Raw genomic sequence first — 288358 nt, 5'->3', positions numbered from 1 at the left:
CCACGACAATACTGTGCCTCTTGTCATGCTGTCCACTGGTGGGTGTGGTGCAGTGTTCCTAGGATTTTGATTAGCTGGTTTTGGCAACACCATTGGTTAGGGACCCATAACCAAGGAGGAGGTGGATATTGCACAGAAGGGCAGATTGCACAATACCCTGTGACGACCTGATTGGCCAGGGCGTCACATTCCCCCTTGGTTAAACGTAGCTCGTCCTCGAGCTACAGTACATCAGAGATTTATTTTTTTTTTTTTTTTAAACTGAAGTAGAAAAAAGAAACATTTTTATTTACACAATACATCCCTCATTAGGGAGGCTGGTTACTTAAACGTTACGGGAAACTGTGAGTTAATCTCTCCAACGGTGGAACGCTACCGGTTTCAGTAGTAGAGGAGGCTCAACCTGCCCTGTTGCAGCCTCTTCCTGCAACAGTCCAGGCCCAATGTCCAGAATCCCATTAACTCGCCAACCAAACAACCTGACCCCCTGCAAACCTATTGTGGGTCCGTGACCAGGTTAAGGTCACGGGCGTTGTAATAGACGACTCTGGTGGGCACAGGAGGTGCAACTATTTACAAAAACACAAGTTCATGTTGGTCACAACCAGTCCTGTGACCGTGGTCCATTTTTACTAGATATAATTAACGAAGTCCATGTACCGGTTGTACACATTATAGCCAATCTTCTCGCAAATCAGGTAACTTTCACTCTCTTCATTTAGACCCTGTTGATTAGACACTCATTTTCTAAAAATCTCTACATGAAAAATAAAAAACTTAGTAAAATAACAAAACACCGATACCTAGCAATTTCTGTTACAACATTAAACATTACTGGTACTTCTAGCATTCTTCACGATGCCTCCGTGGGGGCTGACCAAAGTTAGCACGGGTTGACCTCCTCAATTCTAGACCCTCATCCCCCCCACCTGGTGGCACGACAATACTCCTCTACAGGTTCCTCACCCTCAGTGTTGGGTCTAGCTGGTAGGACCCTACGTGTGCGTGGCAAGGGTACAGGCGCTACTCTAGGTGCTGGAGTGGGTGCAGTGTCAGTAAGCCTTTCCTGTTCTAGTTCTTCCACGGGTTGTGGGAATGTTAACACAGGGACTACTACTGCTCCATTCTGCATAGGCCAATCTTCCGGAAAGTCACCTAGGATGGTACGTATCATCCTCTTCTTTCCTTCCACCACTTGAGGCTGAGTTTCATCTGCCACCCTTAAGGGATCTGGGCACTTCTTCAGATGGTCTCGGGATACCATAGATGTGGTCCTTCCTTGATCCTTGCTGATTAGGTAGGTCTTCTGGTTATCAAAGTTGGATGGCTCTATCACATATGGCTCCTTTTCCCACTGATCATCTAGTTTGTGCAGCTTTCTGTTCCTTTTTAATACAATCTCGCCACGGGCGAGGGTGGCTGCTTTTGCTTGCTTGTTAAAGTTTCTTTCTTGCCGTTCCCGGGTTTGATTCAAACGCTTGTCAACAGACTTCTGAATCTGTTTGTACTGGATCTGGCGACGCAAGTCCCAATTCGCTCCGGGCACGTGGGTTTCGGGCAATTCGACCTCCATCTCCAAGTCCACGGGAAGTCTTCCAGGTCTAGCTCTCATCAGATAAGCTGGGGTACTTTTGGTGGATCCCACCGGGATGTTGTTATAGATGTCCACAAGGTCTGGTAGTTTTTCAGGCCACTGGTTCCGCTGCTCAAGAGGAAGGGTTTTCAACAGATTGATCACTAGGTGGTTCATCTTCTCACACATCCCATTCGTCTGCGCATGATAGGGTGTGGTGCGTATCTTTTTGCACCCGTACAGACTGCAGAACTCCTGGAAGATTTCCGCCTTGAATGCAAGGCCTTGATCCTTAAGGACTCGATCGGGGTACCCATGCGGCCTACAGAAGTGTGCCTGGAACGCGGTGCTGGCAGTCAAATCTTTAACGGGTACCACCACCAAGAACCGTGAGCAATGGTCTACTATCGTGAGTGCATACGTTTATCCACTCCTGCTGGGGGTCAATTTGACATGGTCCAGAGCCACAATCTCCAGGGGCTGCTTGTTGACAATCGGCTAAAGTGGTGCTCGCTCCCAGTAGGGGGCGTCAGCATCCGGCCTCTGCTCCCTAGCTGGCTCTGGCTTCAGGTGCACTCTTGCGGCCCCAACAGCCGTAGAGATGTCACGCGGCGGTGGAACCGGTAGCTCTCCAGGCTCCACTTCCGCCTTGTTAAACAGTAGAACCCACTGCTCTGCAGCCGGGGTTGCAGAGTCCGGTTGCTCCACCTCTGAAGACGGTCCCGGTAATGCGGCCGGGTCTGGTCTGGCCGGTGTCAGGGTGACCGCTGTCGTGACTTGGTCAAGGGACAGAACCGTGTTTCCCGCAGCAGGAGTTTCGTATATAGGAGCTGATGATTCCGCTGCCGGGGTGGAAGTAAGTAGCTCAGCGTCCACAAAGGACGGGGATTGGGGGCGGTCCGGATACCACAGCTGCATTGGCCGGATTAGGGTAATCAACAGGGACTGGGTAACTGCTTACCCTCTCTTCACGTGGGATCTCAATCGCACGGGCTCGCACCGCCATCGCCAAGCTCCTCATCTCTTCCCTCAAGTGGTCCAGTATAAACAGGAACTGCATCCGCATTCTCCTGCACAGCTGCTCCATCTCTTCTTCGATCCAAGTCGCGGTCCCGGGAACAACACGTTCCGGTGACCAGCTCTGCTCCGCCATCTTGCCTCAGCGCTGTCCAGGAACGTTATGGCAGAGTACTGGAGTCCCTGCTTCTCTTCCGCTGCTGCTACATGCCGTCACGCCCCCTTGGTTTTTACTCAGCACTCTTCTCGATGTTGTGGCCCTCTGGAAACTTCCGGTTCCGGCCTCTCACTCAGGACGAAGGGCAGGGCTTCTGCTTTGCGCTCTTTCGAGGGGAAGATGGCGTTTTGGGGCAAAAAGATGGCGGAATTGGCAGGAAAAGCGCGGTTTTCGGTTGTCAAGGCGCATATCACCCAGGTAAGTGGGTCCTGCTCATATCCTGTTCGTGACGCCAGGAATTTTGAGGTGTGCCACCCCTGCAAAGTCCCACTGTTAAAAAAAAAAAAGACATATACTGAAGTGGATACAATTTGCCAAAGAGCACCTCAACTGGCATAAAGGGAAATGGAGAAACATCTTGTGGACTGATGAAAGTAAAATTGTTCTTTTTTGCTCGAAGGGCCACAGATAGTTTGTCAGACGACACCCAAACTCTAAAGGCCACTTTACACACAGAGATAAATCTGCGGCAGATCTGTGGTTGCAGTGAAATTGTGGACAATCAGTGCCAGGTTTGTGGCTGTGTACGAATGGAACAATATGTCCATGATTTCACTGCAACCACAGATCTGACAAAGATTTATCTCTGCGTATAAAGGTCACGCTGAAGACAGTGAAGCATGGTGGTGCAAGCATCATGATATGGGCATGTTCCTCTTACTATGATACTGGCCTATTTACCGCATACCAGGGGTCATGGACCAGTTTACATATATCACAATACTTGAAGAGGTCATGTTGCCTTACACTGAAGAGCAAATTCCCTTGAAATGGGTGTTTCAACAAGACAACAACCCTAACCAAAATTTTGTATCCAGTCCAACAAAATGGAGGTTATGGAGCAGCAAGTCCAATACCCGGACCTTAGGGTACTGTACATTCACACGACCGTCCCGTTTTTGCAGTCTGCAAACAACGGTCCTGTGTTTCAACGGATGCATCCATTGGAAAATCCATGTGACAAGCGCATTCCTTCCGTTCCATTCCATATACGGTCTGTGTGCCTTTTTTTTTGCGGACCACAAAAACACGTAAGGGTTACATACAGTGTAAAACTAGAAAGATAGATAGAAGTTGGGCCTACCTGTCTCCACTGTTGGGAGCATCATCCGGAAGTGGAAGGCTTATGGAACTACTGTTAGCCTTCCACGGCCTGGACAGCCTTTGAAAGTTTCATCCCGTGCCGAGGCCAGGCTTGTCCGAAGAGTCAAGGCTAACCCAAGGACAACAAGGAAGGAGCTCCGGGAAGATCTCATGGCAGTGGGGACATTGGTTTCAGTCAATACCATAAGTAACGTACTCCACCGCAATTGTCTCTGTTCCAGACGAAGCCCGTAAGGTACCTTTACTTTCAAAGCGTCATGTCAAGGCTCGTCTACAGTTTGCTCATGATCACTTGGAGGACTCTGAGACAGACTGATTCAAGGTTCTCTGGTCTGATGAGACCAAGATCGAGCTCTTTGGTGCCAACCACACACGTGATGTTTGGAGACTGGATGGCACTGCATACGACTCCAAGAATACCATCCCTACAGTCAAGCATGGTGGTGGCAGCATCATGCTGTGGGGCTGTTTCTCAGCCAAGGGGCCTGGCCATCTGGTCCGCATCCATGGGAAGATGGATAGCACTGCCTACCTGGAGATTTTGGCCAAGAACCTCCGCTCCTCCATCAAGGATCTTAAGATGGGTTGTCATTTCATCTTCCAACAAGACAACGACCCAAAGCACACAGCCAAGAAAACCAAGGCCTGGTTCAAGAGGGAAAAAAAATCAAGGTGTTGCAGTGGCCTAGTCAGTCTCCTGACCTTAACCCAATTGAAAACTTGTGGAAGGAGCTCAAGATTAAAGTCCACATGAGACACCCAAAGAACCTAGATAACTTGGAGAAGATCTGCATGGAGGAGTGGGCCAAGATAACTCCAGAGACCTGTGCCGGCCTGATCAGGTCTTATAAAAGACGATTATTAGCTGTAATTGCAAACAAGGGTTATTCCACAAAATATTAAACCTAGGGGTTGAATAATAATTGACCGCACTTTTATGTTGAAAATTTATTAAAATTTAACTGAGCAACATAACTTGTTGATTTGTAAGATTTATGCATCTGTTAATAAATCCTGCTCTTGTTTGAAGTTTGAAGGCTCTAACTTATTTGCATCTTATCAAACCTGCTAAATCTGCAGGGGGTTGAATACTACTTGTAGGCATACCTCCCAACCGTCCCGGATACAGCGGGACAGTCCCTCTTCTGAGCCTTTGATCCCGGGTCCCGCCCGTGAGGCTGTTTGTCCCGGCTCCACCCACCCACTGTAGCCCCGCCTCGCTGTTTCTCCCTTCTACTATTCATTACAGAGCCGAGCGCGCACCTACTCCTGTGACTGCTGCTGAGGTATGAATCACCCCCTGCAGCAGAGCGACCCCCCCCTGCAGCAGAGCCCCCCCCCCTGCACCAGAGCCGACCCCCCCAGTCCCGGAGCCTGCGTTTCCCTGCAGCTGTTCTCTGATTCCCCGTGTGCGGCTTCTCACTGCTGCAGACACGCGGGGAGTCAGGAAGCTGAGGAGGAGACCGTGCAATCAGCACTTATCTCCTGCAGATAGCAGTGACAATAACCTATGCAGAGTGACATCTGCAGGCTTCTATTACCGATCAGTGGTCTCCTGCCTGTGGAGCAGAGCTGCTGGGTCCTAGCTTCCCAACAGCTTCAGCTCTGCTTTATCCTGGCTCCCCTACCAGTTAAAGGGAACATGTCAGCAGAAATTTCACAATAAAAATAAAAGATTCCCCTCTGCAGCTCCTGGGCTGCTTCTAGAAAGGTTCCTGTTGTTATTGTGCCCCCTTTGAGACCTACAAAAATACTTTATGAAGTCTTACCTTTTGTATGCAAATGTGTTTTTATGGTCACGGGGGCGGGCTGTCTGGCGTCCGTTATTCCCCCTCCTGCCGCTTTACGCAGTCCCCCATTGCTCATTTACATACACAAGGACGCCTTCCTCATGTAACTGTCCTCCCGAAGTTTTGCGCATGTGAACGCTTTTTCAGGTGATTGCGCAGGCACGAGATTATGGGCGGCGCTGTGATTGTCATCAGCAGCGTTAACCAAGTACCCGCCCATAATCTCGTGCCCGCACTTTTCCCTCTGACTCCACCGTTATGCGCAAGTGCTGGCCATATGAACCATGTTACCTATTACTGCTTGCACGAGATTATGGGCGGGTACTTGGATGACTTTGCTGATGACAATCACAGCGCCGCCCATAATCTCGCGCCCATGGTAATAGGTAACGTGGTTCATATGGCCAGTGCTTGCGCATAACGGTGGAGGCAGAGTGAGAAGCGCGGGCACGAGATTATGGGCAGGTACTTGGATGACGCTGCTGATGACAATCACAGCGCCGCCCATAATCTCGCGCTTACGGTAATAGGTAACATGGTTCATATGGACAGTGCTTGCGCATAACAGTGGAGGCAGAGTGAGAAGCGTGGGTACAAGATTATGGGTGGGTACTTGGATAACGCTGCTGATGACAATCACAGCGCCGCCCATAATCTCGCGCCTGCGCAATCACCTCAAAAGCGTTCACACTTTGCACAGTGCTTACTCCCGCGAGAGTGGCACTGGGCATGCACAAAACTTCAGGAGGACAGTTACATGAGGAAGGCGTCCTCATGTATGGAAATGAGCAATGGGGGACGGCGTACAACGGCAGGAGGGGGAATAACGGACGCCAGGCAGCCCGCCCCCGTGACCATAAAAACAGATTTGCATACAAAAAGGTAAGACTTCATAAAGTATTATTTTAGGTCTCAAAGGGGGCACAATAGCAACAGGAACCTTTCCAGAATTCATCCCAGGAGCTGCAGAGGGGAATCTTTTATTTTTTTTGCTAAATTTCTGGTGACAGTTTCCCTTTAAAAGGAACCTATCAGGTGCAATCTGCACTCAGAGCCAGGAGCAGTTCTGGGTGTATATTGCTAATCCCTCCCTAACCGTCCCTGTATACACTAGCATAGATAAAGGCATCTATAGAAAAAGTATTTTTAAAGAGCTTATATCTTATGCTAATTAGCGCGGGGACTAGTCCCAAGGGCGTTACTTCACTTGGCTAGTCGGCTCATATAGCGTGTTAGTACTCACACAGGGGCGTAATAACATGCTAACATGCTATGCGAGCCGACTAGCCAAGTGAAGTAACGCCCTTGTGACTAGTCCCCGCGCTCATTAGCATAAGATATAAGATCTTTAAAAATATTTGTTCTTGATCTCTTTATCTATGCTAGTGTATACAATGACAGTTAGGCAGGGATTAGCAATATGTACCCAGAACTGCTCCTGGCTCTGAGTGCATATTGCACCTGACAGGTTCACTTTAAAGGGAACCTGTCACCAGATTTGGGGCCTATAAGCTGCGGCCACCACCAGCGGGATCTTATGTACACATTCTAACATGCTGCATACCTCCCAACCGTCCCGGATACAGCAGGACTTTCACGCTTTACGTTGTTTGTCCCGTTGCCACGGGCGGGACGGCCGGCTCCCGGGCTCCGCCCACCCACTCTCTCTCCGCCTCCCTGCTTTTCCCTCCTACCATCCTAGTAGACGTGGCATAGAGAGGAGCGCTGCCTGTGCTGCTGCTGGTACAGTAAACTAATCTCCCCAGCGCTGATTTCCCTCCCTCCCCCCTCACCCCCGGCCGGAGCCTGTCTGTGCGGTCGGCCGGCCGCCTGTCTGTGCGGTCGGCCCGCCACCTGTCTGTGCGGGCGCCCCCCGCCGCCTGTCTGTGCGGGCGCCCCCCGCCGCCTGTCTGTGCGGGCGCCCCCCTGCCGCCTGTCTGTGCGGGCGCCCCCCTGCCGCCTGTCTGTGCGGGCGCCCCCCTGCCGCCTGTCTGTGCGGGCGCCCCCCTGCCGCCTGTCTGTGCGGGCGCCCCCCTGCCGCCTGTCTGTGCGGGCGCCCCCCGCCGCCTGTCTGTGCGGGCGCCCCCCTGCCGCCTGTCTGTGCGGGCGCCCCCCTGCCGCCTGTCTGTGCGGGCGCCCCCCTGCCGCCTGTCTGTGCGGGCGCCCCCCTGCCGCCTGTCTGTGCGGGCGCCCCCCTGCCGCCTGTCTGTGCGGGCGCCCCCCGCCGCCTGTCTGTGCGGGCGGCCCGCCGCCTCATTGTGCGGGCGGCCGGCCGCCTCTCTGTGCGGGCGGCCCGCCGCCTGTCTGTGAAGGCGACCGGCCGCCTCACTGTGGCTGCCTGCGTGTCCGTGCTGGAGGCCCGCCGGCTGCCTGCGTGTCCGTGCTGGAGGCCCGCCGGCTGCCTGCGTGTCCGTGCTGGAGGCCCGCCGGCTGCCTGCGTGTCCGTGCTGGAGGCCCGCCGGCTGCCTGCGTGTCCGTGCTGGAGGCCCGCCGGCTGCCTGCGTGTCCGTGCTGGAGGCCCGCCGGCTGCCTGCGTGTCCGTGCTGGAGGCCCGCCGGCTGCCTGCGTGTCCGTGCTGGAGGCCCGCCGGCTGCCTGCGTGTCCGTGCTGGAGGCCCACCAGCTGCCTGCGTGTCCGTGCTGGAGGCCCGCCGGCTGCCTGCGTGTCCGTGCTGGAGGCCCGCCGGCTGCCTGCGTGTCCGTGCTGGAGGCCCGCCGGCTGCCTGCGTGTCCGTGCTGGAGGCCCGCCGGCTGCCTGCGTGTCCGTGCTGGAGGCCCGCTGGCTGCCTGCGTGTCCGTGCTGGAGGCCCGCCGGCTGCCTGCGTGTTTGTGCTGAATGGGTGTGGATGGGGAGTGGATATGGGCGTGACTGTGAAATGGGTGTGGTTAGGGGGCGTGGCCTAAAATTTTGCCGCGGCGCGCTATGCGCGCCGCAAACTTTGTCCCTCTTTTCCTTCTTTAAAAGTTGGGAGGTATGCTTGTAGGCACTGTATACATTCTAGTGTATTCAGTAGTGAATTAGCTGGAATGTACAGGAGGCTGCAGTCAGGACCTGGAAGGAGCCTATATATCTGAAATCCTCAGTAATATACACCTGGAAGAAGCCCGTACATTCTAGTGTCTTCAATAGTGAAACAGCTAGAATGTACAGGCTGCAGTCAGGCCCAGGAAGGAGCCCATATATCTGAAATTCTCAGTAATTAGACTGTGAACCCTCACAGGCAGGGTGCTCTCTCCTCCTGTACCATTCTGTGTCTTGTAATGTTCATGATTATAGTGCTTGTTTTTATGTATAGCCTTTCCATATGTAAATGGCCATGGAATAAATGGTGCTATAATAATAAATGATAATAATATACACCTGGAAGGAGCCTGTACACTTTAGTTTTTTCAGTAAAGAGTGTATTACAATGTACGGGCTGCAGTAAGGTCAGGGAAGGAGCCTGTATATCTGAAATCCTCAGTAATATACACCTGGAAGGAGCCCGTACATTCTAGTGTCTTCAGTAGTGAAACAGCTAGAATGTACAGGCTGCAGTCAGGCCCAGGAAGGAGCCTGTACATTCTAGCGTATTCTGTAGTGAAACAGCTAGAATGTACAGGCTGCAGTCAGGCCCAGGAAGGAGCCCGTACATTCTAGCTTCTTCAGTAGTGAGTCAGCTAGAATGTACGGGCTGCAGTCAGGGCCTGGAAGGAGCCCATATATCTGAAATTCTCAGTAATTAGACTGTGAGCCCTCGCAGGCAGGGTGCTCTCTCCTCCTGTACCAGTCTGTGTCTTGTAATGTTTATGATTTTTGTGCTTGTTTTTATGTATACCCTTTCCACATGTAAATGGCCATGGAATAAATGGTGCTATAATAATAAATAATAATAATATACACCTGGAAGGAGCCTGTACACTTTAGTTTTTTCAGTAAAGAGTGTATTGCAATGTACGGGCTGCAGTAAGGTCCGGGAAGGAGCCTGTATATCTGAAATCCTCAGTAATATACACCTGGAAGGAGCCTGTACATTCTAGCGTCTTCAGTAGTGAAACAGCTAGAATGTACAGGCTGCAGTCAGGCCCAGGAAGGAGCCCGTACATTCTAGCTTCTTCAGTACTGAGTCAGCTAGAATGTACGGGCTGCAGTCAGGACCTGGAAGGAGGCCATATATCTGAAATCCTCAGTAATTAGACTGTGAACCCTCACAGGCAGGGTGCTCTCTCCTCCTGTACCAGTCTGTGTCTTGTAATGTTCATGATTATAGTGCTTGTTTTTATGTATACCCTTTCCACATGTAAATGGCCATGGAATAAATGGTGCTATAATAATAAATAATAATAATATACACCTGGACGGAGCCTGTACATTTTAGTTTCTTCAGTAAAGAGCGTATTATAATGTACGGGCTGCAGTAAGGTCCGGGAAGGAGCCTGTATATCTGAGATCCTCAGTAATATACACCTGGAAGGAGCCTGTACATTCTAGCGTCTTCAGTAGTGAAACAGCTAGAATGTACAGGCTGCAGTCAGGCCCAGGAAGGAGTCCGTACACTGTAGCTTCTTCAGTAGTGAGGCAGCTAGAATGTACGGGCTGCAGTCAGGCCCTGGAAGGAGCCCATATATCTGAAATTCTCAGTAATTAGACTGTGAACCCTCGCAGGCAGGGTGCTCTCTCCTCCTGTACCAGTCTGTGTCTTGTAATGTTCATGATTATAGTGCTTGTTTTTATGTATACCCTTTCCACGTGTAAATGGCCATGGAATAAATGGTGCTATAATAATAAATAATAATAATATACACCTGGAAGGAGCCTGTACACTTTAGTTTTTTCAGTAAAGAGTGTATTGCAATGTACGGGCTGCAGTAAGGTCAGGAAAGGAGCCTGTATATCTGAAATCCTCAGTAATATACACCTGGAAGGAGCCTGCACATTCTAGCGTCTTCAGTAGTGAAACAGCTAGAATGTACAGGCTGCAGTCAGGCCCAGGAAGGAGCCTGTACACTCTAGCTTCTTCAGTAGTGAGTCAGCTAGAATGTACGGGCTGCAGTCAGGACCTGGAAGGAGCCCATATATCTGAAATCCTCAGTAATTAGACTGTGAACCCTCGCAGGCAGGGTGCTCTCTCCTCCTGTACCAGTCTGTGTCTTGTAATGTTCATGATTATTGTGCTTGTTTTTATGTATACCCTTTCCACGTGTAAATGGCCATGGAATAAATGGTGCTATAATAATAAATAATAATAATATACACCTGGAAGGAGCCTGTACATTTTAGTTTCTTCAGTAAAGAGTGTATTACAATGTACGGGCTGCAGTCAGGTCCGGGAAGGAGCCTGTATATCTGAAATCCTCAGTAATATACACCTGGAAGGAGCCCGTACGTTCTAGTGTCTTCAGTAGTGAAACAGCTAGAATATACAGGCTACAGTCAGGCCCAGGAAGGAGCCCGTACATTCTAGCTTCTTCAGTAGTGAGTCAGCTAGAATGTACAGGCTCCTTCCAGATCATGACTGCAGCCTGTACATTCTAGCTGCTTCACTACTGAAGTAGCTAGAATGTACAGGCTCCTTCCTGGGCATGACTACAGCCTGTACATTCTAGGCTCAACCCACACTAGATATATGGCTGCTCTGTGCTTCCAGGACCTGTGATGATGTCACATGGAGGGGAGGAGTCAGGGGTCACATGATCAGCTCCTCAGTGTATGACTATGCAGGACTCTGCTGTGCTGGGTGTCATGGTGCTGGATGAGGGGAAGGTTATGTGTGGGGTCAGGAGGGGTTTACAGTGTGGCTGGAGCAGAGCTGAGTGTATACGAGGTGTACGGAGCGGAGCCGTGTGTGTACGAGGTGTACGGAGCGGAGCCGTGTGTGTACGAGATGTACGGAGCGGAGCCGTGTGTGTATGACGTGTACGGAGCGGAGCCGTGTGTCTACGAGGTGTGCGGAGCGGAGCCGTGTGTGTACGAGGTGTGCGGAGCGGAGCCGTGTGTGTACGAGGTGTACGGAGCGGAGCCCTGTGTGTACGAGGTGTACGGAGCGGAGCCGTGTGTGTATGACGTGTACGGAGCGGAGCCGTGTGTGTACGAGGTGTGCGGAGCGGAGCCGTGTGTGTACGACGTGTGCGGAGCGGAGCCGTGTGTGTACGACGTGTGCGGAGCGGAGCCGTGTGTGTACGACGTGTACGGAGCGGAGCCGTGTGTGTACGACGTGTACGGAGCGGAGCCGTGTGTGTACGACGTGTACGGAGCGGAGCCGTGTGTGTACGACGTGTACGGAGCGGAGCCGTGTGTGTACGACGTGTACGGAGCGGAGCCGTGTGTGTACGACGTGTACGGAGCGGAGCCGTGTGTGTACGACGTGTACGGAGCGGAGCCGTGTGTGTACGACGTGTACGGAGCGGAGCCGTGTGTGTACGACGTGTACGGAGCGGAGCCGTGTGTGTACGACGTGTACGGAGCAGAGCCGTGTGTGTACGACGTGTACGGAGCAGAGCCGTGTGTGTACGACGTGTACGGAGCAGAGCCGTGTGTGTACGAGGTGTACGGAGCAGAGCCGTGTGTGTACGAGGTGTACGGAGCGGAGCCTCATGTGTATATGATGTGTATGGAGCGGAGCCATATGGATAAGATCGTGTATGAGGAGAAGCCATTGTGTACAATATATGTAAGAAGGTCAGGGCTATGGCCACCCCTGCGTATGTGGCCGGTACTGGAGGTACTGTGGGAGCATTATACTGTGTGTGGGGGTGGTGGTACTGTGGGAACATTATACTTGTTCAGTTTGTAACATAATATATTATATTTTTTGTACCTGAATTAATTTGACTGACCTAAAGGAAGTCATCCCTGCGCTTACAGACCCACAGGAACTTGCACGTGAGTAATCATGGCCCCAGGAGCGGGGTGTAGTCTGGACGGCATGCAAGGCGTCCTTTTTCTGCATATGTGACCCCTACGACGTCCCCGGCGGGGCTACAAGTCAGTGACCCCCTGTCAGATAAGGGAAGGACCCCAGAACTAGTGGAGTCGGTCGCAGTGACCCCCTGTCAGATAAGGGAACGACCCCAGGACTAGTGGAGTCGGTCGCAGTGACCCCCTGTCAGATAAGGGAACGACCCCAGGACTAGTGGAGGAGGTCGCCGTGACCCCCTGTCAGATAAGGGAACGACCCCAGGACTAGTGGAGTCGGTCGCAGTGACTCCCTGTCAGATAAGGGAACGACCCCAGGACTAGTGGAGTCGGTCGCAGTGACCCCCTGTCTGTTAAGGGAACAACCCCAGGACTAGTGGAGTCGGTCACAGTGACCCCCTGTCAGATAGGGGAACGACCCCAGGACTAGTGGAGTCGGTCACTGTGACCCCCTGTCAGATACGGGAACGACCCCAGGACTTGTGGAGTCGGTCACAGTGACCCCCTGACAGATAGGGGAACGACCCCAGGACTAGTGGAGGAGGTCGCCGTGACCCCCTGTCTGTTAAGGGAACAACCCCAGGACTAGTGGAGTCGGTCACAGTGACCCCCTGTCAGATAGGGGAACGACCCCAGGACTAGTGGAGTCGGTCACTGTGACCCCCTGTCAGATACGGGAACGACCCCAGGACTAGTGGAGTCGGTCACAGTGACCCCCTGACAGATAGGGGAACGACCCCAGGACTAGTGGAGGAGGTCGCCGTGACCCCCTGTCAGATAAGGGAACGACCCCAGGACTAGTGGAGTCGGTTGCAGTGACCCCCTGTCAGATAAGGGAAGGACCCCAAGACTAGTGGAGGCGGTCGCAGTGACCCCCCCTGTCAGATAAGAGAAGGACCCTAGGACTAGTGGAGTCGGTCGCAGTGACCTCGTCAGATAAGGGAACGACCCCAGGACTAGTGGAGTCGGTTGCAGTGACCTCGTCAGATAAGGGAAGGACCCTAGGACTAGTGGAGGAGGTCGCCGTGACCCCCCCTGTCAGGACTAGAGGAGTCGGTCGCAGTGACCCTGTAGGGCCTCTGAGACTGGGTGCTACAGAGTATTGTATTTTATATATGTATTCTTATGTATCTTATAATATCCGTCCAGGCAGGCAGAGGTTAACCTGGTAAGTTTAGTTTTTGCTCACACAGCCTCACACACACAGGCAGAGAGGACATTTCTGAGGTGGGGGCACGTGCAGGGGGAAGTTACAAAAGGGACAGTTACTTTCATTTTAGGCTAGTTTCACACTTGTGTTGGGTGAAATCCGCTGGGTCCGTTGCTGCGTCGTTTTGACGCATCCGTTATTTTTGTGGTGTCAACAGATCCGTTATTTCACAGGAATCAGTTAGCGGTTTCCTGTGGAAAAATGGACGCGTTGCATCCATTGCGTCCGTTAAACGGAATCAGTCTGATCCGTTTTGTTTTGGGGGTTTTTTTTGTTGTTTTTTTTTTTGGGACAGCCCAATGGGAGTGCCAGACTTTTTGGAGACGTATATAAAAGTGTGTTCAGACTGGCCATCTGTAGAGGATGCTAGAGAAAGAAGAAAGATGGATGTCATTACCGGGAGGATTGTACAGGTGTACATCGAGTTTTCTTATCAGGCAAATGTTTTTGCGTTTACCGTTGCTGAAAAGGAGCGGCACCGTAGTAGGCGACGCCTTCACCGTTTCTGGGTCCACCCCATCAATGATGTACGTGTATCCCGTGGCGTTTTTACCACACTATATTTAGAGTTAAAGGGAACCTGTCATCAGAAATTTTGCTTTAAACCTAAATGTTTCCCCCTCTGCAGCTCCTGGGCTGCATTCTAGCAAGGTTCCTGTTGGTTTTTAGCTCCCTTTTAGACCAAATATACTTTATAAAGGTGTACCTTTTGGGATGCTAATTTTCTAAATCGTCCATGGGGGCGGGCTCTCTGGTGTCCGTTATGTCCATCCTGCCGATTTACGACGTCCCCCAACGAGATTATGGGCGGCGCTGTGATTATCATTGCAAGTGCCCACCCATAATCTAGTGCACGCGCTTTCCTCTCTGCCTCCAGCGTTCTGCGCAAGCGCTGGCCGTAACCGGTGGTGTCCTGCTCCGATCCTCCCATCTATTTCCTGCTACAGGGAAAGATGGGAAAGAGGGGACGTGCAGTCATCTGGCCAGCGCTTGCGCAGAAAGCTGGAGGCAGAGGGGAAAGCGCGGGCACTTGCGATGACAACACAGCGCCACCCATTCTCGTGCCTGCGCAAACGTCACCAGCGGTCACACTGTGCACGCAGTGCACAGTCCCGCTACAGTGGCACTGCGCATGCGCCGGACCACGGGCTCACTGGGCGGCATCCTGGAAGTATGAAATGCTGCGTTGGGGGACGGTGTAAATCGGCAGGATGGACATAACGAACACCAGAGAGCCCGCCCCCATGGACGATTTAGAAAATTAGCATCCCAAAAGGTACACCTTTATAAAGTATTATATTTGGTCTAAAAGGGAGCTAAAAACCAACAGGAACCTTGCTAGAATGCAGCCTAGGAGCTGCAGAAGGGGAAACATTTAGGTTTAAAGCAAAATTTCTGATGACAGGTTCCCTTTAAGGAGCCATCTGGACAAGTTTTTCAGATACGTCAGAATGTCTACAGCGATGTTTGACAACTTGGTGGAGCGGGTGGAGCCTCTCATCCGTCGCCATGACACCTTTTGCCGTCTGGCAATAACTCCTGCAGAGCGTCTCATGATCACTCTCAGGTAAGCCAATTGAATTGTGCTACCCATATTGTGATGTAATGGTTGTTTTGTTGGGATTGTTGATTAATTTTTATGTTTTTATTTTACTTATTTTTGGCCACTGTGGAGTCTTGCTCTTTGTTTTCATTACCAGTTCCGGGTTGGAATCTCAACTATTTTCGGCATCGTAACCACCACTTGCCGTGCATTATGGTATTCCTTAAATGAAGAATATATTCCGCAACCAACGGCACAACTCTGGATGTCCACAGCAGCCCAGTTTTTTTTTTATTTTTTTTAAACACAAATTTTATTGCAGTTTTCAGAATCATTACAATATGTCTAACATATGAACAAGAATAAATTCACCTTACCAGTTTAAACAACCTTGTCTTAACCCACCCTCTTTTATTCCCACTTTATCCCCCCCAACATTTTTAATACACAGAACACCAGATATAAGTCGCGAAAGAACACACAGCTCCTCTATATTCTGATTCCCGTTTGAAGCCCTATTTCTCTGAAACCCTCGTCGCGCCCTACTGTCGTGTCTCTACTGCGTGTGTATTTTCAGCTTTCCCAATGTGCCTTGCAAGTCTCACAGTAGATACCATTCCGTATTAGTGAAAGGAGATACCACTTTCCGTATTTCTGCAACTTCATACTGTTGTACTATAAATCTCTTCCATTTTTTAAAAAAGTTTCCCGTTAGTTCGTCCTTATTTCTTTCGGCTTCCAACTGTTCAATATTGAGCAGCTTTTTAATCTGATTGACCACCTCTTCCTCTGATGGAACAGATTCTTCGAGCCATCTGCATAGTAGGGCCTTTTTCCCTATCATAGCAATATTATGAAAGAGTCTTGGAATCGTGGTCCCCCGGGTATCTCCTCCTCCTTCCTTTTCTTTAGTCCTGTGGTGTAAAATCCATAACAATGGGTCTAGTTCCATTTCCACTTCCCATACTTTTTCTATAAGTGTCTTCATTTTTCCCCAAAATTTCTGACTTTCTGAACACTGCCAAATCCCGTGGTATAAGTCCATTTTCGGCTGCTTACATTTGGGGCAATTTCTATTTTATTCATAGTCTGCCTGGTAGGGATGTTAAAACCATAAATTGCTCTGTGCATTAATCTAAACTGTGTGTCCTTCCAGCCCTCATTAATCACCTCCTTCCTCATCCTCATCCATCCCTGCCGTATCTTTTCCCCTGCCTCTGTATCCTTTAGTTGTCGTGCCCACGCTCCCCAGACCTGGTCAGAGTGCAGTGGTACCAGTGCTGTTCTCAGATCTTTGTACAGGGAGGAGATAGTAATCTCCTGTTTCCTTCATTATAAATTGGTCCATTTCATTCATTACCTGTTCTTTTCTAACATAATATGCCTCAATAGTCCCATTATTCCCTTTTCCACCTGTTTGTATTGTATGATTTGGAATGGGGAAAGCCCATACCTGTTCACCATCTCCTCAAGGGTCAACCATCTATGTTCCGTTTCATGGAGCAGATCTTTCACCCCACCGATCCCCTTATTTCTCCATTCTAGAAATAATTTGTTTTCCCTCCCTGCTGGGAATTCCGGAAAACTCCAGATATTTAGGTATTTGGAGATTCGCCAGGACAGGTTAAACTTTTTCCTCACTGCTTTCCACGCCATTATCGTATCTCTACATACCAGGGAGTGCTTAATTTTCCTCGGAATATTGGCCAATGACGTGTGTAATATTGCCCCCAAGTCCCATGGTCTACAGTACTCACTTTCCAATTTTATGTTAGAATAGCTATTGGTCTTCCTCAGCCAGTCTACTACGTGCCTCATCAAGCATGCAAGGTTGTAGCCTCTCACATTTGGCATCCTGATTCCTCCCTTTTCCAGTGGTAGCATTAGTTTTTCCGCCCTAATTCTTGGTCTTTTTCTCTTCCATAGGAAGCTTGTAAATGCTTTATTCAGTCTATTTACATCTGCATGCTTTAATAATATAGGGATAGTCTGCATCGGGTATAACAGCTTCGAGAAACCCATCATTTTTAAGAGGTGGTTTCTACCTAGCAGGGATAGCGGCAGCCCCTCCCACATCTTTAGCTCTCATTCTATTTTCTGTATCAACGGTTTGAAGTTTAATTCATAAATCGAGGCAGGCTGGCGTCCCATCTGGATCCCCAGGTATTTAAGGTGAGTTTTTGCTATCGGTATCCCACATATCTTATCCCCTATCCCATAGGTTTTCAGGGATGACATGGTTCGCTCATTCAGAAACAGTATTTCACATTATGTCTTGTTCAATTTAAAACCTGCCATAGACCCAAATCTCTCTATCTGTTGTAGTGTTTTTAAAAGGTCATTCTGTGGTCTATTCATGAATAATATGATATCGTCCGCGAATAGAGCTGAATGTAGTTTTTCCGTTCCAATGTTAATGCCCTCAAAGCAATCTCCTCCATTGACCATTTTTTATGGCTCAATGGCTTGATTGAACAAGAGAGGAGACAGCGGGCACCCCTGTCTCGTCCCTTTGGTCAAAGAGAACGGTCGTGACAAAAATCCGGGTGTCGCCACTCTTGCCTGAGGGTTTGCATATAGTATACCTATAAATGTTCTGAATGCTCCCCTGAAGCCCATATTATCTAGGACTGTTTCCAGCCATGGCCACTGCACATTATCAAACGCTTTTTCAGCATCCAACGTGATCATGGCTGGCAACTCCCCTCCTTGTAGATCCCTGTGTCTGATGGCGTCCATTACTATCATGGCCTTTCTTACGTTCGTCACGGCTGCTCTCCCCTTTACAAACCCCGATTGGGCGGGAGAAATTAGCCTTGGTAATACCTCTGCCAATCGATTGGCCATCAATTTGGCCACTAGTTTAATGTCTTGGTTGATTAGTGAGATTGGTCTATAATTCGTTGGATTGTCCAAATTTTTGTCTCCCTTGGGTAAAAGTTTTATATATGCAGTGTTAAGGTGGCTAGACATTCCCGTACCCCCTAACATTTTATTAAACATACGTGTCAGCGTTGGTGATATTTCCTCCTTTAGTACTTTTATAGAATTCCCCATTGAACCCGTCAGGCCCCGGTGCTTTATGTATACTCAGTTTTCCTATTGTTGTTTGCACTTCCTCTATTGTGATGTCCGCGTTTAGTCTAGTCAGTTCGTCCTCGGTTATTTGTGTAAGTCCTAATGTCTTTAGCCACTCCCTCCCTCCTTCTCCATTTTCATCCCCCTTACTATATAGTTTGGCATAGTATTCCCCCAATATCTGGTTGATCTCCTGCGGATTCGTCGATTTGGTCCCATCCTGTCTTGTCATACTAGCTATTAATGTCAACGGTCGTCTTCCCTTTGCCTGATTAGCAAGCAGTTTACCTGCCTTATTGCCAAATCGGTGCAAGTCAACCTCCTGCTGGGACCTTACTAGTTCTTCTCGTTTTCCTACCCACATGTCAAACTCTTGTTTTGCTTCCTTCCACTCTTCTTTTGCTTTTTGGGATTTGTTTTCTAGGTACCTTGTGTATTTCTCTCTCAAACTAGTGCTTGCATCCTGGTAATGTTTTTGCGCCTGTTTCCTGATTTTGGCTACATGCCCCATCAGTATCCCCCTTAATACTACTTTCGCTGTTTCCCAGAATAGCATTGCCTCTTCCTCGTGCCCGCTGTTAGTGCCGCAATATTCCTCCCACCACTCCTTTAATGTTTTAATAAAATCTTTATCTTTGAGTAAGAATGATGGAAATCTCCATATATAATCCGAGCCCCTCTGTATTCTGTCATTTAAGTCTAAGGTCACCGGTCTGTGGTCGGATATAACCATGTTCTCTATGTCTACATCCTTGACCCTGTGCCAGAGTCTTTGGTCTACTAACATAAAGTCAATCCTTGACCATGCTTCGTGTGGGTGTGAGTAGTGTGTAAATTCACGTTCATATGGGTGTTGCGTTCTCCAACTGTCCTTCAGATTTGTGTCTTCCAGTAATTTGGCCATCAAACCCTTTGTATTCCTACTCTGCCTACCTTGTTCCTTGCCATACCTCCTATCCTCTTCTTTCGAAACTACTGCATTAAAATCTCCCCCCACTATCTTATTTGGGTCTACATCCACTCCCAATTTGTTGGTGATAAAGTCAAAGAAGGCTTTTTGTTCGTTATTAGGGGCGTATATATTGTGTATGCTAAACTCTCCCTGTGGGCTAGTTAATTTGATATGTATGTACCTTCCACCATCATCACTGTCTTGGGACACTATTTCGTGAGTAAAGTGTTTGTTTATTAAGATCATTACCCCCTGCCTTCCTTCCCTGGGATCCCGACCCGACTACCGCCCCCACCCATAATTTTTGCATACGAAAAAAATCCCCTTTTTTGCAGGTGGGTCTCCTGCAGTAGTGCGATATCTACCTTCAGTCTTTTTTTTTTTTTTTAAACTTTGAATTTTTATTGAGATTTTCAATTTACGTTTTTCATACATAAAATAAAACATAAAATTCACAATTCTTATCGAACCTAGACAAACAATGACAGGACAGGTGAGGAGGGTTAGGAGGGGAGAGGAGAAATAGGAGGGAAGAGGGAAGGGTTTCAAGAGTCCATGCTCCTTCCATAGGACCCATAGGCCTCAGTCTCACAGATCCTCCTGTCCCGCAAAGTAGTCCCATGGTGCCCACACGGCCTGGAAGCGGTCAACTGTGTCATGCAATAGTGCCGTGAGATGTTCCATGCGTCTAACGTCCAGTAATCTATACTTGAGGCTCTGGAGTGAGGGTGTCCCTGGCTGCCTCCAATTCTTTGCAATTAAGCATCTGGCCGCCGTAAGGATGTGGGACAAAAGCTTAGAGGCCGTTTTTCCCAATCCCCCATTCCCAAGACCCAGAACATAGATCAGGGGATCAAGATCAACCTCTATATATAGTACTTTATGGATCAACCCTCTAACCCGCTCCCAGAAGGGGACTATCCCTGGACAGGACCAGAATATGTGCAGAATGGTGCCCCTGCCTCCCCCGCATCTCCAGCAACAAGCCGGTATGGAGGGGTCTATGCCATGAAGGAAATCTGGAGTGTGGTACCAAAATAGCAAAATTTTATAGATATTTTCCTTATATAGTGTGCATATTGACGTCTTGGCGGCGTTTCCCCAGATTGCTGCCCATTCCTGAGGAAGTATCCGCCTTCCCAATAGAGACTCCCATTTCCGCATGTATGGAAAAGACCCCTCGGGCCCCTCCCGTGAATCAGAAAGCAAAATGTAAATTTCCGAAATCAGCCCCTTAGTATCAGTGCCCCTTCTGCAAATTTTCTCAAAATCTGTGGGAATCGAGGCCCCTGCCCTGCCAAACAAGGAGCCAGCCAAGTCTCTGATCTGCAGATATTGGAAAAACTCTCGATTAGAGAGAGAGAATTTATCTCTAAGGTACTCAAAGGAATGGATCTGCATTGTACTTCCATCTATAATGTCTGCAAATCTGAATAGACCTGCCTTGAGCCAGGGGTGCACCATGTCCGACTCCAGACTGCTTGGGAGCAAGGGTTGGTATATGAAGGACACCAGAGGGGAGCAGGGGGATGCCAAAGGAAATCTTCTAATGCAAAATGCCCAGAGGTCCCTAGTGAACTGCATCGGTCCAAGAAGAGGGGGGCGAATCACACTGGGCCGGGGGCCACAGGAGCGCGTTTGGATGTATAGGCGCCAGCCAAAGTTTTTCAATCTCAGTCCACCTGTTGTATGCCCAAAGGGACACCCAACAGGGGATCCTCCTAAGATGGGCCGCCCAATAGTATTTTAGGATGTCCGGGACAGAAAGCCCCCCCCTGTTTCTCCGAGCCATCAACACCTCCCTGGCCACCCTATGACGTTTGTTACACCAAATAAATCTAAGGATAGCCGCCTGAAGGGACTTCAGCTCCTTTATTGGTACCTTAACTGGGAGGGTTTCAAAGAAATATAATAATTTTGGGAGCAAGCTCATTTTAACCGCCGCAATGCGCCCCATCCACGAAAGAGGGAGGGGCAACCACTTGCTCAAAAGAGTTCTCAGCTCTCGGAAAAGGGGGGGAAGTTAAGGTTATAGAGGGAATCATAAGTAGATGTGAGGTTAACCCCCAGGTACTTGACCGCATCTGTCTTCCAACGAAACTTAAAATTCAAACGCAGGTAATCCAGGGCCACCGGGTCGAGATTCAAGGGCATTGCCTCCGTTTTGCTAGAGTTGATCTTATACCCCGAAAGGCTCCCGTACCTACCCAAGGTGCACATTAAAATTGGAAGGGACACATGGATGTTAGTAAGTGTAATGAGCACATCGTCGGCAAAAAGTGAGATTTTAAACGGTTTATTCCTGACCAGGACCCCCGAGATGTCTGGGTTGCTCCTGACCGAGGCCGCGAGGGGCTCTATGCATAGTGCAAAAAGGAGGGGGGACAGGGGGCACCCCTGCCTGGTGCCATTGGAGATGAGAAAAGGCTTAGAGATGTGGAGGGGGAGTTTGATAGAGGCCGTAGGAGCGCTATACAGGGACTTCAAGGCCCGCATAAAGCCACCCGAGATCCCAAAGACCTCCATTGTCTTGAAGAGAAAAGGCCACGCAAGGCGGTCAAAAGCCTTCTCTGCATCTAGACTCAACACCAACGCCTGTTGCTTCGTCCGATTTGCCACATCCACCAGGTCTATGACCTTCCTGGTGTTGTCCCCCCCCTGACGGCAAGGGACAAAACCCACCTGGTCTTTATACACGAGTTGGGGCAACCATCGATTAAGCCTGGCCGCCAAGAGCTTGGTGAACATCTTCAAATCGGAGTTCAAAAGGGCTATTGGTCTATAATTAGCACAGTCCAATGGGTCCCTGGGTGGCTTGGGCAGGAGGATTAAATGGGAGTGTAGCATGGATGGAGGGATAGGGTCACCCTGAAGGAAAGAGTTAAACAAGGCGGCCATGTGTGGGAGGAGCTCCGCCGCAAACACCTTGTAATAAAAATAAGTAAAGCCGTCCGGGCCCGGTGACTTCCCGCCAGGCAGGGCTTCCAGAACTTGCTCCAGTTCCTCTGTAGTAATCTCTTCATTCAAAGCCGCGGCTGCTCCGCAAGGCAGTGAAGGGAGCTCAAGGGCCGAAAAATAGTCCCCAAGTGCCCCAGCCCCGCGCGAAGCCATGCCCGGGGGAACCGGAAGGTTATAAAGCTTGTTGTAGTAATTGAAAAAAATGTCAGCTATTGAAGCGGGGTGATAGTGGATAGTGCCCTTTTCGTCGCGCAGAGCCTGAGGGCATGAGGATGTAGCGCGCTCCTTAAGCTGCCTGGCGAGTAAGGTATGAGCCTTATTACTCCTTTCATAGTATCTTTGTTTGGAAAAGGTTAGCAATTTTTCTGCTCTGCCAATTGCCAAGTCTCTCAACTTTTCCCTAAGGCTGATGACTCTCCTAAGAATAGTCAGTGATGGGGCAGCCGCCAGTCTCCCCTCCTGTAGCTTAAGATGGGCCGTTATAGAGTCCCGCTGGCTTGTGGCATTCTTTTTAGCCCTGGCGCCCTCTCTAATGCATAGTCCCCTCATCACTGCCTTGTGAGCTTCCCAGAGTGTTGCCGGCGACGTGACCGTGCCCGTGTTCAACTGAAAGAATTCGACCAGTTGCTTATTTAAAAAGGCCCTAGTGTCGGGATTTTTGATCAGAGATTCATTAAGGCGCCAATGCTGAGGCCTAGGTCGAGGACCATCTTTCTTGAAGTCCATTATGAGTGGGGAATGGTCTGACCACGTAATGGATCCCATTTCCACCCTCTCAAGACGCCCCAGCAGCTGTGAGTCAATGAAAAAATAGTCTATTCTGGTGTGCGTCTGATGCGGATGCGAGTAGAAGGAAAAGGCCTTCTCTCCCGGGTGGTCCACCCTCCAAGCGTCGTATAAAGCCCCTGATCTAATGAGCCTACGAAAGTCCCGGGACAAATTTTTCAAAGCACCCGATGGAGGGTGTCCACCCACAGAGAGTCTGTCGGCCACCTCCGAAAAAGGGATGTTAAAGTCTCCCCCCAACACCGTAGAGGCCGGTGCCAGTCCGCCTATCAGATCGAGTATTTTCTTAAGAAAGCGTATCTGCCCTTGATTAGGTGCATAAATGTTGGCCATTATGTGCGGGGATCCCCCCAGTTGGCCCTCCAGAATCACATATCTACCCTCTGGATCGCAGTGAGAACCCGTAATTTGTAGAGGACAACTGGAGGATATTAAAATAGCAACTCCCCCCCCTCTTGGAGCCCGAGTAAGCCGAGTAATGGATGGGAAAGCGGTGGGACGCAAATTTGAAAGTGTTTGATTCCACAAAATGTGTTTCTTGGATAAAGGCTATGTCTGCACCTGATGTTTTCAGTTCCTGTAGCAGCAATTTCCTCTTACGGGGTGAATTCAGACCTTTTACGTTAAGAGAGATAATGCGGGTCATATCTAAAACTTAGAAGTAAGAAAAAGCTAATGGCACACCTATACCGTCGGGGGCATGACTTCCCCTGTGAAGCCGGCCAGAGGAGATGGTCCATACGACAAAGGGCCGCAGCTCCCAGGGACTCTAGAAGGGGTGGTACCTGAAAGGACACATAAGGAAAAAACATCGGGGAGGGGGGAAGACAAGGACAAACATAGAAATGAACATGAATTAAGAACATTAACCAAAATGCATAAACCTTAGGCATAGATTCCCGGGGGGTCAACCCGGAAGGGAGAGACCTAGAGGGAGGTTCCCCAACCCGTCTGAGCTAAGAGAGCCACCCACCTCACTCCCCAGTAGCCCTCCCACGGGGGTCAGTCCAGTGGGCACGGGCCCGTGCCAAAAGGAAACAAGGGAAAAAAAAACAAAACAAAAAACCTCAACCACTAACTCCAAGTAAGGGGACCGGGCTCCCGCCAACCCCCCTACCACCCACGGCATCATTGTGGCTACAGCCCCCCCCCTTATGCAGCTCAACAGACCCAGAGGGCCGCAGATGACACAATGGACAGTCAGAGGCTTGCTGTAGAGAGAGTCACAGTATCACAAAGCATGCTCAGCCACTGGAACTCAGAGGGTATAAGAAATAGGCACCAACCAGGTTAAGAAGTGTCCTCAACGGTGAGCCGGGGAGGGGGGCGACCCGCGGCCCCTACCTCCTCTCCCCCCCAAAGCCCCACGCCCTCCACCCCTCACCTTGGACCACACGGGAGGGGGCGGCCCTTCCAACCTTTGCAAGTCCCAATCTGGGATACAGACCGCTGGAATGTCCAGTGCTTCACAGAACAGAGTGGTATCTGCTGGAGTGCGAAGGGTCGCCGATTTACCCCCTCTGCGCGCTGTTAGTGCAAACGGGTAACCCCAGCGGTATGGAACCTGGTGCTCCTTCAGGCTCGTGAGAAGGGGTTTGAGGTGCCGCCTTTTCTGGAGTGTGATGCGAGAAAGATCCGGGAAAAGCTGGATTTCCTTGCCATTGAACACAGGTGCCGTGCGCCTCATTCTAGCCTTAGCCATGATCAGTTCTTTGGTGGAGAAGTCGTGAATGCAACAAATGATGTCCCGGGGTTGGGTGGATAAATTCTTCGGCTGTAAACCCCTGTGTCCCCTGTCCAGCTTGATGATGTTAGAAGGGGGAGCGTCCAACACTTCATTAAAGATGGATTGTAGTATGGAGTTTGTGTCCTCGGGCCCATCTGACTCTGGGACCCCCCTCACACGGACATTGCAACGGCGTCCTCTGTTGTCGAGATCCTCTATGTGAGACTGCATATCCTCCATTATTTTTTGTTGCGATGTTGCCAGTTTGTGTAATTCTGATACATGGGATCTGGTGATGTCATGCTCTTCCTCCAGGGATTCAATTCTGCTAGACAATTGCTGCAAATCTCTCCTCACTTCAGCTATTTCTGACCTGCAAGTTGCTTTAACCTCACGTATGAGGCATTGAAAGTCCTCTTTAGAAGGAAGTTTACTTATGAAATCATGCATGTCCTTATAGAAGGTGTCTGGCCCTTTAAGGTGAGCACCTGCAGTAATAGACACTGGAGTTTTAGTCTGGTGCTGGGGAAGCTGGGAAGGTTGATCTCCACACCGAGGCCCAGAGGGGGGAAGCAGGCTGCTCTGTTCCCTGATATTACCAGCTGTGGCTGCAGTCCCTTCTCCCGGCAGTGGGGAGGGCTGCCCCCCGACCTCCACCTTATCTCCCACAGCCACTATGTGCTCCTGGGCCTGCTGCTGCTGTGCCTGAGGATCCGATGCAGTGCAGGGCTGCTGAGCCAAGGCATTCCCTGTTGGAACTGCTGCAGAGATTCCTCCACTTTCCCCTGTGTCCCCGCTCACCCACTCCTCCTTCTCTTGCTGCTTAGCAGGCCGGGCCGATGCCTCCATTTCCCCTCCATGCTCCTGGAAAGATGGCGTCCGGGCCTCCCCTGGACCCTGTTCCAGGCCCAAGAAAGTATCCAGCGCCGTGGTGTGCAGCGGGGGGGCCACCGATGCCTGCTGCGATGGTTTAATCCTCCGTGGTCCCATCCTGAGAGCCGGTGAGTAGGTTTGTGCTTATGATAAGTGCTGATTTAGCTCTACCTTCAGTCTTTTAAGGTGTCGTGATATCATCATGCGCTTATGTGGAGACTTCAAACCTTTTACGTTCCAAGTGACTAATTTAACCATTATCCCAACATCTCGGGACATTTATGTCGCTATATGTTCTCACTTGTGTGTGTCTTGGCGCCTTTCCCTGGTCTTTTCCCTGCCTTAACTCCGCTGCGTACCGACAACTATGTATTGCCTGGGCGCAACCTTGTGTCCCCTTCTTGGCATTAACTATAAACCTGTTGGCTACCCCCCCAACTGCCCTCAGTTTTCTTTCGGTGTGCTTATAGCGTTGCTTTCCCTGAACCCAACTATTCAACCTAAATCTATTGTCAACTAACAACCCCTCAACTGTCCCCCCCTTTACAATCAATCGTCTCATCACTTCCATTTTTTCTGTGATGCTCCTGGCTCCGCAATCCCCTCTCAGCCTACTGATTCACATTTACATATAGCCTGTCCCCCATTGTTCTGTTATCTAACATACCAGAGCAAGGCCTTCCTGGTCAATAACCGTGCCAGCATACAGTACTCCCTCATTGCCCATACCTATTATTTGTTGCCTCTGGTCTCAATTTCACTTCACCTCCCATCAGCATGTGACCTGGCTACCAGAAGAGCGATTTATCAGTAGATACTAAAGAGAGAGAAACCTGGTCCCCCATAAATGTTAGGATCCCCTACACCCCCGAGGGGGCAGGGCACCTTGGTCCATGTAGATTGAAGAGGCGAGGGGAACTGAAGAGAAAGAGAAAAGAAAGGAAAAGCCTACAAGAGGGGGGAAAAAAAGAAGTGGAAAAGGAAGTGGAAGAGAAAGGTGGAAGTGGAAGAGGAAGTAGGAAGTGGAAGAGGAAGTAGGAAGAGGAAATAGGAAGTGAAAGAGGAAGAAGGAAGTAGAAGAGGAAGTAGAAGTGGAAAAGGAAGTGGAAGAGGAAGTAGGAAGTGGAAGTAGGAAGTGGAAAAGGAAGTAGGAAGTGGAAGAGGAAGTAGGAAGAGGAAATAGGAAGTGAAAGAGGAAGAAGGAAGTAGAAGAGGAAGTAGAAGTGGAAAAGGAAGTAGGAAGTGAAAGAGGAAGTGGGACAGGAGGTGGAAGTAGGAATTAGAAGAGGAAGTGGAAAAAGAAGTAGGAAGAGGTAGATGGGGTGGAAAAGGAAGTGTAAGAGAAGTGGAAGAGGCAATATGAAGTGGAAGAGGAAGTAGGAAGTGAAAGAGGTAGTGAAAGGGGAAGCAGGAAGGGGAGGTGGAAGAGGAAGTAGGAAGTGGAAGCAGAAAGTAAAAATGCAATAATAAACAGATGTTACTCATCCCCTGCATTCCGTCAGTCCCCTCTCTCTTGGGCCCCTCAGTTCAGTTCAAAAATATCGATTCTTCTCCTTGCAGCCTCTCTCATGGCGCTCCCATCTTCTGGTTTCCATGCCAACGCGACGGCGACCTCCTTGCTTTTGGACTTCCTGCATGTATTACCTTCCCCTCCATCCAGTCGTTCCGGCCCGATGCCCGGCTCTCCTCCTCTCTTCCTTGCCGAGTATGTTGCCTCACCGGGAAATCCACCGTCTGGTTTCTGTTCTCCATCTCCTCCATCCATCTCTCAGCCTCACTCAAGTCTTTCGTCGCAAAAAGGGATCCATCACGTCGTTACTCTCAGTATTGCAGGATACAGCAGTTGGAATTTTATGCCTTTACGATACAGTGCGGTACAAATCTTACTAAAGGCTTTCCTTTTGCGTGTAACCTCCGCCGAGTAGTCCCTGAAGATCAGCACTTTATGCCCTTGTAAAGACAGTGGGGTCCTCCTTCCTCTAAACGCTCGCAGTATCTCTTCTTTGTCTTTGTATTCCAAGTATTTTATTATCACTTGGCGCAGCCTGGCTGGTCCCGTCAGTCCCGTGCTGTCTTCCTTCCCATTTGTTCCTCCTGTGCCTGGACGCTCTCTTACAGGGCCCACTCTGTGCGCTCTTTCCACCCTGCATTTGTGCGTTAGACCTAGCGCCTTGGGGAGCTCTGCTTCACATATGTTGTCCAATTGCCGCATGCTTAAAGATTCCGGCAGTCCCACCAGCCTTAAATTGCTTCTTCCTGAGCGGTTTTCCAGATCCTCTAGTTTGTCTCTCATGGCCTGGGATCCCTCCACCATCTCCTGCAGCTGCCCCTTTAATGCTGTCACCTTATCCTCTGTGTCAGAGATTCTTTGCTCCATCTCTGACATCCTGGCTCCCTGCTGTGTGATCTGTTCCTTTAAGGGTGCTAGCACTGCCCCCCACCATGGCCTCTAGAGAGTCTTTGATCTTGTCTGCCAGGTGCACTGCCACTGCTGCAGCCAGACGGTCATAATCAATTTGCAGGCCTGGGAACTGGTTGTGCTGCCGGGCTGTCTGTTGCTCGTGCTGCCGGGCTGTCTGTTGCTTGTGGTGCCGGGCTGTCTGCTGCTCGTGGTGCCGGGCTGTCTGCTGCTCGTGGTGCCGGGCTGTCTGCTGCTCGTGGTGCCGGGCTGTCTGCTGCTCGTGGTGCCGGGCTGTCTGCTGCTCGTGGTGCCGGGCTTTCTGCTGCTCGTGGTGCCGGGCTTTCTGCTGCTCGTGGTGCCGGGCTTTCTGCTGCTCGTGGTGACGGGCTTTCTGCTGCTCGTGGTGACGGGCTTTCTGCTGCTCGTGGTGCCGGGCTTTCTGCTGCTCGTGGTGCCGGGCTTTCTGCTGCTCGTGGTGCCGGGCTGTCTGCTGCTCGTGGTGCCGGGCTGTCTGCTGCTCGTGGTGCCGGGCTGTCTGCTGCTCGTGGTGCCGGGCTTTCTGCTGCTCGTGGTGCCGGGCTTTCTGCTGCTCGTGGTGCCGGGCTTTCTGCTGCTCGTGGTGCCGGGCTTTCTGCTGCTCGTGGTGCCGGGCTTTCTGTTGCTCGTGGTGCCGGGCTTTCTGCTGCTCGTGGTGCCGGGCTGTCTGCTGCTCGTGGTGCCGGGCTTTCTGCTGCTCGTGGTGCCGGGCTTTCTGCTGCTCGTGGTGCCGGGCTTTCTGCTGCTCGTGGTGCCGGGCTTTCTGCTGCTCGTGGTGCCGGGCTTTCTGCTGCTCGTGGTGCCGGGCTTTCTGCTGCTCGTGGTGCCGGGCTTTCTGCTGCTCGTGGTGCCGGGCTGTCTGCTGCTCGTGGTGCCGGGCTGTCTGCTGCTCGTGGTGCCGGGCTGTCTGCTGCTCGTGGTGCCGGGCTGTCTGCTGCTGGGCTGTCTGCTGTGCGTGTTGCCGAGCTCTCCGTTGCTCTTCAGCTGCTCCCCCTCCTCCTCCTCCATCCGTCCCCGCTCACCTCCCTGCATACCGCCGCGGCCCGCGGCTGCCATTTTGCGCTCCATGTGTACTGCTTTCTCTGCAGCACCCTGCTCCAGCTGTCTGCCGCCGCTCCGGAGGAGGTACCGCTCCATGCACGGTCACCTCCTGCTCCTCGCCTCCTGTTCTCCAACTCTTCCCCCGGCCGTGGGGCTCTTGTAGTCGGTGTGTGGGGCTGAGGAACGTGCGGAGCTCTGTCTCCCGCGTCCTCACATCACAGCGCCGGAACCGGAAGTCAGCAGCCCAGTTTTATGAAATCTGTGACTTCACCAATTGCTGCGGTGCAGTGGACGGAAAGCATGTTCGGATAGTGAAGCCAGCAAACACTGGATCCGAATACTTCAATTACAAGAAATTCTTTTCAGTAGTCCTCATGGTTATTGCCGATGCAAATTAAAAATTCCTGGCAGTGGACATTGGAGCCTATGGAAGAGGTAATGACTCCCAGGTGTTTAAAACCTTTTCCATGGGCTGCAATCTATATGGAGACCAATTCAGCTTCCAACCACCCAGACCACTTCCCCAAACTTCTGGTCCACCCCTGCCTTTTGTATGTCTTGGTGACGAGGCATTTCAATTGGCCAAACACCTTCTCAAACCATATTCCAGTCGTGGGTTGTCACATGAACTGAAAATATTCAATTACCGATTAAGTCGTGCATGGTGGAGTGCGCATTTGGACTCCTTACGGCTAAGTGGAGAGTTATGACCACAGCCATAAATGTTAAAGTCGAAATCGTGGATGATATCATCAAAGCCTGCGTCGTGTTACATAATTATTTGTTAACCAATGGTGTAACTCCTGTGGAAGAGGAACTGTCCAATAGTAATCTGCCAGAAAACACAAACATAACCTTCCACAGCACTAGGGAAGTAATTGCAATCCGCAACCAATTTGCTGCTTATTTAATCTCTGAAGTAGGGCAACTGGAGTGGCAGGACAGAATGATCTGATGTTCTTTTTTTCTTTATTCGTTTTTTTTTTTTTGTACAAGTTTTTCATGCATTCATATTAGTAAAATTGCAATAATTCCACTTTGAGATTTTATTAAATTTATAATAGTGTATTTTCTAACAACTGTTTTCAAAAAATATAATAAAATTATGTTATGGAAACCACATGTTTAAAATGTTAATCAAGACAAATGTTCACAAAATGTGTTAGTTCATTAAAAGCAAGAGACAAAATATAAGTGAAATAAAACAGAATTTATTAAATGAAAATACACATGGAAAAAAAAATTATAAATTAAAGTATCTGTGGTGTGGAGATATCGCTGGAGGTGCTCGCAGGACTGACCCCTTCAACATGCGGTGTATTCAGAGAGGATGGGGAAGGAGAAGGTTGGGTTACAGTTAAAGAAGGTGAGGGTGTGGAAAAACAAAGGGAAGTTGTTGGATAAAAAGGTGTAGTAACAGAAGATGACTGAGGGCTGGGAGACGGGTGAGGGCTAGGAGACGGGTGAGGGATAGAAGGCGTAAAGGTGGGTATGGCAAAAGATGGTTGGGTTTGGATTAAGAGGGGTGAAGAAGTAGAATGCTGGTATGGGGAATGGAGTGTAGGTGTAGAAGACAGTGAGGAAGGGCATGGACTTGTGACAGGCATGACATGTGGAGACAGGGAATGAAGGGATGTTTGGACAGGGTAGGTATGCTGGGAAGGGACTGTGTGCTGGGTGGGTATTGAAGAGTGATAATGGGGAGGGGGCTGGTAATGGGCAGGGGGCAGAATCAGGGCAGGGGGTTGAATCGGGGCAGGTGGTGGAGGAGGAGGTGCAGTGGGATGAGGTGGTGCAGTGGTGGTAGGGGGTAGTGAATTAAGTAGCATAATAGCATTCTGGAAAGCCCTCATCACATGCATTTGCTGTTCAGATGGTAGGTTTTCCAGCTGTCCAATTACTGAATGAAAATAATGCTGGCTAGGTGATTGTCTTTTACAGCTGAAAGCACCTGATCCATTTTGCTGGTCAACTCCTGTAAACTATGGTTTATCAGGTTGAAGCCAGCAATAATTTGGTCAGATAATACTTTAATAAAACTATGGATAGATGCATTCAGATGTAAGAATTCGGCGCTGCCCCTATCCTGTCCCCTCTGTCGCTGTCGCCCAGAACCTAACGCAGTTCTAACATCGGGAGCGTCATAGGGGTTTGATAAGGGAACACCTGCTCGCTGACCAGCCTCATGTAATGAGGTCTACCAGTATGCTGCTGGGCAGGGTGGGTAAGATGGGAGGGTAGAGCGTGAGGGATCAGAGGTAGAGGTGGACGGGACAGAGGGATCAGAAGTAGAGGTGGAAGGGAGGGATCAGAAGTCGAGGTGAAAGTGAGGGCGGTATCAGTAGTAGAGGTGGAAAGGATGGCGAGAGCAGAAGAGGGGTCACCGGACATTTTGGAGGGGTGACCAGTACCGGTCACTTCTGGAATCACTCCAGGAGGGTGCTGGACTGATGCAGTCTCCATGGTGTTTGTGAATATTTTTTTATTTAATTTTGTTTTTCTCCCACAGAACAATCAATGAAAATTGGTTTATGAACTTTACACTAAAATGCTGTTGGAGAAATTTTTAAAAATTAAATACATTCCAAAATCCACCCAAAGCAGTTTAATTAAAGTTTTTTGGAACTATTGGATACTAGGGAAAAAAAATCATGTTAGAAATAAAGCTTCAAAACACCCACCTGTTAAGTTGGGCGGAAGAGATACTTACATGTGGTAGCACTTTTAGTGTGCGGGCTCGGTGTAGAGGATGGTGGGGTCTTCCAATTTTATTGGAACATTTGGATACTGGAAAAAAAAACCCAGAAATAAAGCTGCAAAACCACTTACCTGTTAAGTGGGGCGGAAAACAAACTATAATCCCATAAACCCACCTCCCATTACCAATGAATTGCCCCACCCTAACCCACCTCCCATTACCAATCAATAGCCCCACCCTAACCCACCTCCCATTACCAAACAATATCCCCACCCTAACCCACCTCCCATTACCAATCAATAGCCCCACCCTAACCCACCTCACCTCCATTAATCCAATTGCCCTCAGTATCCCTAATTACCACATTTTGTAAATGTATTTTATTTTTCCAAACACAAAAATTTACCCACCAACCATTGATGAAACAAGCACCCTTTACGTTTCAAAACTTAAACCAAAATTACACAAATACATAAGCTAAAAAGGCGATGAATTAGTCAACAAACCAAAAATTGGGTACATATTTATTATTTTTTTTGTTTTTAATTTTTTTGCAAATGATAAATAATAAAAAGGAGCATAAGCTCTTTATTTAAAATTTAAAAATAATATAAACATGAAAAAAAAGGAGAGGTAGCCAAAATATGTGGACAATGGGTCTCTGATTTTTCTCACATAGGCAATGTCCTCCAGCAGTCTTTCTTCTGAGGATTCTCCCAACTATTTTCTCCAAGTCAGGGTCTCCAGCTTCTGTGTCTTCAGGTCTTGTCAGCAGGTCTCAAGGGCAAATAGCATTGTTTGCTGCTTTAAATTAGGGCTTTTATATAGCTTTCCAGATAAGGAGCCTTGACAACATCATTGGTTTCATTCTGGGCATGCTCAGTAGAAAATAGCGGAATCCAGCAGCGGATTCCTTTTGTAAAGCACTTTGCAATGGAATCCGCTACCATAGGGAGCCATTACAAATATTAACGGCTGCAACGGAATATGCCGCTCGGCGTCATTTTAATGCAAGCAATTAACGTTACGTGCTGCGTTCCTTCCGCTCGGCGGAAGCAACACAGCGTCGGCCAGCGGAAGCAACGCAGGTACTTTTGGCACAATCAGTCATCCATACAAGTCTATGGGAAACAGCGGAATCCGTTAACGGATTCCGCTGTTTTCCAAAAGGGTGTACTTCGCCAGAAGGTAATTAACGCAAGTGTGAAACTAGCCTTAGTCAGAACGCCTTGGGGAAGCAGAGAAAAAACATGAAGTGATCAGCTCTCTGAGAGCTCTCTCTCACTCTCTCAGGAAGTGGAGCAGAGGTATCACCAGGTCCAGACTGGTTATACACCTTTCCTTACCGGAGACCGGGCGAGTGGATGGCTAGGGCCCTAAGCTGAGGAAGATGCCAGGTAGGAGGTTCCCGATCCATTAGCTGGCAAAGACTTGGAATGGGAGAGGTGGCTAGCCGGGAAGGAACTGAGAGCCTGGGACTGGTACTCGTGTGGCATGGAGGAGAAAAGGGTTACAGAGCCCTGCAGCTTCGGGTGGTAGAGTAATGGGTCCCAAGAGCTCCAGAGACAAGGAGGAGCCCATCACATGAGAGCACAGGAGGAGAAAGTCCACAGGCTGTCTTACCAGACTTGATCTCTGCCCTGCTTGGGAACGAAAGAGTCATTGCAGTGAATATGAAAGAACAGTGAGTAAATGAGATCTGAAACCCGCAACCCAGTGACTCTGACTCTGTTTGTCATCGCCTTGTGATCCGGCGATACCCAATTCCCCGTTCTCCTTCCCGGGGGCCGACCCGCCTGTGGGGGGCGATATCATCCCGGCTGCACCCGAACATCTCTCCCCGCGAGGTACCATGCAGTGGCGGCTTTATCCCTGGCCGCACACCACAGGTGGCGTAGTCAACATCATCCGTTCCACTCCTGGAGGAGGAAAGGTCGGAGGAAGGGTCCGCAGCGGAGGAGGCCAGGACCCCTGACACCACTGTAACCGGTGACTACCTCTCCAGGAACAATCCTCGCTAGCCTCCCTTTTACTGTGCACCACGGGGCCACGGAACCGGGTCAGGCCATGACTTCTACAAACCACTGGCCCGGCGACGGGTATACAAGGTACAGATGTAAGCTCCTATCTTGTGCTCCGTGGGGTGTCACAACGCCCTGTCAGATAAGAGAAGGACCCCAGGACTAGTGGAGTCGGTCGCAGTGATCCCCTGTCAGATAAGGGAAGGACCCCAGGACTAGTAGAGTCGGTCGCAGAGGACCATGTTAGCCAGGAGAAAGAGGGGCCTGGTTGTGTCGTCAAGAGCTTAGGTGCCAGGAAAGCGGTCAGCGGCCAAATTTAATAGAACAGTGGAGTTTAGTTGGAACCCTAATGGGACCAGGAACGGTGCCCGGACAGTAAAGAAGTTAGACGCTGTAGATGCTGTATTGATAAGAAGAAAAGCTGAGAAGTTAACTGTATTAAATGGTGAACTGTTCAGAAGTGAAGTGCAGAAGATGAATGCTGTACCTGTTACTCAGCAAAGAAGTAAAGTTCCGTTGATTGAAAAGACTACTACTGCATGCAGTTTATTGCGTGAGTGTGAGAATAGACTGCATGGAAGACATCCTTTTAGTAACGTGGCGACCGGGAGGCGAGGGGTTACTAAGCAGCTGCCATGCAGCCTGGTAACTCCCAAATGAACAGTTATCACCGCTGCCAGACCTTGGGCACCTGTTACATATATAAAGTGACAAGCAAAAGGGTAACAATGTTCTGCCCTTGTGCCTTTCATGCTCCATATCTTTCCATCCTCTACAGCTCTGAGCATGAGACGACCTTCATTTTATAGACATTCATCTTGGTATCTCATACATAAATGTGACTTGCAGCTATTCGGCAGATGATCAGTGATGCAGATTCTTCTCTGCGTTGTTACTGTAATGTTATTATCTTGTTAGTATATTGGAAATCCCCTTATGACTTTCAGCTCTGCCTGAATCCTTCTGGGCTCTCGATCAGATTCAAGCATGTCTAGACCAAAATCTGATCCCAGGTCTCTTCTACACGGTCCCAGTGTTGGTCTATACTGGTCGGCTCACTCATGTATGCATACAGCTTTATCTTCAATTCTACCCAAAAGTGTTTGATTGGATTGAGGTCTGGGGACTGTGGGGCCAATCCAACACCTCTACCTCATTGTCATTGAGCCATTTCTTCGGCAATCTCGACTTATGTTTTGGGCTGTTGTCCTGCTGGAACTTTTTGTCATCTTTTTCATACCCATAGTGCTCAAGTGTATAAAGTAACTCGTCTTGTAGGACACTCACATACAGCTCAGCATTGAGACCACTACTGATCCTGGTCAAGTATCAAACGCCTTTGGTTGTGAAACAGCTTCATATCATCAGGTTTCCTCTGAACTTGACAGCACATTCAATTTCTCAATCTGTTAGCCCCTTTTTTCCTTGTTTCTTCCATACGCATTTGCACCCATCAGACCCTAGTCTATTGACCTTTATATCATCGCTCCAAATCCCCTGTTTCCAATCTCCTAGTCTCCACTTTTCGTACTTCATTGCAAACTCGAGTCAGCATTTCTTATGATGATACAAGTGCATCTTAATAAATTAGAATGTCATCAAAAAGTTAATTTCTTTCAGTAATTCAATACAAAAAGGGAAACGCATATATCATAGTCATTACACACAGAGTGATCTATTTCAAGTGCTTAATTCTGTTAATGTTGATGATTATGGCTTACAGCCAATGAAAACCCAAAAGTCATTATCTCAGAAAATTAGAATAATTACCACAAAATACCTGCAAAGGCTTTGTAATTGTTTAAAATGGTCCCTTAGGCTGGTTCTCTAGGCTACACAATCATGGGGAAGACTGCTGTCTTGACAGATGTCCAGAAGGCAGTCATTGACACACTCCACAAGGAGGGTAAGCCACAAAAGGTCATTGCTAAAGAAGCTTGCTGTTCATAGAGTGCTTTATCCAAGCATATTAATGGAAAGTTGAGTGGAAGGAAATAGTGTGGTAGAAAAAGGTGTACAAGCAACTGGGTAACCGCAGCCTCGATAGGCTTGTTAAGAAAAGGCCATTCAAAATCTGGGGTAGATTCACAAGAAGTGAACAGCTGCTGGAGTCAGTGCTTCAAGAGCCACCACGCACAGATGTATCCAGGACATGGGCTACAACTGTCGCATTCCTTGTGTCAAGCCACTTAAAACCAACAGACAATGCCAGAAGCGCCTTACTTGGGCCAAGGAGAAAAAGAACTGGACGGTTGCTCAGTGGTCCAAGGTGTTGTTTTCATATGAAAGTAAACTTTGTATTTCATTTGGAAATCAAGGTCCCAGAGTCTGGAGGAAGAGTGGAGAGGCGCACAATCCAAGGTGCTTGAGGTCTAGTATGGAGTTTCCACATTCAGTGATGTTTTGTGGGAGCCATGTCATCTGCTGGTGTGGGTCCACTGTGTTTTATCAAGATCAAAGTCAGTGCAGCCATCTACCAGGAAATTTTTAGAGCACTTCATGCTTCCCCCTGCGGACAAGCTTTTTGGAGATAGAAATTTCATTTTCCAGCAGGACTTGGCGCCTGTCCACCATGCCAAAAGTACCAATACCTGGTTTAATAACCACAGTATCACTGTGCTTGATTGGCCAGCAAACTCACCTGACCTAAACCCCATGAAGAATCTATAGGGTTTTGTCAAGAAGAAGATGAGAGACATCAAACCCAACAATGCAGATGAGCTGAAGGCTGCTATCACAGAAACCTGGGCTTCCATAACACCTCAGCAGTGTCACAGGCTGATCGCCTCCATGCCACGCCGCATTGATGCAGTAACTCATGCAAAAAGAGTCCTGACCAAGTATTGAGGGCATTTACTGTACAGACTTTCAGTAGGCCAACATTTCTGAGTTTAAAATAGTTTTTTTCAGTTGATCTAATATAATATTTTAATTTTCTGAGATAATGACTTTTGGGTTTTCATTGGCTGTAAGTCATAATCATCAACATTAACAAAAATAAATACTTGAATTAGATCACTCTGTTTGTAATGACTCTATATAATGTGTTTCCCTTTTTGTATTGAATTACTGAAAAAAAATTAACTTTTTAATGATATTCTAATTTATTGAGATTCACATGTATTTAAGTCAAGCCTTCACCTTTTTTCGGGACACCGTTATTATTATTATTATTATTATATTCCATTCCAGATTGTGTAACGTGCATTGCCCGGTGCTTACATGGACGCCTGTGATCTCACTATTAGGCCACATTCACACGACTTTCCCGTTTTTGCGGTCCGGAAAAAAACGGTCCTATTTTTTTTTCACAGATGCATCCGTGTGGCATCGGTGTGACTTCCATTCCGTTCCGTATATGGGCTGTGTCTCATCCGTGTGTCATCCGTGTGACTTCCGGGTTTTTTTTGCGTACCGCAAAACATGGAAGCGTCTAGATAGATAAGTGAATGGATAGATATAGCTAGATAGAGGGATAGATGGATGGATAGATAGAGAGATAGAAGGATAAATAGAGGGATGAATGGAGGAATAGCTAGAGGGATAAATAGATAATAGATGAGAAAGACAAGTATAATGTCCCACTCCCCAGCATTTTGTAATCTTGCACTCTTTAGTGCCTTTCATGTGGCACTACTGGGTGCTTAGCCTTGTATTTAGCCCCCCAAAAAAAAAAATTTAAAACAAAAAACGTGGGGTCCCCCCCAAATTTGCGCAAACATTAAAGGGAACCTGTCACCACTTTTTTGGCCTATAACCTGTGGCCACCACCATCCGGTGGTTATATACAGCATTCTAACATGCTGTATATAAAAGCCCAGGCCGCTGTGAGAACATAAAAAACATTTTATAATACTTACCTAACGATCACGCGGTTGGCCATATGGGCGTCTCCGTTGTCCGGTGTCGGCGCCGCCTCTTTTGGCCATCTTTGTTCTCCTTTACTAGCCGCGGTGCATGACGCGTCCAAAGTCATACACACCGGCATTCAGGTTCTGGGCAGGTACAGGTGACTGACACAGGGGTAATGGGATCGGACAACTAGCTAGACACACAGGACATTGACTAACTGGGAACAATGCACAGGCACATCCCCTAATGGAAGGGTGCTTTATAAATACACATTGCCTCTCTGCCATTGGCTGAGAGACATTTCCAGTAAATGGCGCGCCGGCCCTTTAAGAGGAGAGACTGGTTGCGTGCGCACATCTTAGGTGCGCTCCCGGGAACCATGTGTGGCATGTACTGGGCCCGGGAGGGGAAGGAGGCAGCAGAGCACGTAGGAGGCCATGCGGCGGCAGGGGAGAACAGAATCCTGCTAGTGGCAGTAAGTCGGCATACCTGCAGGAACTCCAGCGCTATAAGCACTCAAACAACCTGTTAGTTTCAGTGTGGTAGGGGGTGGTGTGCATGGGGCAGACTCCATATTTCTCCCAGAGGGTCTAAATCAGCTTGCTTTGTAGCTGAGCCCCCTGTTCTGTCAATACCTCCTTTCGTAAACCTACACAACTAAAGATGTCCAGTAGAGCTTGAGCCACATGCTCCGTATCTATGAATGACAAGGCCATGGCCTCTGGGTAGCGGGTAGAAAAGTCTCTATCAGGGTGAACCTTTTACACTGCAGCTGGGATGCCTAAAGGGCCTAAATGGTTCTCCTATTAAGGGCATAGATTGAAGCGGGGAACGACATGGGGCATACGTTGACACACTGGACAAGAAACTCTGAATTTCTGCACTTCTTGAGTGACACTTGGCCAAAAAAACTATGCAGCAAAGGGGTCAGAGTCTTTGTGACTCCCATATGCCCAGCTGCAGAGAGGGTATGAGCCAAGTGCAGGAATTGGGGTCTGTACTGCAGGGGTACCAAACACTGATGGACATGGGTACAGGGTTCTTCTGGGTTTTTCCCTGATATAAGAGCCCCTTCTCCCATCTATTCACCTCCCCCTGATTTCCCAGGTTGTGCAGCCGCACTGGAGACAAGTTCCAGGGTAGGGCCCATGAGTTAGGCTTCCCTAAACTTCTAACAATCTATCTCCCCCAAGTCAATTGCCACAATCTGGTCAGGTGTACTCACTTTAGTTAACTTAGAGAAGGATGATAGAGTCTAGGGATGTGGGTTATCGTTGGAAGAGGTAGCAGAAGAATCCGCATAAAGGTGCTGCTTGGATTTGAACTGATGGCTGTGACAAACTGGCTGGATAGTCATTGTCCTGAGTCGTTCCCCAAAATAACAGGTGTTGGGCGGCCGTCCATGAGCTCGACTTCAACCTCTCCCTGGTCGGTACCCCAGTCCAACCTCACACATGCCAAAGGGATGTCCAAGCACTAGTCGCCAGCCAGGGAGATGATCATTTGGCAGCCTTGTAAATGGTGTTCTGGGGGAACAATATTTAGCAATATCTGGGTTGTCCAGGGTTATGGATGACCCAGTGTCACGAAGTCCCCGGGCCTGTATGTCTCTGACCTTGACAGATTGGATATGCTGATGGAGGTTAGTTGGTGTAGGGCATCCAACATGTCGTAGGGTGTGGACAGGGTATATACCTTTCTCCGCTGTTGCTGTATCTCGAAGCTAGCATCCATCAGACACCAATGGCTCATCTCGACAGATGTGGACTGTCTGGGCCAGTAGACGGGACAATCTTTGGCCATATGTCCAAGGCGCCAGCATCTATAACAGCGCCGTGGGTTAGGCAACTCATGGGCCCTGTTTGTAAACCTTTGTGCTGATGGGGCTTCTGCTGGGTGGTGTGATAGTCCTGTTCTAGTGGTTGAAGGTCGCTCAAGTCCCTGGTTGAGAGACCTCCTGGGAATGGTGGGCATATTGGGTCTCCAGTGGGGTCGATTGGCTGTAAACTCTTCTGCCAATCGGGTTGCTTGCTCTGGGGTGACAGGTTTCTAGTCCGCAGCCCATTCTCGTATTTCTGGGGGCATCTTTTCCGTAAGTTGTTTGTGCACAATCATGTCTCAGAGGGCAGCACCAGAGTGAGCGGCCTGACCATCAGAGTTGACTGTCGGAGTTGACTGCCGTAGGAGGCACCCTGGAAAGACAAAGTCCGGAACTTGATGTAATAGCTCCCGGCAGTTATGGTAAAAAGGGCCAATAGGGTGTCCTTAATAGTCCCATAGTCTAGGCAGTCCTGAGGCCCAAGCGATCAAACAGCATCTTGGACCCGGCCAGTCAAACTAGTCCACAGGTATTTGTCCCAATCAGCTGTGGGCACCTGGTGCATCAGCATTGTGTCTCAAAGCTTTGTAGATGTTCATTAACCTTGGTGCTGGATTCATTCAATACTGGTAGATCCCTGTAGTGTAGCTGATTTCCTTTGTAGTGGACCATCATGGAGGTAGGCGAGGGTGCTGGCAGTAGGGGATCTGGAACTCCCAAAACTAATTCCATAACACACACCCTCTCCCTGCTTGAGGCTCTGGGCCCAATTGTGACCAACAACTTCTGGATTCAGGCTGCTTGGGACTGGGTTGTTGATTGCAGACTGCCATGGGATCCTTGATCTGGCACACAGTTTACGTGCTCTGTGTCATCCTTGTCAGGGTCTCCGTTGTCCTCCAAGACGTTTTGAGCATCCCAACGGACAGCTCCTGTAGTTGCAGTTTATTGTGGCGTTTGTACATCTACTACAGTCCTCTTCCACGGCGGAGCTGGTGGGGTTGCACATGATGGTGTCCGAAACCTGTATGCCTTACCGATGGCCTGCTGGGTATACCTATGTGCCTCCCTGGTTGTGAAGCTCTTGGATGGTGTCTGCGAACACCTGTCCACTGCAGCTCCCCCGGATTAGCTGAGCTTAGTAGTATCTGCCACCACTTGTGGAGACACGAGGGTCAGTGGGTGCTCTCATCCGCTTGCCTGGCTGTCGTTATAAAAACTGCATGGACTAGGGCTCATCCCACTAAAGCTCATTCTCCTTCCCTGTTGGCAATACACTACTTAGACAACACAGGGTGAGTGAACCACACACTGGTGAGACTTTATTAGTTCACCAAAAGGAAAAAACATATAGTACATTCCCAGCAAAACACAAGATGGTACAAGCAACAAAGTCTCAAACTTCCACTGGCCCGCCAGGGATTAGAGTCTTTGTTACTGCGGGGCTTCCAGGGCCAACTCTCCCAGTCCAGCAGCACCCCACTTTTAGCAGGCACCCATTGAGAAGAGATAGCGGCAAGCTTACGAAGCAGTTCTGTTTCTTCACTTGGCTGACTTCATGTAGAATCTTTTCTCTTGGTACAGGTCTTTGATTCTCCAGCTGGAGATGAAGTTCCTCGGCTGGGGGCATGTAGAATAAAAATTGGTGACAGGAGCAATGCCCTTTTACACCACTCAGTTCTCAATTCAGGGTAATGTGTCTTACAGGATTGTTTGGAGATGGCTGCTCTCTTATTGGTTGCAAGTTCAATCCGACTGTTTAATTTTCCCCTCCACTGTGCAATCAGAAGGACTGACGCAATACACATTTATAACCAATAAAACGCCAAACAGTTGGGAAGAGACAATGGTTATCTTCTCTTGATTTGACAAACAATAGGACACATACTTCTGGCATAATTAAGAACAGTTCGCCTTCATAGAAGAAGCACTCTTCACACCCTGTGTCTAAGAAAGGGGGAGATGGTGACCACTGAACAAACCTACCGCTGTTCCCTGGGGTTCCTCACCACCCTAGATAGGTTCCGCAACTATGCGCCAAGCTCGATACCGGACCCTAGGTGGGATGAGCTTGTCAATCCCACTAAACACTAAAGAAGACACAAGGATTACACACCGGGAAGTATTTATCCACAGATGACTTACGTAGAAGTCCAGCAAAGTCTCAGTAACAATACCACAGATGAGTGCAAGCCACCTGCTTGCATCCAGAGCTTGAATAAACTGAATATCACCAGCACAAATCCAGGGAAAATTAGATTATTTAAACTCAAATTGAAATACAGATCATTAGTAGCTGAAGGGAAGAGGAGCTCCACGGGGTCTTAAAGGGAAAATGATGAAAACCCAGCAGAAGAGCTACCTGAATACTGACAGCAGGAACAATAGAAAGCCAGGTAGCATTTTGCGCAGCCAAACACTGTGACCTTCTATTGCCGGACACTACAGTACTGCCTGTCACCCGTGACACACCATTTTCACGATGAGTATTTGGTGAGGTTTTGACACTCAAGATTTTCTGCACGTATTGGCTACTTCAAGTTACTTACATTTTTTTTAACTGGCTTTTTTTATATTTTTATCTCATTTTTGATGCTTAATTAAATTTAATTTATTTTTCAATTGATCTGCTTTGTTTTTGAAGGTTCCAGGTATTTGGCTTTAAACAAAACATGTTTTATATAGTCATGTGCAGATTACATATATTTTTAGTTTATTTCTATGGGAAAAATAAAAAAATATCAGCGTAGCCACGAAAAACTCAGCATGTTGCGGACTTAAAAAAAACACACACAAATAAGTTTACATATTGTAAAAAAAAAAATCTCAGTGGGCAGATCTTAAATAAATTTTTTGTGTAAATATTTTTAAATCCAGGGCTTAAATGCCAATATTTCAACTAACAAGATGCCCAAACAATATGTATATACAAACATATTGGTTTATTAGAATATCTTTAAAGAGGATTATTGTAGCAAAGTACATAATTAGTAAATAGCTGAAACAAAATAGTCAATTTCTTTATTAAATTAGCAGAAGTTTGTATTTACCTCTTCCGTCTTTGCTGGGATCCTGAATGAAAGCTCTGTCAGCTTTTAAGCCATAACTTGAAGACGCTGCAGGCCAAACAGCATGTGTCTGCCCTGTGAAGACCCTCGAGTGAGTGACCCCCCGTGTGTCATATGATGAGATATCTATAGGGATGAGCGAACTCGAACTGTAAAGTTCGGAGTCTGTATCACTCACCTTGTGTCCGGTGCTGAACTCCGAACACAGACTTTTAACTATACATCCATTTCCGGTTTGGGTTTGTCACCCAAATAAAGCTTGTTGAAAGGCTTCAGAGGAGCCAATGAGCAAGCTTTTAGGCTGGGGCACTTCCTGAGCCTTCGCAGCTAAGTATTGGCATGACTGTGATTGGCCAGATCACGGGCCGCACCGCCATTTTGTCTTGATTAGAATAGGGAGAGTATGCTGTTTGGAATGAGGGACAATGATAGGTGCATATAATTCAAAATCAAATAGAGCGCTGCATTACGCAGCTTTACTTAGCGGTCAAAAACAGCAGCATACCGGCAGTGTAATCTATTGGGTCAATCTATCAAAAACCAGAGTGTGTACAGCGTGCTTTGCTGTGTGAATATCTCTGAAACCACATACTCCTTTGCATCATGCACCTTTTGTGTTGTGGTAAAAAAAAACAGCGGCATACAGGCTTTGTTATAATCGTTCTCTGTATACAGACCATCAAATAAGCTGAACTTGTTTGTGTGCCAAAGAATGGGGAGACCATATAATAAGGGACGTGGCTGTGGTAGTGCCAGTGGTGGTGCTGCTGGTGGTGTATCTGCTTCAGGGCGAAGATGTGGTAGATCTTTGTCTGCTATGCTCCAAACCAAAACACCTTCCTCCGTTGCACGCAGGCTAGTCATTTTTTAGGACTGAGTACCGCTGCAAAAATAGTGAGGCCAGAATATTTTAAGCTGGTTTTACATTATATGGCTACCAATGCCTACAGTTACTTTGCATAGTTTTCCACCTGATCCACACCTGAAAGCTCAGAGTTGTCTCCTAAATTCCATGGTCATCTGTCTTTCACCTCAAACTATTCAAAATCAGCCATTGTGAGCCACAGTCATGCAGCAGTCACTTCTGCTTTTGGTGACGTTGCTGGCTAGGGTCCCATGGTCAATCTACCTGGCCCTGCCTCAGATGATCTATAGCCAGGAAGTTGGCTGCACCAGTGAAAACCTTCCAGCAAAGCCAGTTTAAAAGAGCTCCGTGACATGGCATTTCTTCTGGGAATGTGCTGATAACAAGAGAGTCGGTTTGCAAGATGTGCTATCACAGCCTGAAGCAAGGGAAAAATCTTCTCAACCTGAGCACCACTTGCATGATGCGTCATCTGACTTCCAAGCACAAGGTGAAGTCAAGTAGTTAACTGAGAAATCAGGAAAGAACTCCAGCTTCTCCTGCTCCCTCTTGTACTGCAGTGTTGGTATCTTCAGCTACGGTTTCGACATCTTGCATCTGCTCACGATCACCAGGGACACCTTCCTTCCCACAAGAACATGATGTGGGAGCAACAACACCACCACGAATACCACCAGCATCGACTACCATATCCACACCGTCCCATGGAAGTCTGCAGCTCTCCATCCTCCAAACCCTCGGAAGAAAGAGGAAATACCCCCATAATCAACCACAAGGCCTGGACCTAAATGACAACATTTCCAAAGTTATTGCCTTTAAAATGCTGTCATTCAGGCTGGTGGAGATGGACAGTTTCCACTAAATGATATAAAAACAGGAGAAACACGAGTATAATGCTTGAAAAAATGATTTTATTGATAACAGAGGCAATTAAAAACCCCCCAGAAGGGGTAGGAGAGTGAGAAAAAGAGTGAGAAGAAAGGACCAGGAAAAATGGTTAACAAGCCAATCAGGGGTATCTGTATGTCCGGCCAATACAGGGACAATAAATACAATAAATACAATAAATTGCACAAAGCCCAAGTACAAGATTAAAACGGACGGACACACATTGAAATAAATAACATGTATAAAGTGCCTGTGTGTAAAGGGAGGTAAACATAGACTGAATGTGCGTGCCGGAGCTAAAGTGCTATTAGTATAACCGGCGCCTCCAAATAAAGGTGCACAATTCAATAGTCAAAGAATCTCACAGGGCACAGGGGACCATCAGAAAAGATCAGCAAACCATAGATCCTGGAACCAAGAGAAAACACCTACGTACGTTTCACAAGAGTGAGGTAACCACCAGCTTCATCAGGGTGAGAAAGAAAAAGTGATCCCAGGATGCGGTATGCCCTGTTTTAAACCCTCCTTCAAGTGCCATAATAGTATTCAGCTGTGCATATTACTCTGACACTGCTGGGGCAGCGCGTGCGCACAAGGTCCTCCCCTCCCCATCCACCGAATCCAGCCGCCCGGACACAGTGCGCAAGCGCGGGCGGCACGGCAACAGCCATGACGCCCGCGCATGCGCAGAGGCCCCCAGGAAGCCGAGGACGGAGGGCGGGGGGAGAGGAACATGAACGCACGCCGTAGTAGTAGTCAGCTGTACATATTACTCTGACACTGCTGGGGCGGCGCGTGCGTACAAGGTCCCCCCCTCCCCATCCACCGGATCCAGCCGTCCGGACACAGTGCGCACGAGCGGGCGGCACGGCAACAGCCATGACGCCCGCGCATGCGCAGAGGCCCCCAGGACGCCGAAGACGGAGGGCGGGGGGAGAGGAGCATGAACGCACGCGCACAAGCAATGTGAGGTAATAGGAGCCGGGACATGCAGAGGGAGATATATACAGATGACTGCGATGCCAAAAGTAACAATATTGATAATAACGGCGCATGTAAAAAAGCAGCAGGTGGTCCAAGGCCATATTGTATAGCATGTCCATTATCTTCGGGCTCTCAGGGACAGCCGATGCCATGACATGATGAGGGTCTAGACAAGAAAGTCATCAGGGGAAGTACAGAAAGGGTAAACTACATCTGAAAGGAAAATAGAAAAAATATAACCGTGAGAAGCAAATAATAAAATCAGAAACACATCCAGGGAGGGAAAATGGAAAAGTGACAAGAGGAAAAAATTAATAAATAAGAAAACACCCCCAAGGGGGAAAAAACTGAAGACCAAAACAAAAATATACTCAAAAAGTGGACTCATAAAAAGGATGAGAAACTAATGTTCTCATTAAGACCGTTTGGAGTAAGGGTCCCCAGAACAGCAATCCACCTCGCTTCGCAGCGGGCCAAAAGTTTTTTGAGGTTTCCACCTCTGTTGCCGCCGTGGATAACATCAATACCCCTCACCTTCAAAGAACTAGGGTCACAGTTATGGTGGTTCAAAAAGTGACGTGGCAGTGTCTTTAAAAGAGAAACATCTTCCACTGACCTGGCTGCCCCAATGTCCCTCACATGCTCCCTCACCCGTACCCGGAGCTCACGGGACGTGAGACCGACGTAGATGAGGGAGCATGCACAGGTGGCAAAATATACCACGTCACTCCGCCGGGACGTCCGATAGTGTCTGGCATCGAGGGTTTGTGTGATCCTGTATGTAAATTTATTGATTTCCACCTTAAGTCATTAGTGGACACACTGCCCTCGTTTGTCAAGGACACTACGGACGTCCTAAACAGGATTGACGGCGTCTTTGTGGAGGAGGACATGTATTTTGTCACAGCAGATGTGGAGACTTTATACACTATTATTAGACACGAGGATGGTTTGGCAGCAGTACGTTTTTATCTGGAGGCCGCCGGTCGGGATGGCGGGATGGTCGATTTTATCGTGGAGCTCCTCCGTTTTGCCCTGACGCATAATTTTTTTGTTTTTAAGGATGTCTTTTATCTTCAGCAGCGCGGCACTGCAATGGGCGCGGCTTGTGCGCCTTAGTACGCCAACCTCTTCCTGGGATTCTGGGAGAGGTTGGTTTTTGGTGACGAGGGCGTGGAGGCCAGCGCCCATGTGCAGTGCTGGCTGCGTTTTATTGATGACATTTTTATGATTTGGCAGGGCACAACGGGGGAGCTTGAACTTTTTATGCAGAACCTTAACCGCAATGATTTTGGTATCAGGTTAACATATAAATATAGTAAGACACACAAAGATTTTCTTGATATCAACATTGCGGTTGATTCATGTAGCATGGTACAAACTGATGTTTTTAGGAAGAGTACTTCAACTAATGCATTTTTACATGCTTCTTCAGCCCACGACCCTTCGACCATCCGTGCTATCCCCACGGGCCAGTTTCTGCGTATGAAACGCATCTGTTCTACTTCGGAGAAATTTGAGGCACAATCAACTGATCTGCGTCACCGTTTCTTGGAGAGAGGTTATAGCAAACGCAACATCAAACATGGATATTTAAGAGCTAAAAATACTCGTAATGAGCTTTTGCAGTACAAAAAGAAAACCTCTGTTCAGGATCCGGTGATTAGATTTATCAGTACTTACAACGCACAGTGGGACACTATGCGTTCTGTTCTCAAGCGGCATTGGCCGGTGCTTAGAACGGACCCTATTTTGTCTAGTCTCCTTACTGATTTTCCCTCAATGACCTCTAGAAGAGCACCGAATCTACGAGATGTATTAGTCCATAGCCATTACATCCCCCCCATTAGGAATCCCTTTGGTAGTCGGGGACCTAATCATAGCTGTTTTCCATGTGGCCACTGCGTGGCGTGTCCCAATGTCCTTCGTTGTACCACGTTTCACTCCGCAGATGGCGGACGTGACTTCAGGATTAGACATCATATCTCATGTGGCACAACTCATGTGGTATATTTTGCCACCTGTGCATGCTCCCTCATCTACGTCGGTCTCACGTCCCGTGAGCTCCGGGTACGGGTGAGGGAGCATGTGAGGGACATTGGGGCAGCCAGGTCAGTGGAAGATGTTTCTCTTTTAAAGACACTGCCACGTCACTTTTTGAACCACCATAACTGTGACCCTAGTTCTTTGAAGGTGAGGGGTATTGATGTTATCCACGGCGGCAACAGAGGTGGAAACCTCAAAAAACTTTTGGCCCACTGCGAAGCGAGGTGGATTGCTGTTCTGGGGACCCTTACTCCAAACGGTCTTAATGAGAACATTAGTTTCTCATCCTTTTTAGGAGTCCACTTTTTGAGTATATTTTTGTTTTGGTCTTCAGTTTTTTCCCCCTTGGGGGTGTTTTCTTATTTATTAATTTTTTCCTCTTGTCACTTTTCCATTTTCCCTCCCTGGATGTGTTTCTGATTTTATTATTTGCTTCTCACGGTTATATTTTTTCTATTTTCCTTTCAGATGTAGTTTACCCTTTCTGTACTTCCCCTGATGACTTTCTTGTCTAGACCCTCATTATGTCATGGCATCGGCTGTCCCTGAGAGCCCGAAGATAATGGACATGCTATACAATATGGCCTTGGACCACCTGCTGCTTTTTTACATGCGCCGTTATTATCAATATTGTTACTTTTGGCATCGCAGTCATCTGTATATATCTCCCTCTGCATGTCCCGGCTCCTATTACCTCACATTGCTTGTGCGCGTGCGTTCATGCTCCTCTCCCCCCGCCCTCCGTCTTCGGCGTCCTGGGGGCCTCTGCGCATGCGCGGGCGTCATGGCTGTTGCCGTGCCGCCCGCTCGTGCGCACTGTGTCCGGACGGCTGGATCCGGTGGATGGGGAGGGGGGGACCTTGTACGCACGCGCCGCCCCAGCAGTGTCAGAGTAATATGTACAGCTGACTACTACTACGGCGTGCGTTCATGTTCCTCTCCCCCCGCCCTCCGTCCTCGGCTTCCTGGGGGCCTCTGCGCATGCGCGGGCGTCATGGCTGTTGCCGTGCCGCCCGCGCTTGCGCACTGTGTCCGGGCGGCTGGATTCGGTGGATGGGGAGGGGGGGGACCTTGTGCGCACGCGCTGCCCCAGCAGTGTCAGAGTAATATGCACAGCTGAATACTATTATGGCACTTGAAGGAGGGTTTAAAACAGGGCATACCGCATCCTGGGATCACTTTTTCTTTCTAACCCTGATGAAGCTGGTGGTTACCTCACTCTTGTGAAACGTACGTAGGTGTTTTCTCTTGGTTCCAGGATCTATGGTTTGCTGATCTTTTCTGATGGTCCCCTGTGCCCTGTGAGATTCTTTGACTATTGAATTGTGCACCTTTATTTGGAGGCGCCGGTTATACTAATAGCACTTTAGCTCCGGCACGCACATTCAGTCTATGTTTACCTCCCTTTACACACAGGCACTTTATACATGTTATTTATTTCAATGTGTGTCTGTCCGTTTTAATCTTGTACTTGGGCTTTGTGCAATTTATTGTATTTATTGTATTTATTGTCCCTGTATTGGCCGGACATACAGATACCCCTGATTGGCTTGTTAACCATTTTTCCTGGTCCTTTCTTCTCACTCTTTTTCTCACTCTCCTACCCCTTCTGGGGGGTTTTTAATTGCCTCTGTTATCAATAAAATCATTTTTTCAAGCATTATACTCGTGTTTCTCTTGTTTTTATTGAATTTGAGTATGCTATATGCCCCTTGATTGTAAGGGACATACTATATGTAATCCGTATGGAATTTGTTATTTCCACTAAATGATGTCTGAGGATGTACCGCAGTACGTTGTTTCATGCTGTCACTATTTTTCCAGGCGTACCATCCCTGCCCTGCAGACATATGTGGCGGAACAAGTCCGTTAATCACTATGCAACGCCATAAGGTCCATGTAACTACAGACACTTGGAACAGTAAGCACAGTATAGTATATCTAGTATAGTATACCTCTTTAACTGCACACTGGGTAAATGTAGAGGTGGCTGAGCATGAGGCGCCAGATGTTCAAGCGCATGTCCCACCACCACCTCAGATTGCTGGATGTTTGTCAGTCATTGTTGCTTCCCCTCTTACACCATTTACTCCACCTTCTTCTCATGCGATCAGCGTAAGACCTGCACCACCCACTTCAGCAAAACCAGGGGTAGACAACAACTGGCTGTTCTTAAATTCATTTGCCTGGAGTACAAACCTCATACCAAGCAGGAGCTGTGGATGAGCATAAAACAACCAACAGATGAGTGGCTGGTGACAGTCAACCTACAGCCCAACCTGGGGGGTGTGTGATAATGGCCAAAATCTCGTCGCAGTTCTTGGCCTAGGCAGCTTGACATACATCCCTTGCCTGGAGCATGTGCTGGATTTGGTGGTGCACTTTCCCCAAAAATTACACATATATGTCAGAGCGTCTGCTGAACATGCAAGCAGTATGTGTGAGATTAACTCTTGCTAGCCTGCCTAAGTCTGTGGATTGATGCCCGCGTGTCCCTGCGCTGATCACAGACATCAGAGATGTTAGCAGTCCGAGTGCTAGAATCTGTAGCGTCCACACATCCTTGATGACAGTTGGCTATGCTTGCATAAACCTCCTTGTGACAATATGATACATATACTTTCCCTGTATATTTTCCCTGTATATTTTTTTAAATTTCAGGACCTAATCAAATTCTAATATATAAACTAACAAGATGTCCAACCTCTCTCATATATATATATATATATATATATATATATATATATATATATATATATATATATATATATATATATATATATATATATATATATATATATACACACAGTACAGACCAAAAGTTTGGACGTACCTTCTCACCTCTAGAGCAACTGTTAAGAGGAGACTTTGTGCAGCAGGCCTTCATGGTAAAACAGCTGCTAGGAAACCACTGCTAAGGACAGGCAACAAACAGAAGAGACTAGTTTGGGCTAAAGAACACAAGGAATGGACATTAGACCAGTGGAAATCTTTGCTTTGGTCTGATGAGTCCAAATTTGAGATCTTTGGATCCAATCGCCGTGTCTTTGTAGAAAAGGTGAACGGATGGACTCTACATGCCTGGTTCCCACCGTAAAGCACGGAAGAGGAGGTGTGATGGTGCTTTGCTGGTGACACTGTTGGGGATTTATTCAAAATTGAAGGCATACAGAACCAGCATGGCTACCACAGCATCTTGCAGCATCATGCTATTCCATCCGGTTTGCGCTTAGTTGGACCATCATTTATTTTTCAACAGGACAATGAACCCAAACACACCTCCAGGCTGTGTAAGGGCTATTTGACTAAGAAGGAGAGTGATGGGGTGCTACGCCAGATGACCTGGTATCCACAGTCACCAGACCTGAACCCAATTGAGATAGTTTGGGGTGAGCTGGACTTCAGAGTGAGGCCAAAAGGGCCAACAAGTGCTAATCATCTCTGGGAACTCCTTCAAGACTGTTGGAAAACCATTTCCGGTGACTACCTCTTGAAGCTCATCAAGAGAATGCCAAGAGTGTGCAAAGTAGTAATGAAAGCAAAATGTGGCTACTTTGAAGAACCTAGAATATAAAACATATTTTCAGTTGTTTCACACTTTAAGTATTTCATTCTACATGTTTTAATTCATAGTTTTGATGCGTTCAATGTGAATCTACAATTTTCAGAGTCCTGAAAATAAAAAAAACTCTTTGAATGAGAGGGTGTGTCCAAACTTTTGGTCTGTACTGTATGTGTATATATAATATATATACATATATGCACAGTGTGCAGAATTATTAGGCAAATGAGTATTTTGATCACATGATCACTTTTAAGCATATTGTCCTACTCCAAGCTGTATAGGCATCAACACCCTACATAAGGTGTGCTTAATTATTAGGCAACTTCCTTTCCTTTGGCAAAATGGGTGGGAAGAGAGATTTGACGGGCTCTGAAAAGTCCAAAATTGGGAAATGTCTTGCAGAGGGATGCAGCGGTCTTGAAATTGTCAAACTTTTGAAGCGTGATCGCCGAACAATCAAGCGTTTCATGGCAAATCGCCAACAGAGTCTCAAGAAGCGAGTTGGGCAAAAAGGCGCAAAATAACTGCCCATGACTTGAGGAAAATCAAGCGTGAAGCTGCCAAGATGCCATTTGCCACCAGTTTGGCCATATTTCAAAGCTGCAACGATACTGGAATATCAAAAAGCAAAAGATGTGCCATACTCAGGGACATGGCCAAGGTAAGGAAGGCTGAAAAACGACCACCTTTGAACAAGAAATTGTGCAGTTATATTGGTTTACCTGGTGAAAATAAACAAGTGAGATGGGAATATATTTGGTTTTTATTAAGTTGCCTAATAATTCTGCACAGTAATAGTTACCTGTACAAACAGATATCCTCCAAATCTAAAAAAAAACAACCACTCCAACTTCCAAAAATATTAAGCTTTGATAATTATGAGTCTTTTGGGTTGATTTAGAACATGGTTGTTGATTAATAATAAAAAAATCCTCTAAAATACAACTTGCCTAATAATTCTGCCCAGAGTGTATATATACATACACAAATTTTATATATTATATAATATATATTATATATACACACACACACACACACATTGTTTTATGAAAAGATCTTTAAAAATAATTATTGTAGTGAAATACAGAATAAATAATTGCAACAAAATAATCCATTTCTCTATTATCTTTTTTCATGGTTGTCAGCTCTATCAGCTATGCGGATGGCCGCCTTGTAAAGCACAATATATTTTCTTGTTAAAATTGCTTCTTTATAGTCCAAAAATATTTTAAGTTCTAAGGCAATATTCGTTTCTCAATTAATTATGCAATGTTCTGTTTTATGATTTTTGTACAGTTTGTCAACAAAATATATAAATTTCTCCCCATGTGAGTTATTTCTGATGGTTAACAAAATATGATTTTACAGTACTATATTTTTCACATTCTAGGTATGATAAGGACTTCTGAACCGTGTGACTTCTCTGATGTGTAACAAGATTTGATTTCTTTTTAAAATATTTCTCACATTCTGAACATGAAAAAGGCTTCTCCCCTGTGTGACTTCTCTGATGTCTAACAAGATTTGATTTGTAGCTAAAACATTTCTCACATTCTGAACATGAAAATGGCTTCTCTCCTGTGTGGATTCTCTGGTGTACAATAAGATGTGATTTGTGATTAAAATATTTCCCACATTCTGAACATGAAAAAGGTTTCTCCCCTGTGTGGGTTCTGTGGTGAAGAACAAGATGCGCTTTCTGGTGAAAATATTTCCCACATTCTGAACATGAAAATGGCTTTTCCCCTGTGTGGGTTCTGTGGTGAAGAACAAGATGCGATTTCTGCTGAAAATATTTCCCACATTCTGAACATGAATATGGCTTCTCCCCTGTGTGGGTTCTGTGGTGTATAGCAAGATTTGATTTCCGGTTAAAAAATTTCCCACATTTGGAACAAGAAAATCTCTTCTCCTCTGGGTGAACTTTTTGTTTAACTAAACACATTTTGGGGGGAAACCTGTTTCCATATTCGGAACGTGAGAATGGCTTCTTTTCTTTAATATCATTTCGTATTTTAATGTCTATTTTTTTACTTTGATTTTTCTTAGTAGTCTGTATCGATTCTGAAGATAGGACCTGTTTCATAGGATCAAATGATAGATCTTTGCTGTGGAGGGATGATGGGATATCTGGAATAATGGCATTCACTTCAATTGCATTCTGTGTGATATCAAGTTCATCTGATTTATAAATTGAAGAGGTCAGTTGTCCTTCTGATTTCCTGGTACTGTCATCTGGTAAGAATAAAACCAGTTAGGTTTTAATAAAATATCCTTGAAATGTATATTTTTGAACATTTCTACCACAGAAATGGCAAGTTATGTAGCAAAATACAATTATTCACTAGGACATTGACAGTTCACAGATTTCCCAAAGTCCTATCTCCCCTTGTTTCTCAGTCTTACAAAATGTGCCCAAACCACATTTAGCATCCATGTATTTTGCATTGCTATACAGAGAATAACTCACTGAATTTGTGATGTACGTATCTCCTGGAGCACAATCTGGGCACTATGTGTTGGGTAATAAAATGGCATATTTTCACTCTCAAACATTAACTGCGTGCTAATTCCCGAAACATGCCTGTGGAGTAATAATAGAACAACTATAGAGAAATTCATTGAGTTATAATTTCCAAAATGGAGTCACTTTATGGGACTTTCTACTGTTCTGATTTTTTGGCATTTTATCACATTAGGTCTGCTACCAATGGTATGTCACATCTTCTCTGGGATCTGCTCCAGTGATATCTGCTTCTGTCACCAGGCGCCGCCATATTCATTCTGCCTGAAGTGCTGATGATGAAGACATAGAATTCAGAAGCTCTGAGCAGCACAGGCTTTGCCAGTCACTAGGATTAGGGTGGCCAGAACCTGTATTACCATCCAGTCAAGTAGTAGAAGTGTGTGTGCAGTACAGCTGGAGTAATCAGCTCTGTGCTTCAGCCAATTTGAAAGCACTGCACCCTACTAAAACTCAAAGCATATTGCTATATGCTGCCAGATATAGGCTTGTTCTGCTCTGGTTAAGTTGTGTGTGCTCAGTTCCCGGCTTGTGTATGTGTTTCCTTTTCTGTGTCTGGCCTGTTTATGGACTACTCTTGCGTCTTCTGATTTTCTATTTTCTCTGCCTTCCTGGTTATTCTTCTTACCATCTAGCACCACTGAACAGCAGCTAACTCTGTGGCCACAGCCAAGGTGGCTGTGTGTGTAGAGTTTTATTATAGCGTTATTTATTCCATTGCGCTTTACATGTGAAAAGGGTTATACATAATAAAAACAAGAACAGTACTCATGAACAATACAAGACACAAACTGATACAGGCGGAGAGAGGACACTGCCCACGAGGACTCACAATCTACAAGAGATGGGTGAGGATAGATCTGGTTGTACAGTGTTATAGTGTAATGAGGGTTAATGCAGGCTGTATGCTAGTCAGAAAAGATAGGTCTTCTTCCTTTAGAAGGGGTCCAAGGAAGGGGAGAGTCTGATATGTTGGGGTAAAGTTTTAGAGTATGGGGGATGTACGGGAGAAATCTTGTATGTGATTGTGGGAAGAGCAGATAAGAGGGGAGGAGTAAATGAGAACTTGTGAAGATGGGAGGTTGTGTGCAGGTAAGTACCAGGAGACTAGGTCACAGATGTATGGAGCAGACAGGTTGTAGATGGCTTTGTATGTCATGGTTAGGGTTTTGAAGTGGAGTTTTTTGGCAATGGGAAGCCAGTGGAGAGATTGGCAGAGCAGAGATGGCAGGGAATAGAGAGGAGAGGTGAATTTGTCAGGAAGCAGAGTTTAAGATAGATTGGAGAGGTGCGAGAGTACTAGAAGGAAGGCTACAGAGCAGAAGGTTGCAGTAGTCAAGGCAGGAGATGAAAAGGGCATCCAGAAGTGTTTTTGCAGATTCTTGGTTCCGAAATGTACAGATTTGTGGAATATTTTTGAGTTAGAGTCAGCAGGAGGTGAAAAGAGCATGGATATGTGGCTTGAAGGAAAGAGCACTGTCAATGGTCACCTCGAGGCATCAAGCTTGCAGGACTGGGGAGAGTGAGCAGCCATTGGCTTTGATGGATAAATTTGTGGGGCAGTTGATTGAGATGAGGAAACATAATTAATGTTTTGTCCAAGTTACGTTTTTGAAATTGAGCAGGGAAAAAAAAAATGGAGGACCGACATTGTAGGATTTTAGTTAGTAAAGAGGTGATATTGGATCCAGAAAGGTAGAACTTTGTGTCGTCAGATTAGAGATGATACTGAAAGCCGTAAGACACTATGAGCTGTCCCAGGCCAAAAGTGTAGATGAAGAAGAGCAGGGGTCAAAGAACTGAACTTTGAGGGACACTGACAGATGGAGGGCAAGAGGAGGAGGTGGTGTGTGAGTGGGAGATGCTGAATGTCCGGTCTGTTCGGTATGAAGAGATCCAAGATACGCTTAAGTGTGTGATACCACAAGATAAGAGAATCTGTAATAGGAGGGAATGGTCCACTGTGTCGAATGCAGAGGACAGGTCCAGGAGGAGGAGAGTTAGGACACTTCACTTTAGCCTTTTGGTCATTGGGGACAACAAAAGAGTTAATTAGGTATAAAGTCCATCAATACACCAAGAAAATACCTATATATAAAATATAATCATTAATATATTATATTAAAGTTCATATTAAAGTGCCAAAAATAAAAGACACAAACATGTACACTTTTCTGATACATGACAGCATAATGCAAGGTTACATGGTACATGGAACAACACTTCAGGAGACTGAGACTGAAAGATTAATAAGAATAATTAATTAATTATTTAATAATAAAGAAGACTTGAGCCTTCCAAACAACCAAACACATGTCATACTAAAGAACAAGAAAAACTCTGACTTGAATACCATTTTTGATCAATACCATTTTTGATCAATATATTGACTCATTTAGGTATTCGGTACAGTCCACAATATTGGACAAAAAGCAAAGGAAACATCTAATATCAGTGAGCAGGAGAGAAGGGCAATTCACTGCCTGAAGAAAAACAAGGAGATCACTATTAAGCCAGCAAATAAAGGTGGTGCCATAGTTCTCCTGAATACAACGTACTACATTAAAAAAAAGCACAGACAGCTGACGGATATACAGTACTACACCAGACTGGATGATGACCCAACCCCAAAATATATGAAGGAGTTGACAAGAGTCATCAGTTTTCTGTGTACAGATTCCACAAATCTTCTGGACTTAATACCTGAGAATCCAAGGATGGGAATTTTCTATATGCTTCCCAAGATTCATAAGCCAGGTAACCCAGGAAGGCCATTCATCTCAGGGGTGGGAAAACTCACGGAAAAAAATCTCTGTGTGGGTAGAAAATTACCTTAAGTTGCTGGTAAGGAAGACAGCCAGCTTGATACAGGACATCACTACTTTTTTAAAAAAGCTATCTACAATAGATCCCCAACTCGAGAGTACCATCTTAGCCACCATGGATGTGGAATCCTCATACTCTAACATCCCACATGTAGATGGACTAACCGCCGAATGTTTCTTGAAGCTAATGGGATTCCTTCTGAGTCTGCATTAATAATAATAATAATAATAATATTTATTCATTTATATAGCGCTGTTAATTCCACAGCGCTTTACATACAATGGCAACACTGTCCCCATTAGGGCTCACAATCTAGGTTCCCTGTGAGTATGTATTTTGCAGTGTGGGAGGAAACCCACGTAAACACGGGGAGAACATACAAACTCCTTGCAGATGGTGTCCTTGGTGGGATTAGAACTCAGGACCCCAGCGCTGCAAGACTGCAGTGCTAACCACTGAGCCACCATGCCGCCCTGATACTCACCAGATTTATCTTTACGCACTCTTTTGGCAAGGAGCTAGATCTATAAGGCACAGGAACTGCTATGGACAGTAAAATGGCACTGCAGTATGCCAAACTTTTCATGGCTAAACTGGAAAATTACTTTTTAGCATCCTACTCCATAAAACCATTGGCCTATTTCCTTTACATCGATGATATCTTCATAATCTGGATAGAGTCTGAACAAGAACATCTAAAATTCAAGGACAAATTCAATGCATTTCATCTTACCATAAACTTGTCATTGGACCACTCAAAAACAGAAATCTATTTCCTGGAAACCAACATAAAAATTCAAAGTTTTTCAATCCAGACATCGGTGTGTTGGTAACCAATTAACTGTCCCACATATCTCAGATGGGACAGTGTTGTGAATACGTTTTCCAGTTTGGGGCTCCCTCTCATGGTCAGTGCTGGCGGTGCAGTTGATGTGTGGAATGAAAGCGACACACCTGCAGAGGACTGGCAATCAGGGTCAGATTGGGCTATTTAACTTAGTAGCTTTCTCTTGTTACTTGCCAGTGGTCAATTGCTCCTGTGTGTTAAGGACATTCTGTAACCAGCTCTGCTCACTTCCAGAACTACTCTCAGATAAGTGGTCTTTGTACCTCTGCTGTTGTTTTCCACTTTCTTGTTGCTTTTTCTGATTTAATACTAATGCATGATTCCTATTTTGTCTGTGTGGAGTTCATGGTGGAATGGGATCATTCCCTGCTGGGAGTGTCTGTATACTTAGCTCGCTTTTGTCATGCTTGGTATTAATTCAGTCCCTCATCTGTATTAGTGTTATTGGATCCCAGTAACATCTGAGTGCTGGTACAGTGGGGGAGAGGTTGTGTGACCTCAGGATTTTTCCATATCAGTAGTGCCGGTATATATTAGGGTTTTTACGGCTGCAGATGGTTGCCCTTTCCTATCCTTTCCTATAAAGTTAGTTTGGGCCTCACCTTTGCTGAAATCTGTCTTTCCTGGCTTTGTATTGTATTGTATTGTATTTGCATTGTTTTCTATATCACCATAGCCTTTACATGTGGGGGCTATCTTTGGGGACTACTCCGAGGCAGATTAGCTCTCTTAAATTTCTATCTGTGAGATTATTTAGTTTTCCGGCTGTAATGCTGCCACCAAGGGGAGCCAGAGCTCTGCAGCAGACGACACTACACAGAGCAATGAGAACCAGGAAGGAAATGCACAGCGTTCTCATGCACTGCCTAATCAGCACAGCTGAGAGGCAGAACTGCAGGGTATGTTAGGAATAGTCAGACAGGCTGGGTCAAACACCGTACGGGCAGAAGCAGGACCGGAGGAGCAAGCAGAAGCGAAGTCAAAGTCAGGCTAAGGTCAGTACCGGAGGAAGCAACCGAGTGGGGAATAGGAGGGGGGACACAGGACAGGAGGGACGACCAGGGGACAGAACACAGACAAGGGCACGGGGGCACAGGAACAGACAGATCAGGATATCACTCACAGGACCAGCAATCACAGGCAAAGCAGAGCTAAGCTTATAGCCGGCGCTGGTTCACTGGAAGTGTCAGCTTTTAAGACATCCAGGTGCCGGAAGTGAGGCCCGAGAGAAGGCTCCGCCCCCTAGCCATGTGGATAGGGAGGCGAATCATGACACCGGCTTTGTCGAGGTGTCCAGGTCATCATAGGCACGCCCCACGGCTACTGTTAGTTCTGCAGTCTGTTAAGTTTCCAGCCACTCTGTTACCTTTTTGGGATTCCGCATTTTTTGATCCTCCTCGGTTCCTGAATCATAACAGTACTACCGGCCTAACCTAGATTCCAGGGTACACAAAAGAAGGGGGAAGAAAAAAAAAAAAGTATGTCAGAATTTTTTTTTCTTGTGTGTTTTTTCCTCTTTACCTCTGGGTACTGTGGAGGATCTTGCTGTTATGGATGTCACACAATTAGCTGGGCATGTCGATCAGCTTACTTCTCAGGTTAAGGATATATCCGATTGTCTTGCCCAGACACTTGCGTTAGAACCTAAAATACCTTTACCGGATTTGTTCTCTGGGGATCGGTCTAAATTTATTAACTTAAAAGAACAATTGTAGGTTATTTTTTGCCTTGAAACCCAAGTCCTCAGGGTCTTCCAGGCAGTGAGTTCAGATTGTTATCTCTCTGCTGCGTGGTGACCCCCAGGATTGGGCCTTTTCCCTGGCGCCTGAAGAACCTGCTCTTGCTGATGTGGATTTTTTTATTCAGGCTCTAGAGTTGTTATACGATGAACCTAATACTATTGATCAAGCCGAGAAAACTTTATTGGCTTTAATCCAGGATCAGGAACTTGCAGAGATATACTGTCAGGAATTTCGTAAGTGGGCGGTCCTTACTGAGTGGAATGATGTGGATCTTGCGGCTCTCTTTCGGAAGGGGTTGGCAGAGCCTGTAAAGGATGTTATGGTGGGCTTTCCTGTCCCCTCTGGTCTCGATGCCTCTATGTCATTGGCCATTCAGATTGATAGACGTTTACGTGAACGAAAAACAATGCGTGATGAGGTGTCGCTCTCAGATCGGTCTCCGGAGCCTATGCAGTGTGATAGGGTCCTTTCTAGGGCAGAACGGCAGGATTTTAGACGGCGTAATAAGCTATGTTTCTTCCTCTCATACTATTTCTGTCTGCCCTAAGCACGAGAAACGATTTGCCAGTTCATTTACTTTGGGCGGTTTACAGTCTAAGTTTCTTTTGTCGGTTTCTTTGATCTGTTCTCTATCATCATTTTCGGGTATGGCTTTTATTGATTCAGGAGCTGCCCTGAACTTGATGGATTTTGGGTCTGCTGAGCGTTGTGGTTTCCCTATGGTACCTTTGCATTCTCCTATCTCTTTGAGGGGTATTGATGCTACTCCTTTAGCTGAAAATAAGCCCCAGTTTTGGACCCAGGTGACGATGCGGGTCGCGCCTGACCAGCAGGAGGTTTGTAAGTTTTTGGTCTTTCATAATTTGCATGATATTTTGGTACTGGGATTTCCTTGGTTGCAAGCCCATATTCAAGTTCTTGATTGGACTTCTTTATCTGTGACTAGTTGGGGCTGCCAATTTGTGCATAGTGATACTCCTGTTTAGTCTATTTCATCTCAGACACAGGAAGTCCCTGACTATTTGGCGGATTTCATGGATGTGTTTAATGAGACAGAGGCCGCGTCTTTGCCTCCGCATAGGGACTGTGATTGCGCTATTGAATTGGTGCCTGGTTGTAAATTTCCTAAGGGACGGCTTTTCAATTTATCTGTGCCTGAACATGTTGCTATGCGCATTTACATTAAGGAGTCTTTGGAGAAGGGTCACATTAGACCATCATCTTCCCCTTTGGGCGTCGTCTTTTTTTTTGTGGCCAAGAAGGATGGTTCATTGCGGCCCTGTATTGATTATCGTCTCCTTAATAAAATCACAGTTAAATATCAGTATCCGTTGCCTCTGATTTCAGACCTGTTTTCTAGAGTGAAGTGTGCTAGTTGGTTTACTAAACTCGATCTTCGGGGAGCATATAATCTCATTCGCATTAAACAGGTTGATAAATGGAAGACGGCGTTTAATACCCCTGAGAGGCATTTTGAGTACCTAGTGATGCCCTTTGGGCTCACTAATGCCCCTTCCGTCATCCAATCTTTCACGAATGATATTTTCCGGGACTTTGTGGACAAGTTTTTGATTATCTATTTGGAAGGCCTTTTTGATTTTTTCTCATGACTGGGATTATGCTGAACAGATTGGGACAGTATTGCAGGTTCTCAGGGACAATATGTTATATGTCAAGGGATCGAAATGTCTGTTTGGCATACAAAAGGTCTCTTTTTTCGGGTTTATTTTGTCCCTATCTTCTATTGAGATGGATTTGGTCAAGGTTCAGGCCATTCATGATTGGGTACAGCCTACTTCTTTGAAAAGCCTTCAGAAGTTTTTGGGTTTTGCTAATTTCTATCATAAATTAATAGGCAATTTTTCCAGTATTGTCAAGCCATTGACTGATTTGACTAAGAAGGGAGCTGATCTTGTGAATTGGTCCCCAGAGGCAGTCTTGGCTTTTCAGCAGCTTACAAGGAGGTTTACTTCCTTTTCAGGTGGAGATCGATGCCTCGGATATTGGAGCTAGGGCTGTCTTGTCTCAAAGGGACCCTGTGACTTCTAAAATTAGACCCTGTGCTTTTTTTGGAAAAAAAACATATAGAATAGGACCAATTGAGTTCAATATACGCAAAACAAAAAAACCTCAATTTCAATTGAAATTTAAACTTTTATTGATATATTTTAAAATTTAGACAGCCATTAATAGTGAACACACAAAGGGCATAGATGATGAAGAGCTAAATATATGGGGTCCCTATAGCACCCTATGGTACCTTGCTCCTACCTACCAACGGAGGGTATGACGCCGTAACTGTTTTGGGCGCCCCCGTTCCACATCGGCTCACCCTCTAGTTGCCCTGGATAGTTAGTGAATTAAAATAGTAATTACACTATGGATGGCCATACAATACTATTTTAATTCACTAACTATCCAGGCCAACTACGGGCTTTTTTAATTTTAATTGAAATTGAGGTTTTTTTTTTGTTTTGGCTGTGCTTTTTTTCCCCGGAAATTTTAACCACAAGAGCACAATTATGATGTGGGGAATCGGGAATTATTGGCTATGAAGTGGGCTTATGAAGAATGGCGACATTGACTGGAGGGGGCGAGACATCGAATTGTAGTACTTACTGATCATAAGAATTTGATCTATCTTGAATCTGCCAGGAGGTTGAATCCTAGGCAGGCTAGATGGGCCTTGTTTTTCACTCGCTTTAATTTTGTGGTCTCTTATATTCCTTGTATTAATAATATTAAGGTGGATGCCCTTTCTAGGAGTTTCTTTGCCGATTCTCTGGATGTGACTGAGCCTGCTACCATCCTGCATGAGGGAGTGATTCTCTCTGCGATTTCACCCGATTTGAGACTTGCTCTTGAGGAATTTCAGGAGAACAAACCTGAAAGATGTCCTGGAGGGAAACTGTATGTTCCTGACCAATGGAAGAGTTGAGTGATGTCTGAAGTTCATTGTTCTGTGTTGGCTGGTCATCCTGGGATTTTTTCACCAGGGATTTGGTGAGTAGGTCCTTTTGGTGGCCTTCTCTTTCTCGTGATGTGAGCAGTTTTGTGCAGTCCTGTGAGATTTGTTCTAGATCCAAGTCTTCTTGTTCTCATTCTAGTGGACTATTATTGCCATTGTCGGTGCCTAAGAGACCATGGACTCACATCTCTATGGATTTTATTTCTGATCTCCCTGTTTCTCAGGGGATGACGGTTATTTGGGTAATCTGCGATAGATTTTCCAAAATGATTCATTTGGTGCCACTGCCTAAGTTGCCACCAGCTTCGGAGTTGGTACCTTTGTTTCTTCGTCAGGTGGTTCGTTTGCATAGTATTCCTGAGAATGTGGTCTCCGATAGGGGAGTCCAGTTTGTGTCTAAATTCTGGAGAGCTTTTTGTTCTAGGCTGGGAGTTGAGTTGTCCTTCTCCTCTGCATTTCATCCTCAGACCAATGGACAGACGGAAAGGACAAATCAGACTTTGGAAACCTATTTGCGCTGTTTTGTGTCGGCTGATCAGGACGACTAGGTTTCTTTTTTGTCCTTGGCAGAGTTTGCTCTTAATAATAGAGCTAGTTCGGCCACTTTGATGTCTCCTTTTTTTTGCAGTTTCGTGTTTCATCCTTGGTTTTCTTCGGGGCAGATGGAGGCTTCCGCCTTCCCGGGTGTTGATTCGGCAGTGGAGAAAATGCAGCATATTTGGGATCAAGTGGTGGATAAATTGTCCCACTCCCAGGAAAATGCCCAATAGTTTGCCAACCGAGGTAGGACTGTGGGTCCCGGTTTAAGGTAGGGGACTTGGCCTGCTTGTCTTCCAGACATGTTCCTATGAAAGTTTCTTCTCCGAAATTTAAGCCAAGGTTTATTGGACCTTATAAAATTTTGAGGGTAATTAATCCTGTTTCTTTCTGTTTGGCTCTTCCAGAGACTTTCAAAATTCACAATGTCTTTCATAAGTCTTTGTTGAAAAAATATGTTGAACCAGTAGTGCCCATGGCTGCGCCTCCTGATCCTGTCTTGGTCGAAGGGGATCTGGAATATGTAGTGGAAAAATTTTTGGATTCCCGTATTGCTAAACGGAAGCTCCAGTATCTGGTCAAGTGGAAAGGTTACGGTCAGGAGGATAATTCTTGGGTGGTTGCTTCCGACATACATGCTGATCGCTTGATCCGTGGTTTTCATCGAGCTCATCTTGACAATCCCGGGGATTCCGGTGAGGGTTCAGTGACCCCTCCTCAAGGGGGGGTACTGTTCTGAATACATTTTCCAGTTGGGGGCTTCCCCTTGTGGTCAGTGCTGGTGGTGCAGTTGATGTGTGGAATGAAAGCGACACACCTGCAGAGGACTGTCAATAAGGGTCAGATTGGGCTATTTAACTTAGTAGCTTTCTCTTGTTACTTGTCGGTGGTCAATTGCTCCTGTGTGTTAAGGGCATTCTGTAACCAGCTTCTGCTCATTTCCAGAACTACTCTCAGATAAGTGGTCTTTGTACCTCTGCTGTTTGTTTTGCACTTTCTTGTTGCTTTTTCTGCTTGATACTAATGTATGATTCCTATTTTGTCCGTGTGGAGTTCATGGTGGAATGGGATCATTCCCTGTGGGAGTGTCTGTATACTTAGTTCCAGGATTCTGCAAGGTTTGTGTTTGTCATGCTTGGTATTAATTCAGTCCCTCATCTGTATTAGTGTTTTTGGATCCCAGTAACATATGAGTGCTCGTAGTGCGGGAGAGGTTGTGTGACCTCAGGATTTTTCCATATCAGTAGTGCTGGTATATATTAGGGTTTTTACGGCTGCAGACATTTGCTCTTTCCTATCCTTTCCTATAAAGATAGTTTGGGCCTCATATTTGCTGAAATCTGTCTTTCCTGGCTTTGTATTGTATTTTTATATAGAACTGTAGGCTTTATATGTGGGGGCTATCTATCTTTGGGGACTACTCCGAGGCAGATTAGCTTTCTTATATTTCTATCTGTGAGATTTTTTAGTTCTCCGGTTTTGTTGAGGCGTCCAGGTCATCGTAGGCACGCCCCACGGCTATTGTTAGTTGTGTGTCAGGATTAGGTCTGCAGTCCATTAAGTTTCCAGCCACTCTGTCACCTTTTTGGGATTCCACATTTTTTGATCCTCCTCGGTCCCTGAATCATAACAGGATAGCTTCCACCCCAAATACACTTAAAAGTCCATTGTCTACAGCCATGCCCTCAGATATAATCATATCTGTTCCAGCCCAGCAGACAGGGATAAACCCTTAACCAATGTTAAAAAGATATTTTTAAACCAAGGCTACCACCCCACCTCCATTGATGATCAGATCATTAGAGCCACAAGGAACCCTAGAAGTAAACTGTTTCAATACAAACAAAAAGTGGAAAATACTCGTGTACCTCTGGTGATGACCTACAACTCACAGCTTGAGGTACTGAGAAAAACGGCTAAGAAACTTGACCATATTATACACAAGGATGACCATTACAAAGATCCTCCCTTGCTATGCTTAACATCATGATCTGAAGTTCAATGCCCTCAGATACACCAAGAGGAACTTGTAATGTAAAGAGCTGAAAAACCTGCTCCCTAAACAACAGAAGGGCTATAAGATTCCTGGGACATTCACATGTTCCTCTTGTAATGTTGTGTACTTAATCCTGTGCACTATATGTCCTATTGGGAGTTTCTATGTTGGAGAAACAGGACAGAATCAGAGCAAGAATGAGGTCTCATCATCACACAATTACAGACAAAAAAAAACATTTACCTGTGGCCAAACATTTCTGTGCTCCAGGACACAACATAAACCTCATGAAAGTTGTAATATTAAAAGGCAATTTCAGGTCACAGAATCATCGAAGGGTCTGGAAATACAAATTCATTACAATGTTTGACTGTCCACACAGAACTAAATCTGTCAGGAGGATTTATGACTCACTACAATATCTGAGGAGTCTTTCCAGACAAAGTGACCAGACCTCGGATCCTACTTGGTTACAGAATCTGAGGAGTCTGCTCCAGAGATGGTGAGGGCACCAGGCGTGTGATCTCACATGGATATTGGGACAATAAAACTTTCACACCACTAATCAAAGCTAATTAAGGATTCCCTCTCTAAGCTCAGTGTTTGTTTATTTAAATGTCCATTATTATACCATGCCTCTGCTGTTTGTGTATATATTTGTGTTTTTTCAGATACTTTTTTTGTTTTAACTTCGTTTTATTAACAATTTCAATTTTTCAGATACTTTGTTATACCATGCCTGATGAAGAGACCTGAGGAGTCTCGAAAGCTTGCTTTGTAACATCATGTATTTTATTTTTGTTAGCCATGAAAAAATATCAGAACTACAAGATTATACTTTTGTTTCTCTCACCGAGAGCAATCATTTTAGACTGAGCATTTTTGCATAATTTAATCTTATTTTTGTATAAGTAACATACCACTCTATTGTTTTAGGCATCACCAATTGGTGATAGATTTTGCCTAATAGCACATTGATATAGTTGGATTACTCACACACATGTATTCTTCTGACCATTTTTTTATATACAGTGGGGAAAATAAGAATTTGATAAACTGCAAATTTTGCAAGTGTTCCCACCTACAAACAATAGAATGGTCTGTAATTTTTATCATAGGTACACTTCAACATTGACAGACAGAATCTCCCAAACATACAGAAAATCACATTGTAGGATTTTTAATTAATTAATTTGCATTTTATTGCATGAAATAAGTATTTGATCAACTACTAAGCAGCAAATATTCTGGCTTTCACAGTCCTGTTATTTATTCTTTAAGAAGCCCCTACTCTGCACTCATGTCACGCTCCCCGTGTCCCAGCACCACTCCTTACCCACTGATCCAGTCCACGTGTCCACCGGTCATGGCTGCCGCTCCCGCTCATGCTCCCCAGAGTCCTGTTCCTGGTCTCAGGAGTCTGATTCTGACTAATGTTCTGTATAGGACCGGGCCGCGCCCACTCACCTGGTCTTATAGCCCCAGCACTGCTGCAACAGGAAATGACCTGAGGCTGTGCTGAGTATATAAGACTGGCCTCTCCATGTGGGCGGGGCCTGATCATTGCTTGTGTTTCTTTGCTTTGTCTTGTGAGTTAGGTGCTCAGGTCTTTGTTCCTGTTTCCTATTACTGCCTTAAAGTACGCTGTGACCTTAGTGACCTGGTCCTGTCTTTGCTTCCTGATGCCTGCACCCGTTCCTGCCACGTTAGTGCTCCAGCTACTGTGTACCCTGCCCTCCAGGTGGGGTGCTCGATCCAGTGGATCCACCTCCTGGGCCTACCAGTCCTACCTGGCCCTCACAGTATGATCAGGCCATGGATCCCGCTGGAGCACAGGCCATGGATCCCGCTGAGACACAGAAATCAGAGCTGGCTGAGCTGCGCCAGGAGCTGGCACGACAGCGTGAAACCCTGAACCGGATGCTGAAATTCTTGGCGTCCGTGGACCACCGGTTATATACGCTGCAGACTGCCGCCTCGTCCACACAGCAACCAGTCTCCAGGTCTGAACCAGGTTCCTCCACAGCCTTGCAACTTCGCCTTGCTGCTCCGCCTCGCTATGCAGGGGATCCCAAGTCCTGCCGAGGCTTCCTGAACCAGTGCTCCCTGCACTTCCAGTTGCTCCCGCACTTGTTTGCCTCAGACCAGGCCAAGGTGGCGTTCCTGATGTCACACCTGGAAGGCGAAGCCCTGGCCTGGATTAACCCCCTGTGGGAAAATGAGGACCCGATGATCACCGACATCCAGGAGTTCCTGCAAGCTTTCCGAAGTACCTTCGATGAGCCCGGACGAACTACCGCAGTGACCTCTTCGCTTCTCCGGCTACGCCAAGGGACCCTGACCGTCGGCCAATACGCCATCCAGTTCCGCACGCTGGCCTCTGAGCTGGGCTGGAACAATGAGGCCTTGACGGCGGCCATTTGGGAAGGTCTCTCTGGCCGCATCAAAGACGAACTAGCCGGCCGTGACGTTCCACGAACCTTGGACGCTTTGATTTCCCTGGCCACCCGGATTGACCTCCGTTTTCAGGAGCGTACCAAAGAGATAGTCCGGGAGAAGCGACCACCTCGCCACATCTTGCCCCCACAGAGATCTACCGCTCCCTCGTCCCTGCCTTTCCACGACTTATCGCCAGAACCCATGCAAGTGGACCGTCTGACCCATGCCAAGCAACGCCGTGCAGAACGGCTCGCCCAGGGCCTGTGCTTCTATTGTGGAGATTGTTCACATATGCTCCGTTCTTGCCCGGTAAAACCAGGTAGACCCCAGGTCCAAGGGATGGTGGGAACCGCCACCCTTGCCACCGAAATCCCTTTGCTTCCAGTTAAACAGACTGTCCGGGTGACGACAGAGGGGACCCGGTTTTCAGCTGAGGCCCACATCGATTCTGGGGCAGCAGGCAACTTTATCCACCAGGCCACGGTAGACAAATACCAGGTCCCTGTCACCCCGCTGAAGAAGCCTCTCTGGTTCACCTCAGTGGACGGCAAACCGCTCTACGAACCTGTCCGGTTTACCACCGAGCCCGTGAACCTCCAGGTTGGCACTTCGCATACGGAGACCATCGCCTTCTATGTGATCCCGAGGATGGCTCCTGAGCTCCTGTTGGGCCTGCCCTGGCTGAAACTCCATGACCCTGTTATTAGTTGCTGCTCTGGCGCGATTACTCACTGGAGTCCCTTGTGCCACGAAACCTGCTTGCAGCCTGTTCCTCAGCCCCTGGCACTTGACTCAGTCAAGCTGCAGGATCCTGAAGAAGAGACTACGCTATGCAGTAACGTTCCACCGCCCCAGGCATCCGAGACCTCGATTCCACCATCTTCTGGAGATGAGATTTTGATTTCACCGCCTTCTAGAGTTGAGACTTTGACTCCACCGGCTGCCCAGGATGAGACATTGTCTGATACCCAGTCCGAGACGCCCGATCCGGTCGTCCAAGATTCCAGTCCTGCTTCTGACTGTCCTTCCCTTTCCGTTGCCTTCCTTGCCACTGACATGGGTTCCCCGATACGGGACATAGTGGCCATGAAAACGGTCCGGGGTAAGCAGTCCTTCCTGGTCGATTGGGTGGATTGCGGTCCTGAGACCCAGCCCTGGTTGTCCCGGAAGTACGTTGCTGCCCCTCTTCGGTGTGCCTTCCTGTCTCGGCGGAGGGGAGGGGGGCTTCAAGGGGGGGGTACTGTCACGCTCCCCGTGTCCCAGCACCACTCCTTACCCACTGATCCAGTCCACGTGTCCACCGGTCATGGCTGCCGCTCCCGCTCATGCTCCCCAGAGTCCTGTTCCTGGTCTCAGGAGTCTGATTCTGACTAATGTTCTGTATAGGACCGGGCCGCGCCCACTCACCTGGTCTTATAGCCCCAGCACTGCTGCAACAGGAAATGACCTGAGGCTGTGCTGAATATATAAGACTGGCCTCTCCATGTGGGCGGGGCCTGATCATTGCTTGTGTTTCTTTGCTTTGTCTTGTGAGCTAGGTGCTCAGGTCTTTGTTCCTGTTTCCTATTACTGCCTTAAAGTACGCTGTGACCTTAGTGACCTGGTCCTGTCTTTGCTTCCTGATACCTGCACCCGTTCCTGCCACGTTAGTGCTCCAGCTACCGTGTACCCTGCCCTCCAGGTGGGGTGCTCGGTCCAGTGGATCCACCTCCTGGGCCTACCAGTCCTCCCTGGCCCTCACAACTCATTACCTGTATTAATTGCACCTGTTTGAACTGGTTACCTATATAAAATACACCTGTCCACATACTCAACCACAGTACAACCTCTCCACCATGGCCATGACCTTTTTATATGATGCATGCCATTTTCAGATCGTGCTGGCTCCCCTCTCTCATGGCCATGATCAAAGCTGCCTAAAAACACCAGGGACAAAATTGTGGACCTGTACAAGGCTGGGATGGGCTACATGACAATAGGCAAGCAGCTTGGTGAGAAGGCAATAGTTGGTGGCGCAATTTTTAGAAAATGGAAGAAACACAAGATGACTGTCAATATTACTCGGTCGGGCAAGTATGATTCTGAGAAAGGTCAGCTATCAGCCCTGAATTACACGGGAGGACCTGAAGAGAGCTGGGACCACAGTCTCAAAGACTATCGTTAGTAACGCACTACTCTGTCAAGGATTAAAATCATGCAGGGCACGCACGATCCTCCTGCTCACGCAGCATATGTCCGGGCACGATTGAAGTTCATTAATTACCATCTGGATGATCCAGAGGAGGCATGGGAGAAGGCCATGTTGTCAAATGAGATTAAAATAGAACTTTCTGGTATCAACTCCACTCACTGTGTTTGGAGGAAGAAGAAGGATGAGTAAAACCACAAGAACACCATCCCAACCGTGAAGCATGGGGGTGGAAATATCATGCTTTGTGGTGGTTTTCTGCACAGGAGAAAGGAAGACTGCACCATATTTAAGGGAGGATGGATATATCGCAAGATTTTGGCCAACAACCTCCTTCCCTTAGTAAGAGCATTGAAGATGAGTCATGACTGGGTCTTCCAGCATGACAATGACCCGAAACACACAGGAATTGCAATCAAGGAGCGGCTTACATATTTCTATTTACATGTGCCTTTTTGATCGCATTTTATTCCACTTTTTTGGCAGCTATATGGCAAAAAAACATTTTTTGCTACTTTTTTTGTGTTCATTGAAGGGGTTAACTAGTGCTACAATTTAATGGATCAGGTTGTTCTGGATACAACGATACCAAATGTGTAGGTTTTTTAGTTTTATTTGTTTTTACATAAATATACATACTGTAGTTATTAGTATATATTTTTTGCTCTTTATTTTCTGGGAGGTTTTTTTTTAGATTTTTAAAAAAAAAATTATTTTTTCTCTTTACTTTCTTACTTTGTTCCTATATAGGACACTAACGTTTACTGCTCTGATTGCTGATATAATGTCTTGCAATGCACTAAGATTGCTATACATTATATCCGTTACTGCTGCACTTACAGAAGCCGTTGAGATCATGCTCCTGGTATGGTCTAAGAGGCGTCCCATAGCTGGGTAACCTCGGATGTCATCATGACGACCTCAAGTCACCATGGCAATGATTGGGCCCTCACTATAATGTCGCAGGGGCACAGAGAGGACAATAGTGGCAGTGCACTCCGTCTCCCAGCTCCCGAAATGCTGTGATCGTTAGCGGCATTTTGTTGGTTAAACAGCCAGGGACAGAGCGGAGACCATCCCTTGCCTTGACAGCCAGGGCTAGCTGTCATGTAACCGACCTTCCGAAGTCAGTCACCAGGGCACAATTCCTCTGCCTGCTCAATCGCGAAGACGTACCAGTAAGTCCGAGGTTGAGACGTCCCTGCCAAATAAGACATACCAATATGTCTAGTTTTGTAAAGGGGTTAATGTTGTTGATCATAAAAGCTAAGTGTAATCAATAAGACTGGACCTTGTTCAGAACATGGGAGAGGTGGACAGGAGATGAGGAGATAGCGAAGACAATATTACAAGGGTGGGAACGGGTGAGAAAATCCATCTTGTGTGAGAGATGGAGGGAGACTTATTTCAAGCTCATGCACACAGCGCTGTATGGCTTTAACATCCCGCCTTCCCATAGCTGCACTGGCCAGATTACAGCGTGTCCTAAGTGTGGGGTGCCCTTTACGAACCTGTGGCATGGGGTGTGGGAGTGCACAGAAGTAACAACATATTGGAAGCGAGTAAGGGACCATATTCAAGCATGTTGGGGAACGAGACTTCCACAAACACCACAGGCTCTGCTCTTCCACCAATTACGCCCCCCCGAATCTGAATCTCAGAGTATGGTAGACAAAGTAAAGATTCCTAGAAACATCCACACATTTTTAGTGGTGGCTCTTCGGGCTTTGTTTAGTGAGAGGCTTAAACCAAACACTCCATCGATGGGAGCAATAATATCTCAGATGAAACATCTATTGGGACTGGAACTGATAGAAGCAGAAAGGAGTAAAGAAAAGTCAGCAGGAAAAGTTTTTCCGCTGTGGAAAAAATTAATTGGTTTTCATTATAGTCCTCAGGAAATCCTGAAAATAATTAGCCCTTTCCGCCATACAGAATGGTATTGTCTGGAAGACCTGGGAGGGACGTTGGGGGTTTTGGGACCATCATTAGACACTTAGCATGTACCATATGGAGATGGTAGTCGACACCATAGCAAGAACATAATAATGGAAGGGTTCACACTCACATTCTTATTCTTTGTTTGTCATACTACCTTTTTTTTTTTCTTCCTTTGCAAGGTTTACAGTTGCATTGACGAACAAATCAATCTCGTGTATACTGATGTTTACTATTTGACCATGGAATTGACTGTTTAATTTTTTTATGTTTAAAAATTTGAATAAAAAATGTTTTTAAAAAAAAAAAAAAAGACTGGACCTGGTGTTGTAGGAACCATATCACATTCAGCAGCACAAAATAGAGAGAAGGTAGATTCATTTTATATAATGCCAGGATTCTAGGAAGGAAACAGCATCATCACCCACCAATATCTTTTATACGCCCATCATAGAATTTTTCTTCAAGTGATTTTTTATCTTGTCCACACATTTTACGTACACTGACATTTGGATTTGTAGTTTACAGATCTGGGCAGCTGTGAGTACGTAACTTCTAACTCAAATAGTAGGACCTCCAATGCCCAAAGTAATGATGACAGATTTAATGCAGTGGTTCTAGTGTCAAAATGACGACCACTTGAGTGTAATATGGCTGAATTACACCACCGATAAAGCAGCCACAGCCAATGACTGAGAAGAATCTGTGACTTCTCTGCATTTAGTGGTCACTACTCACCTGGGTAGTCATATGTAGGACTTTCCTCTTTACTCTGCTCATCACCCCTCACATATGTCTCTGTAGTATTAATATGGGTCAGATCTTCACCCTGAAACAAATATTGTAAAAGTCACAGACAGATGGAGAAGTCACATCTATGATCAGCTCTAATCCTGCCATCTCCACCCCTCTCACTACACAAGTATAACACATATAATACTGGTGGATAAAACAAGACTGAGCACAAGACCTTCACAGCCGTCTACACATCATAGGGAGATTTCATGTCAACCTCTCTCCATCTACCTGATGATCCTGAGGAACATTGGGAGTTTCTAATAAACCATCCTGTGGGAGAAGAGGATGGGGACATCTCTCTGGTGTTGTCCTCTTACTAGATAGAACTGGAGGAAACACATACAGGGACTGAATCCATTCCTTGCATACAGATAATTATAGGCCGTGTGTATTTAGTCCTATTACCTGGTGATGTGAGGGGCTGGGGAACCTCCATCATGACGTCCTTGTACAGATCTTTGTGTCCTTCTAAATACTCCCACTCCTCCATGGAGAAATAGACGGTGACGTCCTGACACCTTATAGGAACCTGACACATACAATGATACCGTCATCCCCTGATCCCTTCATAGCGTTACTGTATAATGACCCAGCATTCCCAGCAGTGTCACCTCTCCAGTCAGCAGCTCAATCATCTTGTAGTTGAGTTCTAGGATCTTCTGGTCATTGATGTCCTCATGTATCGGGGGGTGAGGTGGAGGCCCCGTGATTGGGCTCAGGGGTCTTCCCCATCCCTCAGACACAGGGGCCTGACAGCGCTCACTAGAGGTCTTCTTCACTACTGTGTAATCCTGGTTATGGAGAGACACAGTAATAAATCTCACTACAGACATTTCCAGAGTCCTCACCTCTCCAGTTTTGTCCATCTGTTATTCCCATAGATAAGAATGATGTAATGTGACGTCATCAGAATCTCTCACCTCTCCAGTAAGCCGGAAGAGGATCTCTAGGGTGAGGTGTAATATCCTCTCCGCCATCTTGTCCCTGTCCATATCCATCCTTCACGGGGCAATCAGGAGAATTCTCTTGTATAGAAGATCTCCACTAAAAGGATCAGATATTGTAGGGACCTAATGGGGAGAAGATGACAATGTAACATTATAAAGAATGCACAGAATAATACAATTACTGGAGAGAATAAGGGGAAACATATCAGGAAATAGAATAAATCATCTACACTTTCTTTCTTGTCTCGTACAGACTGGAACATAAGTTAAATTGGTGACGAAGACGTCTCCATCATGCTCCCAATCACTGGCTATGTTGGTCACTGCTTTGGCAACTAATTATCTGGGGGAATTACAAGTTTGTTGGAACTGAGCAGGAAATCTAGAGACTGGCGGGGACCCAAGCAGCGATGGCACAGGATTAGGGGGATTATTGTTTTTATTAATTTACAACATCCAGTTTTTTCTTTACATCTACTAATAAATCCTCTATATTTAGGCCACACACAACAAGCAGTTTCCTCCTCGGAGTCGGCAGCTGAATACGTTTCTCATAGACTCATCTTCCATATCACTAATTCTCGTCTCATTTACCGACACTGGAATCCGCATCAGCAAAACTGCAGGAGAAATTCATTACACGTGAGAGGAGAAATAACGACTCCATGATGAGGACGACATCTTCATTTTCTACTACGTCTCTATAAACAGATTTGGCCGGAGTCTGTCACTGACTCCATCACCACCAGCCGACTGTATGAAGGTTTCCCGTCTGCCCCGGGATGTAATATTTTATCAAATTAGATCTTGTGTCTGATTCACACAGTTTGATGCATTTATAAAAGATTGTCTGTAAGAAAACAGAAGACTGCAGTTATTTCATGGTAAAATCTACTTCTACAGTAATTTTTTGGTATATTAACTTTTTTTCTGGTACTTTCCTGTTATGCGTCCCTATATTACATGAGAAACATCAGCTGAATGATGGTTCGGCGGATAGTCATATCCTGTGTATGGATCAATCAAGAAATAACGTCTGGAACTCCATTCTGAGTCTGAACTGGGTGCAAAAACCTAAAAAATCTACACTATATGGAGAGAAGGTATGCACACCAGTGACTATGTAAGACCCGCAACACACATCCGTTTAATTTGTACGTGTGCGGTACGTATTTGCAAGTACTGGTGAAACGTACACACGGAGACCCATGTTATTCTATGGTAGATGGCACACACACGTGAAATCGCACGGAACGTGTGTCCGTGAGGTAAGTACGTGTGTGCGCTTTTCTACACGGACGACATGTCCGTTTTTGGCTGGCAGCACGTAGGCACGGACCCGCTTTAGTCTATGGGTTCGTGCCTGCACGTACCGCACACGGAGTATGTCCGTGTTCAGCACGTTTCGTGCGTGTGCGTTTTTACACTAACGATCTTATTTTTATTTTTTTTTTCATTAAATTCAGTATACTTACCTTTTTTTCTGCTGTTCTCAGTCATACTTACATTGGCGCTCGTTTTTTTTCTTCCCCCGGCTCATACCGCTCCCCAATCACCAGCGCGGCGAGGAACAGCTGTGCAGAGAATGCGCGGCAACAATTACTTTGAATATGCCGGCCGCTCATTAATCAATCTCGTATTCCCTGTTTTCCCCACCCACAGACGCCTGATTGGTTGCAGTCAGACACGCCCCTCACGCTGAGTGACAGCTGTCTCCCTGCACCCAATCACAGCAGCCGGTGGGCGTGTCTATACTGTGCAGTAAAAGTTCAGGGTGGAAAAACGGGTTTAATGCCGCGCTATAAACCACGAGCCGATGTTATTAAAACTTAATACTTAAACTAATTTTTTTAATAACATCGGCTTGTGGTTTATAGCGCGGCATTAAACCCGTTTTTCCACCCTGAACTTTTACAGCATTTTTCCTTCAACGGGGCCGCTGCTGAACCACTCTAGCACTCACATATGTCTGCACAGGGGTTGTGACTGGCACAACCTGATCAGGTGAGTGTATTCATTCTTTTACTTTCCTAAACCCATAAACCGGGTAAGAACCTATTTTTGCGCCTTTCTTTCCCTATCTACAGTTTTATACTGTGCAGTAAAATAAATAAATAAATAATTAAAAAAAACGGCGTGCGGTCCCCCCCATTTTAACACCAGCCAGATAAAGCCATACGGCTGAAGGCTGGTATTCTCAGGATGGGGAGCCCCACGTTATGGGGAGCCCCCCAGCCTAACAATATCAGTCAGCAGTCGCCCAGAATTGCCGCATACATTATATGCGACAGTTCTGGGACTGTACCCGGCTCTTCCCGATTTGCCCTGGTGCGTTGGCAAATCGGGGTAATAAGGAGTTATTGGCAGCCGATAGCTGCCAATAAGTCCTAGATTAATCATGTCAGGCGCCTCCCCGAGATACCTTCCATGATTAATCTGTAAGTGACAGTAAATAAACACACACACACCCGAAAAAAATCCTTTATTAGAAATAAAAAACACAAACATATACCCTGGTTCACCACTTTAATAAGCCCGAAAAAGCCCTCCATGTCCAGCGTAATCCAGGATACTCCAGCGTCGCATCCAGCTCTGCGACATGGAGGTGACCGGAGCTGCAGAAGACACCGCCGCTCCTGTCGCCTCCACGCAGCTAATGAAGGCAATAGCGCGATCAGCTGAGCTGTCACTGAGGTTACTCGCAGCCAACGCTGAATACAGCTGATCGCGCTATTGCCTTCATTAGCTGCGTGGAGCTGACAGGAGCGGCGGTGTCTTCTGCAGCTCCGGTCACCTCCATGCAGCAGAGCTGGAAGCGACGCTGGACCATCCTGGATTACGCCGGACATGGAGGGCTTTTTCGGGCTTATTAAAGTGGTGAACCAGGGTATATGTTTGTGGTTTTTATTTCTAATAAAGGATTTTTTCGGGTGTGTGTGTGTTTATTTACTGTCACTTACAGATTAATCATGGAAGGTATCTCGGGGAGACGCCTGACATGATTAATCTAGGACTTATTGGCAGCTATGGGCTGCCAATAACTCCTTATTACCCCGATTTGCAAACGCACCAGGGCAAATCGGGAAGAGCCAGGTACAGTCCCAGAACTGTTGCATATAATGTATGCCCTCATCCTGAGAATACCAGGTATTAAAATGGGGGGGGGACCGCACGCCGTTTTTTTAAATTATTTATTTATTTATTTTACTGCACAGTATAGACACGCCAACCGGCTGCTGTGATTGGGTGCAGTGAGACAGCTGTCACTCAGCGTGGGGGGCGTGTCTGACTGCAACCAATCACAGGCGTCTGTGGGTAGGCAAAGCAGGGAATAGGAGATTGATTAATGAGCAGCCGGCATATTCAAAGTAATTGTTGTCGCGTATTCTCTGCACAGCTGTTCCTCGCCGCGCTGGTGATCGGGGAGCGGTAAGTATGAGAGAGGGCTGCTAACTTCAGTCACTCGGGGGATTAGCGGTCACTGGTGAATCCTTCACAGGTGACCGCTAATCAGTACGCGGCACACAGACAGAGCCGCGGCATGACAATGAAGTCGGGTGAAGTTCACCCGAGTTCATTCTCATCGCGTAACTCTGTCTGCTGTCAGCCGACATGTATCAACGACATTGTGCAACACACAAACGGACATTCCACACGGACATTCCACGTACACATACACGGGCATTTTACACGTACACACGGCTCACATACGCCATCACACGGATGCCATACGTACCGGAGAAACGCCCAAAAAAAACGGAACACGGACCCGAAAAACGTACCGTGTCACACGCACGTTTTTTTTGTGGAAGTGTGTTTTAGGCCTAAGGGGAATATATGAAAAGCAGAAACTGCTGTGTGAATACTGACATGAAAAATCCAATAGCTATATGTAAGAATGAAAATATGAAAATGGAATCTGCATTACTGCCATGAACATATGGCAATGTAATATGTGAATATGTTCATGGCAGTAATGCAGATTCCATTTTCATTCTTACATATAGCTATTGGATTTTTCATGTCAGTATTCACACAGCAGTTTCTGCTTTTCTTATATTCCCCTTACATAGTCACTGGTGTGCATACCTTCTCTCCATATAGTGTAGATTTTTTAGGTTTTTGCACCCAGTTCAGACATAGAATGGAGTTCCAGACATTATTTCTTGGTTGATTATTATATTATACGTATATATAGCCTGGGTCTCAGCTTCCCATACACGGTAAGGTTTTTAACTGCATGAGAGGACACACACAAGCTAGGGACCCCAACGTAGAGAAATACTTTGGCGTAGTGTTGGGGCTCTTCTGCATTGATCAATTCAGTAGCTAAATTTCTCTTTTTTCATATGTTCATGGCAGTAATGCAGATTCCATTTTCATAATTTCATTCTTACATATAGCTATTGGATTTTTCATGTCAGCATTCTGCTTTTCATATATTCCCCTTACATAGTCTCTGGTGTGCATACCTTCTCTCCATATATCCTGTGTATGGGGCTGTTAATATTACTCTGCATTACAGTAATACGAGTGTCACCGGAGCAATCACAGCCGGATGTTGTTTCATCGCAGGAATTAGGATTATTGATACAAAATCTAAAAAAAAATTTAAGTGAAAACTAAAATTATAATTTTAGCAAGAAAGAAAGAAACCATTTTTCATTCTTGATGAAACAGAGAGAAGGCAACTTCCACATATTTGAGGTAAATGAAAATCAGCGGCCATTATTTTATATGAGGCAGAAAGAAAGCAAGAGAATGAGACCTCTATCATATTATCTGATGCACAGAGATGGGGAAGCCTCTGTTCTCTAATGACACCTATCAAAATATATCACCATGACAGCCGGGGCCAAACAACTGTATTCTAGAACAATGGCATTAAAATTATAAAGAGAAAACAAGATAAAATACTACTAGACTGACTGAAAAGATAAAAAGTTCTCCTGCAATAATGTCCCCAGAATGTCTCCATTACACTGTGCAGCTCAGACCACAGATAACAGCCCCTCATACATCTATAGCCCCTGCCGACCGCCGGATCCACATTTCCAGACTGGGGAAACTGATCCAGGAGGTCGGTGCTGAGTCCTGGGGTCATCTGTATCTGCAGCAAGAATGGGGAGAAGGATTTATTTATTAGCCGGTGGATGGTACCACAAATTGTATGTTATGGTATCATATGGAGGGGGGAAACTTGGAGTATCATTATGTGTGTGGGTGGATGGTGGTGCTGTGGGAACATTATACTGTGTGTGGGGGGATGGCAGTACTGAGGGAACATTATACTGTGTGTGTAGGGAAATGGCAGTACTGTGGGAATATTATACTGTGTGTGGGGAATGGCGGTTCTGTGAGAAAATTATACTGTGTGTAGAGGGATGGCGGTGCTATGGGAACATTATACTGTGTGTGGAGGGATGGCGGTACTGTACAAACATTATATTGTGTGTCGGGGGAAGGCAGTACTGTGGGAAACTTATACTGTGTGGGGGGGGATGGTGGTACTGTGGGAACATTATACTATGTGTGGGGGTTGGCGGTTTTGTGGTAGCATTATACTGTGTGGGGGCGGATGGCGGTACTGTGGGAACATTATACTGTGTGGGGGGGATGGCAGTACTGTGGAAACATTATACTGTGTGTGGGGGGATGGCGGAACTATGGGAACATTATACTGTGTGTAGGGAAATGCCATTAGTGTGGGAACATTATACTGTGTGTGGGGAGGATGGCAGTACTGTGGGAGCATTATACTGTTTGTGGGGGATGGCGGTACCGAGGGAATATTATACTGTGTGGGGGGGATGGCGGTACTGCGGTAACATTATACTGTGGGGGGGATGGCGGTACTGTACGAACATTATTTTATGTGTCGGGGAATGGCAGAACTGTGGGAACATTATACTGTGTGGGGGGGATGGCGGTACTGTGGGAACATTATACTGTGTGTAGGGGATGGCAGTACTGAGGGAACATTATATTGTGTGTGTAGGGAAATGCCAGTACTGTGGGAACATTATATGGTTTGTGGGGATGGAGGTACCGAGGCAATATTATACTGTGGGGGGGATGCGGTACTGCGGTAACATTATACTGTGTGTGTGGGGGATGGCAATACTGAAGGAAAATTATACTGTGTGTGTAGGGAAATGGCAGTACAGTGGGAACATTATACTGTGGGGGGGATGGCGGTACTGTGGGAACATTATACTGTGTGTGGGGATGGCGGTACTATGGGAACATTATACTGTGTGTGGGGGGATAGCAGTACTGTGGGAATATTATACTGTGTGTGGGGGGATGGCGGTACTGTGTGAACATTATACTATGTGGGGGTGAGGGTGGTACTGTGGGAGCATTATACTGTTGGGTGGGGGATGGTGGTAATGTGAGAACAAAATGCTGTGTGTGGCGGCATTAAACTTGGGGGAACCAAGAAAAGGGCACCGTACTACCTGTTTCCCGTCTTTTATAGTTAGGTCGTCTGTATCTATCAGAGGGAAAGGAACAAAAACCTCACAATTCGTAGAAATCAACAAGAGAAAAACACCAAGAAAGTCTCAGAGCTGAAGGGGTTCATGCCCCCTGCCTCAGCGGCTCTGTTTACACTAGAAAAAGGATTTTTCTCAAGAAATGTTTTGAGAGTCTGAAAGATTAATGCACTTGTGGTCAAAAAACGCACCAATACCGCACCGAAAACCGCATGCGTTTTTACTGCGGTTTTGTGTGTTTTCGGTGCGGTTTTTCCTCAGGTTGGTCCCTGCAGTTTTTTACCATTATCTATTGCAAATAAACGCGCACACTCCATAGGTTTTGCTGGGGAATGTCTGCAGAAAAGTTACAACCATTTTCTCAAGAAATTTCTGCAGCAAAAATGCAAAACAAAGGGGGTAAAACCGCACTGTGCGCACAGGGCCTTATGATGAATCTCCACATACCTCCACCTGCAGAGCCGCACACTAGATATGTGGCTGCTCTGTGCTTACAGGACCTGTGATGATGTCACATGGAGGGGAGGAGTCAGGGTCACATGATCAGCTCCTCAGTGTATGCAGGACTCTGCTGTGCTGGGTGTCATGGTGCTGGATGAGGGGAAGGTTATGTGTGGGGTCAGGAGGGGTTTACAGTGTGGATGGAGCAGAGCCGTGTGTGTACGAGGTGTACGGAGCAGAGCCGTGTGTACGAGGTGTACGGAGCGGAGCCGTGTGTGTACGAGGTGTACGGAGCAGAGCCGTGTGTGTACGAGGTGTACGGAGCGGAGCCGTGTGTGTACGAGGTGTACGGAGCGGAGCCGTGTGTGTACGAGGTGTACGGAGCGGAGCCGTGTGTGTACGAGGTGTACGGAGCAGAGCCGTGTGTGTACGAGGTGTACGGAGCGGAGCTGTGTGTGTGTGTGTGTTTGCTGTGTACGTAGCGGAGCCGCATGTGTCTGATGTGAGTGGAGCAGAGCCGTGTGTGTACGAGGTGTACGGAGCGGAGCTGTGTGTGTCTGATGTGAGTGGAGCGGAGCCGTGTGTGTACGAGGTGTACGGAGCGGAGCTGTGTGTGTGTGTGTTTGCTGTGTACGTAGCGGAGCCGCATGTGTCTGATGTGAGTGGAGCAGAGCCGTGTGTGTACGAGGTGTACGGAGCGGAGCTGTGTGTGTCTGATGTGAGTGGAGCGGAGCCGTGTGTGTACGAGGTGTACGGAGCGGAGCTGTGTGTGTGTGTGTTTGCTGTGTACGTAGCGGAGCCGCATGTGTCTGATATGAGTAGAGTGGAGCCGTATGGATAAGATTGTGTATGAGGAGGAGCCATCGTGTACAATATATCCAGTGACAAGCAGAAGGGTAACAATGCTCTGCCCTTGTGCCTTTCAGGCTCCATATCTCTCCGTCCTCTACAGCTCTGAGCGTGAGACGACCTTCATGTTACAGACGGCCATCTTGGCTTCTCATGCATAGATGTGACTTGCCGCTATTCAGCAATGATCAGTGATGCAGATTCTTCTCTGCATTGTTACTGTAATGTTATCTTGTTAGTATATTGGAAATCCCCTGTGACTTTCAGCTCTGCCTGAATCCTTCTGGGCTCTCCATCAGATTCGATGTCTAGACCAAAATCTGACCCCAGGTCTCTTCTACACGGCCCCAGTGTTGGTCCATACTGGTCGAGTCACTCATGTATGTATACAGCTTTGGTCTGGGGACTGTGGGGACAATCCAGCGCCTCTACCTCATTGTCATGAGCCATTGCTGGAACATTATGTCGTCCTTTTCATACCCATAGTACTGGAGTGTATGAAGTACCGTAACTTGTCTTGAAGGACACTCACTGTTAAAAATATACTCTTAAATATATTTTTCTTCAAATACGTAAAAGCGCATGAAAGAAAGAACTTCAAAAATGTAAAAAATAAATGTATTTTATCTATTTAAAATGGTTGCCAAAATTCAGTTACAGAAAGGAAAAATAATATACTTCATTAGCTTACGTAAGAGTTCAATTAGTCCATACTGATCAATAGAAAATCTTCATCCATCTCTTCTTGGATTCTGAATGGTAAGGCAGGGGTGATATACCGTAGCTTTTCAGCATGTGTTCATTTTGCAGCCTGGAAGGCTTCTGGGACAGTAGACGACGTGCAGGAGCAGGAGTAGCCCCCTCCATCGTGTCATGTTATATGACAACTGTTCAAACCATATAGGGAAATTACTGCTGGACACATGTCACATGGTGTAATCTCTAGAAGCTTCCAGATGGTATATATATATCCTTCCATGTCAGCACTTATGTATATTCAATATGGATATCTTAATATTTATTCCTTATAAGAACTTTATCAATAAACTATGCCCTCCAACATAAACAGAACTGTGAACATATATGTCCTACTATAAAATGTTTGATAACTAGATGTATTAATTTTAATGTTTTTACAATTCCCCCTTGAAGCGGGTGAATTATTATTATTAATGAGACCCCAAAAATTAATACATCATTAAAATAACAGATCTTTTTCCCTTATTTGGCGATAATGGATTAATATCAATAATAATGATGAATAATAATCAATTTGCATTATTCATGTTGTAAGTTCAATAAAATAATAATGTGGATTCATGTTATGGTAGGCCGTGACTGATATCATATAAAATATATAATTATACTTTCCTAAATTTAAAAGATGCAAAACAAATCCGGTCAACATATGATGTCCTCTGGGTTGATGTCTTCTTATCTCCCATGCAATCTGGCATAAACACAGTCTCTTAGAAATAAATCCTTTGATAAAAGATGAATGGTTACCAATTTAATACAGTCCCGTATTGCGTTTATCATCGTTAGATCAAGTCCATAAACTTTATTCTTTATTACAAAGTCCATAGCCAATGTTGATAAACCACAGTTCATGAGTGTAGCAGAATAGCATAAGTCTTTGATGTCTGCGCAGTGTAATTTACATTAGTCACCTTTATCCTCCGCGCTGCCTGTTGTCAAATCCTGTAACAGATGTTAAGACGTTCTTGGTCAGCACGACAGGGGTTAACTTTAACACGCTATTGCTCTCCTTAGTATCTGTAGTGAGGTCTTAAGGCACAGACCATGTGTCATTGTCCATCCTGGCACCATAAGATCACTGTCTTTCTGAGGTTCAGACGCAGTAAGTATTTTGTATGTAACACAGTCTTATTTGAGACGTTACCTTTTGGACCGTTGAATTTCAGCCTTTTAAACCTTTTTGTAGAATCCCTTTTAACTTTAGAAAAATTAATAAAAGTCTTTTATCTTAATCTTGATTGAAGTCTTCATTCCCTAATCTAAATACCAAATATGGCAATAACTATCACTAATAAATGTCACAGCGTATCATAACTCTAATACTATAATACCATCATTATTATTATCGTAGAAGTATTAATATAATTTGATACTTAGAATGATAAAATAATACTGCATAATGGTATAGACAATAGTATTCTCATGTAATGACCTTTTTTGTCATTGGTGTAATTACCTTTCCAAACCCATAGGTGGCAATGTGTTGAATGTAACCAAAATGTAATATAAAATATGAAATAATATAATGTGTACCTATAACATGTACCATATTATAAATATGAAAGGCAACAATGTGGCTTATTTAGTTAGATCATTTGTAAAATTATAAACCAAAGCAAATAACCTTTTAGAAAAGACTGGATGATTCCATCAAAACACAATAATACCCATTATAAATTATTATTGATTAAAAATATAATATGTATATTATTTGTAAATATAGGAAGGTAAACCTAGATGTACCTCGATCTTCCATCTTTATTACTCTAATTTAATTTATTTGATTTGTCTATTATTTATTAAATAACCTACTATATAAGAAAATGTGTAACTATAAGTAATATTTCATCCTTATTGTGTTAACATACTAATATAAGAATAATGTATTACTAGGAAGTAAATAATTGTATATATTGATGAAGGAAGTATTCTTTTCTTCCAAAAAGTGGAACTTTCCCTTTTAATATGATTCATATTTAATAAAGTAATATTCTTATATTAGATATTACTTAACTAAATATTGAAGTGTTTTCTCAATTGAGATATTTAAAATTTGAAGGAAAAATAAAAAATTGTAGAATTAAAAATTTGATTAAAAATTTGAATATTAAATAATAATTAATATAAAAAATAGGAATAAAAGGAAAAATGAAAATCGGAATAAAAATTGAAATAAAAATAAGGCCTTCTATGTATATAACAGCTATGTCTTTAATAATACATAACCTTAATATTACCAGTATCTTATAGGATTTCCATACCTATCATATCAGTAACCTATAAAAATAATTAAGTCATGTAACTTTGCAAATAATACTCTTCTCTTAGTATATAAATGCATTATGATATACTTCAAATATATATATTTTTTCAATTCTTCCTTTGTACTTGAAATATTAATTATTAAAGTATTCTGTAGACACATATATTAATCAAATATAAATGTGTGATTGAGACCAAACCTTTTTCTTTTAATATCATCAAATATGATGTTATAAAAATTAATATGTCAAGATTAAATTAAATTAAAATTTATGTTGTATATCTTCAAGACCATATTATAAATATTACTTCCATATTTGAAAAGAAAAATGATTACCAATCTGTGTATCAATAAAAAGAAGTAACACAAACCTGTATAAAAATCAAAACGTTAAAACCTTATTCTAGAATGTAATTCTTCAGAATAAACCCTTAATAAAAATCCTAACATATCTATACTAAAGAAATATGTCTATATTTAAAATATATTCTGTATAAATTCCTTCATTATTTATACTTATGTACTATAACTTATTTATTCTAAATAATATACATACACATATATATATATATGTATATATATATATATATCCTCGAAGTTAAAACAGAAAAATTCTTTCTTTTTTTTTTCTTTGTAAGCTTCAAAGACCTCTTAACCAAGTAATTGACATCGGCAACTGCTCAGACAATCAATCATTCATAGACACATCTATGCACACAAGACTGTCATGGTTCTTTAACATATACATCCACATAGAAACATTGACAGACACATATCCCTGTTTTTGATTTTCAATTTCTCTATGCGCATTTCAAAAATTATACTAATATGAAGTACTTCTTGAAGTATACGAATAATTTATTACATATACTCATGAGAAATAGGTACCTTTGATAGTCACATACTGTACATTTGACCATAGAACAAACAGACATTTATTATTAGCTTTAGTAATTCAAAAGTCACATGCTCTGGTTACGTGCAAAGAACATTCCATTCCAAAACAGCAAGCAGTTTTTAATTACTTCACTTCAAAACTCACATTACATTTCTAATAACTCTAAGGAAGATATATATTCATAAAAGAAACGTTAAACTAATGGTCCTCTGGCAATTGGTACCTGAGAAAATAATAATTATTATTATTAATCATGCTTTCGCGATCAGCCTTACACAATAAGATATATGTTACCTGATTGTGGACAAGAACAAATTTAAAAATAAAAAGTTAATACTTCATCAATCTGCTTTACTGATAAATTCTGAGGGAAATAAAAGAATAAAATTATTATCATATTTATAATAAAAATGAAACACTTACTTTCTCTTATTATTACATTTTAAATATCATTATTCATATACAGAGATGAAATTATTAATTTATAACATTTTAGACTATCATAACTAAATGAAGATATGACTTTGATTATACTATCACTACTTTTAATATATATATATATATATATATATATATATATATATATATATATATATATATATGTAATGCATAGATTCACTGTATATGAATAATCATGATTATCAAATAGCAAAATTATTTTATCCAGAAAACCCCTTTTATCCAGCTAAAACCCAAACCTCAATTTTTTCAAGACCCGATCTATTACAGTAATTTCCAGAATATTGGAATGGAAATTATTTTGTAACTCAATTTTTCTCCTTAAATGAGAAAGAATGTCTCTCTCTGAAAGACCACCCAGCTGTTGCTGGCTGTCAAATTCTCTGGACGACATTTTCTCTTTCACTAGTGACCAGGGGAGAGAATCTGCACAAGACACCTGTTTCTGTCTTTCAAGGCTTTTACTCATCATTTGTCTGGGATCATCAATATCTGATCCTGTGACCAATCCCTTCACTGGAGACAAGGGAAACAAAGGTTTTTCCTGTGGAAAAAGATTTTTAGATGATAATAATTGTGATGGATTGTATGGTTTGTAACACGTATGCAATTTCCTGCGAACTTCATACATTCTGTCACAGAAATATCTGGATCTGGGAGACACTGTTGTTTTTTCACAGAATCTCTCCCTTTTTCGTGTTGGTTTTTCAGAAATAATTAATTTCTGTTTTGATTGACTTTGGTGATTTCTAACAAAATCGATAAATGTCGTACATTCGAATAGGGACTTTTTATTTAATGCCACCGTACAGGCTCCATTATCAAGGAAATTAAATTTCCTTATGAATGTGGAAATTAAAGATTTTAATCTGACATTTGGAATGACCGCCCTATATAAACGTTCAAAAACGGACATAAATGAGAACGTACTTTCATTCTCTTCAATTTGTAATTCCTTTAACATCTCATAATCTGGATTCGCTTCATTTCTTTCACAGAAGATGAGATTTTTCAGCCTTATGATATCGTTATCATTTGAACAATCAAATGTCTCATTGTCAGAAGACTTTTTTAACGCCAATTGTCTAAAGAAATGTTGGGGTATCCACATACGAAATAACTGATTCGTCTCATTATTGGTTAAATTTAATTTTTCAACGGAACTTTCAAATATCTCTGAATTTCTGCATACATGTATTTTAGGATTATATACGGGAATTAATTTGCATAAGTCCAGTAGACTCTTTCTAAATTTAATCCCTAACTTAGTCTGTTCTATTTTTAGAAACTGATCGTCGCCATTTTCTCTCTGCACGTGTCCTTCTCTGTCAACTTTCTGCACGTCTCCCACTCTGGCTCCTCCCCCTTCTGGCTTCTCTACGTCATTTCCTGCTTCTTTCCCAGTGTCCTGAAAGTCACCTTGAATACACGGCACATGTCTGCCGCCATTGTCAAGATCCTGATTTGCAAAATTACAGTCTAAATCTGACTTTTCATTTGCAACATTACAGTCAGAATTCACAATATCACTGACTGACATTCCAAGTTCTAAGCAGTCTTTGGATTTCTCTATCACTGACTTTCCTGACAATTCAGGTTGTCTATTTCCACCATTTTTACATTTTTCTATGATTAACTTGTGAAATTCATAGACTAAATGACAGACATTTCTGATTTTCTGTTTCTCTCTATTAAAAGACCTTGCACATTCTACACGTGAATTCTCAAGTTCACACTCCCCATAAAAGCTTAACCAAAGCTCTTCCACATTAGGCATATCTGAATAAGTGAACTGAAGTTTACTTTGCTTAAAATATGAAGAGATAAAATCCATTTTCTTACCTGAAATGATCAGATGATCTCATGGATAATCCTCTAAGACTTGATTCACCTTGTTCAGCACGTCCAATACTTGTTATGGACTGACTTTGTCTTTCTTGCTCAAAGACATGTCAAAGGTTCACTTCTGTGACTTTGTAACTCTTTAAAGTTCATTTAAAAAAAAAACATTCATGCGACTTGAACTTATCCGTATTTTCTAGGTTCTGCGTGATTTTTATAAATTGTCGATTCCTGATACTTTGCAGGAGATACGTATTACTTCTGACCCCCCGTTTGCAAAGTAAAGGAACAACAAAAAAATTAAAAAAAACACGAATGGCTGGCTCTCCAAAATGTTAAAAATATACTCTTAAATATATTTTTCTTCAAATACGTAAAAGCGCATGAAAGAAAGAACTTCAAAAATGTAAAAAATAAATGTATTTTATCTATTTAAAATGGTTGCCAAAATTCAGTTACAGAAAGGAAAAATAATATACTTCATTAGCTTACGTAAGAGTTCAATTAGTCCATACTGATCAATAGAAAATCTTCATCCATCTCTTCTTGGATTCTGAATGGTAAGGCAGGGGTGATATACCGTAGCTTTTCAGCATGTGTTCATTTTGCAGCCTGGAAGGCTTCTGGGACAGTAGGCGACGTGCAGGAGCAGGAGTAGCCCCCTCCATCGTGTCATGTTATATGACAACTGTTCAAACCATATAGGGAAATTACTGCTGGACGCATGTCACATGGTGTAATCTCTAGAAGCTTCCAGATGGTATATATATATCCTTCCATGTCAGCACTTATGTATATTCAATATGGATATCTTAATATTTATTCCTTATAAGAACTTTATCAATAAACTATGCCCTCCAACATAAACAGAACTGTGAACATATATGTCCTACTATAAAATGTTTGATAACTAGATGTATTAATTTTAATGTTTTTACACTCACATACAGCTCAGCATTGAGATCACCACTGATCCTGGACAAGTATCCAACGCCTTTGGCTGTGAAACAACTCCATATCATCAGGCTTCCGCCACTGAATAGCGCTTATCTCCGGCGCCGTGTTTCTGAAGCCCCACAGTACCTAGTATTGTGCATGAGAGGGCAGCACATGCGCCCTCGCTTCTTCAGATCTCGTTGTGACCGCGGGAGCGCGCGCAGTCACAACAGGACTGGAGAACAGCTGATCTTACCCCGATTAGCTGCAGCTACGATACCCAGACAAAACGCACGCAAACACGGGGAGAACATACAAACTCCTTGCAGATGGTGTCCTTGGTGGGATTTGAACCCATGACCCTAGCGCTCCAACACTGCAGTGCTAATCACTGAGCCACCGTGCCGCACCTCTTCTTAAAGAACACGCGCTCTCTAACCCGGATGTGCCTCTCAGCCTATGGATGAGAGGCACCAGGTATTTAATGCACCCTGTGTAGGAAAATAATATAACACTTTGTAAAAGTAAATAAATTAGAAATAATTATTCTAGAATGTGAGACTTCTGGGTAAACCTTTGATGTGTGTTTGCACTTCTCCACAGTTAGCTTAGTCCAGATATAATAATTACTAGATATATAAATATATACAGTCAGGGCCAGAAATATTTGGACAGTGACACAAGTTTTGTTATTTTAGCTGTTTACAAAAACATGTTCAGAAATACAATTATATATATAATATGGGCTGAAAGTGCACACTCCCAGCTGCAATATGAGAGTTTTCACATACAAATCGGAGAAAGGGTTTAGGAATCATAGCTCTGTAATGCATAGCCTCCTCTTTTTCAAGGGACCAAAAGTAATTGGACAAGGGACTCTAAGGGCTGCAATTAACTCTGAAGGCGTCTCCCTCGTTAACCTGTAATCAATGAAGTAGTTAAAAGGTCTGGGGTTGATTACAGGTGTGTGGTTTTGCATTTGGAAGTTGTTGCTGTGACCAGACAACATGCGGTCTAAGGAACTCTCAATTGAGGTGAAGCAGAACATCCTGAGGCTGAAAAAAAAGAAAAAATCCATCAGAGAGATAGCAGACATGCTTGGAGTAGCAAAATCAACAGTCGGGTACATTCTGAGAAAAAAGGAATTGACTGGTGAGCTTGGGAACTCAAAAAGGCCTGGGCGTCCACGGATGACAACAGTGGTGGATGATCGCCGCATACTTTCTTTGGTGAAGAAGAACCCGTTCACAACATCAACTGAAGTCCAGAACACTCTCAGTGAAGTAGGTGTATCTGTTTCTAAGTCAACAGTAAAGAGAAGACTCCATGAAAGTAAATACAAAGGGTTTACATCTAGATGCAAACCATTCATCAATTCCAAAAGTAGACAGGCCAGAGTTAAATTTGCTGAAAAACACCTCAGGAAGCCAGCACAGTTCTGGAAAAGTATTCTATGGACAGATGAGACAAAGATCAACCTGTACCAGAATGATGGGAAGAAAAACGTTTGGAGAAGAAAGGGAACGGCACATGATCCAAGGCACACCACATCCTCTGTAAAACATGGTGGAGGCAACGTGATGGCATGGGCATGCATGGCTTTCAATGGCACTGGGTCACTTGTGTTTATTGATGACATAACAGCAGACAAGAGTAGCCGGATGAATTCTGAAGTGTACCGGGATATACTTTCAGCCCAGATTCAGCCAAATGCCGCAAAGTTGATCGGACGGCGCTTCATAGTACAGATGGACAATGACCCCAAGCATACAGCCAAAGCTACCCAGGAGTTCATGAGTGCAAAAAAGTGGAACATTCTGCAATGGCCAAGTCAATCACCAGATCTTAACCCAATTGAGCATGCATTTCACTTGCTCAAATCCAGACTTAAGACGGAAAGACCCACAAACAAGCAAGACCTGAAGTCTGCGGCTGTAAAGGCCTGGCAAAGCATTAAGGAGGAAACCCAGCGTTTGGTGATGTCCATGGGTTCCAGACTTAAGGCAGTGATTGCCTCCAAAGGATTCGCAACAAAATATTGAAAATAAAAATATTTTGTTTGGGTTTGGTTTATTTGTCCAATTACTTTTGACCTCCTAAAATGTGGAGTGTTTGTAAAGAAATGTGTACAATTCCTACAATTTCTATCAGATATTTTTGTTCAAACCTTCAAATTAAACGTTACAATCTGCACTTGAATTCTGTTGTAGAGATTTCATTTCAAATCCAATGTGGTGGCATGCAGAGCCCAACTCGTGAAAATTGTGTCACTGTCCAAATATTTCTGGACCTAACTGTATGAATAATGTATTTTGGATATATTAGGTTTAACTATTTGTTTTAATATTCCTACAATTGAAACTGATTCGTAATATTTTACATAAATTTTAATTTTTATTTAACTAGAATGTTATTGTTCTTGAGGCTTCTTCAACCAGACATACAATCCACATACCACAGTTACTGGCTTACATTCACTTGTCTGTCACACATTTCCAGACTGTCATTTCACATGTTAGGTTGACCCCTGAATAGGTCACAACTGTTGCCAGCGATGACCGAATGTGGAGAGGGTCCCGGTCACCCCCTCCGCTTCTCTCATCCTTAATGAGATACAGACAGAGACTGGTAACTGCACATAAGGCAAGAGTGTGCACTCTGAACTGAAGTTTATTACACATACAGGTTTTTATCAAGCTAATAGGGGCGTAGCTGTGTCGTGTGCATAAGCGTAAGTTTCAATTCTCAGCAAAGCGTAAGTTTCATTTCTCAGCAAAGCGTAAGTTTCATTTCTCGGCGAAGCATAGTTCATGGTTTCAATATTTCATTTGTCCTTGGCTCTTCTCCAGCACCGAGTGCGTAGGTGGGTCGGTTTGTATCTCTTGCAGATGGCGTGGCTGACTATCTACTCAAGTTTTAGTTAACTTTTTCCTCACACACATATGAAGGTATTCATACATACAATTAACAAAGTATTGCTTCTTTAACGCTCATTATGAGTCTTAATTTGAAATAATTCTTTACATGATCCCCAAATACAAATAACATGAGACTTCCTTTCATACCAGTCCATGCACACAAATACACATGAGAAATACTGTAGATATGGCATATAGTATTGATTTATTACTAGGTCAGAGGTCACATGCTTCAGCTGTTAAACATGCTTTAATATTGAAAATGCAAAAGGAAAATTCTGCAAACAGAAATTATTTGTAAGCACCTCACACAAAAACTTAATTATGACGTTATTTTAATATCAGGTAACTTAGCAGGGTAAAAAGTAAAATATAACTTTTAATGCTGTCAGTAGGCTTTTGGTGTGTTTTTCCGATATAGGTCATTTGACCTCCTGTTGTAGTACAACCTTTTCTACTATTGGATTATCACCTGATGTGTTTATTGTCTGTGAATTTCCCGTTTTTAAAAACTATTAAAAGTTATATTTTACTTTTTACCCTGCTAATTTACCTTTCACTCCATTTGGTTAACTGCTCTTGCTATTGCTAATAATTTTTAATATCAAATTTATAAAAAAACAAAAACAAATTATCCTATAGTTATTACCTCTTATTACTGACTTACTTGTGGCTCTTCTATTTTAGTGACCTCCCTTTGTCATTTCCTCTGACTCCTCCTCCATCATCTCTTTCCACCTCATTTCCTCTGTGTCCTCCTTTATCTTCCCTTTCGTCATTTCCTCTGACTCCTCCTTCATCTTTCCTTTCGCCATTTCCTCTGACTCCTCCTTCATCTTTCCTTTCGTCATTTCCTCTGTCTCCTCCTTCATCTCTCCTTTCGTCATTTCCTATGTCCTCACCGACAAGGTCACCTTCAGCAGAGACTACAGACATGTCTCCCGCAATATTGTAGACATTCCTCATTACAGACAAAATCACTGACATTACAATCAATATTACTAGAATCTCCTGACACTATAGTTTCTACACAATCTTTGGATTTCTCAGACACAAACTCATGAAACATCAACCAAATGTAAAATATTTTTCAATTTCTCTTTTTTTCTATTAAGACACTGCTTAAAATCGGACATTAAATTCTCCATTTCCCATTCTGCATATAGTCTAAGCCAAAAAACCTTCAAAGTTAGACTTACCTGAACATGTAAATCTTCATTTACTTTGTTAAGAAAGATAAGAAATAAAATTAATTTCTTTACCTGGAGATAACTCAGCTTCTAGCTCCTCTGTGATTCTGCTGGTTCTCAACACATCTGACACTTGTAGTACATCTCTTGTCTAAGCAAGTCTCACTTATATGGTAGTACTGCTCAATAATTCTGGCATATATAATTCTCTCATCAGAAGATTCTGGGCTCACACGTAGTAAAAGCTTGACATTTGTGGTTAAGTCTCCACCTGTCATACTCCCCCTTCAAGCTTTAAGATCGGGTATCACATGGGCTCACCATATCTGTCATGATATGACTGCAGGACATCGAGAGACAGGGGGCTCCAATACTGTCCCTTATGCTAGGGGACCTACGCTATCCCTGACCTCCCAATTACCTCTGAAGGTAGAGGCGCCAGAGTCAGGTGATTTACTATTCTCCTGACCAGTTCAAATTTGTCACCCCCCCCAGGGATGGAAGGGGCAGGAGTGTGATGGAGACACAGATTATGACAGAAAGGGGATACCCAAAGCTCAGACACACTGTAAAGTCAAAGGAATAAACAGTAAAACACTAAGAAGAAAAGCAAAAATAGGAAGGCAGCAACAAAAAAAAGACAACAATGATTAACACCACAACGACTCACAGCAATAATGCACAACAACCACCAGTAAGGTCTGGAGCACTACACCTCACCAGGCCAGTATAGGTAAACTATAGCTAGCATTAATGGAATAGTCCAGCTAACATATATAGGAGAGGAGCGAACATGACTGGCTCCCCCACAGCATATGATAAAAGAGACTAACAAGCAGCCCCGCTGAGATTAACTCTTGCTAGCCTGCCTAAGTCTGTATGTCGATGTCCGCGTCTCCTGCATTGATCACAGACATCAGAGAAGTTAGCAGGCAGAGGGCCAGATTGTGTAGTTTCCACAGATCTATGATGGCAGCTGGCAATACCTGCAAAAATCTCCTTGGGACTACTTTGCGTGTATTTATTTTTAAATTTCAGGACCTAATCAAATTCTGATATTTATACTAAACAAGATATCCAAACAAACAAAAAAATAATAATTTTATATATATTGTGAGGTAGCACGGTCGGCTGCGCAGCAGAAGACACGGGATCCAGGCATTAAGGTTCACAGCACACGGTTTTAATGTCCAAACAAAACTCCACAACAATATACATATGCCTCTCCAGCAGAGAGCTCAGGGAGTTGTGTTCACTCCCCCACACCCGGCACACCTGCCCTTGTTCCTGATTCTATTTAACCCTTCCTTCAGCCTGTAGGAAAACAGCATTAACCCTAGAGTGGATTTACTTTCTATCATGGAGTGAGCACAAGCGGGGCGAGACATACCGGCCGTCATAGATAACCCCGGTCACAGTCTCACATACCCCCCCCCTCAGTTCAAGCGTGCGGGGTTGAACTCCCGCCATCAAACACGGGCCGCGGGACAAGGCATCGGCGTTGCCCTGCAACCTACCGGCCCTATGTTCAACCGTAAACCGGAAGTTCTGCAGAGAAAGGAACCACCGGGTAACCCGGGCATTCCGTTCCTTGGCGGACCTCATCCAGACCAGTGGAGAGTGATCCGTCACCAAGCGAAACTGCCGTCCCAGCAGGTAATAGCGTAGGGACTCCAAGGCCCACTTGATCGCCAGGCACTCCTTCACTACGCTATAATTCCGCTCGGGAGGGGTGAGCTTCCTACTTAAGAAGGTGACGGGGTGTTCCTCCCCCTGAACCACCTGAGACAGCACTGCCCCCAGGCCGACCTCTGAGGCGTCAGTCTGTACTATGAACTCCTTCCGGAAATCAGGGTGTACGAGAACGGGCTGTCCGCACAGGACCCCCTTCAGGGCCCGGAAGGAGTCCTCGGCCTGCGGAGTCCAGCGCACCATGACGGACTTCTTGCCTTTGAGAAGGTCCGTCAAGGGGGCTGATAGTCCCGCAAAATCCTTTACAAACCTCCTGTAGTACCCCACGATACCCAGGAAGGCCCTAACCTGCTTCGTGGTCAGGGGTCTAGGCCACTTCTGGATCGCCTCAACCTTGTTAATTTGGGGCTTAATCACTCCTTGGCCTATCACGTAGCCCAAGTAGCGGGCTTCCGTGAGTCCCAACGCACATTTCTTGGGATTGGCTGTCAATCCGGCTGTTCGAAGCGCGTCCACCACCGCTTGTACCTGTTCCAAGTGGGTCTGCCAATCGGAGCTGTAAATAATGATGTTATCAAGGTACGCTGATGCATACGCCTGGTGGGGTTCCAGCACTAAGTCCATCAACCTCTGGAACGTGGCCGGAGCGCCATGTAACCCAAAAGGCAAGACAACATAGTGGAAGAGACCCTCCGGCGTAACAAAAGCGGTTTTCTCCTTGGCGGACTCAGTCAGTGGCACCTGCCAGTACCCCTTGGTCAGGTCGAGCGTGGTAAAATACCGCGCCTGTCCCAGCCTATCAATCAGCTCATCCACCCTGGGCATGGGGTAGAGATCGAACTTGGATATTTCGTTCAATCTCCTAAAGTCATTGCAGAACCTTAAGGAGCCATCGGGTTTTGGTATTAGGACAATCGGACTAGCCCATTCACTCCGGGATTTTTCGATGACCCCCAGGCGTAACATAGTCTTTACTTCCTCCGATATGGCTTGTCGTCGAGCCTCCGGTACCCGGTATGACTTCAGGCGTACCTTCAGGTGGGGCTCGGTGACAATATCATGTCGTATCAGACTGGTCCTACCGGGCAGCTCGGAGAAGACATCGGGGTTCTGCTGAACCAACCGTCTGGCCTCTCGCCTCTGAGTCTTGGTGAGGGCTTCTCCAATCCTTACTTCCGGTTCGTCCTCTCCGGAGGTCGCTGGAGCCGGAGGTGAACGACCCGAAGAGGAGGGAGATGGGGAAAAAACAGCCATCAGGCTTTCCCGTTCCTGCCAAGGTTTTAATAGGTTGACATGGTATATTTGTTCAGGTTTCCGCCTACCGGGCTGCAATACTTTATAGTTAACCACCCCGACTCTTTCCTTTATCTCGTAGGGGCCTTGCCACTGAGCCAGGAATTTACTCTCCGCCGTGGGGATTAATACCAACACCCGATCCCCGGGTTTAAAGGTCCGCACGGTGGCTTGTCTATTGTAGCGGCCGCTTTGCGCGGCCTGAGCCTCCTGTAAATGCTCCTTCACAATTGGCATGACCGCGCTTATGCGGTTCTGCATACCCAAAATGTGTTCAATCACACTTTTATGGGGGGTGGGCTCCTGCTCCCATGTTTCCTTTGCCAGGTCCAACAATCCCCGGGGATGTCGCCCGTATAACAATTCAAAAGGCGAAAACCCCGTGGATGCCTGTGGCACCTCACGGATGGCAAACATCAAATAGGGAAGCATCATATCCCAGTCTTTCCCGTCTTTTGAAATTACCCTTTTGAGTATGGTTTTCAGGGTTTTATTGAAACGCTCGACTAAACCGTCCGTTTGAGGATGGTACACAGACGTACGCAACTGCTTGATCTGGAGTAGCCGGCATAGCTCTTTGGTCACTTTAGACATGAATGGGGTCCCCTGATCCGTAAGGATCTCCATGGGCAACCCCACCCGGCAGAACACAGCAAACAACTCCCGAGCTATAAGCTTTGCTGCAGTATGTCTGAGAGGTATCGCCTCGGGATACCGGGTGGCATAGTCAACGATCACTAGGATGTGTTGGTGCCCTCGAGCGGACTTTACGAGGGGCCCCACCAGATCCATCCCTATCCGTTCAAAAGGGACTTCTATAATGGGTAACGGTACCAACGGACTGCGAAAATGGGTCAGGGGTGCGGTAAGCTGACACTCCGGGCAGGTTTCGCAGAACCGTTTTACCTCCCCAAAGACTCCGGGCCAATAGAACCTTTACAATATTCGCTCCTGCGTTTTCTTGACCCCTAGGTGGCCACTCATCAGGTGTTTATGAGCCAAGTCGAGGACCCGCCGACGATGCGGCTGGGGCACCACCAACTGCTCTATCCCCACGCCCCGTATTTCATCTACCCGGTAGAGTAAATCCTGCTTAAGAGCGAAATGGGGGTACCTTACCTGGGCACCGGGCAACTGTGCCACCCCGTCAATTACTGTCACCCGACTCCGGGCATGTATTAATGTAGGGTCCTGGAGTTGGGCAGTCCCAAACGTATCCGGGGACGCCTCCAACTCCGGGATGGGTTCGACCGTCTCAGCCTCTCCTGCCAATACCTCTAGGGGCGACCTATCGGGTTCACATTCTGTCCCTATCATGGGGACCCCTACGGCAGGTGTCCCGGATTCAGGATTGTAGGGCTCAGGTCCCGGACTGACCAATATCTAAGGAGACTTAGGGGGGCCCTTCCATAAAGTCCAAAAATAGGGCAGATCCCTTCCTAGGATCACGTCATAGGGAAGAGTGTTAAGAAGTCCCACCTCATGTTGCACCTGACCGCAAGGTGCTGTGATGGTGACAATCCCTGTGGGATAGTCTCGGCGGTCCCCATGTATGCAAACCACCCCCATGGTACGTCCTGTGGCCTTTACTTTAGCCCTCAAGGTGGATCGCACAAGGGTCACTAAGCTTCCGGAATCCAACAATCCTGTAACCGGACATCCATTCACCTGTATTTGGCACAAGTGGGGCTCCGTCTCTGGGGAGACCAGGTCAGCGGTACACACCACCTGAGTATACATTGAACCCCGCCGGGTAACCCCACAATCCATGGGCTCCGTGGTGAGTGGACACTGGGCTTCCATATGTCCCACCCGCTGGCATCGCCAACATCTAATGGGGACGGAAACCCCCTTGACGGGTTGTCGTTTAGGGTACAGAACCTTCCGGACCTCAGGAATGGCGGCCGCGGCCTCAGACGGGACGGTAGGGGACTCCTGCACCGTTGTCAGCGGGGGGTCCTTGGCCCTAGGCTTGGAGGGGCCGGACCAACGGGTGGTACGCAAAGTCTCAGTGTTCCGTATCAAGTCCTGCGTAGCCACATGCCGCTCTACCAGGGACACTAATTGGTCGAGGGTACTCGGGTCACCCTGTCCTACCCACCGTTGAACGGTGACGGGTAAAGTGCGCACAAAACGATCCACTACTACCCTTTCCACCATTTGCGCCGGGCTCAGAGTGTCAGGCTGCAACCACTTTTTTACAAGATGCAACAAGTCATAGGCCTGGGAGCGTACGGGTTTGGCTTCCTCATAGAACCACTGATTTACCCGCTGAGCCCGTACATAGGTATTCACCCCCAACCGAGCCAGTATTTCGGCTTTTAGGGTCACATAGTCAATGGCGTCCTCGGTACAGAGGTCCAGGTACGCTTTTTGGGGTTCCCCCGTCAGATAGGGTGACAATACCTCAGCCCACTGGGGGGTCGGCAGCTTTTCCCGCTCGGCCACCCGCTCAAACACCGCCAGGAACGCTTCCACATCATCCCCCGGGGTCATCTTTTGCAACGCTTGTCTCACCGCTTTCCGGACGCTGCTGTCGTCACCCGGTCCCGGGGTTGTTGCTGCTGGTCCGGCACGGATCGACTTGGCCAGGAGAACCATCTGTTCTTGGTGCCTTTTTTCCTGCGCTTGCAAGGATTGCTGCTGACGTTCCAACGCCCGGAGCAGGTGTGCATTGGTCTGTTGCTGCTGTGCATTAGCCTCTTGTAGCTGTGCATTAGTCTGTTGCTGCTGCCTTAGTATGTCCTCCATGGCGTCACCGGGTTTGGGCTGTAGTATAGCGGCTCGAATCCAGGACATGTGCTGCTGGGTCACCAGGGATGGATGCTACACCTCACCGGCTGTCATGCCCGCCGATTCTCCACCATATGTGAGGTAGCACGGTCGGCTGCGCAGCAGAAGACACGGGATCCAGGCATTAAGGTTCACAGCACACGGTTTTAATGTCCAAACAAAAGTCCACAACAATATACATGTGCCTCTCCAGCAGAGAGCTCAGGGAGTTGTGTTCACTCCCCCACACCCGGCACACCTGCCCTTGTTCCTGATTCTATTTAACCCTTCCTTCAGCCTGTAGGGAAACAGCATTAACCCTAGAGTGGATTTACTTTCTATCATGGAGTGAGCAGAACCGGGGCGAGACATACCGGCCGTCATAGATAACCCCGGTCACAGTCTCACAATATATACATATATATACATACACACACACATTGTTTTATTAAAAGATCTTTAAAAAGGATTTATTGTAGCGAAATACAGAATAAATGAATAGTTACAGAAAAGTAATCCATTTCTCTGTTACATTTTTTCATGATCGCCAGCTATTCAGATAGTCGCCTTGTTATGCACAAGTATTTTCTTGTTAAATTGCGTATTGTAGTCCATAAATATGGTAAGTTCGAAGGTAATATTCCTTTCTCATTTAATTATACGGCGTTCTATTCCATGATTTTTGTACAATTTGTCAATAAAATCTATAATTTCTCCCCAGGTCAGTTTTTTATGATTGTCAACAAAATATAATTTTCCAGTAATTCATTTTTCACATTCTTATAATAAGGATTTCTCAACTGTGTGACTTCTCTGATGTTTAACAAGATTTGATTTCCTTCTAAAACATTTCCCACACTCTGAACATGAATATGGCTTCTCCCCTGTGTGGATTCTGTGGTGTGTAGCAAGATGTGATTTCTGGTTATAACATTTCCCACATTCTGAACATGAATATGGCTTCTCCCCTGTGTGGGTTCTGCGGTGTGCAGCAAGATGTGATGTATGGTTAAAACATTTCCCACATTCTGAACATGAAAATGGCTTCTCCCCTGTGTGGGTTCTGTGGTGTGCAGTAAGATGTGATTTGTCTCTAAAACATTTCCCACATTCTAAACATGAATGTGGCTTATATCCAATCCCAGTATGAATTCTGTCATGCCTAACAAGATCTGATTTCTGGTTAAAAGATTTCCCACATTTAGAGCAAGAAAATCTCTTCTCTGTGTGAATTTTTTGACGCTTAACCAAAGATATTTCGAGGGGAAAACTATTTCTATATTCTGAATGTGAAAATGGCTTCTTTACTTTAAGGGCATTATGTATTTTAGTGCCTATTTGCTGAGTTTTATTTTTCTTAGTAGTCTGTAATGATTCAGAAGACAGGACTTGTTTCATAGGATCAAATGATAAGACTTTGTTGTGAAGGGATGATGGGATATCTGGAGTAATGGCATCCACTGCAATTGTATCCTGTGCAATATCAAGGTCATCTGATTTATAAATTGAAGATGTCCCTTGTCCTTCTGACTTCCTGGTACTATCATCTGCTAAGAAGAAAACCAGTTATTATTTTTGAATAAAATATAATTGAAATTTATATTTTGATAATTTCTACCATTGAAATGGCAAGTTATAAAGGAAAACATAATTATTCACTAAGACAATGCCAGTTCAGTCTGCTAGAAGACCTCATAGCATGAACCAGTAGAGTGTGGTATTCAACTGTTTGTTCATTCTGCGTCCCAAATATTTGAATTAATGTGAAAGCCACAAAAAATTGTGTACGCAAAAATGATACCAATAAAAACTTTTACCCATGCCACAAAAAAAGCCCCCACTCAGTTGGATCATCTGTCAATGGAAAAACAGAGGGTTTCCACATTATTAGTGGCTTAAAGGCTTTTGAAAAAAGTGACGTGGCTTCCAAAAACCAATCCAGCAAAATCAGCTTTCCTAAAGTCCAATCTCCCTCTTGTTTCTCAGTCTTGCAAAATTTGTCAAAACCACATTTAGTATCCATGTAATTTTCATTGCTGTAGTGAGAATAACCCACTGAATTTGCGGTATACGTATCTCCTGGAGCACAATCTGGGCTCTATGTATTGGACAATAAAATGGGATATTTACAGTTTTCAACCTCCAACATCCACTGCGTGCTAATTCTTGGCAAGTGCCTGTGGAGTTAAAATAATCACAACAACTATGGAGAAATTCAGTGAGAGTTATAATTTCCAAAATAGAGTCGCTTTATTGGACTTTGTACTGCTCTGATTTGCTGCCAGTCATTGCATGTTTACTGGCTGATAAAAAGCCGGAATGAGACAGGGACTCGAGCATGGCACCTGAGCACGCTAATGCTTGATCGAGTACCAAGAAGGGCAGAGCACATTTGCCCATCACTAATAAAGTTCAATGTGTCACAGAAAAAAAAATATACCAGAATCATTGGATTCACAAAAAGCATCCAAAGTTATCACCTCATAAAGTGACATGTGTCAGATTTGAAAAATGGGGCCCGATTAGAAACAGAAAACCGGCTGCGGGAAGTGGTTAAATCAGAGTATTTTGGGTACTGACTGCTGTAGTCAAAATCTGTGAGTATAGGCAATATCAAATCTACTGAAAAGCTCAAACTCATCAGTCTTCGTCAGTAAAATAATGAGTGACTAGTGGTGAAACATCTCTGGGTCATTAGAGGATGTTGCTCGGTGGCTCTTATCTGTATATTAGAGCCATCAACCACGCACAGTTTAGTGATATATCACGCCAGACGTGGAATGTTTTTTTTTTTAAGTTTTTATTGCAATTCTCTTTGAAGTTAATTGGTTTAAAAAGAAATTGAAAAGTCAAAATAAAGGGAAACTATTGTACAGAAATTTACATTTGGCTCTCACTGGACATTTAACCCCTTCACTCCTCAACCTGTTTTCACCTTCATGACCAGTCCAATTTTTTTCAATTCTGACCAGTGTCACCTTATGAGGTTATAACCCTGCAACGCTTCAATGGATCCCAGTGATTCTGAGACTATTTTTCGTGACGTATTGTATTTCATGTTAGTGGTAAATTTAGGACAATATTTTTTGCTTTTACTTGTGAAAATATTGGAAACTTGGCGAAAATGTCTAAAATTTCACAATATTCGAACTTTGAATATTTATGCCCTTGAATCAGAGAGTTTTGTTACAACATTTATCACGTCTACTTTACAAGAGGCTGCTGATAAGTCTTTGGCTTTACCAGAAAGAAACAAGATAGGATGATAAAACTTTATACTTATTCCACATACTGATGTCAACACACTTCTTACATCGATATTCCAAGTTCTGTAAGCCTATCAAAAACAAGGATTTCAGCTGTGCCTCAAACCAGGCATCCGTAGCAGCCATGGCATCTGAAATGGTGTGAAATTTGGTACCCTTGAGGTGTTTCTTCAGGTTTTGAAACAGATGATAGTCAGAGGGAGGTATATATGGGGAATAAGGTGGGTGGTCAACCAGCTGGAATCCCAGCTCTGCCTTTTTTGCCGTGGTTGCTTGTGCAGTGTGAGCGAAGGCATTGTCTTGCAGGAACAAGATTCCTTTGGACAGCTTGCTGGGCCTTTTGGCCTTCAGAGCTGTCTTCAATTAGTCCAAAAGTTCAATGATTTAAATACCTTGCATTGATGGTGGAGCTCCACTCCCTCCTTATCCCAGAACACAGACGCCATCACCTTAGTGGCTGATTTTTGCACCCTGAACTTCTTTGGACTAGAAGAACCACTGTGTCTTTACTCTTTTGACTGCTCCTTGTTTTCAGGGTCATACAAATAAATCCAGGTCTCATTCATAGTGAACAGTTGATCCAGGAAGTTCTTATCAGTCCGGAAACACTGACAAATCGACCGGGAAGTTTTCACTCGTATGCTTCTCTGATCTGTTGTCAAACATTTGGGGACCCACTTTGCAGATAGCTTCCTCATGTCCAAATATTCATGAATAATGACACGTTCACGATAACTCCCCATGATGTCTGCTATTGCTTTATCTGAAATTAGTCGATTCTCAAGTATGAGGTTATGCACAGCATCGATGATCTCCGGAATAACAACCACTCTTGATCTTCCAGTATGTTCCTCATCATTGGTGCTGAAGTGGCCCGTTTTAAATTTGGCAACCCAGTTCTTAGCTGTGGAATATGAAGGGCATTTATCCCCCAATGTCTGCGACATATCACCATGAATAATCTTCGCGGACTTTCCTTGCAGAAACAAGAATTTTATCACTCCTCTACTCTCAGTTGCTCTGAATATCGCATTAGAATCCACTATTTTGTTTTTCTGTGTGCGTAGAACACTGTTGCCATAAGCAACAAACACAACATTTTGAAAACATATATTAGACACATAAGGCTTTCGTGTGATGTAACATTTGTTACCATAAAAACAAAAACAGATCACAAAGCCAAAGTCTTACAATATCAGCAGCCCCTCGTACATCAGCACAATTTTTGAAACATCATTTTTTTTGTTGGTAAGTTAGAAGGGGTAAACGTCTATCAGCAATTTTATATTTCTCCAACAAAATATAGAAATCTATTTTCTTAAAATCCAGGTTTTAAGTGATTTTGAGGGGCCTATATGATAGAAAATACCCAAAAATGACACCATTTGAAAAACTGCACCCCTCAAACTGCTCAAAACCACATTAAATAAGTTATGAACCCTTCAGGTGCTTCAGATAAACTAAAGCAATGTGGAATTAAAACATTTAGATTTTAGTTTTTTTAATCACAAAAATTTTACTTTAGCCCCAAATTTTGCATTTTCACAAGGATAGCAAGAGATTCAATTTCTTATGCAATTTCTCCTGAGTACATCAAATCCCCATAGGTGGTGGAAATTTACTGTTTGGGTGCATGGCAGGGATCGTAAGGAAAGGAGCGCCATTTAAATTTTTAAATGGAAAGTTTTCTGGAATCGTTATCTGACACCATTTCCTAGTAATGCGCAGTACATTGTAGTGCCCGTACATTATAATCATCTCATGTTTCTGGAGACACAAACACCTCTTACATTAAGCAGGCTCATCTCACTACAATAATGCTAAACATTTGGACATTAACTGTGGTTTACACACATTGTGGGGGCTCAGAAAGGAGGTAGGAATTTGGATTTGGGAACACAGATTTTGCTGAATTTATTTTTTTTGGGGGGGTGGTGGGAGGGGAATCCTAGCACTTTTCCAGGACCTTTAGGGTATGTGCGCACGTTGTGTTCTGAGCAGTGCGGAAAAAAATGCACCCACAGAACTGTAAACACTGCGTTTGTAAAAAAAAAAAAAAATGCATCCAAAACGCAAGCATTTTGGATGCATTTTGCATGCGTTTTGCATGCATTTTGGATGCATTTTTCGCAGTGCGGTCCCATGGCAATTGAGCTCTGCTACATGCCTGCTGACAGCAGACAGAGTAGTGTGATGAGAATGAACTCGGATGAATTTCACTTCATTGTCATACCGCGGCTCTGTCTGTGTCGCGTCCTGATTAGCGGTCAACCGTGAAGGACTCACTGGTGACCGCTAATCCCCTGAATTGAGCAGCGCGATCAGCGCTGCTGTCACTCAGGTTACCTGCGGCCAGCTGGAGTCCTCCACCCGAGACCACAACTCACCTGTGACGTCATCGCTGATCGCGCAGCTCACTTCAGTCACTTGGGCGACTTGCTGTCACAGTTAGAGGATCCAGTGGTGGCAGCGGGTAACCTGAGTGACATCATCGCTGATCGTGCGGCTCACTTCAAATGCTGCGCGGAGCTGACAGAGAGCGGTTGTGGTCTGTGACTGCTCCTGGCAGCTTCATGTAGCAGAGCTGAGAGCGTCGTGGGACATCGTGTGGATTACGCCGGACCTGGATGGGTATTTGGGGGTAAATAAAGTGGTGAAAGACGGTGTTTTTTTCATCTTTTATTCGAAATAAAGGATTTTTTCCAGTGTATGTGTTTATTTTCTTTAACTTACAGGATAATCATGGAAGGTATCTCGGGGAGAAGCCTGCCATGATTAACCTAGGACTTAGTGGCAGCTATGGACTGCTGCCATTAACTCCTTATTACCTCGATTGCCCCACCCTGAGAATACCAGCCTTCAGCCGTGTGGCTTTACCCTGGCTGGTATCAAAATTGGGGGGGGGACCGCACGTCTTTTTTTTAATTATTTATTTTACTGCACGATATAGACCCGCCCACCGGCGGCTGTGATTGGTTGCAGTGAGACAGCGGTCACTCAGCTTGGGGGCATGTCTGACTGCAACCAATCATCGGCGCCGGTGGGCGGGGAAAGCAGGGAATACGAGATTGAATAATGATCGGCCAGCGTTTTCAAAAGAGGAAAAGCCGCCGGAGCTTGTGACAGCCATGCAGTGCCACGCTGGTGATTGGGGATCGGTGAGTATGAGAGGGGGACCGACCGACGGACAGAGGAGAGACAGACAGACAGAGCGATCAACTGACAGAGAAAGAGACCGACAGACAGAGGGAGAATGACCGACATCGACAGAGAGAGACTGAAGACCTGCGTTTTGCTTGTCAAAAAAGCATGCGGAACGCAACAAAAATGCAGTCCAAGTGCATTTTGGTTGCGTTTTGACCCACATCATTGATTTCAATGGATGGAGAATGCAGCTGCAACGCACAAAAAAAGTGACATGCTGGGGGTTTTTTCCGCAGTGATTTTTGGCACCCAAAACGCTGTGTTTAAAAACGCAGCATGCGAACTGAATTTTCGGACTTCTCACAGACTTTGCTGGGGAAGCAGAACGCATGCAATTTGGCACTGAAACGCTGCAGTTCAAAATGCAGCGTTAACGCGGGAAAAAATGCAACGTGCGCACATAGCCTTATGCTGCCAGTCTTGTGGAAGTCTCCTACAGTTCCATTAACAGATGACACACCTGAGTGGAGACTTCTTTATTTTTGTGGGTTGAATTGAATGCTCTTTGGTGGCAATTTGCGTACATAACATTTTGGATCAGTTTTTCCTATGCTCAGCAGCGTCCATCTTTTCAAAGGTGCACAAAAATGTTGTTGACAGCAATTTTATGCACACATAAAAAGATGCGAAAAAAGATTGACAAACCATTTTCTTTTTCTTTGCAGTGATCACTGAAGGGTTTAATTAGTGCTACAGTTTGATAGATCAGGTTGTTCCAGATGTGGCATGTACATTTTTTTTTTTGCATTAGTGCTACAGTTTAATAGATCAGGTTGTTCCGGATGTGGCATGTACATTTTTTTTTTACATTATTAATAGTAATTATTAGTATGGGTTTTTTTTGCATATTTTGTTCTTTATTTTCTGGTTTGTTTGTTTTTTTTAAATATATTTAGAATTTTTTTTTTTAAACATCTTTTTATTGAATTTTAACCGAATTTGTTTTACAATCTGCTCTTATACAAAGAGCATTCCATTGATGACATTATAATCAAAACAGTCCCGCTCACCCCTCCCCCCGCTCTGCGTGCGACCAGAAGCAACTTAAAATGGTAACTTATGTAATTGGTATGTGTCCATTGAGCAGTTCAAGAAAGTACCAAGAGGTCTGTCCAAACTGAGATTTAAGTCTATCCTTAAGCACTGTAGCCAAGTTAGGTATAAATAAAGACCATGTTTCAAAGAAACGCTTAGTCAACTTCTCCTTATTCGACAGTGCATCCAGCCAGTCCATTTTGAATATGAACATTAGTTTTGTTTGGATAAACGCTAGAGAGGGTGCTTCAGGATTTACCCAGAGATGTAGGATACTTTTCCTAGTGGCCGAGGCCCAAATAGTTAACATTGCCCTGGTACCTCTCGGAAGACTTTGTTGAGCCTCCCCCAACATGTTAAAAATCGCCCACCGTGGTGTCAGAGCAAACTGAATATTGTATGTATTTTGTTAGACTGAGTGAACACTTCTCCATACTCCCTGTATCTGAACACAGTCCCATAAGTGGTGAAACATGTCAGTGTCTCTTATGCCACATTTAGAACAAGAGTATAAGGCATTTGTGTCCATTTTTGATTGAATTTTTGGAGTAATGTATGCTCTATGTAGAATCATCAAGGCCATATCTGTGTAGCTACTGGATGAGAGAAATTTACGTTGCAACAGCGTGGCTTGTAAAAAATCCTTTACCTCGAACTCTGACATGTCTACCTTCCATTTTGCTGGACCTGTTGTTTTCCCCTCCCATGTCCAAACTGTACGCAACATTGAATAAACCTGACTAGTTGAGGATGCCTGGCTTCTTGCCCTCCTAAGAAAGTTATCCACACTTCCTCCAAGATCTCCCTTTGGCTTGTCAACAAGATATTTTTGTGCCAAGCTACGCGCCTGAAGAAAAAGAAAAGGCTGACCCACAAAAGCTGGAAATCGGTGTGCCGCCTTCTCGTAAGGAAGCAACGACCAATCAGGCTCCATTAGATCTGCAGCATAAGCACAACCCTGCATTGACAATGTTTCATAAATCCTCGGAGGGCGACCCTGAAGGAATCTCGGATTTCCAATAAAGGGTTGAAATGGGGAACTTGAAGTGTTAATTTTACCAAGTTTCCTCACCTTCCTCCACGTTTGTATAGTATGCCATAGTGTTGGATGATCCCTAACCTCACACGGTATTTCCTCGTTCCCTAAATGCAGCAATGCTGTTAACGAGACTTGTGAACATAGCTGTTGTTCCAATTGTACATTGGCAAAGTGAGATACTCCTCGCACCCAGTCCACCACATATCTCAAATTTGCTGCTAGATTATATCTGCCCAGATCTGGAAGATTTATGCCCCCTGCCCCTTTTGGTAATTGAAGCTTGATTAAGCTGATCCTAGTACGCCCCTTGTGCCCCCAAATGAATTTTCCAAAGGATGAATTTAGTAGCTTAATATCTGATTTGCGTAGAAGCAACGGGAGAGTCTGAAATAAGAACATTATTTTGGGGAATGCTATCATTTTAATTAAGTGACATCGGCCCGAAAAGGATATTTTCAGATGTTTCCAAGATTGGAGTAGATGTATTAATGAATTTATAAGAGGCTTATAATTAATTTGATATAGTAACAAGGGGTTTGCTGGGAGCTGAATCCCCAAATATTTAATGGACCTGGTACACCACTGGAAGGGAAATAAGTTGTTATCAATTTTACCCGATTTGTACATTGCCAATGCCTCAGTTTTTTTGTAATTTACCCTGAAGCCTGAGGCCTTTCCAAAATTATTCAAATGTGTTCATTATCTCTGGAATCGCTTGAGAGGGATTGGCAATAAACAATAAAATATCATCAGCAAAAGCCAAAAGTTTAATTGTTGTCCCACCGACTCTCATCCCTGAAATATTGCTAAATTATGTAGGGTCCTCAACATTGGGTCCAGAGCCAAATTAAACAATAAAGGTGACAAGGGACACCCCTGCCTCGTTCCCCTCTGTACCTCAAATGGCTCAGAGAATGTATTATTTATAGATAGTCTGGATTTGGGTTCTGTGTAGATCATCTTGACTGCTTCGCAAAACCAGGATCCCACCTGGCGACATGCCAAAAGATTATGTAAATAGGCCCAAGAGACCCTGTCAAAGGCCTTGTCCGCATCAAGGCTAACTACTATATGTTTGGTACATCTATGCTTCCTGCTATAAGAGATAGCCCCAATAGCCATCCTGATGTTATTGGTGATGGATTTCCTGTGCACGAATCCCGTTTGGAAGGGCAGAATAAGATCTGGAATCACTTGTTGTAATCTACCAGCTAGTATTTTAGTAAAGATTTTAAAATCAGAGTTGAGTAATGAGATGGGTCTGTATCCCTCCACCTGTAGAGGGTCTTTTCCTGGCTTAGGTAATACTATAATGTTTGCCTCATTGAACCTGTCGGGAATTATTCTATCTGTGACTATCTTATTATACACTGCACATAGATGAGGACCGATAGAGGCTCCCAAGATCTTATAATATTTGTTACTAAATCCGTCGGGCCCTGGGCTTTTGGCTAGTTTAAGAGTGCCAATAGTTTTTACTATTTCTGAAATATTTATAGGGGCGTTTAGTACTACTCTTTGTTCCTCTGTCAAGATGGGCGCTATGGTATCATGGATAAAATCAGCTTCCCCATCAACCTCCCTCGGTTCCGCCTCATACAGCGAGCCAAAGAATGCCCTGAACTCCTCCACTATTTCCTCATCTTTTGTTACCATGGTACCATCTTTCTTTTTAATTTTGTGGATTCTAGTGGTGGTTCTAAAGGGTTTGGTTAAAGAAGCTAGTAATTTACCAGGTTTGTTGCCTCATTTAAAGTATTTATGTTTCTGGTAGTCCAGGTTACTAAGTGCCATCTCATGGGCCAAGGTGTCCGCCGCCTCCTTGGCCTCCAAGAAATGTTGTTTTGTCGTATCCGTGTTGTTATTTTTAAAATCTTTATATGCCTGCGTGAGAAGTTTTTGTGCTGATAAAGTTTGTTCCAGGAGCTTTTTTCTCTTATGGCTGACATATGATATTATCTGACCTCTTACTACTGCCTTGGAGGCAGCCCAATACAATTCAGCGTCCCCACTATGCTCGTGATTATCATTCTCATAAAAGCTCCAGTAGTTTTGTAAAGAAGCTTTGAAATCCTCAAATTGATATAAATATGAAGGAAACCTCCACCTTCTTTCCCGTAGTATTGTGGTAGATAATAACAAATTAAAAGTAACCGGTGCATGATCCGAAATACAGATGTCTAGGATGTTGGAGGAAAGTAAATGTGGCATCAGTGCTGGGCTTAGTAGCCAATAGTCAATCCGTGTATGTAAGTCATGGACATGTGAATAAAATGTATAGTCTTTATCTATTGGGTGCTGCATGCGCCATGTGTCTATTAGTCCCAATTGATTGACGAGATATTGCAAACCACTATGGAGCGCCAATTGAGGTGATGGCTGGGGACTTGACCTGTCTAAAATTCCATCATGAGCCTCATTGAAATCTCCGCCTACAATTAAATTAGTCATATCCCAACCTGTGATACTTTCGATCAATCTGGCTATGAACTGTGGATCAGGAATATTTGGTGCATATATGTTTGCTAAGTTGTAGATAGTGCCCTCTATCTTCACTTTCACCAATAATAATCTCCCCATAGGGTCCTCTGAAACCTCCAGAATTTCATGACTAATATGCTTATTGATCAATATAGCTACCCCTCTTTGTTTTCTCGTAAATGAATATGCTTTATGAGAATGCTTCTGCGCATACGGCATATTTTCTGCTGTGAAGAAATGGGTGATTGCCCTTCATCCAGTGTGTTTCCTGTAAGAAGACAATATGGCAATTTAAACGATGTAGATGATTTAAAACGTTTTTCCTCTTAATAGGAGAGTTTAACCCGTTACCATTCCAGGAGCACCAATACAGCGATTTAATCGTGCACACATTTGTGCTCTCTGTGTTAGTCATTTATCCTATTCCAGAAGGAGGAATTAATTGTAAAATTATAAACAACCTATTTGGGTTCCCTCGTCCATCCCAGTGAGTAAACGCGACAACCCATATGAGAGCTAAACTAAAGGTACGCACGCAGAGCCCCCTAACCCCTTCCCATCTAAACAAAAACCTTAATCTAATGACAATGTCACGTGCCTCTCTGGCAGTCCTGACACTGAAAAAAAAAAAGGAAAAACAGAATGAACATCAGAACTGTAGCACAGTGACGTCTCCGATTTAAGTATCTATGTTGAGTGCTGGCGAAGCTCCATTTTCCTGAAGAAGGTAATTTAAAGCCAACTTAGGATCTTCAAAAGTCCAATTCTTTCCCCCTGTAGTGAAGCGTAGAACAGCAGGATACAGTAGACTGAAGCGAATATTTTTTTCCGCCAATAGTTTGCATACTGGATTGAAGGCTTTGCGTCTTGTTGTCAAGGCTGCTGAGTAATCTTGGAACAAAAGCAGTTTAGAGTTATTGTAGGTAAGTGAGCGATTTTTTCTAAATGCTGTCAGCAATCTGATCTTGTCTTGGAAGTCCAGGACCTTAAAAATTACTTGTCTGGGTCTGACCTCTCCATCATTTCGAGGTGGGCCCACTCTGTGGGCCCTTTCAATAGCAATTGGCCCCGACTTTAGATCCAATTTCAAAGCTCCTGGTAGCCATTCTGAAGTGAGTTTCAGTAGATCAGCTTGCCGAACCGATTCAGGGACGCCCACCAACCTTAAATTATTACGTCTGGACCTGTTCTCAAGATCATCTACCTTGTCCAGCAATACAGCAATGTCCTTATTCCTGCTCTCCAGCATCTCTGAATTTTCCTTTACAGAGTCCTCCATGTCAGAGACCCTCTGCTCCACATCTGTTAGCCTTGAACCCTGGGCATTAACTTGGGTGACTATAACGTCTAATGAAGACTGGAAGGCTGCCAGCCGCCCATCAATCACCGGCATCAAGAGATCTATGATGGCCTTAGCAGTGGCCTGGGGTGCGTCTGTAGTTGCCTCAGGGGAAGCCCCTGGTGATGGGGGTGCATTTTGGTTTCGTCTTTGCGGTCTAATTCCTTTACTTGGTTGTGTGGCATTGCTCTTACCCACAAATTTATCCATAGTAAGAACTGTAAATATGGAGCTTCTTTAGAGACTGTGGTGACGTCACAATAACATAAGCTTAATTACATCTGTGTGGTAAACTTGGCTGTTTCACAATTATTTCCACGCTGTGTATGAGAGTGTATAGATGTTACTTGAAAAAGACCAGTCAGAAGGGCAGGAGGCAGGCCAGATGACGGATCCCACTTCTTTTTGTTTTTCACCCTCTTCTATACTGTCAGTGCTGGTGAAGTGGTGAAGTAGGGGTTAATCAAGTTGAGCTGTGATGCACTTCAGGCTTATCTGCCTCTGTTTACTGTTGCAGATTACAGGCCTTGTGCAGCAGCCATTTAAGACAAGACCTGCAGGAATATATCTGCCCCCTCCTCAGCCCCGTTATCTCCTGACCTGCTCTCACAGCCGAATGTCTCCAGGGGCTCTCAGCTTCCCCCTCGCCCCTCACTCACAGTATCTCAGACGGTGGGCCTGTCCACAGAGCTCTGTGTGACAGGCAAACACAGCGTGCAGTCCTGTTTGCTGAGCTTGCTGCTGCTCGGTGTGACGAGCTTCTAGGACCCCCGGGGACACAGGAGAGCCGGGCTAATGCTGCACTGCCCTTGTCCTGACCTTATCCCCCACTGCCTGGTTTTCGGTAAGCCCTCTGCTGATTTCTATTTGGGCTTTTCTCAGGCTGTAACAGGGAGCTCTCTTAAGAAGCAGCCAATCCGAAGCTCCGCCTCCCGGAAGTCATCTATTTAGAATTTATTTAATTTTTTTCCTTGACCTTCTTACTCAGTCTCTAAACTGTATGGGACACAACCTTTATTGTTCTGATAGATGATATAATATATTGCAGAGCACGAGCACTGCAATACATTATATCTGTTAGTTCTGAACTGACAGAAGCCTCTGAGATCATGGTCCTGCTTCCCATACCTGGGTGATGACCTCAGGTCACCATGGCAACGATTGGGCCCTCATGATGACGTCTCAAGGGCACAGATAGGACAGGAGAGGCAGCGTACTCCCTCTACTAGTCCCCTAAATGCTCCCATTGATTGCAGTATTTAGGAGGTTAAACAACCAGGGACAGTGCGGGGACCATCCCTGGCCTTGACAGCCAGGGCTTGTAAGTTATGTAAGCCGAGCTCCCGGTATTGGTTACCCAAGCATATTTCCTCTGCCCGCTCAATCACCAGGATTTACTGGTATGTCTAAGGTTGGGAAGTCCCCTCCAAATAAGACGTATCCATACATCTAGGGTCTAGGGTCGTGAATTGGTTAATTTTTTTGATTATAAAAGCAAAGTGTTATCAAAAAGACCGGATCTGGTGTTGTAGGGTCCATATTATCACATTCAGCAGCACAAAATACAGAGAAGGTCGATTCATCTTATATGATGTCAGGATTCTAAGAAGGAAACAACATCATCACCCGCCGCATTCTCTTAGAGGCGATCATAGAATGTTTCTTAAAGTGATTTTTTATCTTGTCCGCACATTCTACGTACACTGATATTTGGCTTTGTAGTTTACAGATCTGGGCAGCTGTGAGAACATAACTTCTAACGCCAATAGAAGAACCTCCACAACAAGCACCACTGACAGTGTATATTTGAAAAAGGTCGGTGAGACCAAAAAGTCTAAATTTTATTTGTACACTAACCATGGTGCATCCTATTAAAGTGATCTATTGTTGCATTTTAATACATCTGAGTGCCGGATTCTTTGAATTTTGTACTAAGGTGTTGGACCCAATCTGAGCACCAGTCATAACTCCAGGAGTGCCGAACTTTGTCGTATTACACCACCAATAAAGCAGCTATAGCCAGTGACTGAAAAGAAATTGTGACTTCTCTGCATTTAGTGGTCACTACTTACTTGGGTAGTCATAGGTAGGAATTTCCTCTTTACACCACTCATCACCCCTCACATATGTCTCTGTAGTATTAATATGGGTCAGATCTTCACCCTGAAACAAATATTGTAAAAGTCACAGACAGATGGAGAAGTCCCATCTATGATCAGCTCTAATCCTGCCATCTCCACCGCTCTCATTACACAAGTATAACACATATAATACTGGCGGATAAAACAAGACTGAGCACAAGACCTTCACAGCCGTCTACACATCATAGGGAGATTTCACGGCACCTTCTCTCCATTTACCTGATGATCCTGAGGAACATCGGGATCTTCTTGTTTACAGTCCTGTGGGAGAAGAGGATGGGGACATCTCTCTGGTGTTGTCCTCTTACTGGATAGACCTGGAGGAGACACATACATGGACTGAATTCATTCCTTACATACAGATAATTATAGGCAGTGTGTATTTAGTACTGTCTATTACCTGGTGATGTGAGGGGCTGGGGAACCTCCATCATGACGTCCTTGTACAGATCTTTGTGTCCTTCTAAATACTCCCACTCCTCCATGGAGAAATAGACGGTGACGTCCTGACACCTTATAGGAACCTGACACATACAATGATACAGTCACCCCCGATCCTTTCATAGTGTTACTGTATAATGTCCCAGCATTCCCAGCAGTGTCACCTCTCCAGTCAGCAGCTCAATCATCTTGTAGGTGAGTTCTAGGATCTTCTGGTCATTGATGTTCTTATGTATCGGGGGGTGAGGTGGAGGCCCCGTGATTGGGCTCAGGGGTCTTCCCCATCCCTCAGACACAGGGGCCTGATAGCGCTCACTAGAGGTTTTCACTAATATGTATTCCTGGTTATGAAGAGACACATTGATAAATCTCACTACAGACATTTCCAGAGTCCTCACCTCTCCAGTTCTGTCCATCTGTTATTCCCATAGATAAGAATGATGTAATGTGACATCATCAGAATCTCTCACCTCTCCAGTAAGCCGGAAGAGGATCTCTATGGTGAGGTGTAATATCCTCTCCGCCATCTTGTCCCTGTCCATATCCATCCTTCACGGGGCAATCAGGAGAATTCTCTTCTATAGAAGATCTTCACTGAGAGGGTCTGATATTGTAGGGACCTGAATGGGGAGAAGATGACGATGTAACATCATAAAGAATCCGCTGTAATAATACAATTACTGGAGATAATAAGGGGAAACATATCAGGAGATGTAATAAATCATCTACACATTCTTTCTTGTCTCTTGTAGACTGGAACATAAGTTAAATTGGTGACTAAGACGTCTCCTCCGCTCTCAATCACTGTCTATGTTAGTCACTGAGTCGGCAACTAATTGGCTGTGGGAATTACAAGTTTGTTGGAACTGAGCAGGAAATATAGAGACAGGCGGGGGATCCAAGCAGCAGTGGCACAAGAGTAATGGCGGATCATTATTGTATTACTATTTTTATTATTTTACAACATTCAGTTTTTTTCTTTATATCTACTAATAAATCCTATATATTTAGGCCACACACAACAAGCAGTTTACTCATTGGAGTCGGCAGCTGAATACGTTCCTTATAGACTCATCTTCCATATCACTAATGCTCGTCTCATTTACGACACTGGAATTGGCATCAGCAATACTGCAGGAGATATTCATTACACGTGAGATGAGAAATAACGACTTCATGATGAGGATGACATTTTCTTTTTCTACTACGTCTCTATAAACATATTTGTCTAGAATCTATCACTAACTCCATCACCACCAGCCGCCTATATGAAAGTGTGGCGCCCCTGAGGCTTCAGTCGCCACAGGGTATTGCATCTCACTTAAGGTGCAGTACTCATCCCGGGTAAGGAGGAGGTTAATCATGGATTTTAGCACAATCCATCAGACACAGCCGGATAGTGAGCCAGCCAGTTTCACTCACACACAGTTAGGTGTTTTCCCCACTGGGTCTTCCCGATTACTAGGACAACAGCCGGTGAGGCGGGGCAGCACTGGGGAATTAAGGGAACACACAGACATTCATGGGAGAACTGGGACACAGAGGAACCCGTTCACTGAGGTGAGTGCTTAAGAATTCCCTCAGGATCGGCTGAGGGGAGTGCTTCAGAGCCCTAGGTTAGAGGGAACTTTATGGTCTTTGACAAATCTACCGGTTGAGGAGATTCCAGGTTTCCTTCACCCACCTCAAGTACCGGGGCACAGCAGCAACGGGAGTCAGGAGTTGAGACCAAGATCCAGCCCATCACGGACTCGAGCTGCCTGCTATACGGGACGGGAACGTAACACAGATCAAGAGTCCCTGTAGAGCTTTATGTAACAGGGATTCACCATACCAACGTAAGGAGGAAAGGTCTCTCAGTTCACAACACCAGTGGTGGTGTCTGAATTATCCGGGATTGACTGCGGCCCATGACAGTGGAAACCGGCACTCCAAGGGTGACGACATAAAAGTGAGTAAAGTACTTGAACCGCAGACCCTGTGTCATCCTTATCATTGCCGGCGCCCCTGCGCTCCGGCGCTATAGACTACCACCACCATCATCATCCCTGGGGCCTGGCATTACCTGTGGAGAGCTGAAACACCCGAACTGCAACACACCATCAGCCCCAGAAACGAGTAACATCCCACAGCGGCGGTTCACCTCATGGCCGCATACCACAGGTGGCGTCACAAGACAACTACTCCGACCATCACTAACACCCTTCATCCTTTTATTGACACCCCAGGGCCACGAAACTGGTCCAGGCCACCGCGAAATCCCAAACCACCACCACCGGCTCGGTGACGAGTAAAACACCAGGCACCGTGGGGGGCATCAAATGTTTCCCGTCTTACCCGGGCTGTAATATTTTATATTAGATCTTGTGTCTGAATTTGTGATGGGTGAACCCGAACTGTAAAGTTCGGGGTCCGTACCGAATACATAGTGTTCATGCACACGATCCTGAACACGAGCTTTCCTTGGAAGCTCGTATTATAGTTCGGGTCCAGGGGCTGTAAAAACAAGCACATTATTAAGAAGCATTATGATTATACTTACAGGTCCCGCGACGCGTCCTGCAAACCCGCTCAGCCGCTGTCTACTGGACGCTTCTGCTTCCGGGTCCAATCATTAACTTCCAGGGGTATTCACTGCAGTGCTGTCACTTGGCAGTCTTCGGCTGTTTTCGACCGTGTTCACGGTGACGTCAGGGTTCACCTGAGTCCATAGCCCATGGACTCTATTGAATTTTGACTGTCACTGTGCGAGTCTCGCATCGGTATAACCCGTCACGGCGCTCACTCCTTACAGGAGCGGGTTGGCTGAATGTATTTCCATACTGCTGTCAGAACAGTGTGCGTCGTGCGGTGTGATGCGATGCATGACTCGCACGAGTCATACGCAAGTGGAATCATACCCTCAATGTCAGCTTGCTTCTCGCTCTGTATAGACGCGTGTCTGTACAGAAGGATGAAGCAGAGATGACATTGCTCAACCTGTGGACTACGTCAGACTAAGGATTTTTTTTTATAATAAAGATGGAGTCTCTAAATTTTTTTTTGTTTTATTTCTAATAAAAAAAAATTCTGTGTTGTGGGTTTTTTTACTGGTTACTAGAAATTCTTGGTGGCCATGTCTAATTTGGCATGACAACATGAATTTTGGGCTTAGTACAAGCTGAGAATACAAAGCTGGTATTAACTCCTTTATTACCCAGCATGCCACCACCATCAGGGCCGCTGGACGAACCGGGTAAAGCGCCTGGAAATGGTGCTAAGAAACAATGTGCCGTTTCCAGGGGTGGCTGCGGGCTGTGGAGAATCCCAGTCCCCAGCTGCCTGATTTTACCTGACTGGCAATCAAAATACTGCGAGAGCCCACGTATTATTTTTTTTAAATAATTAAAAAAAAAAATTAATGGACATCCTGTATTTTGATTGCCAACCAAGGTAAAGCCAGGCAGATGGGGGTGGCAGCCCATAGCCGTCCGCTTTATCTGCACTGAGAATCAAAAATAATGCTGACAGCGTCTGTGATTGTCTGTTATTTGAACAGTAAAATAAAACAACAACACAGAGAAAAAAAATATTTTATTAGAAATAAAACAGAAGACATTTAGGAGTCGGACTCCATCTTTATTACTCAAAATAACCCTCCGCCGTAGTCCAAAGCATCTTCAGCTCTGCTACACCACTTATATTCCTCCATATAGTATTATTCACCCCTTACATTCCTCCATATGGTATTATGCATCCCTTATATTCCAACATATAGTATTATGCACCCCTTATATTCATCCATATAGTATTATACACCCCTTATATTCCTCAATAAAATAGTATGCACCCCTTATATTCCCCCATATACTAGTATGCAGCTCCCATATAGTGCACCTCCATATTGTGTGCACCAATATAGTATTGTGCAGCAACATATAGCGATATGCAGCTCTGTATACTTTCATGCAACCCACATATAGTACTATATGTGATACCATAGTCCTTGGTCACCCTGATTAAATACATACTTCTCCTCATTCCCTCACTGCACCGGTCTCCTCAGCGTGTGTCCACTGTTCTGCCACTCTGACATCTCAGCACAGTGGTGCGCAGTAGTGATGTCACCATGCTCCTCTGTGATGACACATCAGTGTGTCACAGACACACAGCAGGAGAATGATGAGAGAGGGAGCACTCTGCTCCATCTCTCATCATTGCTTTCAACTGTATTGGCATCTGTGATGTCGATACAAATGAGAATGTGATCCTCGGCAGGGGGCCCACGGGAGAAGATGGGTGCCGGTGCCAGCGCTGGCAGCGGGCCCCCCTAACTCACGGGGCCCATAGCGGTCGTGTGGCCTGCCTTCATTGGTGGAACACCACTGGTGGAGGATACAGGGAGATCATCAAAAATCAAATCCAATCTAGATGGCTCACTAATGATTCATCTAAAATGGAGTTGCTAAAATGAGGTCCTCAAAAAAACCACTCCAATCTAGCCGGCTCACTAGTGAATCATCTAGAATGGAGTTACTAAAATGAGGTCCTCATAAAATCAACTACAATCCAATATTGTAGATTGTTAAAACTCTTTTGTGCTCTGTTACGCTTCTTCCTGGGAGGCTCCACCCAATCTTCAGAAAAACTCCATTCTAGTCACCTCAGCACTGACCTGTCCAGAGTGGGGGCTACGAGGAGATCCTCAAAAAATCCATTCCAATCTAGCTGGCTCACTAGTGAATCATCTAGAATGGAGTTCCTAAGATGAGGTCCTCAAAAAGTCTACTCCAGTCTAGCCGACTCACTAATGGATCATCTAGAATGGAGTTGCTAAAATGAGATCCTCAAAAAAATCAACTACAACCAATATTGTAGATTGTGACAATTCTGCTGCGCTCTGTTACACTTTTCCCTGTGAGGCTTCACCCAATCTTCAAGAAAATCTCCATTCTTTTTCTTTTTAAATCAAATAATTATTTATTAACATTTTGGTTTAACAGTCACCCCAGCATTGACCTGTCCAGAGTGGAGGCTACGATGAGATCCTCCAAAATTCCACTCCAATCTAGCCAGCTCACTAATGAATAATCTAGAATGGAGTTGCTAAAATGAGGTCCTCAAAAAATCATCTCCAATCCAATGTTGTAAATTATAACGACTCTGTTGCTGTGATCTTTTGTAGATTTGGTGCAGAAATGTTCTCCATGAAATCTGCACCTTATGACAGAAAAATGCACCAAAAAACACATGCGTTTTGGTATGTTTTTGTGCCATACGTTTTTCTTAATGTAGTCATTCGGTTGAAGGGCTAAAAAGTGGAGGAAAAACCACAATAATATTCACATGCTGTAGATTGCAAAAATCTGCAAAAAAAATAACTTGCGCATAGCATGTGAGCATTTACATTGACTTTACTGCCAATTTTTGTGCTACAATCTGCACCAGATCTACAACAAAAAAGTCTTGTGTTTCTCCCCATGAGGCTCCACCCACTCTGTAAAAATGTCGCTTCTCTGTTGTGACTCGGACTGGAGGGCGTAAAGTAAAAGTCAAAATGGAATTTTACCCTATAGAAATACATAAAAAAATAACAGTGTAAAAAAAAATACTGTATGACTTTTGCCCAATTAAAAACTTGAGCAATTCCTGAAAAAAGCATTAAAACATTAGTCATGAAATCATTACAATAATAAAGATCGCATATATATATATATATATTGTGTGTATCTGTATATATGGGTTTGTATATATACACATATATACGTATGTGTGTGTATATATATTATATATATATATATGCAGATTTAGCAGGTTTACACATTCGGAATTAACTTGGCATTGTGACATTTGGACTGTAGATCAGCCTGGAAGTGTGAAATGCACTGCAGCAAAAAAGAATGTTATTTCTTATTTATTTATTTTTTTAAATTGTGAAAAGTTTATTCAGAGGGTCATTTATTATTCAACCCCTCAAACCACAAGAATTCTGTTTGGTTCCCCTAAAGTACCGTATATGCCGGCGTATAAGACGACTGGGCGTATAAGACGACCCCCAACTTCTGCCCTAAAAATATAGAATTTGGGATATACTCACTGTATAAGACTACCCCGCTCCCAAATGAAAAAAAGTCTGCTTTGATTGCAACATGTTAATTTTAATTCCGCGAGAGCCGTACAATATGTTTTTAAAGGGCCATTGACAGATCAATCGCTCCAATGTTCACTTAGTACAGCAAGGAATGCTCCTCCCTGCTGTATAAAGCCACAACTGGACTGAAACAATGGTACTACACTCTGCTACAAACAGACACACACAACTCTGCTACAAACAGACAAACACACACAACTCTGCTACAAACAGACAAACACACACACACAACTCTGCTACATACAGACAAACACATACAACTCTGCTACATACAGACAAACACACACACAACTCTGCTACATACAGACAAACACATACAACTCTGCTACATACAGACAAACACATACAACTCTGCTACATACAGACAAACACATACAACTCTGCTACATACAGACAAACACATACAACTCTGCTACATACAGACAAACACACACAACTCTGCTACATACAGACAAACACATACAACTCTGCTACATACAGACAAACACATACAACTCTGCTACATACAGACAAACACATACAACTCTGCTACATACAGACAAACACATACAACTCTGCTACATACAGACAAATACACACAACTCTGCTGCTCTGTGGGGCCTGCACCCGCGGCTCGGCGGGTACAGCACCCGCGGCATCGGCGGGGGGGGGATTGGCAGGGCATACATCTGGGGGGTTAGAAGCAGCTCACCGGGGCCCATAATGGGGAGGCGGGGAGGGCATTTACCCGATTAGGTCACGGTGGAGAGGGGGCCCACACAGCGCCGGACAGAAGCTCGCCTCCTTCATCTGTGGGACTGAGAAGGCGGTAGCTCCGCCCACAGATGAAATTCAAAACATGATGTCTGCGCGCCTTAAAGTGACGGCGCCGCAGATTGCTGCCGAGGACTGCGGTCCCCGGAACTCGGCCGGGGGCAGCAGAACTATAAAGGCGAGTGGGCCCCGGCCAAGGGACAGGAGAACTGACGATGCCGGGTGGGCCCCCCCGGCTCTCCAGGGCCCCGGCATTTGCCCATAGACAGGTAGGAGCCCTGTCTGCGAGCCAGATACGGCCATCAAAAGAGCCATATCTGGCTCGCGAGCCATAGGTTCCCGACCCCTGCTGTATGATATATACCGTATTTTTCGCTTTATAAGACGCACCTGATTATAAGACGCACCCCCAAATTTGGTGAAGGAAAAGAGAATTTTTTTTTTTTAATGTTAAATGGGGTCCATCTTATAATGCCAGTGTCCCTCTAACAAATCATATAGGGTATATGTCCCTCATAGCCCACCATCCTAAAATTAGCCCCCTTAATCTGGATATGGCCCCCTTATATTGAATATAGCCCCCTTGTTGTGATGGCACACGTTCCCCTGTGCTGCCTATGGTCCCCTATGGATTGCACACGTTCCCGTGTTAGATAACGCCCCCATGCTGCTGCCCATGGCCCCTATAGATCGCACAAGTCCCCCTGTGTTAGATATCGCCCCCATAGTGCTGCCCATGGCTCCTATATAGATCGCACAAGTCCCCCTGTGTTATATATCGCCCCCATAGTGCTGCCCATGGTCCCTATAGATCGCACAAGTCCCCCTGTGTTAGATATCGCCCCCATAGTGCTGCCCATGGCCCCTATAGATCGCACAAGTCCCGCTGTGTTAGATATCGCCCCGATAGTGCTGCCCATGGCCCCTATAGATCGCACAAGTCCCCCTGTGTTAGATATCGCCCCCATAATGCTGCCCATGGTCCCTATATATCGCACAAGTCCCCCTGTGTTAGATATCGCCCCCATAGTGCTGCCCATGGCCCCTATATAGATCGCACAAGTCCCCCTGTGTTAGATATCGCCCCCATAGTGCTGCCCATGGCTCCTATATAGATCGCACAAGTCCCCCTGTGTTATATATCGCCCCCATAGTGCTGCCCATGGTCCCTATAGATCGCACAAGTCCCCCTGTGTTAGATATCGCCCCCATAGTGCTGCCCATGGCCCCTATATAGATCGCACAAGTCCCCCTGTGTTAGATATCTCCCCCATAGTGCTGCCCATGGTCCCTATAGATCGCACAAGTCCCCCTGTGTTAGATATCGCCCCCATAGTGCTGCCCATGGCCCCTATATAGATCGCACAAGTCCCCCTGTGTTAGATATCTCCCCCATAGTGCTGCCCATGGCCCCTATATAGATCGCACAAGTCCCCCTGTGTCAGATATCGCCCCCATAGTGCTGCCCATGGCCCCTATAGATCGCACAAGTCCCCCTGTGTCAGATATGGCCCCTAGGCTGCTGCCCAAAGTAAAATAAAACCCTCTTTCCTTACCTCCTCCAGCGCTGATCTCCCTCCTGTCTCCCTCCGTGCTTCTCTTCCTTACTTCCTGGTTCTCAGTGCGGTCATGTGATCGGCACAGCAGCCTGAGATCTCTGCCTGCCTGATCACAGTGGAAGCAGGGACACGGGGAGAAACGCTGCAGGGGTAAGTAAAGCTTTTTTATTTTAGAATGAGCAGCAGCCTGGGGGCCAAATCTAACACAGGGGGGGCATGTACCATCACACTGGGACGCAGACTCATATAATATGCACCGCTGCCCCAGCCCCTCACTGCGTGCGATTTCAGCACCATTGGAGATGGACAGCGGCTGTGCATATTATATGAGCGGGTGCAGGAGATCAAAGGCTGCAGCCCGCAGCGTTCCCCTGTGCTCCAGAGCTGCTGCCCCCACCTCCCCTGGACCCTGCAGTGTACATATATATATACACACCCCCCCCCCCCGTATATCCGGCGTATAAGACGACCCCCCACTGTAGCCATTATTTTAAGGGGGTAAAAAGTCGTCTTATACGCCAGTATATACGGTATTAAGAAGTATTTCAGGCACAAAGAACAATGAGCTTCACATGTTTGGATTAATTATCTCTTTTTCCAGCATTTTCTGACTAATTAAGACCCTCCCCAAACTTGTGAACAGCCCTCATACTTGGTCAACATGGGAAAGACAAAGGAGCATTCCAAGGCCATCAGAGACAAGATCGTGGAGGGTCACAAGGCTGGCAAGGGGTACAAAACCCTTTCCAAGGAGTTGGGCCTACCTGTCTCCACTGTTGAGAGCATCATCCGGAAGTGGAAGGCTTATGGAACTACTGTTAGCCTTCCACGGCCTGGACAGCCTTTGTTTCCACCCGTGCCGAGGCCAGGCTTGTCCGAAGAGTCAAGGCTAACCCAAGGACAACAATAAAGGAGCTCCGGGAAGATCTCATGGCAGTGGGGACATTGGTTTCACTCAATACCATAAGTAACGTACTCCACCGCAATGGTCTCCGTTCCAGACGAGCCCGTAAGGTACCTTTACTTTCAAAGCGTCATGTCAAGGCTCGTCTCCAGTTTGCTCATGATCACTTGGAGGACTCTGAGACAGACTGGTTCAAGGTTCTCTGGTCTGATGAGACCAAGATCGAGATCTTTGGTGCCAACCACACACGTGATGTTTGGAGACTGGATGGCACTGCATAGGACCCCAAGAATACCATCCCTACAGTCAAGCATGGTGGTGGCAGCATCATGCTGTGGGGCTGTTTCTCAGCCAAGGGGCCTGGCCATCTGGTCCGCATCCATGGGAAGATGGATAGCACGGCCTACCTGGAGATTTTGGCCAAGAACCTCCACTCCTCCATCAAGGATCTTAAGATGGGTCGTCATTTCATCTTCCAACAAGACAATGACCCAAAGCACACAGCCAAGAAAACCAAGGCCTGGTTCAAGAGGGAAAAAATCAAGGTGTTGCAGTGGCCTAGTCAGTCTCCTGACCTTAACCCAATTGAAAACTTGTGGAAGGAGCTCAAGATTAAAGTCCACATGAGACACCCAAAGAACCTAGATAACTTGGAGAAGATCTGCATGGAAGAGTGGGCCAAGATAACTCCAGAGACCTGTGCCGGCCTGATCAGGTCTTATAAAAGACGATTATTAGCTGTAATTGCAAACAAGGGTTATTCCACAAAATATTAAACCTAGGGGTTGAATAATAATTGACCCACACTTTTATGTTGAAAATTTATTAAAATTTAACTGAGCAACATAACTTGTTGGTTTGTAAGATTTATGCATCTGTTAATAAATCCTGCTCTTGTTTGAAGTTTGCAGGCTCTAACTTATGTGCATCTTATCAAACCTGCTAAATCTGCAGGGGGTTGAATACTAATTGTAGGCACTGTATGTGTGTAAAATATAAATATATATATACATATACACACACAGAAATATACACATATGTATATATATGTATATATACAAGCCCATATATATATATATATATCTATATAAAAATATTATATATATATATATATATATATATATATATATATATATATATATATATATATATATATATATATATATATATATATATATATATATATATATATATATATACACACACACACACACACACTGTATGTGTGTGTGTTGTGTATATATATGTGTGTGTATATTTTATATATAACTGAGGAGCTCCTGGAATGAACTCCATTCTAGTGGTTTCTATGATGAGCTGTCTAGATTTAAGTTGATTTTTTGAGGGAGAGAGATCCTCCAAAGATCAATTCCATTCTAGTCACCTCACAAGTGACCATGTAGTGTGGAGTTGCAAAAATTAGATCCTCAAAAAAGTGTGTCTATAGTGAGGGCCTAAAAAAATCAACTCCAACCTAGTCACCTCAGTAGTGAGCCATCTAGTGTGGAGCTGCTAAAATGAGGGCCCTCAAAATATCAACTCCAATCTAGTCACTTCATTACTGAGCTGTCTAGAGTGGAGTGGCTGCAGTGAAAACCTCAAAAAATCAACTCCATTCTAGACGCAACCCTCTGCACAGGAGACCGTGCACAGTGCTCTTTCCTGATCACAGATCTGCACTGCACTTAGAAGGCCCTGCCCCTTCCGGTGACGATTCCCTCAAGAAATCAACTCCCTTCTAGACGCTACCATATATAACCTTCACTGACTACAGGACCATCCATGATGTCATAGCCATGTGACCAGTCTGTAACCCATGAGGTAATACAACATTCACACTATAGTGGTCACATGGCTATGATGTCATGGAAGGTCCTGTAGTCAGTGCGTTGAGGGAGACCTCCAGGGGGTCTCTCTCAGGGTCTCGGAGGAGGATTCCAAATCAGAACTGCGCAGATGAATCAGGAGAAATGACCACACAGAGACGTGTATCTATCCGAGAGAAGCTCAATGCTCTTTTGACCCTTGTATTCAAAATATAGCATATACATACAGCTTACTCGGTACATCCACGTTACCTATTAACCAACCAGCTAGCATGGGCATAGTCCATTCCTTGTTTTAACAACATTCTTTAGTAAAGCATTTCAGGTGTGTCTAGGCATAGACGAGAGTCTATGAATGGAACGATATCAGTTACTTATTCTCTTCTATTCATGAATGTCAGTTACTTATTTTAAGCTACAGATAAGCATTCTTCTATGAACAGAAGAATGCTAGTTACTTATCTGAAACCACAGATAGGTATCTATTCTATTCATGAATGTCAGTTACTTATTCATGAACTAAAACTTATTCTACTTAGCCCTAAGCATAATTTGTTTTGGTTATACATTCCGTTAATATTTCAATTAGGTATATGTGGAGAAGCAATACATAAAACATTCAAAAGGACAGATCATCTTATTATTATACTTAGCAAACAATTCATAGCCTAGGACTTCACAAGTGGTGGTTACCCGGGGACACAGCAATGATCGGACCCGGAAGCAGAAGCGGCCGGGAGACAGAGCGTGCAGGAGGTGTCGCAGGACCTGTAAGTATAATGACAATGTTTATTATTAACTATATTTTATTTTTTATTTTACAGACCCCCTGCCCCATCACATATCTGTAAAGTCCAAGTTCAGGGTTCGGACGCAAGTTCGCGTTATCTCTGACCACGAACACGAACTTTACAAAATGTTTGGGCGAGGCTCCCAATCCCGAACATTGGGGAGTTCGCCCATCACTAGTCTGAATCGCACACGGAAGTTTGATGCATTTATAAAATTGTTTGTAAGAAAACCGCAGATACGAGTTATATGATGCTAAAATCTACTTGTACAGTTATATTTTGGGACATTAAGTTTTTTTGGGGTATTTTAATTTTAGGCGTCCCTATATTACATGAAAAACACCAAACTAACAAACAAAAAAAGTATTAAAATGTTGCAAGATAATATTGGCACCAACAACATATGCAAAACACAATACAAGAATTGTGAGACAGATGGTGCACCTTGATTAAACATTTGTGTAAAAAAAAAAAAAAAAAAAAACAACAAAAAAAAAAACCAACAACTTTTTTTTACATCACATAGTATAGTAGTGCAGTGTATCTACTGAGCAATGTGAGGCTTGTGTGTTGTCTCCTCACAGTAATTAGGATTATTGAAAAAAGTCTAAAAAATGTTTAAGTGAAAATAAAATCATGGTTTTAGCAAGAAAGAAAGAAACCATTTTCCGTTCTTGGTGAAAATAGAGAGAAGGAATCTTCCATATATTTGGGGTAACTGAAAATCAGCGGCCATTATTTTTCTTATTTGAGACAGAGAGAGAGATAAAGAGATTGGGAGAACGAGAGGGAGAAAAAGAAAGAAAGAAAGAAAGAAAATAAGAAAGCCTCCATCATTATCTGATGCACAGAGATGGGGAGGCCTCTGTTCTCTAATGACACCTATCAGTATATATCACCATGACAGCCGGGGCTGAACAATTGTATTCTAGAACAATGTCATTAAAATTATAAAGAGAAAACAAGATAAAATACAACTACACTGACTAAAAAGATAAAACGTTCTCCTGGAATAATGTCCCCAGAATGTCTCCATTACACTGTGCAGCTCAGACCACAGATAACAGCCCCTCATACATCTATAGCCCTGCCGACCGCCGGATCCACATTTCCAGACTGGGGAAACTGATCCAGGAGGTTGGTGCTGAGTCCTGGGGTCATCTGTATCTGCAGCAAGAATGGGGAGAAGGATTTATTTATTAATGGGTCGGGTGGATGGTACCACAAATTGTATGTTATGGTATCATAAAGGAGGGGCAATTTGTATTATTGTGTGTGTGTAGGGGGATGGCATTAATGGGGGAACATTATACTGTGTGTGGGGGGATGACGGTAATATGGGAGCATTATACTGTGTGTGGGGGCCTGGCGGTACTGTGGGAACATTATACTGTGTGGGGAGATGGCAGCACTGTGGGAACATTATACTGTGTGGGAGGATGGCGGTGCTGTGGGAACATTATACTGTGTGTGGGGGGATGGCGGTACTGTGGGAACATTATACTATGTGTGGGGGGATGTTGGTACTGTGGGAACATTATACTGTGTGTGGGGGATGGCGGTACTGTGGGAACATTATACTGCGTGTGATGGGATGGCAATACTGTGGGAACATTATACTGTGTGTGGGGGATGGCGGTACTGTGGGGACATTATACTGTGTGTGGGGGGGGAATGGTGGTACTGTGGGAACATTATACCGTGTGTGGGAGGATGGTGGTACTGTGGGAACATTATATTGTGTGTGTGGAGGGATGGCGGTACTGTGGGAACATTATACTGTGTGTGGGGGCATTAAATATGGGAACCAAGAAAGGAGCGCCGCACTGTTACTTATAGTTGGGGGGTCTGTATCTATAGGAGGGAAGAAATACAACCATCAGAATTCATAGAAATCAGCAAGAAAAAAACACCAAGAAAGTCTCAAAGCTGAAGGGGTTAATGCCCCCTGCCCCAGTAATAAGGAATCTCCACATACCTCAACCTGCAGAGCCGCACACTGGATATATGGATGAGTCTAGAATGTATGGGCTCCTGACAGGTTGGTGGGCGTGTCTGGCTTGGTTGGGGGAGTGGTGATGTTTCCTCCTGTGCGCTATAATCATGCAGGCTTTGCCCCCTCCCCTGCACCCCCCCATCTGGAGCTTTTACCCCCATTTTTATTATAATCACCTCTACGACCACGTGGACTTACAAAAACAATGTTTATTTGGTCTGGAAACGTTGGGCTGCATTTTGAACACGCCCCATCACATGACAAGTTACTTCATACCGGGCAGGAGCCCGTACATTCTAGCATCTACCCTAGATATATGGCTGCTCTGTGCTTCCAGGACCTGTGATGATGTCACATGGAGGGGAGGAGTCAAGGGTCACATGATCAGCTCCTCAGTGTATGCAGGACTCTGCTGTGCTGAGTATCATGGTGCTGGATGAGGGGAAGGTTATGTGTGGGGTCAGGAGGGGTTTACAGTGTGGATGTAGCGGAACCGTGTGTGTACGAGGTGTGCGGAGCAAAGCCGTGTCTGTACGAGGTGTACGGAGCGGAGCCGTGTGTATACGAGGTGTACGGAGCAGAGCCATGTGTGTACGAGGTGTACGGAGCGAAGCCGTGTGTGTATGAGGTGTGGGGAGCGGAGCCGTGTGTGTACGAGGTGTACGGAGCGGAGCCGTGTGTGTACGAGGTGTACGGAGCGGAGCCGTGTGTGTACGAGGTGTACGGAGCGGAGCCGTGTGTGTACGAGGTGTACGGAGCGGAGCTGTGTGTGTACGAGGTGTACGGAGCAGAGCCGTGTGTGTACGAGGTGTACGGAGCGGAGCCGTGTCTGTACGAGGTGTACGGAGCGGAGCCGTGTGTGTACGAGGTGTACGGAGCGGAGCCGTGTGTGTACGAGGTGTACGGAGCGGAGCCGTGTGTGTACGAGGTGTACGGAGCGGAGCCGTGTGTATACGAGGTGTACGGAGCGGAGCCGTGTGTGTACGAGGTGTACGGAGCGGAGCCGTGTGTGTACGAGGTGTACGGAGCGGAGCCGTGTGTATACGAGGTGTACGGAGCGGAGCCGTGTGTGTATAACATGTGCGGAGAGGATCCGTGTGTGTATGACGTGTACGGAGTGGAGCTGTGTGTGTACAAGGTGTACTAAGTGGAGTTTTAATATGTGAAGAACAAAGCCATGTGTGTACAGAGCGACGCCGTGTATGTGTGTGTGTGTACATTTGCTGTCTATACAGCCAAACACAAGTCAGACTAGAGAACAAGTAAGCCTCTGACTGACACCTCCTTCTGGCCACAACACCATTTTGGATCAATATATTGACTCATTTAGATATTCGGTACAGTCCATGATATTGGACAAAAAGCAAAGGAAACATCTAATATCAGTGAGCAGGAGAGAAGGGCAATTCACTGCCTGAAGAAAAACAAGGAGATCACTATTAAGCCAGCAGATAAAGGGGGCGCCATAGTGTTAGGGTGAACTCTTAATCAGAGATCACTAGTTGCCTGCTGCCTGGCCTAATTGGTGTGAATCAAGTGCATGCGTAAAGAAATCACACCAGACACAGTCGGATGTGAAATCTCTTCTTGACTACAGTAAAGATGGCACCGAACAGAGAGAGTACATAGGATGCGTCCTCTTTATATAGGCTAGGGGTGTACACGAGTTCAGATATGCCCATTTAGTGGGACAGTTAATGGGCTAGCCAATGGGGAGATCTGTGTTGCTGTTGATGGGCGGGTCCGACTTTAGTGGATGAATCCATGGTGATGGTGATGGGAGGGACGTCATCTGGTGGATCCATGCTGATGGTTTGATCTGTGATGTCATCGGGGGTCATTTTGGGTTCCTCTGAAAACTGACTGGCTTATGTATAGAGAATTAATTTCATTGAACACACTTCTCACAGTGCTCTATGTCCAGAGGTTAATTAAGTATTTCATCTTATGGCTCTCCTCAACAGTTCCCCCCCTAAATACTTTATTAACCTTCTGACTCTACCGTGGTCCTCTAACACATCAGCTCTAATGCTTTAACTGCAACTTTTTTCATTTTTCTATCTGCTATACAAGCAATGCTAAGCCTTTGCACCTGCTGATACAGACTGATGATCAGAGAGTTGATCACATCCAGCACACACAGTTTACAGAGGCACAGGTAATGTCCCAGTCCTTAGAACAGACTATTTAATGCCGAAGAGCTCACTCAGATTTTTGAGATAAATCGATTAGAAAGAGTAAGGCAATTGTAAGAATAAGCTTCTTACCATTATGCTGCAGCATTTAGCGTTACTGTTCTGAAAGCCTGATAGTCAGTCAATATCCGAGTGTTGTCTGTGTCTTCTGAGACTTTTCTACCTGAATACACCTGATTGTATCACAACTCTAATGGATCTTTTCATGTCTCGGGTCCATAATTTACCACCAGGAGGCCTTTAACAATATTTCCCTTACGCATGGATCCGATTACCTTCAGTAACACAGAGTAGCACTTTTACGGCTTCAAATACCAACAAATAAGACAATACCAGTTACCTGCAAGTGTATGTTATCCTTAAAAAGTCACTTAAACCCTTAAAATAATTGGTTGGTTTAGGTTAGATAATATTTTTCCCACCATGAGCCCTTATTTGTGTAATGTTCCTGTACCCATTGTTCCCTTATCATGGTTATTTCCTATGTTTCATCACCAATCTAGAAATTCTCCATAAGGTTCTATGTGAGATAATCCAGCATTATGTGTGTTGTGACCCTCATTCTGCTAGTACGATGGACTCTTTACAGTAGTTGTTGTCTCCAGATGGGTTTTCCCTCAAGCTTCATGGAAGTTGCTGTAGACGGGAAAAGCTGATTCTGACTCATGGCTCCTTATAACTTGTCTTTTTAGGATCACCCAGTCTCCTGGCCTGAGACCACGTGCTCCTAACACTGATTTAGGATCTGGAATTGGAGGATACACATGTTTAACACACTATATAGGCTGTTATATAAGGCTCGTACATCACTGATCAGGATATCACACTGTATCTGAAGTATCTGTGAGAAATATAATCACATTGTAGGTGCTAAACCAAAAATATCTTATGTAAAGATCTAATTATTAAGGAAAAGGAAAACGAACATTTGTTACATGATTTGCGAGCATCCACCATTATCTTGTAGGATCGTTACGTTTATGTTATAATCATTAAAATTCCAAACATACACCCATGTGAGTAACTATAGACACAATTAAATATTCCAATAAAGGAAGGGGCAGGGATTGGGGCAATAGCCCTAAACTCTCCCTACCTCGCAGCGGAGGTCGGCACCCTATAAGGCGAATTGGCGCCCCCGCTCACCGACTGCTCAACCTATCCCTACACTGTTAAGCTAATACGTGCTGCTAATGTCAATAAGGGAATATAGAAACCGTGAGATACAAGAGATAAAGAGGCGTCAATATGCAATTATATATATCCAATTCATTCCCAAAGATTAAATATTCAAACTCTGTATTTTACATAGATGTTTGGTAGTTTAAGTCAATATGATCTAGCAAATTCAAGGACCAAACCCTAAAAGAAATTAAATATCTCACATGTATAACATGTACCCACTGTATAAATATAATAATAATAATAATAATAAGGCCAGGTAAAGTCATGAGGAGATCTTATCCAATCACAGACCCTCCACTGTACAATTGACATTCAGACTAATAAAATAAACGCATATTTGTTAGACACTTAGCATGAAAGAAGCCCAACGCATTTCTCTCCTCTTCACAGTGGCAGACAAGGGTTCATCAGGGGCCTCCCCATATGTACTTTTACCACTTTTTAGGAACTCCATCTTTACATACCACCAGCATCATGAGTTTTTCAACAGTAACGTTTTCCATACTGGATATGTTTCACAACAGGCCTGAAAAGAAATTCACACAACACGCACAAAACTCATATAAACCTAATCATAGTAGATGTATATGGCTAATATGCAATCACCAGAGCAGTAAAGCGGATGAGGGGGTGTTTCTATGAGGTCTTTAGTTTCTCTACCTTGTATTAAGCACAGGTCTTACAAGACTGGATATGTCTGGCCACTAGGGTACTGAGCACTGATGCCGCCCATATCTTGTCCACCACCACACTTATAAGGTCTTCGTCACGTGCATTCATAGTTATCTGGGCCATTATTGAGTAGAGCGCTCATGGCAGAGAAAGCTTACCGCCCTTTATCCACAGACCTTCCTCAGTCACTGGCTCCCTGCATCTCACACTCCGTGCCTTGCTGAATCACTTGTTTCTGTAGGGATTTAAAAAGATAAGTAGTAACCAATGTCACGGATGTGACAGGAGCCACCGAGGTACTGGTACTGGTCTGCATTGGTAAAGGACTCTCAACTCTAGGCCCGTTCACTGCTTCTTTGTTGTCTGCACCTGTGCGAGCATCTTTTCTGGCTCCATCAGTCACCGGCTCCTTTGATAACAGGAGAGCGCCTCCACCGGGGCTCACACCCACTCTACAGTCTTTATAGGTTTATCACGTCAAAATCCACATTTGACTATCTTACCCCCCTCCGCTCTACGAACCACAGTGATCACAAATCTTAATCTCGTTCTCCTATTCCGATGGGAGAGGAGTGAGTGGTTCAATTTTTATTACCTCATGTTGCGTAACCTCAGCATATCCAGTGTAGAATCAACCAGCATCTTGGTATATGGATCCATCTACGGAAAAACTCAAAATCTGCATTAGCAATGGGCTCATCTGAGACATGTTCAAAACCTGACAATTCTTGTTATTTCAGAGCAATCATGAGATATATGTAAATCTGCTGTATCCTCCTTACAGATAAAAATATAAAGAAAACGTAATAGAAAAACTCAATTGATGAACAAATTAAAACCTTAAATAATATGTGTGATTTTCCACATCATCTTTCCCCCCCTTTTTAAATCTATTATCCAAAACATAATAAGATTCAAAAAGTGTGTGGCTCCGGAGCTCTACATTTAGGCATAAAAGTCACATTGTGTAGATTGTACCTATTCGGGAACACTATAAATATCGTGTTATGTGTAACCTTATAATGGAAAACTATTTCAATTGCTTTTTAACCTTTGCTTGGACCACAGAAATCTGCATTACAATCTTTCTTTCTATAAAAAAAGAAAGCAGATTATTCAATACATTAAATATAAAACACAGAATGCCATAAATCATCCACATTCCTTAAACCAAATTAATGTAATTATTAATAAATATATTATTAAGATTATTATTATTATTATTATTATTAACAATAACGTAACAACCTCTGGATATAGAGGCATTCATATTTGCAAAATTGAGGACATTATCAGCATCTCTGTTATACTGTACTATAACTTGAAGGGATAAAAGAATCTAGAACAAAAACTGGCCATGTAGGAACAGATATGAAAAATAAAAATTAATCTTCCAAACAAATCACCACAAAATGCTGATTTGACATAGAAAATTACCTGATTAAACAGACTTCTATGCTCCACAGACATGTCCACAGTTAAATTTTATTCCTTTAGGATAAAATTAGTAAAATAAAAAGCTATTGTCAATGACCTTTTTCCAATATAATTTATAATGAATTAAATTTGGAAAAAAACACGTTTGGCATGCTCTTTCACAACTGGCCCACAATAGATTCCACTATGCAAGGAGAGACAAAAATCCTGCTCTACAAGTTTTTAAGGTTGCTCCTCCCCCCAAAACCAGATGCAAAAAGGCTTCTTCAGCTGCAGGAGACAAGTCAAATCTCCCTTCTTCTGTTGGATATATACATCTTCTATTGATTTATTTATTGATTTATTTATTTATTTTTTTCACCCCTTGAAACAAACAGGGCTTCTCTTTTTTTTTTTTTGCAGGACAGGACAAGCAAAATCTTTTTCCTCCCTTGGATATATATTTATTTATTTTCATCAGATCTGTTTTAAGGTACATTTCGGTTAAGGTTTTTCTCTTATTCTTTTATTGCTTACTAATTAATAAGACATTCCTCCTTTTGACTGTCCTGACTCAATCCAACCTACACACTGTATCTATAGTAAGTGTCTTCCACAACTACCCAATCAATCATTCAATATTCCATCTTTTAGTACTAAAAACGTTTACTAACAGTTCTTATATTATTCAGTGAGAGCAGTTTTGTCAACTTCACTGAGGGCTCCACACAGATTTACTAACAAAATGGCCACTGCCAGAATAGCACATGGCTTCTTTGTGTAAGGGCAGTTGAACCACGTGAGAGGGGGAAGGGAGAAACTGATTTTACTTCTGCTAAACTTACAAGTGTAATCAATTATCCTTCCTGCCTATATTCCACACTTTATACAATATATATATATATATATATATACATATATATATATATATATATATATATATATATATATATATATATATTATATATACACATATATATACATACACACACACACACACACACACATTTATATATTATATACACACACATACTCACATATCCATAGTCCTGGTCCAACTACAGTTAAACACTCATTTTTCTGTCCAAGTATGTAGTACTCCATCCAATCTATTGTTCAGACATTCAAACAACCTATGGTCTTCTGGTTACTTTACACATGCTCTGTCTTAAAGAGGCTGCCACCAGGAATAGCACATGGTTTATCTCACACATACCCCCACTAACTTCCTTTCTTTGTCTTAACCATGCATCAGCACCATGTGCTTCATCCACCATTTTTCCTCTGTAGGAGCATGTGGCAGAAAGGAAAACTGACCTCACATCTGTTCAAACTCTATCTCTCCTATTTTCTGTATATATATATATATATATATATATATATATATATATATATATATATATATATATTATTATATATACACACATACACACACACACACACACACACACACACACACACATATGTCCACAATCTTAGACAGAAAAATAAGTGTTTTTATCTATAATTAGACTAAGTATATAGTAGTCCATCCAATCCATTGTTCAAACATTTACAGAGCACATGGTCTTCTTCACACATCCCCCGACTCACTTCCTTTTCTTTGTCTCAACCATGCCTCAGCACCATGTGCTTCATCCACCATTTTAAAATCTGACCTAAAATGGCTGCCACCAGGAATAGCACATGGTATATCACAGTATTGCGGCCTAGAGTCCTCACATCTCAACAAAGTCCACTCTCATCTGGATTTTTTCCGACCACAACTAGACACAACTTCATCAATTTCTCCATCTTTCTCTCAAGATAAACAACACCAATCAAGCAATCTTTCTCTATGCAGGCCAGATAAAAAACACAGACAAATAAAAAGACGACAAAGATGACTCACAACTGAAACACTAAAGAAAACTTGCAGTTTGCAGCACACACGTCTAAATCCTTCCTTATACTGCCACGTGGTCCTTGTCTGATTTCTGCATTCCGTAATTTACAAAAACACCTCCAGAGATACCCCTGACTTCTAACTGCCTCAATCCAGCTTTGTACCCGGCCTCTATGTAGCCCTGTACCCAGCTTGTATGTAGCCCTGTACCCGGCCTCTATGTAGCCCTGTACCCGGCTTCTATGTAGCCCTGTACCCGGCCTCTATAATACCCAGGCTCCTGTAATAAGCCCAATTTGGATGTCTTCTACCCAGCCTTAATTAGGCCTTGTACAAAACCGTATCAACAAATTTGAGAGCCCGTGAAAAACACGTGCCTAACCTGACCAATTAAAACCTGCGCTTTATCAATTTGAGAGCCCGTGGAAAACACGTGCCTAACATGACCAATTATAACCACGCTATATCTCTAGGCCTCTTGCTGAGTCATTCACTCTAGGCCTGAAGCCAAAACTCTATTTACTACACCTCGAGCCGAGTCATTCACTCTAGGCCTCAAGCCAAGAACTCAATTTACTAGGCCCCGTGTCGAGTCATTCACTCTAAACCACGTGCCAACAACTTAATGTACTAGGCCGAGTCACGCACTCTAGGCCTTGTACCAAACTTTATTAACCACTTAAGTCTCCACTAGAACCACAAACTGTATCACAGGCAACAACCACGTAATACCACATAGAGCGTCCTCCGCATTTCCAAACACCGCTCAAAAATCCACTTGCTATCCTAACTACCAGTCAATCTCCCCTCAAGACAAACACAAAACAGGCAGCAGGCAACTGAATATGTGATGGTTCTTCCGAGATTAATATGGTCAATAGCCGTGAGACCCGTCTGCCCGTCAACAGATACCCCAAAAAAAAAAAAAAAACGGACACGGTCAGGAAATCAGTGCCACACACCCCCCCCAAGACCACGGGAAGACTACAGATTATGAAAAATCAGCAGACCTATCGTGCTCTCGTTAGGAGGTGATCAAATTCCTGGGGTGTCCAGCACGTCATGCCATTCCAGTTGCCGGCTCATCAGGATTTCAGGTGTCTCCGTCTATTGGCCCCACGTTGGGCACCATTAATGTTAGGGTGAACTCTTAATCAGAGATCACTAGTTGCCTGCTGCCTGGCCTAATTAGTGTGAATCAAGTGCATGCGTAAAGAAATCACACCAGACACGGTCGGATGTGAAATCTCTTCTTGACTACAGTAAAGATGGCAGAGGTTAATTAAGTATTTCATCTTATGGCTCTCCTCAACAATAGTTCTCCTGAATACAACGGACTACATTAATAAAGCACAGAGACAGCTGACGGATATACATTAATACACCAGACTGGATGATGACCCAACCCCAAATTATATGAAGGAGTTGAAAAGAGACATCAGTTTTCTGTGTACAGATTCCATAAACCTTCTGGACTTAATACCTGAGAATCCAAGGATAGTAATTTTCTATATGCTTCCCAAAATTCATAAGCCAGGTATCCCAGGAAGGCCAATCATCTCAGGGGTGGGAATACACAGAAAAAAATCTCTGGGTGTGTATAAAATTTCCTTAATGGAAATTTTACAGAGAGCCTTTCAGCTAATTTTATGTGCTATTTTGATATATATATAGGAATCAAAATAGTTTTATGTATCACCAAGAATATATTTGGAAAAATCACAGAATCAATAGAAAAATCAAAAGGTATCACGAGCTATGAATGCTTATATAGTTTGATTGAATATTTTATCTTGGGTTTTTTTGCGGATTTAGTTTTATGTGGTAGGTATGGTGTAGCTAATAATCTGAGGTTATAATAATTTTGTGTGATAATGGCATTACATGACACCCATATTTAAGGACCGATTGTGATACAAATGGGATGAGTATGTGTGTGTGACTGGACTCTAGATAGGTATCCAGTCAAATAGTGATTATGGAAGTCATGCTGCTTAGAGTCATATAGCAGACAAACTAACCTCAAGTAGCAGAAAATCTAACCTCAGGTAACTTCTGAAGACCATGCCATGATCACGGGGAATATATCCATAAAAAACAACATACTGTGCATGTCTCCACGTGGAGAACACGAGCCAGAAGTAGTAACTACGCAGCTGCAAGCCTGATCTTTTATATAACTATGATGTAGTTTAGTTCTACTGCACAGCTGCGACAAAGATACCGTATCTTTCGGACTATAAAGTGGGCTTTACACGCTACGAGATTCCTACAGCGATCTCGTTGGGGTCACGGATTTTGTGACACACATCTGGTCGCTGTAGCGATCTCGTGTGTGACTTCTAGGAGCGATTTTGGATCATTGCAAAAACGTCCAAAATCGCTCCTCATTGACATGGGGGTCCGCTCCCAATTATCGCTGCTGTCGCGTGGCCGAAGTTGATCCTCGTACCTGCGGCAGCACACATCACTACGTGTGACGCCGCAGGAACGAGGAACCTCTCCTTACCTGCCACACACCAGCAATGAGGAAGGAAGAAGGTGGGTGGGATTTTACGTCCCGCTCATCTCCGCCCCTCCGCTTTGATTGGGCGGCCGCTTAGTGACGTCGCTGTGACGCCGAGCGAACCGCCCCCTTAGAAAGGAGGCGGTTCGCCAGTCACAGAGATGTCGCTGAGCAGGTAAGTATGTGTGACGCTGCCATAGCAATAATGTTCGCTACGGCAGCGATCTACACATATCGCCATAACGATAGGGGCGAGTGCTATCACGCTCGCCATCGCTAGCATCGGCTAGCGATGTCGCAGCGTGTAAAGCCACTCTTAGACGCACTTTTTCCCCCCAAAATGTTGGGGGAAAGTGGGGGGTGCGTCTTATAGTTTGAATGTAGGGCTGAAGGGAATGAGGGTGCTGCGGTGAAGCGGTTCATCAGCGGCATGAGCAGGCTGTAGCAGCACCTGCCGTGACCACGTGGATCTGCTCATTTCATATGCATGCCCATCCTCCCGCTCATCAACTCTCAGCGCTGAACCGGCGCTGACAGGTGGGCGTGATGATGGGCTGGGGGTGCACTCATAGTAAACAGCTGGCCCCTGTGATCACCGCTGGCAACTACAACCTGGAGTGATCATGTGCGGCTGTATTCACTGCTCCCCGCGCATCATCATCAGCGCGGGGTGCAGTGAATAAGTATGGTATACGCACCGGCCACTGATCCCTGCAGCATCGCGATGTCATCCTGTTTGCAGGCCAGCTGATCTGTGTAGAGAACGGTGAGCACAGGGATGACATCATCGCTGTGCGCACCGCTCTCCACACACATCAGTAAGCCGGCAGACAGGTGGACATTGCGAAGCTGCAGGTAACGGTGACGGCTCCACACAGGTCAGCGGCTGCTGCTGACACAGACAGGAAGATGAGCGATGCTGCTGGAGTGAGGAAAGGTGGGTATAAACGTGTATTTTTGTGCCATAGGATACAGGCCATATAGCAGGATGGGGTATATAGCAGAATGGGGGTATATTATGAGCAGGATGGGGGTATATTATAAGCAAGATGGGGGTATATTATGAGCAGGATAGGGGTATATAGCAGGATGGGGGTATATTATGAGCAGGATGGGGGTATATAGCAGGACGGTGGTATATTATGAGCAGGATGGGGATATATAGCAGGATGGGGGTATATAGCAGGATGGGGCTATATAGCAGGATGGGGGTGTATAGCAGGATGGGGGTATATAGCAGGATGGGGGTATCTAAAGCAGGATGGGGGTATCTAAAGCAGGATGGGAGTATTTAGCAGGATTGGTGTATATAGCAGAATAGGGGTATTTATCAGGATGGGGGTATATAACAGGATGGGGGCTATACCAGGATGGGGGCTATACCAGGATGGGGGTATTTATCAGGATGGGGGCTATACCAGGATGAGGGACATATATACAAGGATGGGGATCATATACAAGGCAGGAGGATCATTACCAGGATGGAGTACCTTAGTAGAGAATTTAGAGACATCACCCCCATAACAGTGTCAGCAGGAGTCTGAGTCGGTGCTTATGTTGGTGGAGTCAGATTCGGAGTCAGTATAAAATGGACTGACTTCGACTCCTAAAACATATAATAAATTGGGTACAGTAGTTCAATGCAGAATGTGCCGAATATTTTTTCATAGGAATTTGGGAAAGTTATGAAAGGTCCTATAAATGTCTATTCTATTCCTGATCTAAGGCTACATTCACACACAGAGTTTTTGCTGCGTTTTTTGAGGATATGTTTTTCAGCTGCAAAAGCAGATCAGCTTTTTATTAAAACCGCATCACCTGAAAGGTTTTTGAGCTCATAGATAATGTTTTCAATAGCAAAAGCAGATTAGAAAAATACCACACAAACTGATATGCTCATTCTTTGTGAGGATCCGTTTTTTAGCCCAAAAACGGATCCTCACAAAACAATACTTCAAACATGATAAGTACAATTAATTAAACTGATGAATGAGAGTAATGAACAACAGCTAGAAGAAAATTTAGGATTCAGTATGTGTGAGATGGAAGGCAACAGTGCTGTCCATGTAACTGAGTAACAAACAGATATTACAAAAGAAGAACAGCAAAATGATACTTTAGAATTAAATGATCTTGTTGAAGCTGCTTCAAAACACTTTCATATTCATCACATGCGCTGTGTTGTGCACATGCTGCAGCTGGCAATAAGAGATAGTCTGCAAGAGGGACATGCTGGAAATCTGATTGGAAAAGTGAGGAAATAATTGGTTATTGCTACCAGAACCCCTAAAATTGATTCCATCTTGAAGAGACGTGCTGGGAAAGGGGCAATTGACGATCAAGCCACTCGGTGGGGCAGCAGTTATTTAATGATTGAGCGATTGCTTGAACTAAAAATGTTTCTTATAGATATAGTGAACCCTCAAGTAACCCTAAATGAAGATCAAGTGGTGGCTTGGCTTGCAGCAGCCTTGTAGTTCTGCAGCTGCTGTCTGTCTGTATGGAGGAGAGCAGACAGCAGCTGCAGAACTACAAGGCTCATCATCCTCAATCCAGGACTGTATGCTGGAGGGAGTGGCAGGGGGAGCAGAACTGCAAGCCTCAGCATACTTCATCCACTAGTGTATGCAGGAGAGCAGACAGCAGCTGCAGAACGACAAGGCTCAGCATACTCCATCCAGGACTAAATGCAAGAGTTTTTTGCCACCCAAAAAAATGACGTGGTCTTCACCATATTTTTCTATGCTAGCCAGGTACAGCAGGCACCTACGGGCTGCACCCAACCCCCAGCTGCCTATTTGTACCTGGCTGGGAACCAAAAAATTTTTTTTATTTCACGAATTTCATGAAATAATTAAAAAATAAATGACGTGGGCTTCACTCAATTTTTGTGTCCAGCCAGGTACAACTAGGCAGCACATTCGAGGGGGATTCGAATCCGCAGCACAGGTTGGCCCGAGCTTTCTGGGCCATTCTGCTGCGAATTGCAGTCCGCAGCCGCCCTAGAATATGGCGCTTTCATAGAAGCGCCATCATCTGGCGCTGCATCCAACTCTTCCAGCAGCCCTGAAGCCGGGTAACTTGCTGGGTAATAAGGGTTAATACTAGCTCTGTTTTACTAGCTAGTATTAAGCCAGAGATTTTTAATGTCAGGCAAGTTTGACCTGACCATTAAAAATCTCCAATAAAGGGTTAAAAAAAAAAAAGACACCACGCAGATAAAAAATACTTTAATAGAAATAAATACACAGACACACTTAGAGACTCCATGTTTATTACTCCCTCTCAACCCTCCACGATCCTGGTCTTCTGTCTTCTTTCTCCTTCAACCCATGCAGCTCTGCTACATCAGACAGTACTGCATGGGAGGAAGACGCTGCTGCTCCCCCGTGCAGTCTAATCACTCAGTGAGTGAGCAGAGGCTGCGGGTTGTAAGCGGTGACGTCACCGCTGCCACCGTTGCTATAGTAACCGGCTGTGGCATCCAGTCCTTGCATGTGGGCTGACTCTATAAAGAGCGCTGACATGCAGGGACGGGGAGTCGACCATGTGCACAAGCATCTCGCCGGTACACGGAGATGCTCAAATAAGCACTGCGTAATGCACTGACAGGACCTAGCATGACGTCTAGCCATGTGACCAGTCTGTAGCCAATGAGATAATAGACACGTGACTGGTCATATGCTATGACGACGTCACGGAAAGTCCTATCATCAGTGCTGGTTACCGGGAGGGCACAGCGATGATAGTAACGAAAAGCGGCGGAAGACAGAGTGCAGGACGCGTCGTGGGGACCTGTAAGTGTAATGGCAATGTTTATTAACTGTATGTGTACATGTATAATGTGTTTGTATGTGTTTTTGTTTGCCTGCTATTGTTTTCAATGGGGTTCGAAGGTGTTCATCGAACGTTCGCCGACTAAGCCGCCGTTCGACGAACAGAACTGAACTCGAACACTAGGTGGGTGGCTCAACACTAATTAACACATGTGGACTTGAAATACTTAAGAAAAAAAAGTGTGAAACAACTGAAAATATATGTCTTATATTCTAGGTTCTTCAAAGTAGCCACATTTTGCTTTGATTACTGCTTTGCACACTCTTGGCATTCTCTTGATGAGCTTCAAGAGGTAGTCACCGGAAATGGTCTTCCAAAAGTCTTGAAGGAGTTCCCAGAGATGCTTAACGCTTGTTGGCCCTTTTGCCATCACTCTGCGGTCCAGCTCACCCCCAAACCATCTCGATTGGGTTCAGGTCTGGTGACTGTGGAGGCCAGGTCATCTGGCGTAGCACCCCATCACTCTCCTTCTTAGAAAAATAGCAAATAGCCCTTACACAGCCTGGAGGTGTGTTTGGGGTCATTGTCCTGTTGAAAAATAAATGATGGTCCAACTAAACACAAAGTGGATGGAATAGCATGCCGCTGCAAGATTCTGTGGTAGCCATGCTGGTTCTGTATGACTTCAATTTTGAATAAATCCCCAACAGTGTCACCAGCAAAGCACCCCTACACCACCACACCTCCTTCTCCATGCTTCACGGTGGAAACCAGGCATGTTGAGTCCATCTGTTCACCTTTTCTGCGTCGCACAAAGACACGGTGGTTGGATCCAAAGATCTCAAATTTGGACTCATGAGACCAAAGCACAGATTTCCACTGGTCTAATGTCCATTCCTTGTGTTCTTTAGCCCAAACAAGTCTCTTCTGCTTGTTGCCTGTCCTTAGAAGTGGTTTCCTAGCAGCTATTTTACCATGAAGGCCTGCTGCACAAAGTCTCCTCTTAACAGTTGTTCTAGAGATGTGTCTGCTGCTAGAACTCTGTGTGGCATTGACCTGGTCTCTAATCTGAGCTGCTGTTAACCTGCGATTTCTGAGGCTGGTGACTCAGATAAATTTATCCTCTGCAGCAGAGGTGACTCTTGGTCTTCCATTCCTGGGGCGGTCCTCATATGAGCCAGTTTCTTTGTAGTGTTTGATGGTTTTTACCACTGCACTTGGGGACACTTTCAAAGTTTTCCCAATTTTTCGGACTGACTGACCTTCATTCCTTAAAGTAATGATGGCCACTCGTTTTTCTTTACTTAGCTGCTTTTTTCTTGCCATAATACTAATTCTAAACAGTCTATTGAGTAGGACTATCAGCTGTGTATGCACCAGACTTCTGCACAACACAACCCCATTTATAAAGCCAGAAATCCCACTTATTAAACCTGACAGGGCACACCTGTGAAGTGAAAACCATTTCCAGTGACTACCTCTTGAAGTTCATCAAGAGTGTGCAAAGCAGTAATCAAAGCAAAAGGTGGCTACTTTGAAGAACCTAGAATATAAGACATATTTTCAGTTGTTTCACACTTTTTTGTTAAGTATTTCATTCCATATGTGTTAATTCATAGTTTTGATGCCTTCAAGGTGAATCTACAATTTTCAGAGTCTGGAAAACTCTTTGAATGAGAAGGTGTGTCCAAACGTTTGGTCTGTACTGTATAGGTAGGTAGGTATATATATATATATATATATATATATATATATATATATATATATATATATATATATATATATATATATTATAGTGTATTACATATTTACAATTTATTACAGTTTGTGTTCTAAGTTTGTATTCCAATAAATATATTTTATGTTCTGTCAAAATATCTTGATTATTGTATCATAAAAATGATGAAATGTCTGATGTTCACATTGTACTACAATAAATTTTTCACTTAATATAAGCAATATATGTGGGATTCGGAGTTGGAGTCGTGGAGTCTGAGTCACTGCAAGGGAAATTGAGGAGTCCGAGTCGCAGGTTTGGCTTACCGACTCCACAGCTCTGCTTTGGCTCGCTCTCAAGAATTGATCTGGCCCTGGGGAATGTGCAGATGGCAAGGACGGTGAGCCTAGTGGAATATTTTCCCCGTAGCATTTCATATCATACCCACTGCGGGTGGTAATACAGTTAGGGGTGAGGGAGGGGGGGGGGAACTCCTATTCCCTGGCGGTTTAATCCGTTTTGGTTGACTATATTTCCCCGCTTTACTTGAGGAATTCTTCGGCCATAATATAGGGTCCTCCTCGAAGGCTATGGGATGGGATACAATGAAACCGTTCCCCAAGGGAACACTTATTAAGGGCTCATTCACATGACTGTTCCGTCTGTCCTGGTCAGTTCCTGTTTTTTTGCGGACCCACGGACAGGACCATCTTTTCAATGTCTTTTGTGTAGGATCGGATGGCACACGGTAGAACTTCCGTGTGCATCCGATCCTTCAAAAAAAACAAAACAAAAAAAACACATTGGATACCGTATGTCCGTTCCGTTATTATGGAACATGTCCTGTTCTGTTCCGTAATAATGGACCGTGACTCAATACTAGTCAATGGGCCTGCAAAATCCCTGGAAGCTGCACGGAAGCATTTCCGTGTGACCTCCGTCGGGTGTCCGTGCAGTCTGTGTCCCGCTCCCCGCAGCTGCCCGCACTGCAGTATCAGCAGCTTCTCACACTGCAGTGCTGGCAGCCGCGGGGATGACTAGCGCTGCTGTCAGGAGGTTAGATGAGATCACTACCTGCTGTCACGATCTCCTGCACTCCTGACGTCAGCGCTGTCACTGCCTTCCATTGCCCGCCGCATTCCCACGTCACGTCTCGCGTCCGGCCCGAGACTGTCACTAGTGGTGACGTCACGGGCTCCTGCGATTCTTCGCTGTGAACGCAGCGGGCATAGAAGGCAGTGACAGGGCTGCTGTCAGGAGTGCACGAGATAGTCACAGCAGGTAATTATCTCATCTAACCTCCTGACAGCAGCGCTCGTCATCCTCTGCAGTGACCTTGGCTGACCTATTGATGTTAGCTCAGGTCACTACACTGCTCTCTCAGCCAATGGGGAACATTCTGTTCTTCATTGACTGGGAGAGGGACTATGGTATGGATCGTCGTGGGCCCTTATTGGATTACGCCGGACCCGGATTTGATTGTTCTTTTCAATAAATTGGTGAAAAAGGGAATGTTTTGGGGAGTGTTTTTTCAAATAAAACATTTTGTGTTGTTAATTTTTTTGTTTTTATTACTGACTGGGTTGGTGATGTTAGGTATCTGAAAGACGCGTGACATCACTAACCCCAGGGCCTGATGCCAGGTGACATTCCACATCTGGCATCAACCCCATATATTACCCAGTTTGCCACCGCACCAGGGCAATGGATGAGTTGGGGCAAAGTGCCAGGATTTTGGGGGCGTGGCTTGAGCTTGATGGCAGGCGGACGCTTTCTCTAAGAGCTCCGCAGGCTGAGGCGGCAGATTACAAATTACAACCCATCAGGCACCTCCAAACATGCCTGGAAAGAAAGGCACAGACAAACCAAGCAGACCACCAGCGCTGAGGAGCGGCAGCACAGCGGTGGATCACTTTTTCAGAAGTGGGAAGCTGTCCCCGGGTCCCAGGCCTGCTCCTGTCATGGCACCTTCGACCACGAGGCAGACGCTTGCAGCAGGAGGAATTAGCAGAGGACATGGTGTGGAAGCGGCAGGGGAGACTCACATCACAGAGGTACAGAGCGGTGTCAGTGCAGTGCTGACAGGATCAAGCTCTCCACGTGTTTTCCAGAAACCAGCGGTGCAGGGGAATACAGGAGGAGAGCCCGCTGTGAGACATATACAGGAGGAGGGAGGAGGGGGAATTCCAACCTCACAGCAAAGATCAGGAAGTCAGGCTGATGCAGAGAACAGGAGCGTGGGTGCTGAGGGAATTAACCCTGTAAGCACAGACAGCATGAACTCTCAAGGGATATCAGGTTCCCAGGAAAACTCATCCCCAAACAATCAGGGGAAGCAAACTGGGGGCCAAATCACACATATAGTTAACCCTGGATGTCTCTCTGCAGAAACAGATCGCATATTGCAATTACTGTCAGCTCTCCCTACCAAAAATGATCTAGACATACTAGTGACCAAAATGGAGGCGGCACATGAAAGGGCCCTGTCTATTGTGAAAGGGGACATTGACGCTCTGGATACACGCACAAAAGCAGTGGAAAAAGACGTATTTACATTATTTGAAAGAGTTAACACACTGGAGCAAGATCTCTCCAATTCCAGAACACACCTGCAAAATGTCGCCATTCTATTAGATGATCAAGAGAATAGGGGAAGGCGAAATAATATCCGATTGAAAGGCATTCCAGAAGTGATAACAGCCAATGCCCTGCTCAAGTCTGTAACTCTAATATTCAACAAGGTGATGGGGGCTGCTGAGGATACCACCTATGTGATTGATAGGGTCCACAGAGTGTTCCGCCAAGGCCCGGGGGATACTGCCCAACCAAGAGATGTTCTGTGCAGACTACATTACTACACCGATAAAGAAGCCATACTGAGAAATGCATGGACCTATGGAACTGTCTCATATGAAGGGTCTGAAGTCAAGCTCTTTCCTGACATATCATCCAGAACCCTGTACATGAGACGCCAACTTATGCCAATTTTGCAAAAGATCAAAGATAAAGGAGCATCCTACAGATGGGGACATCCATTTCACCTAATAGTTCGCCACAAAGGGGACCAATTCCTGCTGAAGCGTCCGGAGGAAGTGGAAAGTCTCTTCCAATTTCTTGATACGCCTGCGGTGGAAATTCCTAACTGGCTACTGATGGACAGACCTGCCGGGTTACCCCAAAGAAAAAGAGGAAGTAGACGTCTGCCTGCGAGATATCAGAAAAGTTCCAGGGACTTCGTGCCGATCGGTTATTGTTCCCAGGAGGAGCCAGATTGATGACTCGGGTTTGATTATGGTTTTTTGTCTCATGGTGGGAGGAGCGGGAGATAGGCCATATTTTTAGGCCTGGTGTGGTCATCATAATATTGTATTAAGGTCTTGCGAAATGTCCTGAAGTATTCATGCTTTTCGCTCTCTTTTTTTTTTTTTTTTTTTTTCTTTTCTCCCCCCCCCCTTCTCTCTCCCCCCCTCCTCTCCATGTGGGTTATAAGGACCCTTGAATTGTTAAGTTTTGAGGATAGTCTGGAAATTTTGGTAGTCATCTAAGTTCTGTGCCTCTCACCGCCCTGTCCCAGTATGGGGGGGTGAGATGTGGGTTTGTAGTTTAAAATAGCAATGTCATTTTTGCCTAGAGCCTGTTCAGCTTCTGCCCTTGGTCTTCCACGCACCCCAAGGGTGGTTCTCCCGTTAGGAGGGCACCAGGTCTCCGAAAGTTTCAGTGAGACTGTATAGTTTTAGAGTGTATAATTGTACTGGTCGTTCTTTTAGGCCAGCTGGTACGGTCTATAATTATATTTTGTCTAACTCTTAACGTACTCTTTCTCTAACTCATTATCCTTTTCTCCTTCTTGGTTTCTTTCTTTCTTTCTTCTGCGTTTTTTCTCTCTGTAGGGTCTGAACCCTTCTCTCTCCTTCCGGACTTTTCTGACCCCCTCTTCCCTTCCATCCCCTATCCCACTCTCTCATATCCCGTCCTCTCCCGTAGGGGGTACACCACAGTTCTTGACATAACTATGCACAGATCAGGGGTCTCGGAAGTGAAATATGGGACACTAAATGTAAAAGGACTACATAGCCCGGGTAAGAGGTCTATCCTGGCAAACTCGTTAAAAAAAAATGGGGTCCAAGTTGCCTTTCTGCAGGAAACGCATTTATGCAAACATAAACCATTCAAACTAACATCACGCTGGTTCCCTGAGGCATACCATAGCTTCTCACCAGACCCGAAGTCCCGAGGAACTAGCATCCTCATCGCTCGCGCAATTCCCTGGGAGTTCATGGACTCTCGCAGTGATGACATGGGCAGACTATTAATGGTGAAGGGCAGGATCGCCAGGCATATTTACACTCTGGTATCCATATACCTTGCCAATATAGGGCAGATTGACACCCTGGCGGGATTTCTGGAGTCAATGGAGGACTTCGTGGAGGGGACACTCATACTAGGGGGGGATCTCAATATTGCTCTAAACCCAGCGCAGGACACTTCGACAGGCACTTCGGCACATCCTATATCAGCTCTCCGCAGGCTGCGGTGCATGTTACATGAACAGCAGCTTGTGGATACATGGAGACTTCTGCACCCGTCCGATAAAGACTACTCTTTCTATTCAAATGCACATGGAGTGTACTCCAGACTGGATTACTTTTTTGTGAAACACAAAGACCTTGAAAGGATCTCTAAAGCCCAGATAGACAACATAACCTTCTCTGACCACGCACTCTGCACAGTGTCGGTCTTGTTGCAGTCCCCGATTCCACAGCAGTGGCAGTGGAAGCTGAACACTTCCTTGCTGGAGGACCCGGGAAGCCTGCAGATGGTACAGAATTCTTTGACAGAATACTTTACAATGAATGCGGGTGGGGACACTTCACCAACAACGGTTTGGGAGGCTCACAAGTGCGTCATTAGGGGGGTGCTCATACAGCAAGGGGCAAGGAGAAAGAGGGAAAGGGAATTGGAGGTTAACAGGTTGCTCACACAGCTGAGGGATTTAGAGACACAACATAAGCAGATGCCCTCAGCAGAGTTGGGGGGATCCTTATTTAAAGTTCGGGATGAATTGCGGAAATTACTTAACAACAAGGCAAAGGGGGTCCTTAATAGATGCCGTAGACACTTCTATGAATACGGGAACAAGTGCAGCAGGACTTTAGCGAGAGCACTCAGACAACAACAGGCGACAACCTTTATATCAAAAATATCCCCATCACATCCCCAGGGTTCAATATTACACTCTTCGGTAGAAATAGCGGAGGCGTTCCAAAAATTCTATGAGTCCTTATATAATCTAGAGACAAATGACCCTGCGAAGTCAAAATCATCTTTTGAAAGAAAAATTTCAGAGTACCACAGAGAAGCAAAAATGCCGAGGTTGGAAGATTCTGACATAGCTATGTTAGAAACTCCAATCTCAAAGCAAGAACTGGTGGACGCAATTACGTCATCAAAACCGGGAAAAGCCCCAGGGCCGGATGGCCTTCCCCTGATTTACTATAAAAAATTTACAGAGATGATATCTCCACACCTCCTGTCAGCATTTAATTCCAGGGCCTCAGAGGGCTCAACCCCTAATGCAGATTCGTTGAGAGCACATATTACGGTATTACCAAAAATAGGGAAAGATCCAACACAATGCGCCAGTTATCGCCCGATATCCCTGCTGAATGTGGACACAAAATTATTTGCCAAGATCTTAGCGAACAGGTTGGCTCCTTTTCTTTCTTCAATAATTCATCCAGATCAGGCGGGCTTCATGGCGGGCCGTGAGGCACGGGATAATACTGTTAAGGCCATTAATCTGATACATAAAGCTAAAATGGGGGGTCTACCGTCTATGCTTCTGTCAACAGATGCCGAAAAGGCTTTCGACAGAGTAGACTGGACCTTTATGGAAGCCACGCTCGGTTGTCTTGGGTTGGGACGCGGCATGATGAATTGGATCATGTCTTTATACTCGGTACCCTCGGCAAGAGTCCGGGTAAATGGGATTCTGTCCGACCCATTTAAAATATCTAACGGCACCCGGCAAGGATGCCCATTGTCTCCGCTAATCTTCATCCTGACGCTAGAACCCTTCCTCAGACATGTACGAGCCAATTCTGATATTACAGGCATTGGGGTTGGCCAGGCAACACATAAAGTAGCTGCATATGCGGATGATCTTCTGTTTTTCGTTTCGGCACCAAGGATTTCGCTCCCAAACTTAATGAGGGAGTTTCAGAAATTCTCCAGCCTATCAAACTTTAAGATAAATTTCACAAAATCTGAGGCGCTCAACATAAATCTTACTTTTAAAGAAGTGGAAGAGTTGAAAACATCGTTTAGTTTTCGATGGGCAGCCCAATCCCTAAATTACCTGGGGGTACGTCTGACCAGTGACTTGGGTCTACTTTACTCACAGAACTTCCCATCTCTGTTATCTAGTATCAGGAAAGACTGTGACAGATGGGGGAAATTATTATTCTCCTGGTTTGGCAGATGCCAGATATATAAAATGAATGTCCTACCCAGAATTCTTTACCTGTTACAGGCGCTCCCAATCAAAATACCGTCTGGATTCTTCAAATCTCTGGAATCCATTCAGTCTTCGTTCATTTGGGGAGGTAAATCGGCACGCATAAAAAGAGCTATCTTACACAGGACCAAGGGGGGTGGGGGGATTGGGTTGCCAGATATAAGAAGATATCACTTAGCTGGGCATCTTACTAGAATGATTGACTGGTGCAGGAACGGGTCTCAGAAGGCGTGGGTACAGATAGAGCAGTCCTTTTCCCCAATACCCCTCAACAAATTACCGTGGGTACTCTCTGAGGTCCCTGCAAGATTGAAATCACATCCAACTATCGGACCAACCGTGACATACTGCAATACTGGGAAGGTGCAATCGGAGTTGATACCCAGACACTCGAGCCTGACACCGATCTTGAGCCATCCTGCTTTTGAACCAGGTAGAACAGACCCAGTATTTCAGGCATGGGTTCGGGGCGGGGTGGACCGGGTGGAAGACTTTGGGGTTCGGGACAACTGGCCGCAGGTGGAGGGTTTGGGGGTTAGACAGGATCCCATCCCACTGGGTCTATGGAGATGCTTACAATTGACGCATTTTTTCAGTAGTCTCCCAGCTAGGACCCACTTTCAACGTCCTAAGACACAGTTTGAAAAATTGTGTATGGGTTCAGGCACAATACGACATTCGCCTTCAGTGGTTTATTCACTTTTGTCTTCGTCCCCTGACCAACAACTTCCCCCGTTTGCTTCACAATGGGAATGTGATTTGGGTATCCAGCTGACACCAATACAGTGGGAACGGATCTTCAGATTGGCACACACATCTTCCATCAGCTCCAGGTTCCAGGAGGCTAGCTATAAACTGTTATCCAGATGGTACAGAGTACCCTCCAGGTTACATGTCATGTTTCCAACAGTAGACCCCACATGTTGGAGATGTGGCACAGCAGAGGGTAACATTTTACATGTGTTTTGGGGGTGTGAGGCGATCCGGCCCTTCTGGAAGGGAGTGTCCGACACCATTCGCCAGGTTACTGGCAATGACGAGGAGCTGGGACCTGCTGCTGCCCTATTGCATCACTGTGGGGTCCCTGAAAAAACCTATAAGAATTCTTTGAGGAAATTCCTTATTATGGCTGCGAGAGTATGCATACCTGAAAGATGGAGGAGCACGACCCCTCCCACGTTGGTCCAATGGATCAATAAGGTCAATGACCTCATGTACATGGAGGATTTAACCTCCTCGCTGCATGATACATATGAGAAATTCTGGTCCACTTGGCGAGAATGGTTGGACTTCCAACATTCAGAGGAATATAGCGTCCTGGTGGGGGGCGATGTGGCTGCCGATGGAACCGCAGTTTGCAACACTTAGCTGAATTCCCCTACCTACCCCCCCCCCCCCCGATTTCCTCCCTCTCTCCCCCCCCCTCTCTTCCCCTCCCCCTCACATTTTTCTTCCTACTTTTCTATTCTTCTCACACTGATTGCCTAATAACTTCTCTTTCTTCTCTAGCCTTTCTATCTTTCTTGTTTCAGATGTATTTGTGAGTCACCTTCGTTATCTGTTTTAATGTGAATCTGTATTAAAGCAAAAATGTGGTGGAACCTAGACTTATCAGGAACCCGGGAGGAGATATATGAAGGAACGTGATTCAGCAAGATACAAATATATATTTCCCGTTTGGCATCTTGTTAATGATATATGTATTGTAGTGCAAATTGGCCTGATTGGTCATAAGAACTGTATTATGTTATGTTGAAGGTTTTCACTTAAAAATAAAGAATTTAAAAAAAAAAGTGCCAGGATTGGCACATCTAATGGATGCGCCACTTCTGGGACGGCTGTGGCCTGCTATTTTTAGGCTGGGGAGTGTCCAATAACGGTGGACCTCCATAGTCTGTGAATACCAGACCCCAGCTGTCCGCTTTACCTTGGCTGGTGATCCAATTTGGGGGACACACCATGTTTTTTGTTTTAAATTATTTATTTAATTTAAAATAACAGCGTGGGGTGCCCTCTGTATAGGATTACAAGCCAAGGTGAAGCTGCCAGCTGTGGTTTGCAGGTTGCAGCCATTTGCTTTACCCTAGTTGGCTACAAAAGATAGGGTGGACCCACGTCATTTTTTTTAATTATTTATTTGTTGGCTAAATACAAGGCTAAGCACCCTTTAGTGCCACATGAAAGTCACAAAAGGGTGCCAGCTTAGAATATGCAGGGGGTAGGAAATTATATATGTCTTTCTCATCTATCACTATCTATCCATCTATCTCTCTGTCTCTATATCTATCTATTCATCTCTATATCTACTCATCTATTTATCTTTCTTGCGGCTTTCGTTTTTTGCGGTCCGCAAAAAAAGGAAGGCACACGGATGACACACGGACCGTATACGGAACGGAAGTCACACGGATGCCACACAGATGCATCCGTGAAAAAAAACGGACCGTTTTTTGCGGCCCGCAAAAACGGAATGGTCCTGTGAATGTAGCCTAAAAAGGTAAATAAGATCACAAATGCGTCCAGTGAATTTGGAAACACATTGAGGAGGGAGGCTTAGGAGGCCGAATCAATTTATGTTGCCCACCCATCGGATGACAATATGGCCACGCTGGATCACGCACAGACACAATTAGCCCAGCATATGTTGACTACAGTAGGAGATAAATTATTCTTTAAGAAACAAAGCTATTTTGAAGAAGGGGAAAAGGAGAGTCATTTGTTGGCAGTGGTATCGCGGGCCCAACAGGGAACGACCTTCGTCGTGGAAATGAAGAAGAGGGATGGCACATTGACACAGTCTGATAGGGAGGTGATGACGGTGTTTTTGGAATTCTTTGGGGAGCTTTATAGTTCTAAAGTGTCCCCTGAGGTAGAGGACATACAGGGATTTCTGAGGCAAGGAAGCATGCAGTCTCTTCTGCAGGACAGTGCATGGGCATTAGTTGCTCCGTTCAGTTTAGAGGAATTGGAACATGCTCTGTCATCAATGTCTAATAATAAATTCCAGGGTGTGGATGGCTTGCCGGCTGAGGTCTTTAAGTCCTATGGCTCTGTATTACTGCCCCAGTTACTGGAAGTATTCAATGAAGCACTGGAGACTGGGAGACTGCCACCCTCCATGAATGAAGCCATCATTGTGGTAATTCCTAAACAGGATAAGGACCCCAGTCTGCCGGAATCCCGCCCTATACCTCTTCTCCCCATAGACATTACAATTCTGGCAAAGCAAAGCCTAGCACGGGTAATATCTTCCCTTATACATCCGGACCAAACGGGTTTTATGCCAAATAAATCCACGGCCATTAATATCCGACGGCTCTATCTGAATTTGCAATTACCAGCGAAAGGGGATCAGTTTAAAGCGGTGGTCTCTTCGTATGCCGCTAAAGCATTTGATGGTGTCGAATGGGATTTCTTGTGGGTTCTATTGGCTAAAATGGGCTATGGTGAAAGATTCATCTCATGGGTAAAGTTGCTGTATGCAGCTCCTAGAGCCAGGGTAAAGGTCAATGGGTTGTTGTCAGAAGGGTGTTCACTGGCCAGGGGGACTAGGCAGGGATGCCCGCTGTCACCGTTGCTATTTGCCATCGCCATTGAGCCACTCGCTGCGGTCCTGAGGAAATCAAGGGGTGTCAAGGGCTTCCGCCACGGGAATTTAACAGAGAAAGTCGCACTTTATGCGGACGATATGCTCCTTTTCCTAGATGACTGGCCAAACTCCCTAAGGGAGGCTATAGGTGTTAGTGTACTAAAATGATCAATATCAGGTTTGACAATTAATTGGGATAAATCATCTCTGATGACACTTGGGCCCATTCCTCCCGCCCCTGAGAACTTGGTAGGGCAGTTGAAGCTTACTTCCTCATTTAAATACCTGGGTGTCTGGATCAGTGAGAAGGTGCCAGACTTTGAAAAACTGAACATCACTCCTCTTTTGAGTAGGTTTCAGCAGAAAACCAAGGCATGGTGTAAACTACCTTTGTCAGTAGATCTAGTGAAAATGATCCTGATGCCACAGGCACTGTATCTGCTACATAATGCACCAGTCTGGATACCCCAGCGTATTTTTCACAAAATCAACAGTATATTTAGAGAATTAATCTGAAAAAGGGGAATTGCGCGGATAAAAGTACAAACATTGCAAAAGCCCAAGATGAGGTGGGGGTTGATGGTCCCGGATCCGTTTCTCTATTATCCGGCAGCGCAACTGCAGCATTTTAAGAACTGGGAGGAGGAGGGTGCGGGAACCTCGTCATCAATAAGGGCAATACTGCGTCATGCTTTGGGGAAGAAGGACTTGCCTGCAGAATTAGATTCAGGGGGTTTACTGAGAGCCTCGGCCCCTGAACACCATACCTTAAGGGAAATGGGAAAGACCTGGGAAAAAGTAAAAGACATTTTGAAGGTGGGAGTAGTCACTAAATACTCACTTATATGGGGGAACCCGAATATTCTTGAATTGGACAAACTGTGGGTTTGAGTTATGGCAGCGGAAGGGGATTAAGAAGGTGCAGCAACTATTTGAAGAGGGTCAGTTTAAGACGTTTGAAATGCTTAGAAGGGAATTTGATATTCCGAACAACAGGTTCTCCTAATACCTTCAGGTCAGGCATGTATGTGAGGTACAGTCGGTATCTGTGAATTTGTCTCCGGTGAACTGGATGCCATTGCTGGATGTCGCGATGGCGGCTGGGGACACTAAGGGCACAATCTCCTGGTAAAATGTGTATCTCCAAGATGCCAAATTCAAGAGGATGACCTACGGGCCTAGGGATAGATGGCAGAGAGACTTAGGGAATATTTCGGAGGAAGTCTGGGAGGAGGTACTGCAGAATATTCCCCTTCTGTCTGTCAGTGAGTCACAGAGGTTGTCGCATGTGTTCTTAGTTCATAGGATGTATAGGACACCGGCCTTTTTATTTAAAATAGGTGCTAGCCCTGACTCATGCTGCTGGAATTGTGGAGCCTCAGATGCTGACCTGATATACCTCATGTGGAATTGTCCATGCTTGAGAAGATACTGGGTGGGAGTGCTTGACCTTATTGATTCGGTGTATGATTGTTGTACAGATCGCAGACCTCTGGCATGTATTCTTGGATACACCGCGGAACCTACTATTCAGGAAAGCCATAAGATTGCTATTGCGCGTATCCTATACCAGGCACGGGAGGTCATTGCGCGATACCGGAAAGATAGTAAGGTCCCTAATATTAAAGAATTAATTGACAGGGTAAATTACACCCTCCGGCTTGAAAAATAGGTCTATCAAAAAAGAAAGGCGTACAAGAAATTTGAGGATATATGGGCCCCGTGGCTTGATACCCCGAATCTGGCCCCGGCAACGTTGACCTGGGCTAGAGTCCTGATGATGACCCTGTTTTAGCCTGGGTGTGTGGGAGTAGATCAAAATGTTGGGTCGGAGCGTAGGTGCTCTAATCGGTTTATATTTTAGTTGATGTTTGGCTACCGATCTATGCCTAACTGTATTTCCTGATTGTGAAATATACAAATGAATATTGTGATTGTTGGAAAAACAGGGGATTTTGTTTGGTGGTGGGGGGGTTGGTTTGCATACCTGCGTGTATGCGGAATTTATTTGTTGTTCTATTAATTTAAAATGCTAATAAAAAAAACTGTTTTAAAAAAACAAAACAGCCCCACTGAGAAACTCTTGCTAGCCTGCCTAAAGGCCACTTTGCACACAGCGACATCGCTAGCGATGTCACAGGTCAAAGCACCCGCCCCCGTTGGTTGTGCGTCACAGGCAAATCGCTGCCTGTGGCGCACATCGTTAGTCCCAGTCACACATACTTACCTGCCTAGCGACGCCGCTGTGGCCGGCTAACCGCCTCCTTTCTAAGGGGGAGGTTCGTTCAGCGTCACAGCGGAGTCACTAAGCGGCCGCCCAATAGAAGCAGAGGGGCGGAGATGAGTGGCTAGAACATCCCACCCACCTCCTTACTTCCTCTTTGCCAGCCGCCGCAGGTAGGCTGTTGTTCCTCGTTCCTGCGGTGTCACACATAGCGATGTGTGCTGCCGTAGGAACGACGAACAACCTGCGTCTTGCAACAGCAACGATATTTGAGATAAGAACGACGTGTCAATGATCAACGATATGGTGAGTAATTTTGATGGTTAGCAGTCGTTCGTGCGTTTCACACGCAACAACGTCACTAACGAGGCCGGATGTGCGTCACGAATTCCGTGACCCCAACGACATCTCGTTAGCGATGTCGTTGCGTGTAAAGCCCCCTTAAGTCTGTGGGTCGATGCCTGCGTCTTCTGCGTTGATCACAGATATCAGAGAAGTTAGCAAGCAGAGTGCCAGAATCTGTAGTTTCCACAGATCCTTGATGACAACTGGTGATGCCTGCAAAAATCTCCTTATGACAAAATGTTAAATATATTTTGTGTGTATATATTTTTAAATTTCAGGACCTAATCACACTCTGATATTTAAACTAACTAGATGTCCAAACAAACAAACAAAAAAATTATATATATGTATATATACACACACACACACACACACACACACACACACACATATTTGTAAAAAGTATTTATTGTAGCGAAATACAATAAATGAATAGTTGCAAGAAAAGAATCCATTTCTCTATTACATTTTTTTTTATGATCACAAGCTCTATCAGCTATTCGGATGATCGCCTTGTCATGCACAAAGTATTTTCTTATTACAATTGCTTATTATAGTCCAAAAATATGGTAAGTAAGGTAATAATCCTTTCTCATTTAATTATACGACGTTCTATTCCATGATTTTTGTACAATTTGTCAATAAAATCTATAATTTCTCTCCTATGTCAGTTATTTATGATTGTCAACAAAATATAATTTTCCACTAATTCATTTTTCACATTCTTATGATAAGGATTTCTCAACTGTGTGACTTCACTGATGTGTAACAAGATTTGATTTCTTTCTACAACATTTATCTTTATCTTCTTTATCTTGCCCTTGAGGAAGTCACTACATGACGATACGCATGAGGCTTGGACCACCAGGAGCACTAAGTATTGATTGGGGTTTTTCTCTATTAGGAGTGATATCCTTGGGCACTTACCCACATTGGGGAGATATTTTACTTTGTTCCTCTGGACTCCCAGTGATAATCCTTTTATGCATTTTGCAAAGCAATGTTCTTTGTTTGATTCATTGTTATGAACTGACTTATGGGGTCTGAGGGCTCAGTCTATTTATTCTGGTAACATTAGATTGCTATTTCTAGCTCTAATATTCCTGTGTGGGTTAATTTCCAACTTTGCCAATAGATACAACACTATTATTTGATCATATCATTATATCTTATGTACTATCTGTTTGAATGGATATTTTGATTACCCAGTCCTGTATTGTACTTAGTTGCTTACGCACTGATATTCTGGTGGTCCATATGGGTGTGTTTTTTAAATGTATGTGTTCACTGTTTAAGGCTCCTCTGACACTTCATGTCTGGTTGTGTTTTGTACAAACACTAATAAAAATCACTTGTTACTTTTTTCATATTGTGCCTGGTCGATCCCTCATTTATATGGCTCTCTTTTCCTTGCTCTTTACTTTCTACAACATTTCCCACACTCTGAACATGATTGTGGCTTCTCCCCTGTGTGGATTTTGTGGTGTATAGCAAGATGTGATTTCTGGTTATAACATTTCCCACATTCTGAACATGACTATAGCTTCTCCCCTGTGTGGGTTCTCTGGTGTTTAGCAAGATGTGCTTTCTGGTTATAACATTTCCCACATTCTGAACATGAATATGGCTTCTCCCCTGTGTGCGTTCTGTGGTGTGTAGCAAGATGTGATGTATGGTTAAAACATTTCCCACATTCTGAACATGAAAATGGCTTCTCCCCTGTGTGGGTTCTGTGGTGTGCATCAAGATGTGCTTTGTAGGTAAAACATTTCCCACATTCTAAACATAAATGTGGCTTATACCTAGTCCCAGTATGAATTCTGTCATGCCTATCAAGATGCGATTTCTGGTTAAAAGATTTCCCACATTTGGAACAAGAAAATCTCTTCTCTGTGTGAATTTTTTTACGCTTAACCAAAGATATTTCGAGGGGAAAACTATTTCCATATTCTGAATGTGAAAATTGCTTCTTTACTTTAAGGGTATTTTGTATTTTAATTCCTATTTTCTGACTTTTATTTTTCTTAGTAGTCTGTAATGATTTAGAAGACATGACCTGTTTCATAGGATCAGATGATAGATCTTTGTTGTGAAGGGGTGATGGGATATCTGAAGTAATGGCATTCACTTCAATTGTATCCTGTGTGAAATCAAGTTCCTCTGATTTATAAACTGAAGATGTCCCTTGTCCTTCTGATTTCCTGGTACATTCATCTGCCAAGAATAAAACCAGTTATTTTTTAATAAAATATCTTTGAAATTTATATTTCTGAGCCTTTCTACCATAGAAATGGCAAGTTATATAGCTAAACATAATTATTCACTAAGACAATGACAGTTCAGTCTAATAGAAGACCTCATAGCATGAATCAGCAGAGCGTGATGTTCAACTGTTTGTCATTCTGCCTCCCAAATATTGGACTTAAAAGCCACCAAAAATCATGTAGGCAAATATGATACCAATAAAAATTTCTACCCATCCCACAAAAAAGCCCCCACTCAGTTCCATCATCTGTCAATGGAAAAACAGAGGGTTTCCACATTATTAGTGGCTTAAAGGCTTTTGAAAAGTGACATGGCTTCCATAAACCAATCCAGCAAAATCCGCTTTCCTAAAGTCAAATCTCCCCCTCATTTCTCATTCTTGCAAAATGTGCCCAAACCACATTTAGCATCCATGTATTTTGCATTGCTCTAGTGAGAAGAACCCAATGAATTTACGGTGTGTGTGTCTCCTGGAGCACAATCTGGGCACTATGTGTTGGACAATAAATTGGCATATTTGTAATTTTTAAACTCAAACATCCACTGTGTGCTAATTCCTGGAAAGTGCTTGTGGAGTCAAAATACTCAGAACTATGGAGAAATTCACTGAGAGTTACAATTCCCAAAATGGAGTCACTGTATGGGACTGTCTACTGCTCTGATTTTCTGCCAATCCCTGCATGTTTACTGGCTGATAAAAAGCTGGGAAACGTGGGGTGGGGACTCGAGCATGGCACCTGAGTACACTAATGCTTGATCGAGTACCAACCAGGGCCACGTACGTTGTCCCATCATTAATAAAAGACAATGTGTCACAGAAAAAAAATATACCAGAATCATTGGATTCACAAGAAACACCCAAAGTTATCACCTCATAAAGTGACTTAGGGATATATCATGCCAGACGTGGAATGCTTTTGTTTTTTTTGTAGTTTATTGCAATTCTCTCTGAAGTTAATTGGTTTAAAAAGAAATTCAAAAGTTAAAATAAAGGGAAACTATTGTACAGAAATTCACACTTGGCTCTCAATGGACATTTAAGCCTTGAACCTGTTTTCACCTTCATGACCAGCCCAACTTTTTCAATTCTGATCAGTGTCACTTTATGAGGTTATAACCCTGGAACGCTTCAATAGATCCCAGTGATTCTGAGAATGGTTTTCGTGCCATATTATTTTTCATGTTAGTGGTAAATTTAGGACGATATTTTTTGTGTTTATTTGTAAAAAATCGAAAACTTGTCGAAAATGTCTAAAATCTCATAATTTTCAAACTTTGAATTTTTATGCCCCTAAATCAGAGAGTTATGTCACAACATTTACCACGTCTACCTTACATCAGCACAATTTTTGAAACATCAGAGGGTTTTTTTTGTTGGTAAGTTAGAAGGGGTAAACGTCTATCAGCAATTTGATATTTCTCCAACAAAATTTAGAAATCTATTTTTTTTTTTTTAGAACCACATCACATTTGAAGTGACTTTGAGGGGCCTGTATGACAAAATACCCAAAAGTGACACCATACTAATAAAAACTACACCCCACAAACTGCTCAAAACCACATTCAATAAACTATGAACCCTTCAGGTGCTTCACAGGAACTAAAGCATTGTGGAATTAAAAAATGTATATTTTACTTTTTTAAATCACAAAAATGTTACTTTAGCCCCATATTTTGCATTTTCATAAGGATAGTAAGAGAAATTGCACCATACAATTTCTTATGCTATTTCTCCTGAGTACATTGAAACCCCATAGGTGGTAGAAATTTACTGTTTGGGTGCACGGCAGGGATCGTAAGGGAAGGAGCGTCATTTGACTTTTTGAATGGAAAAATTTTTGGAATCGTTATCTGCCACCATTCCCTATTAATGCGTAGTATATTGTAGTGCCCGTACATTTTGCATTGTGCCCAGCTTGTGCTTCTGGAGACACACACCCCTTACATTAAGCAGCCTCACCCCACTACAATAATGCTAAATATGTGGACATTAACTATGGTTTACAAACATTATGGGGGAAAGGAGGAGGGCATTTGGATTTGGGAGCGCAGATTTTGCTGAATTTTTTTTTTTTGGGGGGGGGGTGTTACAGAATATTTGGGATCAATTCACATTTATCCTGTGCTCTATGCGGAGCACTTAGATTAGGGTTCTCATCTACATCATCAAAATATGTAATTCAGATGAAACTCTCGACGGATCCAATCACTATAAAGAGGCAGTAGAGCTACTCCGGACTCCGTTTGGCCAATGTTCAGCAGTGTCCATCTTTTCAAAGGTGTACAAAACTGTTGTTGACTGCAGTTTTATGCACGCCTAAAAAAATGCGCAGACAGACAGACAAACCCAGAACACAGGCCAGATGTCAGTTCAAGTGACTCCCTCTGCTTCATTACAGTGAATTTTCCTGTTAAGAATTTTGTCTGAATCACGTTTTTCAGATTTACGCGTAATCCCCAGTGTATGCGCTCAGCATAGAGAGCAGGATAAATGTGAACAACGCCATACATATTTATATTTACATGTGCCTTCTTAATTGCTTTTGATTCCACCTTTTTCGCAGCTATATGACGAAAAGACAGTTTTTGGCACTTTTGCATTGTTCACTGAAGGGTTTAATTAGTGTTACAGTTTAATAGATCAGGTTGTTCCAGTTGTGGAGTGTACTTTTTTTTTGTTACATTATTAGTAGTAGTTATTGGTATGGTTTTTGCATTTTTTGTTCTTTATTTTCTGGGGTTTTTTTTAAATATTTTTATTTACCGTATTTTTTGTTTTATAAGACGTACCGGATTATAAGACGCACCCCAAATTTAGAGATAAAAAAAAGGTAAAAAAAATAAAAATGGGGTCTGTCTTATAATCCGGTGTTGTCTTACCGGAGGGGGGCAGCAGCGGTGGTGAAGCGGGGTCACGGGAGGCAGATGTTGTGCTGGCAGCCGTAGTGGGTTAGTAGCGGCGGTCAGAGGCGGCAGGCGTGGCGGCGGTCAGTGGCGGCAGGCAGTCAGTGGCGTCAGGTGCAGCGGCGGTTAGTGGTGGCAACCTCGGCGGGACCATGGTGGCAACCACGGAGGGTCCGTGGCGGTGAGTGAGTAGTGGAACAGGCCGGTGCATTGAGTGTCTCAGTGTGTCCGTGGTCCCGATTCAAATGATGGCGCCTGGAGCGGTGCATGTGCAGATGGAGCTCTCATCCAAGGGCTCCAACTGCGCAAGCGCTGACTCCCACAGCGGCGCATGAGCAGATGGAGATCTCATCCAAGAGCTCCATCTGTGCACGCACTGACTCCCGACGCCATCATTTGAAACTGGGACCACGGACACACTGGGACACCTGACGCACAGCCACCTGCCCGAAGCACGCATACACAGAGTGACAGTGAGCAGGCCGCCAGCACACACAGACAGGCAGCCGGCACCGACAGGCACCCGGCCGCAGCCACAGGCACTCGGCCGCCCGCACGCAGCCACAGGCACCCAGCCGCCCGCACGCAGCCACAGGCACCCGGCCGCCCGCACGCAGCCACAGGCACCCGGCCGCCCGCACGCAGCCACAGGCACCCGGCCGCCCGCACGCAGCCACAGGCACCCGGCCGCCCGCACGCAGCCACAGGCACTCGGCCGCCCGCACGCAGCCACAGGCACCCGGCCGCCCGCACGCAGTCACAGGCACCCCGCCGCCCGCACGCAGTCACAGGCACCCCGCCTCTCGCACGCAGTCACAGGCACCCCGTCTCTCGCACGCAGTCACAGGCACCCGGCCGCCAGCACACACCCGGTAAGCTATACTTGGATTTTAAGACGCACCCCTCATTTTCCTCTCAAATTTTTGGAAGGAAAAGTGCGTCTTATAATCCAAAAAATACGGTCATTGTTTCCTTTACCTTCTTACTTAGTCCCTATACTGTATGGAACACTAACTTTTATTGCTCTGATAGATGATATAATATATTGCAATGCAGGAGCATTGCAACACATTATATCTGTTAGTGCTGAACTGACAGAAGTCTCTGAGATCATGGTCCTGCATCTCATAGCTGGGTGATGACCTCAGGTTACCATGGCAACGATCAGACCCTCGCGATGACAGCAAGGGCCGAAGTGGACGGGAAAAGCAGCATATTCCCTCTCCTGACCCCCTAAATGCTCCTATCGATTGCAATATTTAGGGGGTTAAACAGCACGGGGACCATCCCTGGCCTTGACAACCAGGACTTGTAAGTCATCTAAACCGAGTTCCTGGTATCGATCACCCGGGCACAGTTCCTCTGCCCGCTTGATTGCCAGGATGTACTGGTACGTCTAAGGTCGGGAACTCCCCTTCAAATAAGACATACCCGTACGTCTAGGGTCTGTGGACGTGAAGGGGTTAACGTTGTTGACCATATTATCACATTCAGCAGCACAAAAAAGAGAGAAGGTAGATTCATCTTTCATGATGTCAGGATTCGAGGAAGGAAACGGCATCATTACCCTCCGCTTTCTCCTAGAAGCGATCATAACATTTTTCTTCAAGTAATTTTTTATCTTGTCTGCAAATTCTACATACACTAAAGGGTGCTTTATACGCTGCGACATTGCTAACAATATATCGTCGGGGCTTCCCCCCTCCACTACCAGGACCGTTGATACGGCGATCATATTGGCATTTTAATATGGGTAAGCACTTTTTCCAACTCCAAACATAGGATACTGATTTTTGTAACTTATATGCCCTGGTGGGCCCTTATTGTACTGATTGTTTGGACTATATACTATACCTTGTAATGTTGGAATCAACTCTATTTTATACAATATGATGCTGTTGAGGTCCTAGTATGGGACACCTCTGATTCTTTGTATTCCAAACCACTGTTATAATTTTATGTTTTCACCCTATATGACAGTGCCCCTATTTATTCAAACCCTTCTAATAATAAATATTTACATATAATATTGGGTGCGTTTCTGTTTTTGATTATGCAAGGCCCTATAAAACTCAATTTTTTCTTTTTCTTCGTTTGATATATCGTCGGGGTAATGTTGTTAGTGACGCACATCCGGCGCCGTTAGCGACATTGCAGCGTGTGACACCAAGGATCGATGATAACGATCGCAAAAACGTCCTTGATCGTTGACACGTCGCTCTTTTTTATAATATCGTTGGTGGTGCATGCCGCTGGTTGTTCGGCGTTCCTGCGGCGTCACACATCGCTATGTGTGATGCCACAGTAACGACAAACATCTCCTTACCTACGTCCACTGGCAATGAGGAAGGAAGGAGGTGGGTGGCATGTTCCGGCTGCTCATCTCCGCCCCTCCTCTGCTTTTAGCCGGCCGCTTAGTGAGGCCGCAGTGACGTCGCTATGATGCCGAACGCACCTCCCCCTTGAAGGAGGGATTGTTCCGTGGTCACAGCGACGTCGCTGAAAAGTTATGTGTGTGTGACGCTGCTGTAGCGATAATGTTCGCTACGGCAGCGATCACCAAATGTCGCACGAACGACGGGCGCGGGTGCTATCGCGCACGACATCGCTAGCTATTGCTAGCGATGTCGCAGCGTGTGAAGCACCCTTAACATTTGACTTTGTAGTTTACAGATCTGTAGTTAACAGAGCTGTGAGTACGTAACTTCTAACACCAACAGAAGAACCTCCATTGCCCAAAGTAATGGGTACAGTGGTTTAGTGGCAGAATGACGACCACATGATTGTGATATGGCCGAACTACACCACAGATAAAACAGCCACAGCCGGTGACTGAGAAGAATCTGTGACTTCTCTGCATTTAGTGGTCACTACTCACCTGGGTGGTTATCTGTAGGAATCTCCTCTTTACACCACTCATCACCCCTCACATATGTCTCTGTAGTATTAATATGGGTCAGATCTCCACCCTGAAACAAATATTGTAAAGTCACAGACAGATGGAGAAGTCACATCTATGATCAGTTCTAATCCTGCCATCTCCACCACTCTCATTACACAAGTATTAAACATATAATACTGGTGGATAAAACAAGACTGAGCACAAGACCTTCACAGCCGTCTACACATCATAGGGAGATTTCATGGCACCTTCTCTCCATCTACCTGATGATCCTGAGGAACATCGGGGTCTTCTTGTTTACAGTCCTGTGGGAGAAGAGGATGGGGACATCTCTCTGGTGGTGTCCTCTTACTGGACAGAACTGGAGGAAACACATACAGGGACTGAATTCATTCCTTACATACAGATAATTATAGGCCGTGTGTATTTAGTCCTGTCTATTACTTGGTGATTTGAGGGGCTGGGGAACTCCCATCATGACGTTCTTGTACAGATCTTTGTGTCCTTCTAAATACTCCCACTCCTCCACGGAGAAATAGACGGTGACGTCCTGACACCTTATAGGAATCTGACACATACAATGATACCGTCACCCCCGATCCCTTCATAGCGTTACTGTATAATGTCCCAGCATTCCCAGCAGTGTCACCTCTCCAGTCAGCAGCTCAATCATCTTGTAGGTGAGTTCTAGGATCTTCTGGTTATTGATGTCCTCATGTATCGGGGGGCGAGGTGGCGGCCCCGTGATTAGGCTCAGGGGTCTTCCCCATCCCTCAGACACAGGGGCCTGACAGCGCTCACTAGAGGTCTTCTTCACTACTGTGTAATCCTGGTTATGGAGAGACAGTAATAAATCTCACTACAGACATTTCCAGAGTCCTCACCTCTCCAGTTCTGTCCATCTGTTATTCCCATAGACAAGAATGATGTAATGTGACGTCATCAGAATCTCTCACCTCTCCAGTAAGCCGGAAGAGGATCTCTAGGGTGAGGTGTAATATCCTCTCCGCCATCTTGTCCCTGTCCATATCCATCCTTCACGGGGCAATCAGGAGAATTCTCTTCTATAGAAGATCTCCACTGAGAGGATCCGATATTGTAGAGACCTGAATGGGGAGAAGATGACGATGTAACATCATAAAGAATCCGCTGTAATAATACAATTACTGGAGAGAATAAAGGGAAACATATCAGGAGATAGAACGTGTAGATGATTTATTTTTTCTTGTCTTGTGCGGACTGGAACATAAATTGCTGACTAAGACGTCTCCTCCATGCTTCCAATCACTGGCTATGTTGGTCACTGCTTGACTGCGGGAATTACAAGTTTGTTGGAACTGAGGAGGAAATACAGAGACTGGTGGGGACCCAAGAAGCGGTGGCACAGGAGTAGTGAGTCATCATTATGGTGTTAATTTTTTATATCTACTAATAAATCCTATATATTTAGGCCACACACACAACAAGCACTTTCCTCCTCGGAGTCTGCAGCTGAATACGTTTCTCATAGACTCATCTTCAGTGCTGTATTTTGCCTTCGTGCTGCCCTAGGCACTTTAAGTGGTCGCGCCCCTTAGTGACAACGTAACACTGAGTTTTCGCACACGACATCTGTTTAAGGCAGATCTACTCTGTAAAACACTTGAAAAAGTATCAATGAGAAACGAAGGGCACTAACCCCCCCCCCAATGGGGATCACCACGGGCACATCAAAACATAGCATGAGTATAAAATATTCCCACCACACCGTCCCCACTTATATACTGTGACTGTCACACTGCCCCTAATAAACTACACACTGCCCTCCCTTATAAATTATACCCACCACACCTTCCTCAATTATGAAATATGATCTGCACATTGACCTCACATCATGCTGCCCCATCCTCACAATGTCCCATGCATGCTGCCCCCTCCTCACAATGTCCCATGCATGCTGCCCCCTCCTCACAATGTCCCATGCATGCTGCCCCATCCCCAATGTCCCATGCATGCTGCCCCTTCCTCACAGTGTCCCATGCATGCTGCCCCCTCCTCACAATGTCTCATGCATACTGCCCCCTCCTCACAATGTCCCATGCATGCTGCCCCCTCCTCACAATGTCCCATGCATGCTGCCCCCTCCTCACAATGTCCCATGCATGCTGCCCCCTCCTCACAATGTCCCATGCATGCTTCCCCCTCCTCCCAATGTCCCATGCATGCTGCCCCCTCCTCACAGTTTCCCATGCATGCTGCCCCCTCCTCACAATGTCCCATGCATGCTGCCCCCTCCTCACAATGTCCCATGCATGCTGCCCCCTCCTCACAATGTCCCATGCGTGCTGCCCCCTCCTCACAATGTCCCATGCGTGCTGCCCCCTCCTCACAATGTCCCATGCATGCTGCCCCCTCCTCACAATGTCCCATGCATGCTTCCCCCTCCTCACAATGTCCCATGCATGCTTCCCCGTCCTCACAATGTCCCATACATTCTGCCCCCTCCTCACAATGTCCCATGCATGCTGCCCCCTCCTCACAATGTCCCATGCATGCTGCTCCCTCCTCACAGTTTTCCATGCATGCTGTTCCCTCCTCACAATGTCCCATGCATGCTGCCCCTCTCCATGAGCTCCTAATGCTGCCTTCCTCTTTTTCATAATGACACCTCCATGCTGCCCCATTCATCATACTAAGACCACCACACTAACGCTTATGCTGAGACACCCCTCCCACACACACACACACACTACCCCACTCTTGATATTGACTCCCCTACATTGCTCCACTCCATACTGAGCCCACACATGCTGCCCCTTCTCCATAATGAGCTCCCAATGCTGCCCCTCTCTCATTCTGAGTCCTTACACTCCCCCGCCATCGATTTTGTCATTGCACTATCCCTCAACCCTTGTCCTCTGTCTCTAGAATTGGCCCCTCTCTCCCATTCCCCCAGCAGCAGCCGCTCTGCCCCTCCTTCACCAGCAGCCTCTCCCCCAGCATCAGCCTCTCTCCCCCAGCCCCCCCAGCATCAACCTCTCTCCCCCCAGCGTCCCCCAGCTTCAGCCTCTCTCCCCCCAGCCTCCCCCAGCTTCAGCCTCTCTCCCCCAGCATCAGCCTCTCTCCCCAGCTTCCCCCAGCATCAGCCTCTCTCCCCCAGCTTCCCCCAGCATCAGCCTCTCTGCCTCCAGCATCAGCCTCTCTGCCCCCAGCATCAGCCTCTCTTCTCCCAGCCTCCCCCAGCATCAGCCTCACTCCTCCCAGCCTCCCCCAGCATCAGCCTCCCCCTTACAGCCTCTCCCAGTATCAGCCTCCCCCAGCATCAGCCTCTCTCCCCCAGCCCCCCCAGCATCAACCTCTCTCCCCCCAGCGTCCCCCAGCTTCAGCCTCTCTCCCCCCAGCCTCCCCCAGCTTCAGCCTCTCTCCCCCAGCTTCCCCCAGCATCAGCCTCTCTCCCCCAGCTTCCCCCAGCATCAGCCTCTCTCCCCCAGCTTCCCCTAGCATCAGCCTCTCTCCCCCAGCTTCCCCCAGCATCAGCCTCTCTGCCCCCAGCATCAGCCTCTCTTCTCCCAGCCTCCCCCAGCATCAGCCTCACTCCTCCCAGCCTCCCCCAGCATCAGCCTCCACCCTCCCAGCCTCCCCCAGCATCAGCCTCCCCCCTCACAGCCTCTCCCAGTATCAGCCTCTCTCCTCCCAGCCTCCCCCAGCATCAGCCTCCCCCAGCATCAGCCTCTCTTCTCCCAGCCTCCCCCAGCATCAGCCTCTTTCCTCCCAGCCTCCCCCAGCATCAGCCTCACTCCTCCCAGCCTCCCCCAGCATCAGCCTCCCCCCTCCCAGCCTCCCCCTCACAGCCTCTCCCAGTATCAGCCTCCCCCAGCATAAGCCTCTCTCCCCCAGCCCCCCCAGCATCAACCTCTCTCCCCCCAGCATCCCCCAGCTTCAGCCTCTCTCCCCCCAGCCTCCCCCAGCTTCAGCCTCTCTCCCCCAGCTTCCCCCAGCATCAGCCTCTCTCCCCCAGCTTCCCCCAGCATCAGCCTCTCTCCCCCAGCTTCCCCCAGCATCAGCCTCTCTCCCCCAGCTTCCCCCAGCATCAGCCTCTCTGCCCCCAGCATCAGCCTCTCTTCTCCCAGCCTCCCCCAGCATCAGCCTCACTCCTCCCAGCCTCCCCCAGCATCAGCCTCCACCCTCCCAGCCTCCCCCAGCATCAGCCTCCCCCCTCACAGCCTCTCCCAGTATCAGCCTCCCCCAGCATCAGCCTCTCTCCTCCCAGCCTCCCCCAGCATCAGCCTCCCCCAGCATCAGCCTCTCTTCTCCCAGCCTCCCCCAGCATCAGCCTCTCTCCTCCCAGCCTCCCCCAGCATCAGCCTCCCCCTCCCAGCCTCCCCCTCCCAGCCTCCCCCAGCATCAGCCTCCCCAGCATCAGCCTCTCTCCTCCCAGCCTCCCCCAGCATCAGCCTCCCTCAGCATCAGCCTCCCCCAGCATCAGCCTCCCCCAGCAAAAGCCTCCCCCCCTCCTAGCCTCCCCCAGCATCAGCCTCTCTCCCCCCAGCCTCCCCCAGCTTCAGCCTCTCTCCCCCAGCTTCCCCCAGCATCAGCCTCTCTCCCCCAGCTTCCCCCAGCATCAGCCTCTCTTCCCCAGCTTCCCCCAGCATCAGCCTCTCTTCCCCAGCTTCCCCCAGCATCAGCCTCTCTCCCCCAGCTTCCCCCAGCAACAGCCTCTCTGCCCACAGCATCAGCCTCTCTGCCCCCAGCATCAGCCTCACTTCTCCCAGCCTCCCCCAGCATCAGCCTCCCCCCTCCCAGCCTCCCCCAGCATCAGCCTCCCCCCTCCCAGCCTCCCCCCTCACAGCCTCTCCCAGTATCAGCCTCCCCCAGCATCAGCCTCTCTTCTCCCAGCCTCCCCCAGCATCAGCATCTCTCCTACCAGCCTCCCCCAGCATCAGCCTCCCCCTCCCAGCCTCCCCCAGCATCTGCCTCTCCCAGCATCAGCCTCTCTCCTCCCAGCCTCCCCCAGCATCAGCCTCCCTCAGCATCAGCCTCCCTCCTCCCAGCCTCCCCCAGCATCAGCCTCTCTCCTCCCAGCCTCCCCCCTCCCAGCCTCCCTCAGCATCAGCCTCCCTCCTCCCAGCCTCCCCCAGCATCAGCCTCCCTCCTCCCAGCCTCCCCCAGCATCAGCCTCCCCCAGCACCAGCCTCTCTCCTCCCAGCCTCCCCCAGCATCAGCCTCTCTCCTCCCAAACTCTCCCAGCATCAGCCTCCCCCAGTATCAGCCTCTCTCCTCCCAGCCTCCCCCTCTCTCCTCCCAGCCTCCCCAGCATCAGCCTCCCTCAGCATCAGCCTCTCTCCTCCCAGCCTCCCCCAGCATCAGCCTCCCTCAGCATCAGCCTCCCTCCTCCCAGCCTCCCCCAGCATCAGCCTCCCCAGCATCAGCCTCCCCCAGCATCAGCCTCTCTCCTCCCAGCCTCCCCCAGCATCAGCCTCCCTCAGCATCAGCCTCCCTCCTCCCAGCCTCCCCCAGCATCAGCCTCCCTCAGCATCAGCCTCTCTCCTCCGAGCCTCCCGAAGCATCAGCCTCTTTCCTCCCAGCCTCCCCCAGCATCAGCCTCTCTCCTCCCAGCCTCCCCCAGCATCAGCCTCCCTCAGCATCAGCCTCTCTCCTCCGAGCCTCCCGAAGCATCAGCCTCTCCCAGCATCAGCCTCCCTCAGCATCAGCCTCTTTCCTCCCAGCCTCCCCCAGCATCAGCCTCTCTCCTCCCAGCCTCCCCCAGCATCAGCCTCCCTCAGCATCAGCCTCTCTCCTCCGAGCCTCCCGAAGCATCAGCCTCTCCCAGCATCAGCCTCCCTCAGCATCAGCCTCTTTCCTCCCAGCCTCCCCCAGCATCAGCCTCTCTCCTCCCAGCCTCCCCCCTCCCAGACTCCCTCAGCATCAGCCTCCCACCTCCCAGCCTCCCCCAGCATCAGCCTCCCTCCTCCCAGCCTCCCCCAGCATCAGCCTCCCCCAGCACCAGCCTCCCCCAGCATCAGCCTCTCTCCTCCCAGCCTCCCCCAGCATCAGCCTCCCCCAGCATCAGCCTCTCTCCTCCCAGCCTCCCCTAGCATCAGCCTCTCTCCTCCCAGCCTCCCCCAGCATCAGCCTCTCTCCTCCCAGCCTCCCCCAGCATCAGCCTCCCTCAGCATCAGCCTCCCTCCTCCCAGCCTCCCCCAGCGTCAGCCTCCACCCATCCCAGCCTTCCGCAACATCAGCCTCCCCCCTCCCAGCCTCCCCCAGCATCATACTCTCTCCTCCCAGCCTCCCCCAGTATCAGCTTCTCTTCCCCCAAGTCTCCCCCAGTATCAGCCTCTCTCCTGCCACCCCATACGCAGATCTCCAGTCTGAATTAGAGACACCCCCACGCTCCTTATGAATCTTCAGCTCTGCGAGCACTTACCTGCTCCAGGGCCCGCCGTCATCTTCCTGGCTCACGTGAGTATCCTCTTCTGACACCGGCTTCCATCGCGGCGTCCTGCTGTGAGCTCTGCATGTGAAATCCACACAGCATTGGACGCAGCACAGAGGAAGGAGCTGATTGGCGCGCCTGTGACCCCGGAAGTGCAGGCGCCGGCAGTTCCGGGGTCAATCAGCTCTCTGTGCCCGGCCGCCGCAGTTTGTCTGCATTCGCGTCTTAATTGACACGGATACAAATAAATAAAGGTGCGCCTCTCCCCCCTTCCCCTCCCCCCTCCGAAAATACAGCGGATTTAATGAATGTGTAAAAAAAAAAAAAAAAAAATTTTTTTTTTACTGCTAGAAGGTGCCGCCCCCTGCATCCTGCCGCCCTAGGCATGGGACCACGGGTGCCTAATGGTAAATACGGCCCTGCTCATCTTCTATATCACTAATTCTCCTCTCATTTACAGACACTGGAATCGGCATCAGCAAAACTTCAGAAGATATTCATTACACGTGAGAGGAGAAATAACGACTTTATGATGTTGACATTTTCAGTTTCTACAACATCTTTCTAAACATATTTGTCCACAGTCCATCACTGACTCCATCACCATCAGATGCCTATATGAAGGTTTCTCATCTTCCCCGGGCTGTAATATTTTATATTAGATCTCATGTCTGATTCACACACAGAAGTTTGAAGCATTTATAAAAGGATTGTAAGAAAACCGTAGATACAGTCATATGAAAAAGTTTGGGCACCCCTATTAATGTTAACCTTTTTTCTTTATAACAATTTGGGTTTTTGCAACAGCTATTTCAGTTTCATATATCAATAAATGATGGACTCAGTAATATTTCTGAAATGAAATGAGGTTTATTGTATTAACAGAAAATGTGCAATCTGCATTTAAACTAAATTTGACAGGTGCATAAGTATGGGCACCCTTATCAATTTCTTGTTTTGAACACTCCTAACTACTTTTTACTGACTTACTGAAGCACTAAATTGGTTTTGTAACCTCATTGAGCTTTGAACTTCATAGGCAGGTGTATCCAATCATAAGAAAAGGTATTTAAGGTGGCCACTTGCAAGTAGTTCTCCTATTTGAATCACCTATGAAGAGTGGCATCATGGGCTCCTCAAAACAACTCTCACATGATCTGAAAACAAAGATTATTCAACTTCGTTGTTCGGGGGAAGGATACAAAAAATTGTCTCAGAGATTTAAACTGTCAGTTTCCACTGTGAGGAACATAGTAAGGAAATGGAAGAACACAGGTACAGTTCTTGTTAAGCCCAGAAGTGGCAGGCCAAGAAAAATATCAGAAAGGCAGAAAATAAGAATGGTGAGAACAGTCAAGGACCTCCAAAACCTCCAAAGACCTGCAGCATCATCTTGCTGCAGATGGCGTCACTGTGCATCGGTCAACAATACAGCGCACTTTGCACAAGGAGAAGCTGTATGGGAGAGTGATGCGCCTGAGTTATGCAAAAGCACATTTGGACAAGCCAGTTACATTTTGGACGAAGGTCCTGTGGACTGATGAAACAAAGATTGAGTTGTTTGGTCATGCAAAAAGGTGTTATGCATAGAGGCAAAAAAACACGGCATTCCAAGAAAAGCACTTCCTACCCACAGTAAAATTTGGAGGAGGTTCCATCATGCTTTGGGGCTGTGTGGCCAATGTTGGCTCCGGGAATCTTGTTAAAGTTGAGGGTCGCATGGATTCAACTCAGTATCAGCAGATTCTTGACAATAATGTGCAAGAATCAGTGACGAAGTTGAAGTTACGCAGGGGATGGATATTTCAGCAAGACAATGATCCAAAACACCGCTCCAAATCTACTCAGGCATTCATGCAGAGGAACAATTACAATGTTCTGGAATGGCCATGCCAGTCCCCAGACCTGAATATCATTGAAAATCTGTGGGATGATTTGAAGAGGGCTGTCCATGCTCGGCGACCATCAAACTTAACTGAACTGGAATTGTTTTGTAAACAGGAATGGTCAAAAATACCTTCATCCAGGATCCAGGAACTCATTAACAGCTACAGAAAGCGACTAGAGGCTGTGATTTTTGCAAAAGAAGGATCTACAAAATATTAATGTCACTTTTATGTTGAGGTGCCCATACTTATGCACCGGTCAAATTTAGTTTAAATGCAGATTGCACATTTTCTGTTAGTACAATAAACCTCATTTCAATTCAGAAATATTGCTGAGTCTATCATTTATTAGATAGATGAAACTGAAATAGCTGTTGCAAAAACCAAAATTGTTATAAAGAAAAAAGGTTAACATTAATAGGGGTGCCTAAACTTTTTCATATGACTGTATGAGTTATTTGATGGTAAAATCTACTTGTACTGTTATTTTTTGGGACATTAAGTTTTCTGGGGTATTTTCCTTTTAGGCTTCCCTATATTACATGAAAAACACCAAACAGACAAAAAAAGTATTAAAATGTTGCAAGACAAAATTGACACCAACAACTCAGCAAAACACAATACAAAAATTGTGAGACAGATGGTGCACCTTGTATGCCAAATGATAAACATTTGTTTTAAAAAAGAACAAAACAAAAAAAACAAACACTTTTTTTCCCATCACATAGTACAGTAGTGCAGTGTATGTCCCGAGCAATCTGAGGCTTGTATGTTGTATCATAGCAGTAATTAGGATTATTGATAAAAGTCTAAAAAATGTTTAGGTGAAAATAAAATCATAGTTTAAGCAAGAAAGAAAGAAACCATTTTCCATTCCTGATGAATACAGAGAGAAGGCAACTTTCATATATTTGAGGTAAATGAAAATCAGCAGCCATTATTTTATGAGGCAGAAAGAAACAAAGAGAAAAAAAGATTGAGAGAATAAAGGGGGCTTTACACGGTAGCGATATCGCTAGCAATTTGTAGCAATATCGAGCGTGTAAGTACCCGCCCCCGTCGTGCATGCGATTGTTTGTGATCGCTGCCATAGCGAACATTATCGCTACGGCAGCGTTACACATACTTACCTGGTCGGCGGAGTCGCTGTGACTGCCAAACAATCCCTCCTTCAACGGGGAGGGACGTTCGGCATCACAGCGACGTCACCGCAACGTCACTAAGCGGCTGGCCAATCAAAGCGGAGGGGGCGGAGATGAGCAGGACGTAACATCCCGCCCACCTCCTTCCTTCCGCATTGTGGCCGGCGGCAGGTAAGGAGACGTTTCTCGCTTCTGTGGTGTCACACACAGCGATGTGTGCTGCCGCATGAGCGATGAACCACCTGGATAAACAACCCTTACCGATTTTTGAGTTTGGGATGACCTCTCCATGGTGAACGATTTTCACCATTTTTGAGGTTGCTTAAGGTCGCTGGTCAGTGTCACACGCTGCGATATCGTTAATGACGCCGGATGTGCGTCACTAACAACTTGACCCCGACGACCAAACATTAACGATATCATAGCGTGTAAAGCCCCCTTAAGAAAGAAAGAAAGCCGCTATCTGTTACGGGGGCTGTCGGATAATAAGGGAATGGAAGGCTATTCGACAATCAGGGTCCACCGTGCAGAGCTCTGCTGCAGAGTAGGGCAGAGGATAGGGGAAACCTGTACCACCAAAGCGGTACTGACACTGTTGCGTCACAGTGTCACCAAGACCAATAGCGGCGTATACTGTTTAAGTCACAGCGACTACCTTATTAGAATAACATAGAAGTGGAAATGCAAAAGAGTGAGGAATACAACATAAAAGTGCATAGAAGTCTCACAGTCTGTGAGCGTGAAAGCACCTGTCTCAGTTAACAGTCACAGAGACTAGGTGTAGTGTGTGCAATATGGCACCTACCTATGTCCGCTCCACTTGTGGTGCAAGGATACGGACAGCAGCAATGCTCCTAGCTTGAAACTCCTGCCTATGACCGCTCCCCTAGTGTGCGAGGATACGGACTGCTGCAGGAGGCAGCGTAGTGGAGCGTTACCCTAGAAGGCAACGACCACCTAACCTACCTATGTCCGCTCCACTAAGGTGCGAGGACACGGACAACAGTACGGCTGAAAGGCACAGGAGCGCTACCCTACTGATAGCGCTCACCTCAGAGTAGAACCACAAGGCCCAGTCAGACCATGTGCAGCAAGCACCTACCTATGTCCGCTCCACTAAGGTGCAAAGATACGGACCACAGCATAAGGTGCAAGGTACAAGAGCTTTACCCTACCGATAATGCTCACCAAGATAGAATAGGTGCCGCAAGGGACATGCACAGAGCGTCTACTCCTATGCAGGAACCAAGAGGACTGAGCGCTGAGCAGCGTGCGTCAGGTTCTTATATAGACTCTGTGCCTCATCCAAGATGGAGGACATCAGAGCCAATCCGCTGCCAGAACGACAGCAATGACGTCACGCTGGCCTATCACCGAGTAAGGCGTCACAAGCACATGACCAGCGACCAATCGGCTTAGAAGGTGTCAGAGACGTGACCTCGTGTCACAAGCACATGACCAGCGGCCAATCAGCTTAGAAGGTGTCAGAGACATGTGACCTCGTGTCAGTGATGATGTCACTCGCACATGTGCAATGGCTCCAAGATAGGACTTCGTCTCCAGCGCTCACACATGTGCAGTAGCAAGAAATCTGAACATAGTCTCCAGTGAGGAAGGAGACACGCAGATACCCAGAACGGGAACTGTAACACTATCATATTATCCGAGGCACAGAGACGGGGAGGCATCTAATCCCCATTGACACCTACCAATATATATCGCCATGACAGCCGAGGCTGAACAATTGTATTCTAGAACAATGTCATTAAAATTATAAAGAGAAAACAAGATAAAATACAACTACACTGACTAAAAAGATAAAAAGTTCTTCTGGAATAACGTCCCCAGAATGTCTCCATTACACTGTGCAGCTCAGACCACAGATAACAGCCCCTCATACATCTATAGCCCTGCCGACCGCCCGGATCCACATTTCCAGACTGGGAAAAGTGATCCAGGAGGTCGGCGCTGAGTCCTGGGGTCATCTGTATCTGCAGCAAGAATGGGGAGTATTTATTAGCCGGTGGGGTGGATGGAACCACAAATTGTACGTTATGGTATATTGTGAGGGGCAACTTGTAGTATCATTATGTGTGTGGGAGGAGGATGGCGGCACTGTGGGAATATTATACTGTGTGTGGGGTGGATGGCGGTACTGTGGGAACATTATACTGAGTGTGGGGATGGTGGTACTGTGGGAACATTATACTGTGTGTGGGGGGGATGGAGGTATTGTGGGAACATTATACTGTGTGTGTGGTGATGGAGGTACTGTGGGAACATTATACTGAGTGTGGAGGGGATGGCGGTACTGTGTGAGCATTATACTGTGTGTGGAGGGGATGGCGGTACTGTGGGAGCATTATGCTGTGTGTGGAGGGGATGGCGGTACTGTGGGAGCATTATGCTGTGTGTGGAGGGGATGGCGGTACTGTGGGAGCATTATGCTGTGTGTGGAGGGGATGGCGGTACTGTGGGAACATTATGCTGTGTGTGGAGGGGATGGCGGTACTGTGGGAGCATTATGCTGTGTGTGGAGGGGATGGCGGTACTGTGGGAGCATTATACTGTGTGTGGAGGGGATGGCGGTACTGTGGGAATATTATACTGTGTGTGGAGGGGATGGCGGTACTGTGGGAGCATTATACTGTGTGTGGAGGGGATGGCGGTACTGTGGGAGCATTATGTTGTGTGTGGAGGGCATGGCGGTACTGTGGGAGCATTATACTGCGTGTGGAGGGGATGGCGGTACTGTGGGAGCATTATGCTGCGTGTGGAGGGGATAGCGGTACTGTGGGAACATTACACTGTGTGTCAGTGCATCAAATTTGTGTGAAGAAAGTGGCACCATATTACCTGTTTCCTGTCTATTATAGTTGGCGCGTCTTTAAGAGAAAAACACCAAGAAAGTCTCAGAGCTGAACGGGTTAATGCCCCTGGCCCAGTAATGGAGAATCTCCACACACCTCCTCCTGCAGAGCCGCACACTAGATATATGGCTGCTCTGTGCTTACAGAACCTGTGATGATGTCACATGGAGGGGAGGAGTCAGGGGTCACATGATCAGCTCCTCAGTGTACGCAGGACTCTGCTGTGCTGGGTGTCATGGTGCTGGATGAGGTGAAGTTTATGAGTGGGGTCAGGAGGGTTTTGTAGTGTGTGTGTGTACAGAGCGATGGTGTGTGTGTGTGTGTGTGTGTGTGTGTACAGAGCGATACTGTGTGTGTGTGTGTGTACACAGAGTGATGCTGTGTGTGTGTACATTTTCTGTCTAAACAGCCAAACACAAGTCAGACTAGAGAACAAGTAAGCCTCTGACTGAGACCTCCTTTTGGCCACAACACCATTTTGGATCAATATATTGACTCATTTAGATATTTGGTACAGTCTACGATATTGGACAACCGGGGCTGCAGTTCCAGGTCTTTTACTCACAAGTGCCCCAGAGTACCGATCTCTGCCACAATGGGCTCCAGCCGATTCTGGATAGTTGGCGGTCACCGCCGGTGCCCGTGAAAGTCTTTTAGTGAAGTGTCCCTCTGTAGCTGTCCGGAATCTGGGCCGAGCCTCCTGCTCCAAGCTAAGGGCCCACAGAGAAACACTAACTCCTGTGTCATGCTTCCCCTGTCTGCCCTAGTCCAACCCCCTGTGAGTAAGCACCTTGCTATTTGTGTGTGTTTTGTGAAGGCACCAGCAGGTTAACCCCCTCCTGACCTGGGATAGATATTACCCCTGAAAAGTGGTGTATTACCCTGTGGCGCCTTAAGCCCAGGGGCGCCACAGAAACATTTAATATCAGGAGAGAGGGGCAATTCACTACCTGAAGAAAAACAAGGAGATCACTATCACGCCAGCAAATAAAGGTGGCACATTAGTTCTCCTGACTACAATGGACTACATTAAAGAAGCACACAGAGAGCTGACGGATATACAGCACTACACCAGACTGGATGATGACCCAACCCCAAAATATATGAAGGAGTTCAAAAGGGACATCAGTTTTCTGTGTAATTAGTCAACAAACCTTCTGCATTTAATACCTGAGAATCCAAGGATGGGAATTTTCTCTATGCTTCCCAAGATTGATAAGCCAGGTAACCCAGAAAGGCCAATTATCTCAGGGGTGGGAATACTCACAGAAAAATCTCAGGGCGGGTACAAAATTTCCTTAAACAGCTGGTAAGGAAGACAGCCAGCTATATACAGGACATCACTGACTTTTTAAAAAGCTATCTACAATAGGTCCCCTACTCGAGATCTTAGCCACCATGGATGTGGAATCCTTATACTCTAATATCCTATATGAAGATGAACTAACCGCCTGCCGAATGTTTCTTGAAGCTAATGGGATCCCTTCTGAGTCTGTATTAAGAATCACCAGATTTATCCTCATGCACAACTTTTTCTCTTTTCTTGAGGATATCTACAACGCACTGGAACTACTATGAGCAGCAAAATGACCTTTTCATGGCTAAACCGAAAAATGACTTTATAGCATCATGTTCCATCAATCCACTGGCCTATTTCCTTTACATCAATGACATCTTCATATCTTCATAATCTGGATAGAGTCTGAACAAGAACTTCTAAAATTCCATGACAAATTCATTGCATTTCATCCTACCATAAACTTGTCATTGGACCACTCAAAAACAGAAATCAAATTCCTGGATACCACCATAAAAATTCAAAATGGTTCAAGCCAGACATCATTGCATCGAAAACCAATTGACCATCTGAAATACCTCAGGTGGGACAGCTTCCACCACAACACATTAAAAAGACCATTGTCTACAGCCATGTCCTCAGATATAATCATATCTGTTCCAGCCCAGCCGATAGGGATGAACACAACCCATCTTAAAAAGACATTTTTAAACTAAGGCTACCACCCCACTTTCATTGATGATCAGATCATTAGAGCCACAAGGACCCCTAGAAGCGAACTGCTTCAATGCAAACAAAAAAAATAAAATAGTCGTGTCATGATTCGCCTCCCTATCCACATGGCTAGGGGGCGGAGCCTTCTCTCGGGCCTCACTTCCGGCCCCTGGATGCCTTAAAAGCTGACACTTCCAGTGAACCAGTGCCGGCTATAAGCTTAGCTCTGCTTTGCCTGTGATTGCTGGTCCTGTGAGTGATATCCTGATCTATCTGTTCCTGTGCCCCCGTGCCCTTTTGTGTGTTCTGTCCTCTGGTCGTCCCTCCTGTCCTGTGTTCCCCCTCCTATTTCCCCACTCAGTTGCTTCCCCCGGTACTGACCTTGGCCTGACTTTAACTTCGCTTTTGCTTGTTCCTCCAGTCCTGCTTCTGCCCGTACGGTGTTTGACCCAGCCTGTCTGACTATTCCTTGCATGCTCTGCAGCTCTGCTTCTCAGCTGTGCTTTGAGGTAGTGTATGAGAACGCTGTGAATTCACTTCCTGGTTCTCATTGCTCTGTGTAGTGTTGTCTGCTGCAGAGCTCTGACTCCCCCTGGTGGCAGCATTACAGTATAGCCGGCCTCTATAGGCTTTTTCTCCCATAGGAAAAAAAAAAAGTCATTTAATTTTTGGTAGTGGGATCCAACTTTGCAGGATAACAGACTGTAATGGATCCACTCAGTACTTTGTGCGAGCAAGTAGCCAACTTTACGCAGCTGGTGCCGGATTTGGCTGCAGAGCATCGCACCCTGGTAGCTTCACACAACATTCTGCAGAGTGAGGTTTCTGCTTCTGCGAGGGCCACCTCAGTGGCAGTTACCTCACAAACCGTAGGACAGCATAGTCCCACTGATGTCCAACTGACCTCCCCCGAACCCACGGTGATGGTCCCCGATAAATTATCGGGGGAGAAAAACCTATTTCGGACATTTAGGGAGAGTTGCAGGCTTCTTATCACTCTCCGGCCTCGGTCCTCGGGGAATGAGACCCAGCGGGTGGGGACCATCATGTCGTTACTTAGAGGGAGTCCCCAGACCTGGGCGTTTTCCCTACCCCCTTCGGCCCCGGAACGGCATTCGGTTGATCTCTTCTTTGACTCCCTCGGGGTGATATATGATGAACCAGACCATGTACGGGTGGCTGAGGACAGGATCATGTGTCTCACTCAGGGAAACCACACTGCTGAGCTATATTGTTCTGAGTTTCGGCAGTGGTCCACGGTGGAATGATTCTGCACTCAGGTGCCAATTCCGGAGAGGTCTTTCGGACTCCCTGAAAGACGCTTTGGCTCTGCACCCTCCTCCCAGCACCTTGGATGCTGCGATGACGGAGGCAGTTCGTATGGACCGCAGATTACGGGAAAGAAGGGGAACCATGCGTGAGATTTCGCCCCGTCTACCTAGGGCACCTTCTTTGCCAGCTATGGAACAGATGGAAGTTGGAGCCATCAGTCCGGATGAGGAGAGGAGAAGGCGCCGGGATCTCAAGCTGTGCTTCTATTGTGGACACCAGAGAAAAGACTGCCCGGCTTGCCCCTCCACTAAACAGTCGTCGGGAAACTTCTAAGTCTGGGTAACGGTCGAGGAGGTTGCCCAGACTATCAGGTACCTTTCCTATCCTCCAATAAGATACTTCTGAATGTCGACCTCCGGGTCAAGGAGTCGGTCTGGTCTGCTACTGCCTTTGTTGACTGTGGGTCCGCTATGAACTTCATTGACTCTGAGTTGGTCCAAAGATTAGAGTTAGGGACAGTGAGGTTAGAAGGACCCATTCAACTCCTGGCAATTGATAAAACACCGCTGCCTCAAAACCTCATTCGGTTTGCTACTGAAAAATTTACTCTGGTGATCGGGTCTCTGCATTCTGAAACGATTTCTTGTTTTGTAATGGCCAATCTCCCTGCTGGATTAGTGTTGGGGTATCCATGGTTAAGGTTACATAATCCTATCATTGATTGGGAGTGTCGTACCATAGTCAAATGGAGTCCTGCTTGTCATAAAAGGTGTTTACAATCTGTACCTGTGTTCTCCGTAAGTCCTGAGGGTCTTCCGGAATACCTGAGGGACTACGGAGACGTATTCTCGGAAACATAGGCCGAGGTTTTGCCGCCTCATCGCCCATATGACTGTGCCATCGATTTACTTCCCAATACCAAATTGCCCAAGGCCCGTTTATATCACCTCTCGGGTCCAGAAAGGGCTGCTATGAAATCGTACATATCTGAGAGTATACGTAAAGGGCATATCCGTCCTTCTTCTTCCCCTGTGGCTGCTGGGTTCTTTTTTGTAAAGAAGAAGGACGGAGGATTAAGGCCATGTCTCGATTTCCGAGAATTAAACAAAATTACTGTGAAAAACACGTATCCGCTTCCACTCATCCCTGATCTCTACAACCAACTCTCTGAAGCCCGGTGGTTTACCAAACTAGATCTCAGGGGGGCCTATAATCTTATCCGTATTAGAGAAGGGATGAGTGGAAAACGGCCTTTCCGACGTCAGAGGGGTTATTCGAGAATTTGGTGATGCCTTTTGGTCTAACAAATGCCCCTGCGGTGTTTCAAAATTTCATCAACGATATCTTCTCTGATTTTCTTGGTCATTTTGTGGTCATCTATCTCGATGACATTTTGATTTATTCTGCCGATAGAGATACGCATATTATGCATGTTCGCTCAGTATTACAGAGATTGCGTGATAACCATCTGTTTGCCAAGCTTGAAAAATGTGTTTTCTCTGTTCAGGAAATAGCCTTTCTTGGGTTACTCCTTTCTCGTGATGGGTTTAAAATGGACCCAGGAAAGGTGCAGGCTATCGTGGATTGGGTGCAACCCAGGGATATCAAGGCGCTACAACGCTTTTTGGGTTTTGCAAATTCTTATCGAAGGTTCATTAAGGGGTTCTCTCAAATTGCCAAGCCATTGACTGACCTTACACGGAAAGGGGCGGATCTGCAGAACTGGTCGCAAACGGCTGTCCAGGCCTTTCTTGAGTTAAAGGACCGGTTCATGTCCGCCCCAGTCCTGGTACAGCCTGACCTCGAGGCGCCGTTTGTTGTTGAGGTGGACGCCTCAGAGGTGGGGGTGGGAGCTGTTCTCTCTCAGGGCCCTGCTACTCTGACTAATCTGCGACCATGTGCGTTCTTCTCCAAGAAATTCACTCCGGCTGAGAGGAACTATGATGTGGGTAACCGTGAATTATTGGTGGTAAAGTTGGCATTCGAAGAATGGAGGCATTTTTTGGAGGGTGCTGTTCACCGTATTACTGTAATCACTGATCATAAAAACCTCGCGTATATCGAGTCCGCCAAGAGACTGATGCCTCGACAAGTGAGGTGGGCTCTTTTCTTTTCTAGATTTCATTTTTGTATTACTTTTCGGCCGGAATCTAAAAACGTGAGGGCAGATGCACTGTCTCGTAGTTTGGACCCGGTGTTACCTCCAGAGCCTCCTTCCTCCATTCTTCCACAAGGGGTGGTGGTCGCTGCCTTGTCATCCGAGTTAGAGGCTGAGGTCAGGGAGGCCCAGTCCTCAGCGCCATCTTCCGCTCCAGACACTAAACTGTTTGTCCCTTTGCACCTCCGGTTACGGGTACTTCAAGAGTTCCATGAGTCCGTACTTAGTGGCCATCCTGGAGTTACAGCCACTCGCAGGGCTGTTGCTCGACTGTTTTGGTGGCCATCTCTTCACTCAGATGTTGCTCGGTTTGTGTCTGACTGTGCTACATGTGCCCGTGCTAAGGTATGTCGTAACCGGCCGGCCGGGGAGCTGGTTCCATTACCTGTTCCTGAAAGACCATGGACCCACTTGTCCATGGATTTCATTACGGACCTCCCTGTCTCAAATGGTATGACTGTGATCTGGGTGATGGTGGATCGTTTTAGTAAACAGGCACATTTTGTTCCCCTCTCCGGTCTACCTTCTGCTGCGGCCCTTGCCAACCACTTTATTGACCAGGTGGTTCGGTTACATGGGTTGCCCCTGAATATTGTGTCTGACAGGGGGGTACAATTCATTTCTCGGTTTTGGAGGGCCTTGTGCAGGCGGTTGGGAATTGAGTTGTCCTTCTCGTCCGCCTATCATCCCGAGTCCAATGGGCAGACGGAAAGGACGAATCAGACCCTTGAGCAAATCCTGCGGTGCTTGGTTTCTGCTCAGCAGGAGGATTGGTGTACGTTTTTGCCCCTTGCGGAGTTTGCATTCAATAGCAGAGTCCATCAGTCTACGGGAACTTCTCCCTTCTTCTGTAATTACGGGTTTTACCCTCACTTCGGGACCTTCTCTAGAGTGGATTCGGGGTGTCCAGGGGCCGACTCCATCGTTCAGCATCTGGGGGAGGTGTGGAAGGAGGTACGGCGGTGCATTGTGATGGCTCAACAGTCCCAGAAACGCCAAGCAGACAAACGCCGTTCTCTGGGACCCCCCCTTTCAGGTGGGGGACAAAGTGTGGTTGTCCACTCGGAATATCAGGCTCAGGGTTCCGTCTGCTAAGTTGGGTCCTAAGTTTATAGGGCCCTATGAGATCATCGAAGTGATCAACCCGGTGGCCTTTCGGTTACAACTGCCCCAGACCTTGCGTATTCCCAATGTGTTTCATACCTCCTTGCTTAAGCCATATGTTCCTTCGGTGGTGGATTCTCAGACCCCTCCGGCTCCGATACTGGTGGACGGTGAGGAGGAGTACGAAATTCAGCGTATTATCGACTCTCGTTGGGTTCGTAGTTCCCTCCAGTATCTGATTCATTGGAAGGGTTACGGTCCGGAGGACCGGTCCTGGGTGCCGGCTCGATCCGTGCGAGCCGATCGGTTAATTGCGGCTTTCCACTGGAAGTATCCTGGGAAGCCTGCGGGTCCGGTGGCCCCCCCTTGAGGAGGGGGTACTGTCATGATTCGCTTCCCTATCCACATGGCTAGGGGGCGGAGCCTTCTCTCGGGCCTCACTTCCGGCCCCTGGATGCCTTAAAAGCTGACCCTTCCAGTGAACCAGTGCCGGCTATAAGCTTAGCTCTGCTTTGCCTGTGATTGCTGGTCCTGTGAGTGATATCCTGATCTGTCTGTTCCTGTGCCCCCGTGTCCTTGTCTGTGTTCTGTCCTCTGGTCGTCCCTCCTGTCCTGTGTTCCCCCTCCTATTTCCCCACTCAGTTGCTTCTCCCGGTACTGACCTTGGCCTGACTTTAACTTCGCTTTTGCTTGTTCCTCCAGTCCTGCTTCTGCCCGTACGGTGTTTGACCCAGCCTGTCTGACTATTCCTTGCATGCTCTGCAGCTCTGCTTCTCAGCTGTGCTTTGAAGTAGTGTATGAGAACGCTGTGAATTCACTTCCTGGTTCTCATTGCTCTGTGTAGTGTTGTCTGCTGCAGAGCTCTGGCTCCCCCTGGTGGCAGCATTACAAGTCGTGAACCTCTGGTGGTGACCTACAACCCACATCTTGAGGTACTGAAAAAAATGGCTAAGAAACTTTACCATGTTCTACACAAGGATGACCAGTTAAAAACAATATTTAAAGATCCTCCCTTCCTATACTAGAGGCAACCTCCTAATTTAAGAAACATCATGATTCAAAGCTCATTGCCCTCACATACACTACGAGGAACTTATCCTTGAAATGTAATGAGGTGGAAAACCTGCACGCATGTACAGACCAAAGACCGGATCCAGATCCCTAACAAACAGAAGGACTATAAGATTCCTGAGAAATTCACGTTTCTCTTCCAATGTGGTGTATTTAATCCTGTGCACTATATGTCCTTGTGGGTGGGGTTTATGTTGGAGAAATGGGAGAAAGACTGAGAGCAAGAAAGAAGTCTCATCATCACAGCCACTTATCTAATTGATACATTGTTAGATTCAGAATCTTTTAGACCACATCATGCTGCTCTTAGATGAAGTATCAAAAACCTGCTGAAGGTGGTGGCTGTGCTTTATATTGGTAAAACCTGAACACAGGTTCCCCTTAAGAGTGGGTTGCTACTCATGGGCCACTCCTGTGTACTTGCGCCCCCAGGCCAAAGTTTGCCAACCAGCCCCTGTGACCAAGTTCCGATACTATGACAAGGTGCCATAATTACTTCCATCACTGAAGCATGGCCGAGTCCCCTCTTGATTATGGCCACAGTACCAAATGGAAACAGAGTCTAATTCCATTATTCAAAGCTGTCGTATTCAAACATAGCTGCCTGCTTTGAAAAATAATAATTTTTTCAAAATGCTTCACATTTCCAGGATTGACACTGAGTAGCATGGGTGAGCCGCATCAAGTTTAAATGGCTGGGGCTGGCAGTAGCAAGTCCAGCTGGTGTACCTCTGGCTCAATTCCAAATCCTACTATGAGCTTTTTAAATGCAGCAACCAGAGTGTCCAACACTGGAGCAGAAAATTGGCTGTTGTGTTTGAACTGTTAATCAGGGAGTCTAAGAATTGGTGCTCTGCTGAAAGCGCAGAGATGGCATCTAAGGAGCATGGGCGTCTTTCATCAATGTCACCCCCTTGAAAATGAGCAAAGCAATGGGAACCTCAACAAGTCAGGCACCTGGCACTTCTGGTTTTTGAGCATTATATTGGATAGGGTTCTGTGGCCCATATCTGTTTTAGTTAGGTGCTATGCTGTGGATCTGAGGCAATGATAGCTGTGAGGTTCAACAGGGTAAAGAGGCTGTTTAGGGGCTTTTTTAAACATTGGGTGCTGTGTGGTGGATCTCGGGCAATCTTGGAGTTAACCTAGTAAAAAGGCTGCTTAGGGACCTTTTTTTTTTACAATTCAGTGGTCTGTGGTGGAACTCTTTGCTTTGTGGGGAATTGGGAATACAGGCTACATAGGGCAAATTTGTGAAACATCTTGCTCTGTGGGGTAAATCTGGCTATCTTGGCTGTGTGGGGCAACTATTTAAAGAGCCTCTGTTGAGGCCTATGTTTTAAACTTACCTTCTGTGGTTAAATTTTGGCAAACTGTCTGTGTGGGGCAACTGTTTATAGAGGCTTTATTGAGATTTAAAAATACACTCTATGATTAAGCTGGCAATCTTGACTGTGTAGGTGAACTGGGAATCCAGGCTATATCGGGAAAATTGGTTACACTTATTGCTTTGTAGAGGAAGACTGGCAATCTTGACTGTGTAGGTGAACTGGGAATACTGGCTCTCTAAGAACCTTTTTTAAAATTGTTGGTCTGTGGAGAAACGCTAAAGTGGTCACTGTTAAAATTGTTAGGTTTTGCATTTACTTGCTATGTAACTATAATTACTATGAAGAAAGAAGCCCTTTAAGTTATTTACTCACCCAAATGTTTGCAAGACAATTGGCATCCTCTTACCTCCCACTTGCAGCCCTTACTATGACTATTTTACAGTCCCTTTGAATCCCCATTGACTTGTACAGTATGTGGTTTGTTGTTTGGGGTCGAGTTCGGCTTCCCTAAATCGAAACCGTTGTAAACAGATTTGATCATCATCTAATGTCCAAAAAATGTTCCAAAAGGAAAAATGTAAAAAAATGATACTTTATTCAGGCATAGTTAAAAAGACATGTTCAGCTAGAAAGCCTTCTGACGCATTTCCGGCGCTACTTGCGCCCTTAGTCATGGATACTGAACTCCAGCAAAGCACATTTAAAATCATCATCAGCCAATGAAAAATCACAGCACATGTGCACGAATATAACTGACAGATAATTAGCATAAAAACATAGTATCGCTGAAGAAATTCATTCCATTAGGTTGTTTGGTATCTAGTAGTAGGATCCAATGCATTTCTCTAAAAAACACTTTTTTTCTTCCAATCACCACCCTGAATGGGGCAGGTGACTTTCTCCAAACCATTACATATTAAACCTGTCATATCGCCTCCATGCATGTCAAGAAAATGTTTTGTTGCCCGAGTATGTATTATTTTTCTTTAGATTATAAACACGCTCTGATAGCCTTTTTTTAAAATTTTTCTTGTGGTACATCCAATATATTTTAAATTGCATATAGTACAATATAGTAGTTGCCGATGACAGCATCACCAGGGACAGGTGAGTATCCAGCAACCAGTATGTGTGCACTGACGTCCAGAAGGTCATTGAGTTCCCAATAAACTCGGACGACCTCCTGATGACACCCGCGCTACAACGGGTGTCATGCCGGTGACTTCACAGTTCATCAGAGTTCATTGGGAACTCTGATGACCTCCTGGACGTCACTGCACACACACTGCTTGCTTGCTGAATACTCAACTGTCACCGGCGATGTCCCCGCGATGCTGTGCTCTGCGGTGCTGTCACCCGATTCTATCCCTGCTTCTAGCTCTTCAGTGCAGTGAATAATCAATGAATATAATGAGCGGGAGTCAGAAGCAGGAGACAGCAGATCAGAAGACAACAGCACTGGATACAGGTGAATATAGAAAATATTTTTATTTCAAAGACACGTGGTTTCTCCGGTACTTGTCACACTGATGTCACACGTATGCAAACACAGATGTCACAAGTGTGACATACGCGTTACACATGTATGACACGTATGACCATACCCATGCGTGTGGCTCGTACCTAATTAAACACGGACGCTTGAAACCGGCCTAAAAAAGTGATTCAAATATTAAAATCTAGAGGATATACTAAAAGTAACACCTATAAATCTATGCAGAGAGTAAAAAACATTAACCGCAATGATTTGTTTGGTCAAAATAAAACCACTAATGTTATTTCTAAAAATCAAATCCCCATTTAGTACTCAGTATAGCAACCAATACTATGACATTAAAAAAAATCATTGATAAAAATATTGCCATATTGTACCAGGACGATATATTCAGTAAAAGTTTAGATAATGGACACAGAACAGTGGCCAAAAGGCAATAGTCTTGGAGATACGTTATCATCTAGACTTTTTGTTCAAAATAATGCTCCTAATACTTGGTTATCACTCTGTGGTTTTTTAAATGTGCCAAAAATTGCTCCCTTGCTGTTTTGCTGCCCAATAATAAAACATATAAAAAAGGAAGATTTGAAGAACAAGAACCAATAACTAAAAAGCAATAATAATTTCAAATATTTTATTAACAAATTACATAAAGTATAGTAAAAACAACATACAGGACAAAAGACTAGGAGCGTATAGATGACCCGTACAGATAAAGACAGGGAGCATAGAAAAAAACCCCTCACAGACAGTGCGACCATTAAGTTATTAGAAAGAAAGCTGATCAATAACTGTAGATTAATATTTTTTTGTAATCAAAAACGCCACACAACTGTATGACAAATGATGACAGAAAAGGTCACATATTCAGTATTCAAAAGCTCGTGCAGTAGTAAAAAATATTTGTTTATAGGGTTGCAGCAGTACATGCCAAAGTGCTGGAGTGCATGAAAATATAGCAAAAAGTACAAATGGGGCCCCCTGGCGGTACAAGAAAAATAGATATATGAACCTGTGATAAGAATCAATACAGGTTCCATGGCAGTAACACCCACAAGAGATCTAGTCTAGTAAATAGAAGAAATGCAAATCTACACAGAGAACGGTTTAGACTAATCAGGGCTGATACTGCAATGGAATCATGGCCAAAATGAGACCAGACCAGGTAGAGCCCAGTACCAGGGCAGTCAAGCTGAACTCGGCATAGGAAATGTAAAGTAATTACCTCACGAGCAGAGTGGTTGCAGTAGGTGGGAGGGGTAGATCGCCAATAATAAAACATACGGTAGTATATGAAGTTTTATTAACTGTGACTGGTATCACTTAATATATTGCATTTAATGTACTATATGCAATTTAAAATATATTGGATGTACCACAAGAAAAATAAAACAAAGGCTATCAGAGTTTGTTTATAATATTCTAAAGAAAAATACATACTCAGGGGCAACAAAACATTTTCTTGACATACATGGAGGCAACATAACAGGACTAATATGTAATGGTTTGGAGAAAGTCACCTACCCCATTCAGGGTAGTGAATGGAAGAAAAAAGTGTTTATTAGAGAAATGCATTGGATCCTACTGCTAGATACCAAACAACCTAATGGAATGAATTTCCAATTTCCATAGAGATACTATGTATCTGTACTAATTATCTGTCAGTTATATTCGTGCACATGTTCTGTGATTTTCTATTCGCTGATGATTTTAAATGCGTGTGCTTTGCTGGAGTTCAGTATCTATGACCAAGGGTGCAAGTAGCTCCGGAAACGCGTCAGAGGGTTTTCCAGACGAAGAAGTCCATTTTAACTATGCCTGAATAAAGTATCAAGGATTTTGTTATGGTCTCTCACATTTTTTCTTTTGGAACATTTTTTGTGCTTTACTGCTTGGGGCAGCATATTCATGTGAGGACTATTAAATGTATGGAGTTTGGACTCATATTTGCGGTGAGCTCCCTAAAAACTTTTCTTTTCCTTTTTTCATTATCTGATGTCATCTGGTCATCACATGGTGTCTTCTCATCTTCATCTGATATCTGTTGATTCTTTCAAACAGAAACACAGTCTTTAGATGATAGCTCATTTAGAATAAAGGATTGCATAATTGCATTTATTATTGTTCAGTCCACAAATGTTATTCTTTATTGCAAAGTCCATATTTTAGTCAAAATCCATAAATAAAATGCCAATAACAAAGCAATGTCCATAAATCAAACATATTGTAGCTTTTGATATCTGTGCAGTGTCAGTTGGACTTACATTGGTTGCCTTGGATATTTCTGGAATCCTCTGAGCTGGCGTCATGTCTGGAACAGATGTTGTGACATCTTCGGTCAGCATAGTACGGGTTAAGTTTGACACTTCCCTGCTTTTGGTAGCAACCAAACCTTAAGGCCGCTTTACACGCTGCGACCCCATTGTTGTGCGTCACGGGCGAACAATACCGCCGCTACGTGTCACACATACTTACCTTCCTAACGACGTTGCTGTGGCCGGCGAACAAACTCTTTTTTAAGGGGGAGGTTTGTGCGGCGTCACACAGCGGGCAACCAATAGAAGCGGAGGGGTGGAGAGCAGCCGCATTAACGTTACTCCCACCTCGTTGCTGGAGGACGCAGGAATACTGTTGTTCGTCGTTCCCGGGGTGTCACACGTACCGATGTGTGCTGCCTCAGGAACGAGGAACAACCTGCGTCCAAAATGAGCAACGATATTTGGGAAAGGAACGACATGTCAACAATCAACGATTTGTGCCGTTTTTCGGATCATTACCGGTTGCTCGTAGGTGTCACACGCAACGACGTCGCTAACGACGCCAGATGTGCATCACGAATTCCGTGACCCCAGTGATATCTCTTTAGCGATGTCGTTGTGTGTAAAGCGGCGTTTAGAACAGTCCTAATGCACAGAACATATGTCAGGGTTGCAGATTCCAGACAAAACCATTTGGGGAATTTTTGCAGGTGATAAAAATAACTAAAACTTTATAATATCATTGTTCATTTTAGCACCATAGGATCATCATCCACTTTTGGATATCAGCTTTTTCTTATTGGAAATTTTTAGAATTACTTGGATTTAGGAATAATATAAGCCTTTAATTAACATTGAAGTATTTTATCATAATTCTGGTATCTTAATCATAGATTGTGCTCCGTAAAGGGCCAGTTACACGCTACGATATATCTAACGATATGTCGTCGGGGTCACGTCGTTAGTGACGCTCATCCGACATCGTTTGACATATCGTAGCGTGTGACAGCTACGAGCGACTGCGAACGAGCAAAAATACTTACCTTATCGTTGCTCGTTGGCATGTCGCTCATTTTTCAAAAAAACAATCTAACGTCTTTCTGAGCGCCGGCTATTCATTGTTCCCGAGGCAGCACACATCACTCCGTGTGACACCCCGGGAACGATGAACTGCAGCTTACCTGTGTCCCGCCGGCAATGCGGAAGGAAGCAGGTGGGCGGGATGTTACGTCCCACTCATCTCTGCCCATCCGCTTCTATTGGGCGGCCACTGTGTGACGTCGCTATGACGCCGCACGTACCTCCCCCTTCAGGAGGAGGATGTTCGCCGCCCACAGCGAGTTCGTTCGGGAGGTAAGTACGTGTGACGGGGGTTACCGACTTTGTGCGACACGGGAATCAAATTGCCCGTAACGCACAAACGATGGGGGTGGGTGCGATCACACATGCGAACGCACGATAAATCGACGCGTGAAATGGGCCCTTAAAGGGAACCTGTCATCAGAAATTTGGCTTTCAACCTAAATGTTTCCCCCTCTGCAGCTCCAGGGCTGCATTCTAGTAAGGTTTCTATACTTGTTGTCCCCCCTTTTAAACCAAAATAAATACTTTATAAAACTGTACCTTTTGGTTTGAAAATCTTGTAAATTCTCCATGGGAGCGGGCCGCCTGGCGTCCGTTGCTGTATCTTATGCCGTCCCCCCACGCTTCAAATCATCCCTCAGGATGCCGCCCACTGCGCCCAAGGTCCCGTGCACGCCAGGACACCTGGTGACGTGGTCGCAGGCACAAGAGTATGGGCGGCGCTGTGATTGCATCGCAAGTGCCCGCCCATACTCTCGTGCCCGCCCTTTCCCCACTGCCTCCAGTGTTCTGCGCCGGCCCGACGTCACCTCCTTCCCATCGTACCCTGCATCAGGAAATAGATGGGAGGAGCGGAGAGGATCTACAGAGGGGAGAGCGCGGCTGCGAGAGTATGGGCGGGCACTTGCGATGCAATCACAGCGCCGCTCATACTTTCATGGCTGCGACCACGTCACTAGGTGTCCTGGCGTGCACGGGACCTCGGGCGCAGTGGGCGGCGTCCTGAGGGATGATTTGGAGCGTGGGGGGACGGCGTAAGATACAGCAATGGACGCCAGACGGTCCGCCCCCATGGAGAATTTACAAGATTTTCAAACCAAAAGGTACAGTTTTATAAAGTATTTATTTTGGTTTAAAAAGGGGCACAAAAAGTATAGAAACCTTACTAGAATGCAGCCCAGGAGCTGCAGAGGGGGAAACATTTAGGTTGAAAGCCAAATTTCTGATGACAGGTTCCCTTTAAGTATAGACTGGCAATTTTCCTAACCTACAATATCACAGCATACCATAACAATCAGTAATACCACATCGTTATTGTTATCATCAGAATAATAAAACAATACTGGATAATAAATGTGATTTAACATCCTCCATGTGATATAACAACTTTATGTAATAAACAGAAAAAATCCAGCTTTCTTGTGGTATTCGGTAACATAGTAGAAAACTTTTTTTATTCAAAATTCATTAAAAATCCAGCAGCAAGGACAGGAGAATGTACCAGGATGCCTTTCGAGCACGCAGTGTGCTCTTAATCATAGCAACAAGCTATGATTAAGAGCACACTGCGTGTTTGAAACGCATCATTGTACAGTCTCCTGTCCTTGATGCTGGATTTTCAATGAATTTTGAATAAAGAAGTTCTTTCTACTATTTTACCGGATACCACAAGAATGCTGGATTTTCTTTCCTTGTTTGCAATCAACGATGCTGTGTCAAGTCCATGCAGCTGCTTCCTAGCAGACCTAGCTACTTCTCTTGCATTGTCTTCAACCTTATGTTATAAGTGTAATCAGTAGTAATGGGCGAACAAGCTCAGCACTGCATCGAGCATTAGCGTGCTCAATGTCCTCGATATGATCAAGCATTTTGCTGCACGGATGTCATGCTCGAGTCCCCGCCCCGCATGTTTCCTGGCTTTTTATCAGCCAGTAAACATGCAGGGATTGCCTGCCAATCATGGTATCATTACTCTGATTGATTTGCAGCATAGTATCATCAAGTCTATATGAGACACAGAGACGCCATGTTTGCTGCACTGTACACAGAAATAATGTAGGGCTTAACGAGGGATTCTGCTGCAGTAGGGATAGTGTGTTATAGCAGAGGCATATCTAGGGGGGACTGGAGGGGCATGTGTCCCAGGCCCAGTGTCGGGGGGGGGGGGGGGGCGCTGTTGGGCCTGGCTGATGCATCAACATCCCGCCGAGCTGTATGTCATCCCCCCCACCCCAGTGCTGTATACCCCCAGAACTGTCTGTTCCCCCCACCCCAGTGCTGTATACCGCCAGTACTGTCTGTTCCCTCCACCCCAGTGCTATATACCCCCAGTACTGTCTGTCCTCCTCCACCCCAGTGCTGTATACCAACAGTACCGTCTGTCCACCCCCAACCCAGTGCTGTTTCCCCCCAGAACTGTCTGTCCCCTCCACCCCAGTGCTGTATACCCACAGAACTCTATCCCTCGCACCCCAGTGCTGTATACCCCCAGAACTCTCTATCCCCCCCACCCCAGTGCTGTATACCACCAGAACTGTTTGTCCCCCCCACCTCAGTGCTGTATACCCCCATAACTGTCTGTCTATCCCCCCACCTCAGCGCTGTATACCCCTGGAATGGTCTATCCCCCCCACCCCAGTGCTGTATACCCCCAGAATTGTCACCACACCAGTGCTGTATACCCCCAAAACTGTCTGTCCACCCACCCCAGTGCTGTATACCCCCAGAACTGTCTGTCCCCTCAACCAAGTGCGGTATACCTCCAGAACTGTCTATACCCTCACCCCAGTTGCTGGATATCCCCAGAACTGTCTGTCCCCCCCACCCCAGTGCTGTATACCCACAGAACTCTCTATCCCCCCCACCCCAGTGCTGTATATTTCCAGAACCATCTATCACCACTTCAGTGCTGTATACCCCCAAAACTGTCTGTCCACCCACCCCAGTGCTGAATACCCCCAGAACAGTCTATCCTTGTATACCCCAAAGCTGTCTGTCCCCCCACCCCAGTGCTGTATACCCCCAGAACTGTATCCACCCACCCCAGTGCTGTATACCCCCAGAACTGTCTGTGTCCCCTACCCCAGTGCTATGTACCCCCAGAAGGATCTGTCCCCTGACTTCAGTGTTGTATTCCCCCCCAGAAGTGTTTGTCTCCCCATTCCAGTGCGCTATACCCCCCCTGAGCTGTATGTCCTCCCCACCCCAGTGCTGTATACCCCCCAGAACTGTCTGTCCTCTAATCCCAGTGCTGTATACCCCCCAAAAATAGCAACAAGCCTGGCACTTTACCCGGCTCTTCCCAATTGCCCTGGTGCAGTGGCAATCGGGGTAATGAGGGGGTAATGGCAACCCCCAACTGCCACTAAGTCCTGAATTAGTAAGGGCAGGCATCTATGAGATACTCCTATCACTAATCTGTAAGTGAAAGTAAATAAACACAAACAGAAAAAATCCATTATTATGACTTAAATACAAAAAACACCCTCTTTCACCACTATATTAATCCCAAAACACCCCTGCAGGTCCAACGTAATCCACATGAGGTCCCACGATGATTGAGCTCTGCTACTTGTAAGTTACAGCGAGCAGCCATAGAGCATGACTGCCCGCTGTAACTGCAGACAGAGAATGACTGAGCCGCCTTTTCAGGCAACGTCACTCCGGTTATTTGCAGTCACAGCTGGATGTTACCACGGTCCTCCACCTGTGACAGCAGGTAACCAAACCTCAGTAAAGTCAGTGACCACACCTCACCTGTGTAAAAAAAATGCTTTTTTGCCAAGAGATGTAGATTTGGTGCTGAAAATTTTACACCATATTCCTGCACCCAACCTACACCTGCTGGCAAAAAAAAGCATTTTTTTTTTTAACACATTTTATGACGCGGTTTTTATTGTGGTTTTAATTTGCATTTTTGGGTCAAGAGATGCAAATTTAGTGATGACATTTTACACCATATTCCTGCACCCAATCTACACCTCCTGGCAAAAAAAAAGCAAGTTTTTGATGCATTTTTTTTGCCGCGTTTTTGCCACTTTTGTTTTGCATTTTTGGGCCAAGAGATGCATATTTAGTGATTACATTTTTATACCATATTCCTGCACCAAATCTGCATCTCTTGCAAAAAAACCACAGTTTTTTTGTGCCAGGAGATGCAGGTGAGTTCACTGAGTTTAATGAGGTCATCTGAGGTTCTATGAGATCCGGTTACCTGTGGTCACATGGGGAGGACTCCATCTGTGACCGCAACTAACCTGAGTGATGTCACTACTGATCGCTGCAGCTCATTCATTCTCTGGCGCTCACAGTGGGCAGTTATGTTCCATGAACGTGCGCTGTGAGGTTTAGATGTAGCATTGCTGAATTGTCGTGGGATCTCGTGTGGATTACATTGGCCCTACAGGGGTGTTTTGGGGTTATTAAAGTGGTGAAAGAGGGTGTTTTTTGTCTTTTATTCCAAATATAGGATTGTTTCGGAGTTTGTGTTTCTTTACTTTCACTTACAGATTAGTGATGGCCGTGTCTCATAGATGCTGCCATTACTAATCCAGGACTTAGTGACAGCTGTGGGCTGCCATTAACTCCTTCTTACCCTGATTGCCACAGCACCATGGCAATCGGGAAGAGCGAGATAAAGCACCTGGCTTTTCGCATCTAATGGAAGCGACAATTCCAAGGCAGCTGCAGTTTGCTATTTTTAGGTTCGGGGCAGTCCAATGAGCATGGACCTCTCCAGTCCGAGAATACCAGCCCCCAGCTGTCGGGCTTTATATTGGCTGGGCATCAAAATTGGGGAGACCGCAGGTCGTTATTTTAAAATTATTTATTCAAATAATAATGATTTAAAAAATGCTTTATTCGGTTCCTCTTAGGCCGGAGTGACACTTGCGAATGATTCGTGTGTGACTCGCACGAGTCTCACCTTGCATCACCTGGCACAGCCACACATTCTCCTGACGGGAGCAGGTCGGCTGCATGTATTTCTATGCAGCTGAGATGCTCGTGTCCGGAGAGCATCATGCCATCTTGGGTGATGCGATGCGAGACTCGAGCAGGTCCCTCGTAAGTGTGACTCCAGCCTTATTTTGATACACAGCCAAGATAAAGCCCGACAGCTGGGGGCTACAGCTTGTAGCCTTGGGCTTTATCTGTGCTGGTATCATAATACGGGAAGACTCTATGCCAATTGTTTTATTTATTCATTGCTTTTTATACCACGATACTGACCCGCAGACATTTGCACTGCTTTTCCCGCCCATCGGCCATCCTGGCGACTGTGAAAAATGCTGAATGCGGTTCCTCATAATTTTGATACACACACAAGATAAGCACATGGCTGGGTGCTGCAGCCTGTAGCCATGGTCTTTTTCTGTACTGGGTATCATAATATGGGGGTACCCTACGCTAGATTTTTTATTTATTTTTGTACCATGATAGATTGGAAGCAGTCAGCTGACACTCAGGGTGGTGGTGCATCTGAAAGCAACAAATTACATGTGGCGGTGGGTGGGGAAAGAAGTAAATATTCAATGAGCATTAATTATCAGCTCCAGAAGGGAATGCGTGACCTTGAAGCAGTTAACCACCATGACGGATTCTCAGTAAGTACAGCATGTGCTCCTACCCCCTATCCCTTCTACCAACATTTTTAGTCTCCGGATTCTGATCCTCATAGACTTATATGGGGACTAGATTCGGGACCAGACCCGGATTTAAAAAAAAAAAAAAAAAAAGATCAGGGACCTGCCGGTCCCGGTTTCTGCGCGTCCGTTCATCTCTGTTCAAGACGCAAAAAATAAGCCATCACTGAGCCCCAAATACAGAAAAATTAGAATTCTACACATTTTTTGGGCAAACTTCGGATTTTTTTTAACTTCTTAGAGAAAAGTAAAAGTATACATATTTGTTATCTACAAACTTGTACTGATGTGAGGCATCATATGGAAACATCAGTTTTACCATATGGTGAACATGGGGAATAAACGTCCCCAAAAACAATCGTGCAATTGCTCTTTCTTTGCAATTTCACTGCATTTCGATTTTTTGTACCATTTTCCAATACGCTATATGGTAAAACTAAAGGGTACTTTACACGCTGCGATATCAGTACCGATATCACTAGCGAGCGTACCCGCCCCCGTTGGTTGTGAGTCACGGGCAAATCTTTGCCCGTAGCGCACCACATCGATTACACCTGTCACATGGACTTACCTTCCATGCGACGTTGCTGTTGCCGGCGAATCGCCTCCGTTCTATGGGGGCGGTTCGTGCGGCGTCACAGCGACGTCAGCCATCCAATAGCAGAGGAGGGGCGGAGATGAGCGGCTGGAACATGCCGCCCACCTCCTTCCTTCCTCATTGCCGGTGGACGGAGGTAAGGAGATGTTCGTCGTGGTGTCACACATAGCGATGTGTGCTGCCGCAGGAACGATTAACAACATCGCTACAGCACAAACACTGATTTTTGGTAAATGAACGACCTCTCCAAAACCAACGATTTTTACCTCTTTTGCGATCGTTGAAGGTCGCTCCAGCCTGTCACACGCTGCGATGTCGCTAACGACGCCGGATGTGCGTCACAAACACCGTGACCCCGACGATATATCGTTAGCGATGTCGCAGCGTGTAAATGGCCCGTAAGGCCTTGTGCGCATGCTGTGTTTCTTGTTGCGTTTTTGTGTATTTTTTGGGTGTAGTTTTGGTACGAAAACTGCATGCATTTCCTTCCCCAGCAAAGGTTATGAAATTTCATTTTTGCTGTTTGCATGTTGTAGTTTTTTTGGGCTGCATCTTTGAGGTGTCCAGAAAGATACGGCATGTCAATTGTTTTTGCCTGTTGTCCCTGCCTTTTTGGAGGACTACACATCAATCCACCACTGACTCAGGGTCGGCGAGGGATTGATCCCTGGTATCTGGCCAGATGCTGGTCCCCATATAAAGTCTATGGGAATCAGAATCAGTCATAAGGGGGTAGGAGAAAGTGCTTCATACTTACCAATTCACCAGGACGGCTGTTGACTTGCCCAACCCAGGGCTCTTTGACACTCCCAGTGCCGGGCCGGACTAGTCCGGGGGTAGTCAGTGGTGGCAGGGCCCGGCTCCGTGACCCTGGCAGGGTCAACTAATATGACGGCTGTGGGGATGGTGATTAATAATAAAGTTTATGGAAGATTCGTGATGGCACCTGTGGATTGCGGCTATGGAGCTGCCGCTGCTGGATAGGGCCTCCAGGGCTGATGTAATGGCAGCTGGGATGGTTCTGCTCCCCACAGGTGGAGCGGTACCCCGGGGCAACCGTTGGTGCTTGTAAGAGTCTATGGAATGGTGGTGCGGTGTAGAACAAAAGGGAGTCCAGGTGTCGACAAGCCAGTTGCCCAATGGTATGCTGGGATCCACTGTCAGGGACCTCCGCCGATCCCAGGTAATTCTTAGGGTTAATACTGGTGCACCACTTTGATGTCTCTTTCCTCGACTGACTTCACAGCCTTGACTTTGATAGATGAACTTGTCTTGGCCTCTACTATAGAATCTGGTCAAGGGGGCTTGCCTGACTGGAATCTTGCCCTCTTCCCAGGGATCTACGGCAGGATGTGGCCCTGGGCGCTTGCAGCCACCCGGGGCCTCGGTGTCACTTTATGAGGAAATGTCTTTTTTCCCTCTGTCTGGGGACCGTCCCCGAATGCAGCCAGATCCCTCCACCCGATCTTCCTGTGGAGCAAGCCACGAGCAAATATGCCCTTCCGTGGCCCTGGGATCCTTTCTTCTCTGTCTGTGGTGTGACCTGGGCCTAGCTGGGCCCCAGGATCTCCACGAGGAAACTTCTCTGTCACTTTCTCTTCACTTTGCTGAGGTAACTACCTCCCTCTCCTTCTCCCTCTCACGTCACTAGACTACTATGTACTAGAACTTCCTGTTTCTACTCTTACTTTCAGTTGGCTCCTCCCACTTTCCTTGTTGCTAGGCCCCCACCCCATGGGAGGAGAGATGGGTCTTACGGCCCCCCTGACTACAGCACGGGGGTAGCTGCCACTATCTCTGGTCCCTGTATGTGCCTAGCAATGAGTGTTTGTGCAGATTTGCCTGTGAACCGATATGTACCCTTGTCCTTACCTAGGATGGGACATCACACCTCTGGCTTAGGTGCAATGTCTCTGTGGCGACAGAAGCCTCAGGGGCGCCACACTGTCACACTGCTCCCAAGGCCTCTCATTATTATTCCCTGGCTGCTCATTGGGCTCATACATTTCCCGGCTTCCCCAGCGTCTGTGATGTGTTGCAGTCAGATTAGCCCCGATGCTGAGTGACAGCGTGTCTGAGGCTTCCAATTACAGACGCCGATGGGTGGGTTTATGAGGTTCAGGCAGCGACTGAGCTGTGATCAGCATTGATGTCACTCAGGTTAGTCGCGGCAACAGCTAGAGTCTTCCCCCTGTGAACACAAATCACCTAAGTGATGTCACCGCTGATCACGTGGCTCACTTCATTTGCTGCCTGGAGCTCACAGCGGGCAGTCATGTTCTATGGCACTTGCTGTGAGCTTCAGATGTTGCAGTGCGGAAGCGTCGTGGGACCTAGTATGGATTACGTCGGACCTGCAAGGGTGTTTTTGGGGTTAATAAAGTGATGAAAGGGTGTTTTTTTGTCTTATTTCAAATAAAGGATTTTTTGGGTGTTTGTGTTTATTTACTTTCACTTTCAGATTAATCATGGGGGTCTCATAGACGCCTCATATTACTAATCTAGGGCTTAGTGGTAGCTGTGGGCTGCCATTAACTCCTTATTACCCAGATTGCCACCACACCAGGGCAATGGGAAGAGCCGGGTCCAGATCCAGAATTGGTGCATCTAATGGATGCGCTACTTCTGGGGTGGCTGCGGGCTGCTATTGTTAGGCTGGAAAGGGCCAAATAACAATGGCATTTCCCATCCTAATAATATCTGCTCTACCTTGGCTGGTTTTAGAAAACTTATGGGGACTCCATATTAAATAAATCAAACAATTTTTTTTAAAAAAAAGGGTGTGATCCCCTCTATTTTTCATAACCAGCCAAGTTACAACTGCTGCTGTTCCTGTGCTGGATATGAAAAAGGGGGGACCCCATGTCATAAATTTTACCAAAAAATAATTTAAAAAACAGCTAGCCAAGCTAGCTATTGCTCTATTTGTTAACCTATTCTATTATTTATTTATATTTATTCTGTTCTTTATTATCTATTCTATATGTTCTTTCTATCCATTGCACATGTTATATAAGTATATAAGTATAAGTCTATGGGGACCAGAATCCGGTAACTTAAAACGGTGGTAGAAGGGATGGGAGGGTAGGAGAGCGCGCGCTGTACTTACCGAGAATCCGCTCTATTTGTCAACCTATTCTATTATTTATTTCTATTTATTCTGTTCTTTATTATCTATTCTATATGTTCTTTCTTTCTATCCATTGTACATGTTCTTTCTAGGTATCTATTATTTCTATCAATAGATTTGACTTAAAAAAACGCATTGGGCAAAAACGCAGTAAAAACGCAGTAAAAAGGCGACAAAATACATGCGTTTTTTGGTTGCGTTTTTGCCATGAATGCGGATTTTAGGCCAAGATCACGCACGTATCAAGAATGCAGAGTGCGCACATGGCCTAATGATTTTTTTCAAAAGTACAATTAATTGGTCCTGCAAAAAAAAACAAGCCCACATATGTAGTGATAGGTGGACAAACACCCCGGACTGACGAGTCCAACTGGATTTTTCTGGTTCAGTCTTGGATACTGGTCCCCATAAGTCTATGGAGACCAGAATCCGGTAACTAAAAACAGTGGTAGAAGGGATGGGAGGGTAGGAGAGCGCGCGCTGTACTTACCGAGAATCTGTCATGGCGGCAAACTGCTTCCAGGTCATGCATTCCCTTCCGGAGCTGAGAATTACCTCTCATTTAATATTTACGGTTTTCCACACCCAGCGGCATCTGTGATAGGGTAGTGGCGCTTCTGACTGCAACCAGAGTGTCAGCATGTCAGTTGACTGCTTTCAATCTCAGGTGCTGTCTGTCCATCTATTGGTATCCTCAAGCTGGGGATATCCATGCTTATTAGGTCACCCACAGCCTAAAAATATCAGCCTGCAGCCATCCGGATCACACATTAGATGTGACAATGCCGGCGCTTTACCCAGCTCTTCCCGATTGCTCTGGTGCTTCGGCAATCAGGGTAATAAGTGGTTAATAACAATCCACAGCTGCCACTAAGTACTGTATTAGTAATGAGGAGCGTCTATGAGACACTACCTTTACTAATTTGTAAGTGAAAGTAAATAAACAGTGAAAAAATGCTTTATTTGAAATAAAGAACAAAAACATCCTTTTTCACTCTTGTATTAACCCCAAAACACCCCTGGAGGTCCAACGTAATCCACACGACGTCCCACGAACATTCTAGCTCTGCTACATCTGAACTGACAGCGTGATCATGGACTGCCCACTGTGAGCTTCAGATAGCGAATGAATGACATCATTCAGGTTATTTGTGGTCACAGCTGGAGGTTCTCACAATCTTCCACTTGTGACCGCAGGTAACCTGACCTCAGAGGACCTCAGGTGACCTCAATAAACTCAGGTTCACAGACCCGCATCTCCTGTCAGAAAACTATGTTTTTTTCCCAAGAGAAACAGATTTGGTGGTGAAATTTTGACACCATATTCCTGCACATAATCTACACCTCCTGTGAAAAAAACGCATCACTACCGCATGCGATTTTGATGTGTTTTTATGCCACGAGGTGTCGATTGGGCTCATGAATATGGTGTAAAAAATTCATCACCAACTTTGTATCTCTTGACCCAAAAGTCTAAAAATAAAATTTTTTTGGTCAGGAGGTGCAAATTTGGTGCTGAAATCTGGTGCAGACATTCAGATTTGCACCCCCTGGCAGGAAGCGTAACCTAAGTGGCGTCAAAACTTTTTTTTTTTTTTTTTGCACTTTTGGGCCAAGAGATGCAGATTTTCATCTGTCCCCAAAAAAACACATCAAAAGCACATATGGTGTATGATGCAGTACTGATGCACTTTTTTTTGCCAAGAAGTGTAGATTGGGTGCAAGAATATGGTGTAAAAATTTCAGCTCCAAATCTACATATTGTGGCAAAAAACCCCGCAGTTTTCTGCCAGGAGATGCAGGTCTCACCTGAAGTGAGATCACTGACTTTGCTGAGTTCACCTGAGGTCAGGTTACCTGCGGTCACATGTGGAGGACTGTGGGAAATTCAAGCTGTGACCGCAAAAAACCAGAGTGACGTCACCGCTCATCGCTGTGGCTGGAATCGTTGTGGGTCCTTGCATGGATTACATTTGACCTGCAGAGGTGTTTTGGAGGTTAATAAAAGTGGTGAAACAGGGTGTTTTTTTATATTTTATTTCAAATAAAGGATTTTTTTGATGGTTGTGTTTATTTACTTTCATTTACAGATTAGTAATGGGGGTCTCAGCCACCCCCCTTATTAGTGCTAGGGCTTAGTGGCAGCTGTGATTAACCCCTTTTTACCCCAATTTCTGCAACACCAGGGCAATCGGGAAGAGCCCGGTAAAATTCCGGGACTGCTACATCTAATGGATGCAATAATCCTGAGCGGCTGCTGGTTGCTATTTTAAGGCTGGGGGGGCAATAAGCCATTTAACACTGACAGGATATCACAAGAGTATCACAACACCATTAACCAAAGAAAAAGCCTTATTAATAAAGTTATAGATTTTAATGACTACAAAGTCGCACACCAAAAACCAGTGTATATGTTAACTATGATATTGCACACACATTGGGAGGCGTTCAGGGCAAATTCCTTAATATATCCCTTCCTAACCGCGGAGATTGGCACCCTAATATAGCGATGTGTCACCCCCTCTCGACGACGACTAGCCCTTCAAAACCTTATGCTGAGACGCTCTTCGGTACTATACACTACATTACTTGCTTACCTAACACATATCTTTGTCCCCACTGAGGGATGCCCCTGATGAGCCCAAGTGATTGTCCTAGGGGAGAAATGTGTTGGACGCTGTGCTAGTATATATGCGCTAAGTACTAGCCATCATGCTTCTGCTTACTTTTTCTGTGGCTTAAAAATGACCTGTATGGATAATTTACTGCACACATGTGGTCTGTTTATGTGAAACTATGTTTAACCCTGTCTATATATCTGGGATACTGTGAATCTTGACAACTGTAAACTTTCAAATACCTAGTGGTTCTTCCAGGATTACTAATTAGATTTTGCTGTACTTGATTGGATGCAGCAGAAGATCTATAAGTGGCCCTCTATGTATTTACAGCAGTGCCACTATGACTGAGGTGTCCCAGGGTGGCCCACTTAAATCTATTTTTACTTTGTTATCTCTTCCATCTCTGTGGGGAAAAATATATATGTGTGCATATATATTATATATAACTGCAACCAATATATATATAACTGCAACCAATCACAGACGCTGGTGGGTGTGGAAAGCAGTGAATAGGCAACGAAGGTAATGTGCTGTCCAAGAAATGAAAGAGTGGGATCAGTTACAGCCACGCAGGAGCCTCGGTAAGTATGAAGCACTTGTTTCATTCTTATTCCTTAATTTTTTTGTTTTTATTTCCTGAGTTGCCAGATGCAGATCAACTCCCTCAATCCCAGGCCCGACACTTGGGCTAGTTTGAAACTGTGTGGCTCTGGACTTTTACAGTCCGGGTCCACCTATCACTACTCATATGGCAAAATTGACAGAAAAATAAAAAGGTTACGGCTCTTGGAAGAAGGGGAGGAAAAAAAGAAAATGAAAACTGGAAACTCGCCCGGGGTTAAAAAGATGTTATCGGTGTGGAAAAAATATAAAAATTCTATAAAAGTAAATAAATTGGAAATAATTATTCTAGAATGTGAGACTTCAGGGTAAACATTTGATGCGTGTTTGCACTTCTTCAGTTAGCTTCGTCCAGATATAATAATTTCTAAATATATATATATACAGTATATATATACAGTGCTGGCCAAAAGTATTGGCACCCCTGCAATTCTGTCAGATAATACTCAGTTTCTTCTTGAAAATGATTGCAATCACAAATTCTTTGGTATTATCTTCATTTATTTTGCTTGCAATGAAAAAACACAAAAAGAGAATGAAACAAAAATCAAATCATTGATCATTTCACACAAAACTCCAAAAATAGGCCAGACAAAAGTATTGGCACCCTTCGCCTAATACTTGGTTGCACAACCTTTAGCCAAAATAACTGCGAACAACCGCTTCTGGTAACCATCAATGAGTTTCTTACAATGCTCTGCTGGAATTTTAGACCATTCTTCTTTGGCAAACTGCTCCAGGTCCCTGAGATTTGAAGGGTCCCTTCTCCAAACTGCCATTTTGAGATCTCTCCACAGGTGTTCTATGGGATTCAGGTCTGGACTCATTGTTGGCCACTTTAGTAGTCTCCAGTGATTTCTATCAAACCATTTTCTAGTGCTTTTTGAAGTGTGTTTTGGGTCATTGTCCTTCTGGAAGACCCATGACCTCTGAGGAAGACCCAGCTTTTTCACACTGGGCCCTACATTATGCTTCATAATTCCATGCACATGGTCAAGCAGTCCAGTGCCAGATGCAGCAAAGCAACCCCAAAACATCAGGGAACCTCCGCCATGTTTGACTGTAGGGACCGTGTTCTTTTCTTTGAATGCCTCTTTTTTTTTTCATGTTGATGGCTTTTCCCAAAAAGCTCTACTTTTGTCTCATCTGACCAGAGAACATTCTTCCAAAACATTTTAGGCTTTCTCGGGTAAGTTTTGGCAAACTCCAGGCTGGCTATTTTATGTCTCGGGGTAAGAAGTGGGGTCTTCCTGGGTATCCTACCATACAGTCCCTTTTCATTCAGATGCCGACGGATAGTACGAGTTGACACTGTTGTACCCTCGGACTGCAGGGCAGCTTGAACTTGTTTGGATGTTAGTCGAGGTTCTTTATCCACCTTCCGCACAATCTTGCGTTGAAATCTCCCGTCAATTTTTCTTTTCTTTCCACATCTAGGGAGGTTAGCCACAGTGCCATGGGCTTTAAACTTCTTGATGACACTGCTTACCGTAGACACAGGAACTGTCAGGTCTTTGGAGATGGACTTGTAGCCTTGAGATTGCTCATGCTTCCTCACAATTTGGATTCTCAAGTCCTTAGTCAGTTCTTTAGTCTTCTTTCTTTTCTCCATACTCAATGTGGTACACACAAGGACACAGGACAGAGGTTGAGTCAACTTTAATCCATGTCAACTGGCTGCAAGTGTGATTTAGTTATATATATATACACACACACACACATACACCGTATTTTTCGGACCATGAGACGCACTTTTTTTCCCCCAAATGTTGGGGGAAAGTGGGAGGTGCGTCTTATGGTCTGAATATAGAGCTGCAGGGAATGAGTGTGCTGCGGTGGAGCAGGTCATCGGGGGCACGAGCAGGCTGTAGCAGCCTGCCGTGACCACGTGGGCCCGCTCGCTCATTTAATATGCACGCCCATCCTTCTGCCCATCATCTGTCAGCGCTGAAGCCGGCACTGACAGGTGGGCGGGGTGATGGGCGAGGGATAAACAGCCGGCCCACATGATCACTCCTGGCAACTGCAGCCTGGAGTGATCATGTGCAGCTGTATTCACTGCCCCCCGATCATCATCAGTGCGGGGTGCAGTGAATCAGTACACAGGGTGCAGTGAATCAGTACACATTACTCACCGTTCCCCTGCAGCACCGCGATCTCCTCCTGTCTGTGCCGGTCCGCTGACTTGCGTGGAGACTAGCGGCGCGCACAGCGATGACGTCATCGCTGTGCGCACGTGTCCACACGCAGCAGTCGGCACAGACCGGAGGATATCGCGATGCTGCAGCCTGCAGGGGAACGGGGACGGCTGCCGCTGACATAGACGGTAAGAGGAGCGGTGCTGCAGGGAGTGAGGTGAGGGGAGTATGAACATTTATTTTTTTTTTTATGTGCCACAGGATGCGGCCATACACCAGGATGATGGGGGTATATGAGCAGGATAGGGGTATATTATGAGCAGCATGGGGAGTATATGAGCAGGCTGGGGAGTATATGAGCAGGCTGGGGAGTATATGAGCAGGCTGGGGAGTATATGAGCAGCATGGGGAGTATATGAGCAAGCTGGGGAGTATATGAGCAAGCTGGGGAGTATATGAGCAAGCTGGGGAGTATATGAGCAGGCTGGGGAGTATATGAGCAGGCTGGGGAGTATATGAGCAGGCTGGGGAGTATATGAGCAGCATGGGGAGCATATGAGCAGCATGGGGAGTATTTGAGCAGGCTGGGGAGTATATGAGCAGCATGGGGAGTATATGAGCAGCATGGGGAGTATATGAGCAGCATGGGGAGTATATGAGCAGGCTGGGGAGTATATGAACAGGCTGGGGAGTATATGAGCAGGCTGGGGAGTATATGAGCAGGCTGGGGAGTATATGAGCAGGCTGTGGTGTATATGAGCAGGCTGGGGTGTATATGAGCAGGCTGGGGAGTATATGAGCAGGCTGGGGAGTATATGAGCAGCATGGGAAGTATATGAGCAGGCTGGGGAGTATATGAGCAGGCTGGGGAGTATATGACCAGGCTGGGGAGTATATGAGCAGCATGCGGAGTATATGAGCAGGCTGGGGGGTATATGAGCAGGCTGGGGAGTATATGAGCAGCATGGGGAGTATATGAGCAGCATGGGGAGTATATGAGCAGCATGGGGAGTATATGAGCAGCATGGGGAGTATATGAGCAGCATGGGGAGTATATGAGCAGCATGAGGAGTATATGAGCAGGCTGGGGAGTATATGAGCAGGCTGGGGAGTATATGAGCAGGCTGGGGAGTATATGAGCAAGCTGGGGAGTATATGAGCAGGCTGTGGAGTATATGAGTAGCATGGAAAGTATATGAGCAGGCTGGGGAGTATATGAGCAGGCTGGGGAGTATATGAGCAGGCTGGGGAGTATATGAGCAGGCTGGGGAGTATATGAGCAGGCTGGAGAGTATATGAGCAGGCTGGGGAGTATATGAGCAGGCTGGGGAGTATATGAGCAGGCTGGGGAATATATGAGCAGGCTGGGGAGTATATGAGCAGGCTGGGGAGTATATGAGCAGGCTGGGGAGTATATGAGCAGGCTGGGGAGTATGTGAGCAGGACATTACCCCATAACAGTGTCAGCAGCAGATCCTCGCCCCATAAGTGTGTCATGACCACATTTTTTGCTTAAAATTTTAATTTTCCTATTTACCTCCTCTAAGACCAGGTTGCGTCTTATGGTCAGGTGCCTCTTATAGTCCGAAAAATACGGTATATATATATATATATATATATATATATATTTTGTGAGACAGGGAATATAGCTCAGCTGGAATCTTTGCTTTGGTCCAAGCAAGTGGCTATGGATTCACAGATGACAGCGGCAGACTGGCATTTTCCACACAGATACGGCCACTGCCGTGTTTATTGTATAAACTTATCTCTCAGTGTTACACATGCAAAAAACAGGAAAATAAATGTCTAAGGCCGTCTGGCCACTAACTAACAACAGAATGCTAACTACAAAATAAACCTATGTAACAAACAAAACAGTATTCTCTTACTGTGTGGGTTCCTCAGCACATCCAGTGGAGGTATGGAGTCTCAGCCCCAGCAGCCATGAGCCTGTACCTCTCCTCAGCAGCCTCTCTGTTCTGAATGCCTCCTGATTATTTCAGCTGATCCAGTGAGGAATCAAAACCCTGGATTGAATGTGGAGAAGGAAGCAACCAGTCCCACTGCCATTCCTACTGATTGCTCCAGGAAAAACCGAGCCCAAAATTACAATGAAATAAACAGGCTTCAGTGACTAACTTATTGCTGAGCCAGACATAACTTTCCCAACTTTTCCCAACCGCTCCACAATCAATACATAGAGACGTATGAAATGAACCGAGGGGAAACATACCTGTTCTCTAGTACTTCTCCCCTCGGCATCTCACTATATATATATATATATATATATATATATATATATATATATATATACACATATACATATACACACACACACAGACATATATATATATATATATTATATATATATATATATATATATATATATATATATATATATATATATATATATATATATATATATATATATATGTACATATACATATACATACACACACAGTATAGGAATAATATATTTTGGATAGATTAGGTTTCACTATTTCTTTTAAAATTCCTACCGTTGAAACGGATATCTAATATAGTATTAACTTATTAGTAGCTCAGAGGTGAAATGTCACATGCTTCAGCAGTTAATCATGCTTTAATAATCAAAATGCAAAAGGAAAATTCTGCAAACGGCAAATATTTGTAAGCACCTCACACAAAAACTTAAATTTTGACATGTTATTTTAATAGTTTAAATTTCAACATCAAATTTATATAAAAACAAAACAATTGAAATGGAACTAGACCCATTGTTATGGATTTTCCACCACAGGACTAAAGAAAAGGAAGGAGGGGGAGATACACAGGGGACCACGATTCCAAGACTCTTTCATAATATTGCTATGATAAGGAAAAAGGCCCTACTACGCAGATGGCTCGAGGAATCTGTTCCATCAGAGGAAGAGGTGGTCAATCAGATTAAAAAGCTGCTCAATATTGAACAGTTGGAAGCCGAAAGAAATAAGGACAAACTAACGGGAAACTTTTTTAAAAAATGGAAGAGATTTATAGTACAACAGTATGGAGTTGCAGAAATACGGAAAGTGGTATCTCCTTTCACTAATACAGAATGGTACCTACTGGGAGACTTGCAAGGCACATTGGGAAAGCTGAAAATACACACACAGTAGAGACACGACAGTAGGGCGAGACGAAGGTTTCAGAGAAATAGGGCTTCAAACGGGAATCAGAATATAGAGGAGCTGTGTGTTCCTTCGCGACTTATATCTGGTGTTCTGTGTATTAAAAATGTTGGGGGGGATAAAGTGGGAATAAAAGAGGGTGGGTTAAGACAAGGGTGGGTAAATTGGTAAGGTGAATTTATTTTTGTTCAAATGTTAGATATATTGTAATGATTCTGAAAACTGCAAAAAAATTTGTGTTTAAAAAAACAAACAAAAAAACCCAAAACAATTAAAACATCCTATTTTATTATCTCTTATTAACCTCTTCATGACACATGGATCGTGTGAAGTTAATCCCCGCTGCCCGCAGTCCACTGCGATCTGCGCATATGTCAGCTGATTTAAACAGCTGACCTGTGTGCCTGCCAGGCGCAGGGTGGAACGTGATTCATTAATCCCTTATATTACGCTGTCAAAATCTGACGGCAAGATGTAACAGCGCGCCACCATAAGCATAACTTACCCAGAGCCATCGGAAGCCACGTGCCATCATCACGTGACTTACGGTGGTTGCCATGGTAGCAGAGGGTCATGTATATACACATATAGCAAAAATGGTTCTGTTAACAATGTCAGCTTGAGACGCAAAAAATAAGCAATCACTGAGCCATAGATCCCAAAAAATGAGAACGCTACGAGATTCAGAAAAAGGCGCAGAAAGTGCGCCACTTTTTTTGGACAAACTTGTGAATTTTTTTTAATTCCTTAGATAAAAATAAATCTTTACATGTTTGGTGTCTACAAACTTGTACCGACCTGAGACATCACACCAACACATAATTTTTATCATATAGTGTACATGGTTAATAAGATATCCCAAAAACTATTGTTTATCACACTTTTTTTGCAGTTTATCCGCACTTGAATTTTTTTGCTGTTTTCCAGTACAGTATATGGTAAAACTTATGGCTTCATTTAAAAGTACAGCTTGTCTTGCAAAACACAAGCCCTTATATGGCAAGATTGGCGGAAAAATAAAGAAACAGTTATGGGGAGGGGGAGCAAAAAACAACAAAAAAAAACGGAAAATCGCCCGGGGTAAAGGGGTTAATGACTTTCACTTGTAGTTGTGCCTCTTCTATTTTTAGTGACCTTTCTTCATCATTTTCTCTATCTCCTCCATCATCTCTTCCTACCTCATTTCCTCTGTCTCCTCCATCATCTTTCCTTTCGTCATTTCTTATGTCCTCACTGACAAGGTCATCTTCAGCAGAGACTACACACACATCTCCCGCAATATTGTAGACTTTCCTCATTACAGACAAAATCACTGACATTACAATCAATATTACTAGAATCTCCTGACACTATAGTTTCTACACAATCTTTGCATTCCTCTGACACAAACTCATGAAACATCAACCAAATGTAAAATATTTTTAATTTCTCTTATTCTCTGTTAAAGACACCAGCTTAGAATCTGACTTTATATTCTCTATTTCCCATTCTGTATATAATCTAAGCCAAAAAACCTTCAAAGTTAAGGCCACGTCACACTAAGCAACATCGCTAGCAACATCGCTGCTAACGAACAACTTTTGTGACGTAGCAGCGATGTTGCTAGCGATGTTGCTGTGTGCGACATCCAGCAACAATCTGGCCCCTGCTGTGAGGTCGTTGGTTGTTGCTGAATGTCCTGGGCCATTTTTTAGTTGTTGCTCTCCCGCTGTGAAGCACACATCGCTGTGTGTGACAGCAACAGAGCAACAACTAAATGTGCAGGCAGCAGGAGTCGGCTTCTGCGGACGCTGGTAACCACGGTAAACATCGGGTAACCAAGAAGCCCTTACCTTGGTTACCCGATATTTACCTTCGTTACCAGCGTCCCCGCACTCACGCTGTCAGTGCCGGCTCCCTGCTCTCTGCACATGTAGCCGGAGTACACATCGGGTAATTAACCCGATGTGTACTGTGGCTAGGAGTGCAGGGAACAGGGAGCCGGCACTGGCAGTGTGAGAGCGGGGACGCTGGTAACGAAGGTAAATATCGGGTAACCAAGGTAAGGGCTTCTTGGTTACCCGAAGTTTACTGTGGTTACCAGCGTCCGCAGAAGCCGGCTCCTGCTGCCTGCACGCATAGCAGAGTACACATCGGGTAATTAACCCGATGTGTACTGTGGCTAGGTGTGCAGGGAGCCAGCGCTAAGCGGTGTGCGCTGGTAACCAAGGTAAATATCGGGTTTGTTACCCGATATTTACCTTAGTTGCCAAGCGAAGCATCGCTTCCACGCGGCGCTGCTGGCTGGGGGCTGGGACACTGGTTGCTGGTTAGCTCACCAGCAACTCGTGTAGCGATGCTCCAGCGATCCCTGCCAGGTCAGGTTGCTGGTGGGATCGCTGGAGCGTCGCAGTGTGACATCTCACCAGCGACCTCCTAGCAACTTACCAGCGATCCCTATCAGGTTGGATCGTTGTTGGGATCGCTGGTAAGTTGTTTAGTGTGACTGGGCCTTTAGACTTATCTGAAGATGTAAATTTTCACTCACTTTGTTTAGAAAGATAAGAAAAAAAATGTATTTCTTTACCTGGAGATAACTCAGCTTGTAGCTACTCTGTGACTTCCCTGGCTCCTATCCTCAGCACATCTGACACTTGTAGTATATCTCACGTCTCAGTACGTCTACCTTATATGGTAGTACTTTTCAATAATTCTGGCACATATAATCCTCTCATCAGAAGATTCTGGGCTTACCTGCAGTAAAAGCTTGACATATGTGGTTGAGTATTCACCCATTATACTCTCCCTTTATTCTTTGAGATCAGGTATCACAAGGGCTCTCCATATGTGTCACAATGTGACTGCAGCATAGTGAGAGACAGGGGGCTCCTATACTGTCCCTTATGCTAGGGGACCCTAGGCTATCCCTGACCTCCAGATTACCCCTAAACATGGAGATGCTGGAGCCCGTGGCTTACTATTCTACTGGCAAGATAAAATCTGTCATCCACACAGAGAAGGAAAGGGCAGGAGAGTGATGGAAACACAAATTAACACAGAAAGGGGAAAACCAAAGCTCAGACACACTGCAAACTTAAAAGGAATAAACAGTAAGAATCTAAAATGAAAAGCAACAGTAGTAAGGCAGCAACAAAAAGACAACAAAGGTTAACACCACAACCGCTCACAACAATAATGCACAACAACCACCAGTAAGTCTGGAGCACAACACATCACGAGGCCAGTATAGGTAAACTATAGCTGGCATTAATGGAATAGTTCAACCAGCATACATAGGTGGGGAGCAAATGTGATTGGCTACCCACAGCATGAGATAAGAGACTAAAGGGGGCTTTCCACGCAGCGACATCACTAGCGATGTCGCTCGTGAAAACACCCGCCCCCGTCGTTTGTGCATCACGGGCAAATCGCTGCCCGTGGCGCACAATATTGCTAACACCCGTCACACGTACTTACCTTTCCAGTGACGTCGCTGTGGGCGGCGAACAACCTCTTCGTTAAGGGGGAGGTTCGTGCGCCGTCACAGCACCGTCACACAGCGGCCGACCAATAGAAGTGGAGGGGCGAAGAGGAGCCGCATTAACAGCACGCCCACCTCGTTGCCGGGGGACGCAGGTAAACTGTTGTTCGTCACTCCCGGGGTGTCACACGTACCGATATGTGCTGCCTCTGGAACGACGAACAGCCTACACAACGTACACGTACACAACGACCAACGAAATTTTGAAAATGGACGTGTCAACGATCAATGATTAGGTGAGTATTTTTGATCGTTAACAGATGTTCGTAGCTGTTACACGCAACGTCGCTAACGACGCCAGATGTCCGACACGAAATCCGTCAACCCGACGACATATCGTTAGAGATATCGTTGCGTGTAACGGGGCCTTAACAAGCAGCCCAGCAAAGATTAACTTTTGTTAACCTGCCTAAGTCTGTGAGTCGACGCCCGCATCTTCCTGCGCTGATCACAGACATCAGAGAAGTTAGCAGGCAGAGTGCCAGAATATATAGTTTCCACAGATCTATGATGACAGCTGGCAATGCCTGCAAAAATCTCCTTGTGACAATATGTTAAATATACTTTCTGTGTATGTATGTATTTTTAAATTTCAGAACTTAAATCAAATTCTGATAGTTAAACTAACAAGATGTCCAAACGAAAAAAAAAGAAAACAATTTAAATTATATATATATATATATATATATATCTATATATATATATATAGATATATATATATATATACACACACACACACACACACACATACACTGTATATACACACGTTTTATTTAATGATATTTAAAAAGGATTGTTATAGCGAAATACAGAATAAATAGTTGCAGCAAAATAATCCATTTCTCTATTACATTTTTTCATGGTGCTGGCTATATCAGCTGTGCGGTAGCCACCTTGTCATATACAAAATATTTTCTAGTTAAAATTGCTTATTATCGTCCAAATATATGGTATGTTCTAAGGTAATATTCCTTCCTCATTTAATTATACAACGTTCTGTCATATGATTTTGTATGCAATTTGGCAATTAAATCTATAATTTCTCCTCATGTAAGTTATTTCTGATGGTTAACAAAATATGATTTTCCAGTAATTCATTTTTCACATTCTAGTTATGATAAGGACTTCTCAACTGTGTGACTTCTCTGATGTGTAACAAGATTTGATTTGTAGCCAAAACATTTCCCACATTCTGAGCATGAAAAAGGCTTCACCCCAGTGTGGGAATTTTGATGTTTAAGAAGATCGCCTTTTTTGTAAAAACTTTTCCCACATTCGGAACATGAAAAAGGCCTCTCTCCTGTGTGAATTCTCTTATGTGTAACAAGACTTGATTTGCAGCTAAAACATTTCCCACATTCTGAACATGAAAAAGGCTTCACCCCTGTGTGGGAATTTTGATGTTTAAGAAGATCACATTTTTGGTAAAAACATTTTCCACATTCTGAACATGAAAAAGGCTTCACCCCTGTGTGGCTTACCTGGTGAAAAACAAGATGCGATTTCTGGTAAAAATATTTCCCACATTCTAAACATGAAAATGGCTTCTCCCCTGTGTGGGTTCTGTAGTGTTTAGTAAGTTGTGATTTGTGGTTAAAACATTTCCCACATTCTGAACATGAAAAAGGTTTCTCCCCTGTGTGAGTTCTCTGATGTATAATAAGATATGATTTCTGGCAAAAATATTTCCCACATTCTGAACATGAAAATGGCTTCTCACCTGTGTGTGTTCTATAATGGACAGTAAGATTTGATTTCTTGTAAAAATATTTCCCACATTCTGAACATGAAAATGGCTTCTCACCTGTGTGGATTATCTGGTGAGAATCAAGATGTGATTTCCTTTTATAACATTTCCCACATTCTGAACATGAAAATGGCTTCTCCCCTGTGTGGGTTGTCTGATGTCTGATAAGATATGTTTTATCTCTAAAGCATTGCTCACATTCTGAACATGAATATGGCTTCTCCCCTGTGTGGGTTCTGTGGTGTATAACAAGATGTGATTTGTGGTTAAAACATTTCCCACAATCTGAACATGAAAATGGCTTCTCCCCTGTGTGGGTTCTCTGATGAATGACAAGATTTGATTTAACTCTAAAACATTTCTCACATTCTGAACATGAATACGGCTTCTCTCCTGTGTGAATTCTCTCATGCTTAACAAGACTTGATTTATGGTTAAAATATTTCCCACACTTGGAACAAGGAAATCTTTTCTCCTCTGTGTGAATATTTTGATGTTTAGCCAAAGATATTTCAAGAGGAAAACTATCTCCATATTCTGAGTCTGAAAATGGCTTCTTTACTTTAAGAGCATTTTGTATTTTAATGCCCATTTTCTGACTTTCGTTTTTCTTAGTATTCTGTAATGATTCAGAAGATAGGACCTGTTTCATAGGATCAAATGATAGATCTTTTCTGTGAAAGGATGATTGGATATCTGGAGTAATGGCATTCACTTCAATTGTATCCTGTGTGATATCAAGTTCATCTGATTTATAAATTGAAGAGTTCAGTTGTCCTGATTTCCTGGTACGGTCATCTGCTAAGAATAAAAGCGGTTATTATTTTTAATAAAATATCCTTGAAATGTATATTTTTGAACATTTCTACCATAAAAATGGCAAGTTATGTAGCAAAATCTATCACTAAGACAAGAGCGTGGTGTTCAACTGTTAGTTCATTTGCCTCCCAAATATTGGAATAAAAAGCCACCAAAAATATTGTGTAGGCGAATATGATACCAATAAAATGTTCTACCCATCCCACAAAAAGCCCCCACTCAGTTAAATCATCTGCAATAGAAAAAACAGAGGGTTTCCACATTATTAGTGGCTCAGAGGCTGTTGAAAATAAACAAGGCTTCCACAATCCAATCCAGCAAAATCTGATTTCCCAACATCAAATTTCCCACTTGCTTCTGGGCCTTGCAGTGTGCCGAAACCACATCTAGCAACCATGTATTTTCCATTGCTTTAGTGAGAAGAACCTACTGAATTTACAGTGTACATGTCTCTTGGAGCACAATCTGGGCACTATGTATTAGGCAATAAAATGGCATAATTGCAATTTTCATTCTCCAACATCCACTGCATGCTAAATCCTGGAAAGTGCTTCAGGTGTCAAAATAATCAGAACAACTATGGAGAAATTCGCTGAGGGTTATAATTTCCAAAATGGAGTCACTTTATGGGACTTTCTACTGCTTTGATTTTCTGCCTTTTCGTCAGATTAGGGCTTCTACAAATGGTGTGTCACATCTCCTTGGATCTGCTCCAGTGACTTATGTTTCTGTCACCAGTCATCATGCATTTTGCGTGCAGTGCTGATGATAAAGGGGACATGGGAATGAGAAGCTCTGGGCAGTGCAGGCTCTGGCAAACACTAAGATTAGGCTGGCTGGAACCTGTAGTACCTTACAGTTTATCAGTATGGGTGTGTGTGCAGTCCAGGTAGAGGAATCATCTTTCTGCTTCAACCAACTGGAAAGGACCACACCCTACTAAAGCTCAAAGCATATTGCTGAAAGATGCCAGATATAGCCTTGTTCTGCTCTGGTTTAGTCCTGTGTGCTCTGCTCTCAGCTTGTGTTTTTATTTTTTTTCCTGTTGTGAGCCCGGCCCATTTACTGACTACTCTTGCATCTTCTGTTTAGATTTTCTATGTCCTCCTGGTTCTGTCCTTGTTACCTGTCATCTTACACCACCGAACAGTAGCTAACTATGTGGTCCCAGCCTAGTGAACTATGTAAGTCTAGACCAATATATAGTGCGTTATTATATTATTATTATAGACCCATTTATTCTATGGCGCTTTACATGTGAAAAGGCGTATACATAATAAAAACAAGTGCAATATTCATGAACAAAACAAGGCACACATTGATACAGGAGAAGAGAGGACCCTGCCCACGAGAGCTCACAGTCTACAAGAGATGGGTTAGGATACAGTAGGTGAGGGTAGAGTTGGTCATGCAGTGGCATAGTGGAATGAGGGTTACTGCAGGTTGTAGACATGTTGGAAGAGCTAGGTCTTCAGGTACCTTTTTAAGGTTTCCACAGTAGGCGAGAGTCTGATATGTTGGGGTAGAGAGTTCCAGGGTATGGAGGATGCACGGGAGAAATTTTGTATGTGATTGTGGAAAGAAGATATAAAAAAGGAGGAAAGAAACCTTGTGAGGCTTAGAGGTTGAATGTAGGTGAGTACGGGTAGGTCACAGATGTATGGAAGAGACAGTTTTGCGGGTGTCTTTGTATGTAATAGTTAGAGACAGTAATAGTTAGAGACAGTTTTGCGGGTGTCTTTGTATGTAATAGTTAGAGATTTGGAGTCTTTGGGCAATGGAATGCCAGTGGAGGGATTGGCAAAGAGGAGAGGCCTGGGAATAGCAGGTGGACATGTTGTTTAATCGGACAACAGCGTTTAAGGTATATTGGAGAGGTGCGAGAGTGCTAGAAGGGAGCCCACAGAGAAGAAGGTTGCAGTAGTCAAGGCATGAGATGATAAGGGCATGCCAAGTGCTGATTCTTGGTTAAGGAATGTATACATCTGTGAAATATTTTTGAGTTGGAATCAGCAGGAGGTGGAAACGGCTTGGATGCTTGGACTGAGACTGGGGACAGTGAGCAACCATCAACTATGATGGATAGGTCTGTTAAGGGGTTGAGTGACATGGGGCAAACATGATGAATTCTGTTTTTTCCATGTTAAGTTTTAGAAATAGAGCACAGAAAAAGGAAGAAATAGCTGATAGACATTGTGGGATTCTGGTTATTAAGACGCAGATATCAGGTCCAGACAGTTAGATATTGGCTTAGAGATGATCTAAAAGTCATAGAGGTCTATAAGCTGTCCCAGGCCGAATGTTTAGATGGAAAAGAGGACGGGTCCAAGACCTGAACCTTGAGGGGCACCGACAAATAGGGGACGAGATGATGAGGTGATTTGTGAGTGGGAGAAGCTGAATGTCTGGTCTGGTAGGTATGAAGAGATCCAACATAGGGCCAAGTATGTGACACCATGAGATGGGAAAATCTATAATAGGAGGGAATGGCCAACTGAGTCAAAGGCAGAGGATAGGTCGAGGAGGAGGAGGACAGAGTAATGTTGCTTGGCCTTGGCGGTTAGTAGGTCATTGGTGACTTTAGTTACAGCAGTTTTAGTTGAATTATTTGGTTGGAAGCTAGATTGTAACTCATCAAAGAGAGAACAGGAGGAGAGGAGGGAGAACAGTTCAAGATGGACAGTGTTTCAGTAGTTTTGAGGTATAGGGGAGAAGTGATATGGGGCAATAGCTACACACCGAAGGTCAAGAGAGGACTTTGTGAGGATGGGTGAGATCAAGGCATTCTTAAAGCATGAGGGGAAGACACCAGTTGTTAGTGATAGGTTGAAGAGATGTGTTAGGGTTGGGATGAAGACTGCAGTGAGGTTCAGAATGAAATGGGACTAGAGCTAGTCAAGTGCACAGGTGGTTATATGTAATCTGAAGAGTATACAGGAAAGTTTATCTTCTGTAATAGTGGAAAAACTGGTTTTGGAGGAAGAGGGCTGAGTGGTTATGAAGGGGGCTGTGGGGACTTTAGGCCAAAGCTTTTTCTGATATTATCAATCTTCTGCTTGGACAAGTCTTCAGCTCAGATGAGAGGGAGGAAGCTGCTGGGGACAGGGGAGAGAATTGAAAGTGTTGAATAGCTGTTTAGGGTTGTGAGACAGGGAGGATATTGGACATAAGACATAAGTTTGTTTTGCAGCAGTGAGTGTGGACTTGAAAATGGTGAGGGTTGTTTGTATGTGTTGAAGTGCTCATGGAATGGGATCTCTTGCATCACTCAGCAATACTGGAAGCTCATCTTAGTTCTTTTTTCAATCTGGTGTGCCAGGGTTGCCTGTTGATTGTGTGAGTTTTAGTATGCGTGGAGGGGTGGGTAATTTCAAAGCTGCAGTGATTGTGGTATTATATTAAATTGAAGGGTGAAGGGCAAGGCCATACCTGGGACCTGGAAATTAGAGTAGATAGTGTCAAGTTTGTTCATGGTGGCCATTTTTGAGCTGTGAGGTGACCACAAACCCTACCTTTGTTACTCTGTGCCTGTAAACTAGTTTATAATGGTAAAACCTGCGTTCTAAAAATAAAAAAATGGGTTTAATGCAAAATGTTATTGAAAAAAATATATTTTTGCATTCAACTTTGTATTAATTCCTGAATGTGGTTTTTGATACTATAAAACAGTGCAATTTTCTAAAATCTAGGACCCTCAATGCAATTTTAAAAGTGATTTGTCACACAAAAAATAGGTTTTGTAGATTTAATTAAACATAAAAACTTGTTGCTAAACTTGTAAACCTTGTTTCACCGAAAATAAGAAAAGGATGGTGGAAAAATGTTGCCAAACTAAAGTAGGAATATGGTAAATACTATTTATTAACGATTTTGTGTGGTATCAGTATCTGTTTTAAGAGCATAAAACTTTAAATTTTGAAAATTACAACCTAAGATTCACAGAAATATAAAGTATATTGATGAGTGAGCACTAACTTGGTATTTGTTACTCGAGCTGAGCAATTTCTAATGCTTGGTGCTCATCTTGAGTAATGAATGAGTAAGGAAGTTAATGGGAAACGCGACAATTTTTTCGTCAGAACCCTCGGGAGATCTGAGGGGGGCCTGGAAGTCACTAAAATGGGTGCAAACACCACTGAAACGAAATGGTAACAGCATGGGGAAAATGCCTGGACACATCTGACTCCCAAGTCGATGCTGAAAACAATGTTGTCAAGGAGTGACAAGAAAACATACAAAACGGATGTCAAAATAGATTTTAATGGACAAAATGTTAAAGAAAATTTTTCCTGTATACTGCCATGTTCCTAAGGCAAATTTAACTAGAGATAATATCATGCTCCACCCCTTTGGCTATATTTATACCAAGGGTATACAGTGCTGGCCAAAAGTATTGGCACCCCTGCAATTCTGTCAGATAATACTCAGTTTCTTCTTGAAAATGATTGCAATCACAAATTCCTTGGTATTATGATCTTCATTTATTTTGCTTGCAATGAAAAAACACAAAAGAGAATGAAACAAAAATCAAATCATTGATCATTTCACACAAAACTCCAAAAATGGGCCAGACAAAAGGTATTGGCACCCTTAGCCTAATGCTTGGTTGCACAACCTTTAGCCAAAAAAACTGCGAACAACCGCTTCCGGTAACCATCAATGAGTTTCTTACAATGCTCTGCTGGAATTTTAGACCATTCTTCTTTGGCAAACTGCTCCAGGTCCCTGAGATGTGAAGGGTGCCTTCTCCAAACTGCCATTTTGAGATGTCTCCACAGGTGTTCTATGGGATTCAGGTCTGGACTCATTGCTGGCCACTTTAGTAGTATCCAGTGCTTTCTATCAAACCATTTTCTAGTGTTTTTTGAAGTGTGTTTTGGGTCATTGTCCTGCTGGAAGAACCATGACCTCTGAGGGAGACCCAGCTTTCTCACACTGGGCCCTACATTATGCTGCAAAATTTGTTGGTAGTCTTCAGACTTCATAATGCCATGCACACGGTCAAGCAGTCCAGTGCCAGAGGCAGCAAAGCAATCCCAAAACATCAGGGAACCTCCGCCATGTTTGACTGTAGGGACCGTGTTCTTTTCTTTGAATGCCTCTTTTTTTTTTCCTGTAAACTCTATGTTGATGGATTTTCCCAAAAAGCTCTACTTTTGTCTCATCTGACCAGAGAACATTCTTCCAAAACGTTTTAGGTTTTCTCGGTAGGTTTTGGCAAACTCCAGCCTGGCTTTTTTATGTCTCGGGGTAAGAAGTGGGGGTCTTCCTGGGTATGCTACCATTCAGTCCCTTTTCATTCAGACGCTGACGGATAGTATGGGTTGACACTGTTATACCCTTGGACTGCAGGGCAGCTTGAACTTGTTTGGATGTTAGTCAAGGTTCTTTATCCACCATCCGCACAATCTTGCGTTGAAATCTCTCGTCAATTTTTCTTTCCCTTCCACATCTAGGGAGGTTAGCCACAGTGCCATGGGCTTTAAACTTCTTGATGACACTGCGCACCGTAGACACAGGAACTTTCAGGTCTTTGGAGATGGACTTGTAGCCTTGAGATTGCTCATGCTTCCTCTCAATTTGGATTCTCAAGTCTTCAGACAGTTCTTTGGTTTTCTTTCTTTTCTCCATGCTCAATGTGGTACACACAAGGACACAGGACAGAGGTTGAGTCAACTTTAATCCATGTCAACTGGCTGCAAGTGTGATTTAGTTATTGCCAACACCTGTTAGGTGCCACAGGTAAGTTACAGGTGCTGTTAATTACACAAATTACAGAAGCATCACATGATTTTTCAAACAGTGCCAATACTTTTGTCCACCCCCTTTTTTATGTTTGGTGTGGAATTATATCCAATTTGGCTTTATGACAAATTTGTTTTTTTTTTTCATTCATTGAAGACAAATTAAATGAAGATAATAATACCAAAGAATTTGTGATTGCAATCATTTTCAAGAAGAAACTGAGTATTATCTGACAGAATTGCAGGGGTGCCAATAATTTTGGCCAGCACTGTATGTGCACGCGGATTATTTGGTTGCAGAAATTTCTGCATCTCTTGACAGAAAAACTACCAGATCCCATGTTTTTGATGTGTTTTTTTTTATGTTTTGAAATGGTGAAAAATGCTGGAAGAATTGACATGCTGCAGATTGCATCTTCAGGGGAAAAAACAAACAAATGCAGTGCCCTTCACGATTCTCATTGACTTTGATGGCATAAGGATTTGCTTGCTGCTTTGTGACCAAACTGCATTAAAAAAAAAATTAAAAAATGCCTTAGGCTATGTGCCAACGCTGATTATTTGGTTGCAGAAATTTCTGGACCAAATCTGCATCACTTGGCAGAAAAAAAGTGTGTTTTTACAGTGCGTTTTCTGTACTTTTTTGATTAGTTTTTTTTGCATGTTTTTTTTCAATGCGTTTTCTATACATTGCGGGGTGGAAAAACACTGCAAAAAACTATGAAAGAATTGACATGTTGCACATTTATTTCTGCACCAAATCTGCAAGGAAGAAAAAAAAAGCAACGTGCGTAAAACTTCAGTAAAAAACCCCACAGTAAAAACGCACTGTGTGCGCAGACCCTTAGACTTCTTACAAAAACGCAGAGGTTTCCCATTTTAGTCAGGCAAAATAAGCAATCGTGTTCCTTAGCTTTATGAAATCTCATTGCTTTTCCTGGGACTGTAAAATCCGCTTTTGAATGCAGCTGCTGAACATCACCTTAATAACTTGCCCATCACTCACCATATTTCCCCATCGCCTAGGACTACAATAGAAGGTATAGACCAAGGAAAAAAAACAAAAATAATCCAGCTGGGAATCCATGCAAAAATAAAAATGTTCTTATATTCTGATTTTAAAAGCAGATTAGAACACTGGCATATCCATACTGACAATTTGGTATGCCTGAGTGTGAGGACAACGCGGTTCAACGGTAGCGCCTTCCTTGGGACCCGACATATGCCTGAGTATGCTGATGGTGGTCAGGCTGGTAGTGGTATGGCCCCTACTGAACGTAGTATTGCACAAGTTACAAATGACAGTTTTCTTATCTTCTGCCTCTTCTGTAAAAAAAGCGCCAGGCTGGGGAACATTAACTCTAGGCCTCATATCTTGCCATATATGGGTACTCTGGGGTATAGATGTCCACTTTCTCCCTCTACCCTCCCCTCCCGCTTCTTGTTGCCTGTTTTGATGGTGTCGATCTCTCACCCTCTGAGCTCTGTCCTCGCTCTTCATGCCACCTCACCATGTTGGGTCAGTGACTTAATCGTCCACCACCTCATCCTCCACTTTCACACTCTGTTCCATCTCGTCACTTCTAGACTTCATGGCGACTGTGTCTCATCATCATCCGTCTTGAGACAGTAATTACTGTTCTCACCACCGTCGCCTTCTTCTGACTGTGGCTGCTTAAATATTTGTCCAACATAGCACACCATCTACTCATCTGCCTCTTGAAACAAGCAAGTTGAGTGGTCAGAAGAAGCCATAAATATGAAAAGGTAAAGAGCTCCTTGGAAAGTCCAGTGTGGGGTCATTTGTCTCCTTAGACTCACTATGGTGGGAAGAATCAGGATCAGGGTGAGAATTATGTGGTCCTGAGTGTTGATTAGTCAGAATCCATGTGGAAGATACAGTGGTGCTGGTAAACAGACTGGATGCATTATCTGACATCCAGCCCACAACCTTTTCGCACTGTTCTGGCTTCAACAGTGGTGTCCCGTGCCACCCTACAAGGCGAGGCAGGAAGATAGGTGTAGATGATGTATGCATTTGCTGTGCTCCCACAGCAGGCCCAGTTTGCCCTTGCTCATGGCCACACCCTCTGCATGCACCACCAAAGGTACACACACTTCCATGTCCCTTATCACAGGCCTTGCACATTTTAATTATGTACCCAGCTAAGAGCAATATTATTAGAGAGTAAATTACATTTTATAGGTATCAGCAGCACAGTCTGTAAGGGTAGAATCCCTGTCTACACTAACCCTTCTCCAGAAGCTCACCCTACACTAAATGCAGAATAAAAGCGGTATCATTAGAGAATAGAATAGCTTTCAATTTGCCCTGAAAAGTCCTGTTGATTTACTGTTGCACCAGCAGGCACGGTCACGCTATAACACACTGTCCCTACTCCAGCAGAATCTCTCCTTACACTGTTTCCTGGTACTGTCTGGCAGATATGGCGTCTTTGGGTCTAATATAGACCTGTTGAGGCAACGTGGCTAGGGTATTACCATGATTGGCAAGCAATCCCTGCATATTTATTGGCTGATTAAAAGCCAGGAATCATGTGGGGAGGAAACTCGAGCATGGCTTCTGAGCAGAAAAATGCTTGATCAACTACTGAACATATTGGCCCAATGTGTCTCAGAAAAAATATATACCAGAATCAATGGATTCCCAAGAGGCATCCAAAGTTATCAGCTAATAAAGTGACACGTGTTAGGAGCACTTTGCACACTACGACATCGCAGGTGCGATGTCGGTGCGGTCAAATTGAAAGTGACGCACATCCGGCGTCGCAGGCGATATCGTAGAGTGTAAAGTCTTTTTGATACGATTAACGAGCGCAAAATCGTCGTAATTGCATCATCGGTGTAGCGTCGGTCATTTCCATAATTTGGAAATGACCGATGTTACGATGTTGTTCCTCGTTCCAGCGGCATCACACATCGCTGTGTGAGAAGCCGCAAGAGCGAGGAAGATCTCCTACCTGCGTCCTGCGGCTCACGCCAGCTATGCGGAAGGAAGGAGGTGGGCGGGATGTTTACGTCCTGCTCATCTCCACCCCTCCGCTTCTATTGGCCGCCTGCCGTGTGACGTCGCTATGACGCCGCACGACCCGCCCCCTTAATAAGTAGGTGGGTCGCCAGCCAGAGCGACGTCGTAGGGCAGATGAGTGCATGTGAAGCTGTCGTAGCGATAATGTTCGCTATGCCAGCTATCACCATGATATCGCAGCTGGGGCGGGGACTATCGCGTTCGGCATCGCAAGCATCGGCTTGCGATGTCGTAATGTGCAAAGTGCCCCTTAGATTTGAAAAATGGGGCCTGATTAGGAACAGATAACCACATGAAAGAAATGTTTAAAGCAGAGTATTTTGAGCACCAACTACTCTAGTCAAAAACTGTGAATATAGACAATACCAAATCTAGTGAAATGATCAAACTCAACAGTCTTCATTGGTAAAAAAAAATAAATAAATGAATAAATAAATAAATAAATAAATTGTGAGTGACTAGTAGTGGAACATCTCTGGGATAATTACAGGATGTGACTCGCTAGCTCTTATATGTACAATTGAAACCAGAAGTTTACATATACTTTCTATAAAGACACATCTCCATGTATTTCTCACTATCTGACATGAAATCAGAATAAACCTTTCTTATTTTAGGTCGATTAGGAACCAAAATTATTTATATTTGTAGAATTCCAGAATAATGAGAGAGAGAGAGAGAATTTTTAAGGCATTTTCATTACTTTCTGCAAAGTCAAAAGTTTACATACTGTTCATTATTATTTTGTACCCTTGCCCTTACACTGTATGACTTGGGTCAAACATTTTAGATATCCTTCCACAAGCTTCTCACAATACTTGGTAAGAATTTGGGCCCATTCCTCCTGACAGAACTGGTTTAACTGAGCCATGTTTGTAGGTCATCTTGCTCGCACATGCCTTTTCATCTTTGCACATAAATTTTTCAATAGGATTAAGATTAGGGCTCTGTGATGGCCACTCCAAAACATTTGCAAAGACCTTGCTATCCTTAAGCCACTTTGTAACCAGTTTGTCATTATACTTCGGGTCATTGTCCATTTAGAAGACCCATTTCTGCCCTATCTTTAAGTTCCTGGCTGATGTCTTTAGATGGTGCTTCTGCATTGCCACATAATCTTCTTTCTCCATGATGCCATCTATTTTGTGACGTGCACCATTCCCTCCTGCAGCAAAACAACCCCACAACATGATGCTACCACCTCCGTGTTTCACAGTTGGGATGGTGTTCTTTGGCTTCAAAGCTTCTCCCATTTTCCTTCAAACGTAATGATGGTCATCATGGCCAAACAGTTTAATTTTAGTTTTGTCAGACCACTGGACAAGTGTCCAAAAATTAAGGTCTTTGTTCAGTTGTGCATTTGCAAACATTAATCTGGATTTTTTATAACTTTCCTTTTGAGTAATGGCTTTTTCCTGGTGCCTTTCAGCCCACGTTAATACAATACTCGTTTCACTGTGGATGACACAATCTTACCAGCTTTCGCCAGCATCTTCAAGAGGTCTTTTGCTTCAGTTCTTGGGTTGATATTCACATGTCTGACCAAAACACGTTCATCTCTGGTACATAAAAACCTGTCTCCTTCCTGAGCAGTATGATGGCTGGATTTTCTCATCTTGTTTGTACTTGAGTATAATTGTTTGCAAAGATGAACGAGGCACCTTCAGGTATCTGGAAATTGCACCCAAGCATGAACCAGACTTGTGCAATTCCACAATTCTTTTCCTGAGATCTTGGCTGATTTCTTTTGACTTTCTCATGATGCTACATAAATTAGCAGTGTGTTTCAGGTGGGCATTAAAATGCATCCACAGGTGTGTCTCTAATTCAGATGTAGCCAATAAACCTTTTTTTGTAATCTTCCACGGTTACCGGATCATAACAGTCTACCTTCTTTCCGCGCACTAGTACTGTTAACGGACTTAAACATCAAACACCATCATTTATCTCCTGGGGCCTAGCCCTACTTGTGGAGGGCAACAACATCCAGGCTGCCATTAACACCAGCCCCAGCAGTGAAAGACTGTGCAGCGGTGGCTCCATCCACATAGCCGCAACCCGCAAATGGCGTCACTACAAAAACTTTATTATAATACCTGTAAATATCCCCCTTTTAAAAGCACCCCCCCCCAGGGTCACTGAACCACCATTACACCCGTGACATTTCCCAGTGAAACCAGGCCCGGGACAGAGTACCCCAAAGCCCTGGGATGTGACAGGCATTTTTTGGTGTCACGAACAGGGTCCAAGCTAGACCCGATAACACCGGGTGATGTGCGCCTTGTGAACTGTATTGTGCTTGGACTTGTAAACCTGTCCACCATCTTGGGTGGCAGATAACTAAAAGTGTGCCATAGCTGTGGTGAAAAACGTGCAAAAAGAAACCCTGCCCCCTGGGTGTGATGTCACGCTGGTTTCTTTCCAGCGAGACTTGTCCTCATATTTTCCTTTTAGGTGCTCTAAGTTATCTATTAGGCTGGACCTTTAAAAGGTTCCAGCATCCTTCACACAGTGCTGGTTATTTTCTCTCCACAGTTGATAGAGACAACCTGTGTGTTTGGTCATGTTTTATCCTAGTTCGTGTAGCCTTCTGCAAACAAGGTGAAGTTTGCAGGAGTGACGTTATTTTGTTGTTTTTCTTTATTTTATTTTTTTTGTGCTGTTCCCTGGAGTTGTCCCGTTGAACAGGTAGGGGGTCCCAAGATCAGGGTCCGTGTAGGAGACAAGGACAGGTCAGAGGGTCACACCTCACTACCTTCAAGTGTACATGAGGCTTGAGAGCATGTCAGAGTTCGCCAGCTTACAGGGTTAGAGAAGCCCCTGTCCCTGGGTAGCGGTCCATACGCGTGACATAATAACCAGCCCACCATTTTTTTTCCCGTGGTTCAATTATGGATCCTGCTGCACCTGCTTTTGCTGATCTTGTGTGGGTGGTGATCTCCTTGCGCACAGCATTCGTGCAGCAAATGCAGCTCATCTCGGGGCTCTTATTAGTCGAGCCCCAGATGGCATTCACTGACAGGTTTTCGGGGGATTGGGACAAATTTTTCGTGTTCCGGGAGTCTTGTAAACTGTATTTTAGACTCCGTCCCCGATCGTCAGGGAGTGAAGCCCAGCAGGTTGGGGTGATAATCTCCCTGTTGCAAGGGGATCACCAAGCACGGGCTTTCTCTCTGCCGGCCGATTCCCCGGCTTTGCAGACGGTAGAGGAGTTTTTCACGGCTCTGGGATTGGTGTATGGTGATCCGGATGGGGTCTCTTTGGCGGAGTCCAAGCTCCGCCAACTCCACCAGGGAACACGACTAGCGGAGGAGTACTGCTCGGAGTTCTGGAGATGGGCCACAGACACCCACTGGAATGACCCGGCGTTGAGGAGTCATTTCTGCCGTGGGTTATCTGGTAGGCTCCAGAACTCCATGGCGCAGTACCCTGTCCTTGAGTCTTTGGGACCCAGCATGTTGCTTGCCATCCGGATCTACAGTCGCTTTAGGGAGCGTTGGACCCGCTCCCTGCTCCGCGTAATCCCTATGGAGGAGTCCACGCAGGTGGAGGAGTACGAACCCATACAGTTGGTCGTCCTCTGTTGGGGCAATTTAACATGGACTGTTTTTATAAGTTTGATAAATAAATATGAATTTTTAATGAAGATTTTTCCATGGACTTGTTGCTGGAATTTTTTCTTATACATGAAATGAGTTCTGCTACCTTCCATTCCGTGCACGGTCCTGGATAAGCGGTCTCCGGCAAATAGCAGGTGAGCTGGACTAAGCAAAATTGTTTGTGTTTTGGAGCCTAAGGATATAAAGTACAATAAAAAATGCAGTCTAGTGGACCAGCCAGCGGTATATCCCGACAAATGGTGGGAAATGCTTATATCGCTCCACCAGTCAACTTTACAAATTATGATACATCAATTATTTAACATTCATTGCAGAAACATTTTTAATATACAATTATTATCATCCAGATCCAATAATTTACCATGCATTGAAAAAGAGACTTATATAAAATGTAAATTTATAGATAGATTTGGCATATATCTCTCAAATACAGAAACTTGGACTATATGTATTATTTGTAGAACAATGTAAAAAATATAATTATAGAGTACTGTAGTAAGATAAAGTAAACATACAGTATTCTTTTCATGTCAAAAAAAGCATAAACAATTTAGCCCCAAGAAATGTTATCCATGGGGGAGGTAGCAACCAGGGCGTCCATTTGTCCTCCGTGTTTCCCTCTCTCCCAGTTCATTCCAAACCGAGGCGGAGTAGGGTTGGTGCTCCCACTTCTCGGGGTAAGGTCCGCCTCCCTGAAAGTGCGTCTCCCAGGCCGGTTTTGCCTAGTGTTCCCTTGGCTGGCAACCACCCCCTCCTGGTCGTGTAGAGGATTGCGTCCAAGGAGTGTGCTTGCCCTTCGTCTTTCCCTCTCTCATGGCTGCTTCCCCTCCGGGACGCAGAGGGGGTAAGCTTCCCACTCCTCAGGCTCCTGTCTGCTGCCTGAGTGTAAGGTCCCTATGGCGAGTTTACCCGGTGCGCCTTGCTCCTTTGCGTCTCCGGAGGATTTGTTTCCCTCAGGTCCCAGGGAGGAGGGTGGCCTGAGTGTAACTGTCTCCTCTGGTGATAATGCACTTCCGTGTTGTGAGTTTGTGATGCCTGTGAATACCATGTCCGTGGGTCGCATGTGCCGTCGCAGACACCGTGGCCTTACTATTAAATGGACAGGTCCAGACCTGGTTGTGGGTGACTGCGTGTGGCTGCCCGCTAGTGCCATCCAGTTGAGTGGTCAGGTTGGGGAGGTTGGCTCGGGGTTTCTGGGTCCGTATTGTGTTCCTAAGGTGTTGTGCCCCTCAACGGTCCGGTTGGAGTTGCCCCCCATGCTTGGTTCCTGTGTGTTTTTTCCGGTCTCCCGACTCTGGAACTTTGTTGCCTCTTCGGGGTCTCCGGTCTCTCTCTAGTCCTTCCCTTCTTGGTCAGGTGGCTGTGCCTGATCTTGAGCGTCCAGTGACTGCTCATTATAGGGAGGGTACTATCACGCTGGTTTCTTTCCAGCGAGACTCGTTCTCATTTAAGTGGATGTTTTTTCCTTTTAGCACCTGGGTGTTTAATGCTTCTTTTGCAAATCTGCTTAGAGGCATTCCCTCAGGTGCTCCAAGTTATCTATTAGGCTGGACCTTTAAAAGGTTCCAGCATCCTTCACAAACTGATGGTTATTTTCTCTCTACAGTTGATAGAGACAGCCTGTGTGTTTGGTCATGTTTTATCCTAGTTCATGTAGCCTTCTGCAAACAAGGTGAAGTTTGCAGAAGCGATATTATTTTGTTGTTTTTCTTTATTTTATTTTTTTTGTGCTGTTCCCTGGAGTTGTCCCGTTGAACAGGTAGGGGGTCCCAAGACCAGGGTCTGTGTAGGAGACAAGGACAGGTCAGAGGGTCACGCCTTGCTACCTTCAAGTGTACCCATGGCTTGAGGGCAAGTCAGAGTTCTCCAGCTTACAGGATCAGAGAAGCCCCTGTCCCTGGGTAGCGGTCCATACGCGTGACAAGTGACCATCATGTGAAAACGAAACTAGCAGCAGGGAGACCAAAAACTCTGCGACAGAATGCCCCTTGGAACGCCAGGGAAATGTCAGCTCCAAAGGACCAGGAGAATGAACAAGATCGCCCAGGAACCTGGACTGCGGAGAGGCTTGAGGAAAAGGACCAGCAGCTGTGCTATGTCATGTGGGCGCAGCACCTCCAGCAGATAAGAGCATTGGAGAGATGGTATGACAGAGGTGGTGGCGACCGTGCGGGCCCACGAGTACCGGGCACCGCTTGCAGAGCTGCAGAGGGAGGAGGTGACACCGGAACCCTCTCTTGTTGCATCAACCTGTCTGCCAGAATCCATCCTCGACCAGGCCACATCATCGCCACCTGTCCCAGCCGTGAAGGACCAGACCGCACCGCCTTCCAACCCGGCCAGACCAGGCCACACCGCCTTCTGACCCAGCTGTGACAGACCAGGCCGCACCTCCACAGGGAGCCGCGGAGGAGGACGCTGCCCCCGCTGTCAATAACTAGGTACTGCCCCAAGCTGCTGTCGGGGACCCGGCAGGAAGCTACCCAGAGGCCTTCGAACCGGACTCGGAGCGAGCAGCGATTATCGCTCGAGTACAGGCTAGGGACAATGAGGACACCTGTGAGGCGTGCCAGGCGATGGACACACAGCTGACCGGGGAGCGAGAACAGCGGGAGACTCGGCGGGCGCAGGCTTGTGATCTTCAGGAGAAGCAACACCTGCGGCATGCTAGCTACAAGGCACAGGGACTGCTGTACCGGGGGGTAGTGGAGCAGTTCAACATAAAAAGGGGATGGGGTTTCATTGCCAAACTAGGCCTGAAAGAAGGAATCTGCATCTCCCAGCGGGATGTGAGACCCCATCTCCCTAAGGGACACCCTGGACAGGATCGGCACTCGGGTGGGGTGCTACTCCAAACCGACACCAGCCATTATGGGGAGCAGGGCTGGTACGCCCTGGATGTGGTGATATGTCCAGCAGAGGCCGCTGCAGAAACACCAGCCCCTGCTCCTGTCCCAGCACCAATCCCCCAGCTGCCACCAGGAGGCAGTAGAGGTACGCGAGACCAATGCACCCAAACCCAGAGTGCTGATCCCAGGAGGCCATTTGATCCAGATGGCCCCTCTCCAGTCCCTTGGTAGCTGTAACCTGTCTTGCTACCAGAAAGTTGCCTGTTCTAGTTAAACCATGATAAATGTTGATATAGTGTTTGAAAAATGTTGATTTTGCTTTAACCTGGTTTTGCATAATGTTGATACAAAAATAGACCAAAACTACTGGACTGGTAGTAGTTAAAACTTTCCATTGTAGAAGGCGTGTCCTGGCTATGGAGGAGTGAGGACGTGTTTGTCTCAGCTCCTGCCACCGGACTACATTACTGACAATTAAACCAGCCCAAGAGCCTGGAAGAAAAGGATATGCAGCAGAGGAGAAGGGAGAGCTCCCAGGGGCCCAGCAGAGGAGCGTCACGGACAGAGGAGAAGGGAATCAGAGGCTTCCTTACCGGGCCGAAGCAGAGGACAGCACCGCAGACATCTCCTAAGATGGAGAGGCAGGGGAAGCCCCAGCAGCAGCAGAGACAGAGGGAGAAAACCACCCGGGCAGTGGAGGAGAGGCAGCTGATAACCCCAGACGGCCAGCGTGCAAGGTCTCAGGTACAGGGGATCCCTGGAGCAGGGAGCATGGGTACAACCCCCACCATTGCTGATTGCAGACCTGCAGTGGGGAGGCCTCAGGAGGGGGGAGAGGTATCCTTACCCCTGTCACAGAAGGAGGACAATAATAAATCTCAAGCAGAGGCTGTTAATGCTGCAAATAGGGAACAGGGCCCTGCTAGTGGAAATCCCCTATCTTCAGTGAGACATAGCCTGAGTCAAAGTGTGTATGATATGGAAATGCAAGCAGAGTTAGAGCCTGCCACAAGTACAATAAGATCACATGAACCAGGAGTGCTGACAGACCTTAATGAAATCCGGGCACACATCTCTTCTATGCCCACCAGAGAAGATATGGAGACATATATAGCAAGGCTGGAACAGGCATACCGCACAGAGCTGTCGGCCCTGAGGGGGGAGGTGGAAAGAGTGGACACTCAGAACCAAATACAAGCAGTTAAAGGACAGAATATAGAAGACACCACTCAGGCACAAGGGGCCATTTTGGATGAACACTCCCGCCAAATATAATATATGGGGGAAGCAATGGACGATGCTGAAAACAGGGGCCGGAGAAACAATTTAAGGGTCCGGGGTTTACCAGAGTCTGTTGCACCTAAGGATCTCCAGAGAGCCCTCCAAGTGATGTTTAATGAGATCCTGGGTGAACCATCAAGCCAACCCCTGGAGCTAGACCGAGTGCATAGAGCGCTTGGCCCTAGACCTACACAGAATGACAGACCTCAAGATGTGATTTGCAGGGTCCACCGTTATGTCCTTAAAGAGGCGATCCTGTTTAAGCTGTGCAGTGGAGTTTCACCAGCATACAAGGGGAGCAAAGTCCAGATTCTGCAGGACTTATCCCGTTTCACTTCACAAAGAAGGAGAGTACTGAAATCTCTCCTGGACATGCTCTGTTCGTATGAGTTTCAATACAGCCGGGGATTTCCCTTCCGCCTGCAGGTCCGATACGCGGGAAGAATGCATGTTCTTAGGAACCCGACTGATATGCCATCGTTTGCTGCAGCCCTGGACATTCCATTGGTGCCTATAGAGGAATGGCCGGTGTTTCCAATGGGGGGATGGGGTGCTGCCCCAGATGGTGATCGGATGCGTGGCCCTTGAAGAAGAAGACCAGTCTGATGTTTAAGGAGTTATTGGTTTATAAACAAAAATTCATTGGGTTGTTTCTCAATAGAATGTACCTCCTAGTTTTGCCATAATCTTTTTGCCAGGGGGATTAAGTCTTTCTGATTATGAGGGAGGGGTGTTCCCTTCCGCCTTCCTCGAAGTGGGGCGGGGGGGCACCCATTGACGGTGTATAACACAATATTCTCTCTAGACTTTGTGTCCTCACATTATATAGGGCTCTGGCTGACAAACTAAGTTGAATAATTGCTTATTGTTAGTCCGGGGCAGGGGGCTCCTTTGTAGAAAGTTCCCTCCCTGATTGGGATAACACGCCATAAAGGAGTGGCGTAGTCTCACCATCCCTAGGTTAGACAGTTTGGTATTCTCTTATACCTATACAGTTACTTTTAGTCTTTTTAGACCCGACGTTAGGGTCTTGTTGTGACCTTGCAGGCGGGAGGCACTCTGACCTCCTTGCCTTTGGTTTCTACTGCTTTGTTGGTAGTTTCTTTTGTATTCTCGACCTTCTTACCTCTTCTCTTTTATTTTCTCTTCTCTTTCCCTGGTCTTCCTATCCTACTTGCCTGCACATCTCTCTCTCTCTCTCTCCCTAATCCCCGAACCTATCCCCAGAGTCCCCATCGTTCCTCCGCATTGGAATGACGCAGATTAATTGGGGTTCACTAAATGTGAGGGGACTTAATGTCCCGCAAAAGCGCTCCCAGATATTTTTTGACATGCACAAAAAAGAATCCATATACTATTGATCCAAGAAACACATTTTAAAACGGGCCACCTCCCCATCTTTAGAGACAGATATTACACTAACTGGGTGCACAGTTCCAACCCAGAGTCAAAATCCAAGGGAGTGTCCATAGGCATCCATAAGTCCCTAGTGCACACAGTTCTAGATACACGGGTGGACACAGAGGGAAGATTTATATTCCTGAAAATGAATGTTAACTCATCCATTTTTACCATTGTCAATTGGTATCTACCGAATAGAGATCCGGCAACGACCTGCTCCTCTCTCCTGTCATCACTGGATGAATTCGCAGAAGGGACCGTGATCGTGGGCGGTGATTTAAACTTCACTTTGGACCCTAAGGTAGACACAACGTTGGGACATAGTTTCCTTATTGAGAGAAAGTAAACGTTGTATACAGGAACTCAGATTAGTGGATGCATGGAGAACACTACACCCAGTAGACCGTGACTACACATATTTTTCCCGGCTCACTCTTCGTACAGCCGCATAGACCTATTTCTTCTAAGTCAGAAGGCCCTGACATGGCAGATACAGGCCTCTATAGGCAGTATCTCTTGGTCAGATCATGCCCCCATATTTTTGAGCCTCACTATCCCGGATGGGCCTGGGAGGCCGTGGTCTTGGCGGTTGAATGATAGTCTGCTGAGGGACCAGGGATGCTTGAAAGACCTGCAGAACACAATAGATGAATTCTTGGAGATACACTCAGGAGACACTACTACCCTACCTGTTCAATGGGAGACACTCAAGTGTGTGTTGAGAGGGATCCTGATCAAATATGGGGCTAGGATTAAGAGGGAGAGAGCCCAAACCATTCTGTCTCTACTTCAGACCTAGAGAAGATCCATAAGCAGACATTATCCCCGGTGACACTGACAGAGCTAGTTAAAAACAGAGAGGAACTTAAATCCATTCTGGACTGACAATACGAGCGCCACAGGAATAGACTAAAAAGATTTATGTATGAATATGCGGACAAATGTGGCAGCCCACAGCTAGGTTATTACATCCGAGGGGGGACCCCAGTCACATCCCTACGATCAAAAAAATCGGACGACCTTTTGACTCAGAACCCAATCCACATAGCGGAGCAGTTTCAAAAATATTATAGTGACCTTTACGACATAAGGGGAAAATTTGGGGGATATGCCACAAGAAGCTTTGGATACTAAAATAAATGATTACATACTTAAAACAGCCCTGCCAACTATACCCAATACTGAGGTTGAAAACCTAGAAGCAGACTTTACAGAGACAGAAGTGGCATCTATTATCAGTGATTCTCCCTCAGGCAAAAGCCCAGGTCCGGACGGGTTTACCCCTAAGTTCTATAAAATTTTTCAGACTCAGTTATCCCCGTTCATGACCAAAGTATTTAACTCCATATCTGAAAACTCCCAGTGGGTAGCACAGTCTCTTGAAGCACACATATGTTTTATCCCCAAACCTGAAAAGGACCACTTGCTGGTTACAAATTACAGACCCATCTCACTGATTAATTTAGATTTGAAATTTTTCTCTAAAGCACTTGCCAACAGACTTGCCCCATCCCTGCCTGGGATAATATATATGGACTAGGTCGGATTCGTAAAAGGCCGGGAGGCACGGGACAACACCAACAAATTGTTTCTCCTGATGGCTCAGTCGAAGGCTCAGTCTCTTCCCATGTGTTCACTTTCAGTGGACGCGGAGAAGGCCTTCGACCGTGTCAGTTGGAGCTTTATGATGGCAGCCTTGGTGGGTTTGGGTCAGAAATTTTTGGGTAGAATTGCGTTGGGTTTCTAATGGGTTTCTATCATCATCCTTTCTGGTCCACAATGGAACGAGACAGGGATGTCCACTGTCGCCCCTCTTATACGTCATAGTCATGGAGCACCTTGCGGTCGCCCTGAGAAACAACACAAGCATCCACGGGATAGAGGCGGGGGGGGAGAACCGTAAGCTGGCTCTATTCGTGGATGACCTTCTCATGTTCATTTCCCAACCACACATATCCTTCCCGTCCTTGCTCAAGGAGTTCGAAGAGTTTGGCAACTTAAGCAACTTCAAAGTAAATCTTTCCAAATCAGAGGCCATGAACGTGACTTTATTGGCAGAAGATCTTGCGAGAGTATCACAAACTTCCTTTTTAAGTGGCAACCGTCAGTTTTAAAATATCTGGGAGTTATGGTACCTATGGATCCAGCAAAAATTGTACAGCACAATTTTTTCCCCTTATTAGAAAGGACAATCAGGGACTTAAAGAAATATGACAAAAAGAGATTGACGTGGTTTGGGCGTATAAACGCGATAAAAATGGATGTGTTACCGAGGTTCCTGTTCCTGTTTCAGACAAAACCCACACAGCTACCGCTAAGTTACTTTTCCAAGATCCACACAGCCTTGTCTGGGTTTGTCTGGGGGAACAGGAGACCCCGAACAGGAATTAAAACTCTGACCAGACACAAAAGTGACGGGGGGGGCGGGGCTCCTAAATTTTCAGTTATATTACAAGGCAGCTATCCTATCGAGATTACTGGACTGGCATTTTCATGGTAATTCGAAACAATGGGTGGTGATTGAACAGGATATGCTGGGAACTCACTTACATTTAAGCTGGTGTCACACACAGCGACAACGACGTCGCTGCTACGTCACCATTTTCTGTGACGTTGCAGCGACGTCCCGTCACTGTCGCTGTGTGTGACATCCAGCAACGACCTGGCCTCTGCTGTGAGGTCGCCGGTCGTTGCTGAATGTCCAGCTTCATTTTTTGGTCGTCACTCTCCCGCTGTGACACACACATCGCTGTGTGTGACAGCGAGAGAGCGACGAAATGAAGCGAGCAGAGAGCAGGAGCCGGCGTCTGGCAGCTGCGGAAAGCTGTAACCAGCGTAAACATCGGGTAACCAAGGGAAGACCTTTCCCTGGTTACCCGATATTTACCTTCGTTACCAGCCTCCCCTCTTGCTGCCAGTGCCGGCTCCTGCTCTGTGCACATGTGGCTGCAGTACACATCGGGTTAATTAACGTAACAGCGACGTCGTTGTCGCTGTCGCTTAGTGTGAACCCAGCTTTACTCCCATGGTTAGAGAAAGAAAGTAGGATCCAGATAGCGAAGGGAATGGAGTTCACGCGGACAGCGATGGGGATGTGGGATGGAGAGATAAAAAAGGGATCTCTCTCAGGAGCGGTGCCCACTTACCCCAGTATTCGGTAATAAGAAGTTTCCCCCCGGGACTCCACTCCCATAGATTCGGGGGATTTACTCGGGTGGATGATACTCGTTTTTGTCACGTGCTCCAGGGACACACCCTACCAACTTATACTTCCATGCAGGCCACAGGGAGAGAGATCTCCTGGATGGAATATATGCAGTTGAAATCTTTCCTCTCGTACCAGGACAGGGAGAGAAGGATGAGGACACCCCCTACTCCTTTTGAGAAAGTATTTTTACAGGGGTCATCCCCTGGACATGGCATCTCACTCATTTATAAAATGCTGAACCAGAGAAATAGGGTGGATAAATCTCACTTTGTCTGTAGGTGGGGAGAGAAACTGGGAGAGGATATTCCAGAGGACGATTGGAGCAGAGCGTACCTGTGGACCCACAAGCTTTCCTTGGCGTGCGCCGCTCAAGAGAAAAGTTATAAAATTCTCTCAAGGTGGTACCATTACACGACTAAATTACATGCTATATTTCCCTCTGTGTCTGATGTGTGCTGGAGGTGTGGCACAGACACAGGTACAATGCTACACATATGGTGGAGCTGTACTAAGCTGCAACCCTTTTGGGACTCAGTGTTCTACCTGTACAAAAAGATGAGCGGAGGTGAAATAGAAAAGTCCCCCCCAGGTTGCCCTTCTTTCTATGCTCCCAGGAGCTATTAAAACACAAAAAAGGGACATGTTGCGATTTTGCCTGGCGGCTGCCCGTATGATTATCCCACGATTTTGGAAACAGACTAGATGCCCTATGGTGCTGGATTGGTTGGTGGAGATGACAAACCTCCAGAGAATGGAGGAGCTGACAGCAAAACTAAATGGGAACACAGAAAAATTTACTACAGTTTGGGGACCATGGATTATGTTCATGGAGTCCCCAGAGTTTGTGGAGAGTTTTGCGAGCTTTTTGAACTGAGAAACGGTGGGGAGTCTCATTCCTCCCCCCCCTTTTTTTCTTTTCTTGCTTTCCCCCCTCTCCCCCCTTCTCTCTAATTTCCTCTTCTTTATGCTTGTATCTTTCCTCTTCTTTCTTTCTTTTCTGAACATTAATCTGCATTTTTCTAGTTTCATTTTTTATATGAAAAGATTTATCAATAATTCATAAGACAATAGACATACAAGGAGAATGAGTACATTAGGATACGGGAAGTCAAAAGAAGTGGGAATTCTGACCTATAATTTATAAGTGGTTGTATGGTAATAGCACAAAGATAATTTGAAGAATTACAAGAAATTTAGTAATGTAATAATTTCTGGATGTTATCCTGGCATTGAGAAAATAATGTTTATGTATTGTAATTGCACAAATGGTATGTTTGTATATTGACAACAGTTTCATCAATAAAACAGATTTGAAATAAAAAAAAACAAAAAAACTTTACATTGTAAATAGTTGCACCAGTTGTGCACACTACAAGAGTAATACTGCAGCAAAGTCTTTTGAAGAGGATCTGTGATCTGCAGCAAAGTCTTTCGAAGGGGACCCTTATTTTTGCAACTAAATTTTGGGAGAGGAAAGGTCGCAGGAAGGGTCTGTGGCAGACGCGGCCAAGACCTGGTCGCCATAGCAACCGGCGACATACCTCCCAGGGACACCAGGTTATAGGTGGCAAGAGGGGTGCCTCATGTTTTAGTTTAAAGAAACGTTTAAGAAAACTGCCTCCCTTGCATGGGAAGGAGGTTTTTATGTTTGTTCACCTTACAGCCCGAGGACGTGTTGGAATTCACCAAGCGGGATTGTAGCACCCCTGAAGTTACCAGGAGCTACAGGGAAGTGCATCCTGTCAAATATGCTGGGCCTACCCCCCAGGGACCCAGGAGACCAGTGCCGGTAACACCAAAACACACATATAATCCCTGTTTTTCCCATCCCCAAGAACTGGTGACATGCTAGGGTTGGACCGAATGGATGGCCACCTAAGGGTGGAACCTATCCAGTCCACTAGATGACAACCAGGGAGGAGGGGTCAGATGTAACAATACTGACAGGAGAGTGTCACAGTGACCTGTCAGGCTCAGGCGTGTGGTTGCTTAAAGAGTACGGTGGAGTACTCTCGGAACCATAGCACCGGTGGGGTGCATAGCCCTAGGTCAGGAAAATGCTCCAGGCAGACCAGATAAAATCTGCACGGTGAGGGGACCATCCAGGACCTCACCGACCGTAGAGTCCGGGGCACAGCAGTGACGGGAGAACAAAGGGGCCGGGAACTGAGAACCGAGCCGACAGGGTTCAAACTGCCTGCCATATGGACCAGAACTGAAAGACAACCAGGAGGGGACCCCCAGACACTCCAAGCCATAGGGACCCACCAACCAGAGACAGGTGCAGGGGAAAGAAGCCACCAGGTCACCACACCGGTACTGGAAATAAGGGGACCAGTGGTGAGGACCAGCCTCCATTGGGTTACAAGCATCACCTTCGTGAGTAAAGAACCAGTTACACTCCAATCCCTTGTGTGGTCTACCTTCTTTCCGCGCCCTGGTACTGTTAGCAGACTTAAACATCAAACACCATCATTTATCCCCTGGGGCTTAGCCCTACTTGTGGAGGGCAAGTGCAACAACATCCAGGCTGCCATTAACACCAGTTAATCAATTTGTCCTTTCCATATGATCAGTGCACACACACGACAAACGTTAAACCCAACCTCCAAACCCAAAGATATAATATTCCAGGGGCAGAATTATGCGATTACACTAATAGCATTTATTCAAATTTATTTTTATTGTACTGAAATATTCACAATTTATTCAAAAATATAGCAAACAAAGGAGACCACCACGAGGGGCACACAGAATTTGCAGATGCCAAATATATATGATGTCACTGAGTTATAAGAAACGCTAATTATTTATATATGCTGTTTGTAAATACTCTAATGACACCAATGGCATAAAACTGGCAATGTCAAATTACCCAGTACAGTTACTTATAAATCATCAAGGAATTTGTACAATTATTGTTTGTGGCATATCCAACCCATCTGTAGCATATTAGCAGATGTACATCCAGCTACTACTTCAATAAAGTCCAAATATATAAATGCTAATTTTAAAATAATGCAATAAATTACAGGACTAAATAATATGCATCTTGAGAGTGAGAGAGAGAGAGAGAGAGAGCTCCAGATCCCCTGAACCATGTGTTCTAAGTGAGCTCCCCAACCAAACCTCGCATTCGTAATGACCATGTCTGGCACCGCAGCTATCCAGGGGACCTGTGATGATAGATTGTTCCAGTGTAGCCACCACTCCAGGGAGTGCAAGGTTTGTGGGGATAGAACCAGTTTACCCTCTAATCAATTTTTAAATCATTTCTGCGCTCTCAACTCCTCCCACTGCAGGTGACAGGAGTGGAGCGGAGCCCATAGAACTGCAGGAATGCACACGATGAGGGAACTTAAGGGCACTTTACACGCTGCGATATCACTATCGATATCGCTAGCGAGCGTACCCGTCCCTTGTGCGTCACGGGCAAATCGCTGCCCGTGGCGCACAACACTGCTTACACCCGTCACACGTGGTAAGTACACCTGGTAAGTACACCTGCCTAGCGACGTCGCTGTTGCCGGCCCCGCCCCCGTCGTTTGTGCGTCACGGGCAAATCGCTGTCCGTGGAGCACAACACTGCTTACACCCGTCACACGTTGTAAGTACACATGGTAAGTACACCTGCCTAGCGACATCGCTGTTGCCGGCGAACCGCCTCCTTTCTAAGGGGGCGGTTCGTTCAGCGTCACAGCGGCATCACTAAGCGGCCGCCCAATAGAAGCGGAGGGGCGGAGATGAGCGGACCGAACATCCCGCCCACCTCCTTCCTTCCTCAATGCCAGCGGCCCCAGGGACGGTGATGTCCCTCGTTCCTGCGGTGTCACACATGGGCAAAGTTAGGCATAAATTTTATGCGACACGTTTTACAAGCTACTTTGACACAAAATTGTGGCCGAAATATTGTTTTGTCATAGCCGGTAATAATTTTATCGTGTTTAGCAGCAAAAGTTGAGCTAGTATGCCAAATTTCAGTATCATAGCCAGTATAGAACTCTAATGGCTATGTGCCAAAGTTTGCAAAATCCTCTTAGCTGAAGCCACAGGCTTGGTGGGACCTCCAGTGAAAGGTCAACAGTGCCCAATGTATTTGAGATCTGGCCCTAAAAATTTACAGAACCTCTTTTCAAACATACATGTACATCCTTATAAATTTTCAGCAAAATCGGAGAAGGTCGAGTGGGGACCACTGGTCCACTTGACATGGAATGACCCCATAATAAGAGATGGCTTAAGACTGGAATTTCTCTCGCCCCCTCAGAAGCCCTTAATTGTAATATCAGTCAGAAAAAAATCGCAGGACAGTCGTCTGACACTAGAAGAAGATGCTATGTCCCTGATACACAAGAATGTTTTGACCCAGATTCCCAAGAAGCATGAGGGGACAGGCTTCTTCACCCTTCTTTTTCTAGGCAAAGCAAACAAGATTCTAGGGTGTATAAAAAGAGAGATTAGATCCCGTGATCCCAACGTATTGTTACCCCTCTCTAAATCACTTGTAAGACCACATCTGGAATATGAGATTCAGTTTTGGGCTCCACATTTTAAAAAGGACATTCAGAAGTTAGAGTCAGTTCAAAGGCAGGCAACTAGACTACTACAAGGAATGGAAGGCCGTTGAAAAAGTTAGATATGTTTAGCTTAGAAAAAAGACGTCTCAGAGGAGATCTCATTTATATGTATAAATACATGTGTGGTCAATATAAAGGACTGGCACATGACTTATTTCTTCCGAAGACAATACTAAGAACCAGGGGGCATTCACTGCGAGTGGAAGAAAAGCGATTCCGACAGCTAAATAGGAAAGGGTTCTTTACAGTTAGAGCAGTCAGACTGTGGAATGCCCTACCACAAGAGGTAGTAATGGCAGATACTATAACAGCTTTCAAAAAAGGGCTGGATGATTTCCTCAGTACACACAACATTGTTGGTTATAAATGACTTGGTGACCAGGTGTAGAACTGGTGGAGGAAGGTTGAACTAGATGGACCTAGGCCTTTTTTCAACCTTAGTAACTATGTAACTATGTAGTTAAAAAAAACGACAATTCCTTCAGGGTCATTATCAATTTAAAAAGATTGAATGAGTTCTTGCCCCATCATCCATCCAAGATGGAATAGGTAAAGACTTCTACTCCCGGCTTGATTCATGGCAGTACTGAGCAAGTCCCCTTCACATGGCAGAGAGCATAGCTTACCAACATACCATAAATAAATTCCCTATTAAAAATATCTTTATTCAGTCATCTAAAAAACTGTCAATACAGTGCACAAAATAGCCACTAGGAGGTGGATAAATCATGAGGAAGAGACATGTGCGCCAATCACGGATATTCATAGGGAGATTTATGGTAGGGACGGGCTAATACTCTCCCTGTTAGGGCTCGTGCGCACGTTGCGTACTGACATGCATTTACGCTGCGTATTGCACTTCAGCATAAATTCATGCGTCCTGCATCCCCTGCACAATCTATGAAGATTGTGCATGATACGTGCGCACGTTGCTTTTATGAACGCAGCGATTTGGGTGCTAAAATTTTGACCCAAATCCGTGCGTTCATAAAATGAGCATATCAATTAATTTGTGCGCTATGGATGCAGCTCCCACTCTGTGTATGGTGGGGGCAGCAGCCATAGCGCATGAAATCGTCTTTTTTTTTTTTATAAAAAAACTGCATCCATTATTCAGTGTTTCTGCAGCGATTTGACGCGCACATGTGCTGTCAAAACGCTGCAGAATATTCAGCAGGTAGGTGCACATGAGTCCTTACACTTCCCGGGGATGAGTATTGTATTTTTCAGTGTGCAGCTATAGATGTGCTGTGGGTTATTGCTGATATTTATTAACATGGGGTATTATTTATGGGATGCATAATCCACTGGTATTGAAATGCCTTTTGTCTTGATTGAAGAGTCATCTGTATTATCTTTATGATCTGATGTTCCAGTGGCTATAGTATACATCCATTAACCTGTATGCAATTGTATATTTCACAATACTCATTGACCTAATAGTGCAGAACTTACAATTGACCTGCACACTGCACTGACACGATTTGTGGTGATGGTGGTAGCTTATTGTGGATAATAGGGTCAGTGAGGGACAGCCGACGAGGAGCGGGGGCACCGAGTATTAGGGTGTTTACACTCCGCTGTTAGGTAGAGGGAAGTGTAACAGGGAAAGTATTAGCCCGCCCCTACCATAAATCTTCCTTTGAAAATCCGTGATTGGCGCACATGTCCCTCCCTCACCATTTATCCACCTCCTAGTGGCTATTTTGTGCACTGTATTGACAGTTTTTTAGATGACTGAAATAAGATATTTTAATAGGGAATGTATTTATGGTATGTTGGCAGTTTTAATCCCTAGGGATTATTTTTCTTGGTTATTTTAGAAAGCATAGCTTAGCCTTGGATTGGGCATCCCTCGGACCAACACTTAAGTCACAGGGCTCTACTAGAAGAGTTAGCTAGGGCGGCAGGTTTCGCGCAAAGCTGCATGCTGTCTACCGAGGCATCCGCTAAGAAGGCAGCTGTTCCCTGCAGTAACGGCAGGGCAGATTACAACTCCTTACTGGATGAGCCACCTTTAAGCTGATGCTCCAACTGCCGAAGCCAGACCATCAGCAACCTAGCTACTGAGTCTCTGCCACGGCGGGTCTCAAGGCTCCCGCAGATGCCTCCCAGGAACCCCTAATGTAGCTGTCTGCTCGCCTGTCAAGTTCGTCCTTCAAACTCCCCAGGTCCTTGAAGTGGAGCGTCAGCTTCTTGGCCACTTTAGCGACAGCTACGTCTATCATGGGACTCTTATCCCAGGTTTTAGAGTCCTCCTGTTCAATTGGGTATTTCCTCTTCATGGGAGGAAAACGTTGTTTTTTGACTGACCTATTCCTTTGTGCCCTGATAAGCTTCTGCACCTTCTCATTCACAGGAAAGGAGCACTTATTCTTCTGCTCTAACCCACTGAACATCACGTCCTCTAATGATTCTGGCCCCCTAGTCTCTACCAGCCCTCTAGGAGCTCACGGCTTTGACCAGGCAGCCGGTCTCTGCCACTGGGAACTGAGGCAGACTACACCTACACCTACCCTACACCTTCGTCCGATGAAGAGGACGCGGAGGTACAGGAAGATGAGGAGCAGCTTAAATCCAAGAAGGAACTATCCTCTGGACTAGGGGATTTGTGGCTCCTTTTGTCCTTCTTGCACTTGGCCAGATATTTAAAAGATTCCTTCACCTCCGCCTTAATAATAGATTGTATACTCGAGGTGAAATGTGGTGCCTTCTTACTATGGTCCTCTGAATACAGGATGAACACAAGTCCTTCTGCACCCCTGGTGGAAAATGTTTACAAATGGCGCACTCCCTATTTTTCTGTTTGGACGTGCGCTTTTTAGCCATTACCTGAGGGAATACAATAGGCGGGGGACCCCAGTTAGTGACTACCCATCAGAGATCACTGATCCCTACGAAACCAGGAGATACCGGATCTGAAGACAGGCCAGGATCATAGGGTTGCACCCACCAGGAATCACTGGACTTCTGACTGGACTTGCTCTTGCTTGCTCTGCTGTCCATACTCCTTGATCTAGCTTGCTGCTGCTGCTCTTCCAGGCTCTGCTGGTCCTCTATAACAGGAGAAGACATGAATGCCATTGCTCATTGCTCCTGCAGAGGCCCTTTAAATATTAATAGGACTTGGAGAGGTGCTTCCACGGCTGAGTATCCCGACGCCACGGCCAGGTAAGCTTTGGGACATCCAACGCCACCAGCGTGTGGTCTCTCATCTAGAACAGGAAACCCTAAAAATTGATGAAGAGAAGAGGTTCCTCCCTTATTTTAGTGGATTTCCTGTCCTGGATGGGCAAACTCTGGTTGCGAGGTCATGGGGAAAAATAATGAATATTTTTGTTTTATTAAAAAAAAAAATTAATAATAATAATAATAATAATAATAATAATAATAATAGATGTTACTTTAGCCTCAAAGCAAATTTTGCATTTTCACATGGATAGCATGAAAAAAATGCACCATACAATTTGTTATGCAATTTCTCCCAAGTACATCGCAACTTCATGGGTGGTGAAAATTTACTGTTTGGTCGCATAGCAGGGCTCAGAAGGGAAGAAGCGCCATCTGACATTTTAAACACAAAATCATCTGGAATTGTTAGATGACACCATGCCCTATTAATGCGCAGTACCTTGTAGTGCCCATACATTCTGCCCAGCTCGTGCTTCGGGAGACACACACCCCTTACATTAATCGGGTTCTCCTCACTATAATAATGCCCAACATATGGAAGTTAACTGTCATTTACACACATTGAGGTGCTGAGAGGAGGGGGCATTTGGATTTGGGAGCACAGATTTTGTTAAAATTATTTTTTTTTGGGGTGGGGGGGGCTCAGCTACGAGTAATGTGGAAGTCACCTATATTTCTTTTAACAAATGACGGACCTGAGTAGGGACGTGTTTTTATGAGTTGAATTTAATGCTATTTGGTGTCAATTTGGGTACAGAACATTTTAGAGCAGTTCACATTTATCCTGTGCTTTATCTGGAGCACCTAGATTAGGGTTTCCATCTACATCATCGAAATATGATTTTTGACCAAAGTTCTGCCACAAAAAGGCAGCATTTTGAACAACATAGTGTGAACAAGAAACCCAAATTCCCATAGACTTTGCTTGAATAGAAGAACACATCCATTTTGGCATTAAACAGCGCAGAAGAAAAAGCAGCAAAAAAGCAGGTAAAAAGCAGGTAAAAAGCAACGTGCGCACATACCCTTAAGTCTGGAACCCATGGACATCACCAAACGCTGGGTTTCCTCCTTCTTAATGCTTTGCCAGGCCTTTACAGCCGCAGCCTTCAGGTCTTGCTTGTTTGTGGGTCTTTCCGTCCTAAGTCTGGATTTGAGCAAGTGAAATGCATGCTCAATTGGGTTAAGATCTGGTGATTGACTTGGCCATTGCAGAATGTTCCACTTTTTTGCACTCATGAACTCCTGGGTAGCTTTGGCTGTATGCTTGGGGTCATTGTCCATCTGTACTATGAAGCGCCGTCCGATCAACTTTGCGGCATTTGGCTGAATCTGGGCTGAAAGTATATCCCGGTACACTTCAGAATTCATCTGGCTACTATGGTCTGCTGTTATGTCATCAATAAACACAAGTGACCCAGTGCCATTGAAAGCCATGCATGCCCATGCCATCATGTTGCCTCCACCATGTTTTACAGAGGATGTGGTGTGCCTTGGAACATGTGCCGTTCCCTTTCTTCTCCAAACTTTTTTCTTCCCATCATTCTGGTACAGGTTGATCTTTGTCTCATCTGTCCATAGAATACTTTTCCAGAACTGAGCTGGCTTCATGAGGTGTTTTTCAGCAAATTTAACTCTGGCCTGTCTATTTTTGGAATTGATGAATGGTTTGCATCTAGATGTGAACCCTTTGTATTTACTTTCATGGAGTCTTCTCTTTACTGTTGACTTAGAATCAGATACACCTACTTCACTGAGAGTGTTCTGGACTTCAGTTGATGTTGTGAACGGGTTCTTCTTCACCAAAGAAAGTATGCGGCGATCATCCACCACTGTTGTCATCCATGGACGCCCAGGCCTTTTTGAGTTCCCAAGCTCACCAGTCAATTCCTTTTTTCTCAGAATGTACCCGACTGTTGATTTTGCTACTCCAAGCATGTCTGCTATCTCTCTGATGGATTTTTTCTTCTTTTTCAGCCTCAGGATGTTCTGCTTCACCTCAATTGAGAGTTCCTTAGACCGCATGTTGTCTGGTCACAGCAACAGCTTCCAAATGCAAAACCACACACCTGTAATCAACCCCAGACCTTTTAACTACTTCATTGATTACAGGTTAACGAGGGAGACGCCTTCAGAGTTAATTGCAGCCCTTAGAGTCCCTTGTCCAATTACTTTTGGTCCCTTGAAAAAGAGGAGGCTATGCATTACAGAGCTATGATTCCAAAACCCTTTCTCCGATTTGGATGTGAAAACTCTCATATTGCAGCTGGGAGTGTGCACTTCCAGCCCATATTATATATATAATTGTATTTCTGAACATGTTTTTGTAAACAGCTAAAATAACAAAACTTGTGTCACTGTCCAAATATTTCTGGCCCTGACTGTACATATACATTTCATAGTTATTGGTATAATTTTTTTGCTCTTTATGTTCTGGTTTTTGTGGGGGGGGGGGTTTAGATTTTTTTTCAATTTCTACTTTACTTTCTTACTTTTGTCCCTATATGGGACACTAACTTTTATTGTTCTGATTGCTGTTATAATGTATTGCAATAAACCAGCATTGCAATACATTATACCTGTTAGTGCATCTGTTCTGCCTCATGGCAGCCTGCTAATATTCATTGCAATTTATGTTACAACCCCTAGAGGTCGTTGTTATTCTTTTGAATTGCTGAGTTTCTCTTTAAGCAAAATGTATTCTGGGTAACAAACACCCTCCTCGGAGCTGAGAAGAAGCCTGCAGCCATTTTCTGTTTGGATTTGTTAGGAAAGGACCTGCCGACTTACCTCTCTGTACATTCACCCCTGCCTAGTGTAATCCGGTGAGCAAATCAAATTACATGTGTTAGTGATAGAATCTTAGGCGGAAGACTGTAGTAAATGTATTGTACGTTGTAATTCTACACCTTTAGTGTCATCCCTGCCTTGTTTGTATAGATAAGATTTTCTATGTATTGCAGATGCAGTGACCTTTCCCCTACATTCTCATAAGAACTGTATCTCATGCACTGTTATGCTATGTTAACTCTGTATTAACACTGTACTGACTGTAATCATTTTCTTGTTATAGTTTTTACCCATATAAAACAGTATCTTGGATATACCATATTCCGTATTCAACTGCATCTTGGATATTCCTATATTCACTGTATATTCCACGTATACTGCAATCAAGTTCACGTTATCAGCTAATAAATCAAGGCTACTGAATTCCAGTCTGTTTATTTGAAATGTGAACGAGGGTTTAGCGGTATGCCGGAGATTCACAGCGTTACGTGAAAGAAGGCAGAACTGTAAAAACGGACACTGACCGCAGGTGGTAGTTGAATAGACTGCATGGGACCGCTATCACCCACACTGCACCGCATACGGGTACTACAGCAGCAGGGATCAAGACTGCAGTCCTCCCCAGCAAGCACGACACCTTTCCCGCCACGCGGGACCCGTTCACGTATAGACCCAGCTTTTCCGACCAAGTTATCATCAATCCACAGCTGAGTGCACAATGTCTGCCTCCCGAGCATCCTCAGTCAGGACAAGGTCCTGAGCAAGCTGCTCTAACAAGTCTTCAGTGAAAGAGTTTGCTGCTCTCGCTCGTGCAGAAGCTGAGGCTGCAAAAGTAAAATCCACCTTTGCTGCACAAGAGATGCAACTAAAACTAAGACAAGCAGACCGAGATGCAGAAAGTGCATGCCTGCAAGCAGATCGAGATGTAAAAAATGCACGCTGCAAGCAGATCGAGAAGCAGAAAGTGCACGCCTGCAAGCAGGCAGAACACACTTGGTAGCTGAACAAGAAGCTGAAAAAGCACGCCTGCAGGCCTCTCTGGACAAACTTATTGCAGAAAAGGAGGCAGCAGCGGCAATAGCCAAAGCAGAGTTCCTGGAGGCCGTGGAGTATTCTGAATCCGAGAAACGCAGCAACGTACTTGGACCAGACGTAGAGGAACAAGATCCAACCCAACGTGTCTCATAGTATGTCCACCAGCATCCCGGAACAGATGACAACCCTGATCCACGACATCGATCATCCTATATCGACTACCAGAGACTTCATCCCGAACTGCAGTACTGTAAGCAAGAAAGTATGCAGCAGGTCTACGTCGACTACAACTACAGTTCTACAGATCAGAAGGTATCACCTATATCCCGAATTAGAGGGACACCCTTTGCTTCAGAACGGTATTATACAGACTACCCTGAGACTGAAGCTCCTAATAGGTATGGTTACACACCACACATTAGACATGACTATAACACACCAGCTCGCACCAGCGCCGACCAAGCTACCATGGACTTTGCAAAGTTCTTTGCTCGCCGAGAACTGGTTACCAAGGGACTTGTAAAGTTCACTGACAAAGCTGAGAACTATAGGTCATGGCGAGCCTCATTCCAAAACACCATTCAGGGTCTGGACCTTTCTTGTAGCGAGGAGTTAGATCTCCTAGTAAAGTGGCTTGGGAATGAGTCGGCTGAGCACGCCAAACGACTAAGAGACATTAATATAAAGCATCCAGCCACAGGCCTACATAAGGTGTGGGCAAGACTTGATGAATGCTATGGGTCCATAGAAGCCATTGAAAATGCTTTATACCAAAGAATTGATGGTTTTCCTAAGATAGGGCCTAAAGGTTATCAAAAACTTAGAGAACTGAGTGATTTGTTGATAGAGTTACAGGTTGCCCAGGAGGAAGGAAATTTGCCCAGATTGGCTTTCCTGGACACTGCCAGGGGAGTTAATCCGATAGTGCAGAAACTTCCTTACAACCTACAAGAAAAGTGGGTCACATGTGCTTCACGGTACAAACAAATTCATAATGTGCCTTTTCCTCCTTTCACTGTATTTGTAAATTTTGTTGTTCAACAAGATAAAGGCAGAAATGACCCCAGTTTTGACTTCACCCTGTCGTGTCCCACTACCCCCGGTATCAAACTCAGTAGGACACCCGTGGCAGTCCATAAAACTAACATTGTTTCCACAGGACCCTCTCAACATGCTAGTAAGCCACCTCCAGAAGAGAACAGACCTCAAGATGTCAGTAAGCAGTGTCCGCTACACAAGAAACTGCATCCGCTACTAAAATCCAGAGCCTTCAGGGAGAAGTCTTTAGAGGATCGCAAAGGTTTCCTCAAGGAAAACAACATCTGCTTCAAATGCTGTGCTACAACATCACACCTCGCCAGGAATTGTGAAGCTAGCGTGAAATGTGCACAATGCAGCAGCACGGATCACAATACAGCCTTACACCCTGGACCACCCCCACGAATGTTGTCACAAGCAGAGGAGCACAATGCCAAGCAGAAGGATACTGACGTGGACTCCTCTGAGGTCACCTCTCAATGTACCGAGATCTGCGGAGGACCCGTAGGAGGAAGATCCTGTTCAAAAATCTGCCTTGTCCGAGTCTACCCAGCAGGCCATAGGAACAAAGCGATCAAGACATATGCAATCCTGGATGACCAGAGCAACAGATCGCTAGGCACGTCCATCTTCTTCAACAACTTCAGCATTGTAGGCCCCGGTTCTCCCTATTCCTTGAAGACATGTGCAGGTACTGTCGAGACGGTGGAGAGGAAAGCAACCAGATAAAAAGTGGAGTCTGTAGATGGCCAGATCTGTCTATCATTACCGACCATACTGGAGTGCAATCAGATTCCCGACAACAGGTCGTAGATACCTTCACCGGAGGTAGCTGCTCATCACCCCCATTTGAAGCGTATAGCTCACCTGATACCTGAGTTGGACCCAGAAGCCCCAATAGCTTTACTCTTGGGAAGAGATATACTACGAGTTCACAAGACTAGACAATACATCAACGGCTTCCAAAACGCTCCATACGCACAGAAGCTCGATCTTGGATGGGTCATTATAGGAGACGTCTGTCTAGGAGGAGCACACAAGCCGACCTCAGTCAACAGTATGCTCACCAATACATTAGAAAATAGACGCCCGTCTCTCTTCCAGCCATGTCAGAATAGTCTGCTGGTAAAGGAGTTACCGTGCAGCACCCCTCTGCCTTGCCCTTTCTCAGTTCCTTCCAACGAAGACCACGCTTGTGAAGGTGAACAAAACCACATAGGGTGTGCAGTCTTCCACAGGACAAAGGAAGACAACAAGACAGCGATGTGCATAGAAGATAGGATGTTCTTGGACACCATGGGATCGGGAAATAGTCAAAAACAAATCAAACAGTTGGGTCGCACCACTACCATTTCGACCTCGGAGACGACGCCTACCAAACAACAGGGAAATGGTCTACAATCGCTTCATCTCCCTCAAGCACAAACTTCAGAGGTCATTTGAGACAAAAGAACACTTCTTTACCTTCATGGAGAAGATCTTACAGAACAACCACGCGGAGGTCGCACCCGCACTTCAAGACTCCGAGGAGTGGAGGGGGGTGTGGCCTGCACGCTGATGGCGACGGCTGCTTGAAGGAGAGCTCTGTGCTGAAGCAGGATAAACCGGCTCTTATCAGCTCACAGATAACAGGATTACCAGCTACAGGAGGCGTGAGTAACCCCAGCCCCCAGCGATGCCTAAGGGGAGACCTAAAAAAACTGGCACTCCAGCCAAACTGACAGACTTCTACCCCCGGGATAGGGATCTCACCTCACCAAGCAAGATGGCTCTGGCTTCCCACTCAGCTTCTTCCCACTCCTCACAAGGAGATACAGGCTGCTTGACAGGCTGCACAGGCATTCCTCTGACAGAGGAAACAATGCAATCTCTGCTGAAAACGCTGAGGGCTTCCCTGCAGGCTGATCTCAGAGAAATAGTAAGAGAGCTGAAGGAAGAGATCAGGTCTCTGGGTGATCGCACAGAGCATGTAGAAACTAAAATGGCTGAATTTGCAACATCACATTACAATCTGATAGATGCTAACACAGCTTTGGAAAAGGAGGTGGAGGCACTAAAACTTAAAATCAGTGATATTGAGGACAGATCCCGAAGAAATAACCTAAAAATCAGAGGGATTCCCTCATCAGTAGCAGATAAAGACCTCCGGGAATACTTCCACAAGTTTCTGCAGCTTATACTCCCTGGATGGGACACCAGAGACCTGATAGTGGACAGGATTCATAGAGTCCCTAAATCCAAAGGCATAGATCCAGCTCTGCCTAAAGATGTCCTGGCTAGACTTCATTTCTATAAAACAAAAGAAGCTGTGCTTCACACACTGAGGGGAAATCCAGCCCTGCCAGACACTTTCATGGGACTAAAAATCTTCCCAGATCTTTCTGCTGCAACTCTTATTAAAAGAAGAGAATTTGCCCACCTTTCTAAACTCCTTAGAGATCAAGACATCAAGTACAAGTGGGGTTTTCCGGTGAAGATGATAATTTTCAAAGATGGAGGCACTTACATATGTCATACTCCTTCTCAGCTGGGCAAATTGCTGGATGACTGGGGAATAGCCCACCCACCAAACCCTGGTGAGCGGGAGAATCAAAGAGGCCCTCCAGACAGGAGTAACCCTGAAAGGTCAGTAGCTTAGCTGGGACTCCTTCCTGCTTATGGCACCTGCTGTCCCTGCTCCTGTGACACGGGATGTCACGTAGCCCCCCTGATGTTCTCGCCTATGGCGAGCGGTTATACACCGGGCACCCTACTCGGGGCAAACCGGTGTTGTTGGAATTTTTTTGTTTTTGTTCCTCTTCTCACAAATGTTCCTTAATTTTTTTTGGAAATTTCTCTCAATTCCTTGCTGGTCTAGCCCCTCTCATCCCTGATGGCGTTCCTAGGAATTCAAACCCCCCTGCGGCTCCAATATGAGAATTAAGATATTGTCTATTAATGTGAACGGACTCAACTCCCCAGCAAAAAGGTCAATGATGTGGAGAGAGGTGAAGGCATCTAACTGTGATATAGCGTGCATTCAGGAGACCCACCTTCTTTCCACAGATAATAAACGGCTACTTCATCCAAGGTTCCAACACACCTTTTTTGCTAATGACTCAAAAAAAAGAGGAGTGGCCATTTTAATAAAGAACTCAGTGGCCTTTAAATTGATAAATGTCAGTTATGGAGCGGATAGAAGATATATTATTTTGTCTTGTTATATCAACAGCATCCCTTATACCTTGGCAACGGTCTACTCCCCAAATTCATCACAATTGACCTTTGCTAGGAAATTTTTCCAAGCATTCAAAGATACTGCCACAGGGGCGGAAATCATCTGTGGAGACTTTAATATACCTGTTATACGCTCCATGGATTGCTCCAACATCAGCCTCCCACATGCTAAGGAACTTAAGCATCTCATCAATGAATTCCATTTTCATGACATCTGGAGATATTTGCACGCATCAGAAAGAGACTATACATTCTTCTCTTCCAGGCATCGCTCATACAGTAGAATTGATTTTTTTTTGGTCGACAGCAAATCTATAAGTAATTGTGTGGCAGCTGATATTGGTTTAATTACTTGGACAGATCATGCGCCGATCTCTTTGTCTGTTCAGGGTAGCTTTAATGTTCAAAATTCCCCTAGGTGGAGACTGAATACCAGCTTGCTTGGTAGGCAGAAGGTACATGATGAAGTAGAGTCAGTGTTAACAGAATATTTTAAACTTAATAATAATGGGGAAATTTCTGACGAGACCCTGTGGGCTGCTCATAAAGCAGTAGTCAGAGGGCAGCTCATAAAAATAGCCTCCATCCAAAAAAGGCAAAAAGACGCAGATATTAAATATATATTAACCCGTATTCATCACCTTGAATCCCTGAATAAAGCCAAAGCAACCCCTAACTTGACTAAAGAAATTGTAACCCATAGATTCCAACTAAGATCCCTACTCCTGCAAAAATACGAACATAATCTTAAAAAAAATAGTCATTTTATGCTATGGGGGATAGAGCGGGGTCCTTATTGGCAAGAAGGACGAAAAAACGTGAGATTCAATCTAAAATAGAATTCCTGTGGCACCCAAACGGAACAATCACTAGACATCCCATTGAAATAGCAGAAGCATTTGCGAAATACTATGAGGCCCTGTATAATCTAAAATATGATTCCAATACGTCACAGCCGACTCAAGTGGATATACAGGGTTTCCTAGACACCCTGGATCTTCCCCGGGTCTCAGATGAGCAATTAGAGGAACTTAATCTTCCCTTTACTACACATGGAATCCTAGGTTTCATCAAAATGACTAAGTCTAACTCCGCCCCGGGCCCCGATGGGCTGCCATACGAATATTACAAACAATTTACATCCACTCTCTCCCCCTTTATGTCAAAAACCTTCAATTTTTGGCAAAATAAAGGGTCAATTTCCCCAGATAACTTAGAAGCGATTATTATCACGCTACCCAAGCCAGGGAAACCTGCAGACACCCCGGGTAATTTTAGGCCCATTTCACTCCTAAATTGTGATGTTAAAATTTATGCCAAACTAGTGGCAGATAGACTTCATAAAGTGATCCCGACCTTAGTGGCTCCAGACCAAGTTGGGTTTGTGACAGGCAGGCAATCTAAGGATGGCACCAGACGGATGCTTGACTTGATTGGACTGGTGGAGATATCGGGTGAACCCAGTGCATTCCTGTCTCTTGATGCTGAAAAAGCCTTTGACAGGGTGCACTGGGGATACCCAGTTAGGAGTTCTAACAAAATTCGGGTTCTTGGGGAAAATCAAGTCATCCATTCTAGCCCTCTACTCTTACCCAAATGCGTCAGTGTTGGCATCGGGGTTTCTGTCATCTAAATTTCAAATAAGTAATGGCACCCGCCAGGGGTGTCCATTGTCTCCCGCTATTTTTGCTTTAGTGGTAGAACCTCTGGCGGAAGCTATATGAAAAAACATAGCCATTTCTGGTATAAGAGTTGGGGAATTTGAACATAAACTTGGTTTATACGCAGACGATGTGATAATTTCCTGTTCTAACCTTGCAGTGTCGATTCCAGCAGTGGTGAACACATTATCGAACTTTTCTAAAGTGTCGTATTATAAGCTTAATGCGGCAAAGTCTTTGATACTGCCGTTTAATGTACCGGTGGAGGCCAGGAGTGCACTGGAGGGGGCCTTTCAATTCAAATGGTGCGACAGGGGGATAACTTATTTGGGTATTAAGCTGACACCATCGCAGATGTTAATTAAAGAAAATTTGGAACCTCTGATCCAAAATTTAGGAAAGGAATTGGGAAGGTATGAAAAAATATCATTGTCCTGGATGGCCAGGATACAGTCCTTTAAAATGGTTTTCTTACCCAAAATATTGTATGTGCTCAGATGCCTTCCCATCAAAATTTCTCACAAAACCCTGATGAAACTTCAATCGTTGACTAACAAATTTGTCTGGGGTAATAAAAGGGCTAGGGTCGCAGGTAAAGTGTTATACCCCCCATATGACTTAGGGGGATTGGGCACCCCAAACATATCGGCATATTATAAAGCCTTACTAATTGAATCACTAAAGGAATGGTGGCGTCCAGGTAATTCACATAGATGGGCTCAGATTGAAAATTTCCTGTCCCGCCAGGGCTCGGTCAGAAGAATGATGGAAGCAGAATATTTGAGCCGTTCACGGTTCTCCCCGTGTGTTCCCACCATGTCAGCCTCCCTGGAGGTCTGGCGAAATGACTTGATTCATAAGATTCAGATTCCTCTTTCAGAGATTTCCCTCAAGTCGTTGGAATCTCAAATCCCCTTTTTGAATCTGGCCAGGTGGGAGGGATCAGGCATTACAGTGCTGGCGGATCTATACTCTGATTTGGGTGTTAACCCCTTTAATGAAATAGTACGGGAACACCCCTCTTTAAAGGGCTGTTTCTATCAACACATCCAAATTACCGTATTTTTCGCTTTATAAGACGCACCGGAATATAAGACGCACCCCAAACTTAGAAATAAAAAAAAGGTAAAAAAAAGAAAAATGGGGTCCGTCTTATGCTCCGGTGTTCTCTTACCGGAGGGGGGCAGCAGTGGTGGTGAAGCGGGGTCACAGGAGGCACAGGTTGTGCTGGCAGGCACGGCGGGTCAGTGGCAGCGGGGTCCGTGGTTGCAGGTGCCGTGGCGTCCGTGGTGGCAGGAGCCGTGGGGTCCGTGGTTGCGGCAGCAGCCGTGGCGGGTGAGCCATGCAGCAGGCCGGTGCAGTGAGTGTCCGCGGTCCCGGTTCAGTGGTGGCAGCGGCGGCTCAGTGGTGGGAGCGGCGGCGACGGCTCAGTGGTGGAGTATGTCCGCGGTCCCGGCTCAGTGGTGGCAGCGGCGGCGACGGCTCAGTGGTGGGAGCGGCGGCGACGGCTCAGTGGTGGCAGCGGCAGGGACTGCTCAGTGGTAGAGTGTGTCCGCGGTCCCGGTTCAGTGGTGGCGGCGACGGCTCAGTGGTGGGAGCGGCGGCGACTGCTCAGTGGTGGCAGCGGCAGGGACTGCTCAGTGGTGGAGTGTGTCCGCGGTCCCAGCTCAGTGGTGTCAGCGGCGGCGACGGCTCAGTGGTGGGAGCGGCGGCGACGGCTCAGTGGTGGCAGCGGCAGGGAGTGCTCAGTGGAGGAGTGTGTCCGCGGTCCCGATTCAAGTAATGGCGCCCGGAGCGACGCATGCGCAGATGGAGCTCTCATCCAAGGGCTCCATCTGCGCACGCGCTGACTCCCGGAGCAGCGCGTGTGCAGATGGAGCTCTCATCCAAGAGCTCCACCGGCGCCATCATTTGAAAGTGGGACCGCGGACAACTGGTAACATGCTGCACAGCCGCCCGCACCGCATGCACAGAGTGGCAGCCAGCAGGCTGCCCGCCCACCCTGCGTACAAGCGGCCGGGTACCTGTGCTTGCGTGCGGTGGCAGCCGGGTACCCATGGCTGTGTGCGGGCGGCAGCTGGGTGACTGTGTGAGGGCGGCAGCCGGGTGCCTGTGTGAAAGCGGCACCCGACTGCCGCTCGCACACAGCACCCGGCTGCCGCCCGCACACAGCCATGGGTACCCGGCTACCACCGCATGCAAGCACGGGTACCCGGCTGCCGACCCCACACAGCACCCGCTGCCGCCCGCACACAGCCACGGGTACCCGGCTGCCACCGCACGCAAGCACAGGTACCCGGCCGCTTGCATGCAGCCACAGGCACCCGGCCGCCCGATCGCCTCAGACAGGACCCCCCCTCCCGGTACCGCTTTATAAGACGCACCCCCCATTTTCCTCCCAAATTTTTGGGAGGAAAAGTGCGTCTTATAAAGCGAAAAATACGGTAGTCATTTTCTGGCCTCTAAATTTCCTCCAAAGTCGAATCCTCTGTTACCTACAACAAAGGCTTTGGTATTTAAAAAGATAATTAAATCCAAAAGGTATCTCCTCGACATACAAATGGCTCAATAACCCCCCTGAAGAGCAAAAATCTCCTTATATGAATAAATGGGACGTGGAGTTGAGTGTCTCTACCTCTCCTTCAAACTGGCACACGGCATCAGCAAATATCCAAAACTATTCCAAGTGTATAAATCATCTGGAGCAACTGAAAAAAGTACACCTGCGATGGTATCGGTCCCCAGCCAACTTAGCACAGTTCCTCCCAAATTATTCGCCACATTGTTGGAAGGGCTGCCTCCAAAGGGGTACTCTTGGTCACTGCTGGTGGGCTTGTCCCAAGGTTTTCTCGTTCTGGTTGGAGGTGTTTGGCCTGATGGGTGAGCTGACAGGCAATCCTATTAATCCGAATCCAGGTCTGGCAGTGCTAAATGTGGGTATAGAGGAGTTCTCTTGGGAATCCAGGGGTTTATTAGTTCACATTCTAGTAGCTGCCAGATACTGCATAAGTTTGCACTGGAAATCCCCAAAGACGCCTACATTAGTTGAACTATATAACCGAATTAATCTCCAATGCCAATACGAGTTCTGTCTGGCTCACTCCATCCGCGCCAAAAACAAAATACTTCAGATTTGGGACACGTGGCTAAACTCTGTATATGCAATCCCCTGTCAGGCATCTGTTTCCAGGGCAAACTGTTGATAATTAAAAATGGGTCAAATAGGGTCAAAGAGAGTGTTACGCAGGGAGTTCACCCATACCACATGTCAATATTCAAGGTGTTTAAATCTCTGTTGTTGTTACTGCTCGGGCTACCCCGAAACGCCATCCAATTCCCTCCCTCCCCCCCTCCCCCTCCCTGGTTGCCTCCTTGCAACCATCCATGGTTCTCCCCCTCTCCCCCACCTCTCTCTCCCCTCCCTTTTCTTATCTTCCTTTCTTACTCTCTGGCTCTGGTTGTTTGGAACCCTCGTTTTGAGGATTAAAGAGTAATTTGGTAGGTTGACTCTATACGTATTGGGTATTGATTAACCTAAAAAAAAAAAGTTGCAACTTGCATCAGACATGATTGTTGGTGGTGTGACAGGAAATGTGAATCATAATCAAAGGTGATACTACCACGTGTTACAGCGTTGTTCTCTTTGTGTATTATTGCCAATGATACCTGAATTTCTCCTTTTTGTAATGTAACTTCCTACAATAAAAATTGATTGGATTAAAAAGACTCCGAGGAGTGTTGGTACTTACCTATCTTCGGTGTGTACCATCCCAAAAAGCCAGGCCAGATAAGAGTGGTATTCGACTCAAGCGCCAAATGTGAAGACGTCTCATTGAATGATGTCCTATTGTCGGGCCCAGACCTCAACAACAGACTCCTAGAAGTACTACTCTGTTTCCGCAAGGATTCAGTGGCATTCATGGCTGACATACAACAGATGTTCCACTGTTTTCTCGTCAAAGAGGAACACAGAAACTATTTGAGGTTCTTCTGGTATTGCGACAATGACCCCGATAAAGACATTGCAGAGTACCGGATGAGGGTACACATCTTCGGGAACAATCCTACCCCAGCAGTCGCTATCTACGGCCTCAGAAATTCCGCCAAAGAGGGTGAAGAAAAGTATGGGTCAGATGTCAGATCATTCGTAGAAAAAGACTTCTATGTAGACGACTGCCTGAAGTCCACACCAACAACTGAGGCTGCAATCAGTCTGCTAAAAAGGGCTCAAGAAATGCTTGCTCTGTCTAACCTCTGGTTGCATAAAAATGCCTCCAACAGCTGAGAATTGATGGAAGCCTTTCCCTCTCAAGACTATTCCAATGATCTAAAGGACTTAGACTAAAGCAATGACTCCCTTCCTTTGCAGCGGAGCCTAGGATTGCTTTGGGATTTGAAGACGGATGCCTTCACCTTTCAGATCAACAAAGACGAGAAACCCTTCACGCGCATAGGAGTTCTTTCTTTTGTGAGTAGCTTGTACGACCCATTGGGATTCGTGGCTCCAGTAACCATCCAAGGCAAGATGATGCTAAGGGACTTCACCCAAGAGACATCTGATTGGGATGACCCACTTCCAGCAGAAAAAGCAGATCTGTGGACTGAGTGGAGGAAGTCTCTCGAAGCCTTGACCAACCTTCGTGTAAAACGACCGTATGCTCCTGTGCCATCCACGGAAGTCAAAACACAAAAACTTTGTGTCTTCCGTGACGCATCAGTCAAAGCGATTGCAGCAGTAGCATACCTCAAAACCACAGATGCCAATGAACAGAGCCACATCGGTTTCGTTATGAGCCGGGCAAAACTGGCGCCACTCCGTGAACACACGATACCCAGACTTGAGCTCTGCGCTGCCGTCTTCACGGTTGAATTTGCCGAACTTATCTCAGATGGGATGAGTCTGGCGATCAAAGACGTAGAATTTTATACAGACAGCAAAGTGGTACTTGGGTATATCTGCAATGAATCGCGACGCTTCTATGTCTACGTCAGCAACCGGGTACTAAGGATAAGAAGATCCCCTTGCCCTAGTCAACGGCACTACGTGTCTACCCATCACAATCCTGCAGACCCCGCGACTAGATCCGTTGCACCAAGTCATCTGAGAGACACTACATGGTTCACAGGTTCTGCCTTCTTGCACCGTTCGATGCCTGACATCAGAGAGTCTGATACATTTGAGCTAGTGGACCCAGATGACGATGAAGAGCTTCGTCCTCAAGTGTCTGTTCTACATACAGTGACCTCAAGTAATCACCTCAAATCTCATCGATTCAGCAGGTTCTCGACTTGGAAGTCACTCGTTCGTGCCATCGCCTTTCTGCTTCATGTAGTGCAGTCCTATAAGACAACACTACCTACAAGTCAGAGACCTTGTAGAGGATGGCATCACTGCAAGCATGCATTCACCGCTTCTAATCTGGAAAGAGCTAAGATCGTAATACTCTGTATTATACAAAATGTAGCCAATGTCTTTTGGGACAGATGGAAAAGGCAGTACCTCTCCACTCTGCAAACCAGGACGAAGTGGCAGAAAGACCACCCAAACCTGGCAATGTTGTACTTGTGAAAGACAGTCAAGCACATCGGAATGAGTGGCCACTCGGCCTAGTCACCAAACCTTTTCCCAGCAAGGATTAGAAAGTACGTAAGGTAGAGGTCAGAGTGTGCAAGCTTGGGGAGAACAAACTGTTCCTCTGGCCTGTAACAGAACTTGTGTTACTGATTTCCCCAAAAGAACCATATAGTGGCATCCGTTGACGCCAAGCGGGGAGTGTTCTGCCTCATGGCAGCCTACTAATAGTCATTCATTGCAATTTCTGTTACAATCCCTAGTGTTATGATCCGGAACCATGGAAGACCACCACAAATCATTGGCAAAAGGGGACAAGAGCATTGGCAACTAATCTGGCCGCCATCCACTTACTAACAATCACAACTAGAAGTAGCCGAGGGGTGAACTAACATCCTGTGCACCGCGAACCCAGCCGGAGAACTAACTATCCTAAAGGTAGGAAAGATGAATAACTCTCTGCCTCAGAGTGGCCAGAGAAAAACCCTGCAAAATACCAACTTCCTGATAGTACTACAAAAAGGCCCTCAGATCGCACGATCTGAACTCCGTCCTATACCAGGTGCCCTTGTCATACCAATGAACAGAAAACAAGAATCATAACAAAGTCAACAAGCCACAAACACATGGACCCAAAGGAGCTATACTCGACACAGAACTGCAGGGAGTTCCTCAACAATCCACTGAGGGGGAAAATCCCTGCAAGCAAATAAACTGAAACCAACCACAGCAAATGACAAACCCAGATAAACAAAAGAACCGGACAATAAATAAAGAGCAAGCACTTATCTGGGGAAGATGTGGTGTAGAGCAGGATTAAGCAGGCTGGAGATACAAAGAACAACTGACATCCGGCAACAGCCTGCAATCAGACCAGGATTTAAATAGGCAGAGAGTTAGCAAAGGAAACACCCACTGCACAATACACCTGGTCCAAGTCCAAACCATTCCTGGCCACCAGAGGGAGCCTCCCAGCAGCCAAAACATAACTAACATTCACAACACCCTAGAGGTCATTGTTATTCTTTTGAATTGCTGAGTTTCTCTTTAAGCAAAATGTATTCTGGGTAACAAACACCCTCCTCGGAGCTGAGAAGAAGCCTGCAGCCATTTTCTGTTTGGATTTGTTAGGAAAGGACCTGCCGACTTACCTCTCTGTACATTCACCCCTGCCTAGTGTAATCCGATGAGCAAATCAAAATACATGTGTTAGTGATAGAATCTTAGGTGGAAGACTGTAGTAAATGTATTGTACATTGCAATCCTACATCTTAGCCCCTGCCTTGTTTGTATAGATAAGATTTTCTATGTATTGCAGATGCAGTGACTTTTCACCTACATTCTCATAAGAACTGTATCTCATGCACTGTTATGCTATGTTAACTCTGTATTAACACTGTACTGACTGTAATCATTTTCTTGTTATAGTTTTTACCCGTATAAAACAGTATCTTGGATATACCGTATTCCGTATACCGTATTCAACTGCATCTTGGATATTCCTATATTCACTGTATATTCCACGTATACTGCAATCAAGTTCTCATTACCAGCTAATAAATCAAGGCTACTGAATTTGTCTGTTTATTTGAAATGTGAACGAGGGTTTAGCTGTATGCCGGAGATTCACAGCGTTACGTGAAAGAAGGCAGAACAGCATCACTAACAGAAGCCACTGAGAGCACCCTCCTGGTATGGCCTAAGAAATCACCATGGCAACGATCAGGCCCTCACTAACGTTGACGATAGGATGGGAGAGGCAGCGCACTCCTGTTCACAGGCTCAGAAATGCTGTGATTGATAGCGGCATTTAGTTGGTTAAACAGCCAGGGACAGAGTGGAGAACATCCCTTGCCTTAACAGCCAGGATTTGACTGTCATGTAAGCCGAGCTTCCAACGTAGGTCACCCCGGCCACAGTTGCTCTGTCCACTCAATTGCCCGGACATATCGCTACGTTCAATGGCGAGAACTCTCTGCCAAATAGGATGTACCAGTATGTCTAGGGTTGTGAAGGGGTTAATGTTGTTGATCATAAAAGAAAAGTGTTATCAAAAAGACTGGACTTGGTGTTATAGGGAACATATCATAATCAGCAGCACAAAATACAGAGAAGGAAGATTAATCTTATATGATGCCAGAATTCTAGGAGGGAAACAGCGTCATCAGCCTCCGCTTTCTCAAAGAGGCCCTGCATAAAATTTTTCTTCATGTGGTTTTCTAACTTGTCCTCACATTTTACAAATGCTGTCATTTGGCTTTATATTTTACAGATCTGGGAAGCTGTGAGAACAGAACTTAGAACTCCAACAGAAGGATGTCCAATGCCCAAAGAAATGGGGACAGTTCTAATGCAGTGGTTTTAGTGTCAAAATCGCGACCACTTGATTGTGATATGGCTGAACTACACCACCAATAAAGCAGCCACAGCCGGTGACTGAGAAGAATCTGTGACTTCTCTGCATTCAGTGGTCACTACTCACCTGGGTAGTCATATGTAGGAATCTCCTCTTTACACCACTCATCACCCCTCACATATGTCTCTGTAGTATTAATATGGGGCAGATCTTCCCCCTGAAACAAATATTGTAAAAGTCACAGACAGATGGAGAAGTCCCATCTATGATCAGCTCTAATCCCTCCATCTCCACCGCTCTCATTACACAAGTATAACACATATAATACTGGAGGATAAAACAAGACTGAGCACAAGACCTTCACAGCCGTCTACACATCATAGGGAGATTTCATGGCACCTTCTCTCCATCTACCTGATGATCCTGAGGAACATCGGGATCTTCTTGTTTACAGTCCTGTGGGAGAAGAGGACGGGGACATCTCTCTGGTGTTGTCCTCTTACTGGATAGAACTGGAGGAGACACATACAGGGACTGAATTCATTCCTTACATACAGATAATTATAGGCCGTGTGTATTTAGTGCTGTCTATTACCTGGTGATGTGAGGGGCTGGGGAACCTCTATCATGACGTCCTTGTACAGCTCTATGTGTTCTTCTAAATACTCCCACTCCTCCATGGAGAAATAGACGGTGACATCCTGACACCTTATAGGAACCTGAAACATACAATGATACCGTCACCCCCGATCCCTTCATAGCGTTACTGTATAATGTCCCAGCATTTCCAGAAGTGTCACCTCTCCAGTCAGCAGCTCAATCATCTTGTAGGTGAGTTCTAGGATCTTCTGGTCATTGATGTCCTCATGTATCGGGGGGTGAGGTGGAGGCCTCGTGATTGGGCTCAGGGGTCTTCCCCATCCCTCAGACACAGGGGCCCGACAGCGCTCACTAGAGGTTTTCACTAATATGTAATCCTGGTTATGGAGAGACACAGTAATAAATCTCACTACAGACATTTCCAGAGTCCTCACCTTTCCTGTTCTGTCCATCTGTTATTCCCATAGATAAGAATGATGTAATGTGACGTCATCAGAATCTCTCACCTCTCCAGTAAGCCGGAAGAGGATCTCTAGGGTGAGGTGTAATATCCTCTCCGCCATCTTGTCCCTGTCCATATCCATCCTTCACGGGGCAATCAGGAGAATTTTCTTAATATAGAAGATCTCCACTGAGAGGATCCGATATTGTAGGGACCTGAATGGGGAGAAGATGACGATGTAACATCATAAATAATCCGCTGTAATAATACAATTACTGGAGATAATAAGAGGAAACATTGGAGATAATAAGGGGAAACATATCAGGAGATAGAATAAATCATCTACACATTCTTTGTCTCTTGTGGACTGGAACATAAGTTAAATTGCTAAGTCATCTCCACCATGCTCCCAATCACTGGCTATGTTGGACACTCCTCCGGCAACTAATTGGCTGTGGGAAATAGAATTTTGTTGGAACTGAGCAGGAAATACAGAAACTTGCGGGGAACAAAGGAGTGGTGGCACAGGCTTAGGGGGAATCATGAATATGTATGTTATTATTGTTATGTGATGTGGGATCATTATTGTGTTACTATTTTTATTATATTACAACATTCAATTTTTTTCCTGACATCTACTAATAAATCCTATATATTTAGGCCACACACAACAAGCAGTTTCCTCCTCGGAGTCGGCAGCTGAATACGTTTCTCATAGACTCATCTTCCATATCACTAATTCTCCTCTCATTTACAGACACTGGAAATGGCATCAACAAAACTGCAGGAGAAATTAATTACACATGAGAGAAAAAATAACGACTTCATGATATGGACAACATCTTCATTTTCTACTATGTCTCTATAAACATATTTGGCTGGAGTCCATCACTGACTCCATCACCACCAGCCGCCTATATGAAGGTTTCCTGTCTTCCCAGGGCTGTAATATTTTATATTAGATCTTGTGCTCAAATCACACACAGTTTGATGCATTCATAATTATATTTAAATACAGTATACGGTATATTTTCCTTTTCGGCATCCCTATATTACATGAAAAACACCAAAAAAACAAACAAACAAAAGTATCAAAATGTTGCAAAATAAAATTAGCACCAGCAACATATGCAAAGCACAATACAATTGTGAGACAGATGGTGCACCTTGTATGCCAAATGTTAAACATTTGTTTAAAAAACAAAAAGACTTATTTTCCATTACATAGTACATGTCTGTTACAGGAATGTTACGGTTACTGCCGCAATGCTAATCCTGCCAGTTTAACAACTTGTCAAATGCAACCATGGCATCTCTGAGGAGTTGTCCATGGACTAAAGACTATTGGAACAATGTACATAGAGCTGACTTCTTACAACATGCAGCACGTTACATTGATCTTATTCTTCTGTTTTATTAGAGATTGCTTGTTCATTTGTTTACGGTACACAATTTAAAGAGGGAAGGGGTTGTAACAGTTTGTCATTCTAGTTGGCCTCCATGGACTCCAAAGGCCCCTTTACACACTGAGACTTTCTAGCGATCCCACCAGCGATCCCGACCTGGCCGAGATCGCTAGAAAGTCTCTGGTGAGCTGTCAAACAGGCAGATCTGGCCAACGACGCACCAGCGATACGGACCTGCAGAATGACCTAGCTGGTCGTTGGGGACGTGTCAAAGCAGCTATTTGAAAGGGAAGTCGCTAATGAAGTCATTGTAACAGTGTCAAACACACCGATGCAGACTGCACAGCGGGAAACAAAGGACTAAAAAATGTTCCTGAAAGATTTGTAGTGATCAGCGACCTCACAGCGGGGGCCAAGTCGCTGATTTGCTGGGGAGGTCGCTATTACGTTGCAAAACCGGTGATGTTACAGCGATGTCGCTAGCGATGTTGCAGTGTGTAAAGGGGCCTTTACACACTGCAGTAGGTCTGCAGTAGGATTCATTGTCCTGCATCTGGTGGAAGGTTGTGAGTCTTTTGTTCCTCTCTGCAGGGAGCTTCCGTAGTAAACAATCCTACAGACAGGGCTGGAGACTGGGCTTGTGGAACCTTCATGCATTGATATACATGTAAAAAATGTCTAATAGAGTGGGTGTGATGAACACGTCTGCCCATCCAGGGGACTGATCCCAGGAAAGGTAGAACAAAAAGTGTCATATTTGGTGAGTGAGGCAATAGGCGCTGTGAGGTGGAAAAGCGGGGATCTGTTGCTGTGGCCAGGTCCTGTGCCCATGAATGAACTATAAAGATTGGGGCTGCATACACATGCTACGTTCATGATATCCTTCATAAGCATAAGGACTGTTTTCCTGGTTGAAGCTGAATAAATGTGCTACGATTGAGAAATCCATCGTCTGGATTTGAGGAACTATCCTAAGGATGATTGTTGGCAGCTGGAGCAGGATACACATGCTACGTTCATGACATCCATCATAAGCCTAAGGACTGCTGTTGCTGACTGGAGCTGGATACACATGCTATGGGTACGGTGTCCGCCGTCTAGAGGAGCATAGGCTGTGACTGCAGAACATACACATTGGATTAACATCAGATGAAACCGCTGATTTCAGGGGTAATTGGATGACTATGAAAAATAAATGGGGCCTCCCGACTGATTATTTCAAGTTAATGCCCCTGCCCCAGTAATGGGGAATCTCCACATACCTCCTCCTGCAGAGCCGCACACTAGATATATGGCTGCTCTGTGCTTCCAGGACCTGTGATGATGTCACATGGAGGGGAGGAGTCAGGGGTCACATGATCAGCTCCTCAGTGTATGCAGGACTCTGCTGTGCTGGGTGTCATGGTGCTGGATGAGGGGAAGGTTATGTGTGGGGTCAGGAGGGGTTTACAGTGTGGATGGAGCAGAGCCGTGTGTATATGACATGTGTGAAATGGAGACACTTGTGTACAACATGCACTGAGCGAAGCCGTGTGTGCGATGTGTACTGAGTAAAGCTGTGTGTGTATGAGGTACAGTTAGGTCCAGGAATATTTGGCCAGTGACACAAGTTTTGTTATTTTAGCTGTTTACAAAAACATGTTCAGAAATACAATTATATATATAATATGGGCTGAAAGTGCACACTCCCAGCTGCAATATGAGAGTTTTCACATCCAAATCGGAGAAAGGGTTTAGGAATCATAGCTCTGTAATGCATAGCCTCCTCTTTTTCAAGGGACCAAAAGTAATTGAACAAGGGACTCTAAGGGCTGCAATTAACTCTGAAGGCGTCTCCCTCGTTAACCTGTAATCAATGAAGTAGTTAAAAGGTCTGGGGTTGATTACAGGTGTGTGGTTTTGCATTTGGAAGCTGTTGCTGTGACCAGACAACATGCGGTCTAAGGAACTCTCAATTGAGGTGAAGCAGAACATCCTGAGGCTGAAAAAAAAGAAAAAATCCATCAGAGAGATAGCAGACATGCTTGGAGTAGCAAAATCAACAGTCGGGTACATTCTGAGAAAAAAGGAATTGACTGGTGAGCTTGGGAACTCAAAAAGGCCTTGGCGTCCACGGATGACAACAGTGGTGGATGATCGCCGCATACTTTCTTTGGTGAAGAAGAACCCGTTCACAACATCAACTGAAGTCCAGAACACTCTCAGTGAAGTAGGTGTATCTGTCTCTAAGTCAACAGTAAAGAGAAGACTCCATGAAAGTAAATACAAAGGGTTCACATCTAGATGCAAACCATTCATCAATTCCAAAAATAGACAGGCCAGAGTTAAATTTGCTGAAAAACACCTCATGAAGCCAGCTCAGTTCTGGAAAAGTATTCTATGGACAGATGAGACAAAGATCAACCTGTACCAGAATGATGGGAAGAAAAAAGTTTGGAGAAGAAAGGGAACGGCACATGATCCAAGGCACACCACATCCTCTGTAAAACATGGTGGAGGCAACGTGATGGCATGGGCATGCATGGCTTTCAATGGCACTGGGTCACTTGTGTTTATTGATGACATAACAGCAGACAAGAGTAGCCGGATGAATTCTAAAGTGTACCGGGATATACTTTCAGCCCAGATTCAGCCAAATGCTGCAAAGTTGATTGGACGGCGCTTCATAGTACAGATGGACAATGACCCCAAGCATACAGCCAAAGCTACCCAGGAGTTCATGAGTGCAAAAAAGTGGAACATTCTGCAATGGCCAAGTCAATCACCAGATCTTAACCCAATTGAGCATGCATTTCACTTGCTCAAATCCAGACTTAAGACTGAAAGACCCACAAACAAGCAAGACCTGAAGGCTGCGGCTGTAAAGGCCTGGCAAAGCATTAAGAAGGAGGAAACCCAGCGTTTGGTGATGTCCATGGGTTCCAGACTTAAGGCAGTGATTGCTTCTAAAGGATTTGCAACAAAATATTGAAAATAAAAATATTTTGTTTGGGTTTGGTTTATTTGTCCAATTACTTTTGACCTCCTAAAATGTGGAGTGTTTGTAAAGAAATGTGTACAATTCCTACAATTTCTATCAGATATTTTTGTTCAAACCTTCAAATTAAACGTTACAATCTGCACTTGAATTCTGTTGTAGAGGTTTCATTTCAAATACAATGTGGTGGCATGCAGAGCCCAACTCGCGAAAATTGTGTCACTGTCCAAAGATTTCTGGACCTAACTGTACGTGGAGCGGAGCTGTGTGTGTATGAGGTACGTGGAGCGGAGCTGTGTGTGTATGAGATACGTGGAGCGGAGTTGTGTGTGCGATGTGTACTGAGCGGAGCTGTGTGTGTGTGAGGTACGTGGAGCGGAGCTGTGTGTGTATGAGGTACATGGAGCGGAGTTGTGTGTGTATGAGGTACGTGGAGCGGAGTTGTGTGTGTATGAGGTACGTGGAGCGGAGCGGTGTGTGCGATGTGTACTGAGCGGAGCTGTGTGTGTGTGAGGTACGTGGAGCGGAGCTGTGTGTGTATGAGGTACGTGGAGCGGAGTTGTGTGTGTATGAGGTACGTGGAGCGGAGTTGTGTGTGTATGAGGTACGTGGAGCGGAGTTGTGTGTGTATGAGGTATGTGGAGTGGAGTTGTGTGTGTATGAGATACATGGAGCGGAGCGGTGTGTGCGATGTGTACTGAGCGGAGCTGTGTCTGTGTGAGGTACGTGGAGCAAAGCTGTGTGTGAGGTACGTGGAGCGGAGCTGTGTGTGCGATGTGTACTGAGCGGAGCTGTGTGTGTGTGACGTACGTGGAGCGGAGCTGTGTGTGTATGAGGTACGTGGAGCGGAGTTGTGTGTGTATGAGATACGTGGAGCAGAGTTGTGTGTGTATGAGGTACGTGGAGCAGAGTTGTGTGTGTATGAGATACGTGGAGCGGAGCGGTGTGTGCGATGTGTACTGAGCGGAGCTGTGTGTGTGTGAGGTACGTGGAGCGGAGTTGTGTGTGTATGAGGTACGTGGAGCAGAGTTGTGTGTGTATGAGATACGTGGAGCGGAGCGGTGTGTGCGATGTGTACTGAGCGGAGCTGTGTGTGTGTGAGGTACGTGGAGTGGAGCTGTGTGTGTATGAGGTACGTGGAGCGGAGTTGTGTGTGTATGAGATACATGGAGCGAAGCGGTGTGTGCGATGTGTACTGAGCGGAGCTGTGTGTGTGTGTGTGTGTGTGTGAGGTACGTGGAGCAGAGCTGTGTGTGAGGTACGTGGAGCGGAGCTGTGTGTGTATGAGGTACGTGGAGCGGAGCTGTGTGTGCGATGTGTACTGAGTGGAGTTGTATGTGTATGACATGTACTGAGTGCAGTTCTTTGTGTAAAGAACAAAGCCATGTGTGTACAGAGCAACACCGTGTATGTGTACGTTTTTCTGTCTAAACAGCCAAACACAAGTCAGACTAGAGAACAAGTAAGCCTCTGACTGGACACCTCCTTCTGCCCGCAACACCATTTTGGATCAATATATTGACTTATTTAGATATTCGGTACAGTCCATGATATTGGACAAAAAGCAAAGGAAACCTCTAATATCAGTGTGCAGGAGAGAAGGGCAATTCACTGTCTGAAGAAAAACAAGATCACTATTAAGCCAGCAGATAAAGGGGGCACCATAGTTCTCCTGAATACAACGGACTACATTAAAGAAGCACACAGACAGCTGACGGATATACAGTACTACACCAGACTGGATGATGACCCAACCCCAAAATATATGAAGGAGTTGACAAGAGTCATCAGTTATCTAATAATAATAATAATAAGTTTTATTTCTATAGCGCCAACATATTCCGCAGCGCTTTACAATTCAGAGGGGGACATGTACAGACAATATGAGAAAATACAAAATAACAAAATTAAGATACCAGGAGTGAGGGCCCTGCTCGTAAGCTTACAGCCTATGAGGAAATAGGGGAGGCACAAAAGGTGAATGGGGGCGAGAAAAGCTTGTTATATATGGTCCAGCCATCGATTTAATAGGGGATTCAAAAGCAGCTGCATGAAACAGTGATTGGCCAGAATTTATACAGGTACAGGGGACAAGAATTGTAAGTACATTTTTGGGAAGGGCAGAAAGGGACTAGATTAGATCAGGGCAGTGAGGTGATAGGCTAGTCTAAAGAAATGAGTTTTTAGGGCCCGCTTAAAGGTGTGGATGTTGGGAATTAATCGGATTGCTCTTGGTAGTGTGTTCCAGAGCATAGGCGCAGCTCGTGAGAAATCTTGAAGATGGGAGTAAGAGGTTCGAATTGTTGAGGATGTCAGTCTTAGGTCATTAGCAGAGCGGAGGGCACGGGTGGGGTGATAGACAGAGATGAGGGAGGAGATGTAGGGTGGTGCAGAACCATGGAGAGCTTTGTGAGTGAGAGTGATAAGTTTGTATTGGACTCTGTAGCGGATAGGCAACCAGTGCAATGACTGGCAAAGAGCAGAGGCATATTCATACATATTCCACAAATCTTCTGGACTTAATACCTGAGAATCCAAGCATGGGAATCTTCTATATGCTTCCCAAGATTCTGTATTAAAAATCACCAGATTTATCCTCACGCATAACTTTTTCTCTTTTCTTAAGGATCTATATCTACAATGCACCAGAACTGCTATGGGCAGCAAAATGACACCGCAGTTTGCAAACCTTTTCATGGCTAAACTAGAAAATGACTTTATAGCATCCTGTTCCATCAAACTATTGGCCTATTTCCGTTACATCGATGACATCTTCATAATCTGGATAGAGTCTGAACAAGAATTTCTAAAATTCCATGACAAATTCAATGCATTTCATACTACCATAAACTTGTCATTGGACCACTAAAAAAAGAAAACAATGTCCTGGATACCACCATAAAAATTCAAAATGGTTCAATCCAGACATCGTTGTATCGAAAACTAATTGACCGTCCTACATACCACAGGTGGGACACCTTCCACCCCAAACACATTAAAAAATGTGTTGTCTACAGCCATGCCCTCACATATAATCATATCTGTTCCAGCCCAGCAGACAGGGAAGAACACTTAACCCATCTTAAAAACAAGACATTTTTAAACCAAGGTTACCACCCCACCTTCATTGATGATCAGATCATTAGAGCCACAAGGACCCGTAGAAGTGAACTGCTTCAATACAAACAAAAAGAGGAAAAAATAGTCATGAACCTCTAGTGGTGACCTATTACCCACATCTTGAGGTACTGAGAAAAATGATTTCACCATAAACTTCACCATGTTCTACACAAGGATGACTAGTTGAACACAAAATTAAAAGATCCTCCCTTGCTGTGCTACAGGCAACCTCTTAATTTAAGAAACATCATGATCCAAAGTTCAATGCCCTCAGATACACCAAGAGGAACTTATCCTTGCAATGTGAATAGCTGCAAAATCTGCACTCATGTAGAGAGACCAAAGACCATATACAGATCCCTAACACACAGAAGGATTATAAAATTCCTGGGACATTCACATGTTTCTCTTTCAATGTGGTGTACTTAATCCTGTGCACTATGTGTCCTATTGGGGGGAGTTAATGTTGGACAGAGTTGGAGAGCAAGAATGAGGTCTCATTGTCACAGCCACTAATCTGAGTGATACATTGTTAGATTCAGGATCTCTTAGACTACATCATACTGCTCTTAGATGAAGTAGCAAAAACCTGCTGACAGATTCCCTTTAAGGCGGTGGCTGTACTTTATATTGGTAAAACCTGATGACCGGTTTAAGAATGGGTTGCTACTCATGGGCTCCTGTGTGCTTCGCCTCCCCAGTGCAAAGTTTGCCAGCCAGCCCCTGCAAGTAACCACCAAGTTCACATGACTGTTACCAGTGCTGAGTACTGGGTGGCCACCTTGCTGGATGCTGATACTATGTGAAGGTGCCATGGTTACTTCCATTAGTGAAGCGTGGCTGAGTCTCCACTTCATCATGGCCACAGTATCACCAAACCCAAAAATGGAAACAAGAGTCTAATTCCATTATTCAAAGCTGTCGTATTCAGACATAGCTGCCTGCTTTGAACAATAATATTTTTTTCAAAATACATGCTTCACATTCCCAGGATAGACACTGATTAGCATGGGTGAGCCGCATTAAGTCTAAATGCCTGAGACTGGCAGTAGCAAGTCTAGCTGCTGTACCTCCAGATCAATTCCAAATCCAACTACAGTGCCTTGCGAAAGTATTCGGCCACCTTGCATTTTTCAACCTTTTCCCACATTTCAGGCATCAAACATAAAGATAAAAATTTTAATTTTAAGGTGAAGAATCAACAAGTAGGACACAATTGTGAAGTTGAACGAAATGTATTGCTTATTTTAAACTTTTGTAAAAAAGAATAAACTGAAAATTGGGGCATACAATATTATTCGGCAACTTTAAAGGGAACTTGTCAGCAGAAATTTCGCAATAAACCTAAAAGATTCCCCTTCTGCAGCTCCTGGGCTGCATTCTAGAAAGGTTCCTGTTGCTATTGTGCCCCCTTTGAGACCTAAATAAATACTTTATAAAGTCTTACCTTTTTATATGCAAATCTTTTTTTATGGTCACAAGGGCGGGCTGTCTTGCGTCCGTTATTCTTCCTCCTGCCACTTTACGCCGTCCCCCATTGCTCATTTCCATACCTGAGGACGCCGCCCAGTGCTCCAGAGGTCTCGCGCATGCCCAGTGCCACTCTCGCGGGACTGAGCACTGTGCACAGTGTGACCGCTGGTGACGTGATTTCGCACGTGTGAGATTATGGGCAGCGCTGTGATTGTCATCAGCAGCGTCATCCAAGTACCCGCCCATAATCTTGTGCCTGCACTTTTCACTCTGCCTCCACCGTTATGCGGTTATGATCGGTGGTGTGCTGCTCCTCCCATCTATTTCCTGCTCCAGGGAAAGATGGGTAATAGGTGATTTGGGTTCATATGTCCAGCGCTTGCACAGAGACACAGAGTTGCACACTCTTGGCATTCTCTTGATGAGCTTCAAGAAGTAGTTAAGTATTTCATTCCACATGTGTTAATTCACAGTTTTGATGCCTTCAATGTGAATCTACAATTTTCAGAGTCATGAAAATAAAGAAAACTCTTTGAATGAGAAGGTGTGTTCAAACGTTTGGTCTGTACTGTATATATATATTGGCCATTTTTTTGGTGAAGTTTAATTTAAAATCTAGGTCTCAACAAAGCCTCTGTAAACAGTTGCAGCACACAGCCAGGTTTGCCAAAGTTTAACCATAGAGGGTAAGTTTAAAACATAGGCCTCAATAGAGCCTCTTTAAACAGTTGCCCCACACAGCCAAAATTGCCAGACTTCCCCCACAGAGCAAAGTTGCCCTATGTAGCCTGTATTCCCAGTTCACCACAGAGCCAAGATTGACAGAGTTCCACCACAGACCAATAAATTGTAAAAAAAAAAAGGCCCCTAAACAGCCTCTTTTCCCTGTTGACCCTTACAGCTATCATTGCATGAGATAAAACACACAGCACCTAACTAAAACAGAGATGGGCCACAGAACGAAGAGGGAATTGCAGGACGTGTCGCCGTGTCGATCGATCCGGTGGCCACATGACAGAGCGCACAACACAGAAAATGCAAGGTAAACTGTCACACATCAACCTCCTCCAACTTCAAAGGAGGGGGCAAGGGTGAGGAGCGACGAACCACCCAGCAGACCAGTCCGTAGCAAAGAAAAGAGAGGAATACTCACTTGGAAAAAAGATTTCAATGAACATTACACAAGAATATAAAATAAATATATTATATGGTGCAGTGCAATTAATTTAAGAGATTAATGAAGTAAGAAAATAGAAAAAATAAACAAGTGTGTGTATACAAGTGCCTTGCAAAAGTATTCGGCCCCCTTGAATTTTTCAACTTTTTCCCATATTTCAGGCTTCAAACATAAAGATAAAAAATGTTAATGTTATAGTGAAGAATCAACAACACGTGGGACACAATTGTGAAGTTGAACGATATTTATTGATTATTTTAAATTTTTGTAAAAAATAAATAACTGAAAATTGGGGCGTGCAATATTATTTGACCCCTTTACTTTCAGTGCAGCAAACTCACTCCAGAAGTTCATTGAGGATCTCTGAATGATCCATGTTGTCCTAAATGACTGATGATGATAAATATAATCCACCTGTGTTTAATGAAGTTTCTGTATAAATGCACCTGCTCTGTGATAGTCTCAGTGTTCTGTTTAAAGCACAGAGAGCATCATGAAGATTAAGGAACACAGTAGGCAGGGCCGTGATACCATGGAAAGTATGCAAATGCCCACAGGGCGATGTGACGCCCATGTGGCTAGAGACGTATGCTATTTACATGGGGCTTATGGAAGTAATAAAACATTTTTATTACTTTCATATTACACAATTTTACAACACAGGGATGAGTAGGGAGGTGTAATTAGGGCACAGATGCGTCTGCTGATAGGTCAGAACGCATACTCTACATGACAGGTTCCCTTTAAAGAAGCACACAGACAGCTGACGTATATACAGTAATACACCAGACTGGATAATGACCCAACCCCAAAATATATGAAGGAGTTGAAAAGAAACATCAGTTTTCTGTGTACAGATTCCACAAACCTTCTGGACTTAATACCTGAGAATCCTAGGATGGGAATTTTCTATATGCTTCCCAAGATTTATAAGCCAGGTAACCCAGGAAAGCCAATCATCTCAGGGGTGGGAACACTCACAGAAAAAAATCTCTGAGTGGGTAGAACATTTTCTTAAAGGGAAAGTGTCGCACTTTTTATTTTTGGTATTAATAATAGGGATCATGAAATTAAGTATTTTTAATACAAAATTAAACTCACTGTTTATTTAGTTTTTATTTAATTCTAGTTTTACTGAAGCACTGGTCGCTGCCATCTTGGATCTACTGTGAGTATCGACAGTTACCTCCGTTATGGCAGCCACCAGGGCATTCACTCTGTGAGTCGGACTGTGACCCTATACTTGATACAGGACAGCTCCCTGCTGTCATCTGGACACTCCACCTGGGCTGTCCAGATCACAGCAGAGGGAGGAGATCAGCGCCGTTTTTGTGGAGCTCACAGCTTACGATGATGATGATGATCCAAACCCAAAATATATGAGAGAGTTGAAAAGAGACATCAGTTATCTGTGTACAGATTCCACAAACCTTCTGTACTTAATACCTGAGATTCCTAGGATGGGAATTTTCTATATGCTTCCCAAGATTCATAAGCCAGGTAACCCAGGAAGATCAATTATCTCAGGGGTGGAATTTCCTTATGTCGCTGGTAAGGAAGACAGCCAGCTATATACAGGACATCACTGACCTTTTAAAAAAGCTATCTACAATAGATCCCCTACCCAAGAGTACCATATTAGCCACCATGGATGTGGCTTCCTTATGCTCTAACATATCCCATGAAGATGAAGAAGTGTGTGTGAGTGTATGCTGTCTGATGTGTGAGTATTGGCAAGAGGCAGAGGAGGACGGCGTGCAGTACAGCTGCCTGGAGCGCCCTCTGGAGATCAAAGGGAGGAATGATGTGACATCTGATGTGTGTGTGTGTGTGTGTGTGTCTGTGTGTATGCTATCTGATGTGTGAGTGTGTGATCTGATGTATGTGTGTCGGCCAGATGCAGGGGAGGCGTGCAGCATACCTGCTGGGAGATCACAGTTAGATCTGGTAGCCATTCAGATGCCCGGGGTTTGTAAGAATGACGATCCTGGGAAGGGGGGTCTGCTTTTTGTGAGGGGTAAACTTACCCCCAACGATGTCTCTTCGAGAATGAGACACCCCCTGAAAATAAGACCTAGCACTTTTTTCAGGGCAAAAAAAAATATAAGATAGCGTCTTCTTTTCGGGGAAACGGTATATCTACGACGCACCGGAACTGCTATGGGCAACAAAATGACACCGCAGTATGCCAACCTTTTCATGACTTTAAAGCCTCCTGTTCCATCAAACCCTTGGCCTATTTTCATTACATCGATGACATCTTCATAATCTGAACTCAGTCTGAACAAGAACTTCTAAAATTCTATGTCAAATTCAATGAATTTCATCCAACTTGACATTGAACCACTCAAAAACAGAAATCAACTTCCTGGATACACCATTCACTTTTAGGATCGCTACTTCCAATAGGTGGCGCTGCGCTAGAGTTTGTCTCCTGTCCTGGAGAGAAAATTTGGATACACCATAAAAATTCAAAATGGTTCAATCCAGACATCGGTGTATCGGAAACCAATTGACCGTCCTACATACCTCAGGTGGGACACCTTCCACCCCAAACACATTAAAAAGTGCATTGTGGAGACTTATTTTAAACTCATGCACACAGCGCTGTATGGATTTAACATCCCGCCTTCTCTTAGTTGCCTGACAGAATTGCAGCGTGTCCTAAATATAGGGTGCCATTTACAAACCTTTGGCACGGGTTGTGGGAATGCACAGAAGTAGTAACATACTGGAAGCAAATAACAGACCAGATCCAGGCATGTTGGGGAACAGAACTTCCACAAACGCCACAGGCTTTGCTTTTCCATCAGCTTCGTCCCCCTGAATTTGAATCTCAACTTGGGATAGACAAAGTGAAGATCCCTAGAAATATTCACACATTTTTAAATGTGGCTTTACGAAATCTTTTTAGCGAGTGGCTTAAACCAAATATTCCATAAATGGGATCAATAATATCTCAAATGAAACAATTATTAGGACTAGAATTGATAGAAGCTGAAAGGAGCAAATAAAAATCAGCAGGGAAAGTTTTTCCGCTGGAAACAGTTTATAGGGTTCCACTATTGTCCTCAGGAAATTCTGAAAATAGTCAGTCCTTTTCGCCATATGGAATGGTACTGTCTGGCTGGCAGACCTGGGGGGGACATTGGGTGCTTTAGGGACATCAACAATTACTTAATGTGCATTATATGGAATCAGAGGCTGATACCATCACAGAGGCATAATTGTGGAAGGGTTCACATTCTCATTCATTATTCATTGTTTGTTTGTGTACGTCTTCTTTCCCTTTTTTTTTTTTCGTGTGTAAATACTCTATCTTTCCTTCTCTTTTTTTTTTTAATAGCTTAAATTAAAAAGGCTGTAACTACCACTATAGTAATCTGCAAGGTACACTGCTCGAAGGTTGAGCATATCAATCTAATGTACACTGTTTAATTCTTTGAACAAGTTATTGCTTCCCTTTCTGTTATGTGTAAAACATTTAAATAAAAAAGATGTTTTAAAAAAATAAGTGCATTGTCTATAGCCAGGCCCTCAAATTTAATCATATCTGTGCCAGCCCAGCAGACAAGGGAGAACACTTAACCCATCTTAAAAAAAAAGAAATTTCTAAACAGAGGCTACCACCCCACCTTCATTGATGATCAGATCATTAGAGCCACAAGGACCCCTAGAAGTGAACTGCTTCAATACAAACAAAAAGAGGAAAATAGTCGTGAACCTCATGTGGTGACCTATAACCCACAGCTTGAGGTGCTGAGAAAAATGATTTCACCAGAAACTTCACCATGTTCTACACAAGGATGACTAGTTGAAGACAAAATTCAAAGATCCTCCCTTACTACGCTACAGGCAACCTAATTTAAAGGGAACCTGTCAGCAGAAATTTTGCAATAAACATAAAAGATTCCCCCTCTGCAGCTCCTGGGCTGCATTCTAGCAAGGTTCCTGTTGCTATTGTGCCCCCTTTGAGACCTAAATAAATACTTTATAAAGTCTTACCTTTTTGTATGCAAATCTTTTGTTATGGTTACGGGGGCGGGCTGTCTTGCGTCCGTTATTCTCCCTCCTGCCTCTTTACGCCATCCCCCATTGCTCATTTCCATACCTGAGGACGCCACCCAGTGCTCCGGAGGTCTCGCGCATGCCCAGTGCCACTCTCGCGGGACGGAGCACTGTGCACAGTGTGACCACTAGTGACGTGTTGCGCAGGCAAGAGATTATGGGCGGCGCTGTGATTGTCATCAGCAGCGTCATGCAAGTACCCGCCCATAATCTCGTGCCTGCGATTTTCACTCTGCCTCCACCGTTATGCGGTTATGATCGGTGGTGTGCTGCTCCTCCCACCTATTTCCTGCTCCAGGGAAAGATGGGTAATAGGTGTGATGTGGGTTCATATGGCCAGCGCTTGCGCATAACGGAGGAGGCAGAGTGAAAAGGGCGGGCACGAGATTATGGGCGGGTACTTGGATGACGCTGCTGATGACAATCACAGCGCCGCCCATAATCTCACGCCTACGCAACACGTCACCAGCGGTCACACTGTGCACAGTGCTCAGTCCTGCAAGAGTGGCACTGGGCATGCGCGAGACCTCGGGAGCGCTGGGCGGCGTCCTCAGGTATGGAAATGAGCAATGGGGGACGGCGTAAAGCGGCAGGAGGGAGAATAACGGACGCAAGACATGTGCCCCCGTGACCATAAAAAAGATTTGCATACAAAAAGGTAAGACTTTATAAAGTATTTATTTAGGTCTCAAAGGGGGCACAATAGCAACAGGAACCTTTCTAGAATGCAGCCCAGGAGCTGCAGAAGGGGAATCTTTCAGGTTTATTGCGAAATTTCTGCTGACAGGTTCCCTTTAAGAAACATCATGATCCAAAGTTCAATGCCCTCAGATACACCAAGAGGAACTTATCCTTGCAATGTGAAGAGTTGCAAAATCTGCACTCATGTAGAGACCAAAGACCGGTTACAGGTCCCGTCTCCTTTTGTATTTCTTTGTTCTCAGCCTTTCTCACTTTGTATATGTGTATATATGTATCTGTAGATATGTGCATATATGTATGTATATACAGTATATGTGTGTGTATGATTTTTATGTGGTGTTATACAGTATTACTGTGTTTGCAGATTTATAACCAGGCAATTAAAATTGCCAAGAACCACTTTTTAGATACTTCACTTGCTAATTTTTTAGGCTAGGGAATAACAAGTATCAAGACCTTTGACTGTGTTTGCATACTTTTCAGCAGCCAGTAATACGTGGCAATACTTATTTACATGCTTAACTGGCAACTCTTTAGCAGGTACTACAAGTACCAATCCCATTTTGATCATGAAATGTGCTGATATGCGACACACACACCTTTCCCTACACTGCACATCCCTATTGCTAACTATCGCTCTCCTATCTGAACTACCTAGCATATTTCCCCTAGCTAAGCTCACTGTCTAACAGCACCAGTGGCAGCAGCTTCCAAGGTTTCACATTCACATGTCCTCGATTTATATGCACATGGACATGTGACTTAGGCAACCAATCACAAAAGCCCTTCTGTCTGAACCTTGTGGATCTTTGCTGCACAGTGATTGGCTGCAGCAACATCAAAAAATTAAGTTAAGAGAAAAAAAATGAGAGTCCTCATCTCCTGAACTGATGTTACACATTCCCACATAAACAGCACCACTGTTGAGGAGAGCCATAAAAATGAAATACTTAATTAACCTCTGGATATAGAGCATTGTGGGAAATATGTCGATTTGCCTTACATAATTCAGGTTTCAGATCATATACATGACACAGATCTAAAGATGGCCACCATTTCCTGTTATCCACACCTTGCTTGGAATGCAAGGAATGTCCAGATGAAAGAAGACCACCATATAAGGGAAGACCCCTGGTCAAGCTAGAAGACCAACCCACAGATCAGATGACACCACAGACCAAACCATCTGCATGGATCTAGTAAATGACGTCCCTCCCATCGTCATGGTTTCATCCACTGGAGTCAGACCTGCCCATCAACAGCAACACGGTTCTCCCCATTCGCTAGCCCATGAACTGTCCCACTAAATGGGCATATCTGAACTTGTGTACGCCCCTAGCCTATATCAAGAGGATGCATGAGTCTCCTCTGTCTGTTTTGGTGCCTTTTCTACTGTGACCAAGAAGAGATTAAACATCCGACTGTGTCTGGTGTGGATTCTTTTATGCATGCACTTGGCCCATATCAATTCGGCCAGGCAGTAGGCAACTAGTGATCTCTGGTTAAGAGTTCACCTTAACATTATTGGCGCCCAACGTGGGGCCAATAGACGTAGACACCTGAAATCCTGATGAACCGGCAACTGGAATGGCATGACGTGCTGGACACCCCAGGAAACTGATCACTTCCAAACGAGAGTACGGTAGGTCTGCTGATTTTTCATAATCTGTAGTCTTCCCGTGGTCTCGGTGGGGTGTATGGCACTGATTGTCTGACTGTGTCCGGTTTGTTGGGGTATCTGTTGACGGGCAGACAGGTCTCACGGCTATTGGCCATATTAATCTCGGAAGAACCGTCACGTATTCAGTTGCCTGCTGCCTGTTGTGTATTTGTGAAGAGAGCATGTGGGTTTGTGAGTGGTGTCTGTAAAACGTGTAAAGTATATGGTTTGTGGTTGCCTGTGATACGGTTTGTGGTTTTTGAAGTGCCAAGCTAGACTGAGTGCAGAGCTTTTTATAGTGCCAAGCTCAGATTAAGTGCAGAGCCAGATGTAAGTGCCAAGATCAGCTAGACTTAAGTGCAGAGCCATATGTAAGGGCCCAGCTTTAGCTAGACTGAGTGCAGAGCCAGATGTAAGTGCCAAGATCAGCTAGACTTAAGTGCAGAGATATATGAAAGGGCCCAGCTTTAGCTAGACTGAGTGCAGAGCCTTACGTTATACATAAATCTAACCTTTTTAAAGTGTTTTCCTGGAGTGAATCGGCCGGTATAGACACCTTGTAGTCAGGGGTGATACTAGGTGGTTTTTTTATTAGGCTAGTTATAACTCCTCCAAGAGAGGCGAATCGGCCGGTATAGACACCTTGTAGTCAGGGGTGATACTAGGTATTTTTTTTGTATATTACGGAACGCAGAAATCAGACAGGGACCACGTGGCAGTATAAGGAAGGATTTGGAAGTGTGTGCTGCAAACTGCAGGTTTTCTTTAGTGTTTCAGTTATTTGTCATCGTCTTTTTGTTTGTCTGTTCTTATCTGGTATGCATAGAGAAAGATTGCTTGTTTGGTGTTGTTTATCTTGAGAGAATCTTGATGAAGTTGTGTGTAGTTGTGGTCGGAAAAATCCGGATGAGTGGACTGTGTTGAGATGTGGGGACTCTAGGCCGCAATCCTGTGATAAGCCATGTGCTAGTCATGGAGGCAGACATTTTAGGTAAGATTTTAAAATGGTGGACAAAGCACATGGCTACAGCATGATTGAGACAAAGAAAACAAAGTGAGTCAGGGGTTTGTGTGAAGAAGACCATGTGCTCTGTAAATGTTTGAGCAATGGATTGGATGGAGTACTATATACTTAGACAGAAAAATAAGTGTTTTTATCTATAATTAGACTTAGATCTAGGACATATGTGTGTGTATAAATATATATATATGTATAAGTACAAACTATAGAAAATGGGGAGACAGAGTTTGAGCAGATGTGAGGTCAGTTTTCCCTTTTCTCTGCCACATGTTCCTATAGATTTTAAAATGGTGGATAAAGCACATGGCTGAATGGAGTAGTACATACTTAGACAGAAAAATTAGTGTTTTTAACTGTAGTTGGACCAGGACTGTGGATATGTAAATCTGTGTGTATATGTATAGAGTATGGAATATAGGCAGGAAGGATAATTGGTTAAACTTGTAAGTTTAGCAGAAGTAAAATCAGTTTCTCCCTTCCCCCTCTCATGTGGTTCAACCGCCCTTACACAAAGAAGCCATGTGCTATTCTGGCAGTGGCTATTTTGTTAGTAAATCTGTATGGAGCCCTCCAGTGAAGTTGACAAAACTGCTCTCACTGAATAACCTATGAAGTGTTAGTAAATGTTTATAGTACCTCCTGCAGCTGAAGAAGCCTCTTTCCATCTGGTTTTGGGGGGAGGAGCAATCTTAAAAACTTGTGGAACAGGGTTTTTTGTCTCCCCTTGGAACCTATTGTGGGCCTGCTGTGAAAGGAGAGAGCAGCCCAAACATGGTCATGTTTCTTTTTAAAAAAAAAAAAAAAGAGGGCTTTCTGCATTTAATTCATGGTAAAGTGTTTTTTATTTTACTAATTTTATCCCAAAGAAATAAAAGTTAACTGTGGACATGTTTAGATTCATTGATAGCTTTTCAAGCATAGAAGTCTGTTAGATGATTTTTCTATGGCAAATCAACATTTTGTTTTCCCACATGGCCAGTTTATTTGTTCTAGATTCTTTTATCCCTTCAAGTTATAGGACAGTATCACAGAGATGCTGATAATGTCCTCTGATTCAAAAATGAACGCCCCTACATCCAATATCCAAGGGTGTGCTACGTTATTATAGTTATTAATAATAATAGTAATAATAATATAATAATAATTTATTAATATATTTATTAATAATTACAATAATTTGTTTTAAGGAATGTGGATGATTTATGGAATTCTGTGTTTTATATTTAATGTATTGAATAATCTGCTTTCTTTTTATAGAAAGAATGATTGCAATGCAGATTTCTGTGGTTCAAGCAAAGGTTATAAAAGCCATTGAAAGGGTTTTCCATTATTACGTTACAGATAAAAACAATATTTCTGGTGTTCCCGATTAGGTACAATCTATACAATGTGACTTTCATGCCTAAATGTAGAGCTCCGGGGCCACGCATTTTTTGAATCTAATTATGTTTTGGATAATAGATTCAAAAAGGGGGGGAAAGATGATGTGGAAAATCACACATATTATTTAAGGTTTTAATTTGTTCATCGATTTGGGTTTTTCTATTAAGTGTTCTTTATATTTTTATCTGTAAGGAGGATACAGCAGACAGACATATCTCATGATTGCTCTGATGTAACAAGAATTGTCAGGTTTTGAACATGTCTCAGATGAGCCCATTGCTAATGCAGATTTTGAGTTTTTCTGTAGATGGATCCAGATACCAAGATGCTGGTTGATTCTGCACTGGATATGCTGAGGTTACGCAACATGAGGTATTAAAAATCAAACCACTCCTCTCTCATCGGAATAGGAGAATGAGTTGAAGAATTGCGATCACTGTGGTTTGTAGAGCGGAAAGGGGTAAGATAGTCAAAATGTGGATATAGGCAGCACCCGGAGGAGATACTCGCACAGGTGCACAACAAAGAAGCAGTGAATGGGCCTAGAGTTGAGAGTCCAATGCAGACCAGTACCAGTACCTCGGTGGCTCCTGTCACGTCGTCCGTGACATTGGTCACTCCTTGTGTTCTTAAATCCTTACAGGAACAAGCGATTCAGCAAGGAACGGCGTGTGAGACGCAGGGAGCCAGTGACTGAGGAAGGTCTGTGGATAAAGGGCGGTAAGCTTTCTCTGCCATGAGAGCTCTACTCAATAATGGCCCAGGTAACCCATGTGACAAAGGTGTTGGGATGGACAAGATATGGACGGCACCACTGCTCAGTACCCAGGTGGCGAGACACCTCCAGTCTTGTAAGACGTGTGTCTATTAAGGTAGAAAAACTGTAAAGACCTCGTAGAAACACCCCCCTCATCCGCTCTACTGCTCCGGTGATTGCAGATTAGTCATATACATCTACCATGAGTAGGTTTATATGAGTTTTGTGCGTGTTGTGTGAATTTCTTTTCAGGCCTGCTCTGAAACATATCCAGTGTGGAAAACGTTACTGCTGAAAAACTCATGATGCTGGTGGTATGTAAAGATGGAGTTCCTAAAAAGCGGTAAAAGTACATATTCTATAGCACAGGTCATTATAGAGATCCTACAGTACCTGGCGATGCCCCTGATAAACCCTGTCTGCCACTGCGAAGAGGGGAGAAACGTGTTGCGCTTCTTTCATGCTAAGTGTCTGATAAATATGCGTTTATTTTATTAGCCTGAGTGTGAATTGGACAGTGGAGGGCCTGTGATTGGATAAGATCTCCTCATGACTTTACCTGGCCTTATTATTATTATTATATTGATACAGTGGGTACATGTTATACATGTGAGATATTTAATTTCTTTTAGGGTTTGGTCCTTGAATTTGCTGTATCATATTGATTTAAGCTACCAAACAGCTATGTAAAATGCAGAGTGTGAATATTTAATCTTTGGGAATTAATTGGATATATATAATTGCATATAGACGCCTCTTTATCCCCGGTATCTCACGGTTTCTATATTCCCTCACTGACATTAGCAGCACGTATTAGCATTAGCAGTGTAGGGATAGGGAGGGTGAGCCGTCAGGGAGCGGGGGCGCCAATTCACCTTATAGGGTGCCGACCTCCGCTGCGAGGTAGGGAGAGTTTAGGGCTATTGCCACAATACCTGCCCCCTCCTTTATTGGAATATCTAATTGTGTCTATACTCACATGGGTGTATGTTGTTTAAAATTTTAATGATTATAACATAAAAATGTAACGATCCCCAAGATAATGGTGAACGCTGCAAATCATGTAACAAATGTTCGTTTTCCTTAATAATTAGATCTTTATATAAGGTATTTTTGGTTTAGTACCTAGAACGTGATTATATTTCTCACAGATACTGCAGATACAGTGTGATATCCTGACCAGTGATGTATGAGCCGTATACAACTGCCTATATAGTGTGTTAAATATGTGTATCCTCCAGTTCCAGATCCTAAATCAGTGTCAGGAGCACGTGGTCTCCAGCCAGGAGACTGGGTGATCCTAAAAAGACAAGTCAGAATGAGCCATGAGTCAGAATCAGGTGGACCGATCCAGCTTATCCCAACCACAGCGACTTCCATGAAGCTTGAGGGAAAACCCAGACAGCAGCGGCTGTAAAGAGTCCATCGTACCAGCAGAATGGGGGTCACAACACACATAGTGCTGGACTATCTCACATAGAACCTTATGGAGAATTTCTAGATTGGGAATGATACATGGGAAATAACCATAAGGGAACATTGGGTACAGGAACATTACACAAATAAGGGCTCATGGTGGAAAAAACATTATCTAACCTGAACCAATCAATTATTTTAAGGGTTTAAGTGACTTTTTAAGGATAACATACACTTGTTTTATTTGTTGGTATTTGAAGCCGTAAAAGTGCTACTCTGTGTTACTGAAGGTAATCGGATCCATGTGTAAGGGAAATCTTGTTAAAGGCCTCCTGGTGGTAGATTATAGACCCGAGACAAGAAGAGATCCATTAGTGTTGTGATACAATCAGGTGTATTCGGGTAGAAAAGTCTTGAAGACGCGGACAGCACTCGGATATTGACTGAGAATCAGTCTTTCAGAAACAGTAATGCTAAAAGCTGCAGCATAACAGTAAGAAGCTTATTCTTACAATTGCCTTACTCTTTCTAATCGATTAATCTCAAATTCTGAGTAAGCTCTTCAGCATTAAATAGTCTGTTCTAGTTACCTGTGCCTCTGTGAACTGTGTGTGCGGGATGTGATCAACTCTCTGATCAGCAGTCTGTACCAGCGGGGGCAAAGGCTTAGTATTGCTTGTATAGCGGATAGCAAAACGAAAAAAGGTTGCAGTTAAAGCATTAGAGGACCACGGTAGGGTCAGAAGGTTAATAAAGTATTTAGGGGGGACTGTTGAGGAGAGCCATAAAAATGAAATACTTAATTAACCTCTGGATATAGAGCATTGTGGGAAATATGTCGATTTGCCTTACATAATTCAGGTTTCAGATCATATACATGACACAGATCTAAAGATGGCCACCATTTCCTGTTATCCACACCTTGCTTGGAATGCAAGGAATGTCCAGATGAAAGAAGACCACCATATAAGGGAAGACCCCTGGTCAAGCTAGAAGACCAACCCACAGATCAGATGACACCACAGACCAAACCATCAGCATGGATCCACTAAATGACGTCCCTCCCATCGTCATGGTTTCATCCACTGGAGTCAGACCTGCCCATCAACAGCAACACGGTTCTCCCCATTCGCTAGCCCATGAACTGTCCCACTAAATGGGCATATCTGAACTTGTGTACGCCCCTAGCCTATATCAAGAGGATGCATGAGTCTCCTCTGTCTGTTTTGGTGCCTTTTCTACTGTGACCAAGAAGAGATTACACATCCGACTGTGTCTGGTGTGGATTCTTTTATACATGCACTTGGCCCATATCAATTCGGCCAGGCAGTAGGCAACTAGTGATCTCTGGTTAAGAGTTCACCTTAATACCACAACCCTATCCAAAAGTAATAAATGCTATTTAAAAAGCATTTTTGGAAAAGCAGCCAGTGTTCGGGGGCAGAAAGCAAACAAAAACAAACATTAAAGGGAACCTGTCAGGTCCAATATGCACCCAGAATAACGAGCAGTTGTGGGTGCATATTGCTAATCCCTGCCTAACTGTCCCTGCATATGTGACGACCCTGACTCTATCAGGGTGTCACAGGGATCTGCACCCTCTCTTTCATGGTGCAGAACTCACCCTCCATGGTTCTGGGATCCTAACTACTGGTATTGCTTCCATCAGCACTCAAATCCTAAACACACCTCACACCACACCTTGTCAGGCACACCAGTGGGTGGTCTAGCTGGAACAGGGCCACCCACCTAGGGGTCAGGCAGACTGGTGGGAGGGAGGAAGTCAGTTCAGTGATAGCTCCCAAAGAGTGAGGAGCTGGGAGTAAATTAATAAATTAATTATTAATAAATTATTAATTAATAAATTATTAATAATTATTATTAATAAATGAATAAATTAGTAAATTTCTTAAAATAGGAGGTTGCCTGTAGCATAGCAAGGGAGGATCTTTGAATATTGTTTTTAATTGGTCATCCTGCTGTAAAACATTGTGAAGTTTCTTAGCCATTTTTCTCAGTACCTCAAGCTGTGGGTTATAGGCTCCTCTTTTTGTTTGTATTGAAGCAGTTCACTTCTAGGGGTCCTTGTTGCTCAAATGATCTGATCATCAATGAAGGTGGGGTGGTAGCTTCGGTTTAAAAATGTCTTTGTAAGATGGGTTCAGTGTTCATCCCTATCTGCTGGGCTGAAACAGATATGATTATATCTGAAGGCCTGGCCAGACTTTTTAATGTGTTTGGGGTGGAAGCTTTCCCACCTGAGGTATGTAGGACGGTCAATTGGTTTCCGATACACCGATGTCTGGATTGAACCATGTTTAATTTTTATGGTGGTATCCTGGAAGATAATTTATGGTTTTGAGTGGTCCAATGTCAAGTTTATGGTAGGATGAAATGCATTGCATTTGTCATGGAGTTTTAGAAGTTCTTGTTCAGACTCAGTCCAGATTATGAAGATGTCTTCAATGTAACAGAAATAGGCCAATGGTTTGATGAAACAGGATGCTAAAAAGTCAGTTTTCAGTGTAGCCTTGAAAAGGTTGGCATACTATGCTACCATTTTGCTGCCTATAGCAGTTCTTGTGGGTTGTAGATATAGTTCCTCGCTAAAAGAGAAAAAGTTGTGTGTGAGGATAAAGAGTGCTTTACACGCTGTGACATCGCTAGCGATCTCGTTAGCGATGTGACACGCCAGATCGCAGATGCGATCTGCTGAGATCGCACATAGGTCGTTTTTATAGCGCCGGTCACATGTGCGATCTCGGCAGATCGCATTGTATCCATTGTGGTCCGGTAGCTTGGAGCTGTCCGGGCCCCACTCCCCATTGTGGCTAAGTGGAGGAGCCTGCTCTCAGGGCTCACGCTTGGGATTTCAGTGGGCTGTTTGCTAGGAAAGCCCTATTCCCCTTGTTGCGCTAGTGCCCCGATTCTGGAGCTAGTGGGAACAGTCCATAAAAGCCCCGTTCTCCTCAGGTTAATTGCCGGGTTGCATACGCTGTGAGCTCCACAAAGACAGCGCTGATCTCCTCCCTCTGCTGTGATCTGGACAGCCCAGGTGGAGTGTCCAGATGACAGCAGGGAGCCTTCCTGGATTAAGTATAGGGTCACAGTCCGACTCACAGAGTGAATGCCCTGGGGGCTGCCATAAAGGAGGTAACTGTCTATACTCACGGTAAATCCGAGATGGCAGCCCCCAGGGCTTCAGTAAAACTAGAATTAAATAAAAACTAAATAAACAGTGAGTTTAATTTTGTATTAAAAATACTTGATTTCATAATCACTATTTTTAATACAAAAATAAAAAAACACGACACCTTCCCTTTAAGGACATTTTCTACCCACCCAGAGATTTTTTCAGTGAGTGTTCCCACCCCTGAGATGATTGGCTTTCCTGGGTTATCTGGCTTATGTATGGGAAGCATATAGAAAGAAGGGAATTTTGTTTACTTACCGTAAATTCCTTTTCTTCTAGCTCCTATTGGGAGACCCAGACAATTGGGTGTATAGCTTCTGCCTCCGGAGGCCACACAAAGTATTACACTTAAAAAAGTGTAACCCCTCCCCTCTGCCTATACACCCTCCCGTGGACCATGGGCTCCTCAGTTTTGGTGCAAAAGCAGGAAGGAGGAAACTTATAAATTGGTCTAGGGTAAATTCAATCCGAAGGATGTTCGGAGAACTGAAGACCAGAACCCAAAAGAACAACCAGCCCAAAGGGCACAGGGGTGGGTGCTGGGTCTCCCAATAGGAGCTAGAAGAAAAGGAATTTACGGTAAGTAAACAAAATTCCCTTCTTCTTTGTCGCTCCATTGGGAGACCCAGACAATTGGGATGTCCAAGAGCAGTCCCTGGGTGGGTAAAAGAATACCTCAATAAGAAGAGCCGAAAACGGCCCCCTCTTACAGGTGGACAACCGCCGTCTGAAGGACTCGCCTACCTAGACTGGCGTCTGCCGAAGCATAGGTATGCACTTGAGAGTGCTTCGTGAAAGTGTGCAGACTAGACCACGTAGCTGCCTGACACACCTGCTGAACCGTTGCCCGATGCCGCAATGCCCAGGACGCACCTACAGTACTGGTAGAATGGCCTTTCAGCCCTGAAGGGAGCGGAAGGCCCGAAGAACGGTAGGCCTCGAGAATCGGTTCCTTGATCCACCGAGCCAAGGTCGACTTGGAGGCCTGAGAGTCCATACGCTGGCCAGTGACAAGGACAAAAAGCGCATCTGAACGGCGCAGGGGCGCCGTGCGAGACACGTAGAACCGGAGTGCTCTCACTAGATCCAAAGAGTGCAAATCCCTTTCACACTGGAGAATTGTATTAGGGCAACAGGAAGGCCAGGAGATATCCTGATTTAGATGAAAAGGGGATACCACCTTAGAGAGAAATTCCGGGACAGGACGAAGCACCACCTTATCCTGGTGGAAAACCAGGAAGGGAGCTTTGCATGACAGCGCTGCTAGCTCAGACACTCTCTGAAGAGATGTGACTGTCACCAGGAAGGCCACCTTCTGCGAAAGACGGGAGTGAGAGACATCCCGCAGCAGCTCAAAAGGCGGCTTTTGAAGAGCCGACAGGACTCTGCTAAGATCCCAGGGTTCCAATGGACGTTTGCAAGGTGGGGCCATGTGGCAGACCCACTGCAGGAACGTGCGGACCTGCGGAAGCCTGGCTAGACGCTTGAAGAAAAACACGGAGAGTGTGGATACTTGTCCCTAGAGAGAGAGTCGAGGGACAAACCCTTGTCCATTCCAAATTGTAGGAATGAAAGGAATGTGGGTAAGGCAAACGGCCATGGAGGAAAGCCGTTATCAGCGCACCAGGATAGAAAGACTTGCCAAGACCTGTAATAGATCTTGGCAGACGTTGGCTTCCTGGCTTGTCTCGTGGTGGCAATGACATTCCGAGATAACCCTGAAGACTCCAGGAGTCAGGGACCAATGGTCACCTAGTCAAGTTGAGGGCCACAGAATTCAGATGGAAAAAACGGGCCTTGAGACAGCAAGTCTGGGCGGTCTGAAGTGCCCACGGTTGACCCACCGTGAGATGCCACAGATCCGGATACCACGACCGTCTCGGCCAGTCTGGGGCGACGAGAATGGTGCGACGGCAGTCGGACCTGATCCTGAGTAGTACCCTGGGCAGCATCGCCAGAGGGGGAAACACATAAGGCAGTCGAAACTGCGACCAATCCTGGACTAAAGCGTCCGCTGCCAGAGGTCTGTGATCCTTCATGAAGGCCGGGACCTTGAGAGATCGACGTACTGCGTTCCTCAGGGGCGATGGATCTCTCGAAGCACTTCTGTGCAGAGACCATTCCCCCGCGTCCATGCCCTGATGACTGAGAAAATCTGCTTCCCAGTTTTCTACGCCCGGGATGTGAACTGCGGAGATGGTGGAGCCTGTGGTTTCCACCCACTGCAGAATCCGCCGGACTTCCTGGAAGGCTTGACGACTGCAAGTGCCGCCTTGGTTTGCGAACGGCACTGCCTCCATAGCTGCAACCATCTTCCCCAGGAAGTGCATGAGGCGCCTTAAGGGGTGTGACTGACTCCGAAGAAGTGATTACACCCCCGCTTGCAGAGAAAGCTGTTTGTCCCTGGAGAGTCGCCAGAGCGACGGCAAGGCTTTGTTGACACGCCACCTGAGAAGGGGCCCAGAGGTGAAGAAACGAGCCGCAGGACGAGAACTGAACTCTATCCTGTAACCATGAGACAGACTGTCTCTCACCCATCGATCTTGAACTTGTGGCCACCAGGCGCCGCCAAAGCGGGAGAGCCTGCCACCGACCGGGGATGCGGCTAGGGTAGGCCGAGAGCCATGAGGAGGCCGTTTTGGAGGCAGTGCCCCCTGCGGCCTTTTGGGGTCGTGACGTGGGCCGCCTCGCCTATGAGTTCCTCTGGCCTTTCTCCGGCCTGTTGGACGAAGAAGAATGTGGCTTGGCGGAGGGACGAAAGGACCGAAACCTCGATTGGATTTTTCCTTGCTGAGGTCTCTCAGGTTTGGACTGGGGTAAGGAGGAGTCCTTTCCCTTGGATTCCTTAATAATATCAAAGACGGAACATGCGGAGCAAAATTCCATGTGACAGCATTAACTCCTTCAAACAAGCCTAGATTGCTTGGAGAGCCCACACGGCTGCAAAGGCCGGGGCGAAAGACGTGCCCGTGACCTCATAGATGGACGTCACCACGAGCTCCATCTGTCTGTCAGTGGCATCCTTCAGGGATGAGCCATTTGTAACAGACACCACGGACCTAGCAGCCAATTTGCAGACTGTAGGATCCATCTTGGGAGAACGAGCCCAACTCTTTACGACTTCAGATGGCAAGGGGTAACGCGTGTCAGTGTGCCGTTTAACCCAGCGCTTGTCCGGGACCGCTCCGGGTTTCTGGACAGCATTCCTGAAGTTAGAGTGATCAAAAAACGTATTGCGTGTACGTTTGGGGAACCGAAACTGGTATTTCTCCTGCTGAGAAGCCGACTCCTCTAAAGGAGGGGGCGGAGGAGAGAGAACCAGCACCTGGATGATGGAGATCATTTACTAAGGCGTCCCCCTCAGGAGTATCAAGGTTAAGGGTGAAGTCAGGGCCAGAGCCCTGAGCTCCCCCGTCCGCCTCGTCTTCCTGAGAGTCCTCAAGCTGGGATCCCTAGCAGCGCGGGGAAGAGTCCCAGCGAGACCGCTTAGCCGGTCTTGGACTGCGGTCCGGGCAGGAGTCCTCCGCCTGAGACCTAGGGCTCACCCTGGGAGTGCGCTGCGGCGCAAACCAAGCGGGGCCTGGATGAGACAAGTTAACAGGGCCAGGGCCTGTGAAAGGTCCGGTTTGGACTGCAATGCCTCAAGGAGCCTAGAAGACCATTTGATCATATAAAAATGACTGAGGGCCAACACCGGTGACTCTGTCCCTGCAGCCTGCTCAGGG

General features: G+C 45.3%; 1 protein-coding gene and 1 pseudogene across 2 annotated transcripts; both read right to left on the bottom strand.

Moving 5' to 3' along the window:
• Window positions 1-51969: 51969 nt before the first annotated feature.
• LOC142312277 (uncharacterized) lies at window positions 51970-163670 on the bottom strand (annotated as a pseudogene).
• Window positions 163671-210862: 47192 nt separating this feature from the next.
• On the bottom strand, window positions 210863-260489 carry LOC142312240 (uncharacterized). Of its 2 annotated transcripts, none has more exons than XM_075351160.1 (6): window positions 260345-260489; window positions 260039-260215; window positions 259834-259957; window positions 259653-259750; window positions 259365-259455; window positions 210863-212631 (listed from the first exon to the last, which is right to left on the bottom strand). In XM_075351160.1, exons 1-6 carry the CDS (start codon window positions 260420-260422, stop codon window positions 211196-211198), a joined length of 2004 nt encoding a protein of 667 aa, XP_075207275.1. In that variant the 5' UTR covers window positions 260423-260489; the 3' UTR covers window positions 210863-211195. The 2 variants fall into 2 exon arrangements, with proteins under 2 accessions (XP_075207275.1, XP_075207276.1); XM_075351161.1 differs by having other exon boundaries at window positions 210863-212628.
• Window positions 260490-288358: the final 27869 nt, after the last annotated feature.

This window comes from Anomaloglossus baeobatrachus, chromosome 5 (genome assembly GCF_048569485.1).
Source record: "Anomaloglossus baeobatrachus isolate aAnoBae1 chromosome 5, aAnoBae1.hap1, whole genome shotgun sequence".
Lineage (NCBI taxonomy): Eukaryota > Metazoa > Chordata > Amphibia > Anura > Aromobatidae > Anomaloglossus > Anomaloglossus baeobatrachus.
The sequence above is the reverse complement of the archived record's forward strand: the minus strand, read 5'-3'. Positions and strand labels throughout refer to the sequence as shown.

Excerpts from the sequence above, each read along its gene's own strand:
- LOC142312240 (XM_075351160.1), bottom strand. The coding sequence starts at position 260,422 with ATGGATATGGACAGGGACAAGATGGCGGAGAGGATATTACACCTCACC. Across the intron at positions 259,456-259,652 it reads ATGTTCCTCAGGATCATCAG|GGGGAAGATCTGCCCCATAT; the intron begins GTAGATGGAGAG and ends TATTTGTTTCAG. Across the intron at positions 212,632-259,364 it reads TCCTACATATGACTACCCAG|CAGATGACCGTACCAGGAAA; the intron begins GTGAGTAGTGAC and ends TTTTATTCTTAG.